At 39.8% G+C, this 224,035-nt stretch overlaps 4 protein-coding genes across 10 annotated transcripts; 3 read left to right on the top strand and 1 right to left on the bottom strand.

The window, feature by feature from the left end:
• Positions 1-22,042: 22,042 nt before the first annotated feature.
• HSPA5 (heat shock protein family A (Hsp70) member 5) lies at positions 22,043-26,391 on the top strand. The gene is made up of 9 exons (XM_027556260.1): positions 22,043-22,152; positions 22,231-22,456; positions 22,555-22,786; positions 23,194-23,331; positions 23,625-23,737; positions 23,832-24,222; positions 24,346-24,583; positions 24,894-25,061; positions 25,480-26,391. Exons 2-9 carry the CDS (start codon positions 22,332-22,334, stop codon positions 26,040-26,042), a joined length of 1,968 nt encoding a protein of 655 aa, XP_027412061.1. The 5' UTR covers positions 22,043-22,152; positions 22,231-22,331; the 3' UTR covers positions 26,043-26,391.
• A 1,053-nt stretch (positions 26,392-27,444) lies between these two features.
• On the bottom strand, positions 27,445-50,334 carry RABEPK (Rab9 effector protein with kelch motifs). 5 transcript variants are annotated; one of them, XM_027556261.1, is made up of 8 exons: positions 50,297-50,334; positions 49,063-49,121; positions 46,495-46,652; positions 37,486-37,638; positions 33,520-33,681; positions 30,275-30,424; positions 28,213-28,362; positions 27,445-27,933 (listed from the first exon to the last, which is right to left on the bottom strand). In XM_027556261.1, the coding sequence occupies exons 2-8, from the start codon at positions 49,113-49,115 to the stop codon at positions 27,641-27,643; spliced, it is 1,119 nt and encodes a 372-aa protein (XP_027412062.1). In that variant the 5' UTR covers positions 49,116-49,121; positions 50,297-50,334; the 3' UTR covers positions 27,445-27,640. The 5 variants fall into 5 exon arrangements, with proteins under 5 accessions (XP_027412062.1, XP_027412064.1, XP_027412065.1 ...); XM_027556263.1 differs by lacking the exon at positions 28,213-28,362 and having other exon boundaries at positions 50,297-50,331; XM_027556264.1 differs by lacking the exon at positions 33,520-33,681 and having other exon boundaries at positions 50,297-50,331.
• A 5,825-nt stretch (positions 50,335-56,159) lies between these two features.
• Positions 56,160-99,933, top strand: PPP6C (protein phosphatase 6 catalytic subunit). The gene is made up of 7 exons (XM_027556259.1): positions 56,160-56,443; positions 81,137-81,232; positions 90,846-90,911; positions 91,947-92,088; positions 94,965-95,044; positions 95,219-95,428; positions 96,536-99,933. The coding sequence occupies exons 1-7, from the start codon at positions 56,369-56,371 to the stop codon at positions 96,782-96,784; spliced, it is 918 nt and encodes a 305-aa protein (XP_027412060.1). The 5' UTR covers positions 56,160-56,368; the 3' UTR covers positions 96,785-99,933.
• Positions 99,934-102,756: 2,823 nt separating this feature from the next.
• On the top strand, positions 102,757-219,355 carry SCAI (suppressor of cancer cell invasion). Of its 3 annotated transcripts, none has more exons than XM_027556256.1 (18): positions 102,757-102,918; positions 103,639-103,683; positions 161,357-161,488; positions 174,859-174,954; positions 175,488-175,574; positions 177,039-177,137; positions 180,331-180,427; positions 181,571-181,669; positions 181,823-181,975; positions 182,865-182,966; positions 183,887-183,988; positions 185,287-185,365; positions 187,202-187,301; positions 189,320-189,401; positions 200,029-200,101; positions 203,094-203,267; positions 203,457-203,557; positions 216,371-219,355. In XM_027556256.1, the coding sequence occupies exons 1-18, from the start codon at positions 102,866-102,868 to the stop codon at positions 216,515-216,517; spliced, it is 1,821 nt and encodes a 606-aa protein (XP_027412057.1). In that variant the 5' UTR covers positions 102,757-102,865; the 3' UTR covers positions 216,518-219,355. The 3 variants fall into 3 exon arrangements, with proteins under 3 accessions (XP_027412057.1, XP_027412058.1, XP_027412059.1); XM_027556257.1 differs by lacking the exon at positions 102,757-102,918 and adding an exon at positions 150,597-150,757; XM_027556258.1 differs by lacking the exons at positions 102,757-102,918; positions 103,639-103,683 and adding an exon at positions 160,013-160,728.
• Positions 219,356-224,035: the final 4,680 nt, after the last annotated feature.

The raw sequence follows: 224,035 nt of genomic DNA, 5'->3' as shown, positions 1-224,035 counted from the left end.
GTGTCCAACTCTTTGTGACCCCATGGACTGCAGCCTACCAGGCTCCTCCATCCATGGGATTTTCCAGGCAAGAGTACTGGAGTGGGTTGCCATTGCCTTTTCCATCAGATGGTGGAGTCCGCCTGTAATGCAGGAAACCTGTGTTCAATCCCTGGGTGGAGAGGATCCTCTGGAGGAGGGCATGGCAATCCATTCCAGTATTCTTGCCTGGAGAATCCCATGGACAGAGAAGCTTGGTGGGTGCATAGAGTCAGACATGACTGAGCAACTAACACACACACACATACACCTACACACACACACACACACACACACACACACACACACAGCAACCAGTGAATGAAAAAAGCAACAGAATATGGTTTATTATTTAGGGTAAAAGGATAATCACACAGATTAAGGATCATAAATATAAGCTGTTATAAAGTGCATTCAGATTCCTGGTGAAAATATTCATCACGTTGATGGGCCATGACTTTAGGCAGGAAGTAACACTTCAAATTTACTGAATGGTTGGATTTCAAGAAAGAAATGGCATATCACTAAGGAAGAGTCCAGCAAAATGAAATGCATTCACAGTTGGCTCTCACTTAACAATGAGTACAGTGCTATAAATGGGCTGGAGCACACAAGCCAGGTTAAAGGGGAAGGAAATAACCCCCGAAGTTGCGAAAAGTTCTTAAGGGTTGTGAAGAAATTGCAGTGTGTAGTAAGTAAAAAGAATACCGGGATGGTCAGTTAGTCATTCTGAGTCCTCTGTCAATCTATAAATGAAGAACTTGACCTAGATAAGTAGTTCTCAATATTTTCTTCCAGCTAGTACATCCAAGGAACACAACCTGCACATCAGAACAAGGGATCACCAGACTCCCTGGTGGCACAGTGGATAAGAATCCACCTGCAAATGCAGGGCACTCCGGCTCCATCCCTGGTCCAGGAAGATTCCACATGCCACAGAGCAACTAAGCCCCAGAGCCGCGACGACTGAACTGTGCTCTAGAGCCCCGAAAGCCAAAACGACTGAGCTGTGCTCTAGAGCCCTGAGAGCCACAACTACTGAGCCTGTCTGCAGCCTGTACACCTAGAGCCCAGGCTCCACAACAAAAGAAAGCAGCACAATGAGAAGCCCATGCATGGCAACAAAGAGTAACCCCCACTCACCGCAACTAGCTGTGCAAAGCAGTGAAGACCCACCGCAGCCAAAAAAAACGAGAAAAGGATCACTGTAACAGTAATTCTTGTGGAATATGAAGATTATCCTGAACACTTTTTACACAAAGACAAGTGAACTCAGGAGGTGAAAAGATGCTCAGAATCAATTAATAGTACACTTTATGGGAAGAGAGGGCTTCCCTGATAGCTCAGTTGGTAAAGAATTTGCCTGCAATGCAGGAGACCCCCAGTTTGATTCCTGGGTCAGGAAGATACCCTGGAGAAGGGATAGGCTACCCAATCCAGCATTCTTGGGCTTCCCTTGTGGCTCAGCTGGTAAAGAATACGCCTGCAATGTGGGAGACCTGGGTTTGATCCCTGGGTTGGGAAGATCCCCTGGAGAAGGGAAAGACTACGGACTCCAGTATCCTGGCCTGGAGAATTCCATGGATTACAGTCCATGGTATTGCAAAGAGTCGGACATGACTGAGCGACTTTCACTTCACTACAAAGGGAGAGAACCCCATTTTGTTCACCACTGTCTCTCTGGAACCTGCCATACTACCTACTTAGAATGTAATACATATTTTCTTTTTTTTTTTTAATGAATGGGATGAATAAACAGTGAGCTGTGGTCAAAGCACTTTTCTTTCCACTACATCACGGAACTTTCCTTGACATACAGAGAAAATGAAATTACTTGTTCATACCCACAGAAATCATGCCAGATCTAGATTAGAGCTCAGTTCTTGAGACTCTCGACCTCATAATCCCCAGACTACTCTGCCACAGAAGCAGAGAGCAGTGACAAACTCAATCTTTTTTAAGTGTTCTCTTTCCTTTTGTTTGTGCACAGCCAGTACTTGGAGGCAAGACAAGAAAGCAGGTGCTACGTCAAGTGATTTGAGGGGCTTTTGGTATTTCCAGACAAAAATATTTTTTCCTCATGTCCATGATAGCTCTCTGAAATGTCATCATTAGTGATAGAAACATTGAATCCTGGATGTTAGAGCTGTATCAGAGATCACCTAGTCCAAAGTTGCATTCATTTGAATTTAGAGGCTGTCCCTCAAGAGATCCTGATTAAAAACTACATGCCCCTGGAAAAAGTAAAATTTACATTATTGTGCATCAATATGTAGGAGAAAAAGCAAGAGAGTTCCAGAAAAACATCTATTTCTGCTTTATTGACTATGCCAAAACCTTTGACTGTGTGGATCACAATAAACTGTGGAAAATTCTTAAAGAGATGGGAATACCAGACCACCCGACATGCAGGTCATGAAATCTGTATGCAGGTCAGGAAGCAATAGTTAGGATTGGACGTGGAACAACAGACTGGTTCCAAATAGGAAAAGGAGTACATCAAGGCTGTATACTGTCACCCTGCTTATTTAACAAATGCAGAGTACATCATGAGAAACACTGGGCTAGAAGAAGCACAAGTAGGAATCAAGATTGCCCGGAGAAATATCAATCACCTCAGATATGCAGGTGACACCACCCTTATGGCAGAAAGTGAAGAGGAACTAAAAAGCCTCTTGATGAAAGTGAAAAAGGTGGCTTAAAGCTCAACATTCAGAAAACGAAGATCATGGCATCCGGTCCCATCACTTCATGGGAAATAGATGGGGAAACAGTGGAAACAGTGTCAGACTTTATTTTGGGGGGCTCCAAAATCACTGCAGATGGTGATTGCAGCCATGAAATTAAAAGACACTTACGCCTTGGAAGGAAAGTTATGCCAACCTAGACAGCATATTCAAAAGCAGAGACATTACGTTGCCAACAAAGGTCCGTCTAGTCAAGGCTATGGTTTTTCCAGTGGTCATGTATGGATGTGAGAGTTGGACTGTGAAGAAAGCTGAGCGCCAAAGAATTGATGCTTTTGAACTGTGGTGTTGGAGAAGACTCTTGAGAGTCCCTTGGACTGCAAGGAGATCCAACCAGTCCATTCTGAAGGAGATCAGCCCTGGGATTTCTTTGGAAGGAATGATGCTGAAGCTGAAACTCGAGTACTTTGGCCACCTCATGTGAAGAGTTGACTCATTGGAAAAGACTCTGATGCTGGGAGGGATTGGGGGCAGGAGGAGCAGGGGACGACAGAGAATGAGATGGCTGGATGGCATCACCGACTCGATGGACGTAAGTTTGAGTGAACTCCGGGAGTTGGTGATAGAGAGGGAGGCCTGGTGTGCTGCGATTCATGGGGTCGAAAAGAGTCGGACACGACTGAGTGACTGAACTGAACTGAACTGAACCCACTCCAGTATTCTGGCCTGGAGAAGTCCATGGATTACAGTCCATAGTGTCGCAAAGAGTCAGACACTTTCACTTTCCCACCTTTCCACTTTGGTGACCATAAGTTTGTTTTCTAAGTCTGTGAGTTTCTGTTTTGTAAATAAGCTCATTTGTATCATTTTTTAGAATCTATATATAAGCAATACCACATGATATTTGTCTTTGTATGATTTACTTCACTAAGTATGATAATCTCTAGGCCCATCCACGTTGTGTATCATATATATATTTTATAAGAACAAGAATGAATATATTGCTTGCTGGATTGAAAGTAGACTTTATACAAGAAATGTAGTAAACAGAAAACAACTAAGTTAGCCTTTAGCATTGAATGTTTGCCAGCTGTTTGAGTTTGAATTATGTCAAAGTATAACATTTATATTTTGACTTATGATAAAAAGCTTTGACCTGCATCCTCTGGTTTTACCCTAATAACAACCAAATGGGATAGATAGGATTGGTGATGTCTCTGTTTTACAGTTTTACACCAACTCCCAGAGTTTACTCAGACTCACATCCATCGAGTCAGTGATGCCATCCAGCCATCTCATCCTCTGTCGTCCCCTGCTCCTCCTGCCCCCAATCCCTCCCAGCATCAGAGTCTTTTCCAATGAGTCAATTCTTTGCATGAGGTGGCCAAAGTACTGGAGTTTCAGCCTTAGCATCATTCCTTCCAAAGAAATCCCAGGGCTGATCTCCTTCAGAATGGACTGGTTGGATCTCCTTGCAGTCCAAGGGACTCCCAAGAGTCTTCTCCAACACCACAGTTCAAAAGCATCAGTTCTTCAGCACTCAGCTTTCTTCACAGTCCAACTCTCACATCCATACATGACCACTGGAAAAACCATAGCCTTGACTAGACGGACCTTTGTTGGCAACGTAATGTCTCTGCTTTTCAATATGCTAACTAGGTTGGTCATGACTTTCTTCCAAGGAGTAAGCATCTTTTAATTTCATGGCTGCAGTCACCATCTGCAGTGATTTTGGAGCCCCAAAATATAAAGTCTGACACTGGTTCCACTGTTTCTCCATCTATTTCCCATAAAGTGATGGGACCAGATGCCATGATCGTCGTTTTCTGAATGTTGAGTTTTAAGCCAACTTTTTCACTCTCCTCTTTTACCTTCATTAAGAGGCTTTTTAGTTCCTCTTCACTTTCTGCTATAAGGGTGATGTCACCTGCATATCTGAGGTTATTGATATTTCTCCCAGCAATCTTGATTCCAGCTTGTGCTTCTTCCAGCCCAGCGTTTCTCATGATGTACTCTGCATAGAAGTTAAACAAGCAGGGTGACAATATACAGCCTTGACGGACTCCTTTTCCTATTTGGAACCAGTCTGTTGTTCCATGTCCAGTTTGAACTGTTGCTTCCTGACCTGCATACAGATTTCTCAAGAGGCAGATCAGGTGGTCTGGTATTCCCATCTCTTTCAGAATTTTCCACAGTTTATTGTGATCCACACAGTCAAAGGCTTTGGCATAGTCAATAAAGCAGAAATAGATGTTTTTCTGGAACTCTCTTGCTTTTTCCATGATCCAGCGGATGTTGACAATTTGATCTCTGGTTCCTCTGCCTTTTCTAAAACCAGCTTGAACATCAGGAAGTTCACAGTTCACGTATTGCTGAAGCCTGGCTTGGAGAATTTTGAGCATTACTTTACTAGCGTGTGAGATGAGTGCAATTGTGAGGTAGTTTGAGCATTCTTTGGCATTGCCTTTCTTTGGGATTGGAAGGAAAACTGACCTTTTCCAGTCCTGTGGCCGCTGCTGAGTTTTCTAAATTTGCTGGCATATTGAGTGCAGCACTTTCACAGCATCATCTTTCAGGATTTGGAATAGCTCAACTGGAATTCCATCACCTCCACTAGCTTTGTTCGTAGTGATGCTTTCTAAGGCCCACTTGACTTCACATTCCAGGATGTCTGGCTCTAGGTGAGTGATCACACCATCGTGATTATCTGGGTAATGAAGATCTTTTTTGTACAGTTCTTCTGTGTATTCTTGCCACCTCTTCTTAATATCTTCTGTTTCTGTTAGGTCCATACCATTTCTGTCCTTTATCGAGCCCATCTTTGCATGAAATGTTTCCTTGGTATCTCTAATTTTCTTGAAGAGATCTCTAGTCTTTCCCATTCTGTTGTTTTCCTGTATTTCTTTGCATTGATTGCTGAGGAAGGCTTTCTTATCTTCTTGCTATTCTTTGGAACTCTGCAGTGGGTAGCCTTTCCCTTTTCCAAGGGATCTTTCCAACCCGAGGATCGAACCTAGGTCTCCCACATTGCATGCGGATTCCTTACCAGCTGAGCCACAAGGGAAGGCCAAGAGTACTGGAGTGGCTAGCCTATCCCTTTTCCAGTGGATCTTCCTGACCCAGGAATCACACTGAGGTCTCCTGCATGGCAGGTGGATTATTTACCAACTGAACTATCAGGTAAAGGTGGGGGAGAGGGATAAATTAGGAGGTTGGGATTAACATATATACACTGCTACTGCTGCTGCTAAGTCTTTTCAGTGGTGTCCGACTCTGTGCGACCCCAGAGACGGCCGCCCACCAGGCTCCCCCATCCTGGGATTCTCCAGGCAAGAACACTGGAGTGGGTTGCCATTTCCTTCTCCAGTGCATGAAAGTGAAAAGTGAAAGTGAAGTCGCTCAGTTGTGCCCGACTCTTAGCAGCCCCATGGACTGCAGCCTACCAGGCTCCTCCATCCATGGGATTGTCCAGGCAACAGTACTGGAGTGGGGTGCCATTGCCTTCTCCGCCAATATATACACTACTGTATATAAAAAAGATAAGCAATAAGGACCTACTGGATAGCATAGGGAACTCTACTCAATACTTTGTAATATAGAAAAGGAATCCAAAAAATAATAGAAGTATGTATAACTAAATCATTTTGCTGTACATCTGAAACTAACAAAACATTGTAAATGAACTATACTCCAATATAAAATGAAAAAATTTATTTTAAAAAAATGAATAAAAAAAAGAAAATTAAAAATTTTAAATGTATACAATATAAAGAGGTCAAAAATTCCTCTTGATTCCCATCCAATTCCATCCAGGAGCCGAGCTTGTCAACTCGAGAGGTATGCATCCAGATTTGGCACATGGTGGGGTGTTTAACACAAATAGAATCACATTGTACATATTGTTCCATGTTCTGTAATACTTTTTCCATGTAATAATAAATCCTGGCATCTTTCCATATAGATACATAAAAATCTACCTCATTGTTTTGAACCTTACACAATATTTCCATAGTATACTCTACCCTAGTTTAGTTTAGCATCTCCTATTGATAGGTCTTTAGGTTGACTCATCACACTTTGAGTAACAAAAAAATACATGTGAATTAACTATATGTTATGTCTTAATGGGAACATTTTTCTAAACCTCTGGAAAATCCAAGAAGACAGGCATGGATGCTGTCCTAATCACAGGTGGCAAAGAGTTCCTTCACAAAACCCTTCTTTGCACGTGTACAGTCCAGTTGCAAGTAGAGAACAAGATTGCAGCCATAGCCTTATTCCATGCTCTGTGCCCTTGCTTGTCCTGCACTGGCCCCCACTGGCAGGTTCAGAAATACAGATATTCAGAGGTCGATTTACTGTGAAGCTGATGTAGCTTTTGATTTAAGGCAGTGTATTAATGTATTCACATAGTCATTTAGTTTTGTAACATATGCCAAGGAATTTTAAATTATTGGCTAAATTGAGAACAACAGATAAAAGCCTAAAATTTGAGACTACTGGAAATGATAAAAATGACTCCTGTAGAACAGGATCATAAATCATGCAACTCATACTTAAGGGCAATGAAATCTACTATAAAACTTATTTTTCTACCTTTGCAAGTTATGTGCAGAATGATAGGAGCTATAATGTTAATGCAACATAAAACTTTGGTGCATTATCTGTATTTGAATTTAACTGACGACTAATTACAATGCATGGGCTTCCCCTATGGCTCAGCAGTAAAGAATCCACCGGCAATGCAGGAGACACAGAACACATGGATTTGATTTGATTTCTGAGTTGGAAAGATCCCCTGGAGGAGGAAATGACATCCCACTCCAGTATTCTTGCCTGAAAACTCCCATGGACAGAGGAACCTGGAGGGCTACAGTCCAAAGGGGTGCAGAGTTGGACAGGACTGGGCGACTAAGCAAGCACTCAGTTACAATGCATGAAAAATCTTTAAAAAAAATTTTTTTGTTGTTTTTATTTATTTGCCTGTGCCGAGTCTCAGTTGCAGTTGAGATTTTTACTTGTGGCATGTGAACTCCTAGTTATGGCATATAGGATCTTAGTTCCCTGACCCAGGATCAAACCCAGGCCTCCTGCATTGGAAGCATGGAGTCTTAGCCACTGGACTACCAAGGAAGTCCCTTACAGTGTATGAAGTATCTTTAATGTAATCATATCTTATATCTTTCACTGATGACTTGTTTCACTGTCTTGTATTACTCTTAGTTTTAAGTTCTTCAGTTCAGACCAGTCGCTCAGTCATGTCCGACTCTTTGCGACCCCATGAATCGCAGCACGCCAGGCCTCCCTGTCCATCACCAACTCCTGGAGTTCACTCAGACTCACGTCCATTGAGTCAGTGATGCCATCGAGCCATCTCATCCTCTGTCGTCCCCTTCTCCTCCTGCCCCCAATCCCTCCCAGCATCAGAGTCTTTTCCAATGAATCAACTCTCGCATGAGGTGGCCAAAGTACTCGAGTTTCAGCTTTAGCATCATTCCTTCCAAAGAAATCCCAGGGCTGATCTCCTTCAGAATGGACTGGTTGGATCTCCTTGCAGTCCAAGGGACTCTCAAGAGTCTTCTCCAACACCACAGTTCAAAAGCATCAATTCTTCAGCACTCAGCTTTCTTCACAGTCCAACTCTCACATCCATACATGACCACTGGAAAAACCATAGCCTTGACTAGATGGACCTTTGTTGGCAAAGTAATGTCTCTGCTTTTGAATATGCTATCTAGGTTGGTCATAACTTTCCTTCCAAGGAGTAAGCGTCTTTTAATTTCATGGCTGCAGTCACCATCTGCAGTGATTTTGGAGCCCCCCAAAATAAAGTCTGACACTGTTTCCACTGTTTCCCCATCTATTTCCCATGAAGTGATGGGACCAGATGCCATGATCTTAGTTTTCTGAATATTGAGTTTTATGGCAGAAAGTGAAGAGGAACTCAAAAGCCTCTTGATGAAAGTGAAAGTGGAGAGTGAAAAAGTTGACACGACTGAGTGACTGATCTGATCTGAAGCCGACTTTTTCACTCTCCTCTTTCACCTTCATCAAGAGGCTTTTTAGTTCCTCTTCACTTTGTGCCTTAAGGGTGGTGTGATCTGCATATTTGAGGTTATTGATATTTCTCCTGGCAATCTTGATTCCAACTTGTGCTTCTTCCAGCCCAGCATTTCTCATGATGTACTCTGCATATAAGTTAAATAAGCAGGGTGACAATATACAGCCTTGACAGACTCCTTTTCCTATTTGGAACCAGTCTGTTGTTCCATGTCCAGTTCTAACTGTTGCTTCCTGACCTGCATACAGGTTTCTCAAGAGGCAGGTCAGGTGGTCTGGTATTCCCATCTCTTTCAGAATTTTCCACAGTTTATTGTGATCCACACAGTCAAAGGCTTTGGCATAGTCAATAAAGCAGAAATAGATGTTTTTCTGGAACTCTCTTGCTTTTTCCAAGATCCAGCGGATGTTGGCAATTTGATCTCTGGTTCTTCTGCCTTTTCTAAAACCAGCTTGAACATCAGGAAGTTCACGGTTCACTTACTGCTGAAGCCTGGCTTGGAGAATTTTGAGCATTACTTTACTAGCGTGTGAGATGAGTGCAATTGTGAGGTAGTTTGAGCATTCTTTGGCATTGCCTTTCTTTGGGATTGGAATGAAAACTGACCTTTTCCAGTCCTGTGGCTACTGCTGAGTTTTCCAAATTTGCTGGCATATTGAGTGCGGCACTTTCACAGCATCATCTTTCAGGATTTGAAAGAGCTCAACTGGAATTCCATCACCTCCACTAGCTTTGTTCGTAGTGATGCTTTCTAAGGCCCACTTGACTTCACGTTCCAGGATGTCTGGCTCTAGGTGAGTGATCACACCATCGTGATCATCTGGGTCATGAAGATCTTTTTTGTACAGTTCTTCTGTGTATTCTTGCCACCTCTTCTTAATATCTTCTGTTTCTATTAGGTCCATATCATTTCTGTCCTTTATCGAGCCCATCTTTGCATGAAATGTTTCCTTGGTATCTCTAATTTTCTTAAAGAGATCTCTAGTCTTTCCCATTCTGTTGTTTTCCTCTATTTCTTTGCATTAATCACTGAGGAAGGCTTTCTTATCTCTTCTTGCTATTCTTTGGAACTCTGCATTCAGATGCTTATATCTTTCCTTTTCTCCTTTGCTTTTTGCTTCTCTTCTTTTCACAGCTATTTGTAAGGCCTCCCCAGACAGCCATTTTGCTTTTTTGCTTTTCTTTTCCATGGGGATGGTCTTGATCCCTGTCTCCTGTACAATGTCACGAACCTCCGTCCATAGTTCATCAGGCACTCTATCAGATCTAGGCCCTTAAATATATTTCTCACTTCCACTGTATAATCATAAGGGATTTGATTTAGGTCATACCTGAATGGTCTCGTGGTTTTCCCTACTTTCTTCAATTTCAGTCTGAATTTGGCAATAAGGAGTTCATGATCTGAGACACAGTCAGCTCCTGGTCTTGTTTTTGTTGACTGTATATAGCTTCTCCATCTTTGGCTGCAAAGAATATAATGAACCTGATTTCGGTGTTGACCATCTGGTGATGTCCATGTGAGAGTCTTCTCTTGTGTTGTTGGAAGAGGGTGTTTGCTATGACCAGTGCATTTTCTTGGCAAAACTCTATTAGTCTTTGCCCTGCTTCATTCCGTATTCCAAGGCCAAATTTGCCTGTTACTCCAGGTGCTTCTTGACTTCCTACTTTTGCATTCCAGTCCCCTGTAATGAAAAGGACATCTCTTTTGGGTGTTAGTTCTAAAAGGTCTTGTAGGTCTTCACAGAACTGTTCAACTTCAGCTTCTTCAGCGTTACTGGTTGGGGCATAGACTTGGATTACTGTGATAGTGAATGGTTTGCCTTGGAAATGAACAGAGATCATTCTGTCGTTTTTGAGACTGCATCCAAGTACTGCACTTCGGACTCTTTTGTTGACCATGATGGCCACTCCATTTCTTCTGAGGGATTCCTGCCCGCAGTAGTAGATATAATGGTCATCTGAGTTAAATTCACCCATTCCAGTCCATTTTAGTTCACTGATTCCTAGAATGTCTACATTCACTCTTGCCATCTCTTGTTTGACCACTTCCAATTTGCCTTGATTCATGAACCTGACATTCCAGGTTCCTATGCAATATTGTTCTTTACAGCATAGGACCTTGCTTCTATCACCAGTCACATCCACAGCTGGGTATTGTTTTTGCTTTGGCTCCATCCCTTCATTCTTTCTGGAGTTATTTCTCCACTGATCTCCAGTAGCATGTTGGGCCCCTATTGACCTGGGGAGTTCTTCTTTCAGTATCCTATCATTTTGCCTTTTCATACTGTTCATGGGGTTCTCAAGGCAAGAATACTGAAGTGGTTTGCCATTCCCTTCTCCAGTGGACCACATTCTGTCAGATCCCTCCACCATGACCCGCCCATCTTGGGTTGCCCCACGGGCATGGCTTAGTTTCATTGAGTTAGACGAGGCTGTGGTCCTAGTGTGATTAGATTGACTAGTTTTCTGTGAGTATGGTTTCAGTGTGTCTGCCCTCTGATGCCCTCTTGCAACACCTACTGTCTTACTTGGGTTCTCTTACCTTTGGGCGTGGGGTATCTCTTCATGGCTGCTCCAGCAAAGCGCAGCCGCTGCTCCTTACCTTGGACGAGGGGTATCTCCTCACCACCACCCCTTGTGACATTGAATGTGGAATAGCTCCTCTAAGCCCTCCTGCTTTAAGTTCTTAAAGTTTTCCAAGTTTATTAAGCTCCTGATAGATAAATGGAGATTTTTTAATAGCAAAAGAGTCTAGACCAAAAAAGTAACATGCTTACAATTTATGTACTTTTTGAAAATCATAGATATCAACACTTTTAATGGCTACATAATATATCATACTGATAAATCATAACATCATTTCAAAATGGAAATTGTTTACTCCTGATAGCAAATTTTAAATGCAAAATTCATGCAAATTAAAGAACTCTACAATACAGAAATAAGTTAAATAGAAAATTAATACTTTATAAAGCTTATTTTAAAAATAAATGGCATAGGACTCATTGAGTAACTTAGCTTTTTTATTTAATAATTTATTTTCCTAAGTTTATAAGTTAATTCTAAAATTTTTTATGAGGGACTTCCCTGGTGGTCCAACTAATACTCCATGCTCCCAAAGCAGGGGGCCCAGGTTGGAGCCATGGTCAGGGAACTAGATCCCACATGACACAAGACCCAGTGCAGCCAAATACATAAAATTTTTTTAAATAAAAAATAAAATTTATATGGAAATACAATTACCATGATTAGCCAAGGACACTCCTGAAGAAGAGCAGTGTGGAAGGACTTGTCCTACCAGATATCAAAATTTGTTACAGTTGACTCTTGAACAATGTGTGGGGTTAGAGACACCAGCCCTCTACATAGCAGAAAATCCAACTGTAAGCCCTCTGTATCCACAGTTCTACATCCACAAATTCAACGAACCTCGGATTCTGTACTACTGTAGTATTTCTTATTGAAAACAATCCATGCGTAAGTGGATCCATGCAGTTCAAACCTGTGTGTCGCTCAAAGTCCAGCTCTATACAGCTATAGAAATTAAGACAGAGGCTCACAAAACACTGATATGAAAAATGGTGTTGGGACCATTGAGCATCCATACGGAAAAAAATTCATTTTACTCACAGTATGTATAACTCACATATATCAAAAAATAAATTCCAAGTAAATTATATAGATCTGAGAGAGACAGGTTTAAAAATGTAAGTTTTAGGGACTTCCCTTGTGGTCTAGTGGTTAGGACTCCGCACTATCAAAGCACCAGTTTAATACTTGGCTGAGAACTAAGATCCCACATGCTGCAGGACGGCCAATTAATTAATTAAAACAATAAAAAGTAAGTTTTTAGCAGATAATTAAGAACAATATCTTCTTGATCTCAGGATAAGGAAAGATTTCTAAAACGACATAAAAAGCACAACCATAAAAGAAAAAAAATTGATGTTTTCTGTTTGTCGAACTATCTGGCCATCAAAAATAGAATTAAGTTCTAACTTAATTTTAGTGATGGTTACATGAATCTATCCATCAGATAAAACAGTATAAGACTGCTTTCTAGCCTCTGTTCTCAGTAGGGATGTTCTTCTCCGGAGGTTCGAGTGGACTGGGGCAAGCTGCCACCAGGCCTCTGAGGGCCAGGTCCCTGGCATGCAGACTCCCTGGGTCTGGAGAGGTTCCCGTCACAAGCCTGCTGGCCCGAGGTTTCTGCATCCTGAACACTGGAGGGCAGCATTCCGGTGTGGCCTCCACCACGCTGACGGTGAGAACTCAGGAGGCCCCAGGTCTGCTTTCCACTTCAGGAGATGGGACGATGGGGGTGAGTTTATTGCTCATCGATTGTATGTCATGGAATTTTGAATAGAAGAGGGGATTTCTTGGGTGTGAAAGGGAAAGGCTTCACAGGATAACTGCAGGTATGTTGACCTTGTCACAGTGTGAAATCAGGTCAACGCAGAAGTGCCACTTAGGGTGTAGATCTTGATAATGGTGTCATGGTCAGAATTTGGCAGAAATGAGTATCACCAGCCTTGCAGGTGAAAGATGGAGGCTTGAAGCACAGATGGCTGCCAGGTGAATACTTACTATCTGGGAGCCCACAGATTATCTAAGGCTGTCCTTGGTGAGGAATTTGACAACTTGATTTCAGGAGCTGCTTAGAGTATTTAAAACTTCCAAGGTTACTAAAAATACTGCTTTTGGACAGTCCATAAATATACATATAAAACAGTGGGGTTATAAATAAAAAATAATGCTTCTTGGGGAAAAAAAACTGTATAGGATTATATGCAAACATACACACAGGCTAAAAAGATGGTAGAAACTGAATACAATGTGTGGTCTAGTTAAAAGTAACGGTCTGATGTCAACTTCCTAGTTTTTCCAACTATGTAAGATGTCACCTTACATCTTACCTCCTCCATCTTACATTGGAGGAACCTGAGTGAAGGGTACATGGGATTCTAGTATTTTGCTGTTTTTGTTGTTCAGTCGCTCAGTCATGTCCAATTCTTTGTGACACCATGGACCACAGCACTCCAGGCTTCCCTGTCCTCCACTATCTCCCAGAGTTTGCTCAAACTCATGTCCATTAAGTCAGTGATGCCATCCAACCTTCTCATCCTCTGTTGGCCCATCTCCTCCTACCCTCAGTCTTTCCCAGCATCAGGATCTTTTCCAGTGAGTCAGCTCTTCGCATCACATGGCCAAAGTATTGGAGCTTCAGCATCAATCCTTCTGATGAATGTTCAGAGTTGATTTTCTTTAGGATTGACTGATTTGATCTCCTTGCTGTCCAGGAGACTCTCAAGAGTCTTCCCTAACACCATAATTCAAAAACATCAGTTCTTTGGTACTCAGCCTTCTTTATGGTCCAACTCTCACATCCTTACAAGACTACTGGAAAAACCATAGCTTTGACTGTACAGACCTTTAATGGCAAAGTAACTTTCTGCAAGTCTGCAATGCTTTCACAAGGAAAAGGTTTTTAAAGACACTAGGAAGAGAGTTGAAAACAAATGCCACAGTGTAGTTAAAGGATATTTGCAATACATATAACTGAAAAAATGACTAATATGTAAATATAAAGAATTAACTAATTACAAAATAAGAAACTCTAAATAGAGAAATGGACAATTTCAGAAAATAAATCAAGAAAGACAAATATGTCATATCGTGCATATGTGGAATCTAAAAAAAATTATACAAACGAACTTATTTATAAAAACAGAAACAGATTCACAGACTAAGAGACTGGACTTATGGTTACCAGGGGGTAGGGAGGGATAGATTGGGAGTTTGAGACTGACATGTGCACACTGTCATATTTAAAGAACCAATAAAGACCTACTGTATAGCACAGGGAACTCTGCTCAGCACTCTGTAATAACCTAAATGGGAAAGGAATTTGAAAAAGGATAGAAAAAGGAAAAAACAAGAACACATGCCTGGGGTTTTTGAGCCACATTGTACCAGTTTGTCTGGTTTATACTAACAAGTATGTATTCTCTGGTGAACATCTTCTCTCTGGATATGCACTGTATACCTGATTGACCCCCAATAAAAATCCTGGAATCCTAGGCTCAGATGAGCTTCCTTGATTGGCAACATTTTGTACATGTTGTCACACATCATTCTGTTCAGTTCAGTTCAGTCACTCAGCCGTGTCCGACTCTTTGCTACCTCATGAATCACAGCACACCAGGCCTCCCTGTCCATCACCAACTCCCGGAGTTCACTCAGACTCATGTCCATCGAGTCGGTGATGCCATCCAGCAATCTCATCCTCTGTCATCCCCTTCTCCTCCTGCCCCCAATCCCTCCCAGCATCAGGGTCTTTTCCAATGAGTCAACTCTTTGCATGAGGTGGCCAAAGTATTGGAATTTCACCTTTAGCATCAGTCCTTCCAATGAACACCCAGGACTGATCTCCTTTAGGATGGACTGGTTGGATCTCCTTGCAGTCCAAGGGACTCTCAAGAGTCTTCTCCAACACCACAGTTCAAAAGCATCAGTTCTTAGGCCCTCAGCTTTCTTCACGGTCCAACTCTCACATCCATACATGACCACTGGAAAAACCATAGCCTTGATTAGACGGACCTTTGTTGGCAAAGTAATGTCTCTGCTTTTCAATACGCTATCTAAGTTGGTCATAACTTTCCTTCCAAGGAGTAAGCGTCTTTTAATTTCATGGCTGCAGTCACCATCTGCAGTGATTTGGGAGCCCAGAAAAATAAAGTCTGACATTGTTTCCACTGTTTCCCCATCTATTTCCCATGAAGTGATGGGACCAGATGCCATGATCTTCGTTTTCTGAATGTGGAGCTTTAAGCCAACTTTTTCACTCTCCTCTTTCACTTTCATCAAGAGGCTTTTTAGTTCCTCTTCACTTTCTGCCATAAGGGTGGTGTCACCTGCATATCTGAGGTTATTGATATTTCTCCCGGCAATCTTGATTCCAGCTTGTGCTTCTTCCAGCCCAGCGTTTCTCATGATGTACTCTGCATACGTTAAATAAGCAGGGTGACAATATACAGCTTTGACGTACTCCTTTTCCTATTTGGAACCTGGAGCAATTAAGCATGTCTTATGTTACCCCACTGAGAGCGGATTCTTGGAAACCTGGCCTTCTGATTTCCCCATGCCTATTTTGCTAATTTTATTTTGTCATGCTTGTTCAGTCGCTAAGTCGTGTCTGACTCTTTGAGACCCAGTGGACTGCAGCACACCAGGCTCCTCTGTCTTCCACTATCTCCTGGAGTTTGCTCAAATTCATGTCCATCAAGTCGGTGATGCTATCTAACCATCTCATTGCTATGTTATGTAATAAACCATAACTATGAACCCCATAAAAGAAATCAAAATGACCAATAAGTACACAACTCCATTTATGATCAGAGAAATTAAAACCATAATGAGAAGCGAGTCTACATGCCTCAGACTGTCAAATAAAGTATATATCAAGTGTTGACAATAACATGAACACCTGGACTTCTTGTAAACTTCTGGTGAGAGTGTACACTTGCAAAGTAGTTCAACATGATCTACTATATTTGAAACATATTTAAACGTTTTGAAGATATTTAAACCCTAGACAGCATGTTAAAAAGCAGGGCATTACTTTGCCAACAAAGTTCCATATAGTCAAAACTATGGTTTTTCCAGGCTTTGGAAAGGAAATCGGTCCTGAATATTCATTGGAAGGACTGATGCTGAAGCTGAAGCTCCAATAGTTTGGCCACCTGATGTGAAGAACTGTCTCATTGGGAAAGACCCTGATGCTGGGAAACACTGAAGGCAGGAGGAGACGACAGAAGATGAGATGGTTGGATGGTATCACCGACTCGATGGACATGAGTTTGAGCAAGCTCTGGGAGCTGGTGATGGACAGGGAAGCCTGGTGTGCTACAGTCCATGGGGTCACAGAGTTAGACACGACAGAGTGACTGAACTGACTGAAACCTTTTGATCCTTGTGTATACTCAGTCGCTCAGTTGTGTCGGACTCTGCAACCCAATGGACTGTAACCCATCAGGCTCCTCTGTCCATGATTTTTTCTGGCAAGAATACTGAAGCATGTTGCCATTTACTACTCCAGGGTATCTTTCCCACCCAGGGATCAAACCTGTGTCTCTTACACCTCCTGCATTGGGAGGAGGGGGCCCCTCCTCCTTCCAATGTGTAGCCTGGGAAGCCTCCATAATACACACCTGATCTTAGCCAAAACCCTGGTCACACACCCTAGAGAAATTCATGTGTGTGTGTACTAACAATCATGTAGAATAATGTTCACAGTAGCATTGTCCATAATAGCCAAAATACTAAATACAACCTAAATTGTGCTGTCTTAGGGATACTAAACAATTGAAAGTGAATGAATTAGAGCTACACATAACAATAAGGATAAAACTTTAAAACAATGTGAATGAAAGAAGCCAGACACAAGTATACACATTCTTGGATTCCGTTACATCAAGTGAAAAAATACAAAGGAAACTAAACGATGATGTGTGAGGAGGTATTTTTACGTGGTTAAGTTCTGAAGACTGTAACAATAAAGTCACTTAAAAAATATATATATATATGTATTTATTTATTTATTTATTTTTGGCTGCGCTGGGTCTTCACTGCTGCGGGCAGGTTTTCTCTAGAAACAGCGAGTCTGGGCTACTTTCTAGTTGCCGTGTGCAGGCTGCTCACTGCAGTGGTTTCCCCTGTTGCAGAGCACACGCCCTAGGATGCGCAGCCTTCAACTGCTCCAGCTCTTAGCACACAGGCTCAATAGTTGTGGGTACACAGGCTCAGCTGCCCTGTGGCATGCAGAATCTTCCCAGACCAGGGATCAAACCTGTGTCTTCTGCATTGGCAGGCAGCTTCTTAATCACTGGACCACCAGGGAAGCCCAGAAGTCACTTTTTTTTCATGGAGGAGGGGACTGTGATCAGCTAGCGGAAAAAATGAGGACTTCTGGGTACTGACAACATTCTATTTCTTGGCCTAGTTATTGAATACTTAGGGATTCACTTTATGGTTTTCATTAAACTGTACATTTGTGTTTTCTGTATCCATATTGTAATTTATAATAAAATGGTTTAAAGTGTATAAAACACTCACCATGTAGTAGATACTCAATTCAGGGCACCCAGTATGATATTAAAAAAAAATGGAGGCAGCTGATTTGTGACAATCTCCAAGAAACATAGCCAAGTGGATAAAGGAGCAGAAACCATTTGTGCACTATCCTCTACCATTGGTTTTAAAACTGGGTTGCACTCACACACATTGCATGTGAATAAAACATCTCTAGAAGGCACTATCAGAAGCAGTGACAGCAGTAACCTTCACTTGTGCAGGGTAACAGGGCTGGGGACTGGGTGGCAGGCCACCTTATTTTCACTGTATACTGTATCCGTTGAATTATACGCTATGTGTATATATTTCCTATTTTAAAAATTTAGACGTTTAAGACATATCAAATCACTCAAAATCAATAGGCAGCTCCTTATGCTCAGGCCTTCCTCTTCTCTTTTTTACATTATTTGGCTGCCCTGGGCCTTAGTCGTGGCACTTGGGATCTAGTCCCCTGCAGACCAGGATCAAACCCAGGCCCCCAAGCCTTGTGAGGGTGGAGTCTTAGCCACGGACCACCAGGGAGGTCCCCTCCGTAGCTTACTGTACTTCAAAGGAAAACTTAAGACAGAAGAAAAATAAAAACGAACATTTTATGTATAAAGTACTTTATAATTAATCAAGTACCTCAATCATAAGTAGCTTTGTGAGGAGGCAGAATTACATCCATTTTACAGACTGAGGAGGCAGAATTACATCCATTTTACAGACTAGTAAACAGAGCTTTAGAGGGATTAAATGACTTACCCTAAGTCATAGCCAATTCGTGACAGAACTGGAACTCATTTTTATGCCTGCGAACTCCATGATCCTTCTCTATCACGCTGACACAATATACCCTCCTAAATGCCTTCCACCAAAAATATTTATGTGAAGAACACAAAACACACCATCTGTTACTTTTCACTTGTGCGTGGGGAAGGTTCTCTATTAATTATTAAAGTCACTTTTTAAGTGAAGACAAAGAAACTTATTGAATGGCACATTGCACTATCAGAAGTACTAAAACATCTTATAGGATTCATACTTCCTATTACTCCCAGCTTGGGTATTAGGGAGATATACTTTTCTCTCACTCTCTTGTTGTTTAATGAAGGCTGAGGAATTATCCCATCTCTTAATCAAAAAAGACATCTTATGCAGCCAATACAAGACAGTAATTAGATGTAACACTTTTCAAAGCATTTCCAAAAATTTTTGTCAAATTCAATGAGATCACCAAATACTATTTCCCTTAGAAAGTAATCTTGAAAATTCACTCTCAAGAGGTGCTTTGCTTGAAGACTTCTAAAATTTATTGTTTATTTACAATAAATAACAGCGTTACCACTACTGTACAACTTTCACATACAATATCTCATTTGATCCTTGAAACAAGCCACCAAGACAAGGAGGGACAGAAATTTCCTGACATTCAATAGATGAAAGAAGAAACTGAGGCTCTGGGAGGTTGGGTGTTTCCACGGTCATATGCCCTCTTAGCTGAATATTCTCTCCAACAAAATATGTGAACTTACCAGGGTCTAAATATTCAACTTGTCGATTACATTGGCCTTTTCCTTCTTGCTCTATGCCTTTAATTCCCTTTCAGAAAGGAAGATTTAGGACCTAAATAACATCCAATCCTAATCAATTGTAACTCTGCTTAGCTTTCTGAGATCAGATGGGAAATAGAAATCTATTTTCTTACCCATAAGAGTAAAATGAGCTTGTTTAAATGACTGGATAAAAATTTACATTTGTCTATCACCGATATCAAAATACTTGTACTATGTAACTACTCTATATCCTAAAAACTACAGAAGTCTTATAAACTTGAAGTTCAGGATGACAACCCAGACTACAGAAATTAAAAATTAACCTGCCAAAGCTCAAATTCTGGTTCTGTATTTTCTCAGCTGTGTGATCTCCTGGCCAAATTGCTTTACCTCTTAGAGCTTCATATGCCTTATCCCCAAAGTAGGGGTTTTAAAAATATTTTCTTAAGGATTAAAAGAAATACTGCACTTACAGCATTTTGCATAGTGTTTAGCACTTAAATATTGATAACTTAGCACTGTTATTATTATTGGTATTTAACATTCAGCAAACTAGATTTATTTACTGATTTTCTTACTCAATCCATAAATGATTGCACTTTGGAATACACTATAATTTACCTAATATATTTGACTTTTAAAAATACTACGACCACCAATATGTTCAATTCTCTTTAGCAGTTAGCTAGATACCACTTTTCTAAATCTCAGAAAAGGAGAGCTGCAAAGGTTACTCCATCAATCAAGGATGAGGCTGAAATTGAGAGCTGTTTTTAATGGATATGGACTATGATACATACAGAAAATTTGCTTGAAATGATATGTAACTGCAATGTGGTGGAATGGTGATGTCTATCTTGATAATGGACTGATGTAACCTGAAGAAGGGTAGGTGTTACAGCAGTATTACAAGCCCTGTGAAAGAGATGCATGATGCAACTTCAATTGTAAGAACGGAGTCAACACTGAGTCACCAGCATAACCTTTGAGGAGCACTAAAGGAGAAAGAAAAATTCCTGAGTACTGACTCCTAGGCTCAGCATCTTAGTCAACTGTGCGTAAGATGTTTCAGTGCAATTTGGACATACTATTGCTCATACCAATGAATCTCAGGAACCCATTTAGTGCAAAAAATACTGGAGTCACTAGCTCCTGACTGTGGTAAGTCCCACAAATTTTCTGTAAGCATCTCAAAATATTTTGTATCAGGCCTTTGACCCATCTCTAGTAGGGCCTCTAAAAATTTGTTGAATAAGTGAACTTAATTTTAAAAAATTCTTGGGAGCCTCCGTGGCAGTTCAGTAGTTAAGACTCTGTGCTTCCAATGCAGGGGACATGGGTTTGATCCCTGGTTGGGGAACTAAATACCCCACATGCTCTACACAGAGGCCAAAAAATAAACAAATTAAAAAACTTATTATGAGCATTGGCTACAGAGTCAAGCTTACTTGGATATCAATAATAACTCTATCACTTAGCAGCTCTGTGACAATTAATCTCTTTGGTCTCAATTTTCTCATCTGTAAAATGGGAAATGCCAAGTATTGAACTGTAAGGACCGAAAGGTAAAAGAATAATGCTTGGCACATAGTAAGGCTAAAGTAAATAGCAGCCTTTATACTTTTTGCTACAAGAGTATGGTATTATCCAGAGGTCTTTGTCCATTAAATATGTTTAGCACAATCAGACCTTTTCCAGAAGTGAAAGTAAAAAGGTATCAATAAAGGATGAAGAAGGCATTGTAAATGATAATCTGAGCCACAAAAGGAAATGATGGCAAGGAGAGAGAAGACAAGGGGTGACAAGCTAGAAAAATGATGCATCCCAAGGTGGGAGTGATGGCATTAGCACGCTCTTAAGTGCAGGGCTGCCATATGTGTAGGGGACTCTGTATGGGAGCCAATTACTTTGGTCAGGTCTGTCCTGGGACTTACCGTGGGGCAAGGCAATGTGGGGAGACCTGGGAAACACAACGGGATAGCGGGTGCCGGGGCATGGAAGTAGAAGGAGCCATGATTCGCGACCAGGCAGTGCGCAGCCTAGGTCCCAACTCGAGAGCTGCGGCCTGATGAGCAACAAAAGACCCCAGGACACTAGTACCTGTGGCAGCTATAAAGGACAGAGAAATTTGTTCGGAGGTGATCACAACATCTACGCTGACACCTGCCTGCCAGGGACGGGATGGAGGCAGGGAGGAGAAAACAGCCGCTTCCCTCGAGAGGGACGGAGGAAGGTCACGCGGGCGGATCGTGAAGAAGGCACGGACTCAAGTCCTACTGCCTTGAGGGTATCTGGCACGCCGGACGGGCCCCGATCCCCTCAGGGCCCAGCGTGGAGGTGGGACCTCAGCTGTTACCGGCGGAAACCACCTCGGGGTGAGAGATCCCGTCACTGACAGGCAGCTGCTAAACCAACGGAGCTGGAGCCCGAGGCGGATGTTGTGTCTCATTGGTGATTGCTGTGCGCGCCCAACAGCCAATGAGTCAGCCCGGGGGGCGTAGCGATGACGTTAGCTGCGGAGGAGGCCGCTTCGAATCCGCAGCGGCCAGCTTGGTGGCCTGGACCAATCAGCGACGTCCAACGAGCTGCGCCTTCGCCAATCGGAGGCCTCCACGACGGGGCTGGGGGGAGGGTATATAAGCGGAGTAGGCGACGGCGCGGTAGACGCTGACCGAGACATCACAGACACATCAACTTAAGCTTTTCGTGCGTTTGAGAGGTAGGTGCTGCGGCCTGTCTTTTCGGACCTGCCCTTCGCATTGTCCACTGTTCTGATCCCGGGCCCTGTCATCCTCAGCTCAGTAACCTCGGTGCGCTCCTGTGTTTGCGGCCTGTGGCTGGTTTTCCTGCGAAGCCCTATAGCTGACTGCTGACCGACTGGCCGACGGCGCTGGAAAGATGAAGCTGTCCCTGGTGGCTGCGGTGCTGCTGCTGCTGCTTGGCACGGCACGCGCGGAGGAGGAGGACAAGAAGGAGGACGTGGGCACGGTGGTCGGCATCGACCTGGGTACCACCTACTCCTGGTAAGTGGGGTTTGGGGAGAGGGGAAAATGGGGCGTGGCCTCCTGGGCTGCCCAGAGCATCGTGGTGCTGATTCCTTCCGTTCGGTTTTTTCCGCCAGCGTCGGGGTGTTCAAGAACGGCCGCGTGGAGATCATCGCCAACGATCAAGGCAACCGCATCACGCCGTCTTATGTGGCTTTCACTCCTGAAGGGGAGCGTCTGATCGGCGATGCAGCCAAGAACCAGCTCACCTCCAATCCGGAGAACACAGTCTTCGACGCCAAGCGACTCATCGGCCGGACGTGGAATGACCCGTCCGTGCAGCAGGACATCAAGTTCTTGCCTTTCAAGGTTCGAACCGGTTTTTTTCTTCTAAATAGATAGTGGGTGATGGTGATGGGAGTATTTAGAATTAAAAAGTTTAGGCACAAGCAAAGGGGATATAGATGTCGTGTGTGTGTAATTTTATTTTATACTCCTAGTATATTTCAGAACTGAAGATAGTAAACTTGGCAAGGAAATTTCATGCATAACTATTCTGTCGACAATAGTTTAGAATTAAGAGACTGATTAAAACTGAAGTGGCTTGTAATTGTAAGGCACCTTCTACACCTTAAATATTTCTGCCCCAAATATTCAGCTCAAAGGGTCCAAAATAAACCCAACTTTGGAGAGGGAAGTGAGTCTCAGTCCTCTTTTAAAGTTTAAAATGTCATTGCTCCTATGTCTGAAAATCATAATTATTCTCTCAAATTTAGGTGGTTGAAAAGAAAACTAAACCATACATTCAAGTTGATGTTGGAGGTGGGCAAACAAAGACATTTGCTCCTGAAGAAATTTCTGCCATGGTTCTCACTAAAATGAAGGAAACTGCTGAGGCTTATTTGGGAAAGAAGGTAGGTATTTTCTAGAACCGTGTTGAGCAGTTTTATTATTACCGATTCTGATCGTGTCGTGTAGATGCTTTCATCATTTTAAAAGTCTGACATCCATGTATATCAGTTTTAATTACTTGCATGTTTTACTGGAGATCAAACAAAATACTAGGGTCTTTTCATTTATCACTTACTGCTTGCAAGTCCACATACATATAATTATCTTAAAAATAAAGTGATAGTTTGACTGTAACTTAAATAAAGGTTAAACTGTATGATAAAACATGTCTAACTACCTTTTGTTATCATTTTAGGTTACTCATGCAGTTGTTACTGTACCAGCATATTTCAATGATGCCCAACGCCAGGCAACCAAAGATGCTGGAACTATTGCTGGACTGAATGTCATGAGGATCATCAATGAGCCGTAAGTGTTAAATTCAAAAGTATGGCACATTTGCCAAATGTGGAAAGGTAAAAGTTAAGTAAGGTTTGTTTTTTCTTTCTCATTCCCCTAACAGTACAGCAGCTGCTATTGCTTATGGCCTGGATAAGAGGGAAGGGGAGAAGAACATCCTGGTGTTTGACCTGGGTGGTGGAACCTTTGATGTGTCTCTTCTCACCATTGATAATGGTGTCTTTGAAGTCGTGGCCACTAATGGAGATACTCATCTGGGTGGAGAAGACTTTGACCAGCGTGTCATGGAACACTTCATCAAACTCTACAAAAAGAAGACTGGCAAAGATGTTCGGAAGGACAACAGAGCTGTGCAGAAACTCCGGCGTGAGGTAGAAAAGGCCAAACGGGCCCTGTCTTCCCAACATCAAGCAAGAATTGAAATTGAGTCCTTCTATGAAGGAGAAGACTTCTCGGAGACCCTGACTCGGGCTAAATTTGAAGAGCTAAACATGGTATGTTCCTTGTTTTGCTAATGAGATCTAGTTAGACTCTGAGTATGGGACAGTGCATTTAAGGATTTCGACTATTTGTGGGTATGACAGGCATCATCACAGTGATTGTGTCTCTTACTCTAGGACCTGTTCCGTTCCACCATGAAGCCTGTCCAGAAAGTGTTGGAAGATTCTGATTTAAAGAAGTCTGATATTGATGAAATTGTTCTTGTTGGTGGCTCTACTAGAATCCCAAAGATTCAACAGCTGGTTAAAGAGTTTTTTAATGGCAAGGAGCCATCCCGTGGCATAAACCCAGATGAGGCTGTGGCATATGGTGCCGCTGTCCAGGCTGGTGTGCTCTCTGGTGATCAAGATACAGGTAAGTCTGTCAGCATTGTCCACAGTGTTTCAGTAGCTGAATGGGAAAAGTATTAGCTGTTGCTTTGGAAAGCAATAGAACACAAGCAGCAAGCTCAAAGAGCTAGTGAAGGGTACAGTGATGACAAGACCTGGAAGTCTCAGCATCCTTAGCAGCTGTATTTAATTCACTGCTTCTGAAATGATTTTGCATAGAACCTAACCAAGTGGCAAGATGGAGAAGATGAAGTTTTATTGATCATGGGGACTGCTTGGTATTGCTCCTATGACTCCTGAATTGGAACTTACCTCAATTAACTTACTTTTGCCAGGTGACCTGGTACTGCTTGATGTATGTCCCCTGACACTTGGTATTGAAACTGTGGGAGGTGTCATGACCAAATTGATTCCAAGGAACACTGTGGTGCCCACCAAGAAGTCTCAGATCTTTTCTACAGCCTCTGATAATCAACCAACTGTTACCATCAAGGTCTATGAAGGTAATTGCTTACATTTGTTAATATCATGGTATGTGTTTGAAGAGTTTGACTTTTTTTTAATATACGCTGTTGAAATGACTAGGGAAAGAAGTATCTGCTGTTTTCAGGTGAGAAGACCTTAATTTAGTGTTGTTTGGTAGAGCAAGGACTAAAATCTGTTTTTTGTCTGGCACTCTTTCCCATTAAAAATGCCTTCTGAGCTGGCTTCTAAAATACAACAAGCAAAGTTCATACTGCTATAAAATAGACGAAATTCGATTAACAGTACTAGTAACTTAATTCACTGCTCTTTTCAGATCCAGTACCACCCACTTTAAGTTGATAGAGTGCCCTTGCCACTGCAGACTTAAAAGTAGAAATCCAAATGTACTAACGTTTATCAGTGACAACTAACAATTTTTGTGTGTGTGACTTCTAGGTGAACGACCCCTGACGAAAGACAATCACCTTCTGGGAACTTTCGACCTGACTGGAATTCCTCCTGCACCCCGTGGGGTCCCACAGATTGAAGTCACCTTTGAGATAGATGTGAATGGCATTCTTCGAGTGACAGCTGAAGACAAAGGTACAGGCAACAAAAATAAGATCACAATTACCAATGACCAAAATCGCCTGACACCTGAAGAAATTGAAAGAATGGTCAATGATGCTGAGAAGTTTGCTGAGGAAGACAAAAAGCTCAAGGAGCGCATCGACACAAGAAATGAATTGGAAAGCTATGCCTACTCTCTTAAGAATCAGATTGGAGATAAAGAAAAACTGGGAGGTAAACTTTCCTCAGAAGATAAGGAGACCATGGAAAAAGCTGTAGAAGAAAAGATTGAGTGGCTGGAAAGTCACCAAGATGCTGACATTGAAGATTTCAAAGCTAAAAAGAAGGAGCTAGAAGAAATTGTTCAGCCAATTATCAGCAAACTCTATGGAAGTGCAGGCCCTCCCCCAACCAGTGAGGAGGAAGCAGCAGACAAAGATGAGTTGTAGACACTGCTCTGCTAGTGCTATAATATTGTAAATACTGGACTCAGGAACTTTCGCTAGGAGAAAATTGAGAGAACTTAAGTCTCGAATGTAATTGGAATCTTCACCTTGGAGTGGAGTTGAAAATGCTATAGCCCAAGTGGCTGTTTACTGCTTTTCATTAGCAGTTGCTCACATGTCTTGGGGTGGGGGGCAAGGAGGAATTGGCTATAATCAAAAGTGGGTTAAAAAAAAGCTGGGTTAGGGCGTGTGTTCACCTTGAAAATGTTCTATTTAACAATTGGGTCATGTGTATCTGGTGTAGGAACTTTTTTCTACCATAAGTGACACCAATAAATGTTTGTTATTTACACTGGTCTAATTTTTGTGATAAAGCTTCTAATTAGGTTAGTCATTTAAGGTTAGACTCTCATGTGTTGGGACTGTTCAGGGTTTTGAGGTAAGGAAACAACATTTCTGTAAATATTCAGTCATTTTGGGAAACCTGCCTAACCTAAGAAAAGGGGTGGGAGATTGGTTCATCCATATGCTTAACTAGGCAAGGACCATTTCAAGAGCGGAGTTTTCTTGAGTATAGTTGAAACTTCCTGCTTCCCCTTACCTTTGAAAAACTTAACAGTGGCCTTCTATTTATTCGTAACACTTTACAACTGCTTGGATTCTCTTGAGATTTGATAAGTGATGAATCACTGATAATTTTACACACTTGGATTCAATTCCTAATTTTAGGATGTGAGGGTGTATTTTTGAATCTCAGCCATGTCAATCTCTACCTCTGGTACAAGAGTGGGAACAATTAAGTATGATTAACGAAGGGCAGGCTGTCGCGCTAACATGAAATCCAGTTCAGTCCAAAGATAGACATTTTATACATGGGGCAACCAGCTGCAAGGTTAATTTGTGGAACTGAGACCTGATGTGTGATTTACTCTGAGGCCTGGACCTCTCTTGTGTTGCCCAAAGCATTTGGACAGGAGGTTCTTTCAGATCAGTTTCCATACAAACATTAAAAATGACCTGAAGTGTTGTGTGCAGAGGGGTAGGGGTTGGTGGGGAGAGACAAGAGCCAATCTTTGCCCCTGTCCCCAGTGGCTCTCCGTACCAAAAGTCAACAGTACACCTCTTTCTGAGGAGCTGCTAATATTGAAAGCACCTCCCTGGATTTCCCTGGTGGGTGGTGGCTAAGACTCCATGCTTCTAATGAAGGGAGCATGGGTTCCATCCTTGGTCAAGGAACTAGATCCTGCATGCTGCAACTAAGGCCTGGTGCAGTCAAATGTTAAAACACCAGCTTGGGAATGTCCACTCACTGATTTCTACAACTTTTGTCGTATCTTGCAATTAGGATATCTGCAACATTTTTGTGATTAGTATTCATAACCAGCCAGTTAGTTACCTGGACGTATTGCTGATTAAAAAAACCTTTATTAAGGTTTTTGCCCTGCCTGGGCTATCCAGTTCATCTCTTCACCTACCACAGTAGGTAAGAGCCAAAGGGATACATACATAGTGCAGACAATTTTGGAGATATGAAAACAACTGTTTGACTGAACTTTTCTGCAAGTAATTGACATTTAAAAGCAGTAAAAACATGGGTTTTATTAATCAACTGCAGTCACAATACAATCGTCATAGATTTCCCCCTCTGTATTCATTCCACCGAACACGAAACAGAGCAGTGTGTCAGCCTGACTTTCCTCCTGTGAGTCACCACCTTGAGTCACTCCTTTCTCAGTGGAATCCCCTTTCTCAGCATCACGGTTTACAGTGGCAGAATTTGAATCTTCTTTCTCAGAAGTACACGTCCCTGGCCACGGAATGATACACATGGAATGGTCCAACCGTCCAGTGGGTGGAGAATTCTCAAATTTAAGCAAGGTCCAATGCTGCTTTTCTATTTTGGGGGGAGAAAAAAAGTCTGTTAAAAATTTCCAAAAATGTTCAGTGATGTGCTATATCACCTGAGCCCTAAAAGAAACAGGAAAAGTCGGGGGCAGGGGGGTCGGGTACCCTAATGATACTCTTACAGCTTTGATGATGTCATTCCCTGAAAGTCTGGTTTTTATTCCTTCGGCCTTGGATGTGGAGTGGCCAAATTGAAAGACCGAAGCATTGTGATAGTTTCAAAGAAGGGTGATACTTGTTTAAAGACCCACAGTGAACATCTGCTCACCTATGTGATACTGGTACATTGTATTCAGGGCTCCTGTGGGAGTCATTCCTCCGAAGACATACAGGTGTTTCCCCACAGCCACAGCTGAGTGGGCAGCACAGCCTGTGGGAGCTGCCCCAGTGGGCCTTAGCTTCTGCCACTTCATGTCACCTGCCAAGAGATGGAAAGTGGGCAAAACCTGGCCTAGACAATGGTTTCAGACGGAACCTGTCAGACGTCTGCAGTTTGCAAACCAACCCCTGAACTTCACTCATAAAGAGTTCTCAAGATAATAGAGCAAGGTTTGGCGTGCACAAAAATTCCTTGGGGGAGCTTGAAATTCTGTCTGGATAGTCCAGAGAGGGAGGGAGGGAGGGGGCTCAGTCATCTATAGTTGTTAACAAGCATCCCCAGATGATTCTGATGTAGGTGGTCTTCGGAGCACACTGAGGAATGTGATCTAAGCTTTGGTGACCATCACCATTAACTCCGTAGGAGCCCAGGAGCAGGTAAGGGGGTGTGTGTGTGTGTGTGTGTGTGCGCACGCGCGTGCACAAGCATGCCTGTATGTGCACACACATGCATGTCTGAAACAGTAACAGTTACTTTGCAACTTTGTGAGTGCTGACTAGACACTTCAAAAATCTGGTTTACTTTATTCTCATAGCTGCATAAAATTGCTACTACTCACTTCTGCCTACTTTCTTTGTTCTTGAAGATGAAGAAACAGGATTAGAGAGGGGGAAGAAGTCCCACAGCTAGCAGGTGGCACAGCTGGAACTGCACTCAGGTCTGACTCCCAGATCTGTGTTCTCTACGCTGTAACGTGCTGCCTCAGCGCCTATTTCCTACCTATTTCTGCAGATAGTTGCAACTTTTCAGACAAGCATTTAAAGGAGGCAGGACCTCACCGGATTTTAGGTTTTAGAGAACAACCTGGGTAGGAAAGGAGGAAAAATAGCTAGGAAATAGTTCCTCCTACAAGAGAAAAGGACTTTCTTTTTTTAAAATAAGCATTAAAACCCTGTTTGCCTGCCTGCAAGGAATGCTCCTGTGAAGATATTTTCCATCTGTCAGTTCAAGGCAGGGGTCCAGCAACTGGGTTGGAAGGGAGAATCACCGAGTCCAGCCAAATATCCTTGCCAGTGTCAGCCAGCCTCCAATGTCACCAAATCAGAGAACCCACTGTTTGGCAAGGTAGCCTGATACTTGCACAGCAGTTCTCATGCCTTCTGCCCATGGTTCCAATTCCTGTAGTCTGGAGCACTGCAGATTATGTTCATTTGTTTTTCTGTCCACTTTTTTTTTTTTGGTTGCACTGTGTGGCAGGCAGGATCTTAGTTCTCCAGCAAGGGGTCATACCTCTGCCCCCTGCAGTGGAACCGTGAAGTCTTAACCACTGGACCACCAGGGAAGTCCCTATCTGTCCACTCTTAACAGATATACACTCATCATCTGCGACCCGCCAGACATTGTACTCAATGATGGAAATACACTAAGGGAAAAAGAGACAAAGTCCCTGCCCTAAGGGACTTCAGAGTCTGGAAGAATGACCCCAAAAGTGTCCAGCCTCTCGGGACTTTTTTGAGGTCATTCAAACGCTTAAAGACAATACTCATGTTTATTCCTAACTTTCCTTTTCTCAGCATTTTTTAACAATTTAGCATGACAGTTCTGGTTGTCCACCTCCAGACACACTCTAAAAGTTATCCAGAGAATTAAAGGCTACAACTTGAAAGAAATCCAGTCCTTCGGGAAGCACAAGACACAATGAATTTTAATGAAAGAGAAGGGTTGTTGGAAGGATAAGAAAGAATTAATGGATAGGTCTTGGGTTGGCCAGAAAATTCATCATGAATTTTCTGTAAGATCTTACAGAAAAACTTGGACAGACTTTCTGGTCAACCCAATACATGGCAAACACTTAGGAAAGACTTGCTTTTATTATTATTATTATTCAGGTCACATTTGAGAGAATCTAGCAAAGAGTCTACTGGCTGGTTGAGAGCAAGGCTCTAGTCAAAGTATATTTTATTTAATTTTAAGCAGACAAGCAAGCCCCCATGCCCCCTACCCTACTTACTGATATCAATGCAATGGAGATCATCATAGAAATTGTCCCCTGCCAAGCCACCATGGATGAAGAGCTTTGTCCCTGCTGCCACCATCACGTGACCATGTCGGGGGGATGGAGGTTTTCCATGTGTCTCTGGTTGTGACCAGGTCAGGGTGTCTGGAAAAATAAATCCCATGACATAAGGTGACAAAAGTATGAAGCAAAAATGTGAGGACTATACCTAAGCCTCACCTCCCAGCAAGTGGAGATGCGCTGAACAGAGAGCGGCCTGGGGGTCATTCACTGTGACTTGCCAGCCCAACCCAGGCCTCCCTCCATCCACAACCTTTACAGCCTCTGCTGACGTGTGTCCAGGACTAGAGAACTCACTACCTAATATGCCTACCCCTTCCACTGGGCATTAACGAACCACTTTGTGTTTTGAATTTAAAAAATACCTCCCTTAAGTTTCTTTAACCTTGAACTACCCCAAAATTAAAAAGAGTGAGCTTCCTTCTTCTGGGACAGACCTTCAGAGTATTCTCTTTTTCAAAACACTATCCTTAATTGATTAGCTGGAAGAGTAGGGGAAAAAAATTTACTACTTTTAAAGTTAGCAGGGCCTCCTGAAGTGGTTGTATAGGATAATGATTAGAATATAGGATTTGGAGTTAAAACTGGGTTATTTCACTGAATAATTATATGGCCTTGCACGTGTTAATTTTCTAAGCTTCAGTTAGTGCAGCTATAAAATGAAGAGAAAGAGAGTACCCGGTAATACCTACCTCTCAGGGTTGAAGTGTGGATTAAATGAGATGATACATGTAAAGCACAGGCACAAAGAAAGGACTCAGTACGAGAGTTATTAATATGAGTATGATCCTAATAGAGCGGATGCATTCTACCTGTTGATAACCCTTCATATCTTCAAAATTGTACATGTATAGAATTGAGGAAAATCAATCACTTCAACATACCAGAAAAGTCTTAAAGGAGTGCTACAAAAATTATCTTAGACAATAGCCTGACAAACAATTTATCTCTGAATTACCATTTGCAACATGCCTGAAGGTTGTTCACAGAGCCCTCAGTGTTCCAAGAAATACAATTTGAAATAACCTGAGAAAGTTGATGCATATGCATACTTAAGTGGTAAGTATGTTTACCACAGTATTGTTTATATTAATAATAGGGGAGAACCAGAAATAGCCCCTAAGTCCATTAACAAGTGAATGAGTGAGTTATTGCTACAGTCAGAATATTATGTGCTCATTAAAAACACTGAGAAGATTCATTTTGATATATGGCAAAACCAATACAATATTGTAAAGTTAAATAAAATAAAATAAAATAAATAAAAACACTGAGAAAACTTTGTGATTACTGGGGAAATGCTTAAGTGAAAAATACAAGACACAATAGCACATCTAGAATTATCTCTACTATTTTTAAAAAAAGGACCATAATTGCACTGAAATGTTAACAATTTTGAGGTTATAGAATTATATATATATACACACACACACACATATATGTAGGCATATATATATGTACATATATTTTTTCTCTCACAGTTTTATGTATTCAAAGCCAATATTTTTTTAAAACTGCTTTAAAAGAATCAGAGTCCATTTTTTCTGGAAAAATTCGTATTGTGACATGTATTAATTTTAATTTAAACTTTAAGTTTTCAATTTTGCTTATTGCCTTTTTTCAAAAAAGGTGTAAAAACACAGGAAAATTATTTTTGTTACATGATATTTGTAAAGCGTTATTCATAAATGCCCACTACTAAAAGAAAGAAATGTAAATAAACACTACTTAGACAAAAGATTGGCAAAAGGTCTTACAATATTAAATATATTAAATATTCATACCATTTTGACCCAGTGATTCCACTCCTCAGCATCTATTCCACATTAAATGTTGTGTGCTGTGCTAAGTCACTTCAGTCATATCTAATTCTTTGTGATCCTATGGACAGTAGCCTGCCAGGCTCCTCTGTCCATGAGATTCTTCAGGTGTGAATACCGGAGTGGATTACCATGCCCTCCTTTAGGGGATTCTCCTGACCCAGGGATTGAACCTGTATCTCTTGCATCTCCTGCATTGGCAGGTGTGTTCTCTACCATTAGCACCACCTGGGGAGCCCTAAACATTGTAACACATACATAAATTAATGTATATATTCACTGTAACACTGTCAGCAATCTATAGGAAAATGACTGAATGAATAAAGGATGCTCACAGAAAAATATGCTTTGCAAGGAAATTGTTGGCTTAGCAGAGATCCATGATGTGTGATTAAATGAAGAAATAATAATAATACAGTGAAAATTTATTAGGTGTTTCCTATGTGTCAGAATGGCTATACACTATTACATTATCTCATTTAATCTTTCCAATTCTTTGTGTTAGGCACTATTACTATCTCCATTTTATAGCAAACTAAGGCCTAGAGAGATTAAGAAATTAGTCTAAAGTGATACAGAAAGTAGATGTCAGATCTGGTTCCAAGTCCACTTCCTGTGGCTGCAAAGTTTACGCTTTCAACTAAGATCTACCCTTGTATGCATGCGTGTTTAGTTGCTCAGTTCTGTTCGACTCTTTGCGACCCTACGGACTATAGCCCGCCAGGCTCCTCTGTCCATGGGATTCTCCAGGCAAGAACACTGGAGTGGACTGCCATTTCCTCCTCTAGGGAATCTTCCCAAACTAGGGACTGAACCCGAGTCTCCTGCACTGCAGGTGGATTCTTTACCACTGAGCCATCAGGGAAGCCCCTAAGATCTACCCTTAGACCCACAAAAGTAAAAGTCAGAACAGTATTTATAATTAGTATTTTCATGTATGTGTTTTAAGTTTTCATATAATTTCAAAGTTCATAGAAAATTCATAGGTGTTCACATATACATGTGCATATGATTTATAAATGCACAGAAAAATCTGGAAGTTAGACTATTAGGAATAGCTAACAGTATTTACCTCTGTCTGGGCAGTGGGAAGGAAAGGCCTAAGGAGAAACTTTTTTCTCTTTTGCTTGATAAACTATACTGTCTACATTTTTTAAATTGATCAGTTATTCCTCTTTAAATGCAATTTTAGCTATGGGTAGAAGATACCAGCTAAGAGAAATACTGAAGAAGTCTAGAATTGAGACCCACAGCCAGGTTGTCATTTTCTAATCTGTTTCCTGCATCAGGTAAGCTGCAGGCCAGGGCAGCCCTGACCAGGTAGGAGGTGGCCCCAGGGGTCTCCCACCCCATTCATACTTGCATCAAACACATGAAGCTGCACATCCTGCACGGGCTGGGCACCTCTCTCTCCGCCCCCAAAGACATACAGCTGGTCTCCAATGGCTGCCGATGACGTGTGGAAAGTTCTTGGGGATGGCGGTGGGCCGGTCACCTCTGGGGTAGTCCAAGTCCTGGTATCTGGTCCAGAGAGAAGGTAGGCATCTAAATCCCCAGGCTGAGGGCCTCAGACATTGAGGCTGGGTAGGGTCACTTGGCAAACCCCAATCCCCAAGAGGGACAGGGTAGGTCTAGGCAGGGATCTCCTGCCATCAAATTCAAGGAGGGGTAGGGGACAATACTCAGAATGTGTCCAGATAGACCCAAATTCTCACGAGTGAAAAGCCACAGGTATAATTAAGGAGGACAATTTGTTTTTGGAAGCATTAAACATCCTTTCTGCACCCTATTCCCCTTTGCTGACTATCCTGCCCTGTGCCCACCCAGAGGAGCCCAACATTGAGCAAACTCATTCCCACTGGGTGCAAGAAAGCAGGATATGTTTCTCAGGATATGTGGCCATTAAAAAAAAGTGGACAATATCATTACAGTCTTAGTAGTAGTAGTAGTTGTAATAGTAGTAGTAGTAATTGTCCCCACTAAACACTATGTGCCAAATAAATATTTCTTCCCCCATTTACAGATAAGGAATTGAAGCAAAGATAGATTAAGTCACTCATTTAAGATGGCATGACCAGTAAATGGCTGAGTTGGAATTCAAATTCCATTTCAACATCAAGATCTATGTATATTCCACACTTCTGACTTGAGAATGAAGTTCTACCACCTGGGCGGGTGAACAGAAGCTCATTTTTTTTTTCAAAAGGAAGCACACATTTTACAGAAACACAAGCGGTAACTGAGCACCTTCTGTGGGCAGAATCACTGCCCTGAGCACGCCACCATCTCCATCATCCTCGGGCAATCCTGGGAGCAGGTGGAAAGTATCCCCACTTGGCAGATGAAGGAACTGAAGCTCAGAAAGTTTAAATCCTTTCCCCCAGTCACAGTGTTGGTGAGTAGTAGGGCAGGGCTCTGAATACAGATCTGTCAAAACTCCTACAGTCATTCCACTACTTCTTTTCTTTCTTTCTTCCTTCCTTCCTTTCTGCCATGCTGCATGGCTTGTGGGATTTTAGTTCCCCAACCAGGGCTTAAACCTGAGCCCACGGCAGTGAAAACTCCAAGTCTTAACCACTGGACCATCAGGGAATTCCCAGGAATTATTTCTTGACTGGGAAATTCTGTGTCTCGTGTAAAGGTCTTCATTCAATATACAAAGTGGTGCATGAAGCATTTGTAGTATGTGTGGGACTCAAAACATGAACCTGGAGACCAAACAAGTCTCAGCCTATATCCAAAGGATAATGGGGACTTCCCTGACAGTCCAGTGATTAAGACTCTGGGCTTCCACTGCAGGTGTCTTGGGTTCGATCCCTGGTTGGTGAACGAATATCCCACAAACTTCATAGCCAAAAAAAACAAACAACAAAAACTAAAAGCTGAAATAACAAAGCATAATGTAATTGCCTCTATAGCTACAGATCTTGGGGAACTTTTAGATCTTAGGAGGAGTTAGAAAGCATACAACCTTCAGAATAAAAAACAAAACAAAACAGAGGAATTATGGTACTGTCATAAAATTGAGATTGTGTGGCTGCCAAGTCAAATGCTAGCACAAATAATCAGAAAGGAATCCTAAGACTGAGGAACTTGCCTTAGTAACACAAGAAATTAATGATGCACTTATATCATTCATATTTCTTGGTCATGGTGTCAAACTATACTTTCCAGGACAGGAAAGGATCTGGTGGAAAGTCAATTTCTTTGACAGAAGCTTTCCAAATTCTTACTGTATTTTATTTAAAATAGATGCCATCACTGAAAAATTGAGAGGCCAGGGCTCTGGAACTGATTTCCATCTGTCAAACCATAGCTACATCAGCCACAACAATTACTGAATGTTAACTATGAGCCAGACGTGAGTTAATTCTTGCCAAACCTAACAAGATAGAAATTATTACTGTCCCAGAATGACAAAGAAGACCAACTGTTATACAAGTAAACCTATCGTTGACACAGGTAACCAGGCAAGAGCTGACTGTTACATGAAAAATGTCCAGGTTACTAGTAATGAACAAACTGCATATTTAAACAATTAGATACAATCGTTTGTGTTTTTTTACTTTTGCCCATCAAATTAGCAGTGCTTAAACATGATAAATTCAGTGCCAGTCAGGAGTGAAACAAGAACTATTAAACACAATTGGAGAGAGGATAAGTTGAAAAAAATCCTTCTAGAGATGGAGTCCCCTGGTAGCCTAGTGGTTAGGATTCTGGGCTTTCACTCTCTGGGCCCGGATTCAATCCTGGGTCAGGGAATTGGGATTGCACAAACTGTGCAATGTGGCCAAAAAAGAAAATTAAAAAAAGTCTTCCTGGAGAACAATTTGATAGCATGTACTAAAAGCCTTAAAGTAACAAACAAACAAACAAAAAAAGCAAAGTCCAGGGTTTTATCTAGTTCTTTTATTTCTGGGCATGAATTCTAAGGCAATAATTTGAAATACATTTTCAATGACTTCTGAACAAAGATATTCACTACTTTGTTATTTATAATGATAGAAATCTGAAGACAGCCTACATGTTAAAAAAAAAAAAACAGAGGAATTATGGTATCATCATAAAATTGAGTGTTATACAGCCATTAAAAATGATTTTAGCAAAGCTTTGTTGATAGGGAATCATTTCTGTGCTAATTATGAAATTAAAAAGACACAACAGTGTAATGGTAAAATACAAAGATCTCAGGTTTACAAAAATGCAGAGAAAAGACAGAAAGGAAGTACACAGAACTGTTATTAATATTAATAGCCTTATATATAGGCTATAGCAATATAGCCTTATATTGATATTAATATATTGATATTAATAACCTTAATATCATAGGATTGTGGATGGCTTTTGTCCACTTATTTACACTTTTTAGACATTTTTCAATGCATATTGAAAAATTTACAAAGAGCAAAACAACAAAAAAGTGTTTCTAACTGACAGAAAGTCAGGTCCACCCCCATGGGTGGCTCAGCAACATCCTTGCAGCAGTGATGTCCCCAAACTGCTTCCTCTGTGACAAAACTGCCAGTGAGACGAGTCAGGAACTTTGTACTTTTTGGCTAAAAGAAACATACTAAGAGGATCTCGAGCAGGGTTTCTAAACTTTGGCACTATTGACATTCTAGACCAGACAATTCTTTATTGTGAGAGGCTGCCCTATGCATTATAGCAGGGGTCCTCAGCCTCCAGGATCTAATGCCTGATGATCTGAGGTGGAGCCGATGTAATAATAATAGAAATAAAGTGACAATAAATGTAATAAGTTTGAATCATCCCCAAACCATGACCCCACCCCGCTCCCACCCCTGTCCATGGAAAATTTGTCTTCCACAAAACCAGTCCCTGGTGCCAAAAAGGTTGGGGACCACTGCATTACAGGATGTATGGTAGCATCTCTGGCCTCCACACATTAGATGCCCTGCCCCAAGGTGCAACATGCCAACTGTCTCCTGGCGGGCACAATCACCCCCATTTGAGACCTCTGATAGAGTGACTCGGATTCGAGCCTGCTCAAGGCTCTGATTCCCTGATGACTTTAGGAAAGTCACCCCCCGTCGCTAGACCAGGTTGCCCACTTGGCATAACTGTTTTCTGAAGTCTCTTTCAGCTTTGACTTTTCAGAAGTTGATACTTTGTGCAACTTAGGAGGAAAACAAAATATCATTTATGATTTTCAGATTCTATTCGAAGTGGAAATGTCTATTTTTCTATGAGGTTAGCAAAGGTTAAATGGATCAGTCAGTAAAATCCAAATGGGACTTTGGTACAGGAATGGAAATTGGATTTACTTATTCATTTTTGTAAATAAAATAACCATCAGCTACTTACCAGGATTCAGAACTTGCAGGCAGTTTCGATTTCCTGACTGGTCGGCCCCTCCAAACACCCAGATGCTGTGAGGTGTGCAGGAGGGAATGAAGCTGGTGTGCTCGTACCGGGGCAGGAGGCCCTCTGAGGTGGCTAAATCCCACTGGTGTGTTCCTAGAAAACATTTCACCCAGTTCCTAGATTGGGGCTGCCAGTGGTTTATAGTGGCTGACAAACTTGGGGGAGGGTGAAAAAGGAAAAAGGGGTTAAAAGTGTAAGTGAACAACCAGCAGATCACTTAAAGGGAATGTGGTCAACCTCCAGAACATTTTACATCAGACACATTGGGGGCTGTCGGCCTGTCCATAAACCGTATTCTATGCGGTCAAGCTGGTTTTAGAAAAGGCAGAGGAACTAGAGATCAAATTGACAACATCCGCTGGATCATAGAAAAAGCAAGAGAGTTCCAGAAAAACATCTATTTCTGCTTTATTGACTATGCCAAAGCCTTTGACTGTGTGGATCACAATCAACTGTGGAAAATTCTGAAAGAGATGGGAATACCAGACCACCTGACCTGCCTCTTGAGAAATCTGTATGCAGGTCAGGAAGCAACAGTTAGAACTGGACATGGAACAACAGACTGGTTCCAAATAGGAAAAGGAGTTCGTCAAGGCTGTATATTGTCACCCTGTTTATTTAACTTATATGCAGAGTACATCATGAGAAATGCTGGACTGGAAGAAACACAAGCTGGAATCAAGATTGCCGGGAGAAATATCAATAACCTCAGATATGCAGATGACACCACCCTTATGGCAGAAAGTGAAGAGGAACTAAAAAGCCTCTTGATGAAAGTGAAAGTGGAGAGTGAAAAACCTGGCTTAAAGCTCAACATTCAGAAAACGAAGATCATGGCATCCAGTCCCACCACTTCATGGGAAATAGATGGGGAAACAGTGGAAACAGTGTCAGACTTTATTTTCTGGGGCTCCAAAATCACTACAGATGGTGACTGTAGCCATGAAATTAAAAAACGCTTACTCCTTGGAAGGAAAGTTATGACCAACCTAGATAGCATATTCAAAAGCAGAGACATTACTTTGCCAACAAAGGTTCGTCTAGTCAAGGCTATGGTTTTTCCTGTGGTCATGTATGGATGTGAGAGTTGGACTGTGAAGAAGGCTGAGTGCCGAAGAATTGATGCTTTTGAACTGTGGTGTTGGAGAAGACTCTTGAGAGTCCCTTGGACTGCAAGGAGATCCAACCAGTCCATTCTGAAGGAGATCAGCCCTGGGATTTCTTTGGAAGGAATGATGCTAAAGCTGAAACTCCAGTACTTTGGCCACTTCATGCGAAGAGTTGACTCATTGGAAAAGACTGATGCTGGGAGGGATTGGGGGCAGGAGGAGAAGGGGACGATAGAGGATGAGATGGCTGGATGGCATCACTGACTCGATGGACGTGAGTCTGAGTGAACTCCGGGAGTTGATGATGGACAGGGAGGCCTGGCGTGCTGCGATTCATGGGGTCGCAAAGAGTCAGACATGACTGAGCGACTGATCTGATCTGATCTGATCTGATGGGACCTGCCCCATCTCCCGATCCCAGGGATAGATCCCAGGAGAGTGGGTTATACTACACCTTGACTTCCTAGCTTTAGCTGATAGGGCCAAAGGTAGTCATCGGACCCAAGACGAGCCCATCAGAGCCTCTCCCCCAAGAATTTGGAATTCAAATAGATTTCTGGGTTTGGGCGCCCATCTTCTACCATATGTGGAGAAGCAGAGAAAGCCACGGTGTGGAGAAGAGAAGAATGAAACATCTACATAAAGGAGCAGATCCCCCTAGAGACTCCTCTGGTGTCCAATGACTGGGACTCTGAGCTCCCAAAGCAGGAGGCCTGGGTTCGATCCCTGGTTGGGGAACTAGATCCCACATGCCACAGCCAAGAGTTTGCATGCCTCAACTAAGACCTGGTTCGGTCAAACTGAAAAAACAAACAAACAAACATATTTCCCCCATCTCCCTGCAGAATAAGGGAGAAAATAGGCAGTTTTTGTCAGCTTTCTAAGTCCCGCCTCCACTCTCTCCGGAGGCTAGGCCAAATTCCCTGCCCATGGATTCTCTCTCTAGGTTTTTTAATTTTTTTTTGGTTGGTGAAGACAGTTTCTATTACCTCTAGGTAAAGGACTTCTGGCTAAAACAATTCCACAGACTATTAATACCTGACTTCTTAGTGATTTTAATTAGTAAACCACTCACATAGGGCCTTCACAGGCATTGTCTTGTTAGATCATTACAAGTGCCAAGTGAAGCGAGTTATTATGGGACACTGAACCCCAGATGGTTTAGGTGGTTTAGCCAGAGTCACAAAAGTAGTAACAAGTCACAACAGAATTATAACTGTACTAGATGGTAAACTTCTTGAGAGATGAAAGAGATTTAATTTACCTTTGAAATCCTAGTACAGTGTGTAGAAATTCAAATGCCTACAGAGAATTGGAGGAAATTGTGGAGAATGAGAACCCGGCAGGTCAGTTGCAAAAAATTGTCACCATGCAGACATCCAGGCCTACTGATGTCAGATCTTCCAAGACTACAACAGAGGCCAAACAACTTCAAGTTTTACAAGTAGACTCCTGCACATGTGGTTGATACACAACTAAGATCAAAACAATAACACCCATGTTACATGAACCTAATAAAACACGTTAACAACACATTTTTGAACTGTGGTTCTGAAGAAGACTCTTGAGAGTCCCTTGGAAAGCAAGGAGATCAAACCAGTCAATCCTAAAGGAAATCAACCCTGAATATTCATTGGAAGGACTGATGCTGAAGCTGAAGCTCCAGTACTTTGGCCCCCTGAAACAAAGAGCTGACTCACTGGAAAAGACTCTGATGCTGGGAAAGACAGAGGGCAGGAAGAGAAGGAGGAGACAGAGGATGAGATGGTTGGACGGCATCATCAACTCAACAGACATGAGACTGAGCAAACTCGGGGAGATAGAGAAGGACAGGGAAGCCTGGTGTGCTGCAGTCCATGGGGTCACAAAGAGTCAGACACAACTTAGCAACTGAACAACACCACACCAGTTTTCTTTTGCCATTATGTAGTACACAGTAGTCACTTGTTAGTTCATTCATTCATCCAAATACTTATAAAGCACCTACTCTGTGCCGGGTGCTATGATAATGGCTGGGGATGCAATGAGAGGTAGTATAACGATGTTGAGAGTTCTCTGATAACCTAGAGGTTAGGATGCGATGCTTTCACTGCCGTGAGCCAGGCTCAATAAGCTGCATGGCAGGGCAAAAAAAAGAAAAAAATACATATTTATAACTATGTTCCCTGTTTCCAAGGAGCTTATACTTTGGTAGGGAAGATAAACAAGGAAACAATCCCATGTGAACAGGGTTGTGAAGAGGGATAAAGATGGGAAAGTACAGGATGCTATGGAAACACAGAGAGTGATTGTGTCATTGTCATTTATGTTAGGAAATATATATTTGACCTTCATCTGTTTAGGCAAAGAGCTCTGAAAACCTTTGTGATGACCTAAGTAATAAGACTGGTAAGTGTCTTGTTATTGATGACAAACCCCCTGTTAACCACACCTGAGTTTATGGGGGTTTTTTGGCCACACCATGAGGCATGTGGAGTCTTATTTCTTGTACCAGAGATCCAACCCACTCCCGCTACACTGGATGTACAAAGTCTTAACCACTGGATCACCAGGGAAGTCCCTGAGTTTATGTTAATAAGGTGACTTTTGGAAAGCCCCTAAAGATGGGGGCTGGTTGCCAGGGGAAGAAAGCGTGAGACTACAAGGTTAGAACTTTCAGCCACAGACAACCCCACCCCCAGCTCTGGGGAAAGGAGACGGATGGAGGTTGACAATCACCAACGGCCTTAATGTAATCAATTACTCCTCCAGAAAAAAGGCAGGGTTCAGAGTTTCCGGGTTGGTGAATACATGGAAGTGTTGCAAAGGTAGGGCACCTGGACGGGGCACAGGAGTGCCTTTCCCCACATACTTTGCTCTAAGCATCTTTTCTGTTTGGCTGTTTTCCTGAGCTTGGTGGCCTCTTGAGGAAATTAACCAGAAATTAATGGAAGCTGAGGAGGGTGTCTATGTACTTCTATGCGGAGTACATCATGAGAAACGCTGGGCTGGAAGAAGCACAAGCTGGAATCAAGATTGCCGGGAGAAATATCAATAACCTCAGATATGCAGATGACACCACCATTATGGCAGAAAGTGAAGAGGAACTAAAAAGTCTCTTGATGAAGGTGAAAGAGGAGAGTGAAAAAGTTGGCTTAAAACTCAACATTCAGAAAACGAAGACCATGGCATCTGGTCCCATCACTTCATGGGAAATAGATGGGGAAACAGTGGAAACAGTGTCAGACTTTATTTTCTGGGGCTCCCAAATCACTGCAGATGGTGACTGCAGCCATGAAATTAAAAGACGCTTACTCCTTTGAAGAAAAGTTATGACCAACCTAGATAGCGTATTCAAAAGCAGAGACATTACTTTGCCAACAAAGGTCTGTCTAGTCAAGGCTATGGTTTTTCCTGTGGTCATGTATGGATGTGAGAGTTGGACTGTGAAGAAGGCTGAGTGCCAAAGAATTGATGCCTTTTTTTTTTTTGAATTGATGCTTTTGAACTGTGGTGTTGGAGAAGACTCTTGAGAGTCCCTTGGACTGCAAGGAGATCCAACCAGTTCATTCTGAAGGAGATCAGCCCTGGGATTTCTTTGGAAGGAATGATGCTAAAGCTGAAACTCCAGTACTTTGGCCACCTCATGCGAAGAGCTGACTCACTGGAAAAGACTCTGATGCTGGGAAGGATTGGGGGCAGGAGGAGAAGGGGACAACAGAGGATGAGACGGCTGGATGGCATCAGTGACTCAATGGACGTGAGTCTGAGTGAACTCCGGGAGTTGGTGATGGACAGGGAGGCCTGGTGTGCTGCAATTCATGGGGTCGCAAAGAGTCAGACACGACTGAGCGACTGAACTGAACAGAGGAGGGTGTCAGGGGACCCTCCCATTTAAAGGGGTTGGTCAGAACTGCCTGTGGCCTTGTGATTGGCATCTGAAAGGGAGCAGGGAGAATCTTGTGGGTCTGAGCCCTTCACCTGTGGGCTTGGAGTCTAACTCCAGATAGAACTGAGCTGAGTTGTAGGACATCCAGCTGGTGTTGCAGAATTATCTGCTGTGGGGAAAAAATCCCCACATATTTGTCAGTCAGAAGGCAAGTACTGAAGGTGTGTCAGGAGGTAGCACAGGAATAGAGACGAAAAACAGAAGAGTTGCCCCTTTTCAGTGGCAGTACCTAAACTAGTCCAGATATACCAGGGCAAGCTTCCTAATGAAGTGACTTTTCTTTCATTCATTTTTGTTTATTTATGTACTTTGGCCGTTCCACGCTGGCATGTGGGATCTTAGTTCTCTGACCAGGGATCAAATGCGTGCTCCCTGCATTAAGAGAGCAGAGTCTCAACCACCAGGGAAGTCCCTGGAAGTGACATTTAACCTGGGGTCGGAAAGATGGAAAGCAGTCAGATGACAAGGAAAAGTGTCCCAAGCAGATGGAACAATAGATGCAAAGGCTTGGAGACCAATAGAGTTCAAGAAACCAAAGGATATTCAGTGGAGCAAATGCGGTTTCGGAGAGCCAGGAGATGAAGCTGGGGAAGGCCTGAAACTGCGGAGTGACATAATCAGACTTATATTTTATCAAATACTCACCTGAGTACTGAAAATGCACTGCACAGGGGGTAAGTTTGGAAGCAGGCAGATCAGTAAGAAGGTTGTTTTAAGAGTGTAGCTGGGAGACACTGAGGCTTGGACCACAGTAGTAGCCATGCAAATGGAAAGACATGCATGAAAATAGAGATATTTAGGATTTGGTGATGTGGATGTAAGAGGTGAAGGAATCAGTGTCTCCTAGAGAAACATCTGATAAATGAGTGGCTGGCTGTCCAGGGCTCCAAATGGACTCTTTGCCCCAAATCAAGGGAGGCTTAGTTTGGTGGATATATTCCTGGAGTCTGTTGAGTTTTTAGGGACTTTTCAGTGATGTTCAGTGAACTAAAATGGACTAGAATGGGTGAATTCAACTCAGATGACCATTATATCTACTACTGTGGGCAAGAATCCCTTAAAAGCAATGGAGTAGCCCTCATAGTCAACAAAAGAGTCCAAAATGCAGTACTTGGATATAATGTCAAAAACAACATAATCATCTCTGTTCATTTTCAAGGCAAACCTATTCAATATCACAGTAATCCAAGTCTATGCCCCAACCAGTAATGCCAGAGAAGCTGAAGCTGAATGGTTTTATGAGGATCTATAAGACCTTCTAGAACTAACACCCCAAAAATATGTTCTTTTCATTATAAGGGACTGGAATGCAAAAGTAGGAGGTCAAGAGATACGTGGAGTAACAGGTAAATTTGGCCTTGGAATACAAATGAAGCAGGGAAAAGACTAACAGAGTTCTGCCAAGAGAACGCACTGGTGATAGCAAACACTCACTTCCAACAACACAAGAGAAGACTCTACACATGGACATCACCAGATGGTCAACACCGAAATCAGATTGATTATATTCTTTGCAGTCAAAGATGGAGAAGCTCTCTACAGTCAGCAAAAACAAGACAGGGAGCTGACTGTGGCTCAGATCATGAACTCCTTATTGCCAAATTCAGACTTAAATTGAAGAAAGTAGGGAAAAGCACTAAACCATTCAGGTATGACCTAAATCAAATCCCTTATGATTACACAGTGGAAGTGACAAATAGATTCAAGGGATTAGATCTGATAGACAGAGTGCCTGAAGAACTGTGGACAGGGGTTCATGACATTGTATAGGAGGTAGTGATCAAGACCATCCCCAAGAAAAAGAAATGCAAAAAGGTAAAATGGTTGTCTGAGGAGGCCTTACAAATAGCTGAGAAAAGAAGAGAAGCTAAAGGCAAAGGAGAAAAGGAAAGATATACCCATCTGAATGCAGAGTTCCAAAGAATAGCGATTAGAGATAAGAAAGCTTTCCTCAGCTATCAGTGCAAAGAAATAGAGGAAAACAATGGAATGGGAAAGACTAGAGATCTTTTCAAGAAAATTAGAGATACCAAGGAAACATTTCATGTAAAGATGGGCACAATAAAGGACAGAAATGGTATGGACCTAACAGAAGCAGAAGATATTAAGAAGAGGTGGCAACAACATACAGAAGAACTATACAAAAAAGATCTTCATGACCCAAATAACCATGATGGTGTGATCACTCATCTAGAGCCAGACATCCTGGAATGTGACGTCAAGTGGGTCTTAGGAAGCAACGCTATGAACAAAGCTAGTGGAAGTGATAGAATTCCAGTTGAGCTATTTCAAATCCTAAAAGATGATGCTGTGAAAGTGCTGCACTCAACATGCCAGCAAATTTGGAAAACTCAGCAGTGGCCACAGGACTGGAAAAGGTCAGTTTTCATGCCAATCCCAAAGAAAGGCAATGCCAAAGAATGCTCAAACTACCACACAATTGCACTCATCTCACACGCTAGTAAAGTAATGCTCAAAATTCTCCAAGCCAGGCTTCAACAGTACGTGAACCCTGAACTTCCAGATGTTCAAGCTAGATTTCAGAAAAGGCAGAAGAACCAGAGATCAAATTGCCAACATCCACTGGATCATGGAAAAAGCAAGAGAGTTCCAGAAAAACATCTACTTCAGCTTTATTGACTATGCCAAAGCCTTTGACTGTGTGGATCATAGCAAACTGTGGAATATTCTGAAAGAGATAGGAATACCAGGCCACCTGACCTGCCTCTTGAGAAATCTGTATGCAGGTCATGAAGGGACAGGTAGAACTGGACATGGAATAACAGACTGGTCTCAAATAGGGAAAGGAGTACGTCAAGGCTGTATACTGTCACACTGTTTATTTAACTTACATGCAGAGCATGTCATGCAAAATGCCAGGCTGGATGAAGCACGAGCTGGATTCAAGATTGCCTAGAGAAATATCAATAACCTCAGATATGCAGATGAAACCACCCTTATGGCAGAAAGCAAAACAGAACTAAAGAGCCTCTTAATGAAAGTGAAAGAGGAGAGTCAAAAAGCTGGCTTAAAACTTAGCATTCAAAAAATGAAGATCATGGCATCTGGTCCCATCACTTCATGGCAAATAGATGGGGAAACAATGGAAACAGTGAGAGACTTTATTTTGGGGGCTCCAAAATCACTGCAGATGGTGACTGCAGCCATGAAATTAAAAGATGCTTGCACCTTGGAAGAAAGCTATGACCAACCTAGGCAAGATACTAAAATGCAGAAACATTACTTTGCCAGCAAAGGTCCATCTAGTCAAAGCTATGATTTTTCCAGTAGTCATGTATGGATGTCAGAGTTGGACTATAAAGAAAGCTGAGCGCTGAAGAATTGATGCTTTTGAATTGTGGTGTTGGAGAAGACTCTTGAGAGTCCCTTGAACTTCAAGGAGATCAAACCAGTCAATCCTAAAGGAAATCAGTCCTGAATATTCATTGGAAGGACTGATGCTGAAGCTGAAGCTCAACTACTTTGGCTACCTGATGCAAAGAACTGACTCATTTGAAAAGACCCTGATGCTGGGAAAGATTGAAGATAGGAGGAGAAGGGGATGACAGAGAATGAGATGGTTGGATGGCATCACCAACTTGATAGACATGAGTTTGAGTAAGCTCCAGGAGCTCACACACAGCAATTTCCCACTGGTTACTTATTTTATATATGGTAATGTACATGTTTGAACTAATAATCTTAGGAATGATCATGGCCAGCAGCACAAAGCCCTGCTCTCTAGCCAAAGGGCACTTGCTCTGTAGCTTCTGGTCTTTTTTTTTTTAACCATGCCACATGGCAAGGTATCCTTGTTCCCCCACCAGGGATCAAATACATGTTCCCTACAGCGGAAACTTGGAGTCCCAACCACTGGACCGCCAGGGAAGTCCCCTCCACTGCTGGTCTTACCCAGATCTATGGTGTGCACATCTGAGAAGCTTCTGTTTGGATCTGCTCCCCCAACAATGAAGACCTTCCCTCTCTCGGCATCACCAACAGGGGGTAAATATGAGCAGCTGTGACCAACCCGTGCACAGGGGCTGTCTCCAACCAGGGTCAGGGTGTACCTGCCAAAGGGAGGATATATTCAGGAGGCCTGAGCAGAGAATAAATGCAGCAGTGTGTTCTTTGCACTCCTCATGGAACAGTCACCAGAGAGAAGGGTCTTATACACACACAGACTTTTAAAATAATACCTAGCAAAGCAGCATTTTTCTGATTAACAACAGTACCGTCCCTTTGCACATAACCTTTGATTTTTTACTTCTGTCCCTACTTTCATCTGACATTAACCTCCTGAGGATGCCCTGGACTAGTTATTGTCCCCATGTGGTAGAGGCAGAAACTGATACACAGAAATGTTCAATGGTATGTCCTGGCACAAGATGGTACTTATGAGCACGGCTTGCCCATTCAGACAGACCTAGTTCAAGTCCTAGTTCTCATGCTTTCTCCAGGTATGCCCCTTTAGAAGTCACTTTAGTTTCCTCATTTGTAAAATGAAGACAGCAAGAATTGTACCTGTGAAGAATGAGATGCACTCTTGTCACACAGCAGGGAACGACTCAGTAAATGATAGCCGGAGCTTTATGTATAATCGCGTGAGAACCAACAGCAACAAAGCTCCCACCACTAGCCAGTAATGCTTCCCTCTGCCAAGTAATATTCTCCATCCTTCATTGAATTTTAAGAGCTTTTCCAGATTACTCATAAAGCTTGACCTGATGGAAGCCAAAGCTAGCTCTTTGAAAAATCAAATACAGGATCCATTCATTCCATTCTGTAAAGTTATTCTGAATGCAGACACTTCAACCTTTCTGGTTGGAAAAGAAAATTCTGTAGCTGTTTTTCTGGCATTTGGGACTCTTGGCTCTTCCCTCCTTCTCGCACCTTTCTTCTGGCCTGGCTTCCCCACTCTTTCCTTTTGGTTCTCTATCCACCTGTCTGGCTGCACTTTCTGTTTCCTTCTCTGACTCCTTTCCCTCCAGCTTTCTTCCAACCCCCATGGATTCTTTGTCTTAGTCTAGGTTTGCTTATCTGATCAATCCTATGTGTACTGATGGCTTCAATTACCACCTATCTACATGTTCATCAGTGATTTCAAAATCTGTTTCTTTTCCAGATCTCTCTTTTGATGTCCAGATTCACGTATCACATTACTGCCCGAATGACTGCTAACCATGTACCATGCCTACCGCTAACTTTGCTACAACCCTGGTTTCACTCAACTTGTACAAAACCCCTTTGAGGACAGTACCGTTATCATCGGAGTTTTATAGCTACGGACCTGAGGCTTAGAAAGGTTAAATAACTTATTCAAGGGCACACAGCCCTCCAGCTACATGGTGAATAAGACAAAAGAAGTCCCTGCTTCATAGCCCTGCCAGACTAGTTGGGAAGAAAAACACTAAACAGGTAATTTCACAAATAACCACTTCATTTCAACTGTGCTATAAAGGATAACTGGATATACAGTATGAGAACATATCACAGGGGGTCCCTCCTCTGTAAGGAGAGTTGGGTGGGGACAAGAGTGGTCACAGAAGACTTCCTAAAGGAGCCCCATTTTAACTGAGATCTGAAGTATGAGTAGAAGTTATTAATAGCTGGGTAAAGAAAGGGACAAAAGATGGGGGGAAAGGGTGATCCAGGTAGAAGGACCAGCCTGTTCAGTTCCTCAGTGGGAGAGTGCAAACCACGTTAAAGGAAGAGAAAGAGAACAAAGGGTGAGCAGGGGGTCGTAAAGTTGGAAAAGTAGGTAGGGACAGATTATGCAGGGCCCAGCGGGTCATTTTATGGACTCTGGTTTCTATCCTAAGACCAACACAGAGGAACAAAAGGCTTTTAATCCAGAGAATACCATGATCAGATTTTTGATGGGTAGAGGGCAAAAGTGAACACAGAGAAGGCAGATCAAAGGCTCTCCTCCAAGGTCCTGCAGAAGCACTGCCTCCTCTCTACAGCCCTCTATGAGCCCTGCTTCAGCACTGATCGCTTTTCATCACCATCACCACGTTAGTCTGCAGCCGCCCCCACGCTGAGACTATTCATTCACCTTTGTACCTTCAGCATCTACACCGTAACTGCCCGTCAGGCCAGTGTTAGTTGTTGAATGAAGGGTGAGTTGAACAAGCACTCAAGAAACAGTGAAGCCAGTTTAATCTAATTCCCTGAAAACCTTAAAAAATGAGTCACAGCTAGGGGGAAGACACAGTGCTGGAGCTGAGGATGCCAGATGGCCAGTGTCTTACTCGTCTTGGTAAATGGATTCTAATAAAATCAACATCTGCTCTGTGATAATTATTGCCCCACTACCTTTACTCCAAAGACCTTCTCAGACAGTTTGAGTCTAATTACCAGAAACTGCAGACAGTTTCATCTCTACTGTTTTTCATAGATGATCAAATATGTTAGTAAACTACTTATAAATGAAACAAAAACTCATGTGTTTCTCTGTCTGAATCCTTCCTTACAGACCATGTTTCTTTCCTGGGCTTGTCTCCAGGCTCCAAGACTGGCAGCTGCTTCATGATGTCCTATGCATAAGACAGAAAGGCACTCTTTAGACATTGACGATTATCTTCTACCTAACACACAGAGATTACTTCCCATTTTAAAAAATTTCCTGTTGATACACCCATTTCTAGGGCCAGATCTGAAGCACTACCAACCTTTTGATAAAAACTTACATTTGGAAGGCAACAATAACACAATTTTCTTAATCCAATTAGAGAATTTTTTTTGCTTGAAGTTTTCTGTGTCTATGGTTTTCATGGGTAAATGGCATATATCAAAATAATTTTGGAGGTCATAAGGTATTTATATTTATCAAAAGATAAAACACTTTAAAAAGCTGAGAAATACCAAACTCTAGGATAACTCTTGGCCCCAGAATGACATTCAAAGCCTTCTGGTCTCAACCTTTTCAGGAGCTCAACTCTAAATTTCTTGCTATATTGAGCTGTTCTTACTACATTTGTTCCTTTGAAATGTCTTTCATAACTTGCATCTTAGGCTGCTTCCCTTACCTGAAATGTCCCTTCCCTCTGGTCAACTAGCAAAGTCCTAGTTAACCTCCAAAGTCCAGTTCAACTGTCCCATCCTTAGTGAAACCTTCCCTTATTTGTTGCTTTCCTCTTACATTCTCAAGTTATTCTCCATCCGAAGGTATCCATTAAGCTATCGTAATTGCAGGATCACCCTTAATGTAATTATCTATTTAAAAGTCTCTAGACTAGATTCTAGACTAAATTCCAAGGGAGCTGGGCCTCTCCGATGCATTCAGAGAACCAACTAGTGGCCGGTATAGAGCAGAAGTGAGGGATGAGTGAATGATGAAAGAAAATAGATAACATTTCCGGGACGTGAATGGATAAATCCAACCTTCAGCCTAAGCCACTAACTGCTGTTCCCAAAGCCCAAAGCTCAGTGGCGTAAACTTCACCTGGCCCGGGACCTCCCGAAGCAGCCCCTGCCAGTCCCATCCCCCAGTCCCATCCCCGCGTGGCAGCGATAAGCGATAGGAGACAGGGTCAGGAGAGAACCGGCTGGTTCCTGTCCGTCAGTGTGGCTGGGCCGGAGCCTGAGGAGGTCTACCCGGCGTTTTCTACCCGGCCTAGCTCCATTCCCCTAAAAGATGCAGCCGCCCCCACCCGGGATCGCCTCCAACCGGGGTCCCGGAGCACCCCGACTCAGCTCCAGACTGCATTACCTGCGACGGTTTAGGCCAGTCCTGGGCCGTGGCTCCGCCCCAGTGGGGGCGGGTCTTAGACCTTCGCTCCTCCTCCAGACCCCGGAAGAGCGCGGCGGCCAACCGCTCCCAGCCTGGAGGACTGGGTCCCCGGGGCGCGCCCTTGGAAGGGAGCGTAAGGGGTCCTGGTGTGCCAGGTGAAGACCTGTTTGTGTATTTCTCCAGAGCTGAAGTGGCCAGGTCTTCCTGCGGGCCCTACCTCCCCGGCGGAGTAAATAAGGCAGGGCTACTTGGAAACGATTTCCAAGCGAAACGCCACGGGTTGGGCATCTGTTTAGGTGACCCAAATCCCCATGGGCTATCTTAAAGGAGCTAGGATATTTTCATTTCCAGCGGTTGTTAGAAATGGTTTCTGAAAGGGAGAGTTGAGGGTGCTTTCCCGGGTGTAAATTTCTCTGCGCGATCTTTAGGCCAATTCAAGCTTTGGCGCTTTAAAAAGCTGACTCATTCCACAATTAGCATTTGTAACTCTGGCAGGCACTATGATGAACCTGCAAGGAGATCAAACCAGTCAATCCTAAAGGAAATCAACCCTGAATATTTATTCATTGGAAGGACCGATGCTGAAGTTGAAGCTGGAATACTTGGGACACCTGATGCGAAGAACCAACTCATTGGAAAAGACCCTACTCATTGGAAAAGACCCTGATTCTGGGAAAGATTGAGGGCAGGAGGAGAAGGGGAGGACAGAGGATGAGATGGTTGGATGGCATCATTGACTCAATGGACATGAGTTGGAGCATGTTGGTGAGTTGGTGATGGACAGATAAGCCTGGCTTGCTGCAGTCCATGGGGTTGCAAATGAGCATCCGAACAACAACAATGCTGAAACAGGCAAACTTGCCCCCTGGCCTCTTGGAGTTTACAGTCTTAACTAGAGAGAGACGGAAGGAAGGAGGGAGGGAGATGAAACAGAAAAACCAATAACTAGGTACATTCATAAAAAGTGCAAGGAACAAAAAGTTCATCAAGAAGAGTATCTATTCTCATGGAGGTTACTCTTCTTTGGCCCCATTGTCACCGGTCTGTAAAATGGAGCTAATAAGATTTCTGTCACAAGGCTATGGTGAGGAATACACGAGCTAATGTATATAAAGTGCTTAGTGCCCAGTGACTGACACAGAGCTTGTTCAGTGTTTAGCCGCTGAGTCGTGTCTGACTCTGCCTCCCTGTAACTGCAGTATGCCAGGCCTCCCTGTCCTGCACCATCTCCCAGAGTTTGTTCAAACTCATGTCCATTGAGTCCACGATGCCATCCAACCATCTCATCCTCTGCTGCCCCCTTCTTCTCCTGTCCGTAATCTTTCTCAGTATCAGGGTCTTTTCCAATGAGTTGGCACTTTGCATCAGATGGCCAAAATATTGGAGCTTCAGCATCAGTCCTTCCAATGAATATTCAGGGTTGATTCCTTTAGAAATGACTGGTTTGATCTCCTTGCATTCAAGGGACTCTCAAGAGTCTTCTCCAGCACCACAATTCGAAAGTGTCTGTAAAATGTAATGCTATTCCTAGCTGTAAATGAACTCTAGACACCAGTCCTGAGTTAGAAGTGTTCATCTGCATTATTGTTGGTCTCTTTCATAACCACAGGTTGCCGGTGGTTTTCCAGAAACTGGAGAGCTGGTTCAACTGTGTCTATGTTCCTGAGAAACCCACAATCAGGAAGATTGAGTTATATCCTGGGAACTGGAAGAAACAGCTAAGGAAGGAAACCACAGAAGCTCCTGTGGTACAGAGCTTCAAACTATGCTAGCAGAGTGGGAAGCGGACAGACGTACTTGGGGTCACATCCAGGCTCCAGTGCTAACCATCTAAACTTGGCATCTGGCAAGTTCATTATCCTCTCTGAGCTCTAGGTTCTTCATGTCTAAAATGGAAATAGTAAATTATCTACCTCAAAGAGGGAGTAGTTGAGAGTTAATAGTACAGGTCAAAGACCAGCTTGGTAAATCTTTTTGCTACTAGAATCTGTAACAGACATATTTATTTACTGGCCACACTTTGTGGCATGTGGGAGCTTAGTTCCCTGAGGGACTGAACCGATGCCGCCTGTATTGGAAGCGTGGACTCTTAACCAGTGTATTGCTAGGGAAGTCCTTCCAGCAAAAATTTATTGACAAAATGGAATTTGCAGTCTGCAGCTCTCTCTACAGCTCATGTATCTATTCCAAACACCTGGAGTCTTTGTGAGTTCCCTTATTAATGGAGGAATTTCCATGACTGCCAAAGAGGAGTTTCCTTCTCTCCTTCCTTCAGGAAACAAAACTAAAGGCCAGGTTGGCCCTGCCATATGTCCATGTGCATGTAGATGGAGATTTCTGCTCATAGCTGCAAATTGCTCTGGTGTTCCTTGTGTCTTTGAGATAAATCTGTTTCAAGGTGCCATGCTGGAGTTGCACATAAACAAGAAAAATTGGAAGAGGTTTGTGGGCAAAATAGCAACCAGTTTTCTTTTTATTATTGGAGTATAACTGCTTTACAATGTTCTGTTAGTTTTTGCTGTACAACAAAGTGAATCAGCTATTAATATATGTATGCATATATCCCCTTTCTCTTGAGCCTCCCTCCCACCCTGATACAACCAGTTTTCATTGTGGGACCTGTGCTTTCAGACTAGAAATAACATTTCAGAAAGGTTGGAAATAACTTTTTTTTTTTTTTTGGAGAGAACTTTTGAGATCTATTTGTAAACTGGAAGTTGAGGCCCAGAGAAGTTAAAATGACTAACCCACTGAAATGGCAGAACCAGGAGCCCAGATCTCCTGTTTTGTGCAAGGAAGACTAAGAACATATTCCAGTCAGCAAGCTCTGTACACTCTGTCGCAAACCACTCAGTGTGCCCGTCAACTCTTCTAAGAACTCATCCAACACTGAGACTGTCAAGAGTGAGTTTTTCTGAATGAGGTGAGTCTGCCAGGAGGGAGCTTCTAACTGCCAGACAATTTGGTAATGTGAGGACTGCCTCCTATTTTCACTGGAAGGGGATACCATCTGCCTTCATTACCTACCCGTTCACTGACTTATCAACAAGGGAAGCAATGAGGCTCATGGCACCTTCCTTTCAAGCATTTTATTGTTTTAAAGAATGTTCATATCCATCTCCCTATTTTTCTCCCTTTCCAATTCTGAGAAGAAACCTTTTTTTTAATTTTAAAAAAATATTTATTTATTTGCCTGTGCAGAGTCTTAGTTGCAGTATGCGGGAACTAGTTCTTCGACCACAGGACCAGAGATTGAACCTGGGTCCCCTGCCCTGGGAGTGTGACGTCTTAGCCACTGGACCACCAGGGAAGTCCCTGAGGAGAAATCTTGAATAGGATTAATTCCCAGCTACTGAGGTTCAAAGATAAAAAGTGAAATGTCAGTTTTTTCAAAGAGGACTGTAAAAAAAAAGAAAAGTCAAACACCAATAACATCTTTTCCTCTTTTGGGATTTTTTTTTTTCTTCAAAAAATTCTGAGCCTATTATCTCTATACTCCCCACCCAAAGTCATGGTCATCTTTTTTTAAAATGTTTATTTATTTGGCTGTACCAGGTCTTAGTTGCAGCATGCAGGATCTTCTATCTTCGTCATGGCATGCAAGAGCTTTAGTTGCGGCATATGAATCTTAGGTTGTGGTGTGTGGAATCTGGTTCTCTAACCAGGGATGGAACCAGGGCCCCTGCATTAGGAGCACAGTCTTAGCCACTGGACCACCAAGGAAGTCTCCTGCTTAAAGTCTTATATGGTACCTCTTTAGAAAGACCTTTTCTGCTCAGCCAATATTCAGAGCTGACACCTTGCACTCACTGTACACAACATTGTTTTAAACCCTTTCTATATACCAACTCTATTAAACTTAAGTACAAGCCTAGAAGATAAGTATTCTTTTTTCCTCCACATATTGAGGGAGAAGGTAAGTATTCTTATTCGCTCCCTATGAAGCAAGCACTGTTATTATCTCCACATTGGACCTGAGAAAACTGGAGCACAGAAAGGATAGATAACTTTGCCAAAGTCACACAGGGAGTATTAGAACCTGGGTTTGAACTCTAGCCATTTGGTGCTAGAGTCTGCACACCTGATGTCCATATGTTGCCAACATAACATAGGCCTCTTCTATTCCATTTTTCTTACTCGTGGCACCCCATTTTCTCCCTTTTTACCATGAATTATACTTTGCAATTAATTCTTGCTCATTTATTTTTGTTATTAGAATGTATTACCCATAGGGCAGGAATCTTACATGTTTCATTTATATCATAGGTGTGTGCCTGCTAAGTCACTTCAGTCGTGTATAACTCTGTGACCCTATGGAGTGTAGCCCGCCAGGCTCCTCTATCCATGGATTCTCCAGGCAAGAATACTGGAGTGGGTTACCATGCCCTTCTCCAGGGTCACAGGTACTATATTAATTGAATAAATGAAGAAATGTATGCTTGTGGGTGCCATTCTGCAACAAACTTTTAAGGATTAATTTTACTTTGAAACAATTTCATACTTAAAGAACAGTTACAAGAATAATACAAAGAACTTCACCCAGATACCTCAATAAAATTTAGCTAGATGTCATCAAAATACACTTTAGGGCCAGAGGATGGATCCAGGATGACTTGAACAACAAATATTTCTGGAGGACCTGCTATTATTGGGTTATAGAGCTGTCTCCTAACTGGTCTTTCAGCCGCAGTTGCTGCCTCCTAGTCTTACACAGCAGCCAGAGCGATCCTTTTAAAACAAGTTAGATCGTTACTTCTCTGCTCAAAAGTCTGCAATAATTCCTCATTGCATGAAAAGTAAAAAATCAGTGTTCTTTTCTCTCATCTCCTCTCCCACTCCTCTCACCTTGATCCAACCACACTAATCTTGCCATTTTCCTAAGATTCTAGACATGCTTTTTTTTTATCGTAGAGTCTCTGCATCAGCTGTCTTTGTAATTTTTCTCAAGTAACTACAGAGCTATCTCCTCTGCTTCTTTGTTGGTTCCTAAACATTCATCACTACATCTCCTTTACTCTGCTGTGTTCTTTTTTCCCCCTAGCAGTTACCACTTTCTAATATACTCTACAGTTATTTACTATAGTTATTGTTCTGCCTCCTTTACTAGAATATAGATACATGATGAGAGGATATCTTTTTCTATTTTGTTTGCTGGATACCCCAGGCACCTACAGGGTACCTAGCACATAAGAAGGGTTAATAGCTGTTGAGTGAAGAAATGTTGAAGGTGTACTAAGTGCCAGGTCCTGATTTAGGTGCTGAGGCTACAATAAAGAAACTCTCAGCCCTCGTGGGCCACGCAGACCTATTCCAGTCTTGGCTCTCCCGCCTATCCCTGTGAGAGCTGGACAAGTTACGTAACCTCTCCGAGCCTTCCTTTCCTATCAAGTGTTATGAAGATTAGACAGAAAAACAGCATCTGTATAGCATTTGGCATAAGAAGAGTTTAAACATTTGTTTCCTTTCTTTCCAGACTAGAAAGTTGGTAGCCTGACATCTCTGCCAAAGGTTTATTTAGGCAAGGTTTTCATACTGCCTTGGCAACCGTGCAAACAGGTTACTCTCTGGCCAGGCTTACCCGATTTTTAATTGAAGATATTCTGGCGAAGAGAATGCTTAAAAGCGTAGGAATGAGAAACCAGGGAATGGCTAACGTCACCTGCTTCGCCGTTTTGCATCGTTAAAGCCCCCCTGGGTCCCCAAAGAGGTGAAAGTCAAGACGAAGAGAAGGAAAGGAAAAGAGGACCAGCTAGCCACTACAGAAAACTACAAATCCCAGCACTCCCTGCGGCAGATAACTACGGGTCTCAGCGGGTTCCTAACCCCGGACCCAGGGGGCCTCTGGGGGGGCCTGCAGCCTGGGTTCAGCGGGAGAGGGCGTGGGGCGTGTCGAGGCAGTGGGGAAAATCGGGTCAAGCTTGACGCCGCTGCGCAGACGCCTCTCACGGGCCGGACGTGACGTAGGGAGGGTTCCGGCTTCGGCCTCCGCCGCTGCCGCTGCTAGTACCGCCGCGGATACCGCCGCCGCCGTCGGGGCTTCTTACTTCTAAAATGGCGCCCCTGGACTTGGACAAGTACGTGGAGATAGCGCGGCTATGCAAATACCTACCGGAGAACGACTTGAAGGTAAGCCCGGCCGAGGCGGGAGCGCTGCTTTCGGGGCTCGCCCCTTCCGGCAGTGGGGCGCCCGCTGGCCCGCCCTTCCTCTCCGCGGGACCCCCCGGCGGCATCTCGTCCCATTAGGGTGGAGGGCCTAACGCGATGTGAGGAGACCGGGTCCGACTTGGTGTCACGCGGGGGGCGGGAGGAGCCCGAGACCTCCCGAATGCTGTCCCGGTCCTTTCGGCGGGGATCCCGAGGGATGTCGCGGCCTCTGCCCCCGGGTTTCCCCCTCAGCCCTCACGGCTTTGCTTGCAAGGCACCTCTTCTTTTACCCCGATTTCGGCTCTCGCGCCCCGGGGTCATCCACTCCGGGGGCGGTGACGGGAGCGCGGGGTGGCCGGCGTCTGACAGGAGATGTCGCCGGCTCCCGGAACGCAGCCCCAGTGTGTTCAGGGACCTGAGGAATGGGTATGGGAAGGGGCAGGTGGGGGACCGGACGGTCTGGTGGTGATGCGAGAACGTCAAGTCGTCCCTCTTTCCCGGGAGCTTCTCCCAGTTACTTTCTGAGAGTGTTGGTTTTCTCCTGATAATTCCAATATGAACCCGTTTTCGAGTACATCGTTGGGCTATAGTTTAAGTGGATAAAGTAGGGGGCTGTCAATAAATACAAATACTTTTCTGTCAAGTCCACCCTCCCCCGAAATCTCTTCTTAGCTCAAGATTGCATTTTCTGAGTTTTCCAAGGGAGGAGAGTTGTTCCTTGTACTGCTGAGTCCAAGTAACAGTAAACCTCTGTTTGAGTAAAGGAATGAGTATAAGAATAAAGGAATGTAAGTCTTTGGGCTACTGCTCTTTTTGACAAGTGTTTCTTTGCGTTTGTTAAAACCACTTCTTAAGCGACTAGCAGTTTTTAGCCGTTCCTGCTAGTGCCTGTTTTTTTGTTCATTTAAGTTGATTTGTTGTGTGCTAAGTGGGTAAACTGTTGATAATTTTGAGTTCATTTTATTCTTTAAGCTGTGAGTTTAAAGCAGTTTATCTTTGTGAGTTTTCTTCTCTTAAGGAAGATACTACTTTTTTTTTTTCATCTTTTGGTACAGGAGAGTTGAACGTCTGTTAACAGTATGCAAAATGCTTGAGGCCACAGGAGCTGTTGTGAATATAACTTATTTGTACTTAGATGTTAATTATATGTGCTATTTGATAGGGATGTCATTCTTGTCCATTTCCCCCTTTTTTAGCAGGATAATTTAATTAAAACAGGGACAAAGCCAGTAATAATAAAAATTAACTTTTATGCTCTTTTTTTAAAAAAGTTAGTTTTATTTATTTGTTTGGCTGTGTCATGTCTTAGTTGCAGCATGTGGGGTCTTTAGTCGTGGCATACAAACTGCTAGTTGTGGCATGTGGATCTAGTTCCTTGACCAGGGATTGAACCCAGGCCTCCTGCATTGGGTGCCACTGGATTACTAGGGAAGTCCCTAACTTTCATGCTCTTATGACAGTAGTTTTGAAGCTTCTTTCCGCTGTATGACTTTTTAGGAAACAGGAATTTTCCTAAGAAGAAAAAAAAAAAGGAAAAACAAAGCAAAACATTGCAACCCAGTTCGTTAGAAAACTAACCAGTTGTCTTTTAGTAGCATTGTTGATTCCATTGGCGAAGTTGACTTTTGCATGTCCGTGAGATGAAGTGGCGTTTTCTGTTCTTTAGCAGTTTTAACCTTTATGTTTATAATGAGTAAGGTGTTGCTTATTATGAAACATATCTTGATCTTGGGTATTGAAATGATAGGAAAGATAGGTCAGCTGAATTTTCTTTAGACCTCTTAGTTTTATAAACATCAGATTTCCTTCCTAGCCTAAAATAATGTATTTGTTAAACCATTTCATTTCCCTTTGAAGCACAATGGGACTGTACTTAGCGTGTATCTGTTTCCTAGTAAATTCCTCCCCACAATACTAGAAAAAAAAAAGAATTCTAAATTTTTCTATGTAAGTAGAGGCTTTTCTTCTTTGTCTTGAAAATATTTTTATCAGATTAATTTTCTTGTGCTGGATCTCTGGTGTATTTAAAGAAATTTAATTCTGTTTCTCCCTCTTGGCATGAAGTGCAAACTAAAATTAGGTGGGCCAAGAAAGTATTCCAGGAGCATTTCTTCTGAAGCTTTAAAGCCAAAATAAAATATTCTATCAAAGGAAGAAAAGAAATCATTGGGGCCACTTAATGATCATTATGGAAAAGTTTTGTTCTGGTAGGAAAATAGAAATTTACCTTTGTTTTGAATTGACTGGAAGTTGGAGATACTAAATAAAATAATAAATGCATAGGGTGTTCTAGATCTAATCATGATCTCTCCGTATCTACCTTGGAAGTGGTCAGATCACTAGTCCTGGATCAAAAGTACATAACTGTTTTAAGAAATAAGGATGATACGTGAAAGTGTGCGGACCACAGGGTAAGCTTTCTTAAAAAAAGAGTTCATGTGATTCTCACCCACTATAAAGATTTCAGAGAGGATCATAGAAGACACAGATTTCATATCTGGCCAAGTGGAAGAAGGAATGATAACAGACAGGCTTACCGAATACTTACACTTAAATATTTTGGCATGAGAAAGGATCTGTAAAGTGGAGATTGTCTGATCTCTCTGACAGTTCTTAAAAGTGCCATGTAAGTAAAGAAATGGCACACCCAGTTGACATTCAGTTCTTTCTTTTTTTACTGAAGATCTGAAGACGATTTCTGTAGTCGGGGTTGGGAGAATCCTAGTGTCTGCGTCAGACATACAACGCAGAAATAGTAACCATGTCTATGGATTAATAATTTAATGCAATCTTTTTTGGAGCTCACTTTTATGTTTACTCTGAGCCATCTGTTTTTCATGTAAGACCACCTGCTCTGCAAAGGTGTACCTCTGTTTGAAATGCCTCTATAAAGCCTCAGAGAATCCTCCCTTGCTTTTTTCTGAGATTTGATGGAGAACCTTTTGCACCTCCTTGTGTCGGCCTCTGTCTAATTTAATAGATTCTCATATGTGGTAGTCATGATCCTTCAAGGCCTGAAGCCTGTTAGTCTTGCCACTCACCTTATTGCCTGTCTTATTGATCATTCTGTTTACCTGAGTTATTTGGTTTTGCATATTATCTTTTCAGGTATTGCAAGGAAAACTGAACGCAGTACAGCAGTTAGGGATAGACCATGGCTTTGTATAGGGCTAAAATAGTGTTTTCAAGACCTTTTCTGATAATGCTTGGCATTTTGTCTTGTCTTTTTGGTCATAGAATCACATTCTCTCAGATCTTCTGAAAATAGTCTGTAGTAGTGCTGTCTAATAGAAAGAAAATGCTCATAAATGTGAGTGTCAAATTATATTTACATTTTTATTATTTTATTTTTTTTTTTTACTTTTATTTTTAAACTTTACATAATTGTATTAGTTTTGCCAAATTTATTTACATTTTTAAAAGTAAAAACATACAGGTGAAATCCATTTTTAGTAGTATTTTATTTAATGCAATTTCAACATGTAATTAATATAAAATAACTAGTGTAATATCTTGTCTTTTTTGTATTAAATCTATGAAATGTGATGTACATTTTACATTTATGTTAGTAACACATCCCAATTTGGATCAGCCACACTTTAGGTGCTCAGTAGCTACATGTGGCAGTAGGTTTCCTATGGGACAGTGCACGCTGCTAATGACTCCCCAGCCCCTTTTCTAGAATTTCAGAACTGAGAATCAGTGTTTACCTAGTTCTGTATCCTCACTTCGCTGACGGGAAACTGAGCTTTGTAGAGTTCATGATCTGCCTGAGGCTGTCCAACTAATAAGGAATTAAGTTTGAAAGCCTCTTTGTGCAGAGCTCTTTCTGATATAGTTAATAACCTTTTTAGGGTGGCAAGTAGCATATTTTTCTAAATACTGTATGTCTTCCACTTCATCACCTTCTTTTACTTTCCATTCTGAGCACATTGGAGTACTCTCTTCTGACTATGTGCCTCGTACTTCCCTGCATCTTTGCGTCTGCTGAGTCTCTTTCTTTCACCTACTTACTTAATACTTACATGGCAGAGATGTTAAATTATTTAATATTGTGTAAGTTGGGTATTAACATTTGCCCCATTTTACAGACAGGTAACTCAAACAACAGACAAATTAAGTAACTTTTCAAGTCATATAGCTAGTAATAAGTAAGTGGAGAAGCTGGGATGCAAACCTAGGGAGTCTGGCACTAGGGTTCACATCCATAACTACCACTTATGCTTCCTTTATACAACACCCTTTATGCCCCTTTGTTTTATTTTGAAAAATATTCATTGTTTTGGTCTCATCACGTGGCTTGTGGCATCTTAGTTCCCTCACCGGAGGCTGAACCAGGTCCACAGCATGCGAGAGCCGAGTCCCAGCCGCTGGACTGCCAGGGAGTTCCCCTCCATGCCCCTTTTTAGCTCTAGCTCACATGTCACTTTCTCCATGCAGGGCTCTTGGATTCCGCAGTCAGAATGATTAGTAATGGTTAGAATTTACACAGCTACTTAATTTTCAGAGCACCGTTCTGTCCATTCTACCACTGTGATAGAACAGATATCAGAGCCAGGACTTGATAAGGTTTACGTGATTTTTGCCCTAGTGAGTCAGCAGAGTACATATCTGAATTTATTTGCTATTAAAAATTTCCATTCTCGAATTTCCTGGCTCAGTGCTTTCACTGCCAGGGTCTGGGTTCAGTCCCTGGTTGGGGAACTAAGATCCTGCAAGACACTTGAGATCCTGCAAGACACTTGGCAAGGCCAGAAAAAAGAAATTCCATTCTTTTTCTATACTGACCTTTGCCCCATAGCACTTTCTGTTCCATTTTACTACCATTTATATGGTTCTTTCTTGTATGATGGTAAGTATACCTGTCTTCACCATTAGATTACCAGCTTTATGAAGGGCCAGGATCCTATCTTGTTTATTTTGGTATTCTCTACAGTCTTAAACACTACCTTGTATGTACTGCTTTACAACAAACATTTCTTTAAATGTCCCCTTGTGTCAAATAGTATTCTCTGTGGATTCTTGAGAGAGAATTTGGTACTTCTCAATGTCTTTGAGGGGCTTTCAGTATAGTAAAGGAGGTAGAAGGGTAAACAAGTGATCATTGCAGCGCGTGGTAGCGTTAAAATAGAGAGCTGTTCATCGTATCAGAGAACATAGACGAAGCAGCATCTAACTCTCAAGCACAGATAGTTTCACAAAAGGAGGAGCAATGAGAGAATGAGCCGAGTTTTTTCAGGTAGACAAAACAGGAAGGAAAGAACATGAAGCAGAAGAAATACCGTGTACAGTGGTATAGCTTAATCCCCAAGAACACAACTCGAAGTAGTTTGGTATGGCTGGAGGCGGTGTAGCGAAGACAGGCAGAGGCCACATCTTGGAAGACTAGGCTGATACACGTGGATTTTTATCTTTTAGATGGATAAACACTTCCAAAAGTTTTTTTTTTTTTTTAATATTTGTTTACTTATTTGGCTCTGCTGTGTCTTCGTTGTAGCATATGGGATCTAGTTCCCTGACCAGTGATTGAACCCGGGTCCCCCGCATTGGGAATGCAAAGTCCTAGCCACTGGGCCACCAGGGAAGTCCCTTGAAATGTTTTTATATTTTAATGAAAAACAAATAATCATACTATGACTATGTGCTGTCTTTTAAAAGATGGCTAACTAAAAAAGTAAGTTGAAAGAAAACCGTTTGAAGGATACACTATTGTATACAGTAGGAATGTGACAAAATCAGAGATGATATCTGAATGGAATTTGGGAAACACTGCATAGACAGACAACTTAGAGGAGTGTCCTCGAAAGGTTTTTGAAGGAGACAGTGACAGGTTTTAGAAATATTCTGGCAGCATTGTGGACTTTGGACTGGAATGAGAGAAAAATGTCATCGAAGCAGTAGACCAGGTGACACGAGAGCTTTAGAAGTAAGCCAGTGTCAAGTGGTTGTGGTGTTTAAAAGGACATGAAGAAGGTATAATAGGACCTGTTGACAGAGTATATATCTGGGTTATGAGAGAGGAGTTCAGGGTAATCTCTTAGTTCCTGGCATGGATTACTTAGTAAATACAATACCTGGATTAAGGAATACAAGGGAATTTGGTTTGGGTCGTACTGAACTGGAGATGCTGCCAAGCCAAGACACTGAGTTAGAAATGTTGAGAAGACTGTTGGATCAGTTATGTAGTAGCCATTCATTGATTGCCAAATATGCTGCAGACATTATTCTAATGTATTAAACTCACGAGAAAGGTCTAGATCAATTGTTCCTAATTGGAGGTGATAGTGCCCCCCGCAAGAGGATATTTGGCAATGTCTGAAGACATTTTTAGATTTTCACAGCTGGGGTTGCTGTGGCTATCTAGTGGATGTAGGGGCCAGATGTTGCTCAGTCAGTCACTCAGTCATGTCCGACTCTTTGCAACCCCATGGGACTGCAGCACGCCAGGCTTTCCTGTCCATCACCCACTCCCTGGAGCTTGCTCAAACTCATGTCCATTGAGTCGGTGATGCCATCCAACCATCTCATCTTCTGTCGTCCCCTTCTCCTCCTGCACTCAATCTTTCCCAGCATCAGGGTCTTTTCCAGTGAGTCAGTTCTTCACATCAGGGGGCCAGAGTATTGGAGGTTCAGCTTCAGTATCAGCCCTTCCAATGAATATTCAGGATTGATTTCCTTGAGGATTGACTGGTTTGATCTCCTTGCTGTCTAAGGGACTCAAGTGTCTTCTCTAACACCATGGTTCAAAAGCATCAATTCTTCTGCGATCAGCTTTCTTTATAGTCCACCTCTCACATCCATACATGACTACTGGGAAAATCATAGTTTTGACTAGATGTATCTTTGTCTAGTCAAGGCTATGGTTTTTCCTGTGGTCATGTATGGATGTGAGAGTTGGACTGTGAAGAAGGCTGAGTGCCGAAGAATTGATGCTTTTGAACTGTGGTGTTGGAGAAGACTCTTGAGAGTCCCTTGGACTGCAAGGAGATCCAACCAGTCCATTCTGAAGGAGATCAGTCCTGGGATTTCTTTGGAAGGAATGATGCTAAAGCTGAAACTCCAGTACTTTGGCCACTTCATGCAAAGAGTTGACTCATTGGAAAAGACTCTGATGCTGGGAGGGATTGGGGGCAGGAGAAGGGGACGACAGAGGATGAGATGGCTGGATGGCATCACTGACTCGATGGACATGAGTCTCAGTGAACTCCAGGAGTTGGTGATGGACAAGGAGGCCTGGTGTGCTGCGATTCATGGGGTCGCGAAGAGTCGGACACGACTGAGTGACTGATCTGATCTGATCTTTGTCGGCAGAGTAGTGTCTCTGCTTTTTAATATGCTGTCTAGGTTGGTCATAGCTTTTCTTCCAAGGAGCAAGCGTTTTTTAACTTCATGGCTGCAGTCACTATCTGCAGTGATTTTAGAGCCCAAGAAAAAGTCTGTCACTGTTTCCATTGTTTCCCCATCTATTTGCCATGAAGTTATGGGACTGGATGGCATGATCTTTGTTTTTTGAATGTTGAGTTTTAAGCCAACTTTTTCACTCTCCTCTTGCACTTTCATCAAGAGGCTCTTCAATTCCTCTTCACTTTCTGTCATAAGGGTGGTGTCATCTGCATATCTGAGGTTATTGATATTTCTCCCGCAGTCTTGATTCTAGCATGTACTTCATTCAGCCTGGCATTTTACATGATGTATTCTGCATATAAGTTGAATAAGCAGTGACAGTATACAGCCTTGATGTACTCCTTTCCCAATTTGGAACCAGTCTGTTGTTCCATGTCCAGTTCTAACTGTTGCTTCTTGACCTGCATACAGATTTCTCAGGAGGCAGTTAAGGTGGTCTGGTATTCCCATCTCTTTAATTTTCCACAGTTTGTTGTGATCTACACAGTCAAAGACTTTAGCATCATCAATGAAGCAGAAGTAGATGTTTTTCTGGAATTCTCTTGCTCTTTTGATGATCCAACGGATGTTGGCAATTTGATCGTTAGTTCCTTTGCCTTTTCTAAATCCAGCTTGAAAATCTGGAAGTTCTTGGTTCATGTCCTGTTGAAGCATAGCTTGGAGAATTTTGAGCATTACTTTGCTAGCATGTGAAATGAGTGCAGTTGTGTGGTAGTTTGAGCATTCTTTGCATTGCCTTTCTTTGGGATTGGAATGAAAACTGACCTTTTCTAGTCCTGTGTCCACTGCTGAGTTTTCCAAATTTGCTGGTGTACTAAGTACAGCACTTTCACAGCATCATCTTTTAGGATTTGAAACAACTCAACTGGAATTCCATCATCTCTACTAGTTTTGTTCGTAGTGATGCTTCCTAAGGCCCTCTTGACTTCGCATTCCAGGATGTCTGGCTCTAGGTGAGTGATCACACCATCATGGTTATCTGGGTCATTAAGATCATTTTTATATAGTTTTTCTGTGTATTCCTGCCACCTCTTCTTAATATCTTCTGCTTCTGGTAGCTCCATATCGTTTCTGTCCTTTATTGTGCCCATCTTTGCATGAAATGTTCCATTGGTATCTAATTTTCTTGAAGAGATCTGTAGTCTTTCCCATTCTATTGTTTTCCTCTGTTCTTTGCATTGATGACTGAAGAAGGCTTGCTTTCTTTCTTTTTTTTTTTTTTGAGGGAGGCTTTCCTATCTTGCTATCCTTGCTATTCTTTGGAACTCTGCGTTCAGATGGGTGTATCTTTCCTTTTCTCCTTTGCCTTTTGCTTCTCTTCTTTTCTCAGCTATTTGTAAGGCCTCGTCAGACAACCATTTTACCTTTTTGCATTTCTTTTTCTTGGGGATGGTTTTGATCACAGCCTCCTGTACAAAGTCATGAACCTTTGTCCATAGTTCTTCAGGCAGTCTATCAGCTCTAATTCCTTGAATCTATTTGTCACTTCCACTCTATATTCATAAGGGGTTTGATTTAACCCCTTTCTTCAATTTAAGTCTGAATTTGGCAATAAGGAGTTCATGATCAGAGCCATAGTCAAGTCCCGGTCTTGTTTTTGCTGACTGTATAGTGCTTCTCCATCTTTGGTTGTAAAGAATATAATCAGTCTGATTTTGGTATTGACCATCTGGTGATGTCCTTGTGTAGAGTAGTCTCTTGTGTTGTTGGAAGAGGGTGTGACCAGTGCTTTCTCTTGGCAAAACTCTGTTAGCCTTTGCCCTGCTTCATTTTATAGTCAAAGGATAAACTTGCCTGGTACTCCCAGTGTCTGTTGACTTCCTACTTTTACATTCTAATCCCCTATAATGAAGAGCACATTGTTTTTTGGTGTTAGTTCTAGAAGGTCTTGTAGGTCTTCATAGAACCAGTCAGCTTCAGCTTTTGGCATTATTAGTTGGGGCATAGACTTGGATTACTGTGATATTGAATGATTTGCCTTGGAAACGAACAGAGAACATTCTGTCATTTTTGAGATTGCACCCAAGCTCTGCATTTTAACTCTTACTGACTGTGAGGGCTACTGCATTTCTTCTAAGGGATTCTTGCCCACAGTAGTAGATATAATGGTCATTTGAATTAAATTCACCCATTCTGGTCCATTTTAGTTCACTGATTCCTAAAATGTTGATGTTCATTCTTGCTATCTTCTGTTTGACCACTTCCAATTTACCTTGATTCATGGACCTAACATTCCAGGTTCCTGTGCAGTGTTGTTCTTTACAGCATCGGACTTTATTTCCGTCACACGTCACATACACATATGGGTGGTGTTTTCGCTTTGGCTCCATCCCTTCAATCTTTCTGGAGTTACTTCTCCACTCTTCTCCAGTAATACATTTGGCATCTACTCATTGGGGGAGTTCATCTTCCAGTGTCATATCTTTTTGCCTTCTCATACTGTTTATGGGGTTCTCAAGGCAAGAATACCAAAGTGGTTTGCCATTCCCTTTTCCAGTGGGCCACATTTTGTCAGAACTCTCCAGCATGGCCCGTCTGTCCTGGGTGGCCCTACGCAGCATGGCAGGACAGCAGACCCCTACAACAAAGAATTACCAGGAGTGCCATGGTTGAGAAACTCTGGTTTTTACTCAAGATACAGATATTTCCTTATGGATTGTAAGAGTGTGGATGTCATTATCATCTTGGATTTCCACTCTTCATTCCCAGTGATTTGTATTCTAGTAGAGACTCTATTCAAAGGCTGTATAAAATATAATCTTAGATTTTTGTTTCTTAAGAAATTTTATAAATCCCAGTATGTGAAAGTAAATAAAGGAAATAGTATGTTTTATATAACAAGATCAGCTAAACAAAGAATTACAAAAATTTAAAACCTACGGTATTTGAGGGAACAGGGGAACAAGCAGAGGATGGAATGGATCTGTAAACAGGTATCTGGAGGAAAAGGTAAAGGAGGGAGAAAAGCTCTGCTAAGAATAGGCCCATGAACCTGTACTTACTACTATTATTAATTTTGGGCCATACCTCACATTATAGGAAACTTTGCTGAGCAGGGATGGAACGTGTGCCCCCTGCAGTGGAAGTGCAGAATCCCAACCACTGGACTTCAGGGAAGTCCCAACCTCTGCTTTTTCAGGGATTAGGAATTAATTAGTCACTGTGGGGAGAAATGGATAGTTTGCCCTAAATTTGGGATAAGATTAAGAATCTTGCCTCAGTGACTGTTTGGGGCAGTAAAAGAGAAACCAGGCTTCCTACAAACCAGGCAGCAAAACAGATCTGTGAGGGACTGTGGAGGAGCTTCTCCCGTGGCAGGGCTGGGCTCTGTGAGGCCACTGTGTGCGTCGTTTACTGACATACGTAAAACTTGTACTGAGATTTCACAGACTACTTATTTTTATGTGTGCTTGACATGAATTTATAAGCTGCTGCTGAACTGGAGAGATGAGAGGCATGGCTTTGGCTTAGAGGCTTAGTGCTCTAAATCCTCGGTTGGGACTGCAGAAGTGGCAGTTACAGGAGACAGCTGTTCCTGTACTCAAGTTCGTGTGCCTGGCCCCGGGTTGGAGATGCTGCCTAAGTGGTTCACATGGTTCCCTGGACACTCACGACTTTTGAGATTGGCAGGGTTTCACAGTGATGCTCTTTAGCTTATGGTCTGCTGTTATTCTCAGATCAGCGCTGGGAGGTATGGGCCGGTCACCAGGGGTGACTTGCAGTTCAGGAGCCACTATGGGTCAGGAGAGCCGTCATATTTGGGTGCAGATTCTGGCACATTCATAATGGGAGCTGTGGAGTCCCTCATGAATCTGTGCTGTGATTAGTTTCAGAATGTTAAATGAGAACTCACTTTGTTCTAAAAAAGATACAGAGTGCTTTACAAAGAAGCATTCAATATAGCAAGAGAAGTTATTTTTAGAATAAGAAAAATGAGACAGAGAAAATAAAGATAGGAACTAGGGGCCAGTTGTAAAAGTAAGAAAAGTACGTGTAAAATAAAAGCTGTGATGATCAAGTTACTTCTTTGAGATTCAGAAAGATGGAAACTGATCAATTAAAAAAATTTACAGAGTCTGTAAGATGATAAAAAATCATCTCAGGGAAATCACGTCTATTCCTGATAGAAGAAGCACAGGGACATTCCTCCGCCAGTCCTCCTTGAAGGCAGCTGTTTAATCACAACATCCTATGCACCTTGTTTATAGTCCCCACAATGACAACCTCAGTAGGGGACTGTTTCCTAGTCCTTTACTGCATACAGGCTGATGGCATGACATTAAAGTACAATTTGGGAAAAAGCAATTGAGGAAGGAAGCAGTGTAAGGCAGGGTGAGGACAGGCCTCTCTAGAGGACAGTCTGGCTTAATTCACCAAGTTGATAAGTAGGCTGGTTTGTTTGGGTAACATCTTAATATCTGCCCTTAAAGGGATGTATGGGTTCCCAGGTGGCTTAGTGGTGTAGAACCTGCCTGCCAAGGCAGGAGACATGGGTTCGATCCCTGAGTCAGGAAGATCCCTTGGAGAAGGAAATGGCAAGTTGCTCCAGTATTCTTTTCTCGGGAATCCCATGGACAGAGGAACCTGGCAGGCTACAGTCCATGGGGTTGTGAAGAGTGGGACAACAACAACAAACGCTGTATTACGTGTGGGCTTTGACCTTCACTGTTGAAAGTTAGGCCTGTTCTTAAAAGATGTGAAACCTGAAAGAGAGACTCGGTGGGACAAGTGCCTGAGAACGTCCTGGCAACAAACAGAAAACTCTGCCCACTCTTGTACAAATTACAGCAAAACAGTTCTGCAGGTACCTTGGTGGAATTCCCTTTGAGGAGGCTTGGTGAGTGTACCTGAAAAAAATCGCAAATACTGAGTAAGGCATTAGATCTAAGAAAGGTGGGTGAGTTCCTGAGATGTTTTCTTTTAAAAATTGTATAGTTTCAGTATAAAACTCTTAGAGGAAAACATAGGCAGAACACTCAGTGACCTAAATCAAAGTAAGATCCTCTATGACCCACCTCCTAGAGTAATGAAAATAAAAACAAAAGTAAACAAGTGCGACCTGATTAAACTTAAAAGCTTTTGCATAGCAAAGGAAACTATAAGCAAAGTGAAAAGACAACCCTTAGAATGGGAGAAACTAACAGCAAGTGAAACAACTGACAAAGGATTCATTTCTAAAATATACAGGCAGCTCATACAACTCAATACCAGAAAAACAAACAACCCAGTCAAAAAGTCAAAAAAGACCTAAACAGACATTTCTCCAAAGAAGACATACAGATGATTAACAAACACATAAAAAGATGTTCAACATCGTTCATTATTCAGATCAGATCAGATCAAATCAGTCGCTCAGTCATGTCCGACTCTTTGCAACCCCATGAATCGCAGCACGCCAGGCCTCCCTGTCCATCACCAACTCCCGGAGTTCACTGAGACTCAGGTCCATCGAGTCAGTGATGCCATCCAGCCATCTCATCCTCTGTCGTCCCCTTCTCCTCCTGCCCCTAGTCCCTCCCAGCATCAGAGTCTTTTCCAATGAGTCAACTCTTCGCATGAGGTGGCCAAAGTACTGGAGTTTCAGCTTCAGCATCATTCCTTCCAAAGAAATCCCAGGACTGATCTCCTTCAGAATGGACTGGCTGGATCTCCTTGCAGTCCAAGGGACTCTCAAGAGTCTTCTCCAACACCACAGTTCAAAAGCATCAATTCTTCGGCACTCAGCCTTCTTCACAGTCCAACTCTCACATCCATACATGACCACAGGAAAAACCATAGCCTTGACTAGATGGACCTTTGTTGGCAAAGTAATGTCTCTGCTTTTCAATATGCTATCTAGGTTGGTCATAACTTTTCTTCCAAGAAGTAAGGATCTTTTAATTTCATGGCTGCAGTCACCATCTGCAGTGATTTTGGAGCCCAGAAAAATAAAGTCTGACACTATTTCCACTGTTTCCCCATCTATTTCCCATGAAGTGATGGGACTAGATGCCATGATCTTCGTTTTCTGAATGTTGAGCTTTAAGCCAGGTTTTTCACTCTCCACTTTCACTTTCATCAAGAAGCTTTTTAGTTCCTCTTCACTTTCTGCCATAAGGGTGGTGTCATCTGCATATCTGAGGTTATTGATATTTCTCCCGGCAATCTTGATTCCAGCTTGTGCTTCTTCCAGCCCGGCATTTCTCATGATGTATTCTGCATATAAGTTAAATAAGCAGGGTGACAATATACAGCCTTGACGTACTTCTTTTCCTATTTGGAACCAGTCTGTTGTTCCATGTCCAGTTCGAACTGTTGCTTCCTGACCTGTATACAGATTTCTCAAGAGGCAGGTCAGATGGTCTGGTATTCCCATCTCTTTCAGAATTTCCTACAGTTTCTTGTGATCCACACAGTCAAAGGCTTTGGCATAGTCAATAAAGCAGAAATAGATGTTTTTCTGGAACTCTCTTGCTTTTTACATGACCCAGCAGATGTTGGCAATTTGGTCTCTGGTTCCTCTGCCTTTTCTAAAACCAGCTTGAACATCAGGAAGTTCATGGTTCACATATTGCTGAAGCCTGGCTTGAGCATTACTTTACTAGCGTGTGAGATGAGTGCAATTGTGTGGTAGTTTGAGCATTCTTTGGCATTGCCTTTCTTTGGGACTGGAATGAAAACTGACCTTTTCCAGTCCTGTGGCCACTGCTGAGTTTTCCAAATTTGCTGGCATATTGAGTGCAGCACTTTCATAGCATCATCTTTCAGGATTTGAAATAGCTCAACTGGAATTCCATCACCTCCACTACCTTTGTTCGTAGCGATGCTTTCTAAGGCCCACTTGACTTCGCATTCCAGGATGTCTGGCTCTAGGTCGTTATTAGAGAAATGCAAATCAAAACTGCAATGAGATATCACCTCACACCGGTCAGAATGGCCGTCATCAAAAAGTCTACCAACAATAACTGCTGGAGAGGATGTGGAGAAAAGGGAACGCTCTTGCACTGTTGGTGGGAATGTTAATTGATACAGCCACCGTGGAAGACGATATGGAGATTTCTTAAAAAACAAGGACTAAAACCACCGTATGACCCAGCAATCCCACTCCTAGGCATATACCCTGCTGCTGCTGCTGCTAAGTCGCTTCAGTCGTGTCTGACTCTATGCGACCCCATAGACAGCAGCCCACCAGGCTCCCCTGTCCCTGGGATTCTCCAGGCAAGAACACTGGAGTGGGTTGCCATTTCCTTCTCCAGTGTGTGAAAGTGAAAAGTGACAGTGAAGTCGCTCAGTCGTGTCTGACTCTTGGCGACCCCATGGAGTGCAGGCCTACCAGGCTCCTCCATCCATGGAATTTTCCAGGCAAGAACACTGGAGTGGGGTGCCATTTCCTTCTCCCTGAGGAAACCAAAATTGAAAAAGACACATGTATCGCATTGTTCATTGCAGCACTATTTACAATAGCTAGACCATGGAAACAACCTGGATGTCCATCAACAGATGAATGGATAAGGAAGTTGTGGTACATATACACAATGCAATACACAATGGAATATTACTCAACCATAAAAAGGAACACATTTGAGTCAGTTCTAATGAGGTAGATAAACCTAGAGCCTGTTATACAGAGTGAAGTAAGCCAGAAAGAGAAAGATAAATATTGTATACTCAGGCAATGGCAGCCCACTCCAGTACTCTTGCCTGGAAAATCGCATGGATGGAGGAGCCTGGTGGGCTGCAGTCCATGGGGTCACTAAGAGTTGGGCACGACTGAGCGACTTGACTTTGACTTTTCGCTTTCATGCATTGGAGAAGGAAATGGCAACCCACTCCAGTGTTCTTGCCTGGAGAATCCCAGGGACGGGGGAGCCTGGTGGGCTGCCATCTATGGGGTTGCACAGAGTCGGACACGACTGAAGCGACTTAGCAGCAGCAGCAGCAGCAGCAGCATGCATATATACGGAATCTAGAAAAATGGCAGCAGTGGAGAAACAGACATAGAAAATAGACTAACGGACATGGGGAGAGGGGAGGAGAGGGTGAGATGTATGGAGAGAGTAACATGGAAACTTACCATATGTAAAATAGATAGCCAAGGGGAATTTGCTGTATGGCTCAGGAAGCTCAAACGGGTTCTGTAGGCACCTAGAGGGGTGGGATGGGGTGGGAGATAGGAGGGAAGTTCAAAAGGGAAGGGATATGTGTATACTGATATCCCTTCTGATTAATGTTGAGGTTTGACAGAAAACAAAATTCTGTAAAGCAGTTATCCTTCAATTAAAAAATGAATAAATTAAAAAAAATTGCATGGTCAGAAACTATATTTAAAAGTATAAGTTGCTTCTCTACTAGGCTAACTTAGAAAGAGTAGTGCTCTGTATTCTGACTGATTGAGAAGGGAGGTTGTGATGGAATGCTATAAAAAAAGTATAGGCCAATCATGGCATATTTGTTCTTTGGAACCATCCTTAAGCTAGACGTAAGTGAGTTAGGGTTTAAAAAAATGCAAAATGTAAACTTTGGGAGCTAATTACAAATAATGAGAAATTATATATCACAAGTCTACTGGATTAAAATAGAAATAGGTTGCTGTACAACATTGATCTTTTGAGAATGGAAGGACAGCTACCTCATTCCACAAGAAGTAGATTGAGTGGTTAAGATCAAGGTGTAATTATTATTTTTAAATAGGTAGTATATATTACTAATTAAAAAATAATAGCTTTATGAGACATAATTCACATAAAATAAAATTTTAAAGTATATAATTCAGTGGGTTTTTTTTCTCTACTGGGTTTTAGTATATTTACAGAGTTGTGCAACCATTGCCATAATCAATGTTAGAACGTTTTTATCACCCCACAGAGAAACTATACCCGTTAATAGAAATTCCCCATTTCCCCTTACCTCAAACCTCAGCCCTAAGCAACCACTAATCTATTCTATATCTTTTTTGTTTGTTTGTTTTAAAGTTTATATGTATATATTTTTACCACTTTTATTTATTTTTTTAATCGAAGAATAATTGCTTTACAGAATTTTGTGGTTTTCTGTCATACATCAACAAGAATCCGCCATAGGTACACCCACGTTCCTTCCCTCCCTCTCTCCTGTTTCCCTCCCCTCTTATGAATTTGCCTTTTCTAGACATTTCAGGTAAATTGAATCATATATTATGTGGCCTTTTGCGACTAGCTTATTTAGCATATTTTCAAGATTCATCTATGTTGTAACATGTATCTGAACTTTATTTCTTTCTGTGGCTGAATGATATTTCATTGTATGGATATACCACATTTTCTTAATCCGTTCATCTGTTGATAGACATGAGTTGTTCCCCCTTTTGACTACGGTGAATAATGCTGCAGTGAACATGGGTGTACAAGTGTCTGTTCAAATTCCTGCTTTCAGTTCTTTGGGTGTGTACCCAGAAGTGGACTTGCTGGGTCACGTGGTAATTCTGTGTTTAGTGTTTGAGGAACTGCCAAACTCTTTTCCAAAGTGGTTGCACCATTTTATATTCCTACCAGCAATGTGTAAGGGTTCCAGTTTCTTCACATCTTTGCCAACACTTGTTATCTTTTGTCTTTAAAAAATTATAGCCATCCTAGTATGTGTAAAGTGGTATCCCGTTTTTTTTTAAAGTTTTATTTACTTTTGTTTATTTGACTGCATTGGGTCTTAGTTGCAGCATGTGGGATCTAGTTCTTTGACCAGGAATTGAACCCAGGCCCCCTGCGTTGGGAGTGCGGAGTCTTAGCTACTGGACCACCAGGGAAATCCCCCCATTTTGGTTTTGATTTATATTTATTTTCCTTATGACTAGTGATATTGAACATCCATGTGGCTGTTGGCCATTTGTATTTCTTCTTTGGAAATGTATCCAAGTCCTTTGGCCATTTGAAAAATTTATGTATTTATTTGCCTGGCTGCCCCGGGTCTTAGTTGTGGCACACAAGGTCTTTGACCTTCACTGCAGCGTGCTGGATCTTTAGATGTGGCATGTGGTATCTGCTTCCCTGACCAGGGACAGAACCTGGGCCCCTTGCATTGGGAGCACAGAGTCTTTTCCACTGGACCACCAGGGAAGTCACCTCGTATTTTTTAAGTTAGCTTGTCTTTTTGTTGTTGAATTGTAGGAGTTCTTTATATATTCTGGGTATTAAACTCCTATCAGATAAATGATTTCCAAATATTTTCTCCCATTCTACAGGTTATCTTTTAACTTTGTTGATAATGTCCTTTGATGCACACAATTTTTTTATTTTGATGAAGTTTTATTTTTTCTTTTATTGCTCATGCTTAAATCCAGGATCATGAAGATTTATCCCTATGTTTTTTTCTAAGAGTTTAATAGTTCTTAGCACTTATATTTACGTCATTGATCCATTTTGAGTTAATTTTTGTATATGATGTGAGGTAGGGGTCCAGCTTCGTTCTTTTGTGGAAATCCAGTTGTCTTAGCACCCTCTGTTGAAAATATTGTTCTTCCTGGTAACATTTTTAACAATTTTTTTTGTATAGATAATACATTGATATCGTTCCAAACTTAAACAGTGTAAAAGGCTATATAAAAGTTACATCTTCCTCCCATTCTTGCCTCCTACCACCCAGTCACCCAGTTCCCTTCCTCATATTGGATAGCCAGTATAAGGATTCTTATGGATCCTTCCAGAAACAACAGTTTAGGCATGACAAGTAAATATAAACAAGCGTGTGCATTTATGTGTGTGTATACTATATATATTTTGCTTTAACAAAGGAGGTAGCATATATGTTATTCTACATTTTTTCAATTAAGGCTGTTTTCTTTTCTTTTTTTTTTTAAATTTTATTTTTTAACTTTACAATATTGTATTGGTTTTGCCATATATCGAAATGAATCCGCCACAGGTATACATGTGTTCCCTATCCTGAACCCCCCTCCCACCTCCCCCTCCTTACCATCCCTCTGGGTCGTCCTAGTGCACCAGCCCCAAGCATCCAGTATTGTGCATCGAACCTGGACTGGCGACTCATTTCATATATGATATTATACATATTTCAATACCATTCTCCCAAATCATCCCACCCTCTCCCTCTCCCACAGAGTCCAAAAGACTGTTCTATACATCAGTGTCTCTTTTGCTGTCTCGTATACAGGGTTATTGTTACCATCTTTCTAAATTCCATATATACGTGTTAGTATACTGTATTGGTGTTTTTCTTTCTGGCTTACGTCACTCTGTATAATAGACTCCGGTTTCATCCACCTCATTAGAACTGATTCAAATGTTTTCTTTTTAATGGCTGAGTAATACTCCAAGGCTGTTTTCTAGTTTCAAAATAACATTAAGTTTTTTGCAAAAGAAATGCAGTATCCACAGGAAAATATGAAGGATAACCTACAATATACCTGTTTCCTTCCACCGAGAATAAATTTTTTTCACGCTTTTTAAATTTTTTTATCCTTTAAAAAAAATATTTATTTGATTTATTTAGCTGTGCCAGGCCTTAGTTGCAGCACGCTGGGTCTTCTTCAGTTGCAGCATCAGACTCCTAGTTGCAGCAGGGATCAGACGTGGGCCCACCACATTCGGAGCATGGAGTCTTAGCCAGTGGACCACCAGGAAAGTCCCTTTCAGGCTTTTTAAAAAAGTGAAATAAATAAAGATGAAGGTGGAATTCCTTTTGATTGACATCTCTAGCAGCTGCTATTTCGGGTTTGATATATATTCTTCTAACTCATACTTTATAATTCAGTGTATGCTTTTATGTAGTAGATTTTGTATATGACTCTGTGTATGTAAAGCTCCATAGCGTTTTTTGCATGCACTGGCATTAATCCTTAGAATATCCCCCGGTTGGTATTTCTGTTTTGTGGACAAGGAAACTGAGGTACAGAGAGATTAAGTAAATTAGCAGGGTTATACAGCTAAGTAACAGACAGTAAGCTAAGTAATAAGTAGTAAAAATAGTGTGTGCCCTTAACCTCTGAACTATGCCATGGTATTACTTGTGTATGATATTCTCCAATTGGTACTTGTTGATTTAGGAATAAAGGAGTTTTCCCTCTTGGCCCTACTCTGTTTCTTCAAAATTTGACCTTCCATCAGTGCTGAACATAGTTGATCACTCCGCTTTTGAAATGTTTTCCTCACAGGACTTCCGTAATACCACGCTCACGTGGTTTCCTTTGTACCTCATCAAGCAGTCTCTTCTGCTGGTTCCCCCTTCCCCCCGATAACTTCTATGGGAGGTATTAGGACTCATGTTTGTTTGAACTTACCTTTTCTCTGTTTATAAGCAGCCACTTTAGTTGTCTCTTCTAGTCTCATGACTTGAACTGTATATTTTCTCACAGTCTCCAGATGGGTCTCTCTAGTTTGGATACTTTTCCTTGAAAACAGGACTCATTTGATTAGCTGTTTAAAGCATGTCTTAAGTACCTTGAGATCTGATAGGCATCACAGACTTACTGTGTCAAAATCAAGTTCTTATAGCCAAATAGTGGCAACAACCCACATGTCCAGCAGCTGATGGATAGATAAGCAAAATGTGATAAACATATACAATGCAATATTATTCATCTATAAAAAAGAACAAAGAAATAATGCATGTTACAATGTGGCTGAACTTTAAAAACATACATTAAGTGAAAGAAGCCAGTCACAAAAGGCCCCGTTTCCAGATGTCCAGAATTAACAGATCTGTAGACACAGCAGACGAGGTTATGGGAATTGAGAGATCCATGCTGTTGAGTACATTAGTGATCTTTTTGGGGTGATCAAAATATTCTAAAATTGATTATGATGATGGTTGCTTAACAGCGAATATGCTAAAAACCATTGAATTTTACACAGTAAAGGGGCAAATTTTATGATATGTGATTTATGTCTCAATGAAGTTGTTAAAAAGACCCCTCAAATTCCTAGTTCCTCATCACTCAAACCAAACCCAAACAAATCAAAACAATCTACTTATGGAAACATAATTGAGAAGCTCTGGGCTTTCTAAAATAAAAACTTTGGTTTGCAAAAGACACTGTCAAGAGAATGAGAACGTGAGCTACGAACTGGGAGAATATATTTGTGAAAGACGTATCTGATAAATTCAACAGAACGAAAACAAACAACCCTATGAAACCTTATTAAAAATGGGCCAAAGACCTGAACAGGTACCTCACCAAAGAAAAACAGATAAGCATATGAAAAGGTGCTCAATAGCTCAATATCATATGTCATTAGGGAAATGTAAATTAAAATAACAGGGTCATACTCCGACACACCTGTGACACTGACACACCGGCAGAAGCAGAAGCTCACTGGTTGTTGATGGGGATGCAGACTCGAGGAGCCACTTTGGAAGATCTTTTGTCACTTGGGCTTCACTGATAGCTGAGAGCTCAGCTGGTAAAGAATCTGCCTGCAATGCAGGAGACCCCTGTTCAATTCCTGGGTTGGGAAGATCTGCTGGAGAAGGGATAGGCTACCCACTCCCGTATTCTTGGGCTTCCCTTGTGGCTTAGCTGGGAAAGAATCCGCCTGCAATGTGGAAGACCTGGGTTTGATTCCTGGGTTGGGAAGATCCCCTGGAGAAGGGAAAGGCTACCCACTCCAGTATTCTGGCCTGGAGAATTCCATGGAAAAGTCCATGAGGTCACAAAGAGTTGGACACAATTGAGTGACTTTTACTTTTACTTTACCAGGCTAAACACCCTTACATATATTGTATCAGTCATGCTCCTTGGTGTTTATCCAAATGGACCGAAAACATGTCCACCACAAAACCTATACACAGATGTTTATGGCAGCATTATTCATAATTGCCCAAATTTGATAGCAACCAAGGTATCATTCAGTAGATGAATGGATACACTGGTACATTGAGACAATGGAATGTTATTCAGTGCTAAGAAGAAATGATCAAGCCATGAAAAGACAGGATGGAAGCTTAATTGTATATTACTTTGTGCAAGATGCCAACCTGAAAAGGCAATATAGGTATGATTCCAACGACACGACATTCTAGTAAAGGCAGAGCTGTGGTGACAGTGAAAGATCAGTTGTTTCCATCTCTTCCCTATACCTTGCCCTACACATTCTTCCATCTAGATGTTCATTTGTATCCTTTTATCACATCCTTTAATAAGCTGATAAATGCAAGTGCTTCCCTGAATTCTGTGAGCTGCCCTAGCAAATATTCCAACTCACGGAGGAGGTCTTTGGACCCTCTGATATATAGCTGGTTGGTTAAAAGTGCAGGTGATATAACCTGGGCTTACAACTGGTGTCTGAAGTATGTGTGTATGTTTGTTGGGGAGTTGAGAAGGGCAGTCTTGTGGAACTGAACTCTTAACCTGTGAGATCTGACACTATCTCTAATAAATAGTGTCAGAGTTGAGTTAAATTATAGGATACCCAGCTGATGTTACAGAGAATTGCATATTGTAGGGAGGAAAAAACCTCCATACATTTGGTGACCAGAAGTGTCAGAAATATGAGTGTTCCGTGTAACCAGGAAAGGAGACTTAGACAGATTGACACAGTAGGGAAGAACTGAAATTCTCCCTACATGGGGAGGAAAAAGCTGAGTTTGTTTTTTTTTAAACAAATGGAAAATAGAACTGAAGGACTTTTCATCCGTATCTTTTCCTGGTATGAATAATGAATGGATTATATGTCAAGACTAAGGACTGTTTATTGAAGCCTTTGAGGTTTGTAGGAAATTCAGCACAAGAAAGAGCTCGCTACTCCAGGGCCAGAAGGACTCCAGGCCAAAAGGAAGATCTTTCCTTTGAGGTGCTATTTGAAGGTCAGAATTTATCCTAAGAATAAAAATGACTCTCTTTATTTTGAACATTTCTGAACAGCTTGGTTTCCCCTCATTTTCTTTTGGGGGGCCTCTCTTCTTACTCCTCCTTCCTCCCATTGTGGCTGCTCTCTGGTGCTTACCTGTGTATAAAGTATTGTGGCTATAACTGTTAAAGTGTGCCTCTGCTATATTTAAGTAAGTCATAGCATTTAGATTCCATAATTCATGTTTAAAATCATTTCATTATGTTTGTGTAGTTTAATTTGTCCTTTCTTGGCTTACCTTCTTAAAATCTAATTTTATGAGATTTTAATTTATACAGCGTCTGACTAGTATTAACTGGTCTTAGATGGAAGGAGGTTCCCCCTCCAGTTCTCTTCACACAGCAGACTGTACCCTTCCTTCTCCAGAGAACTATTGTTAGAATTGTTTTCCTTCTGTGAAATCTTTTGGTTTGAGTGCTTTCAGAGGACAAATATTTTTAAAATGCAGACATTTAGAGCTCTTTTTGAAAGGTAGAGTGACTCTTCAATTTTAGATTTATATTTTATAATTAATTTTAGTTAACCTTTTTATTTTGAAATAATCGTAGATTTATATGCATTTAATAATATAATACCAAAAGATCCCATGTACCCTTTTTCCAGTTATTTTTTAAGTTTATTTATATATTTGGCTGTGTGGTTTTCAGTTATGGCGTGTGAACTCTTAGTTGCAGCATGTGGGATCCAGTCCCCCGCCAGGGATCGAACCCGGGCGCCTGCACCGTGCGTTGGGAGTGCGGAGTCCCAGCCCTTGGACCACCAGGAAGTCTCCCTTTATCCAGTTGTCCCTGGTAGTAACATCTTGTAGAACAGATATCACAACCAAGATATTGACATTGATAGACCCCACGATCTTGTTCATCATTCTCCAGTTTTACTTGTACTTAATTGTGTTCTTTGCAGTCTTACTATATCTATAGTCTCATATCCAATACTACCTTTAAGACAGTTGCGTCACCCCAAGGAGTCCACGTGTTGTCCTTCTTATAACTGTACCCACTTCCCTCCTGTTGCTCCTAACTCCTAGACCCTTGGCAGTCAACCAATTTGGTCTCCATTTCTGTAAATTTTTTAATTTCAAGAATGTTACATAAATGGAGTCATACAGTATGTAACATTGTGGGGTAGGGTCCCCCCCGCCCCCCCCACTGAGCATAATTCCCTTGAAATTTATCCAGATTGTCATGTGTCAATAGTTTGTTTGCTTCTATTTCTGAATAGTATTCCATTGTGTGAATGTACTATAACTTAACTAGTCATTGTGGAAGGACATCTGATTTATTTCTGGTTTTTGGCTGTCATGAATTAAGCTTCTGTGGACTTCTGTGTACAGGTTTTTATGTGATCATAAATTTTCATTGCCAAGAGTGCAATTGCTGGATCATATTTGCTGCATGCATGGTTTGTAATTTACTTAAAAAATTAGCAGATAAAGACCTTTTCCTTTTAAAATGATTGACTTTTACTTGTGTGTGTGTGTGAAAAACATCAGCTGACAGTTCCTTGCAAAGCTGTCTGTCTTTTAGCTACTTGTGTAGCTGAGCAGTTAAACTGAACTGAACTGAACCTGTGTATCCAGAGAGTTTGCATTTTGGAATAGGCATTGTGAGAGGAAGGTGAAAGCTGACAGATCAAATCCCAGAGTCATCATAGAGTGGTTTCCTTTTCTGTGAAACAATACATGTATTTTGTTCAGTTGCTCAGTTGTGTCTGATTCTTTGCGATCCCATAGACTACAGTACACCAGGCTTCCCTGTTCTTCACTATCTCCTGGAACTTGCTCAAACTCATGTCCATTGAGTCGGTCATGCCATCCAACCATCTCGTCCTCTGTCATCCCCTTCTCCTGCCTTCAATCTTTCTCAGCATCAAGGACTTTTCTAAGAAGTCGGCCCTTTATATCAGGTAGCCAAAGTGTTGGAGCTTCAGCTTCAGCGTCAGTCTCTCCAGTGACTATTCAGGATTGATTTCCTTTAGGATTGACTGGTTTGATCTCCTTGCAGTCCAAGGGACTCCCAAGAGTCTTGTTCAGCACAACAGTTCAAAAGCATCAGTTCTTTGCTGCTCACCTTTCTTTATGATCCAATTCTCACATCCATATATGACTACTGGAAAAACCATAGCTTTGACTATACGGACCTTTGTCAGCAGAGTAATGTCTCTGCTTTTTAATACACTGTCAGGGTTGTCGTAGCTTTTCTTCCAGGGTGCGAGCATCTTTTACTTTCATGGCTGCAGTCACCATCTGCAGTGATTTTGGAGCCCAAGAAAATAAAGTCTGCCACTGTCTCCATTGTTTCCCCATCTATTTGCCATGAAGTGATGGACCAGATGCCATGATCTTAAGTTTTTTGAATGTTGAGTTATTACACGTGTTAGTTCTTGTCTTTTTTGCACTTGGTCTTCAGCTTTAATGTTGTAATAAAAGGTTGCATTTTATTTTCTCTTCTTACAGCGGCTATGTGACTACGTTTGTGACCTCCTGTTGGAAGAGTCAAATGTCCAGCCAGTATCAACACCAGTAACAGTGTGTGGAGACATACATGGACAGGTAAAATTTCATGAGCAGAGTTTTAGCTTTTGTACCGTCTGTCCATAGTCCACGTGTGTTTCCACTTGTGCTGTAAAATATTAAAAAAAAAAAAGAGCAGCTAGTGGTTGGCTAGGATGCCTCAGTCTGTGTGACACTAATGATTCCTGGTTACTGTTAAACTGAATAAAAGCAGTAGTCAAATTATTCATGGACTTTGTTGAAATCACACTTAGGAAGTGAACTGAGTGAAGCATTATTGTTCTGTGGACAAGAGGAGATAGAAAATAACTACAGACTGACTGCTCATTGTTATTATGGTTGATAGGAGATGCTTTGGTTTGGGGCACTAATTTTCTGTTCATTCTACGCATTGCTGTTGTATTCATTCTGTTCACTTAATGTCATATTTTATTGAAAATTCATCATTTCCTTAGTGGGAATGAGAATAACAACTGTTCAGAAAAACTATTGGTGCATGATTTCACAGCAGTTCTGTGCTAGAATGGAATGAGAAAGACAGCTCACCTTTTCATCTGCTGGGATTTTGTTTTTAAGAGTTTCAGAGCATTGAAAAGAGGGGTACACCTCATTTTTAGACTCTTACTGTCAGTGTTTAGCCTGATTAGGAAACTGTGTATTTGTGGAGTTTTCTTTTCTTTTTTCCTGGGTAATGAAAGCTGAACAAAACACTCATAGCCTGCTTTATGCATGCAGTGGAGTTGGGGCTAATATATTGTGACATAATGTAATACATAATTATAATAATAATATATTGTGAACAATGTTGGATTTATGAATGCCAGCATGACCTTAACTATGACTGCCTAAAGGAGCAGAAAGGTGTATAGATTATTTGTGATTGAGTTGGGTTTTTCAATCTATTCTCTGGATGTTTGAGGTTATAGTAACTGACATCTGCATGTTATCAGCTTCTAAACAGAAACCCCATTATGTCATATTTGATTTGTTAAAATTGTAGTTCTCTAAAGTAAACCATTAGGAGCGTATTTCTTGATTTCTGTGTTACTTCTCTGCTAAAGTATAATAAACATTTCTATTTTGCTAACATAAAGGTATTAATATAGGCAGTGCCTTTAACATATTTGTAAAAGTTGGAATAAACCAAACAGTGTTTTCCTTTGATTATAATATTAAAATTGAGGGGTTACCTGTGTTTGGCTGCACTGCGTAGGTCGTGGGATCTTAGTTCCAGACCAGAGATTAAATCTGCCCTCAGATTCAATCAGCAGTGAAAGTGCAGAGTCCTGACCACTGGACCACCAGAAAGTTCCCCAAGGACTTTTCAGTATATGAATTACAGGTATCCGGATCAAAGGTCCGGAAGGTAGAGAAACTGCATACTACTAAAATTAATAAATTTACACTTCTGTAATATATATCAGATCAGATCAGTCGCTGAGTCCTGTCTGACTCTTTTTGACCCCATGAATCACAGCACGCCAGGCCTCCCTGTCCCATCACCAACTCCCGGAGTTCACTGAGACTCACGTCCATCGAGTCAGTGATGCCATCCAGCCATCTTATCCTCTGTCGTCCCCTTCTCCTCTTGCCCCCAATCCCTCCCAGCATCAGAGTCTTTTCCAGTGAGTCAACTCTTCGCATGAGGTGGCCAAAGTACTGGAGTTTCAGCTTCAGCATCATTCCCTCCAAAGAAATCCCAGGGCTGATCTCCTTCAGAATGGACTGGTTGGATCTCCTTGCAGTCCAAGGGACTCTCAAGAGTCTTCTCCAACACCACAGTTCAAAAGCATCAATTCTTCGGCACTCAGCCTTCTTCACAGTCCAACTCTCACATCCATACATGACTACTGGAAAACCCTTAGCCTTGACTAGACGAACCTTTGTTGGCAAAGTAATGTCTCTGCTTTTGAATATGCTATCTAGGTTGGTCATAACTTTCCTTCCAAGAAGTAAGCGTCTTTTAATTTCATGGCTACAGTCACCATCTGCAGTGATTTGGGAGCCCCCAAAAATAAAGTCTGACACTGTTTCCACTGTTTCCCCATCTATTTCCCATGAAATGATGGGACCGGATGCCATGATCTTCGTTTTCCGAATGTTGAGCTTTAAGCCAACTTTTTCACTCTCCACTTACACTTTCATCAAGAGGCTTTTTAGTTCCTCTTCACTTTCTGCTATAAGGGTGGTGTCATCTGCATATCTGAGGTTATTGATATTTCTCCCGGCAATCTTGATTCCAGCTTGTGTTTCTTCCAGTCCAGTGTTTCTCATGATGTACTCTGCATATAAGTTAAATAAACAGGGTGACAATATACAGCCTTGACGTACTCCTTTTCCTATTTGGAACCAGTCTGTTGTTCCATGTCCAGTTCGAACTGTTGCTTCCTGACCTGCATACAAATTTCTCAAGAAGCAGGTCAGGTGGTCTGGTATTCCCATCTCTTTCAGAATTTCCCACAGTTTCTTGTGATCCACACAGTCAAAGGCTTTGGCATAGTCAATAAAGCAGAAATAGATGTTTTTTTGGAATTCTCTTGCTTTTTACATGATCCAGCAGATGTTGGCAATTTGATCTCTGGTTCCTCTGCCTTTTCTAAAGCCAGCTTGAACATCAGGAAATTCATGGTTCACGTATTGCTGAAGCCTGGCTTGGAGAATTTTGAGCATTACTTTACTAGCGTGTGAGATGAGTGCAATTGTGCGATAGTTTGAGCATTCTTTGGCATTGCCTTTCTTTGGGATTGGAAGGAAAACTGACCTTTTCCAGTCCTGTGACCACTGCTGAATTTTCCAAATTTGCTGGCGTATTGAGTGCAGCACTTTTCACAGCATCATCTTTCAGGATTTGGAATAGCTCAACTGGAATTCCATCACCTCCACTAGCTTTGTTCATAGTGATGCTTTCTAAGGCCCATAGACTTCACATTCCAGGATGTCTGGCTCTAGGTCAATGATCACACCATTGTGATTATCTGGGTCGTGAAGATCTTTTTTGTACAGTTCTTCTGTGTATTCTTGCCATCTCTTCTTAATATCTTCTGTTTCTGTTAGGTCCATACTATTTCTGTCCTTTATCGAGCCCATCTTTGCATGAAATGTTCCTTTGGTATCTCTGATTTTCTTGAAGAGATCTCTAGTCTTTCCCATTCTGTTGTTTTCCTCTATTTCTTTGCATTGATCGCTGAAGTAGGCTTTCTTATCCTTCAGTCAAATGTACAACTCTTGCTTTCATTTATCTTGTGTTTTGAGATTAATAAATTTTGAGATAAATTATGCTTTCTCATAAATTCCATGTCAGTTTTTTTTTTTTAAGGGTTCCATGAGATTGGATCATTTTGTGGAGAAGGACTGAGACTGAAAAATTGAGGAATTAGCCTAAATTCACATAGCTACTAAGGGACAGAGCTGAGATTTGAAACTCATATAGGTGCCCAATAGCCCATGTTACTATTATTATTATTTTTGCCTGCACAGTTTGCTCACCCACCTGCTGTCACTTCCCAGACCGGTATTTGAACCTGGGCCACATCAGTGAAGGCTCAGAATCCTAACCACTAGGCCACCAGGGAACTCCCAGTCCATGTTAAGACTGCCACCAAACTGAATAGTGTTTCTCTTGTACTTGACCCTTTAAAACAATTGCTCATCAAAAGCATAGGGCTTGAGAAGTTCCTAAATGTCTGTAGAGTAAAGTCAAATGTAAGATGTGTCTTTTGGGACTTGTACAGTTGTCTTCCCCTTGGGCCAGTTCTGGGATTGCAAGATTGGATTATGACTATAAATAAACTCATGGAAAGTGTTGGCATTCGTACAGTGCCAGGAAGCATTGAAACAGTAATAATCTAGTGAGGAGGTTGTAGAGTTCAGTGACAGACAGAGCTTGATTTAAGTCCTGCCTGGGTACATAATAGCTGTTTAAGAATCCACTTCAGCTAGCTCTTCAGTTCTTTAGCTATGTGGACCTTTGAGAATCTGTAAGATGGCACAAAATCAACTGAGGGTAAAACTGCTGGTGCCTCCCTGATCCAGGGAGTGTCACCAAGCCTATGCTGGTTGTCCTTGTATTCTTCACCGGCATCATGCATTTACAGTAAAATAAAGTGCCAGTATCATTTAAGAATGTCCTTGATGAACTAGTAATATTAATTAACAGTAACTCTTAACCATTGAGTAGATACATTTTTTGAACAGCCCCTGTGATGAAATAGGAAGTATGCATAAAGCACATCTGCTGCATGTCAAAGAAAAATGGTTTTCTCAAAAGAAGATTACTTTTGCAGTTTTGTATCTCCATCTGAAATAGCCTCTTTTTTTTTCTTTTTAATGGAATGCTATTTTTACTTGAGAGAATGAATGACAAATTATGAGTATTTGGCAACTATTTTGCAAAAGTGAATGAAGTGAGCCAGTCACTTTAAGAGGAACAATTGATAGTATTTGTTGCTGATGCCAGAATTTGAGTTTTCTAGAAAATAATTGGAATTTTAGAAAATTTGAATTCACCACCATGAAGCTCCTAGCTTCTGATACCTAAAAGACTTTTATGATGAGATGAGTGATAATATTAACAAGTATTTTTTTTAATGATTATAAGGAAATACTATTTTTCATTTTCCAAATAACCAGAGTGTATTACTCACTCAAAATGTTAGACCAGCCTATCTAACACAGTTTGAGAAGAGACCAGTTGTCCAGTTTTGATTTATAAGAAAAATATGCACCATTATCTCTAAAGGTTATTAAAATTCTTCTCCCTTTTGTAACACATACCTGTATGAAGCTGGATTTCCTTTGTATACTTTAAACAGCATATCCCAACAGATTGGCTGTTCAGTTCAGTTCAGTTGCTCAGTCGTGTCTGACTCTTTGCAACCCCATGAACTGCAGCACACCAGGCCTCCTTGTCCATCACCAACTGCTGGAGTTTACTCAAACTCATGTCCATTGAGTTGGTGATGCCATCCAACCATCTCATCCTCTGTCGTCCCCTTCTCCTCCCGCCTTCAGTTTTTCCCAGCATCAGGGTCTTTTCAAATGAGTCAGTTCTTCGCATCAGGTAGCCAAAGTATTGGAATTTCAGCTTCAGCATCAGTCCTTCCAGTGAATATTCAGAACTGAATATTCAGATTGGCTGTAGAGGCAGGCTATGAGAACCCAAGCTGTGGTCTTTTTTTGCCAGGCATTAAAGAGATTTGCAAAAATGTAAAACAGTGCCATTCTTTTCATAAATTTGTTTTGTTTTGCTTTGGAAAACAGTTTATTTTTCATTAAAAATTTGTGTATGTTACTACTTAGTGAGTTATTGATTTTTTTTTTAATTTAATTTTCTTATTTTGGGGTATTGTTGATTTACAGTGTTATGTTAGTTTCAGATGTACAGCGAATTGATTCAGTTATACATATACATATATGCATTCTTTTTCCATATAGGTTATTACAGAATATTGAGTAGCGTTCTCTGTGCTATACAGTAGGTCCTCACTGTTTATTTTATTTAAAGTAGTATGTATATGTTAATCCAAAACTCCTAATTCATCCCTCCCCGATTTTTAAAATGAATTTCAGTTCAGTTCAGTTCAGTCTCTCAGTCGTGTCTGACTCTTTGTGACCCCATGAACCACAGCACACCAGGCCTCCCTGTCCATCACCAACTCCCGGAGTTCACTCAGACCCATGTCCATTGAGTCAGTGATGCCATCCAACCATCTCATCCTCTGTCATCCCCTTCTCCTCCCGCCTTCAATCTTTCCCAGCATCAGGGTCTTTTCAAATGAGTCAGCTCTTTGCATCAGATGGCCAAAGTATTGGAGTTTCAGCTTCAGCATCAGTCCTTCCAATGAACACTCAGGACTGATCTCTTTTAGGATGGACTGCTTGGATCTCCTTGCAGTCCAAAGGACTCTCAGAAGTCTTCTCCAACACCACAATTCAAACACATCAATTCTTTGGTGCTCAGCTTTCTTTATAGTCCACCTCTCATATCCATACATGACTACTGGAAAAACCATAGCTTTTGACTAGATGGACCTTCGTTGGCAATGTAATGTCTCTGCTTTTCAATATGCTGTCTAGGTTGGTCATAACTTTTCTTCCGAGGAGTGAGCGTCTTTTAATTTCATGGCTGCAGTCACCATCTGCAGTGATTTTGGAGCCCCAAACAAATAAAGTCTGCCATTGTTTCCACTGTTTCCCCATCTATTTGCCATGAAGTGATGGGACCGGATGTTATGATTTTAGTTTTCTGAATGTTGAGTTTTAAGCCAACTTTTTCACTCTCCTCTTTCACTTGCATCAAAAGGCTCTTTAGTTCTTCGCTTTCTGCCATAAGGGTGGTGTCATCTGCATATCTGAGGTTTAAACATTAACAAATGATCACTTTAAAATTCTAATATGGTTAATACTGATTCATATAGTGTAAAAACAAAAGCCTTTGAGGACCTGTAATTTTTAAGACTATGCTTGGGTCCTGAAACCAAAAAAATTAAAAACTACTGAGTTGACCAACTATTTCCTTGCCTCTAATAATGGGGTAAAATCCACATCTCAGGATTCGTTTTGTTTTAAAATAAGAACACTTACAGAGTGTGTGTGATATGAAAAACATACACTAGATGGTAGAAATTATTTGTGAAATAATGAGATGTGCTCCCAGTAATGTATGACAGTTATTTGTCTCCATATGTTTTTAGTAACTCTTTATTATATATATATTTTTAATTTTTTTTATTGAAGGATAATTGGTTTACAGAATTTTGTTGTTGTCTGTCAAACCTCAACCTGATTCAGCCATAGGTATACATATATCCTCTCCCTTTTGAACTCCCCCCCCATCTCCCTCCCCATCCCACCGCTCTAGGTTGATACAGAGCCCTTGTTAGAGTTTCTTAGCCATAAAGCAAATTCCCATGGGTATCTATTTTACATAGGGTACTGTAAGTTTCCACGTTACTCTCTCCATCCATCTCCCCCTTGCCTCCCTCCCCTCGCCCCCCCCACCCCCTCTCCTCCCCTCGCCCCTGCTCTCTTCCCCTCGCCTGCCTCCCCTTGCTGCCTCCCCTCGGCCCCCCTCTCCTCCCCTCGCCCTCCCTTCCTCCCCTTGCCCCCCTCTCCTCCCCTCGCCCCACCCATCCCCCACTTACTCCCCCTCTCACCCCCCTCACCTCCCTCCCCTTGCTCCCTCGCCTCCACTCAACCCCCCTCCTCCCCTCGCCCCCCTATCCTCCCCTTGCCCCCCCTCGCCTCCCCTCACCCCCCCTCTCCCCAAGTCCACAGGTCTGTTCTCTAGGTCTGTTCCTCCACTGCTGCCCTGTTTAAATTCTTCAGTACCAGTTTTCTAGATTCCATATATATGCATTAGAATACAATATTTATATTTCTTTCTGACTCACTGTAGTAACTCTTTATTATATTAAAGAATTTTGGAAAACACTTTAAGTGTGGAGTAGGAACTATGGGTCCCTGAAGCAGAATTTTTGGTCATCCATTAAATATATATAAATTAAATGGAAACTTACAAAGCTTTTGTTCAAGAACATGTTGCTGCAGACATCCAGAGTAACAACGTCTGAGGACACTCACTCTTCTACAATACTTTTAAAGATGCAGCTATTGGTGTGGAGAAAAGGGAACCCTCTTACACTGTTGGTGGGAATGTAAACTAGTACAGCCACTATGGAGAACAGTGTGGCGATTCCTTAAAAAACTGGAAATAGAACTGCCATATGACCTAGCAATCCCACTGCTGGGCATACACACTGAGGAAACCAGAATGGAAAGAGACACGTGTACCCCAATGTTCATCGCAGCACTGTTTATAATAGCCAGGACATGGAAGCAACCTAGATGTCCATCAGCAGACGAATGAATAAGAGAGCTATGGTACATATACACAATGGAGTATTACTCAGCCATTAAAAAGAATACATTTGAATCAGTTCTGATGAGGTGGATGAAACTGGAGTCTATTATACAGAGTGAAGTAAGCCAGAAAGAAAAACACCAATACAGTATACTAACACATATATATGGAATTTAGAAAGATGGTAACGATAACCCTGTATGCGAGACAGCAAAAGAGACACAGATGTATAAAACAGTCTTTTGGACTCTGTGGGAGAGGGCGAGGGTGGGATGATTCGGGAGAATGGCATTGAAACATGTATAATATCATATGTAAAATGAATCACCAGTCCAGGTTCGATGCAGGATACAGGATGCTCGGGGCTGGTGCACTGGGATGACCCAGAGGGATGGTATGGGGAGGGAGGTAGGAGGGGGGTTCAGGATGGGGAACACGTGTATACCCGTGGTGGATTCATGTTGATGTGTGGCAAAACCAATACAATACAGTAAAGTAATTAGCCTCCAATTAAAATAAATAAATTTATATTGAATAAAAAAAAGCAGCTATTTCATAAAACTTTTAAATGTTTCCTTTCAGACTTGTGTGTACATACTCAATATTTTACAGAGTAAAATTGTATAGTTATAGGTGTAATTTTGTGTTCTGTTGCACTTTGCTACATAGTTTCCATTATAATCATTATGACTGTGTGAGGTCTGGGTCTTACTAATATTCCTCTATGTTGGTCATGAAGGTTGTTTCTTCTCTTATTAGAAATGGTGCTATGATGCATTTTCTTTATGTTACACACCTTTTTTATTTTTTTCCCTTTGAGGATATAGTCACAAAAGTGGAATTACTAGGCCAAAGTAAGACACACACACACACGTGTGTGTGTGTGTATTACATATACACATACATACACTAAGTGTGTGTATAAATATATATACTAATGTTTTACTGCTTATATTGTGTGTGATTGTTTATGCATATGTGATATACACATGTATACATATATATGAGGTGGGAAGTGAGAAATAATATTACTACGTAAATTTTACTTTCAAATGTAAACAGTAGATGTGAAGGAAATTATTAATAGTAGTTGGTATAGTCAATACCTTTAATCCAAAGTTCTTTTTCAGAAAAACTGTGATGTTTTCTTTAGAAAATAAGATTAGGATAATCTAGTTGACTGAAGTTATCAAGCACACATTTTTGTCAGTTAAATTTTCAGGCAAATAGAGTATGATGAAATATACTTTTTTTTTTTTTTTAAATATACTGATTATTGAGAAGACTCTCCACAGCTGTAGAGCCTAAGGGTACACATCTCTGAAAGCAGAGTATAAGAAGGTAGGTTGATCTGCTCTGTAGGACACGATGAAGTGTCATGTAAACTCATTCTTTGAAAGAAATTCTTATGCACTTGTTTCCTTAACGTTTGTCTCTTTAAAATAGATGCAGAATGTGGGATAAGATGATTGGGTTAGCTTCTCGACAGTTAGGTAACTGATACATGATTTCAAATTCTCTAGTGGTAGACGGGGAGATGCATGAAAGAAATTGGAGGGGTTTGCCATGACACTGATGAGCTAGGAATGACTTGAGTGATAACCGAGAGCTTCCTTTTTTTTAAGGCTCGGAAGCTGTGTGCTTGGTAGTTTAGTTTGCACTTTCTTTCTTTTTATGAATGTACATATTTGAAGTCTTAATTCACCGCTTCTTTACACAGTTTGGCCTCAGTTTCATATTTTACTCCTTCACAGGAATTTGTAATCAGCATATATTGCCTTTCTTTTATAGTTTTATGACCTTTGTGAACTGTTCAGAACTGGAGGTCAGGTTCCTGACACAAACTACATATTTATGGTATGTAAACACCAGTGATAACAACTACTTATTTTATTTTACATTTTTTCACCTACTTATTTTAAATGGAGATCTGTCTTACTACATGTAGATTATATAATACTTTCATTGCCATGTGACAGTCACTATTTAAATATGTGAAAAAGTGATTCAATACTTCGCTACATTTTGCTGTGTCCTTTAGTTGAGAATAATAATTTTTGTAAACTGCTGTGCAGTTAGGACTGGATTGTAGCCTTCAGTAGTGGTTAGGCAAAAACAAAAAAAAAATAGCTTGGAACCTCAGGTTTAAAGCATGAATTTTCAATTTACTGTTATTTTGTCATTTTTTTGAGTATTCATTTTCATCTGTTATTAATCTGGATTGAAGAATATACATATTTACTATTAATGTAGATACTTGCTTTCTTTTCGGAATAAAATGTTACTGTTTAATTTTTTTTGAGTCCTGTTAATTTCCTTCCTTCTGAAAATTTCTGGGTTACTTTCTTATTCTTTTAGCTGTTTCCTATGGTCTAATATTGGCCCAAGTAAACATAAATGGGAAGTGTAGATAGTATGTCATTATATGCAGTTGTTAAATACAAAGCTGAGTGTAGAACACTGTTAGGATATTTGCTCTAAAAAAAAAAAGAACTATTTTCAAATTGACAGCTCTTTTGATACAGTTAAAAAGATTTTTGAAATTTATTTAAAGTTTTTTGATTCACACTTTTCTTTTTTTTTACAAATGTTTATTAATGTAGGTAGTAGAGAATTGAAAAAATGGTGGTTTTATAGGGACAGTCCTTGAGAGAACTGCACAGCAGGTTGCTGTAAGCCTCCGGTAGCATAAAACTAGCACAAACATTTAGTAGGAATAGCTTATGTACTTCCATTTCAATTTTTTGTCAAAACCCAGTTTCCAGATAATTCAGTGTGTGACTCTTCATTGTTGCTATTTTGTACTGTCTCTGAGTTTGTGCACTTTGGTATAATTTTTAAAAAATGTTGTTGCTATTATATTGTTTGTAACTGTAAATTTTTACTTTACAGGGTGATTTTGTAGACCGAGGTTACTATAGTTTGGAGACCTTCACTTACCTTCTTGCACTAAAGGCTAAATGGCCTGATCGTATTACACTTTTGCGAGGAAATCATGAGAGTAGACAGATAACACAGGTGTATGGATTTTATGGTAAGATTTTCTGTTCTCTGACTGAATATTGTCTTACCTTCCTCTTTGGGGAAAAAAGGCCACATATGTCATGCATGTGCTTTTAATAGTAAAATTAGAAAATACAGATAATCTTTTTCCACTCTCATTTTTAACTCCATTTTTTCCCTCAATCAGTTGAAAATCTGACTATGTAGAGAGAACCATTCTATTTTTTCCTTTTTTTACTAAAGTATGTAGTTGATTTACAATATTAGTTTCAACTGTGCAACACAGTGATTCAATATTTTTCTAGATTATACTCCTTTTAAAGTTATTATAAAATACTAGCTATATTGCCTGTGTTGTCCAGTGTATCCTTGTAGCTTACTATTTTATACCTAGCAGTCTGAGAGAACCCTTTTTAACTTTTTGGTGTATGTCTTTCTAGACCAGTACCTCAGAATGCAGTCTTCAGTTTACCTCGCTGGGATTATCGGGGCGCTTGTTAAAACTGCAGACTGCTGGGTGCTGCTGTAGGTCGTTTGGGGCGGGGCCTTGGAATCTGCTGAAAAGGAATGTTTTGCACACTCAGTATAAGAGCCTATTCTGTGTACAGTGTGTGTTTGTATACATATCTGTGTATGTGTACATCACATCAAGCTAAAATGTGATCATACTTGGTTTTTTAATATTGTGGCCAGCTTTTTCACTTCATTAATGTTGTTTTCTTAGCTGCACTGTAATACACCATATGGATGCACTGTAAATCTGTGTACTTCCTCCAGAGAATACTGGAATTCAAGTCATTAAAAGCCAAATAGTTACTTCTATACAATTGTGTATGATTGAAAGCTTTTAAAAATGAGATTTGGAGCTCTTTGAAGGAGGTAGATAGAACTGTTGAGATATTAATATGAATTTCTTTGAGCACAATTAAGGCAAATATTGAGGGATTTAAAAATATTAATCTCATAACCATTTAGTTTTAGACTATATTTTGAATTATCTTCTGTCATTGTAAAGATAAATTGAACTCTCTTACTGCTCATTTTGTCAGCCATTGTCAGTTATTAAACTGAGAAATTTTGACAATTTATTGTTATTTATTTATTTATGGTCACCCTTTGTTTCTTGGGGGACCTTAGTTCTCCAATCAGGGATTGAATCAAGGCCAGGCAGGGAAAGCCTGGAATCCTAACTACTAGGCCACCAAGGAACTCTCTGAGAATTTGTTACTTATATAACTTTCTTAATAGAAATTGAAAAGTTAGATGGCTAATATTTATCTCCTTTCTACAAGTTACTTTTTATTTACATTCTCAAAATGCCAAATACCGTTTGGAATAAAACTGATTGATGCTTTTACAAAGTAATCACTATTTTGGATAACATATAATATGATGTTAGCTCAGTGAAAGCAGCTGACTGCAGCTGTCCAAGATTACTATTATGCATATACTTACACCCCAGAAATTGACCAGCATTATCACTGTAGGGCAAAAGGAGTTAACAGGGGGAGAGGAAGGAGGACATTTTAATCACGATGCCTTGACTGCAGAAAATGACAGCAGCACAGCATCTAGTACTGGCTGTTTTTGATCCAGGCTGTGCTCTAGTGCTCGTAGATGGTTTTGTTTAGTAAGAGGAAGCCCATCTGCTCCTCAGGAGGAAGATAGATTTAGTCATCATGGAACTTAATACTGATTTTAAAGTAAAAATGTCCACATATAGCTATTATCTTGGACCTTCAGTTCATCCTGATAAACATGGTTGTAGTTAGCAGTTATTATGAACCAAGTGCTTTGCTTATGTGTCAGGGTGAAAAATTGACAAGTCGATTCCTACTGGTAAACTGTGCTCAGTGTTAAAGATGTCTCCTGAGACGTTACATAAGGATCCTGCCCCACGTAAAAGTACAGTTTAGAAAATTATGAGGGTTGACAGTACCCCACAGTATCACTTTCAAGTGTACTTAGGACAGTAGTGATATTTTTTTTTTTCCCCAAAATTAAGGAAGAAACCAAAGAGCATAGCTTCCTTGGTATTAACTGAGAGAAGAGATTAATAAACTCTATTAACTGTTGTAGATAGCAGAGAGAATGTTCAGCTGAAAATATATAAGACCTAGTGATAACTACCAGGGTACTTACTAGAACTCAAGTGTGTAGTTGCACAATCTGCAGAAAATCTCAAGAGGCAACGTAGGCCTGAGAAATGTTGAAAAGGGGATTACCCATGTTCTTATGATTAAGGGTCCTCTAATGTGTTTGGTTATCCTGCTAGCATAAAGTAGTCACATTAAATATGTCACTGTGTTTGATGGAATTGCCCAGAATTTTTTAAAAGTTTATTTATTTGACCACACCATGTGGCCTGTAGGACCCAGTTCTCTGACCAGAGATCAAAACTGCATCCTTAGCAGTGAAAACAAGCAGTCCTGACCACCAGGGAACTACTCCCAGTATTAATGATAAGACAAAAACATTTGCTCTGGGTTATATGAAATTAATATTTAGCTCTTCTTGATTATAGCATTTGACCAATAATTTCAGCTGCTCCTTAGGGCCACTTTTGGAATGAAAAGTAGGACCACTTTCCTAGACCAGTTAGCTACTAGTCTCCTGACTCGATGGAGGATCTACCAGGGCTAAATATGTGTCATAACTTGCCATCCTAGTTGAAGCACAAGTTCTGTTGTCCTAGTGTTAGATATGTCCTTTATTTATTTTATTTCATTTATTTACTTTTTGGCCGCGCCTCACATCTTGCAGGATCCCCAACCAGGGATTGAACCCAGGCCACAGCAGTGAAAACACTGAGTCCTAAACACTGGATCTCCAGGGAACTCCCTTGTATTCTTTATTTTTATCAGCGTATTCAGAACTTCATTAATGAGAACTCTGTTTCTCTCATAGATGAGTGCCAAACCAAATATGGAAATGCTAATGCCTGGAGATACTGTACCAAAGTTTTTGACATGCTCACAGTAGCAGCTGTAAGTTTATGTAAATCTTTTAAAAAGCTTAAGTATTTTTCTGCCAGTAACACTTTGCATATGTTTATCTAATTGCCATCTCAATTATATTGATATCATTAGCACTCATTGATGAATTTAGGTATGACTGAGTTTATTGTTATATATTCAACTCTTTGTTATCTTTTTTGCTAGTTAATAGATGAGCAGATTTTGTGTGTTCATGGTGGTTTATCTCCTGATATCAAAACACTGGATCAAATTCGAACCATTGAACGGAATCAGGAAATTCCCCATAAAGGAGCATTTTGTGATCTGGTTTGGTCAGATCCTGAAGATGTGGATACTTGGGCAATCAGTCCCCGAGGAGCAGGTTGGCTTTTTGGCGCAAAGGTCACAAATGAGGTAAAGCCAACATTTTTGTAAAAGTGGTTTGTTGGTTGCTAATGGCATATGTAAAGAACTATGGTTGATACAGATACCAAACTTCTAGTCTAGTTTACTGAAACTGTGGTGCCTGTGGTTGTCTGGTTTATCATATGTCTTTCCTTAAGGTTAAATGAGATCATGTAATAAAAGCACCTCCTTTAGCATCCACTGGTACTATGTGTAAAATAAATTTTCCTTTTCTTTCAAACAGTGCAAGCAATGAGATAACAAGGGCAAGATAGGCAACTTTTTAATATGTATTTCTAGGTATATATATATATATTTAATTGAGATATAATTGACATATAACATTGTATTAGTTATGTATACAAAATAATGATTTGATATGTGTGTTTATTGTGAATAGGCAGATTGTTTGAGGTTCAACTATTTTTATTTAAAAATACACACACATACACAGGGTGAACTAATCCAGCATAGTGGATGGAGTCAGAGAGCTAGATTTATCCTGTCTGAGCCTCTGTTTCTTTCAGTTGCAAGAGAAGGATAATAAATCTCTTTCCAAATTTTTTAAGAGCCATACTGAAGCCTCAGTAAATGATTGATATTGATAGTAATATGTGTGTGTGCTCAGTCATGTCCTACCCTTTGCAACCCCATGGACTATAGCTTGTCAGGCTCCTCTGTCCATGGGATTTCCTAGACAAGAATACTGGAGTGGGTTGCCATTTTCCTCCTCCAGGGCATCTTCCTGATCCCATGTCTCTTGTGTCTCCTGCATTGGCAGGCAGATTCTTTGCCACTAGCGCCACCTGGGATGCAGCCTGATAGTAATATATTTATTATTAAACCATAAAAAACTTTGCTTCATATCTGATTGTACTTACAGAATGCTTTTCTTTCAGAAATTTGTGTCTAATTATGTGATTATTTCTATAACTCAGGCCAAAGTGGCTAACTTATGGAAGTTAGTGGGGAATAACAGTAAAATGGGTTCTATAATCATGAGAGCTTTAGTAGATACAGGATTTATACTTTATTTAAATGCTTATTTTCTTATATATGTAGGTTGATTTATTTAAAAATGTGCTGGCTACTTAACAGAACCTTTCTAAATTGCAGTTTGTTCATATCAACAACCTAAAACTCATCTGCAGAGCACATCAATTAGTGCATGAAGGCTATAAATTTATGTTTGATGAGAAGCTGGTAACAGTATGGTCTGCTCCTAATTACTGCTATCGTTGTGGAAATATTGCTTCAATCATGGTCTTCAAAGATGTAAATACAAGAGAACCAAAGTTATTCCGGGCAGTTCCAGATTCAGAACGTGTTATTCCTCCCAGAACGACGACGCCGTATTTCCTTTGAGGCCTTCGCCCCATCCTGCTGACCCATTTTTCTGTCCTCTTCTTACCCCAACTTTTGTGTATTACCCTCTACAATATACTTTTTATTGAGCACTTTGCTGCTGAAATGCTGCCTCTTGCCTTTTTTTTTTTAATTTTAAATTATCTAAATTTATTGTTTGTTATGGTGTCTATAGCAATGTTTTTCTATCAGTTTTCTCCCCCATCCCATCCCCACCTTGGACTCATTTGAGAAGACTTGAGAAATGTCTTAATACTCACACTGCTGCATGTAGCTCTTGCTTATTTACCGGTCTGAGGGAAACAGAATGTGTTTCCTTTTTTAAAAAGCCAATTGACAGAACAGACTACTCTGAAATACTCTTCCTTTTGTATTATTCAGTCTTTTGTTTTAGTTTGGTAAGTTTTAAGAAATTTCAGCAGCAAAGTTGTTATCCAGTGGGCACGATGGACTGCAAATGACTCGAGTTATGTATACCGTCCCAGCTGTAAACTTCATTGTCCTTTGTTGGATGATATTTTAAATGGATATAAAATAAATTGGTCTAAAGGGCTGCCCTTTGTTGTGTTTTTAAATTTTAGTTTTAAAACTGCTATAGCTTATGACTTTGTACATTAAGATAATTGTATTGATCTTTTTCCAGATTCCTTGTATTTTTTAATAAAGTAATCCTAAATAAAACTCAGATAGGTTAAAGTGTTAGAAATTTTAAACAGCATACGTTGTTAGCTTAAAGTTATTCTTTCTTTTTTCCTAATCAGAGTTCTTGACCCTTTGGCTATTAAGTTTAAAACTTCAACTGAAATTCAGTACTATTTATTTTTAAAAAATCACTAAACTGTGCCTAAATAAATGACTGCCATATTAATGTTTTGGTTTATATCCTCTCTAGTAATAGAAAAACATTTAATACTTGTAATGCTGATATGTTCATTTGATACCAGTTGAGTAGAATGTGATCAATCCAGTTTACAGTCTACCATGAGTATCATTAAGTAAAATATATGTACTTTTCAATGGGAATCATTCTTTTCTTGCTGTAACACTTGACCTTAACTTTTAGAAAGTGTTCATTTTTTAACTGCAACTGGAAAGGTTGAAAAGTCAGGACTCTTGTATTTGTGGACTGTAATCTGAAGCAGATTTTTTAAAGTGTAGAAAAAAAACCCAAATTGTCCTTTTTGTAAAGGTCTGTGATACCATGTTTTGGCTTTGTGCGAGTAATTTGAATATCCAAAGGGTTGTGATGATCAGTTCTTGATATGCAACTGTCCGCCTAATAAGGACAAGTGTTCCAGTGTCTCTTATGACTTTGGTCATAAATGATGCTAGAATTAACCATTTTGTGAAATAGTTGGTATCCATTTACTACTATAATTAATTTTTTGTCATTCCAGGAAATCTTTGTGAAGCCAGCCAATTAATAAAGCACTTTAGCATCTGTTCAGGTAGTTTTGAAAACCAACTTTTTCCCATTCAGGATAAGAACTTCCAGGTTACCTAAAAATGCAATAAAAATCTTTATAGTCTAAGCTTCTTGGCACATAATTTTTCATCAGGGCTTTTCCTTTATTAAATGAGCACAATACTGTTTTAATTTTGACCCCCTTAACCACACAGCTCCTTGTATAGTTTTTAACTGTACAGCTGCAAGAAAGAAGTGACTAACACATTTGCTGCAAACACTTGAACTGTTGGGTCAGTAGCTTTGTGTTACTGCCCTGACCCCAGTGTAATTCAGGGGGAAAGGTATTTTTTATCTTACAGGGATATGTAGCTATGTATTTTACTAATTGTGAAACACTGGAAATTAATGATGCAGACAACTTGGTGTGGTCTTGGAATAGCTCTCTGCAGTATTTTTTTTTTTTTTTCTGTTACCATAAATTGTATTTAAGTGCTTGCTCTCATCTGCTTTTAAGTTGTACCAATAAAATCAGTAGCCCTCAGCCCTTCACATTTGACACTGCTTAGCTTAGATTGATGTAGTTGTTTTAGTTATCCGTGTAATGTGACTTTTATTTTTAAGTCATGGTGTACTGCATTTGTTTGTCACTAGTTGGGCATGTGCCAATATTTCTGTCCATTCCTTAACTGCCATCTCTGTTTTGCCTGATTTTTTTCTCTTCAACTGAATAATGGCTTTTTGCATGAAAAAAAGTTTTTAATATTAGACATGTAAAGGGAAGAGAGAGTGAATGTATTGGACTTTGTAAGCCTAAAAGGAATATTTGGATCCCTCTAATAAAAAGGGCTATGTACTATTTAGAGTAATCATGTGGTGGAAAATACTTGCAAGTCACAGATTTGTAGGCAGGAGGCTCTGTTACTCCCTGTGTCTAGGCTGAATGTAAAATCCCTTATGTTGTATTAATGGGGGTAATAACTATTTTTATTTGCCGATGATATACTTGGTTTCTAATAAAATGTCCTAGGCTCTAGTGAGAACTGTCTACTTTTAATTGCCAATTACTCCCCTTTCCTCATTTTTCTGATATGCTCTTGGCTAGCTTTTTCTTGGTTAATGCTTTTTCCTGAAAAATCTCACCATTTTAAATGTGTTTATTCGAGTGTGATCTAAAAAGCCTGGATCAAGAGCACATCTCTAATATGCAGCCTGCATCAGCTCCTACTCCATCTGGATGTCTAAAACTGTTGGACGATTTTGATGTCTTAAACCCTGGGTTTTGCTTTTGAAATAAGGTTTGAAATACTGTTCTTCGCATTAAGATTTGTGTGTTTTTGCTTTGTAAGCCCAGCATCAGGTTTTGGAAAATGCCTGTACTGTGAAAGCAAATCCGAACTCTCTCTGAGCCTCTTTTATTGTCACAAATAGAATTGCTTTCCATCAGCCTCCAAATAACTGTATATCTGGAGTGGAAGAGATTTAACAGCAAAAATCCAGATTTTTAAATGTACTTGTTTTCTAAATGCCAATGTTTGTAAAGCACCTTCAGTTCTTTGGATGAAAGGTGCTATATTCTCTCAGTGTAAATTAATAAAAAGATTATAGGAAGTTTGTCAAAAAATTTTATCTAATGCAGTCTGTAGTATGTCCCAACAAGAAGTTAGCATTTTATATAACACAGTTTTAAAAAATGCTTATTCCTTTACTTGGTTGCTTGACTAGTAAACAGAAGTGAAACTTTTCTTGTTCTGCATTTGACTCCAAGTGTCCCAGTTCTTTAAAAGCAACATTCATTGTTCTGTCCTGGATCCACTGCCCAGAACCCTGCTTCATGAGATCGTCACAACTCTTTCACTTGCGTAGTTAAACCGTGTGAAGTCATGCTGATGAAATATACAGTAGTGAAACACCGAACAGGAGCATTTGGAAAGTCCCCTAGCATGAAACCAAACACAGTGGATGCTTGGGGAAGGAACCTGTTCCCCTCTTACTAGTTTTCCTGTTAATCACTTAGTCAATATGTGCCTTTTTCACCCTTGTGATAGTAAGTTTATGCTGGTTTGGATCATTCAGATGTTTTCTTAATTCAAAAGTGCATGAAGTTTATGAATTTTTTTTTGCATGTGTGTCAACAGAAATACTACGTAAGTGTATTCCACTCAGTCCTTGGGGATCCACTGTTCTCGGCACTTTGCTCTTTTTTATATAAATGGAAATGCGTTATCAAAGACTGAATGCAGGCATTATGGAATAGTGGAAAGAATACAGGTTTTGAGATCAGTCTAGGTTAAGAACCCCAGGTCTGCCAGGCAGTAAGAATAGCTAACCTGTATTGAGCACACTTAACTGAATACTGTACATGCCCTATTTTGTGTCATCCTTAAAATGGCTCGATGACTATATTACCTCTTTGTTCATTTTTTCTTCAGATGCGGAAACGGATCATAGGTAACCTGCCCAAGTTTGCGCAGGAGAGCTGGAACTTGAACCCCTTTAGGGCATCCTAGAGTAGTACATCTTACACAATGTTAGTTATTGTAGCTGTGTGACCCTCTGGCAAGTTGGATTTCTAATCTTAAAAATTCTGTGTCTAAGAATATCGTACAGTGTTGGTCTCAGGATTAAAAACAGCACTCAAAATACCCAGTCCCTGACCCAAAGTTGCAGTTTATTGAGAGCACACTTAATGCCATTTGCCCAAATTCATTGTAGTTAGGAAGTAAGAGTAATCCAAGGTAATATATAATTGCTGACATAGTGTAGTTTATATAAGTACAATAAATTTGGAGAAGGAAATGTGTGATTAGGATGGAGTAGTTGGGGAAGGCTTAAAAGAGGAAGTGTGAATTAAAAGAGGAACGTGTACCAGAATGATGGGCCATGCATTTCATATAGTAGAAGCACAGAAACAGGGATTACTAGAACTTGGACACGATTTAAGAGATAGAATTGAGGGTACGTACTTCTTGGGAAAACTTAAGAAATGAATAGCTGCAGCTCTGTTGACAATACTGTGTGTTACAGAAGCATTGGCTAATTGTGAAAAACCTTGAAAACCAGGCAGGATAGTTTTAATTCATGTTTTGAGAAACAGTGAATGACATTCAGAATTAGTCTTCCTAGTAAGTTGATCCTACCAGGACTCCTACCCCATCTTCCCCAGTCTTTGACAAATTATTCTGGGGTTCTTTCCTTTTTCTGGCTTGGTAATAGGGTGGATACTACTGGTTGGGAATTAGGTGACTATGGTTCTGTAATTTGAGGATCATGTAAAATACTAATTTGGGAAGCCAACATGTCAATTTTTCCTTGACAATGCCATTTTAAAGATTCCATTACAATTTGCCATTATTTCACTGAAGGAAGTATGTAAAAAGAGCTGTCTCAGAATAAAGGACAGTCCTTTACACCAAATAAATTTGACTTTATGAAAAATTAGTATTCTTATTTTTGCCATTTGTGGAGATAAGAGATTTGTCCCAAGCCTTTTGGGACAAAAGGCTTAAGCTGTTATATTATTGATGCACAAAAGCATGTTCCACTAAAACAGAAGTAGCTTAAGAGTTTTATACCTCCTCTCAGCTCCAAATAGATTCTGAGGATCTACCAAACAAAAATTACAGAGGAATGCAGCAAGGGGAAGGGGATTCCACCAAAAAGGAAGAATTTTGTTAATATGTTAATGAGTTAGGTCTTATTTTGAAGGATGGTCTTGTTAAAGCAGAAAAGATGTGCTGGTAGTCTTGCATGCTTAGGTCTAGCAACAACACTAAAAATACAAAGAAATTTATTTTTAAATCGATTAGCTGGAGCAGAGGTCACAATTACCTTCAGTATCACAAGATGGTTAGCAACACATTCAGGGGTCAATTCTGTATAGGCATTTGAAAACGGAGCCCATTGCTTTTTATTATGGCATCAATTCTGTTTGCAGGGTTGATTTTCCTTTCTTGGTAATTTACTTTATAAACCTCTTGCTTTCTTGGAAGCCTGCACCCAAGCCTGTGATCTTTTCTGCAGAGTACTGAGCACATAAACCACGCTTTATTTTGATAAGATTCTTACAGTTTTCTTGCTGGATTCTCTGAAGCGCCTCTGAGTTCTGACCATTACAGCATGATGTAGTCAGGGACCGGATATGAGGTGGTTCAAAATGAAGCTCAGTTTGGAGACTTCGCTCACTGTCGCACCTGCCAGAGGAGTTTGGGAAACTGCAGCGCTTGGCTGTTGGGTCTGGCGTAGCGAGCGCAGTGTCGGGGGGGGGCGCCAGCAGGTGTGTGGGATGCAGAAACCTGAGCCAAAAGAACCTGCCCGCAGGTGTCTGGCGCCGGAGACGCAGTTTCTACTTTGGACCGCACGGTGGCGCTTAGATATCCCCGGCCTTGCTAGCAGTCTCTAAGGCACCTCCGCCGCCACCTGCAGTCTCAACCAAACTCTAGGTGGCGGGATGTGACGGCCCGAGAGCCCAATCGACCGCCAGGTTTTCGGCTACACTACAACTCTAGCCAATGGGAGCCGAGGAGAGGCGCGGAGGAGGTGGGTCTCGCGGCAAGCCTGGCAGAGGCGCGAGGCCCTCCGCCCGCCTCTCCGCCTACTCCAAGCCTCCGCCGCCTCAGCTTCCCGAGCGAGCCCTGCGGCCGCCGGAGCAGCTCCCGCGGCGGAGCAGGAGCCGGATGGTCAGAGGAGCCCGGCAGCCCCAGCAGCCGCGGAGTCGCCTGGCCCCCAGGTGGGGCGGGGGCTGGATGGAGGTCGGGCTTGGGGATGGGGCGGGGGCGCGGGAGCGGGCCCAGGGCAGCAGCTTGGGGCCGTGAGGGATTCGGGGGCGCCGAGACTGGTGGGGAGGGGGGTTCAGGTTCGGGGAACTCGGGGGTCGCCTAGGGGGCGGCGGAGCGGGCTGGCCGGCGGTCGCACCCTCCCGGCCGGATGAGAGGGGTGTGTGAGGGAAGGGGCGCCGATGGGTGAGACTCGGTGCGCTGGGCCGGGAGGGGCAGGAACGCGCGCGCCGGGTGGAGGGGGCCGTGGAATGCGGGGGGCGCCGGGCCTGGAGGGGCGGGGCTCGGAGGGCACTGCACGGGCGGGAGGGGGTGGGCACGGGGAAGGGGAAGCGGAGGGGTTTGCGGGGTTGATGAGGCAGACAATGAGTAGGAGGTGGTGGGTGGTTTTGGGGAGATGGGCTGTGACGAATAAGGATGAGGATGAGTGAGAGACCAGGAGACAGAGCAAGGTTTGGGCAAAGCAGATATTAGGGGAACGGTGAGTCCCGGGGTCGCTGGGTTTCGGGTTAATAGGGAAACACAGCATAAGGCATTTTGTAAGGTCAGGTATGGGCTTAGCGAGTCTAGGGTTCTCGAGGGCGGTCCGTTGAGTTGTTGACTGGCATAGTATGGCCCGCAGATGTGTTCTGGTATGTTACTTTTAGTTACCATCTTATCTGTTTGGTCTGTAGACTGACTGGCACAGTGGAGAAACCACCCCGAAAACGGAAAAGCAGGTAAGGCAAAATGCCTTCCTAATTTTTCTTCGTATTTTTCCATTTGCTTGGCTGCACCTGTGCTATACTGCATAATTATACACTGTCAGATGAAGTTTTTTATTTAGCTCCTTTCTTAATGAATGTAGCTGTCTGCAGGATCTCTCTTCTGAGGACCTCAAAGTATTACCTGTACAAAGTATTACCTGTACCTTTTTTTTGTATCTAAGATTATATGGCAAACAGATGTGGATAATTGAGAAGTCCTAGTTTTTTTTTACATTAGCCGTAATTTCAACTTCTTCACCAGCTCTGTTTAAAAGCTAAGGTTTATTGAACACCTACTATGTGCCAGGTACGATGTGCAGGTGATTATTTGTATTATCTTCTGTAATCCTTGAAGCTCCCCAAGGAAGTGTGTACACTGTTTTACACAGGAGAGAACTGAGACACAAGAGAAACTGGGCATTTCCCCAAGATCATACATCTAATCAATGATAGAACCAGGATTTGAATCCTCTTAGTCTGACTCCAGAGCTGAAGCTTTTAACATTATAATGCCTCTAATAAATAAATAATTGAAAATAGGTAACTTTTAAAAAATTCATTGTACATAGAGTGTAATAAACAGCTGAACCACAGGAAAATAGATACAAAATAGTCCGCAGCAAGTGCATTATTCCGTGCGTGCGTCGGTTCCATTTTCTGAGCACATTCCACGTGTCAGGTACTTGATAGCAATTCTGTGTAGTCTTTGAAGATTCCTTTTTCACAGATGTTGGCACTGGCCTAGAGAAAGAAAGCTACAGTAGTGAGGATGTGACCAGTAGGACCGCTGTAATAGTACTTGCTAAGTTATCCATGTTAATACCTGGAAAACCTTAACAGTAAGTAGATATGAAATGCTGATGGTGGAAGGCGTCAGTAGCCAAAGTTCCCTTGTCACTCTTTAGGCCTGTACTGGGCAATATGGTAGCCATGTGTGGCGCTGAACACTCAAAATGTGGCTCGCATGACTGAGAACCTGAATTTTTAATATTATTAGTTGTAATTAATTTAAATTTAAAAATGGATACTTAATTATTGGAAAATGTTTATATCTGGAACAACTTGGATATGTGAATCTGCTTTTTCATCTGTAAATTATGAAATCTAAATACAGATCAAATTTATCCAATGAAAAACTTAATGTCCAAGGTGAGGCGTATATTTTAAGTATTAAAAAACACACCAAATTTCAGATTAGTACAAAAAGAGCATGGCAAATTTCTCATTAGTAATTTTTGTGTTGATTACTTCATGAAATAATATTTTAGATATATTGGATTAAATAAACTATTACTCAAATTAATTTCAGTTTTTTCTTTTTACTTTTTCTAGCATTACTGGGAATTTAAAGATCACAAATATGGCTTACATTTACTTTCTTTTCAGTAACCCTTGTTTAACTCTTATTACCCCATTGCCAGACTCTTAGAGTAGCCTCCTGACTGGGTTCCTTACCTTGAATCTGTAATTGATTCACATACTGTGCAAGTTGATCTTGTAATTCTCAAGCTTAAGGTCCTTATGTGGTTCCCCTTGTTTACTGAACATAATTCAGACTTTTTAGTATCATCATGAAAAGAGACTGCCCTGTATTATGATAAACCATAAAGGAAAAGAATATTTAAAAAATGAGTGTGTGTATGTACATATGTGTGTGTATATATATAATTTTAACTAAATCACTTTGCTATACAGCAGAAATTAACACAGCATTGTAAATCAACTATACTTCAGTTAAAAAGAGAAGAGACTGCCTTTATTTCACTCCTCCCTATCTTCCCAGCCACAGTTGAGTTTTGTGACCTTGGAAATTCTCCGTAATGGAACTACTATACGTCTCGTATTAAATAACTTTCTGGTGAACCCTTCACAATGAATTAATTGCTGAATATAACTCTGTGTTCTGTTCGCCATTCCCAGAACTTAGGTTTAGGTTTTTGCACGATTCCTCTTTCTCTCTGGAATACTTTCTGTTTGCTCCTTGGCAAGCTCCCCCCTTTTAAGACTTCCCTCAAACATCGCGTCTTCCACGCAGACTTTCTACCCTGTCCTTCACTTTCTTCTCTGCTTAGTTCATTCCTATGATAGCCTGTAGATACACCCATGTATAATGGTTTGGGCTGAATTTGAATCCTAGCTCTATCAAATACAAGTTTTGAGATGATATACAAGTTAATAAGCCTCTCTGAACCCCAGCTTCTTCATTTGTATAATGGAAATAATAACAGTTCAACCCTGATACGGAGAAGGCAATGGCAGCCCACTCCGGTACTCTTGCCTGGAAAATCCCATGGACGGAGGAGCCTAGTAGGCTGCAGTCCATGGGGTCGCTAAGAGTCAGGCATGACTAAGCGACTTCACTTTCACTTTTTACTTTCATGCATTGGAGAAGGAAATGGCAACCCACTCCGGTATTCTTGCCTGGAGAATCCCAGGGACAGAGGAGCCTAGTGGGCTGCCGTCTATGGGGTTGCACAGAGTCAGACACGACTGAAGCGACTTAGCAGCAGTAGCAGCAGCAGCAACCCTAATAGGGTCATTAAGTGTTCAATATAGTGCCTGGCACATAGAAAGTATCCAATAAATTTTAGGTTAAAAAGCACATTAAATGCCTTTCATTTCCCACCTCTTTTCTAAACATATATAGTAAAAGGATTGAAAATAAAGATATTAAGGCAAAGAAGACACGAGAGAAGAATAATAAAATTAAATCAGTGGTGAAGTTAGTATATAGACTAGAAAGTATTTCACAGTTCCCAAAGGTTGGTTCCGTATTTAGCTCTCAGTTTCCTAGAACAAAGCTAAGAAGAAAATAAGGCTCAACTTCCAGATTCATGCAATCTGTAAAATCAAAAACATGTTCAAGGGAGGCACACTTTTTTTGACTCTTAGAGAAAAATTTCTCTCATTGATTTTTATAATGGGGACACTGGTTTTGTGGGGGAAAACCCCCAGTGATAAATATACTAGAGAGTTTTTTTTAAAGATTGCTTCTTATAACGCTGCTCAGTCCAGGTTTAGATGATACCAGTGAACATTCTCGGAGAAGGCAATGGCACTCCACTCCAGTACTCTTGCCTGGAAAATCCCTTGGGCGGAGGAGCCTGGAAGGCTGCAGTCCATGGAGTCGGTGAGGGTCAGGCACGACTGAGTGACTTCACTTTTACTCTTCACTTTCCTGCATTGGAGAAGGAAATGGCAGCCTACTCCAGTGTTCTTGCCTGGAATCCCAGGGACAGGGGAGCCTGGTGGGCTGCCGTCTATGGGGTCGCACAGAGTCGGACACGACTGAAGCGACGCAGCAGCAGCAGCAGCAGCAGTGAACATCCTGCAGAGAGCCAAAGCCCCTGGGTTTAGTGTACTGCCTGCTGATGGTGTGGCTTGGTTCAGAGACAAGGAGGGATGCGTGAACTACCAGGACTCTGCTTCTCCTCAGCACCCAGAGTGGTTCCTGGCACCTAGACAATGTTTGATTGAATTATGGAATGAATGAATCTGTAAATAATTGGTTTCATGACTATTCTTTCTTGTAACCAGGTTTTGGTAAGCATCAGGCAGCACAGAGTTTTAAATTCTTATTCTCAGTCAGGAATCCTGAGGGTGCACATTCTGCATATCTAAGGTCAGATCCTGATCGAGTCAGCATTTTGACCTGAATAGACTGCCAGTATATATCTCTAAAGACATCCTGTGGGCAGGACCAAGATTTTTCTCAGAAAACAATTATGGGATTGCTCTAAAGGTAGAAAAAATAATGGCCAGACAAGCTCTAAAGATAGATTATAGAGAGAGGATATAATGGTTGTAGCCAGAAATTATTTATAGCTGTTTTTATGAGTTGTATACTGTGGCCATAAAATCCTCAATATCAAATGATGGAACTTCCTGGTGAACATTTCAATATGAGTTAATTGCTGAATGTAGCTGTAAGTATTCCTTTGAGTTGGCCTGCTGTGTTGAGTTGTGGACTATTACACTGTATATCCTATCCCATTTTAGGAAACAGTTGCCAAGTGTGATTTTTATTTTAGGATAGTTGCTGTGAAGTCATTCTTTTTGATAGACATTAGTTAGTGGCTGAGTTATCTTTTGAGAACATTCCTAGTAGACTAAACTATAAGACAGTTGGAGAAAAACTTCAGATGACTTGAGATAAGCACCTCATAACCCACTGTTGCCATTTCTTTGTTCATTCTGCCTGCCCACCACCCCCAACTAAAACTCTTGTTTCCTTGTTTTAGTTCATCTTTGTACCCCTAGTACTGAGGGGTGCTCAATAAAAACTTAGGGAAGTAACAGATGAGTCGGTGGTAAGAGGGAGTTAGTGCAGGATGGGGCTTTGGTGGTCAAAAAAATGTGATACTGTTTAATGCCCCTGAAAAACTGTACTAGGCTGAAAGGAGTTTTAAGATTAGGAAACTTAATCTCTATCTGGTTTTGAAAAGTTCCAAAGGCTTCAGTATATCTGTTAATAAGTTTTGGATTATGAATTAGAGAATCCTTTCAGATCCTATTAGGAACAGGACCCATTTGTTTGGATAAGATTCATGTTGATTTAAGCTTTATTGTGTGATTCGGATTTTGTGTGTGTGATGTATTTAAAGCAAAAGGATCCATACATTTTGGAGGTGTATGTAATTTGTTTAAATTACATTTGAATTAAAAAACACAAGAAAACAAAACCTTTAAATGCTTTCTAGTTCTGGGTACTAGGGATATAGACATGAATCTGGCCCCTGCTGAGGAAAAGCTCATATCTTAGTGGGGGAGACAGATGCACAAAAATGAGATGATGTAATTGACTTTGTATATATCCAAAGAGTTTATAGTAATTTTTCGTATTGGTAATGAGGGCAGTTTCTACAGACATTTCATCTAAGCTGTGAAGGTTTAGAGGATAAATTTTGGCAGTAGTGTGACTGTTGAAAATGACAAGCTAGAGCTAGGATGTAGGCTGAGTATAACGCAGTCTTCAGTGTTGTTTAGACACTCAGTCATGTGACCCCACAGATCACAGCCCGCCAGGCTCCTCGGTCCATGGGATTTCCCAGGCAAGAATACTGGAGTGGGTTGCCATTGTCTTCTCCAGGGGGTCTTCCCTGACCCAAGGATTGAACCTGCATCTCCTGCCAGTGCAGGAGATACAGGCAGATTCTTTACCACTGATCACCTGGGAAGCCCTAGTGATGAAGTCTTAAGAGAGATGAATTCAGAACAAGTGTCAGGTGTGGGAAAAAAGAAGTTTTTAAATGCTTGGACTGTGATGTCAATTTAGAAATTATGCAGTAGTTCTCCTTGAGGGGCGATTTTCTCTCCGAGGGACCTTTGGCAATGCACGACAGAGGATGAGGTAGGGATGGCATCACTGGCTCAATGGACATGACTTTGAGCAAGCTCTGGGAGTTGGTGATGGACAGGGAAGTCTGGTGTGCTGCAGTCCATGGGGTCACAAAGAATCAGACATGACTGAGCAACTGAACTGAACTGAGAGACATTTTTAGTTGTATAAATCAGGGCATTTAGTGTTGAAGAACACTGCTAAATACACCAGCATAAAGGATAGCTTCCCAACCAAGGAATTGTCCTGCTCACATTGGCTGATGCTGAGAAATCCTGAATTAGAGTTTGAATCCTGGCTCTTCCTAATACTAGCTTTGGGCTCTTGGATAAAGTATTGAACCTCTGAACCTGTTTACTGTTTTGCCCAATCCAGGTAATGATAGTACCCACTTTGTGGAGTTATTACCCTCCTCTAATAACATATAAACTTGTCTGTTTTCCTTACTATTCTGTTCCCAGCACTTAGAACAGTGCCTCATGTGTAATAGATACTCAGTCGCTCTTTGTTGGATAATTCAGTGAATGACTTATTGAGGGGATTCATTGAAGTAAGGAGTGTAAAATACGTGATACCATTCCTGACATCCATTAAGAAATCAGTATGATTGCTGTGTCTATCCTTAGCTTAAGTATCTTTATTTTGCCTTCACTTCCAGTGTTTTTAAAAATCAGCTTTATTGAGGTATTATTTACATATGATAAAATACACCAATTTTAAGTATACAGTTTGAGGAGTTTTGACAAATGTATGCAGTTGCATAACCACCCATTGCAATTATGATACAGAACATTGGTATCCTGTGCTTCTTGTACGACTCACATTTGTTCATGTTTCCTTGCAGTCATGGTTCTGGCAACCACTGGTCTTTTTTTCCCTGTCCCTGTAGTTTTGTCTTTTCTAGAATTTTATGTAAGTGAATCATTCTGTATACGGTCTTCTGTGTCTAGCTTCTTCCACTTTGTATAATGCTTTTGAGATTCATCCGTGTTACTGTTTGTAATTGTAGTCAATTTCTTCTTATTGCTGAGGAGCATTTCATTGATTTTACTACACTTACTATTCACCAGTTGATGGACATTTGGCTTCGTTTCTAGTTGGCTAGTATGAATACAACTGTTATGAACATTTGAGTTAAAGTCTTTGTGCACACATATGTTTTCACTTCTCTTGAGTAAATGCTTAGGAGTGGACTTGCTGGGTCTCATGGTAAGTGTAGTTTAACTTTTTAAGAAATTTCCAAAGTGGCTGTACTATTTTTCATTCCCACTAACAGAATGTATGGGATTTTATTTGCTCCACATCCTTGTCAGGACTTAGGTATTCTTTTTCTAGTTATATTGAGGTATGTAATTGGCATACAGTAAGCTGCATATACGGAGAAGGCAATGGCACCCCACTCCAGTGCTTTTGCCTGGAAAATCCCATGGACGGAGTTGCCTGGTAGGCTGCAGTCCATGGGGTCTCGAGAGTCGGACACAACTGAGCGACTTCACTCTCACTTTTCACTTTCATGCATTGGAGAAGGAAATGGCAACCCACTCCAGTGTTCTTGCCTGGAGAATCCCAGGGATGAGGGAGCCTGGTGGATTGCCGTCTGTGGGGTCACACAGAGTCGGACACAACTGAAGCGACTTAGCAGCAGCAGCAGCAGCAAGCTGCATATAAGGCTTCCCAGGTGGCTCAGATGGTAAAGCATCTGTCTGCAGTGCGGAGACCTGGGTTCGATCCCTGGGTCGGGAAGATGCCCTGGAGAAGGAAATGGCAACCCACTCCAGTCCTCTTGCCTGGAAAATCCCACGGATGGAGAAGCCTGGTAGGCTACAGTCCATGGGGTTGCAAAGAATTGGACTCAACTGAGCGACTTCTCTTTCTTTCTTTAAGCTGTGTGCATTTAAAGGTGTACAGTGATAAATTTTGGCATTTATGTGTCCCCTTTGCCATTCTGGGGATGTGTAGTGACATCATTATGTTTTTGTTTGGCATTTTCCTTTAAGTCCTTTTGTAATTTTCCTGTTCAGATCTTTTGCCCATTTTTTTGGTCAGTTATTTGTCTTCTTATATAGTTATAGGAGTTCTTTATATTGTACTGAAAATTCTTCATCAGGTATATGTTCTGCAGATTTTTTCCCCCAGTCTGTGGCTTGCCATTTCCTTTTCTTCACTGTATCTTGAGGAGCTTTTAGCTTGAATAGTAGGTTGGATGGGAACACATTTAATTGAGACAGCAGATGCAGGATTACATTCGGGTAAGAGCATGAGTTTATCCTGGCTACGTGGAGCATTAAGTGCTGCAGTGTGCCATCTTTAACAGGCTAATGAAAACAGGGGTCTGGAGCTGAGAGGAGAGATTAGGGCTTGAGATGCGGATTCAGAAGTCAGCAGCAGATATTTAGTGATCCGAGTCATGGGAAGGAATGAGATAACCCAGAGAGACCGTGTGGAACGGGGCGTGCAGACGGCAGTAGACAGTTGCAGTGAGTGCACGGTGAGGAAACAGACCGGACGGCTTTGTCTCTTAGATGTTGTCTCTCTGCCGTATTATCTGTCCACTGCAGTCTTCTGTAGGTGGTCATCAAACGAGGAGTGTCTATTTTTGGGAGACAGATCTCTGTACAAAGGGTACACTCTTTGGTGAGAAACACATTCTGGAGGTAGTTATGTGGAAAACTGGGGGGATGTCTTCCAATCTACATTGAAATGCAGGAATATTAGGGAGTTTCTTTGTGCTGATGTTGGCCTAGGCAGTATCCCCAGGAAAGGCAGTGGCCGTGGTAAGGCTGTTTCTTGTGGGCAAGTGTCTGTGAGAACCTAAGGTGAAGTGCCAGAATTAAATTCTGTGAAAGCACACTCGGGGTCGGGGGGTGCCTAAGAGTGGATGGTCAAAGTAGTCAGTATTTCCATGGTAATATTTATTCAAGAATTATACCTAGACTAGCTTAAGCAGTGGTTTTCAAGGGTTTTTGTAAAGAGCCCAGAGGTTCCTTGGCGGTGATTCAAGGGCTCCTGGGGGTAAGAGTGCCAGGAGGAGGCAGAAGAAGATTAAGCAGGCCAGCTTGCCTATAAGACTCTACATCTACTTTTCTGTATGTTATGTGTATATATTTTTAAAATTTTTATGTGTTTATTTATTTGGCTGTGCTGTATCTTTACTGCTTCACCCAGGCTTTTTCTAGTTGTGGCAGGCGGGGCTACTGTCTCGTTGCATCGTGCGGGCTTCTCATTGCGGCGGCTCCTCTTGTTGCAGAGCACGGGCTCTTGAGCACAGGGGTTTCAGTAGTCATGGTGCATGGCCTTAGTTGCCCCGTGGCATGTGGAATCTTCCTGGTCCAGGGACTTAACCTGTGTCCCTCATGTTGGAAGGCAGTTTCGTAACCACTGAACCACCAGGGAAGTCCTCTTATATATTTTTAATATGGAAAATTTCAAATAACAATAGATAATCTTTAGAATAATAATCTTAGAATACTACAGTGAACCTGAATTGTTCGTCACCCAGCTTGAACAAGTATCAGCTCAATCCTATTTCATGTGTATACTTAACTATTCCACCTGAAGCGTTTTCTATACATATTCATCTGTAAATGATTTAGTATGTATTGTTGAAAGATAAAGACTCTTCAAGCACATAACTGCAATTCTATTAACAATAACTTAAAAGTTAGCAGTATTTCCTTAGTATCATTAAATATCTCATCAGTGTTCAGATATCCATGGTTGACATCATTTTTAAAAAATCTATTCAAATCAAGATCTAAATAAATCAGGACTTGCAATTTGTTGATTAGATCTTAAGGTTTTTTTTTTTTTTTAATCTATAGTTTGGCCACTCCATCTCTTTTCTCCTGTGCTATTTATTTGTTAAAGAAAACATGCTTGTTATTAAGAGTTTACCACAATCAGAATTTTCAATTTTCTAAAAGGTTGGGGTATGATTTATAATGATGAAACTCACCTATTTTAGTGTTCAGCTTTGTAAATTTTGACAAATGCACACACTTGTGTAACCACCACTACAGTCATTATATAGAACATTTTCATCACTCCCCCAAATTCCTTTCTGTCCCCATTGACCAATTGGCAACCACCAACCAGTTTTTTCACAGTCTGAAGTTTTGCTGATTTGGTCCCCGTGGTATCGTTTAGCATGTTTCTCTGTTCCCTGTGTGTCTTATAAATTGGTGGTTGGAACTAGTTCTAGAGACTTGATGATATAGATTCAGGTTTTGCTGGTTCTTTTTTTTTTTTTTAAAGAATGCTTAATAGGGGTGGTATGTAGTTCTTTCAGGGCCTCTTTTTTTTTTTTTGCTGTTAGGAACTCATAGTAATCAGTGTCTGTAATTTCATTTGAGGTTACAGATGGTGACATTCTAAATCTTTCATTCCTTCTTCATTGCTAGCTGGAATGCTTTTATAAAAAGAAGTTCTCTTAAATTTTTTTTTTTAATTTTATTTTTGAAATTAACATACAGTCAAATGAAAAGTTCTATGACATTTTAACACATGTACAGAGTCCTGTAACCACTGCAAGAAGAGTATGAAACATTCCCATTACCCGCAGAACTTGCTTCTGCTGTATTATCGGAGCCACGTCCTCCTTGCACCCCCAGCTCCCTGGCAGCTGATCCGTTCTTCATTGACTGTTTAATTTTCCTTAGGTACATTTTGTAAAAGGAAAAGCAGAATAAAGGCTTGTCCCCTTACCCCTTCCTTTTTATAATTTACACCAGATTTCAATATGAATTGCTTTCCTGGCATGCTTCACAGGTGACTGACTTTCTTCTTATCAACTCATGGATTTAGACATTTCAGTGAATTTCAACCCATTGTGCTTATTTTTCTTGATGATCATATTGACCAGTGGAAGCCTCTTCTAAATTGGCTCTTGGGTTCTTTTGAGAAGAATCCAGTAGACTTTGGTAGCTTCCTTCCAGACCCATCGTATGTTTTCTGCTCAGGCCTATAATCAACCATTCCACAGAGAGGCCTATTTTTTCTAGCATCTCTCAACTTCTGACTCCTTGTTTTATATCCTCAGAGTCTATCTGAAAGAAAGGATTGTAGAAACTACAAGTAGTTTTGAAAACAACAAATCCAAAAGAATGGATTATATACTATATTCTTTCATAATCTACCAGAAATGTATTTTTGCGTTTAGATTTTTTTGATAAAAGTTGACTAGCACACAATTGGGACATATTTTAGGTTAAGATCCTGAAATATAGGTAATCTTCAATGCTGTTTATGGTTGGATCTGTTGAGAGATTAAGTAAATGACTTGTGAATCATGCAGTAGACTTGATTTTTCTTTACTGTGGAAATTGTGGGTCCCTAATCTAAATGGGTGGCTTTCCCACAAGACCAGGATTTTTGTAGGGAGGATAATGAATTCAGGCAGATATACATGGTTATGTAACTAATTGCTTAATATTCTATACATTAGGAGAGTGTAACCTGGAAAATTTTGGGAGTAATGTATTGGTGATAGAAAAATCTTAGTATTTTGATGGAGCAACTTGTCTGGAGTTTTTCTGAAACCACCAAGATTAGTGAATTGTAAAAGATATCTATAAGGTAGTAAATTAATTGACCATATAGTCAGGAGAAGGCAATGGCAAGCCACTCCAGTACTCTTGCCTAGAAAATCCCATGGACGGAGGAGCCTGGTAGGCTGCAGTCCATGGGGTTGCGAAGAGTCAGACACGACTGAGCGACTTCACTTTCGCGCATTGGAGAAGGAAATGGCAACCCACTCCAGTGTTCTTGCCTGGAGAATCCCAGGGACGGGGGAGCCTGGTGGGCTGCCGTCTATGGGGTCACACAAAGTCGGACACGACTGAAACGACTGAGCAGCAGCAGCATAGTCAGTATGAATCTTATCTCACAAAATCAGGTAACCATGAATCGTTATTGTATATATATTATTTATTTTTGACTGTGCTGGGTCTTCGTTGCTTTGCATGGGCTTTCTCTAGTTGCAGCAAGCAGGGGCCACTCTTTGTTGTGATGCTCAGGCTTCTCGTTGCGGTGGCTTCTGTTGTGGAGCTCAGTCTGTAGGTGAGTGGGCCTCAGTGGTTATGGCACATAGGCTCAAGAGTTGTGGCTAGCAGGCTTAATTGCTCCATGGCATGTGAAATCTTCCTGGACCAGGGATCAAACCTGTGTTCCCTGCATTGGCAGGTGGATTCTTATCCACTGCACCACCAGGAAAGTTCTGTATTATTTATTTTAAATGAAATTAAATCCAACCTTGAGACATCCCCTCTGCCCCAACTCTCAAACTCATGAGAAATTCAGTCTCAGGGATTAAGAATGGCATCCAGCCCTCCTCAGGGCTGTACAGCATCTGAGAAGCTTGGGAGGAACCAGGAGAAGAGCGGAAGGTTAGTTTTCAGTCCACTGTGGCTGTGAGTGGTGGTCATCTAGGTGGGTGTGGGTCCTTCAAGTTTGGTGGCTCTAATGGTTATGACTGACTTGAAGAATCTTTGCTGGGTATGGGGGATCTGGTGTAAAGGCTTCAGCTTTCCCAGGTACAGTGCACACCCGATTCCCTGTAAAGACTTGTCAACTCCTAGAACATTGCTAGGAAGTGGAGTTGCAAGTCTCTTTTTGTGAGTCCCAAAGCTCTTCCCCTTCCCAATTAAATTACCCTCTTTTTTTCTTCTTATTTCTACCTTTGTGCCCTCAAAGGCACTTTCTTTCTTTCCACCCTTCCCTCAGTGTAATCTCCTCAAGGAGTTCACATTTTCAGAAAACAAACACAAACCTCCCTTGAGGCAGGGACTGTTTCTTAGGGATTGAGGAATACAGTGAGAGTAAAACATCCATTGGTGTCTTAATAACTTATCCAGCTACTTAATTTCTTTCTTTTTTCCTCTCAATAATTCTTTTACTCCCTGTGGTGGTTTTAAAGAACTGTATATAAATTCTTTAATTCTCCTTTCTTTAAAAGATGGAGCTTGGAAACTTCCCTGGTGGTCCAGTGGTCAAGACTCCACACTCCCAATACAGGGGCTGTGGGTTCAGTCCCTAGTCATTGAACTAAGATCCTGCATGCCACACGGCATGGCCAAGAAAGAAAAAAAGATGGAGCTTAATTCTCCCCTGGAGTGTGGGGTGAACTTGGTGACTCACTTCTAGGGAATAGAATACAGAAATGATGAGGTGTCCTTTCCCAGATCAGGTTATAAGGAGTCTTTATCTTCATTCTTGGGTGTTCTCTCCTTTTTCCTTCCTTCCTTCCTCCTCCTCTTGCTCTTGGCTCACTCCCTCTGGTGGACGCTGGCTGCCATATTGAGAGGGAGCTACTTGCCATGTTGTGGAGACACTCGGGCAGCCTATGGGGAAGGCCACATGTTAAGGAAGCAAGGCCTGCCAGCAACCACATGAGTGAGCTTGGAAGGGGATCCTATATTAGTTGAGCCTTGAGATGACTACAGCCCTCGCCAACAGCTTGACTTATTATCCTGGTGTCACAAGGGCTGAATTACATGAGTCCATGATTTTTTTTTTTTTTTAAAGAGTCTCTTCCAGCACTGGCTCTATCGTACCCCAAAGGGCCTTAGTCTCTCTCTCAAGCTTTTTCTTCTTCTGGATAGGTCTCTGATGTGGAGTGGGGTGGGGCATGTGTGTGTTTTGGAAGCAGCTGTCTTTTGATTAAAGGCATTGAAGGATAGTTTACTTTCAGGCAGTCCAGCCAATTGTGCATTGTCGTCTTCAGAGCCTTTGCTCTCTCCCTGAACTTTGGTCCCACAGATTGAGAGGTAGTCCCCTGCTCACATTCACTGTTATTAAGGGAAGAGCAAAAGGTAGTTGTCCAGTGAAAGTGTATGTGTTAGTCACTCAGTCGTGTCTGACTCCTTGCGACCTCATGGGCTGCAGCCTGCCAAGCTCCTCTGTCCATGGAATTCTCCAGGCAAGAATGCTGGAGTGGGTTGCCATTTCCTTCTCCAAGTTGCCCAGTGAAGGGGTCAGTTTTCCTCTGCCTGGTACCTGTCACTGGATTTTGAACTCTATTTCAGCTCTTTCTTAGTTGTCTGGGAAGAGCAGGCAAATCAATGTCAAGTAAGCTGTGATGGTGGCTGATTTTATGTGTCAACTTGACTTGCCTACAGGGTGCCCAGATAGTTGGTCAAGCATTATTCCTAGAGTGTTGGGTTGTCTTTGGGTGAGATTAACTTTTGAACCATAGTCTTAAGTGGTACAGACTGCCCTCCTCAGTATGGGTGGGGCCTTATCCAGTCGACTGAAGACCTGAAACCAAAAGGCTGAGTAAGAAGGAACTCCTGTCTGACTGCTTGAGTTGGGCCCTCAATCTTTTCCTGCCTTTGGATGCGAGCTGGAACCTTGCTCTTCTTGGATCTCGAGCCCGCTGGCTCCCAGACTGGAATTTAAACCATCAGCCCTCCCGTTTCTCAGGCCTTCAGAGTGGAATCATGCCATCAGCTTTCCCAGATCTCCAGCTTATTGACTGAGGATCTTGGAACTTAGTCTCCCTAATTGTGTGAGCCAATTCCTTATTATCTGCACACACTCACACCCCTTCTTGTTTCTCTTTCTCAGGAGAACCCGGGCTAATACACAAACCTAGTCTTTTTTATGTCCTTCTTACCCGGTTTTCCGTAATGCGCCTTAAGCTGTCATAGCTTCTGCGTTACTAGCTGTAGCTGTGGGTTCTCTTCATGGATGCAGTCTGCCATGAAATGGTCATCTTCACCACGACTATGCTTGTGTTTTCATGAACATGGCTGCTGCTTTGGAAGCATTTCACTCTCAGGCTAGGCACCATTCTTTATATTCTCGTTTTACAGTTGGGTTTCTTTCGGTCAAGTTCCCTCCATGTATTCCATGGGCCTTGAAAGCATATGTGCCTGTTGGCAGTATCCTGAGAGTTCTTCCTGGATGGGTGGCCCATGTTGAAAGTGCTCACACATGGTTTCCCAAAAGCTTGCAAAGTGGCTGTCAGAACTCTTAAACTATTGTGATCATTTCCAAACTGTAGAGTTATTACATATAGATTTTTAGAGAACAGCTGTCAAAACTAAAGATTTTAGATTTAGCATTGTTGCCATTAGCCTGTCTTGTTAATTGATATCAAGCCATTTACCTATTAGAGTAACTTCTGGCTGGTGATAATAAAAGTGTCATCCACAAGTAAGAGGATTCTTGCTTTTTTGTAAAATAGGAACATGCATCTGTATTGTCCTAAGCCAGTTTTGTTTTTAGTTTTTTTTTTGCCTGCGCTGGGTCTTCATTGTGGCTCGTGGGGGCTTCTTTCGCTGTGCTGCTGGCTTAGTTGCCCTGCTGCATGTGGGATCTGCATGTTCCCAGCCACAGATAAAACCCACTTCCCCTGCATTGGAAGGCGGATGCCTAACCACTGGGCTACAAAGGAAGTCCTTCCCAAACCACTTTTAAATCTTCAAGATATAAGTTAAAAAGAAGGGAAATGCTTTTAATAATTTATAAAAGAATCCTAGAATTTGTATTGTAAGAGATTAGTTATTGAGTCCAACCATAAGCACAGCAGGAGAAATCCTACCATAACATACCTGAAAAGAAAGTCCTGAAAAATGCCTCAGTCTCTTCAAATATGGTTTACTTGGTGTTTACCGACACCGGACATGTATTCAGTGTTTTCTGAGATTTTCACCCGAATCACCTGAATGTCTCATGTACGTGGTCTTGCATATTCATGCCCTTGTAACAAGACCAGTTCCGTTCAGTAGCGGTGTTAGTGAACTCGTGGTACTTCTGCCATTATTGATTTTTCTCAATAACCAGATAAAAAAATCACAACCATTTTCATATGGATGGCCACAGAAGCTTTACTTTTAAAAAAGAGTTCTTACACTTGAAAATGTTCGAAACCACTGAATTAAGTATCTCTGGAGCTATTTCTAGCTCTAGTTTGTGGAGAAAGGACTGTGGTTCTGGGATGGAGTCTTTGTATAAATGTGTTCAAAGAGTATATACTGTAGCATTCTGGTGAAATCCCCAGATCTTTGCCTGGTTTCTACCCACCCCTTTTCATTTTTTTTTCCTTGCCTACCTCAGGGATTTATCTCCTCCCCACCCCACCCCCAACTATTATGTAATGCATTGTTTTCTCTGCCCACAAACCCTCCTTGAAACAGGATGCAGGTACCTCAGCTTTTCCCTTACCCTGTTACTCGGAATGTATCTGATGCATTTTCATTTTTACAGATGTTTTACTCTCAGTGACAGTAGGGAGTGAATTGAATGCACAAAAACTTATGAATTTTTGAATTAGAGTTTTACTAAAATGACGAGATTCCCCTAATCTTCACTGTAAGGTACATGAGAAAAGCTCAGTTTTCTGGTAATTGCTAGAATTAAAGCAGTGGACTAAGTGATGTCAAAGTGTGTTCCAACTCATGTATGTTTAACTTTCAATTGCTCAGTTTCCTTATTTTATCTTTTTTTTTTTTTTTTTAATTCTTAGAAGTAGCTACGCATCTTTTCTTCTCTTTTTCTATATCATTTGGCCCTGAAGATAGTCACTCGCAGGCCACTGAATTCATTTCATCACAGAGGAGAAGCTCAAGGTTATTTTCAATTTCTTAGCCATTGCTTTTTGCAGGAAAAGTCTACTTAATAAAAACCAATAACCACCAACAAAAAGTCCAGTTGAGTATATTCTGAACATAACCATTCCGTTGGCGTGGTAGACAGTGTTTCCCAAAGATGTCTGCAGGCACGTCCTTCATCCCACATGCTCTTACGATGTGACCTTGACCTGCCTCCCACCCAGTGATGAGGTCCATGTCCCCGTCTCCTAACCAGCACAGGCCTTTGCAACTGTCTCCACCAACAGAGCGTGGCTCCAGCAACACTATGTGATTTCCGGAGCAAGGTTATAGAAATGCCATGTACCTCCACCTTCCTCTCTCGGGATAGGGGCTTAGAACCTGGCTTCCAGCCCCAGTGAGTGGCTGAAGCTCCTGGCCCTCAGCCCCAGCTGAGCTCCCAGCTGCCATCAGCATCGGTCCTAAAAGCGGGTTGTAATCCTCCAGATCCCCATCCCAGTGCCCCAGTGAGCGCCCACAGAGAGCAGAGAAGAGCTGTCTCTGCCAAGCCCGACCCAAGTTGCCAACTCACAACCACAATGAAGGATTGTTTTAAGGCACTAGATTGTATAACAGAAGATAACTGGCATTCTGTTTTGCCAGAGGTTGGAGTAGAGACCATACTATATGTTAATATATATTATTAATTTATATATATTATAATTTATATATAAACATGTATTATATAGTATATATATTATTAATTTATATATATTTTATATAACTTTATATAAATTGTATATATTTTAAGAGTAAGAGTAATTTTAAGAGTAAGATACATTTCTACCTTCAGGAGCACTGTCAGTATCAGAAGAAAAACAGATTCTTTATCTTCTTTCTTTATAGACTTTTATCTCATTGACTTTCATTTTATATGTTTATTGTATTTTGGTTTTTAAAAAATTAGTAAGTAGTACAAAACAGCAAAACTGAATAATCTCCCTGCCCAGATAATTCCATTCTCGTGTCCTTGTAGTTCAGAAGGTTATGGCATGTTAATAATGTACAGTGACTTTGAAATGACTCTGGTCAGATGTGTTACCTTGGAAAGCAACATCCTCTTTGTGAGTCAGTTTCTTTATCTATAAAATGGTTTCTACTTCATAGGGTTGTCGAGAGACTTCAGTGATTTATACACATGCAGTGAGAGTGCCTGTCATAGAATACTGGCTGTTCATTACTATGCCCATCACTACTGCTGTTATTGGCCTTACTATTTTTAGACTAGGGAGGGGAAGGATAACCAGCAGAAAGATTTCAGTCTGAAATGATGAAGTGAATACTCCAGAGAAGTTAGGGACAGAGGGATGTTGGGAAGCCTGAAGGGACTTGGGAATTATTTAAAATGTTTTAGATTTTTCAAGGCTTAAAGGTTTACCTGAAAGGTGAAGAGCAGAATGACTTTTGGGAAAATTGATGAGAGACAGTGGTAGAGAAATTTCAAAAATGGTGAGGGACTGATGCTGGTTTTTGGGCTTCTTGATAATGACTGGCATTTAGTGATTAGGCAGTGATGTCTCAAATATATTACCTGTAGTCATTAGTTTATTTTTTATCAAGCCCTTTCAGTTCATTGATGGATACTTTGCATGCAATAAAATGTATAGATGGAAAGTGTTCAGTTCACTATGTGTTTTTATCAATTCTTAATTGTTTAGTGTTTCGGTTGATTACAGAGTAGAGTAAATGAACTAAATGGAGGAAGGAGACCTAGGGAGGATAGCTTAATCCCTAGGGTTCCGGTGCTTATTAGCAGATCAAGTTTATATTTTTTCTTCATTAGAAGACAGATGTTATCATTCCCATTTATAAATAGAGAAATTGAGGCTCATGAAAATAAAGTGATTTACCCAAAGTATCATAGCTAGAAAGTGGCACAGTTAAGGGAGAATAGTTTTTATCTGACTCTATAAATCTTTTTTGCTATTACAGACTGAAACAGTGACATTGGAATTTGTTTTTTTAAAACTTTGCTGGAGGTAATTTCCTATGAGGGTTTATTAAAGTCCCATAAGAAAGTGAAAACAGTTCTTGATGTGGATGTCTTTTGGATTCAGATGTTTCAGACTTCCTTAAAGCTTCTAAAACTGCTATTTTCTATTTTGCCAATTTTTATAATTGATATAGTGTAGTTTTAGCAAGTGTTCCTCTCCAGTGGTTCAGGTAATTAGATTAAAGTCGTTGTGGGCAACTTAGTGCATTTTTACTTTCAAGTATCAGAGAAAGTACAGACCATTAAGAACTAAAAGAATTCTGTTCCTGGACAGTTCATGCTATTGCAGGACTTGTAGATACAAGATTTAAAAGCAGAGGTTTTTAAGTGATGTTCATTCTACTGGATAACAGCCAAAAGCCTCATGCTTGAGACTGGATGATGGACAAGTAATTTGCCATGTTACCGGGTGAGGAACATCTTTAGGTACAAAAGTGTAGTCTCTTAAGTCAGTCAGCCTAAAGTTCCTGAATGGCCCAGCTTTTTCTTTCTTCCCTCATATTTTATTTAGATCTCTTTATTCTTTGTAGCATGTTCAGTTTTTTTGTTGTTCTATTTGAAATTGACATCAGATAAAGAAATATATACAGTACGTGAAAGAGTAAATGAGAATTCAGCCATTTTCTTAAAAACTTTGCTTCTTTATTTTATGAAAAATGCTAGCACAGAATATGAGACAGTTAAGACAGATTTCATGTGCAGAAAATCATTTGTTGAATAGATACTCTCAAAGTATTTAGATATGTCAGGCTTTTTTTCTTATTTTTTTTTTACATCTGAGAACTTTTAATGGGTAACTAACTTACTTGACATTCTCAAGAATCCTGAAAATGGAGAATGGTTTTAATATATCGTCGATGGTTTCATCTCTTAGTTTCTTACAAACTGGTGCAAATCTAAGAGTTTTTATTTGTGATAAAAATTTTAAACATCTGTGAGATAATAATAGAAAATATCTATTGGTCTCTGCCCTCAGTTCCTGACATGGAACCCCTGAAACCTTCATAATTTCCTGAATGATGAGTGTCTTTGTTCTGATGAAGTGACTGGTTGGGCTCCTGGATGAGGGCTGGTGACCAGAAAGAACAGGCCATGATTAGAAGCTTGGTGTTTTCAGCCCTGCCTCCCATTCCTTTGAGAGGGGAGTAGGGCTGAAAATGGAGTTAATGATCAGTCATGCCTGCATGATGAAGCCGTCATGAAATCCCGAGTATGGGGTTCAGAGAGTTTCTAGGCTGGTGAGCACAGGGAAGTGCAGGAGAGTGGCGTGGAAGCCACTGGACAGGGCCTGGAGCTCCATACCCCTTTCCATACCTGTGCATCTCTTGCATCTGGCCTGAGTTGTATCTTTTTACAGTAAACTTGATCCAGTAAGTAAAATGTTTCTCTGAGTCCTATGAGCCACGCTTAACAAATAAATCAAACCCAAGGAGAGGGGTCATTGGAACCCCTAGTCTGTAGCTGGTTGGTCAGAAGCATGGGGGGTGACTTGTGCAGTCTCTTGGGATTGAGCCCTTCACCTCTGCAATCTGATGCTTGCTCCAGGTAGACAGTGTCAGAATTGAGTGGAATTCCTGCAGGTGACAGGGAATTGCTTGGTGGTGTGGGGGCAAACTTCCACACAATTGGTGACCAGAAATGAAGTTTTTGTGTGAACAGTAAAGGGGATTCATAGGAAAGAAATAGTAGGGAAGAACTGGATTTTTCCCTACATAGAAAGGAAGAAGCTATTTTTTTTTCTTTTTAACATCCCAGGTGAAATCCAGTGAGTATTTCCTACTACCATTTACTCTTTCTATGTTCTTACAATTTAAAAAAGTGTGTACGTGTTGGCAGGGGATACACATTCATTCATTCCGCATTTTATGTTCTCTCTTCCTCCTTGGCTATCATATAATAGAATATTAGCTCTGTGAGGGCAAGAATAAAATAAAGAGCACTCAAAATATCCAGAACATAGTAGGTGTTCAAGAAATATTTTGTTTACTAAATAATGTTTAAGTATTTTAAAATGAAATCTAATATGCATACAAAAAGCATATATGACATATGTGTACTTTAAAAAAGAATAATAAATTAAAAACCTTTGTTTCCACTGACTGACTTTAAAAATAGTTCATTGTCAATATTCTTGAAAGTTCCTCCTATGCCTCTCTTTTGTGGCATTCACTTGCTTCCTTTCCCAATCACAGCTTTAAAATGGTTTTTATTCTCTTGAATTTTCTTCATGGTTTTACATATATGGATGTAAACTTGCCAACAAAGGTCCATATAGTCAAAGCTATGGTTTTTGCATTAGTCATGTATGGTTGTGAGAGTTGGGCCATAAAGAAGGCTGAGCACTGAAGAATTGATGCTTTCAAATTGTAGTGCTGGAGAATCCCTCTTGAGAATCCCTTGGACTGCACAGAGATCAAACCAGTCAATCCTAAAGGAAATCAACCCGGAATATTCATTGGAAGGACTGTTGCCAGAGCTCCAATACTTTGGCCACCTGATGCAAAGAGCTCACTCATTCCTGATCCTTGGAAAGATTGAAGGCAAAAGAAGTGGGCAGCAGAGGATGAGATGGTTAGATAGCATCACCGACTCAATGCACATGAATTTGAGTAAATTCTGGGAAATAGTGGAAGACTGGAGCCTGACATGCTGCAGTCCATGGGGTCACAAAAAGTTGGATACAACTTAACAGTGAACAGCAACAATGTACTTGTAAATATTCTGCTAAGTTTTAGATTTGTTAAACTTTATATATATATATATATATATATATATATATATGATGATAGTGTTCAGTCGCTCAGTTGTGTCCAACTCTTTGCCACCTCTATATATGTATACATATATACATATATACATGTATACATATATATATGTATATATGAATATATGAAATCATACTGCTTGTTTTTTTGTCAGTTTGCTTCATTCATTCAGAATTAGGAGCTTGAGATTCTTTCATATTGACACACATAGATGGATAACCTTATGTAGAGCTCAACTACATGTCTGTGCCACAATTATCCATTCTCTGATCTACGAGTAACTGAACTGCTTCTAAGTTAATGAACTTAGATGTACATATGAAAGCAATTCTTTAGGGTAAATATCTAAAGACTTCCTGAGTCACTGGGTTTTGTCAACTCAGCATTGACGTCGTTTTCCTGAGTGGTTATACCAGTTTATACTTCTGTGAGAGTTCCAGTTTCTCTACTTTGTTGCCAGCACTTGGTGTTTTAAAATTTTAACTGTTGTGGTAGGTGTATAATAATATTCCTCTGTGTGTGTGTGTTTTAAGAAAACATTTGTTGTTTCATTCTTAACCACAATTACTTCTTGGGCATCTCACTGCTTCTCCAACCTTGGGGTCATACTGGACACCATCACTTCATTTCCTCTACCACATGATTTTCATGTGGTATTTATTTTTTTGTAACAAGCAACCTCTGAAAAAACCAGCTTCAGCAACCTAGATGTCCATTGGCAGACAAATGGATAAGAAAGCTGTGGTACATATACACAATAGAATATTACTCAGTTATTAAAAAGAATGCATTTGAATCAGTTCTAATGAGGTGGATGAAACTGGAGCCTATTATGCAGAGTGAAGTAAGTCAGAAAGAAGAACACCAATACAATATATTAATGCATATATATGAAATTTAGAAAGATGGTAACGATGATCCTATATATGAGATAGCAAAAGAGACACAGATGTAAAGAACAGATTCTTGGACTCTGTGGGAGAAGGCGAGGGTGGGATGATTTAAGAGACTAGCATTGAAACATGTATACTATCATGTGAAACAAATAGCCAGTCCAGGTTTGATGCATGAGACAGGGTGCTCAGGGCTGGTGCACTGGGACGACCCTGAGGGATGGAATGGGGAGGGAGGTAGGAAGTGGGGGTTCAGGATGGGAGACACATGTACACCCATGGCTGATTCATGTCAATGTATGGCAGAAACCACTACAGTATTGTAATTAGCCTCCAATTAAATAAATTAATTTTTAAAAAACAAAACAGCTTCATAAAGAAAGGGCATTATGGAAAGGAACCTAAAGCGATACAGTGTTAACACTGAGTTGCTGAACCCTGAGCTTGTAGTTTGTGGAGTATCCGACAGATGTCACTGTGTTTCCCTTGAAAGTTTAAAATAGCCCATGGCATCCTTGTGTGTTTTCTGTGGTGCCCTGAGGTGTGTGAGTGCACAGTTTGAGAACCATGGCCTTGGAATATTAATCATGGTTATCTTTAGGGAGTAGGAGTTTTGCTTACTTTTTTTACTTTCTGGGTTTTCTGTACCTCTTTTATAATGAGCACATAACACTTAAGAGACATCAGGAAAGACATTATATGTGCACTGTTTGTAAAATAAATTATTAACCAAAGTCTATACTTTTTTTTCCTCTTAGTTTTTACCTAATGCCCTTTTTCTGTTCCACATAGGATACCACATTAGTCACCATGTTTCCTCAGGCATCTTGACAGGGACAGTTTTCAGGTCATTCCTATTTTTGATGACCTTGACAGTTTTGAAGCATATCAGTCAAGTACTTTTTTCAGCTGTCTTTCAATTGGGGAAAACCACAGGGGTAAAATGCCATTCTTATCATATCATATTGAGGGTTCATGCTATCCATGGTCCCGGCTATCCACATAACATCACTGTTAATGGTAATTTTGACATCTGGCTGAGAATCAGAGTTCTCCATTGTAAAATTATTCCTTTATTCCCCCCTTTAATGCTGTATTCTCTGGTAGGAAGTCACTACCTGCAGTCCACACTCAAAGAATGGGTGTCATGCCTCACTTCCTTGAAGGCAAAGTACATAAATTATGTTAAATTCTTCTTTGTGGGAGATTTGTCTGTTCTCCCAGTTATCTATTTATTACTTATCTGTTTATGTATTCAACTATTTATATAATTGAACTCATGAATTTTTTTTTTATACTTCGGGTTATAATCCATTACTGTTTTATTTTGTTGTTGTTGCTGAATAGTTCCAGCTTGGCAATTGAGAGCTCTTCAGTTGGCTGCTGTATCCTTTTGACATACTCTTGCCATTGTGGGTTTATTAATAAAATGAAATAAAATTTTTTAGATCACTTTCTTACTGTCTAGCAGTACAAGATGCTCCAGGCTCATCCTGTGTATTTCTTGGCTCAGTTGTAGAATCAGACATTTCTCCAAGGAGCCTTGTTTCCTTTTATTAGAAGATGGTATTTGCTACTGGGGTACATATAGTATTAATTAATTTGCATTCCTCTTATGATTGATGAGGTCAAGTACCTTTATATATGTTTATTGGTTGTTTGTGTATCCTATTTGTTATGTAACAAGCCTGTTCAAGACTTTTGTCCAACTGCAGAGTTGAGTTGTTGTAGCAGAGTGTATGACTCACATACCTAAAATATTTACTATCAAGCCCTTTATAGGACAAATTGCATACCTTTAGAGTTATGAAAACTATTTTGCTGTCAGTTCTGGGTTGGTTTTGATTGGTTGATTTTTCTCATCAGTGATGGTCGTATTTTCCTGCATCTTTGGGAATGCCTGATAATCTTTGACTGGTGCCATACATTGTGGAGGGTTTGAAATTCTGTTCTGTTGCTTTTTTCTTTTTTTCCTTAAAAATTTCTGAAGATTTTTCCCAGAGATGCAGTTAAATTATTTGGAATTATCTTGACCCATTTGGGTCTTGGTTTTAGGCTTTGTTGAGTGGGACCAAGACAGCATTTAGGGCTATTGTCACTATGGCTTATCATTCTCTACTTCTGTGGCAAGACCCTTATGAATACTCCACCTGGGAATTAGAAGGTTTTCCAAGTCTTGCTGGTGGGAACAGACGCCATTGTTGGCCCTGTGTAAGCTCCAGGCATTGTTTCTTCTAATGCTCTCTGATGATTCTTTCCTCTCTCTTTGGTGGTTTTCTTCCATTCTTGGGCTGATGTGTGTTCAGTGGAATACTGGAGAGGAACTCCCGGAAGATCTCCAGCACTTTCTCCCCTGTGTGATATGCTGCCCTGTAAACTCTAGCTCCTTTGGTCTCCCTGGACTCTCAGGTCTGTCTTTTCCCCTGATGTTATCCCTTGGGCTCTGCCTGGGTTCCCCTTCCCTGCACCACACCCTGGAAATGCTCTCAAGGCAGTGATTTGGGGACAAGTATAGGACTCACTTTTTTTGTCCTCAGAAGTCACTGGTTTTTTTTTTTGTTATTGTTGTTGCTTAATGCACAGTGTCTTGAAAAACCGTTATTTATCTATTTTGTCTGCTTTCTTTTGACTGTTTAATGTAGGAGGGTAAATCTGGTCCCTGTTACTACATCTTGGCCAGTATTTGAAATCTTTTTTTAAATCCTCAGTGGGTGTTTAATTTTGTCAAATTCTTTTTCTGTGTCTGATTTTTTTCTCTCTTTTTTTCCCCTGTTAATGTGTGTTGAATTACATTGATTTTTTCCCCCCAATGTTAAATCAACTTCACATTTCTGGAATAAACTCCTCTTCCTCATGATATGTAATCCTTTTTAATATATTTCTGTGTTCAATTTACCAATATATTTTTAGGACTTCTGCATCTGTGTCTATGTTCATATACTACCCTTCCTTAAACATCAGGGCTATCCTGGTTTATGAAATGGGTAGGGAAACATTCCTTCTTTTTCTGTAGAAAACTTTGCTTACTATTGGTGCTTTTTCTTCCATATATGGTTAGACAAATTCTCTGGTGAAACAATGTGGTGATTTTATTTGGGAAACTGTTTAATTACAAATCTGTGTTTTTAATAGATATAGGACTGTTGAGATTTTATATCTTTTTAATTGAGATTTAAAATTTTTATTTCAGTTTTGGTCAGCTGTTTTTCTAGGAGAACAAATGAGCCTTTCAAGGTCATACATCTAAAAATGAATAAACCTTGCAATCATGTGCTTTTTCAAACTATGTCATATCATCTTAATATATACTTGTAAATTTGGATACTTTTTTTTATCCTCTCCAGTAGATAGTAAACTAGCAAGCTGATTCTATCTCTGGTAAAACTCAGTGTCATCTGAAGCTTTGGACCAAATAAATATTTGAATTAAATTAAAGTGTGTGTGTGTGTGTGTGTGTGTGTGTGTGTGTGCACTAAGTCTCTTTAGTCATGTCTGACTCTTTGAGATCCTATGGACTGTAGCCCTCCAGGCTCCTCTGTCCGTGGGACTCTCCAGGAAATAATACTGGAGTGGGTTGCCATGCCCTTTTTCAGGGGATCTTCCTGACCCAAGGACCAAATCCATGTCTCTTACATCTCCTGCCTTGGCAGGCAGGTTATTGCTAACGCCACCTGGGAAGCCCAAGTTAAAGCATACTTGGGGTTATTGGATTTTAAATGGAGAGAACTTTATTTAAGTGGTTGTTTCAGTACTTCATTTGTGCTCTGTCAGTCTGTGAAATACACATTTTACCTCTTTTTCTGTGGGTAATGTTGTTTATAGAGTATATATTGAATAAAAAGATAGGTATAATGAATTGAAAGTATAGTTTTTAAATTTTGGAAGTACTGTTTATATTATTTTAGTTATCAGAATATGATTTACCAGAACCATTTTTTATTTCTGTTCAAGAGAGATTGTAACTTGAATTCTATTATCAGGAAGATTTAGTGACTATCTGACATTTCAATACCTTAAAATGTGTCCATCTTTTTATAGTACATCTAGTTTAAGATTCACCTGTTAGGGAAGAATATGAGTTTGAAGTGGAGAGGGTTCAGTTGAAGGTCTGTTTCTATGAAGAATGTAGTCTGTTGCCAAAAGAAATATTACCTAACAACAGTTTACGTGCGCCAAGAGAGGCCAGAAGAGTATTGTAGTAGAAATTGTGCAGGAGAGCTGTCAGACTAGATCCCTGAGGATGTCAGGCTGGAAATAAAGCTTATCATGCTAAAAAAGATTTCACTGGATGGCTAGGCCATTGGAAATGAATCTTCCAATTCTTGTATTTTTCGTTGTCTTCTACGTTGAATAGACAACCAGATTTACTTACACTTAAGTAATTTAAACTGTTTAAAAATTTTAAATCAAGGTTTTCTAAGATCATATTGAATAAATATTATCTTATTTATATCTTTTTCCAATGAGTTATTTAATTTTTGGAGATTAAGATTTGGAAATGCATTAAGAGAGGGGTTTTAAGTTCCTGGGGATAAAATAGAGTAAGTAGTTGAAGCAGCTTTCTTTTCTGTGCCAAAAATGGAAATACGGAAAACATAAATAGGCACTTATACCAAAGTATTTATCTGTGGTTCGACTTCTAAAATACAACATTTCCTATTTCCACTGTACACATTCAGATATACTACTATACAGAATGATTGAGCCTAAAAGACTTTGAAGGAACATCTGTTGGGATTGCTTTATTTTGTGGGAGGAGAAACAAGGCAGGTCTGTTGAGATCCACGTAGTTCACCCAGTGTCATGAAGGGAACAGAGCAGTTTTAGCACTTGGGGAAATAGAACTTTTCCTTAATTACTGATGTGTTAGTGAGTTATTTGAAATTTTATATGTGAGGTGATGGCTTGGTTTTCTCACCACCAGATGGCTTCTCAAAGTTGGTATGTTGCTTTTAGTCACTGCCAGCAAAAGTAAAACTGTCAAGCCACTTTGAAGGTCGTTATCATTTAGGAAATAGCAACAGTGTGGATACTTTAAATAAGAGTAGTTTTAAGTTCTTAGAATTGAGAGTAAGTTATTATGAAATTATTTAAGCTTTCTAGGCTGCTTCTCCCCCAGTGACACACTCTTCTCTCTTAAATTATGTGTGCGCCTTGAGGTTCACAGATAGATTTTAGCCTCAGGTTATATATGTATATACTAAAAGGAATATAGATGGTCCTGTAACTTCAGTTATATGCAGTCTTTGTGACTATTGTATGTTGAAATCTTCCTTACGGCAAGACTTAAAATCAGTCTGGTTCACTTCTGGGTCATAGAACATTGATATTAATAATTTAAGAAATATATTCAACTCATAACATCATTAAAGAAAATTTTGGAGAGACCCCCAAAAAAGTGTCACTTAATTTGAGAAAATTTTCTTTTTATAAAAAAGTTTTGTTTTAAACTCAGGTGGCAGGTGTATTATAGCCTGTACAGCAGAGCAGCTAGGATTCTAGTGATTGCATGAAATCAAATGGAAAAGAAGTAAAGTCCTATATATGAAACTGAGTATGCTGAACACATACCTCTGAAAATGTGTTATGTAAGTAGCTGAACATGCTGATTTCTTTTGAAATTTGCTGAGAGTAAGTTTGAAATCAGAAAAAAAGAAGTCTTCCTGTAATTGGAGTTTCTGCATACTCTTCATGTATTCCTTAAAAACCTAAGTGTTCAAAACTTACTACAAAGCTACAGTAATCAAAGCAGTGTGGTCCTGGCATAAAGATAGGCATATAAATCAATGGAATAGAATTGAAAGCCCAGAAATGAAACCTGTACATCTCTGATTTCAGTAGGAGTGTGAGGAGAAATTGGAGTTGAAATGGTGTTATATCTATCAAGAAGACGTAGAAGTAAATCTTTGTGACTTTGGATTAGGCGGTGGTTTCTTAGATCTAACACCAGAAGTGCAAATGGCAAAAGAAAAATAGATAAATTAGTACTGTGTGAAAATTAAAAAAAATTTTTTTTGCTTCAAAGACACCTTCAAGAAACTGAGAAGACAACTCACAGAATGGGGGAATTATTTTGCAAAGCATACATCTGATAAGGAACATATCCAGAATATTAAAAAATTCTTACAACTAAGCAATAAAAAGACAAATAATCCAATTCACAAATGAACAAAGGATTTGAGTCATTTCTCCAAAGAAGACACGTATATGGCCAACAAGCACATGCAAAGATATTCAGCATCATTAATCGCTAGGAAAATTTGAATCAGAATGGTGAGATACCACTTCATACTACTACGATGGCTATAATAAAAAAGAAAGACAATTACAAGGGTTGGTGAAGATAGGAAGAAACTGTACCCACACTACAGGCCTGGTGGGATTGTAAAGGGATGTAGGTGCTTTGGCACAATTTGGCAGTTCCTCAAAAAGTTAAGAACATAGAGTTATCATGTGACCCAGCAACTCCACTTCTAGGTAAATACTCAAGAAAAATGAAAACTTATGTTCACACAAAGACTTTTACACAGATTTTCAAAGCAGCATGTTCATAGTAGTCAAAAAGTGGAAACAACTCGAGTGTTCATCAACAGATGAATAGTGAAATAAGATATGGTATTTCTATACAACGGAATATTACCCAGTCATAGAAAAGATGAAGTATTGACACATACTACAGTATTGATGAATCTTCAGAACATTATGTTAAAGAAGCCAGTCATTAAAGTCTACATTGGTGATTCCATTTATATAAAATGCCCTGTAGAGGCACATCATTAGAGAAAAAGTAAATTATGGTTGCCAGGGTTAGGAGTAAGGGAGAGTGAAGAGTGATGAGTAACAGGTGTGAGATTTCTTTAGGAGGTGTTGAAAATATTCTGGAATTAAGTAGTGATGGCTGATGTAGAATTTTTGTGAAAATTAAAAACCAATGAGTTGGGTAGTTTAAAGAGTTACGCTATATGGCATAGTGGATTATATCTCATGTAAGCTGTTATTAAAAATACCCTGAGTGTTATAAATAGCTTACTGTAATTACTAATCAGAGATTGCTCATGATAGAATGTGAATTGGAATCATAAAGCTGTTAACCACTTACCACTTCCAGATCAGGTGATGACTGAGAAGCAGCTGAGAAAAAAATTGCATGAGCCTCCAGCAGACCCCAAATAAAACTTGGCATTATAGAGTAGCTGCTTTCTGGAAAAACATAAGGTAGCATTTTTGTTGTTTAGTTTAGACTTTTGAGGGATAGGCAATTTTTATCTAAATTGAAGACAGTTCGGAGTTTGAAATACATATTTTGTGCTTGTAAGAGGTTTTTGGGTGGGTTAAAACAATGATGCCAGTGTTTTATGCGACAAGTTGAAACCTTGTATTTTTAATTCTTTTTGTTGTCAAATCATTCACTAAAACAAATGAGAGAAAGAACTGTTTTGGTCACAAATGTCCTACCTCATTAATGCATAGGTAGAAATAGATGCTGTCTTCTGGGAAGCAACTTGAATTATTTTCAAAAAGATATCTGGTGATTTGCCTGATTGGATCAGGCCGCTATTTTTATCTTTGACATTTGCTATTTCTGATGAGTATTTGTTTTAAAATATGGTTGAGCAGTGACCTGAGTTTTTGGAATTATACCAACTCTGCTATTGTAATTTTATACAGACATTTCTTGAGCTTTATCAACTTTCATTTATTGCTAGTCTGTACTAGATTTTAATGATAGTGAAATTCAAAATTTATACTCTTGTGATTATCCACTTTGTTTCCTTTAATCATTAAAAAAAATGAACTTAGTTTTACAGTATGATTTGACCCATGGGGTTATGATATTTGAAGTAATGCCAAAACTCTCCTAACTTTGTGAAGATGCATGTCCAAATGGTTAATTTGGGAAAGTATTTGACTTCAGGGCCAATTAAACTTTTGTGTTGGCTCTAGTCAGTATCTTTGAGATAATTATCCTAAAGTGACTTTAACTTTCTTCTGTAATATGCAGAATTAGGAAATCTTTGGGGGGAATTATGAAATGTTTGGATCCTCAAGCCTGGAGCCTCAAGATGTGTTGGCAAGGGTAAAACTGGAAGCCTTAAAAAGTTACTCAGTTAAGGTGCATTCATGACTGTGCTTCATTAAGATTTGGACTTAACTGTAATTAGTTACAGTCAGGTAATGGGTATACTGCCTGCTGGAAACTCCTTTGTCATTTTTCTTGTTACTCTGCCAGACGGGTTTTAACATAATAGGAAGACTATGATGTCAGTTCTTTTGTACTTTGGACTAGAATGATTTTGGTCCCTTGTCAACTTGACATCTAGCCGAAGCCCTTTTTAGTGACTGGCCTTAGTTTTTGATTGTAGATTTTTGTGTGCCTTTCTACTTGTTCTAATATCCTGTTAGGATGCATATTGCCAATTGTATGTGAAGGTGTAGCTATATGGAGCATAAAATTAGATCCACTTCCTTCCTTTGGCTCACAACCTAAATTTGGTAGGCGAGAATCTCCTTTCCTAGATGTCATTAAAAATAGAAGATACCCATCTGTCTGGAATGGTCTAGATACAGTTCTGCCTACAGGCTTGGGGATGAACTATATAACGCAGACTTTCTTTCAGCCCTAGGATTCTTAGAAAAATAGTTATTTTCTTTGATCCAGAGGTCCAGGTGTATACAGTTTCCAGCGCTGATTTTAAATTATCCTGTAAGTTTGTAAAAATCAAGAGGAGCTAAGAGAATTGAATTTTGAGGAGAGATTTAAAAGATAATATGAAACAATATACTTGATTTAAAAAAACTGGCTTTGAAGTAAAATCTAGTTCCCATGCTATACTTAAATTTTACTAGCTATGTGAGAAAGTTACTTCTTTGAGATCGTAACCTCATTTATAATGTTGGAATAGTAAGCCAACTTCATAGGATTGTAGAGGAGTAAATTAAATGAGTTAATAGTATTTATAAAGCACTTTCTTCAGTGCCTGTGTGTAGAAGTCATTTCTTGGTGGCAGTAACTGTTTATGGTAATAACTACTTTTTGTTCCTTTTATTCAAAATTATAATTTTGAATATATAGCAGCCACCTTGCCATTAAAAAATCTTAGTTTAGAGCTCAGGATTTAATGTGGGCTCAGAGATGAACAGGGAATTCCTAGGGGTATTTGGAGTCATGGATATCATTTAGAAGAGTAGTAATGAAAACCATCCCCATAGGTACCTGTCTTTAGGGATGCAGAAGAAACAGAGAAAGCCGTCACTAAGGGGAAAGAGAGCCAGGAGAATAACATCGTGGTGAAATTGCTCCCCAGGTCAAAGATTTTCTCCAGAAGTTCATTCAAAAATATTTTAAACACCCTGTGATGTGAGTTAAGGGAAGGTGGAATCTTTGAGAAAATAGAAAAACAGCTGTAGACCCAGATTTTCTTGGGTAGAGAAGTAAACGTATAAAAGTAGTGGAAGTGGAGCCCATGAGTACAAGAGGGATCCTACGAAAATTTGGTTGCATAGAGGAGGGAGACAACTTGAGGGGGAGGAGAAAGGATTTGGGTTTGTTTCTTTTGTTTAGGAAAGATAAAAGTGAGCATGTTTGGAGTCTGAGGGAGAAATTAAACATACCGTCCAGAGGATACATGTGGGCAGGTGGTGGTGTGAGGCAGGTAGGAATGGAATCCAGTACACGGGTGGAGACTGAGAGGAACAGCTGTCCTTTGGCAGAAGAGGAAGACGGGACACGGGGAGGTGTGAGGCGGGAGGCAAAGAGGACATTCCTGTCTGATGACCTCTGTTTAAATGGGGAAACAGACGGTAAATTCACTGACATTATAACAGACCAGTGGCCCTCAACCCAGGATGGTTTTACATTTGGCCATGTCTGGGGGCATTTTTTAGTTTTGGTTGCACCAGGTCTTAATCGCTGTGCATGGTCTTTCTCTAGTTGTGGTGAGCGGGGGCTACTCTCTAGTTGCAGCGCGCGGGCTTCTCATTGCAGTGGCTTCTCTCGTTGCAGAGCATGGGCTTGAGGGTGCGTGGGCTTCCGTAGTTGTGGCCCACAGGCTTAGTTGCCCTGAGGCATGTGGAATCTCCCTGGACCAGGGATCTAACCTACATGTCCTACACTGGCAGCCGGATTCCTATCCACTGCACCACCAGGGAGGTCCAGGAGACGTTGCTGATCATCCTAAGGTGGGGATGTGCCCCTGGCATCTAGTGTGTGGAGGAGAGGGATGCAGCTGGCCTGCTGCAATGTCCAGGACAGCCTCCCCCATCAGAGTGCTTAGAGTGCTGCCATTGGAAACCTTGCCCTACGTCAGAACGTTTCTGCAGCATGATCTTCAACAAAAGGCAAAACACTTGAACATCAGCTCAATGTATCCCCTCTTAGAAAGTCACAGGATGTATTAAAGTCGGAAAAATCCTCAGGAGACAATCTAAACTGACCACCTTGACTCCCCCAAACCTCTAGTACAATGACTGTTAACCTTCTGAGACATTTAGGAAAAGATTGTACTTTAATTCTTGTCTGGCTAGTACTGTGTGTTCATCCTTATACTTAGAGCTCTTAGCTCACAATCTATCAGCAGGTGATAGCTGCTATTATTACTGTTTTCTCCCACCTTTCAAATGTGAAATCCTGGGCCACTTCTGACAAGTGTTACAAGTTGAAATTTTGAGGTAAATATAGGCAATGTGAGCAATCAACACAAAAAATAAGAGCTGCTTCTCATATGTCTGTAGAATACACTAATAATTGTGCTTTAAAATCTTACATTGTGTGGTGGTTCCCCAAAGATTTAGACATAGAATTACTACGTGATATAATAATTCCATTTCTGTGTATATAATAATTCCACTACATGATATAATAATTCCACTTTCATCAAAGGATGAAGGCAGGGCCTTATAGACCCCAGTGTTCATAGCCACATTATTCACAATAGTCAAAAGGCAGTAACCACCCAAATGTCCATGTACGAGTGAATGGATAAACGGAATGTGTTGTACACATGTAGTGGAGTGTTATTCAGTGTCATAGGGGTTGAATTCTGATACATGCTACAACATAAATGAACCTTGAAGACATCATGCTAAGTGAAATAAACCAGACACAAAAGGATAAATACTGTATGACTCCACTGATAGGAGGTACTTAGATTAGTCAAATACATAGAGACAGAAAGTAGAATGGTGGTTGCCAGAGGCTGGGGAAGGAGAAATAGAAAGTTGCTCAGTGGGTACAGAGTTTTGGTTCCGAAAGTGGAGAAGTTTAGGACATGAATGGTGGTGGTGGTTTCACAACAGTGTGAATGACCTTCATGCCACGCCACTGGACCGTATAACTGAGGAATGGTTAAAATAGTTAAGTTTTATGTTCTGTATAGCCACAGTGAAACAAAAACAAAAAAAAAAACCCTCACATTAGAATATTTAACAGTTACCACAAAGCAGTCAAGGGCTTTACTGATGGTTTTATGCTGTGCTTAGTCACTCAGTTGTGTATGACTCTTTGTGACCCCATTAACCGTAGCCCACCAGTCTCCTCTCTCCATGGGAATTCTCCAGGCAAGAATACTGGAGTGGGTTGCCATGCTCTCCTCGAGGAGATCTTCCCAACCCAGGGATTGAACCCAGGTCTCCTGCATTGCAGTTGGATTCTTTACCATCTGAGCCACTAGGGAAGCCCGATGGTTTTTATAGAGCTTCACAAAGGTCATTAGAGACTGGTTTTAAACTACAGATACTGTTCCAATCAGACAGTTGCTCATAAACAAAAAATAATTGATTTTTTACCAGTGATTAATATAAATTTAACACCCCTTACTAACATGCATGTAATCTTCCCATGTTCATTTGCTCGATCTGCTTTTTAAAAATTGTCTAAAAATGTTTACATCAAAAGTAATATTGAATATTTATCCAGGGTAATGGTTTTTCTTAATCTGTGATTTTTCCAATAGAGAAGAAATGGGAAAAAGTAGTGAGAATTTTGACATCGTAAATGTGTTTACTGATTAAGGGCTAAGAGCACAAGTACACAAACCCAGGAATTATCTTACTTCAGCTAAAACAACAACAACAAAACCCTCAGAGCTCCAGTTCTAGCCTCTGTAATTGCTTTTGGCATAATAGCTATTACCTCAGATAGACTGAAAGTTTAATAACTAGATTGGAGGTTTCCTTTGCAGTAACAAATAGGAAAAACACCACCAAAAAAGTTCTCTCCCACATCTGACCTCCATTTCTTTCTTTTTTTTAAAATTTATTGAAGTATAGTTCATTGACAATGTTGTGTTAATTTCTCGTGTACCACAAAGTGATTCGGATACATACACACACACACACATATATATATACATGTGTGTGTGTGTGTGTATAATAGCTTGCATCTGCTAATCCCAAACTCCCAGTGTATCCCTCCCCCATCCTCTATTTCTTAATTTACCAGCATCTCACCACCATGCCTCTCTTTCAGTTATAGCATTTTGGGTTATTGGCCCACCAAATTTTTTTGGTTATAACATTGAACAGTGCCAAATGATTTTAAAACAATCTTGTCATTGAAAGAGTTTATCTTTGAAGGCTTATGTTTGATTTTGTGCACTAGTATAATTATTTCATAGTAAATAAATGTTACAGTGCTTTAGTAAGTCTCTTTTAATCCAGATTTAACATCCAATAAGAGATCATTTTTATTGTTATATTTTCAGTTATGTTCTAAATATGTTTATATGCGTAAATGTTGAAATTTCTATTGCTCGTTGACTGTTATTTAATACTTAAAGGCTTATGAAGCATCTGTAATCTCTTCTTCTTTGAAATGTAGGTATATTTTAAGCAACATATCCTTCTGAAATATCCAGCATATTTTTTGCCAATAAGAAAAGACTATTCCTTGGGGGACCAAACTTCAAATAGGAGTTAGAGTAGACTAACAATACACATACAATTCACACAATTCTTTCTCTTCTTCCTGCCTCCTTAAGTCACAAGACTCAAAGGAATAACATCCTGATTTTTAATATGAATTATATATATATATGGAGAAGGAAATGGCAACCCACTCCAGTATTCTTGCCTGGAGAATCCCAGGGACGAGGGAGCCTGGTGGGCTGCCATCTATGGGGTTGCACAGAGTTGCACATGACTGAAGCGACTTAGCAGCAGCAGCAGCATATATATATCTAGGTATATTAAATATTCATGTATTAAATGTAGAATAAAGAAAATAAAATTTACCTATTTTTAGCAAATTTTGCATTGCTTCTTTTTTCACTGTTCCTAAAAGTTAGCAGTTTTTCTTCTTATTGAGGAGCAGAATTACAGAGATAAACCAAAGAATTCTCCCCACTCCTTTACAAATTCCTTCTTTACTTCTATCCCCCCCAAATATTTTTTTTTTGGATACTGATTTATACTTTATAGGCAACCCATGCATCTTTAAAAATTTTGAAGTATATATAAATTTTACTGTCATGGAATATGATCCATGAAATATTTTAAATGAAAAAGGCAAGGTGAATAGTTTGTACCATATAATTACATTTTCATTTAAGAGAATCACCATATATTTGATCATGCAAAGAAGAAGATTTGAAATGGTGTACAGTTGTCATCCTAGAGAATTGAGATGGTACTCATTGATAATATTCAATGACTACTGCCTCAGATAGGATTCCCCAGAAGCAGAACTTTGGATGAGGTTTCATGGGACAGTGACTTCCCTAGAAATAGTTTCTGGGAAACCTGGTAGAGAGTGAGGAAAAGGAAGCTGAGGCTACTAAGCAAATGTAAAGCAAAGCCCCAAGGAGGACAACTTTGGCTTAGTCTTTCCGGGGAGTTCTGGAGCTTATACCTAAGTGCTGCCACTATCGGGGACAAAGAAAGAAAGCAGAGACTTTATACTTCTGTTCCTGTCCGTCATTGCTGAAGGACCCCTCCTGATGGGGAGAGGGGGATAAACGTGCTGGCAGCCTGAGAGTAGCCCTCCTACAAGACCTGCAGGTGCTGGCTGTTGGAAATGAGAGCACCGGGTTAGGGGGAGATGTAAATAGAGGAGTGAAAGCAGTTGAGCTGTCACCCAAGTTATAGAAGTTTAAACAAGCTAGAGAGTTCTTTCGGATATAATAATCCAGTTTAAACAGTCCAGGGCTAGTGTGGTGGCTCCACAGGGTTCCAGGCTCCTTTTGCTTTGTTGCTCTAGCATCACTGGGTTATTGCCTGCATCTGCACGGTCCAAGATGCTGAATATTTTGTCCATATTCCTGTTCACAAAAAGCAGAAAGATCAGATGTAGAGGGCACTTTACTTCTTCTAAGGACAAGTTCTGGAAGTTATACACATCACTTCAGCTCAAATCAGATTGGCCATAACTTGATTACTTGGCTACAACTGGATACCCAGAATAGTAGTTTTTACAGTTGACCTTATGCTCTGTTGAAAATAGAGCAGTCTGTTATTATGCAGCCTTTTCTGTAGGAGAGAATGCATATTATAGGCCTATTACAAGGATGTTCATTTTTACTTCATAGGGATGTGGTTTTTTGACTTTATTTTTTTTAGTTTCAGCAGCAAGCATCTGTTTTTTAACTGTCACAGGTTGGGGTCTTCTGGAAGCAGAATTTGAGACAGAATATAATCTATGGGATGTTAAGGAGTGTCCAGATGTTTAGCACCTGTGGAAGAAATAGGAAAGAGTTAGGATTTGGCAAGTAGAGAAGTTGAACTGTGATGTAGTCGTAAACCACATCTTGACTGACTCCCCAGAGAGCTCTGGTGCTAAAGTGGCCTTTTGGAATTGTTCTGCATTGGGCTGTCTCTTTGGTTGACTTATTTCACTTAGCATAATGCTTTCGATGTCCATTCATGTTGTCACCAATGGCAAAATTCTTTCTTTTTTTTGCAGTTGAATAGTGATCAGTTGTGTATATATACACACCACAGTTTCTTTATCCATCCATCCATTGATCGATGCTTAGGTTGCTTTCATATCTAGACTATTGTAAATAATGCTGCAGTGAACACAGGGGTGCATATATCTTTTTGAGTTGGTATTTTTATTTCTTTTGGATGAATACTCAGATATGGAATTGGTAGATAATATGGTAGTTCTATTTTTTAATTTTTTGGAACATCTGTACTGTTTTTTATAGTAGCTGCACCTATTTACATTCCCACAAACAGTACACAGGGGTCCTCATTTCTCCATATCTTCAGCAGTACTTGTTATTTCTTGTCTTTTTGATAGTCATTCTAACAGATGATAAGTGGTATCTCGTTGTGGTTTTGATTTGTATTTCCCTGATAAGGGCTGCTACTGCTGTTGCCAAGTCGCTTCAGTTGTGTCTGACTCTGTGCGACCCCACAGACGGCAGCCCACCAGGCTCCGCCATCCCTGGGATTCTCCAGGCAAGAATACTGGAGTGGATTGCCATTTCCTTCTCCCCCTGATGAGGACATCTTTTCATATTCTTATTAGCCATGGTCTTCCTTGGAAAAAAGTCTGTTCAGATTTTCTGCCCATTTTATAATCAACATTTTTTTTTTTTTTTTTTTTTGCTATTGAGTTGTATGAGTTCTCTCTATATTTTGGATATTAGCCCCTTAGCAGATACATGGTTTGCAAATATTTTCTCCCATTTGCCTTTTCATTTTAATGGTTTCCTTTGCCATGCAGAAGCTTTTCGGTTTGATATAGTCCCACTTGTTTAATTTTGTTTTGTTGCTTTTGTTTTTCATGTCAGATTCAAATAATCACCACCAAGACCTATGTCAAGGAGTTACCGCCTATGTTATCTTCTAGGAATTTTATGGTTTCAGGTCTTATGTTCAAGTCTAATCCATTTTGAGTTGATTTTTGTGTATGGTGTAAGGTAGTGGCCAAGGTTCATTCTTTTGCATATGGCTGTTCAATGTTCTCAACACCATATGTTAAAGAGACTGTTCTTTTCCCATTGTTCACTCTTGGCTGCTTTGTCATAAGGAGTGTGTGTGTGTGTGTGTGCGCGCGCGTGCCATATGTGTGTGGGTTTATTTCTGGGCTCTCTGTTCTTTTGACATATGTGTTTGTTTTTATGCCAAATTCCATACTGTTTTAATTACTATAGATTTTTAACATAGTTTGAAACTAGAAGTGCATGATGCTCCAAATTTGTTCTTCTCTCTTTAGATTGCTTTGGCTGAGAATTTTTAAGTTGGGAGATAATGATAACAGTTTTGCAGTATAGAAGAGATGATTGGTGATGCTGCAGAAAGAGAACAGTTGCTGGGCTGATGTCCTTAAATAATAATAGGGATGTGAGAGCTAACACATAAATAGAGATGAGTGCAGTTCAGTCAAGGTAATAGAAGACCGAGAAGTGTGTATGGTTACAGGTGCAGGTAGGTTGGTGCAGATGTGGTTGAAAGTCTGTGGAACCATACTTTCCTGATTGCCTCTTTTTTCAGTGAAATACAGAACAGCTGCCATCAGCTGCAAAGTGAGGATGGGGATGTGCTATTGGATGTTGAGGAGCAAGGAGGAGGTGTGGCATAATGCTGTAGAGAGATAAATGGTGAATGGACTCGGGAAATCTAGTGGAGTGCCTGGTTTGAGGTCATAAATTGAAAATGAGACCAGTCAGCTTGATTGTCTGTTTCTTCAGCCATAGTTAGCTGACCAGATGCAAGCTCAGAGGAGATGTTTAATCAAGAAATAAAATGGGAATTGTTCATTTTGAAAGCTGTTTTCAGGAGATTAGTGACCTGCATGGTATTTAGAATGTCAGCTTTTTAATTATACCCATTTTTGGAAGGCTAAACTTAGTGACAGGTCATTTTATAAAGGAAAAAGGCACGGCATTGTTCCAAAAAGTTTTCTTGGTTGAGAATTACAGGTTCTGATTCCAGCCAGCTTATGCAAAAAAGATTGGCTTTTTGGACATATTGGAAGATTGTCAAGTACTTCATAGCACTTGATGAAAAGACTGGAGGATCTGGTTCAGAAAACAGGCAGGAACAAGAGACTTTGTCAAAAGGCCTGGAATTACTGCCAAAGTCATACCACCTGAAGAGAGCTGTATGCTTAGTGATACTGTAACAATCTGAGTGTGTTCCCCTAAAATACATGCATTCAAATCCTACCCCCCAGAGGTGGTATGAGTAGGTGGCACCTTTGGGAGGTGCCTCTGTCATGAGAGTGGAACCCCATGGGTTAGTGCCTTGTAAAAGGGGAAGGAGAGAGATCCCTTAGTGCCTTTCCATGTTTGAGGATACCACAAGAAGTGTGCACCCAGGAGAGTCCTCAACCAGCCGTGCTGGCACCCTTGTCTCAGACTTCCAGCCTCCAGCCCTGTGAGAAATAAATGTCTGCTGTTTATAAGCCATCCAGTCTGATATTTTGTTATAGGAGTCCAAATGGACTAAGACAGATGCTGCTGCCACCTTTCTGAACTCTGCCTGTGCATCTGTTGCAGGAATGACTTCTGAACTTAGTGATTTCTGGGTCTGGCTCTATCTCAAGGAACTTTAAAAAGATTACTCTGGCTCTTTGATCAAGAAGGCAGTAAGGAGTTCAGTAGTAGAAGTGGGGAGAACCAGTTGTGAGACTGCAGTATAAATGATATTGATTTAGATTAGGATAGTGACAACAGAGAGAAAAAGAAATGGACAGATTCATGAAGTAGCCCACTCGGCTGCTATTGAAATTCTTTTTGGGGGAAAAATTCTTCCTTTTTGTCCCTTTTCCTCCCTTTTTCTCCACCTCTTTTCCTACTTCTCTTCCTTCTTTTTCTTTTAAATTCCAGGCCTTTCTAGAGGCTTTGATGCAGTCTTATCTTGCACAGAGTAGTGTAACAAATCTAGTAGGTATTTCATAAAATCCTTAATTCATTAAGAAAAATTGTCTAAGCTCCACTACGCACACTGAGTTGCTAAAGGAGGTTGCTAGCTCTAGTCATTCTAGAAGTGAGTTCACGTCTGGACACTCAAGAAATGATTCCTTTCTTCCAGGCCACTACACAATTGCTGAAGAGCTCACCAACCTTTTTTCTAGGTGTGGTGAATTGACATCACTTAATCTCACTTTCGGAGAAGGCAATGGCAACCCACTCCAGTACTCTTGCCTGGAAAATCCCGTGGATGGAGGGGCCTGGTGGGCTGCAGTCCATGGGGTCACTAGGAGTCGGACATGACTGAGCGACTTCACTTTCACTTTTCACTTTCACGCATTGGAGAAGGAAATGGCAACCCACTCCAGTGTTCTTGCCTGGAGAATCCCAGGGACGGGGGACCCTGGTGGGCTGCCGTCTATGGGGTCGCACAGAGTCGGACACAACTGAAGCGACTTAGCAGCAGCAGCAGCAGAATCTCACTTTCATCTAAACTTTTTTCCCCAGGACTCATTAGTCCCTTTCTTTGTTCTTTTATTATCTAGCGGTTATTGAAATAGGCCAAATGCATACCCATTATTTAAAAATGTAATGAGAAAGAAAATGGTATCTTTTTTTAAAAAAAGCTCCTAAGACAGTGATTTTTAAATGGAACTAATCATCAGAAATGGCTCAAACAAAAAAAAAAAAAGAAAATCCCAGCTGTCTTTAATCATGATATCTGGAAGTAGGTCCCAGAAATCTTTATCTTTTAAAAAATAAATATTCCAGGATAATCAGCCAGGTTTAGGAACTATATAGCTTTATGTTATTCAGATGAGTTTTACTCTTTTCAAGGACAAAGTTCTTCTTTCTTAATGTAAGATTTCCATTATAGATTACTATTTGGATTTCTCAGCTTGATTTTAAAATAAGGCTTTGAGATTAGTTTCATGAGATTAGGCTTCCCAGGTGGCTCAGTATAAAGAATCCAGATAGGTTTTTTTTGAGGGGAGTGATGGAGGTGGATTCCATTCGTTTTTCTTTTACCCTGTGTTGCTGTTGTTCAGTTGCTAAGTTATATCCGACCCCATGGACTGCAGCCCACCAGGCTCTTCTCTCTTCCACTGTCTCCCAGAATTTGCTCAGATTCATGCCCATTGAGTCAGTGATGTTACCTAACCATCTCATTCTCTGATGCCCCCTTCTGCTTTTGCCTTATGCTGAAGCTCCAACACTTTGACCTCCTAATAGGAAGAACCAACTCATTGGAAAAGACCCTGCTGCTGGGAAGGATTTACCCTGTGACTGTTGTGTAATTATACAGTTCTTCTTTCATCTCCCTAAGTGTAGGAAACTTGTTCTCTGTATTATAAGAATATAGCCTTCTAAGCTTCAGCTTTGAGAAAGTTGGTATAAAGCTAGATCACTGCTTCTCAGACTTAATGTGGGTATACATCACTTGGGGAGCTTTTTAAAATGCAGATTCTGATTTAGTAGGTCTGAGAGGCAGCCTGGGATTCTACATTTCTGACGAGCTGTGCTGTGATGCTGATGTTTCTGGTCTGCAGATCTTATTTGAGTAGTAAGAAGCGAGATGATAGTTGTATTATTCTTTAAGCTTTCATCTTTGTGTGAGTTACTCTCCTTTGGGGCATGTTTGGGGACTGTTTAGTTTGACCAAAGGTTGGGAAGTCAATTTTAAGAAGATTGGATTATGTAACCTTTTAATGCTTTTCCCCCCCATATTCTTGAAGGTTTTAGTACTATATATAGCCTGAGGCTTTTAGTTTCAGGCTTTGGAGCTAAATAAAAGAAGTGTCAAAAGTAGTATAATGTTTACTGAATCACTAAATGTGCAGCAGCAAAACTGGTTTATCGACTTGAAGTAGTCTGAACTACAAGTAGAGTATTTAGAGTAAGAGAGCAAGTGATACAGTGTTGAAAATTATTTTTAGATATGCAGGCTATATCTAAGGATTGGGAAATTTGTGTTTTACAGAATCGAGAATGCTTCGGCTGTTATATGGTATGTTAGAGCAATGGTTCTTAAGGGTGGTTTTACCTTCCAGAGCACATTTGGTAATGCCCACAGGTGTTTGCAGCTCAGATGGTAAAGCGTCTGTCTACAATGCGGGAGACCTGGGTTCGATCCCTGGGTCGGGAAGATTCCCTGGAGAAGGAAATAGCAACCCACTCCAGTAGTCTTGCCTAGAAAATCCCGTGGATGGAGGAGCCTGGTGCCGTCCATGGGGTCGCAAAGAGTTGGACACGACTCAGCGACTTCACATCACTTCACTTCGCAGGTGTTTGCAGTTGTCACGACAGGAAGAGTGGTAGTGGTGCTACTGTGTCTGGCAGGTGCAGGCCAGGAACGCAGCTAAAACTCTAGAGTGCACAAGAAAGCCGCCTGCAACCAGGAATTATTTGGCCCCAGTTGTTAGTGCCAAGGTTGAGAAACCTACGTTAGAGAATCTTCACAAGTACTTGATTAATGTTTACATTAAAAATAATATAGAAAATACAAATAGAATATAATGATCCATACAACAAATTTAACCAGTGTTAACATATTTGTTGTCATATTGGACTTTAGGCTTTCAATTTAAGCACTATCACTCCATTATTTGGGGGCAGTTCAGTTCAGTTCAGTTGCTCAGTCGTGTCTGACTCTTCGCGACCCCATGAATCGCAGCACGCCAGGCCTCCCTGTCCATCACCAGCTCCCGGAGTTCACTCAGACTCACGTCCATCGAGTCAGTGATGCCATCCAGCCATCTCATCCTCTGTCGTCCCCTTCTCCTCCTGCCCCCAATCCCTCCCAGCATCAGAGTCTTTTCCAATGAGTCAACTCTTCGCATGAGGTAGCCAAAGTACTGGAGTTTCAGCTTCAGCATCATTCCCTCCAAAGAAATCCCAGGGCTGATCTTCTTCAGAATGGACTGGTTGGATGTCCTTGCAGTCCAAGGGACTCTCAGGAGTCTTCTGCAACACCACAGTTCAAAAGCATCAATTCTTCGGCACTCAGCCTTCTTCACAGTCCAACTCTCACATCCATACATGACCACAGGAAATACCATAGCCTTGACTAGACGGACCTTTGTTGGCAAAGTAATGTCTCTGCTTTTCAATATACTATCTAGGTTGGACGTAACTTTCCTTCCAAGGAGTAAGCGTCTTTTAATTTCATGGCTGCAGTCACCACCTGCAGTGATTTTGGAGCCCAAAAAAGTAAAGTCTGACACTGTTTCCACTGTTTCCCCATCTATTTCCCATGAAGTGATGGGACTAGATGCCATGATCTTCGTTTTCTGAATGTTGAGCTTTAAGCCAACTTTTTCACTCTCCACTTTCACTTTCATCAAGAGGGTTTTGAGTTCCTCTTCACTTTCTGCCATAAGGGTGGTGTCATCTGCATATCTGAGGTTATTGATATTTCTCCCGGCAATCTTGATTCCCGCTTGTGTTTCTTCCAGTCCAGCATTTCTCATGATGTACTCTGCATATAAGTTAAACAAGCAGGGTGATAATATACAGTCTTGACGTACTCCTTTTCCTATTTGGAACCAGTCTGTTGTTCCATGTCCAGTTCTAACTGTTGCTTCCTGACCTGCATACAAATTTCTCAAGAGGCAGATCAGGTGGTCTAGTATTCCCATCTCTTTCAGAATTGTCCACAGTTTCTTGTGATCCACACAGTCAAAGGCTTTGGCATAGTCAATAAAGCAGAAATAGATGTTTTTCTGGAACTCTCTTGCTTTTTCCATGACCCAGCGGATGTTGTCAATTTGATCTCTGGTTCCTCTGCCTTTTCTAAAACCAGCTTGAACATCAGAAGTTCAGGGTTCACATATTGCTGAAGCCTGGCTTGGAGAATTTTGAGCATTACTTTACTAGCGTGTGAGATGAGTGCAATTGTGTGGTAGTTTGAGCATTCTTTGGCATTGCCTTTCTTTGGGATTGGAATGAAAACTGCCCTTTTCCAGTCCTGTGGCCGCTGCTGAGTTTTCCAAATTTGCTGGCATATTGAGTGCAGCACTTTCACAGCATCATCTTTCAGGATTTGAAAGAGCTCAACTGGAATTCCATCACCTCCACTAGCTTTGTTCGTAGTGATGCTTTCTAAGGCCCACTTGACTTCACATTCCAGGATCTCTGGCTCTAGGTGAGTGATCATATCATCGTGATTATCTGGGTCGTGAAGATCTTTTTTGTACAGTTCTGTGTATTCTTGCCACCTCTTCTTAATGTCTTCTGCTTCTGTTAGGTCCATACCATTTCTGTCCTTTATCGAGCCCATCTTTGCATGAAATGTTCCCTTGGTATCTCTAATTTTCTTGAAGAGATCTCTAGTCTTTCCCATTCTGTTGTTTTCCTCTATTTCTTTGCACTGATCACTGAGGAAGGCTTTCTTATCTCTTCTCTTGCTATTCTTTGGAACTCTGCATTCAGATGCTTATATCTTTCCTTTTCTCCTTTGCTTTTCACTTTTCTTCTTTTCACAGCTATTTGTAAGGCCTCCCCAGACAGCCATTTTGCTTTTTTGTATTTCTTTTCCATGGGGATGGTCTTGATCCCTGTCTCCTGTACAATGTCACGAACCTCCGTCCATAGTTCATCAGGCACTCTATCTATCAGATCTAGACCCTTAAATCTATTTCTCACTTCCACTGTATAATCATAAGGGATTTGATTTAGGTCATACCTGAATGGTCTCATGGTTTTCCCTACTTTCTTCAATTTAAGTCTGAATTTGGTAATAAGGAGTTCATGATCTGAGCCACAGTCAGCTCCTGGTCTTGTTTTTGTTGACTTTATAGAGCTTCTCCATCTTTGGCTGCAAAGAATATAATCAATCTGATTTCGGTGTTGACCATCTGGTGATGTCCATGTGTAGAGTCTTCTCTTGTGTTGTTGTAAGAGGGTGTTTGCTATGACCAGTGCATTTTCTTGGCAAAACTCTATTAGTCTTTGCCCTGCTTCATTCCGTACTCCAAGGCCAAATTTGCCTGTTACTCCAGGTGTTTCTTGACTTCCTACTTTTGCCTTCCAGTCCCCTATAATGAAAAGGACATCTTTTTTGGGTGTTAGTTCTAAAAGGTCTTGTAGGTCTTCATAGAACCATTCAACTTCAGCTTCTTCAGCGTTACTGGTTGGGGCATAGACTTGGATTACTGTGATATTGAATGGTTTGCCTTGGAAACGAACAGAGATCATTCTGTCGTTTTTGAGATTACATCCAAGTACTGCATTTCGGACTCTTTTGTTGACCATGATGGCTACTCCATTTCTTCTGAGGGATTCCTGCCTGCAGTAATAGATATAATGGTCATCTGAGTTAAATTCACCCATTCCAGTCCATTTTAGTTCTCTGATTCCTAGAATGTCGACATTCACTCTTACCATCTCCTGTTTGACCACTTCCAATTTGCCTTGATTCATGGACCTGACATTCCAGGTTCCTATGCAATATTGCACTTGAAAGCATCAGACCTTGCTTCTATCACCAGTCACATCCACAGCTGGGTATTGCTTTTGCTTTGGCTCCATCCCTTCATTCTTTCTGGAGTTATTTCTCCACTGATCTCCAGTAGCATGTTGGGCCCCTATTGACCTGGGGAGTTCTTCTTTCAGTATCCTATCATTTTGCCTTTTCATACTGTTCATGGGGTTCTCAAGGCAAGAATACTGAAGTGGTTTGCCATTCCCTTCTCCAGTGGACCACATTCTGTCAGATCTCTCCACCATGACCCGCCCGTCTTGGGTTGCCCCACGGCCATGGATTAGTTTCATTGAGTTAGACGAGGCTGTGGTCCTAGTGTGATTAGATTGACTAGTTTTCTGTGAGTATAGTTTCAGTGTGTCTGCCTTCTGATGCCCTCTTGCAACACCTACCATCTTACTTGGGTTTCTCTTACCTTGGGCGTGGGGTATCTCTTCACGGCTGCTCCAGCAAAGCGCAGCCGCTGGTGCTTACCTTGGACAAGGGGTATCTCCTCACCACCGCCCTTCCTGACCTTCAACGTGGGATAGCTCCTCTAGGCCCTCCTGCGCCCGCAGAGCCACTGCTCTTGAGGCGTGGGGTTGGTCCTCCAGGCCGCTTGCCCCTGGCCTCCAGCATAGGGTAGCTCCTCCCGGCCGGCCGCCGCCCCTGACCTCGTTCACGGGGTATCTCCTCTCGGCCGCCACCCCTGACCTCGGACGTGGGGTAGCCTCTCTCGGCCACAGTCCCTGACCCCGGACTTGGGTAGCTCCTCTCGGCCATTCCTGCGCCGTCACAGCCTGACACTCTCGGCCGCTGCCCCTGACCTCAGACGTGGGGTAACTCTTCCTGGCCACTGCCCTTTGGGCATGGGGTCCTCCCGGCTTCTGCCCCTGACCTTGGACGTGGGGTAGCTCCTCTCGGCCGCTCTTAGCACGCCGGTCAGTTACCTATGAAATTTGGGGGGAAGTAATCCAGAATTCGGAGAAGGCAATGGCACTCTACTCCAGTACTCTTGTCTGGAAAATCCCATGGATGGAGGAGCCTGGAAGGCTCCAGTCCATGGGGTCGCTGAGGGTCAGACACGACTGAGCGACTTCACTTTCACTTTTCACTTTCATGCATTGGAGAAGGAAAGGCACCCCACTCCAGTGTTCTTGCCTGGAGAATCCCAGGGACGGGGGAGCCTGGTGGGCTGCCGTCTATGGGGTCGCACAGAGTCGGACGCGACTGAAGCGACTTAGCAGCAGTAGCAGCAATGCATAATTACTACTTTGAGTTCAAACAATGTAGAAAATTCAAGGTTGAAAGTGTTGACACCTCATTGACACGAGGTGAACATTAGCCCAGATAGCTTTCCTTGCATATATACAGAAGAGACATGCTTTTATAAAATTAAGGCCATACTGTGTATGAACTAAATGTTTTTTCTTTTGAAAAATTTTAAATCTAGAGAAAATTAAATGGAATAGAAAATTAACTCCAGTATACTTATCACTTAGCTTCAATAATGATGAATTCATAGCCAATCTTACTTCATCTATATCCACATCCACTCCCCTGACCCTGCATATTTTGAAGCACATCCCAGACAGCACATCATTTCATCTGTAAATGTTTCAATACCTGTCTCTAAAACATGAGAACTCTTTTTTTTTTTTTGAGACATTAAACATCAGATAGTTAATTTCCCTGATTTATTTTCTCTCCTCCTCCTTTCTCTCTCTTGAATTATGTTTTCTTCCAAATTGGGTTTTTTTGTTTCTAATGAGATCACATGTAATGGAAGAGCAGTAATTGTGCAAAGAAAGAAGTGGGTGCTGCGTAGGCCAAAACATAAGCTATCTGCCACAAACAGGTTTTTGTGGGTTTTGTTTTTTCTTTGAAGAATGTCTTAAACTATTTGGCAATGCCATGTAAAATAATGAAATACTTTATTTCTCTTTTCTGCTGTGTTTCTTTTTCAAGTCGTCTTTTCATCTTTTTCAGTATTTCTCTGAGATTGCTTCCCGCCTTGATGTGTTTGCTATAGCGGTGGCCTCTGGGGACGAGTGGAGGAAGCTACCTGCAGGGATCATTTAACTGGTGGTTAGCTTCTTGAGGGCTAGGAGCAAGTCTTACCTTACAGCTTACCTAACCTAACAAGCAAGGTAACCTTTCTGCTTGTTGCCATTATCATGTCCTTGGTATTTGTTGGATGCTTGTTATTCATCTTGAGGGGTTGTGTCGATATTGGTATATTACCATTGAAACCATTTACAATGAAAAACTAAGTATGCTCATTTAGCTTCAACATATGTGCATGTTGACTATCAGTGACTCTAATTCAGTTGTTAACTTTTGGTATCTGCATCTGTGGCCGGCTTCCATGCAAAGAGGTGAAGCAGGGAGGTAGCTCAGTAGTAAAGAATCACCTGCCAATGCAGGAAATGCAGGTTTGATCCCTGAGTGGGAAGATCCCCAGGAGAAGGAAGTGGCAACCCACTCCAGTGTTCTTGCCCGGGACACCCCTTGGACAGAAGAGTCCAGGAGGTCTACAGCCAGTGGGGTCACAAAAGAGTTGGACATGACTTAGCAGCTAAACAATAATGTGCATGTTGAGTGTAGGTAACTCTAATCCAGGTATCTTTGATATCTGCGTCTGTGGGCGACCTCCATGTAAAGAGGCGAAGCAAGGAGCTCTGCTTCCTCCAGCCACAGTCTCTGGTTTCTTTTAACACTTAACTCATGGCATGACCATATGTCCCAGTTCGCCTGATGCAGTCTAAGTTATTGCACAGTCTTGATGTCATCCCTTTTCATTCACCAGATTGTCCCAGTTTAGATGGTAAGTTAAATGGTCATCCTACGATAAAGGCATTTAATGTGTGCCTGGCTCTCTTTGGAACACTTTATTTACATGCATTCTCATTTAATCTTCATGAAATCCTGAAGAGGCGGATCCTTTTTCATCCACATTATACATATGGAGAAGTTGGGGCACAAAGAGGTTGAGTAACTCAGCTAGTGTCCTGAAGCTCTATTTACTTAGTGACAGAGCCAGGACTGGAGCACAGGCAGTTCAGCACCAATGTCCTTAACCGCTCCACTATGTCACCTCTGTGCTGGACCCAGATATATCTTTGTAGAACACATGCTGATGTATCAGAAGTTCATCTGCGTATCTTTAGATCAGAAGTCTGCTGAAGCATCAGGGAATTGGAGGGATCTCCTTGTCTTCACAATATACTTGTACCACTACCCCAATCTGATTATAAACTTTTTCTCAGAAGAGTGAACATTTACCTTCATTCTCTGGGTGCCAACTGTTTGGCATTCCTAGATGCTCACGTGATGAACAACTCCAGCTCTTGCAGATTCTTAAGTCTCTGCAACAGTCATCTTTTTCTTTCTTCTGGTCATCTTGGGTATCTTAAATTTACACACACACACACACACACACTACCGCCAGCACCCAGAACAGGGCCTGACATATGGCATACACCTACCTTTGATCAGTTCATTTTCTGGAGTTGGGTGGGAACAATATTCAAAGCCGTTGCACAAGGTGCTTTGAGGAAAGAGATTTCAGACAGCGACTGCTTTCAAGTCCCTTACAATTTAGTAAGTGTAGATGAATAACTGGTATATGGCAGCTGAGCTATAATATGAGAGTAATTTAGAGTTCAAAGAAAAAAATTTTCTGACAGTGTTGATCAGGAACATTTTGAGAAGATGGAGACACATAAGTCAGTCTAATGACTTCTAAATTGGCTAAAAAAAAAAAAAAAAAAAAATTGCTGCATCCAGACCTGAAATTTGGCAAGAGTAGAGGGCTGTAGAAGAATAAGATTTGATCAGCCCAAATGAGAGGACTCGGATCAGTTTGACACTTGATCCTCTCATGGAAACCCTCAGTCAGCAGTGTTGCCCTGTTTTTATGACATCACTATCATCATGGCACATGGACCCTCTAGGTGGGTTGGAAGCAGTGAGAACAGATGGAGCACCTCAGCAGCAAAGAATTTGATTTTTTTTAAAATATGGAAGCCTGGTGTTATTTGATTTTTTTAAAAAAACCTTTAGAGTTTACTGTCTATTGATATATACAAGATTTTTTTTTCTTTAATAAAACCAGTGTCTGTTTTTATTTTAATATAATTGTATTTGCTTTTTTTTTTTACTTGATGTCTTAATAAGAAAAAGTATTTCCATTTGAATAGAATTTCTCACAGTGGTGAGATAGGGCAATATTTGTTATCCTTACCTTACAAGTGAGTAATCTGAAGTTAGGTTAAACTGTCAGCTGAATGACTTGGGGAAAATGGCACAATTGAGACTTGGGTCTTCAGAGTCCAGATCCAGTATATATCACCCAGCCTCATTTTAACTTACTAGATTAAAATTTTTATCAAAATGAAGAAGAACAACAAAAGTTGCGATTATCTCACATTATAACTCTTTGTTAATAAATGTCATTATAGAATCTAGTTCAACATAATTAGTCTATTTCCGTTTTTCAGTTGACAGGCTTATTAACACCACTTTGATGATTGTAGATCCAATAAACTGTTCTGAAATGAAAGTCCTATAGGAGGAGCTTCAAGGGGCTTCCTTGGAACCTACGTGCAATTAGAAAAAGGCAGTCTTGGGAATCGCCTGGTCGTCCAGTGGTTAGGACTTGGGAGCTTTCACTGCTGGGGCCCAGGTTTGATGCCTGGTCAGGAAACTAAGATGCCACAAGCCATGTGGCATGGCCAAAAAGAAAGAAAAAACCCGTCTCTCTTTAATATGCTGTCTCGGTTTGTCATTAGTCTGGAAGAAGGGCCTGAGAAATTTGGTACCTGGGCATTTCCTTCTTTTTTTTTTTTAATTTTTTTTTTTTGGGCATTTCTCTTACAGTTGTCTTTCTGGGTAGATGGTCAATCAGAAAAATGCATGCCGCGCCTGCAGTTCAGTGCCCACCAGATCCTGGCCTTGGGAATTGAGTATCTGGATTTCAGTCTCTGCTCTGGTGCTTCTATGTAGTGCTTGAAAAGCAGCAGCCATGAATCCTATTTACATTTATTTATGAGGAGCTGGGGTTTCCCTGGTGGCTCAGATGGTAAAGAACCTGCCTGCAATGCAGGGGACCTGCGTTCAGTTCCTGGGTTGGGAAGATCCCCTGGTGGAGGGCGTGGCAAAGCACTCCAGTATCTTTGCTTGGGGAATCCCATGGACACAAGAGCCTGGCGGGCTACAGTCCATGGGATTGCAAAGAGGCAGACACAACTGAGCAACTAACACAGACAAAGTGATTTGGTATGTGTGTGTGGGGTGTGTGTTGTGCTTACAGACAGGCCCTTTTGCTCTTCCTGTGTGTGTGTTGGGGGTGTTGCTGTGGAGGTGTGTGTGTGTGTGTGTGGTGCTTATACACAGGCTCTCTGGCTGTTCCTGAGTGTGTGTGTGTGTGTGTGTGGTGCTTATACACAGGCCCTCTGGCTGTTCCTGAGTGTGTGTGTGTGTGTTTGTGTGTGTGTGGGGGGGGTGTGTGTGTGTGTGTGGTGCTTATACACAGGCCCTCTGGCTGTTCCTGAGTCTACCAAGTACATTCCTGCCTCAGCACCTTGTGCTGCTCCGTCTCCCAGGACCCTGAACCTCCCTGATCCTCACTTGGTACATGGTGTCACTTTATCCGGGTCTCCCTTCCAGTGTTACCTTCTCAGAGGTCATCTCACTTACTCCAACTAAAATATTACCCCCCCATCACACTCTCCATTGTGTTTTCTTCATAGTTCTTCTTAGCCACTTGTTGCTAGTTGTTCTTTCTAGATGGCTGCCTGAGTGACTTCTATCAGTGATGTCTCCGCTTTTAATACACTGTCTAAGCTTGTCGTAGCTTTCCTTCCAAGGAGCTAGTGTCTTTTAATATCACGGCTGCAGTCACTGTCGACAGTGATTTTGGAGCCCAAGAAAATAAAATGTCACTGCTTCTACTTTTTCCCTTTTCAAAAGTCTAGGAATTACACTCATTCTTTGATGTGATGATCAGATAACTAAAGTCATAACTCAGTAAAGTCGTAACATATTTATTATACATATATCTCCAGTTATTGCTGAAAGAAACAATAACTTCCTCTTTTGTTGAAAAGTTTATTATTTTCTTTCTTCTGCTTCTAGCTTATTGCGGGTAAAAAATGCAATTTAGGAAAGCAAAGTTGTTACAGTATAAATCACCAGTATCTTTTGATGTTTTTAAAAAATTCTTCATGTTACAATACAGATCAGGTAGACATCACTAACGTTTGCTTGTCTTACAGACTTCTCTCAGAATATACTGATATGTTGGGTTTTGGGTAGCCTCAAATGATCTCCACAGTACCCATTTTCAGCTTCCTACCTCCATGACCTTTGACTCCTGCCAGCTTTGTGATTAAGAAGGAAAAGTCTGTGTGGCCTGCACTTCTTTACCTATTGAACAAGAGTAGTGCCCTGGTTAGGAGTAGTACATTGGTCAGTGATTGGGACTCTTGCCTGAACGTCTTGCTCCCTCTTGAGTTTTTGTGTTGTGGTTAAATGACCCTTTACATCAAGCTACGTTGTATCTGACTGCTGCCTCTTTCGGTTTTCCACCCAAGACAGTGTTTATGATTTATTAGCCTCAGGCTGCTTCACGTTGTGTTTCCTCACATCATTCTCCAGAGTATAAATATTTGTTTCTTTCATTTTGTATAGTTTTGTGTTTCTTGCCCCATTAGCTTCACAAATAATTTTTTGCATGTATCTTTTTGATCGTTGTTCTTTTTAGATGGCCTCCTGAGCTACTGACTTCCTTTCCTTTTTGTTAGGCTGTGTGCTGTGTCCCAATTAAACAAGTACTGGAATTTTCGTATGCGTACGTATTAGGTAAACACTTCTGTTTCTCTTCATTTGGTAGGCAAAATGATACCTTTGTAGCCTCCTGGACAATATCTTACAAATGGCCTCCTGGTTTTGTGTAAGTATATCACCACTGTTCCATGCCCGCACTCCTTTGGCTTTTTTTCTTAACCTCTCTTTACCCTCAGTTCATCCAATTTCTATCTGTACTGAACCATGAGAAGCTTGGTACCTGGGCATTTCTCTTAAAGTTGTTATTATAGCTTAGAACATAACTGCTATCACATGTTGGAATAAGTCAGAAAAAATAGTTCTCAGAAAGTAATCTGTATATAATTTAGGATATTTTTCTGCTCTCTTTGATAGATGAAAGTGCTTTGCACCCTGGTTCCTATTATATAGAGAGATGCCGTCTGCACCAAGCTTCTTGTTCCTTTTTCATTGAATATTTCAAAACCATCATCATTGCCCCCACATAAACACATTCAACATTTATTTGTACTTGGTATTTTTCAATTTATACTCTGTTTTGAGTGCATTTGTAACAATTTTACAGTACATTATAATTCACAGGGCAATCTTATATCCATTAGTTCATTTTATTGTCCAACAGCTTTATGAGGAAGCATTATTAATATTCCATTTTTATAGCCGAGAAAACGTACGTGTGTTTGTTTTCTCAGACATCAGAAAAATACTGATGCTTAATTATATAGCCATTTCCTCTCTTTTACCTTCTTAAAAAATCTGAATGCATAAGAAAATGATCGCTTTCCTACCATGCGATTTCTATAAGTATCTTCTCTACTTTGTCAGAATGAATCTTTTCATTATATTTTGGTTTCACTTCCTGTATACTTCCATTCTCCTCTGGGCCTATGTCCCTTTTAAGTCTAATCACAAGGTCATTTCGTATCTTTTTGAAACATCACTAAGCTGCAGAATAATAATGATGGTGATGTTATACATTATATAGTGTTTTCAGACTTCTTTCACACCCGTCTTTCACAACAGCTATCTGAGGTAGGCAGAACAAATGTAAATTGCTTCTTTTTGTGGATTAAAAACCTGCAACTCTAAGTGTTAGCTAAAGTTACTTGTGTGTTTACAATCACAAAACTGGGAAGTGTTTGGAACAGGAATGCCTCTTTTGTCTGAGCCTGGGGCCCTTCCACTGCTGTTGCTTCCTGCCATTTTCTCTCCGCGTTTCCTTCATGCTTTTGTACTGCCTACCGTTTACTTAGAGTGAAATCCAGAGTAGCAGTTTCTCTTGTAGCTTTGTCAAGACTTCCTATAAAAAGAAATTTTAAACAAAGCAGGTCCATAATTTGCCAGATGCTCTGTGCTTAGGTCTTTGAGCACCTGGTGCTGTTTTGCTCCTGCGCCATGATGTCATATGTTAGGACTGTGCTGTGTAGGGATTGGTGTCCCAGGGCTGCTGTAACCAACCACCTCCAAACCTCGTGGCTTGAAGCAGGAGGCACTTGTGCTCTCACACGGCAGGAGGCCAGCAGTCCAAGATCAGGGTATTGGCAAAACAGGTCCCTTTGTAGAAGCTCAGAGGGAGAATCTGTACCATGCCTCCTGCTTCACTTCTGGTGAATCCTTGGCTTGTATTCAGTCAGTTCAGTCACTCAGTTGTGTCCAACTCTTTGCGACCCCACGGACTGCAGCATGCCAGGCTTCCCTGTCCATCACCAACTCACGGAACCTGCTCAAACTTAAGTACATTGAATTGGTGATGCCATCCAACCGTCTCATCCTCTGTCGTCCCCTTCTTCTCCCGCCTTCAGTCTTTCCCAGCATCAGGGTCTTTTCAGATCTTTTCAGTTCTTCGCATTAGGTGGCCAAAGTATTGGAGCTTCAGGTTCAGCATCAGTCCTTCCAATGAATATTCAGGACTAAGTTCTTTTAGAATGGACTGGTTGGATCTCCTTGCAGTCCAAGGGACTCTGAAGAGTCTTCTCCAACACCACAGTTCAAAAGCGTCAGTTCTTCAGCTTGTATTAACAGCTGTGTAATTCCAGTCTCTGTCTCTTTCATCATTTGGCTCTCTTCCCTCTGTCTGTGACTCTGCATGGCATTCTCCTCTCTGTGAGTGTCTGTCTCTGCATCTCTTTTCCTCAGCTTATAAAAACACCAGCCATATTGGATGAAGGGCTCGCTCTGTTCCAATAGGACCTCATGTTAACTTACATCTTAATTGTATCTCCAAACACACTGTTTTCAAATAAGTTCACATTGACAGGTACAAGGGGTAAAGACTTCAGCATATCTTTGGTGGCACAATTCAGCCCATAACAAAATATGTCCTTTTCTTGTCTCTGCTTTTATTGTTACCTATGTATGTTTATACATATGCTTCCATAAACATTTATAGAACTAGCCTTATTTACAGATTACCATGTGGATTTTCCCTCCCATAATTGATATAGATATGTATATATTTCATTCATAAGTCTGAATTTGCCGTCTACTTTGTAGTAAACCAGTGAAATTGTGTTCAGTACTTTATATTAAAATTTCAATTATCCATGGTCTATTAATATCACAAACATTGGAGACAATGACAACTGGTTATATCATATGGACTTTGTCTTATAATTTTGCTCTTTTGTATTGCTCTTCTGTAAACGCTTGGTGTCAAGATTGTGTTAGCTTTCTTAAAATGAATGCTGGAAGGGAAGTATATTCAGTGTTACATTTTTTAAGCATTTGCTAAAACTTACTTTTGAAACCAGTGGGCTTCCCTGGTGGCTCAGAGGGTAAAGCGTCTGCCTGCAATGCAGGAGACCTGGGTTCGATCCCTGGGTCAGGAAGATCCCCTGGAGAAGGAAATGGCACCCCACTCCAGTACTCTTGCCTGGAAAATCCCATGGACAGAGAAGCCTGGTAGGCTATAGTCCATGGGATCGCAAAGAGTCGGACACGACTGGGTGACTTCACTTTCGCTTTTGAAACCACCTGAGTCAGGTGTTTCTGCTCCTTCTTCCTTTTCTTGTGCATAATAAATGTATGGCTCAGTGAATTTTCACAGTGTTAACTCCAGGTCAAGAAATAAAATACCTTTAGCATCCCTCTTATTTCCTCCCTTCTTGCTAAAAGTAACTCTCTTGATCAGCGTGTCAGTACCTTAATTCTAGTTTTATCTGTTTTGTGCCTTGCGTATTGGAGTCATATGATAGGTGTTCTTTTGGGTCTGCTTCTTTTCACGCAGCATTATGCTGGATCCATCTATATTATTGCAGGTGGTTGTAGTGTGTTCATTTTCATTATTCTCTAATCTGTCTGTACAGCCAGTCTGTCGTGTATTAGAAGGGCCTTCCTCTCTCTCTGAAAGCACGCAAACCACACACAGGATGTGATTAAGCAAAGACCAGAGATCTGTCTCTCCTTTTAAAAATCCATTAGTTCACCCGTACCTCCAGCTTCAACCCCCAGTTTATTGTAACCTTTTCCCTTTCCATGTTTGTGTTTCCTTTGTCTTACAGAGAGAACTCTGGGTCCCCTTTTCCCTGATAGATTTCTTTTTTCTCTGTAAATTTTATTTATTTGGCTGTGTCGGATCTCAGTGGCAGCACGAGGGACCTTTGCTGCATCACGTGCGGTCTTTTGTTCCGGCCTCCCCGGGTTCTCTGGTTGCAGCACGCGGGCTTAGTTACTTCACAGCCTGTGGGACCTTAGTTCTCTCGTCAAGGATTGAACCATTGTCCTCTGCATTGCAAGGCAGATACTTAACCTCTGGACCACCAGGGAAGTCCCTAGATTTTCTTATTTGATGAATCCCCTGTGTACGACATATCTCTTTCCACCTTTGAACTCTTCCATGTGGAGATGCCCTCCTCACCCTGCTCAGGCTCTCATTCCTCCGGCCAGTCCCCCCTCGCGGTATCGCTCCTCGGTGCTCCCAGTCTCCACCATCCCATGCAGGCCGGCCCTTAGGATGGATGTGGATAGTCTCACAGTCTGTGCTCTGATACCCAGCAGGCCACCCTCTGTGTGGTCATCTGCTGTCCTCTGCCCTACCTCGGGCTGTAGGACTGGACCATCTGGGAATGGGTGAGGGCCTCTCTAGATTCTTAAGTTTCACTTTAATGTTTCTGGCTGTGGGGTTTTTTCTTTCTTTCTTTCTTTTTTCCTTTAACATTCTTCACATCCTTTTAGTTTGAGGTCTTATATTTTCTCTAATTCTGGAAAGTTTATAGAAGTTTATCTCTGCAAGTATTTCATCACCTTCATATACTTTTTTCTCTTCTATATATTCTGTGATATGGATGTTGATTCCTTCATTTCTCTATTCCTTATCTCTTCAATTTTCTTTTGTGTATGTTATCTCTTTCTGATGTCTTCTAGCAGAGTAGAAGACATGGTGGTATCTTAGCTTATTAATTTAAATGTTTTATTTTAGCTTATTAATTTGTTCAGCTGTATCCTTGCTGCTCTTCAATCTATTAAGTGCATTTCCTTGGTTATATTTTTCATACACAGTATTTTTATTTGCTTAATTGTGATATTTTCTTCTTGCTTTGTATCTAATATCCTTTCATATTGAATTTATTTTGAAGTTTTACTTTCTGATTTTCTCTTGTGAACTCCTGTGTCCTGGGGATATAGACACCTTAGCTCATGAACTCTGTGAGGAGGGGTGGAGAAAGTCTAATTTGCGCCTCATTTGTGCATCATTTTCTGGGTTTAAAGAGTGAAGCCAGGGTCGAGGAGTCGCTTGGGGGAGATGACTTACCAAGGGTCACTATAGTGTGGAATCCCTTCCCAGACTCTGCACTCTTCCGGGTCTATTTCCCTTTGTTAAGACCACCTAGGGCACGGAGTGTAGAAAGAGGTGGTGGGAAGAGGAAACTTGTGACCATGTAGGGACCACCCAGTGAGGTCCACAAGGTTCTAAAGTACTTTTCCACCAGCTGACTCCACAGCCACCCACATGTTACCCTGCAGCCCCTCGGCAGATCTAGGCTTGCTGACGGTTTTCCTGCCTTGCAGCCACAGTTGTCTGAGCCTGTTGGAGGGAAAAATATTTGCCAAAATAACTGTACCACACCCTAACTCCCATCTCTGGTGTTGGGTCCTTGTCTTCCCTGCCTATTTTTTCAGTCTGTACTGGGACCAAATTTCCCTTTGTTGTCCCAGGGATTTCTGTGTGTGAACACAAATGATTTTTTTTTTTTTCCTTTAAAATAGGTTCATGCAATATATATGATCTAGCAACTTGCTGTTTTTAAAATGGCTTACATGATTGATTACACAGGAAAATAGCTTGGATTCAAGGGTAAATAGCTTTAAAATATATGTATGTATAAGTGTATGAGTATGTGTGTGTGTCTGGTTTTATATCCCTTTTATAATGAACTATATATAAATTATTGCCTTATCATCTTAAGTATAATTGTAAGTTAGTGATAGGGTATAGAGTGTAGTCATTCATGTTCTGTGACGCACTTAGCCATTTCCCTCTTTTTTTTTTTTTAAGTTTCTTAATAGCTTTTAAATATTATGATACTGAGATAAACCCATTATAGACAAAGGGTTTTCCATTTGTATTAATAGGATTTTTTTCCAGGATGGATTACAGAATGGATCAAATAGATAAATAGGTTAAAGGATTTTTTTATTCTTAACCATGTAGAGGAGTGCCTGAAACATGTTAGGCATTCAAATAATGTTTATTGGATGGAACAATATTATAAAAACTGCTTTTTAATATGGATGTACCAATTTTGATCCCCATACATAAGATGACATTTTCTGTTCTGCACCATCCTATAATTTTTGGATGATTTGATTGTAATCAGAAGATGTCTCTATCTTTTAAAAAAACTGCTATCAGATAATGTATGTAAGGTCTGTTTCTTTTTTATTTTTGCCTGCTCAATAAATGGACACATGTTTTCTTGCAGAACTGAATTTGCTCTTAAAGAAATCATGTCCTCTGGAGGTGCTGAAGATGACATCCCACAGGGAGAGAGGAAAACAGTGACAGATTTTTGTTACCTTCTGGATAAATCTAAGCAACTGTTCAATGGGTTAAGGTCAGTGGACTCTTGATGCCTTAAAACTTTTATCTAGTTCTGTATCTTTTTTTCCCCATGGCTGATGTGTGGTAAGTTTCTGAAAATTATGGATAAAATGTTATATAAATATCTGTTCTAGAAATGATGATGTTTTTGGTGGTGGTTGTTTCTCAAATGAAAAAACAATAGGAGAAGAGTATATCTTATATTGTTTTACTCAAATTGAGTGAGCTGTTTTTTAAGATGGTTTTGTGTGCATTACTCCACATCATACCTGTTTTACATCTGATTTTACACTTTGTGATATCTAAGGAGCCTGGGATGCATGTACAAGTGAACCTGGGGCCTCTCTTTTGTTACCTCTTTTTTGTGTACTTGGTTATTTGCTTACTTGTTTTATCCTTTCTTTTTCTTAGGATAAAGTATCTAAAGTAATGATGACTAAAGTAATGATGGAGTTTTTCAAGACAGTGTCTTTCTTTAGTTGTGCATACCCTGACTAGTAGCAGAAGCTATATGCATTTTTGTCAAAATGCGACTTTAATTGTGTATTCTTGAGGGTGGCAGGTAAATAATTTTGTACCATTTTGTATTATTTAAATTGTTTAGCCATATTTTCAGTTCATGAGATTCTTAAGATACTGATTTACTTCAGACTTAAAGCTTCATTCTATAGGTAAAATACTAAGGATAAATAGTTGTGGGGTTTTTTGGGAAACTTTATATGGGAGTGAATAATTTTAAAGATAGTGAGTTATTTTTAATTATTTTTTGTTGAAGTATAGTTGATTTACAGTGTTGTATTTAGTGAGGTATTTTTAATTTGCAGTTTATTTCTGAATAAAATTGCAGTCTTTTCACATAGTTTATCATTGTTTTCTGCTATTTGGAATTGTACTGGAGGAGTTTATTTTAAAGAATTTATCTTTAAAAAACATTTATGGTCAAAAAGATAATACAGGGTCATCTAATCAGTCCTCCATGACCACTCTGTCTAAAGCTCTGCTTTCAACTGCCCTCTCATCTCTGTATTCATTTAATCTTCTACATAAAAGTCACCACTACCTCAAGTTATCTTATTTATTGCTTATGAGTTTTTTTTACGCTAAAATGAAATGTCCCTAGGACACTGTGTGTCACTGTTCTCTACTACCTAAGCCAGGGTTTTGCCCATTACAGGTGTTTCACAAATATTTGTTAAATGAAGGATTCCAAAGACAGTGTTCTTAACTCCTACACTCTGCTGCTTCCTTTTTGTGCTGCAGAAGAGGTCCTTGGGATCAGCTTTTTCTTTTGCTTTATAGATTAATTATATCTTTTTAAATAATTATTTTCTTTCACTACTATAATTCAAAAAACAACCCCTGTAGGCCCAGGTTTTAAGTCTTTTTTTTTTCTTAGAATGTTGTAGAACTTTAAATTGCATAAAGTTTTTTTTCTTTGTTCCACTTCATTATCCAGGTATATCTTGTTTTTCCAACATTTACGTAGCCTCCAGTATGTACCATATTCTATATTAGGTATAGATAATTTGAAAATAAAACTGACAGTCCCTGCCCTCAAATAATCTGTGAGGAAATTATAAAAATACAAAATAGAAAAAAAAAACAAAAAACAACCAACCCTTCAAGCCCATGGCCACATTCTACTCAATGCTAGCCTCAGATTTAACCTATCTGTTAAGCAAATTTCCTGCATATCTCCATGTTCTTGTTTCTTAAGGCAGTAAGAAAACTTAAAGCATTGGTAGCTTTAAGGAATAAGAAAGCATTTAAAAATTTGCATGAAAATCCCTACCGTAACTTCTGACATGTGCCTCTCAAACTCCTTATTCTCAACTCTTAAAACATTATCATTTTTACAATAACTGTGACACCTTCGTTTATGTAGTAACATGTACCAGTACTGTGTTCCTTTTATTAGACATTAATATACCCTTGTACAGATTTGTTTATCCAGTCATGAGTTGTTGAACATTTATTTTGTACTTTGTGTCTGTTATGAGTAATACCACATGAACATTTGAGTACAAGGTTTTGTGTGGACATGTGTTTTCAGTTCTCTTGAATACATATACCTCAGAGTGAAAATGCTGGCTCATATGGTACACTAACCTTTAGAGAAACTTGTAGACTGTTTTTCAAGGAGGCTGTACCACCAGCAATGTATGGGGTTCCAATTTCTCCACATCCTCCAACACTTGTTTTTGTCTGTCTTTATGATGATAGCCATCCTAGTGTGTATGAAGTGGTATCTCCTTATGGGTTTGTTTTGCATGCTAAGGACTAACGATATGAGCATCTTGTCATGTGCTTATTAGGCATTTTTATGTCTTCTTTGGAGAAAATGTTTAGTCTAATCCTATGATCATTTTTCAAATAGATTTATCTTTTTATTTTTAAATTGTAGTCATTTTCTATATATTGTGCATACAGCTCCCTTGTGATGTGTAATGATTTGCAGATATATGTTTTCCCATTCTGTGGTTATCTCATCAATTTCTTAATGGTATCCTTTGAAGCCCAAATGCTTTCATTTTAATAAAGTCCAACTTGTCATTCTCTTTCATCACTTGTACTTTTGGTGTCACAGCTAAGAAATCATTGCCTAACCTGAGGTCACTGAAATGTTTTATTCTAATAGTTTTGTGGTTTTAGCTCTTACACTTTGATATGTGAACCATTCTGTGTTAGCTTTTGTATATGATATGAGATCGTAGGCATTTCTTTGTGAGAAAACATATTTTTATGGTTGATTGTATTTCTTTCATTTTTTTTTCTTTGTTCCTTGTTTCTCATTACCTGTTCATACTTGTAATGCTTAGATTGAATTTCCAATTTAAATCCTCTAGAACCTCTACCCTCTTTTGATTTTCATCTCTATTTGTTTTCTCAGCATTTTTAGAAAATGTCTTCAATTTTCCCGTAATACGCCCAGCACATTCAACTTGTCATTTCGTATCAGTGGTTTTTGTTAGACTGCTTTTAAAAAAACCAGATATTGTGTATTTGATCCAAAGTTTACTAACTTTTCTACCTATATATGCAAATAAGACAGACACTAAAAATTTTGATGTGTTTGTGAACGGAAATTGTTTTTTTAGTATATCTGAGAAGCATATTAAATTTAGCAGTGGCATTTCTCTTCTTAGAATTATTTTCCTAATCTGATTCTGAATCATAAATGAATCATAAAGTTCAAGTGTCTCCTGCTGGAGACTCTGCTGCACTCAGTCACCCTGTGGCTGCCGAAATAGTAATGACAGAACACATATCCATACAGCACTCTACAGTTTATAAATCTCTTTCAGCTGCATCTTTGTCCTTTGGCCACATACCAAAAATATGTTGCCTAGAAATGAATTGTTTTATTTCACCTTCTTTTTCAATGTTTTGCTTATGTAAATATATTTTACCAGCTCAAATCTGTTACCATTTTTATTTTTTGTTTGTTTGTTTGTTTTGACTGCACCTTACAGCTTTTAGGACCTTAGTTCCCTAGTCACGGCTTGAACCCCAGCCTGTGGCATTGATAGCACTGAGTCTTAACCCCTAGACTGTCAGGGAGTTCCCTCATTTTGATTTTTTTAAAGTGCCGTTTTAACTATAACACGGGTTTTATTTATTTTTAAACTAACTGCAGAGTGAACTTGTATCTGTGGAAATAGGAGGAAACCTTAATACATGGAAAAATTGTGTGAGATCTAATCTTTAGGGCTGTTTATTCACTGTCAGAGAAATTTATTATAATGCTTAGGATACCTTTTTCAATTTAGTTCTTGTGTTAGGGGGAGAACACACTGAAACTGCCCACCCTGGCTAGGCACCATAGTAACCATTTACATGAGTTACTTAATGACAGGAGGTCCCAGTAAGGAACATGATCTAATAACCCACCACCAACTGGAAGAGTTCAGGAAAGGTCAAAAGGGGGACACCACATGTCCTACCACCTCCCAGAATCCTTCTTGCTGACATCCATCTTGGCTGAGCAATCCAGGAGGGACTCTGAGTCAGAATGATTGGTCAAAGACAACCCAGAAATTAATCCTGTCACCATAAAACTGGAGACTGCAAGCCACGTGGCAGAGCAGTGCAGTCCTCCTGGGTTCCCTTACCCAATAAGAGTCTCTTGCTTTCTCAACACGTGTGTCTCCTCAGACAATTCATTTCCAGTGTTAGACAAGAGCCCCCTTTTGGGCCCTGGAAGGGGTCCCCCTTCCTGCAACACCTGAGCACTTAAAACAATATTGAATTCAGGGATTTATCTTTTCATACAACTCAATATCAAAAAAACCAACAATCCGATTAGAAAATGATCAGAGGATCTGACTTGTTCTTTTTCCAAAAAAACACATACAGATGGCCAACAGATACATGAAAAGGCTCTGAACATTGTTAATCATCAGGAAGATGCAAATCAAAACCACATGGGATACCACCTCACACCTGTAAGAATGGCTTACAAAAAGACAAAAAATAACACGTTAGTGAGAATGTGGAGAAAGGGAGCCCTTGTACACTGTTGCTGGGAGTATAAATTGATGCAGTCACCATAGAAAACAGTGTAGAGGTTCCTTGAAAAGTAAAACTACCACAGCATCCAACAATTCTCCTTCTAGACATTTATGCAAAGAGAATGAAAACACTAACTTGAAAAATTATATACACCCGCATGTTCATTCAAACATTATTTATAATAGCCAAGTTATGGAAATAATGTATCCATTAACAGATGAATGGGTAAATAAATTGTAGAATATATATGTGTGTGTGAATATTCTTCAAGCATTAAAAATTAAGGAAACATTGGAATTTATGATAACCTGGATAGACCTTGAGGGCATTATGCTTAAGTGAAGTAAGTCACACAAAGAAAGACAAATACCATACGATCTCACTTTAGAATCTAAAAACAACAACAGCAAAAACCAGGACAAAAAGCCAAAGAAACAACTGAGCTCATGGGTAGGAGGACAGACAGTGATTGCCAGAGACAGGAGATGGGGGCATGCATACAGTGGGGAAAGGAGGTCGAAAAGTACAAACTTTCAGCTATATTTATACATAAATATGTCATAGGGATGTAATGTACAGCATGGAGACTATAGTTAATGGTTTTGTTGTTTAGTTGCTAAGCTTTCTGACTCTTTGCAACCCCGTGGACTGTAGCACACCAGGCTTCCCTGCCCTTCACTATCTCCAGGAGTTTGCTCAAACTCGTGTCCATTAAGTCGGTGATGCTAGCCAAATACCTCCTCCTCTGTTTGCCCGCTTCTCCTCTTGCCCTCCAGTCTTTCCTAGCATCAAGGTCATTTCCAATGAGTTGGCTCTTAGTTGGTGATACTGTGTTGAATATTTGAAGGTTGTTAAAATGGTCGATCTTAAAGCTTCTCATCACAAGGAAAACAATTTTGTAGCTGTTAAGGTAATGGATGTTATTATTGTGACTTACTGTGATCATTTCATGGTATCATTTTGACTGAGAAAAGTGGGTAAGCAAATTCACCAGGGATTTATTTGCAGTGTTTTGTGTGAAGGGTTCCCTCCATTTTAAACAAGCCTTAATTATTTCTACAAAAACTATATCTTGGATGAGTAACATAGATATATTCTCTTTGTGCTCCTGGGGTTCTGTTGAGAGGGATGTGGCTAGTGGCAGTGCAGGCCTGCAGTTTACTGGAAGATTAATATTCTTTTCAATTTGAAAGAACTTTCATTTCACACACACAGAATAATATAGAACTATTTTTAATTTATTTTTTAATTTATTTGCTGCACATAGGATCCTTAGTTGCATTTGGGATCTAGTTCCCTGACCAGAGATCGAAGCTGGGCCCCCCTACATTGAGACTGTGGCATCTTAGCCACTGGACCACCAGGGAATTCCCTAGAACTATTAAAAAGATGTTGGTGGAGATAAAAAGGAAAAGTTGACCACACTATATGGTTAAATTTAAAAAAGCAAATTGTGAAAATAGTATGTTTTACATACTATCTTGTTTTATCAGAAATTCTCTGTCAATATTACATTCTGTAAGTCATACTAACTCTTAGTGGGGACTCTCTGCTCTCAGCTTTTGGTCTCTTTTCTAGGGTACTGATTTTCTCACGGTGTCTGGTGCGTGTGAGTGTGTGTGTTTCCTGTGCTTGCTTGTGTAAATGCAAGTGTTCTGTTTGGTGTTCGGCTTCAGTTGAAGCGACTGGGAGGTCTCTCCTGATCAGCTCTGTAGGTCTGTGCTGGCTGCCCGTGGTGGTGGCGTGGAGGACTGTGTGGCGTTCTTCCCCACACTAGTCTCCAGAGAAGCTCTTTGATTTATGGAAATTAAATGTTTCTGCTTTCAAGTGTTGATGTAGTTTTTGTGCATTTCTTTTGAAATAGAAGAGATTCTTTGGGAATAATTAAAAGAAAGTTTCTTTTTTTGCCCCTGCCCCCCATATTTGTGTTGGTCTGAATAGAAAACAGGATCACAGTGCTTACAGACAACAAGAAATGTATTGGTAGTGGTTCTGTACCAGCTTTGGAACTTGGGAAAAAGCAGTGAGGTGGAGGCTAGTCGAAATAGCATCAGCTTTACCATGGCACCTGTGATCGCCCCCCCACCCCATCACTGTTAGTGCCTGTCTTTTGGTTAACTTTCCTTTGTGTGTTTTCTTTTCTTTCTTGAGTTTGTTTATTGAAGTGTAATACACTTGCAGAAAAGTACATGTATTATAAGTATAATTTTTGCAAACTGAACATTTTCATGGGGCTTGTACTTGCATGATAGAACATATAGCACAGCAGCAACCCCTTTATATTCCTTCCTTTGGGCTTTTTAACTGTATATGAGCAGAGTGAAAAAGTGAATTTTAGTGCATGAAAGGCTAGAGTTTCTATATATTGTCTTATTGGGATACAATAAACTTTCTCTTTACTCTTGAAGGTGTATCTTTCTGCCATGTACATATTAAGCTATTCATCCAAGTTGTCAGAGCCTTTTCATTTTCCCAGCCATGAATATCTTAATGGAGTATTTTTCCTGACTGAAAGTACCTTCTTGTAATATGTACATAGTAAATAATCTCTTCTATCCACTCACTGTGTAAGAAAACACAGTCCAGAGAGTGAGAAATGGATAAAATGAATGGTGTTTTGCTTATAATAGCTTTTGCATGTAGTTACAGTAGTAATGAAGTGAGAATGATGTTAGAAATAGCTTTGAAGACTGTCAGAAAATGATCAAAAGCCTAAGCGCTTGCAGGGTTCTAGTTACCATGGTGACTAAGACTGTCGAAGCAGGATGGAATACTTGGTGGGATTATATAAGGCAGCGTCTTGAGACATGTATTTCAGATATGCAGCTGTGTCTACCAGTAGTGTCCTTGACTTTTGAAACAGCACAGGCCCGCAGTCACTAAGTATTTGTCCCCAGGAGAGCAAATGCCCAAAGCCAAAATAAATGTTGGAAGCTATAAACAAACAAACATACATGCATATGCAAAGAAGTGCACCAAAGTGAAGTGTATTGGTCTTAAATAAAAATTATGGCAGAAATTTGTATTAAACATGCTCCTTAATATTTCCGAATAAAGAAGAAATCATCACCAGTGCTTTCTTCAACAGCCTATTTTTAGGATGCCTTGGTTGCCGTGTAGGTAGGAAAGGATAAGTTCGTGCCCTTTCTCCCCTCTCATGCTCTTTCCTCTCTCTTCCCTCTCTTTTTCTTCCTCTTTCTCCTCCTTCTTCACAATATTAATGCTTTCCTAGAGGCAAATTTCCACGGACAGGCAATAGTAAAGTGCATGTTATTTCAGAAGTAATACCCTAAACTATCTGTACAAGCTTGTGATACCTGCTTTTATTTGGTATGGTTTGCTACCTGGGAACAGTTGCACTTGCAGTTGAGGTAGACGGCCACCAGGGTGCAGTAGATGTTGTCATCCTGTGATCTAGAAGACCATTGACTGACAAAAATTTAATGAGCCACAGATGTGGTTAAAAGTTTTTCTAGTAGCCAGATTTTAAAAATGTAAAACAAAGAAAAAAGCTCAAATTAATTTTAACAGTATATTTTATTTTATTCAGTATATCCAAAATATTTTCTTTCAACATGTAATTGATATAGAAAAAGTATTGAGATCTTTTACATACTCTTTTTTTTATACAGAGTTTTTGAAGTACACTGAATAGTTTATACTTTCACACATTTCAGTTCAAATTAGACATATTTCAAGTACTCAGTAGCCACACGTGGCTATTGGCCCAGGCAAAATTCCTCCCCCTTTTAGCTTCTGTCCTCAGAATGGTCCACTGTGCTTTCTGGTGAATACATGCTGGCTGTTTTGGGGATTTTCTTCTTCACGGTCCATCCTCTGTCCCCATGGTTTCTGGTCTGTCTTCCTGCACAGATGCTGATAGCCTTCAGGTCTTTTGGCTATTGGCAATTTGTTCCCACCCACTCGTATTTTGGGATTTGAAGGCTTCCTTATCACTTATTATATTAGTTTGCTAGGGCTATCATAACAAAATGCCACATACTAGGTAGCTTAAACAACGGAAATTTATTCTCTGACAGCTCTAGAGGCTGGAAATCCAAGATCAACATGTTGGTAGAGTTGGTTCATTCTGAGGCCTCTTCTCCTTGGTTTGCAAATGGCCATTTTCTTGCTCTGGCCTCAAGTGCATCCCGGGTGACTCTCTGTGAGCCCTAATCTCCTGCTTATTAGGACACAACTTGTTGTCAAAACAAGTCAAAATGTTGCTGTCAATGGCATCCCAAGAGTGAGCTCCCAGAGAAGGACTTCACTAATGTAGAATCAAAATCTGGGTTGTTTTTCTCTATGGCAGAAAGGAGAGAGTATTAGATTACAGACTCAAAGGGGTTATGAATTTCAGTCATAGCTCAACAGTTAACTGGCCATGAGTTCCTGGGCAACCCATTTAAGCTCTCTGCTTCTCATTGTAGTATGTATGTGTATTTACATATATTTGCACATATCTGCCTGCAGTGCAGGAGATGGCAGGGACGGGGGAGCCTGGTGGGCTGCCGTCTGTGGGGTCGCACAGAGTCTGACTCGACCGAAGTGACTTAGCAGCAGCAGCAGCAGCCCAGGTTCTGTCCCTGGGTTGGAAAGATCCCCTAGAAAAGGAGATGGCAACCCACTCCAGTACTCTTGCCTGGAGAATTCCATGGACAGAACAGCTTGGAGGGCTACAGTCCATGGGGTCACAAAGAATTGAACATGACTGAAGCGACTAACATTTTGCTGAAGAAGCCATGCATTTTAGGACCAGACTAAAGAAAGAGGAGCTAATGAAAGAGACCGTTAGAACAGAAAGAAGAAAGAATTACAAGATGCTGAAGAAGTGGTGAGCCAATAGGGAACCTCTAGGAAGGTGACCCTCTAAGGAGGACTGATCTGAGGACTAGAAAGTGGCTGTTGGATTAGGTGTCAGTAGGCATCATTGTGGATGAATTCCATGGACAGAGGAGTCTAGTGGGCTACAGTTCATGGGGTTGCGAAGAGTCGGACGTAACTGAAGTGACTTAGCACGCACACATGCTACAGGTATCAGTGATCCTAGCAAATTCACTTTAGTAAAGATGGTTGATTTGTAGAAACTTGTAAGAAAGTTCCTATGATTTGACATCTCAACTTTACATTTGAATCATCTCTCAGAAGTAGGTTTAATCATCCCCACTACATTTCTTCTCATGTTCTCCCAACTTTTTGTTGATAGAATTGAGGATTTTAAAAGAGAGTGAGATTAGTGTCATACTTTCAGTTTCCTCTCAAGACTTGTGAAAAGAATATGACCAGCCAATTTATAACATAGGTGCTTTTGCAAAATGTGAAATATAAGGTCATTTAGCTTATGGGCTAATTCACACAGCCCCATTTAATTTAATTCCATGGACCATTAATTTCCCATCTCTACTGACAGTAATAATGACCAAATGATATATTCAGAGTTTAAAACTAGAATCAAGCTCTGAATAGTAGAGGAATTTATCTAAAACTCTTTATAAGGTATATTAGTTAATTTTGTTTAGACTCATCGTATGAGAGTTGTTTGAATATTAGCTTCTATGGTATGTTTCACTAGAAAAAGGGTGACCATAGGACTTGTCCTTTAGGAGGTTTTTTTAAAAAACTTAAACCATATTTTGAAAAAGAAATTGCTGTCTTTATAGCTGATACTTCATATTGGAGTGGTAGATGCTGTAAATTCTTTCAATGAAAATAGTATAGAATCTAGTAAACATTGTTCACAGCTATAAATCAGAAAATACTTGTACATTACAACTTATGTTTGGAACCTTGTTCTAATCTTTTAGACCACTTTTTTGTGCTTTTAGCCTTCATGGAGAAGTCCCTTCCCCTAAAACCATTTCCACTAAACACCTGAAATTATGTAGTCGTGAAATAAAATACTGAGCTCTAATTCTGTTTTCTCCCTTAATATGATGTATTACTTAGGTTTATTAAATCTGTCAGTTTTGAAAATGCAAAAGAACTTGTAGGCAAATGCCTAGTTGAAAGTTTGCCTGGAGACTTTACATGGTATCTCACAAACACTCAAGGGTTGTCAGTTTCCCTGAAGTTAATGTTGTCTAAAGCTTTTATATAAAATACAGTCTTCCTAGCAGTAACTACTTGATAAGAGTCTTAAAGATTCTAGCAGCAATTTCAATTTAAAAATAACTTATTAGCTCTTCCTAATGCAACGTCTCACTAGAGATCCATGGAGATGTAAAAAAGATAAAAACTTGGGATGAATTTAGAAATTATCAGTAGTATCTATAGTTAACCTGTTCTGTAATCTGAAATGAGTTTCTCCTTATCCTAATAGGGTAATGGGAATAAATTTAAAACTGAAGTTACTAGCTCACTCTTGTAGTATCTGAAAAGTTTGGGTAGAAAAACCTTTTGCTTTTTTCCTCATTGTCTTAACATCTGGTGTGTATGTATGTATGTATGTGAAGTCACTCAGTCGTGTCCGACTCTTTGCGATCCCATGGACTGTAGCCTACAACGCTCCTCTGTCCATGGGATTTTCCAGGCAAGAGTACTGGAGTGGGTTGCCATATGCTTCTCCAGGGGATCTTCCCGACCCAGGGATTGAACCCGGGTCTCCCGCATTGTAGGCAGATGTTTTACCATCTGAGCCACCAGGGAACATCTGGTACAGAAATGCAAATCTTCTTTTACTCATTCCACTTACAGAAATTTGCCTATTATTCATATCATATAACTCTTCAAGTTTATTAGTAGGATAATGTTTATTGCAGCATTTTTATGACAGGGAAAAGCTGGAAGCAGTGTAAATGTCCATCAGGAAGAGATTGGTTGAGTAAATTGATTCATTATATACTATATTATACACAGTAAATATTGATATAACTCTATCTGCATTAAAGAAACATGTGATATATTAAATTAAAAAGGCATGTTACAGAATATTATATTTAGTGTGATCCCACTTATGTAAAACAATAGAAAGACTGACATATTTAAATGTATATAGAAAATGCATTTTTAATTGTGGTTATTTCTGGGGACTAGAAGGAAAAAGCAATAAGCTTATTTTTTTATTTCTTGTTTTATACACTGTATAGTATTTTTGTTTTCTAAGAGACTTATTTTCAAAATTGAAATAAAAGAAAAAGATAAAGTCTCTCACAGATTGTTTATAAAAGTCATTCCCTTCCCCTTGTCTATGCCCATGAGTTATCTCCGTCTCACACTGACACTGGGCTGGGCCATGAATTTGCTTTGGCTGATGGGACAGTACAAATATGATGCAGAGACTTGAAAAGAAAATTGCACAACAGAGCCACCCTCTGTTTTGCTACTCTTGGGATCCTTGCAACCACCCTCGTGTAAACAGAGGTAGCCTGTTTTATGATGAGAAACACGTGGCCCGGCACCCTAGCCACCAGCCAGGCTGGACATTCAAGGGAGACCATCCACTACTGGCTGTCCACAGTTGCATGAGTGAGATAAGTGTACCATGCTCTAATCAGTGAGTGATTATTATTCCTTTTTGACATGAAATGCTCTCAAGATTTCGTTGGCTCTATCTGTTTGGTTTAGGTTAGCCTCCATATACCAATAGCTAAACCTACAATATTTTGAGACACTTCCCTCTTTCTCTTGTAGACTCTGTTACAAATACCTTGAGTTTATCAGGCTTCTACAAGACAGCCAAATCCTTTGATTCTTTCTCCACATCTATTTTGTCCCTTTGAAAGAATGTACTTGGGGCCACTTTCATAAATGTTTTCACAAGCTTTCATGAAGAGGTTTTCCCCTAGGGATGAGACTGTCTTAGGTGGCATTTATAGCTATCATTTCTCAGTTGGGTCTTTTACATCTAACACATTAAAAATTGTGCTTTTCAGTATTGAAAGTTCTGGAGTTTGTGGATTTCCTTTTTTCCTTTTCAGCCCTACTTGCAGCTAGTTCTTTAGTGAGTTTATCTTTCTGGTATTTTGTGAAGTGTGTCTAATAGCATACTGTTCCCTGGTGTATTTGTATAAATCCACAAGTTCATTAGTCACGTTATCTACTTTCCAAGTTATTGCAGGCAAATGCATTTTGCCTCTGTGTTATATGTTAGCCTTCAGTAACAGTTTCAATCCCAGTGCCGGTGTCCCATACTATTTCTTAGGGCAATAACTCAGTCCTGGTTCTGGTTTCTTTTTTAGCAGCTTTTCCTAAAGAAGGCTGCTGTAATAACTCCAAAATTTTAGTACCTTACTAGGGATTTCTTTCTGACTCTCATGTTAAGCTACAAGTTGTCTGCAGTTCTGAGGCCCCATTAAATGTGTTTAACTCTGTGTTCCAGGCTGAAGAACAGCCTTATCTTGGTCTTAGTTCAGAGAGAAAAGTAAAAATGCTGAATCATGTAATACTTCTTATATCTTCTTCTCAGACATGTTGTAGATAACATTTCATTGGCCACAGCAAGTTATATAACCAAGCCCAAGGACAAGGATATATAGTTTCACGTTTGGGAGGGGCGGGAGCAGTTGAGAACACCACCACCACCTGCATATCCACTTCTAGATTTCCTCCCTAACGCAGTGTTTTTCCAAGTGCTAAGTTCTTAGCTGAAGACAGACGTGGAAGTTAACAGTATATAAGATCACCCAAGGTCAGGGGAGAGGATCTACAGAGGAGATGAAGAATGAACTGTTAGAGGCAGGAAAGAGAAACAAGAAAGAACGTGTCCTAGACCCCCACAATACAACTGTTTTTGCTCTAAAAATTGTAACTTTTAAAAATAAATAAGCCTGAATTGAAAATGCTTTAAATCGGGCCAGTTTGTATCATCACAAGACTTAATTTCCAAGGAGTATCCGAGTTTTAAAATTAATAGATGTTTACTTGTCATTACAGAGATTTGCCACAATATGGACAGAAGCAGTGGCAGTCCTATTTTGGAAGAACTTTTGATGTTTACACCAAACTCTGGAAATTCCAGCAGCAGCATCGGTAAAGAATTTTTAAAGTTTTTTTTGTTAGTCACAGTTTTGACTGTTACTACCTCAGTGCTTTTTATCTCTTCGTGTATCTCATTTCATCTTTGTTACCAAAAGAAAATAAATTGATTTTTTCCCCCTATTTATTTAAGTTTTTCAAGTGTAATAGTATCTGACTTTTAAAGACAATATCATATTTGAAATGATTCAGATTAAGTAGGTAGGCAGATTCATGATTTCATCCTGAAATAGGTATTGTTTATTGGCCAAAGCTATTGGGGGAGGGGGTTGCTTCTAATTTCCATGAACGTAGCTCAGAGAAGTTTATTTTTGTATTTCAGTATACTCTAAATAGACACTTTATAAATGGTTTTTGAATTTGAGTGCTTATGTTAAAATCTCATGAAAAATTCATGAATTTCAGTTTATGTACTCAAAATTTCATGGTGAATTGCGTGATACTCTATCCTGTGAAATTAACACATTTGGTTATTTTTGAAATTTATAGTCTCTCATTTCTATTTTCTTATCTCCTGTGTAAAACAGACAAGTCTTGGATAATCGGTACGGCTTGAAGCGGTGGCAAATAGGGGAAATTGCTTCTAAGATCGGGCAGCTCTACTACCATTATTAGTAAGTGAGCTGCGAGTGGGGAGATAAAGCGCGCTCCGGATTCAAACACAGCATGCAGGAGTATGCATCAGTGCATATCCAGCAGGAGGGAACGCGGACGAGTTACACTTGAAATTCTAATAGTTCAGATCATCTTGATTAAGACAGCATTTTAAAGTGACCTTCCATAATCAAAGTGACATTATTTGCTTCAAAGGCTCACCTTCCAAACAGTTCATTCGGTCAGATTCATTTGTAAACTTAAAGGAGTATGACCCTTGGTTTTAGATAAGAAAAATACTAAATGAATTTATGGTTCTTAATGGCTTCACTTGAATCTTGATCCTTTCCGGAGACATAACATAACTGGTATGTTTGTTTGAATGAGTGGTTTTCAGGAGGATACTTTAAAACCAATCCTTGTATGCTATGTCTGAAAGGTACATGAAGTCAATAAAGATATTTTGACTACATCTGTATAGTCCCACCCCTGTGTCAATGAAAGAAGAGAGCTCCATTTAGGATCCAGACATCGCGTTATCATTAAGTTGTATCAGGCATTTCATAAAAGGCTTGGACCATTTGTAGTTTAGTTGGCCAGAGAATTCCTTCCTCTTCCTGTCTTTTGGCATGCCACTCAGATTCCCACCATTAAAATCACTTTTCCTGGTAGGATATTTTCTTAAGAAATCCCTTGTAAAACTAGCGATGTTATTGTGTGTAACTATGTGCTGTGCTTAGTCTCTCAGTCATGTCCAACTCTTTGCACCCCCATGGACTATATAGCCTGCCAGGCTCCTCTGTCCATGGTGATTCTCCAGGCAAGACTACTGGAGTGGGTTGCCATGCCCTCCTCTAGGGAATCTCCCAAACCCAGGGATTGAACCCAGGTCTTCCACATTTCAGGTAGATTCTTTACCGTCTGAGCCACCAGGGAGTCCCAAGAATACAGGATTGGGTAGCCTAATGCCTTCTCCAGCAGATCTTCCCAACCCAGGAACTGAACCGGGGTCTTCTGCATTGAAGGTGGATTCTTTACCAGCTGAGCTACCAACTATACTTCAATTAAAAAACAAACAAACTAGAAATGTTGAATAAAAAATCAAACTTATCAGCATCCTATGAAGATTAACACAGATCAGGGTCCATTTGTCAGTCCACTGGTCCCAGGCCTTTAATCCCAGGAAAGATTTAAGTGAGTAGAATGCTGTTTGGAGAAGCCCTTTGAAGAATGAGAATAATGTGTACTTTGGGTTGCTATCAAAAAAGGCTTGGGAGCAGAGGGGAGGTATTTTTTTTTTAATTATAATTATTATTCTTTTCATACATCTTATGGGTAATACGATTATTGCTTTGGTGATTCAAATCTAGTGTAGTCGTTCCCATCCCTTCCAGTAGAGGAAGAGAGGAGTAACAAAACAAGTATTTATCATGGTGAAGAGTCTGAGACACTGTCATACTTAAGTTTTTCTTTCTCTCTCATAGCCTACGCACATCTGAGACCAGCTATCTGAATGAGGCTTTCTCCTTCTATTCTGCAATCAGACAGAGATCTTACTATTCTCAAGTCAATAAAGAGGACAGGTATGCACCTTCTGTTTTAGAAAGAGGAAGATAAAGCACTGAAACTTTTTAGTGTGTGGAAATTAGGCAGAAAAGCATGCATTTGTTTATAACTTTTATTCATTTAATGGGCTTTATTGAATGCCTGCTATATATGAGGCCTTCTTAAGCATATGGAAGTGTGTTACCTAAAAGCAGTAAATATCATGGATGTTGTGAGAGATGTCACAATACCAGGCTAGGGTCAGAGCCCAAAGAAGGGTGGGTTATTTCTTTATCAGAGATTGGGGTCACATGAAGTTTCATAGAAAAGAAACAGCTCCAAAATGAGGCTTAGCGGATACCTTTGTTCTGTAGCCTATATCATCTTAGTCTGTATACGTTCAAAACCTATTGGAAACTGTCACATAGGGACTAAAGAAAAATGTATAATGGTGTTTGATTTTTCTTTTATAAATCCAATACCATTTTACAGTCATGTAGCTTCACTGTTATGGAAAAAAAGTCATGTTAAAGTTATTCATCCCCACTTATTATGTGTCCGGCTTGGGTAGGAGAAGAAAATGAAAAGAAGCTGTACAATCATCTTTTTTAGATGATTACCTTTTCATGGGAGTCTCAGACACATTTGGGGTACAGGTAGATTCAGATGAGGATAGAGTTGTTGAAATCAGGAATCTGCTGGAGAATCTTTGTTGCTAGGATTCAAGAATTGTTGAAAGATCTGAATATTCTCCCTACTCCCAGTAACAGAACTCACAGTCATTATCTAAGTGAAAAGATTATATTCTGTTAGAAAAAGAATAAAATGTAGTTTTGACATTTTTCTAGAGAATACTTTGTGGTTGGCTGTCATAAGCTTTCCAGCTAAATAGCAACATTTTGGGGAAAGCCCCACTCTGGTAAATCCCCTTCATTCCCTTGCAAATCTTGTTCAGACTTGTCTGGAGAAATTTGCTTGAAACAAGGTATGTAGACGCTGAATTCTACATTTTCCCCCCAGGTCTTTTTGGCTTTGCCTTACTTCATGAAGTTGCATCAGTTACTTTTCTTTCAGAATTTCTTATGGCTTGCTTCACATATTTTCACTACAGATACATTTCTTCCAAGTCCCCCCCCCCCCTTTTTTTTTTTTTGCATTCATGTTGTATAATTTCTCTGAATTCTTGATGAGATAAATTATCTCTCAAAAATACAGAAGGGGTATGTAACACTTTATTGAGTGAAAAATACATATAAGCAAAGACCTATTTTAAGCAATAGTAAAATACCTTGCATAATTCACTTTTATGCATTTTCTAATTTGACACAAGGGAAATTGGTCTTAGGTCCCTTGGCTTAAAACCCAATAGTTTGACTTAATAAAATCACTTACTGTCCTAAGAGCAAACCAGCTCATATGACTTGTTTCTCTGTGCTGCCTCCTAGAGCTGGGCAGATGAACTGAGCTAGAATTGTTTGGAACCAGGACAATGAAATCTCTTAGGCTCAGAATCAAACTAACTTAGAGTCAAAGGACACTTCAGTATATAAAATCTTGATTTTGTTCCCTATACTTTAGGAAGGAGTTTGTTCAGTTGGTAAAATTGGTTGTTTCTTAGTTCACACAGGGCTGGGGGCCATCAAGGTAGCAGTTGGTGACAGCTGCTAAAACCAACAGCTGGTAGATTAAAACTAAGTAAGAAAGTATTCCACAATTTCACAGTTGCTTTAAGAGGCATCTCTCCTCCAGAGGTCAAGTTCTCCCTGCATCGTCTCAGTACCGAAGGAATATGTCAAAGCCAGGAGGAGTGGTACGTTCCACCGATCACCACGGTGACTGCCTGTCACCAAATGCAGACAGCTCTCAGAATGTCTCTGTTCCACGGCCTGTCCTGTTGAGTGTAGGAGACGTTTGCACATAATCACTTGTCCGAGCTGTAAGCCCCAATGGTTATGAAGGACGAAGGCTGAACCTGGTTAGAGTTAAGACATGGAGAAGGTGAAGTTTCTGAGTGTACAGAGGCTGGAGGGAGACGTTGCAGTCTTGAAAAACAGTTTCTCAGGCAGATGTGTCAAGAGTCAGCATCTTACAATTAGTGGTCCTAGCAGGTTGGACAAGGCTGCAATTCTGGCATGCCAGAAGGACTTTGTCAGAGAGAGTCTTGATGGCCCCTCTGGCAGTGACAGTACTGGAGTTTTGTTTGATAGTGGAAAATGTGGATCTGAACTTGAAAACTTGGCCGCATCCCAGTCTTGATGCTTATGAGGAGGACTTGATGTGGACCCTTCCCAGTGAGATTCACATGAGGACTTCTTCTGCAGCAGGCAGGGCTGGGGGCCGTCATTCAAGTTTTCAGGCTTGATAGGATTGCCTCTCAAGTGTATTGAGTGGATGACCTCGTATTTTCCTGCCTACTGTCTTCTTGTCTTCCTATTTATTGTCTTAATATAAACATTACTCTCTCTGGGAAGCCTTCTCTCACCAAGATCCAGTTCTGTGGGCTCAAATAGCATGTTTTGTTTCTCCTATTGATGCTGCCAAAATCTTGACTTTCTCTGCCCTCTGAAGCCGAATTAAAAAAATATGGAGACAGAGTTTGGAGGAAATAGAAAGGTGGCTTAAAATCCTCAGCCAGCCTAGGGGAGAACACAGTAGGCTTCTGCCTCCAGAACTGTGTTATTCCCCCACCCCGTGAAGAATCTGGGGCAGAAAAGCAAATTTAGTTACAGGCTGCAGATTAGGAATGGTTAAAATAAAAACTAGATGTGACCAGGCCTGCCCCCTCTTCTCTTTCTTCATTCTCAGGAAAGAAAAGAAAAACGCATTCCTCTTCTTTTCCTTTTCACTGCAGCGCTATCATTGTAATATTTATTCCACTGTTTTAAGTATTTATCTGTCTCCTCTATATTTTACATACGTTTCTGTCTATAAGATCTGTGAGGAAGGGACTATGATATCGTTTCTTTTTTTAATAATTTTAATCTACTATTTAACATGGTACCTGGTGCATCTAAGTTTCAGTAGATAGTTGTTGAATAAATTAATGTATGAATGAACAATGTAATGAATCATTGGTAAAAAATGTATTTAAAAACTATAGATTATATGAAACTGTTTATAACTGTGCAAAACAGGATCAAAAGAGTTTAAAAACTATCAGAAAGTTAGAAAAATCAAGTCACATAATTTTGTTTTTAATGTAATGAATAATTTTCCTTTAATCTACCACAGACCTGAGTTGGTAGTTAAGAAGCTACGATACTATGCAAGATTTATAGTAGTTTGTCTTCTTCTCAACAAAATGGATGTTGTGAAGGATCTGGTAAAGGTAAATGTATTTTAATTAAAATCCTGTTTTCTAATTATTTTTTGGTAATTTTGTTTTTTAAAATAGATACGGTTAAAATAATTTTGATAATCTAAATCATTACAACTTTCAGAGCATGGTAACTTCTGACAAGGGTAATGACAAAAAATTTTTGCAACTCTCTTCATGTTTCAAACACACTTACCAGAGATAATTGTATTAATTTCTTGCTTTTGTCCCCTCAGCTCATTTTACATTTCATCATTCATTAATGAATGGTTGGCAAATGCAAACAAAAGTTAAAATATTTAGTTTAAGATAAAATAATTGAAAAGTTAGGTTAAGAACAAGTACAGAATGTTTTATAAAGGTGTTGTATGAATGAGTTTTGGTTATTCCTTCTTTTAGTATGTGTTCTTCATTCTGTCCTTCAGTAATTCAGGTAATCAGAGTTAACTGCATTCTACATTCACTTAATCTCTGTAATTATTCCTTGCTACGTTCTGGTTACACTCTGTATTCAGTTAGTGATTTCAGTGGTATATGTCTTGATTTTTTTGGTGCTTAAGTATAACATGCTAATTTTTTTTAATTGAAGTGCAGTTGATTTACAGTATTGTCTTATTTTCAGGTATAAAGCAGAGGGATTCAGTATAACATACTAATGTTTTGGTTTTTTTTTTTAATGAAGTATAGTTAATTTACTGTACTGTGTTAGTTTCAGGTATCTAGCAAAGTGATTCAGTATAACGTGCTAGTTTTGACACACTTTCTTCCTGTATCGCCAGTTACTCATAGGACTGTTTCCAAAAGAAACAGTATGATGTGAATCCAAAGAATTTGTGTTCATTTTTTTAATGTTAAAAATTGGGGGGTTTACCTTTAAGAGTTTCTTTTTAATAAAGTCATTGCTGATTAGCACTGAGTAGTGTGTGTCACTAGGTGTCTATGAAGATCTTATTGATGTGTATCATTTTGGAATTTTTGATTTTGAAGCAAGTTCATGTGATTTTCACTCTTTGTTTTGGTTGTAATTGGTACTGTATATTGATAATAATCAAACTTCTTAACTATAACAGTTTCCATCAGGATTATAGTACAGTATAGCTATCTTTTGTGTTTTTTTCCTGTAACCATTTTTCCTTTGTGATACTGGGAAATCAGGAACTGTCAGATGAAATTGAAGATTATACTCACCGCTTTAATACTGAAGATCAAGTGGAATGGAACCTGGTACTTCAAGAAGTAGCAGCTTTCATTGAGGTCAGTTCTTGGCAAGAAAGGTTGTCAGAATTATTTAAGTAAATGTATATGTGGTGTACATATTTATTTGTATATGTAAAAAAGAAGGAATAATTTCTTACATTGATGTTTTGTCTTGGCTATAAACCACTTACAGTATTGCTTGTTCTCCAGGCGGACCCTGTAATGGTATTAAATGATGATAATACCATTGTTATCACATCTAATCGCCTTGCTGAAACAGGAGCCCCATTGCTGGAACAAGGCATGATTGTGGGACAGTTGTCTCTGGCTGATGCACTCATTATTGGTAATTGTAATAACCAGGTAAAGAATTGTGAAGGAATTATGCTTAAAATTCACCTTAAAAATAGCACTTTTGATTGTTACAGAATTATGATTTCCTTGTAAATATCCTAACATCTGTTCAGTCCCTGGTTGGAGAACTTAATCCCATAAGACTGCCCAAACCCCCCCAAAATTAAAACCTTGCCTACATAAAGTTCTGTAGAAGTATTATTTAATATGAAAAAGGATATTTGTTTTTTTGCCATGCCATGTGGCTTGTGAGTATCTTAGTTCTCCAACTAGTGATTGAAATCAGGGCCTCAGCTATGAGAGCTCTGAGTCCTAAACACTGGACTGCCAGGGTATTCCCAGGATACAGACTTAAACATTATGTGGTGCCAAAATGTAATACAGTGATTTTAAAATGGGCCATGGTCGTACTTCAGCCTCATTGTTTTGCCAACAGCCAGCATGTTTTATGGGATATAATATAGGTCTCTGTGTTTACATGACTGTTTTTTAAAAGAAAAAGAAAAAAATCTGCCTGTGGGGGGACTTCCCTGGTGGTCCAAGTGGTTAAGATCTGCACTTCCACTTCAATACCTGATTGGGAAAGATCCCTCATGCAGTGTGGTGTGCCAGAAAAAAAAAAAAAAAAAAACTGGAAATTGATGGATTAATAGATAGGGCAAGATGTTAAAAAGCAAATATAAAGAAATGCTAACGTTATAGAATCTGGCTATTGAGCATTTGGGTGTCACTGTATAATTTTTTTCAACTTTCTATCTTTTAAATTTTTTCATAATAAAATGCTGGAGAATAAACTATCCAGTGTCATCAGGTACATATGAAAGTCAAAAGTAACAATGTGATTGAACACTTTAAGGTCTGTGTACTACATTAACGGTCAGACTTGTTTTCCTTGCAGGTTAAGTTCAGTGAACTAACTGTTGACATGTTCCGGATGTTACAAGCCCTGGAAAGGGAGCCAATGAATTTAGCTTCCCAGATGAATAAACCAGGAATGCAGGTGATTTTTCTCCCTACATTTGCAGTTTGCTGCTTCTGCTCCTCATAAGTTCAGTTCAGATCAGTCGCTCAGTCATGTCCAACTCTTTGTGATGCCATGAATCGCAGCACGCCAGGCCTCCCTGTCCATCACCAACCCCCGGAGTTCACTCAGACTCAACGTCCATCGAGTCAGTGATGCCATCCAGCCATCTCATCCTCTGTCGTCCCTTCTCCTCCTGCCCCCAATCCCTCCCAGCATCAGAGTCTTTTCCAATGAGTCAATTCTTCACCTGAGGTGGCCAAAGTACTGGAGTTTCAGCTTTAGCATCATTCCTTCCAAAGAAATCCCAGGGCTGATCTCCTTCAGAATGGACTGGTTGGATCTCCTTGCAGTCCATGGAATGCTATTATTCAGCAAATGCCACGAGTGTGAATAAAGAACTCTGATGAGACACAGGAGAGAAAGATCAGCATAATGATAGTTTTAAAAAAAGATATTTGATAAAGAGGAGGGTAAAAGTAGACATTGATAATCCACACGTCAGGTGTGTTTTGTATAGTCATTCCTCTGTATCCACGAGGCACTGGTTCTAGGAACCTTCTGGATACCAAAACTTTCAGATGTTCAAGTCCCTCATATAAAGTTTTTGCATAATGTTTACATATAACCTATACACATCCTCCCATATACATTGAATCATCTCTAGATTACTTATAACATCTATCAGAATGTAAATTATATGTAAATAGCTGTAAATACAATGTAAATGTTATGTATATAGTTGCTGGTGCACAGCAAATTCAAGTTTTGATTTTTGGAACTTCCTGGAAAATATTTTTCGAATATTTTTTATCTGTGGTGGGGTGAATCCATGGATGCGGAACCTACAGATGCAGAAGACCAACTGTGTTTGCATTGTTTTCTGTGTGTAAATATAGGAATCAGCTGACAAGCCTACCAGGCGAGAAAACCCCCACAAGTATCTGCTCTACAAGCCAACCTTCAGCCAACTATACACTTTCTTAGCAGCATCTTTTAAGGTATATATCATCCAGTACTTCCTACTATGTAAGGGAAAAATATGGCTTAAATGGAACCTGAGAGTCACTCGTCTCTCGAATATTTGAGTCAAGAATTTAGGAGAAATATGAAAATGAAAACTGCCTTTAGAGTATCCTAATCATAGCTATTTTTGGAGTAGAAATTGCGTATGACATTAGGAATGATCCCTACCATTAATTAATGAGAATATTGATTAATTATCATTCTACTTCATCTGGATTTTTCTTACTCAGCTGCTTAGGCCTAACAGTCAGTGCAGAACTGAAAAGCAGGAGCAGATTGTGTAAGTGTGTTCCAAATTCAGGCTACTCTGGGAAACATTTTGGTCATCTGAAAGAACCACGGAGTAGGGGATTCCGCTCAGTTTGTATAGAGAAAGGCACAGACGGAAGCTTGTCTTTTAGACCTGTAGTCGGGATCTTTATGTCTCTGATTTAAGTTTTCAGAGAACATTCTTTAAATGATGTTTTTGAAGCAGAAAATATCTTCAAAAGTTTGGGCTGTAGTTACAGATTAATGAATCTCTGCTGTGTAGACAATTGCAAGTTGGAAGTAACAAGAATGATTTTTCTCTTGAAGAAGACCATAATATGTTAAATTAGGTCCTCGTTTCCCCCACAACTTGCTCGTGTATTTATTTTCGGCTGTGCTGTGTCTTTGTCGTCACACGGACTTTTCTCTACTTGCAGTGAGCAGGGCTACTGTCTAGTTGGGGTGCTCGGGCTTCTCATTGCAGTGACCTTTCTTCTTGGGGAGCACAGGCTCTAGAGGGCACGGGCCCAGTAGTTGTGGTTAGAGGGACAAGTGACGTTCAGCCACCCAAGATTGAGCAATACCAGGTCTGTGACGCCCTTAGACGTCCGGGGCTGCACGCGCACTACACTGACTGGCTCAGCGTGTGCCTACCCTATGCTGGCAGGCGTGGGTAACCCGTTGAACCCCGTTAGTGATGGGATCAGGGATTGCAGTTATTCCCCATGAATGATGAATTCCCAGTAAGTGCGGGTCATAAGCTTGCATTGATTAAGTCCCTGCCCTTTGTACACACCGCCCGTCACTACTGCCGATTGGATGGTTTAATAAGTCCCCGGGCTTAGTTGCGCGTGGAATCTTCCCAAACCAGGGATCGAACCTGTGTCTGTTGCATTGACAGGTGGATTCTTTACCTGTGAGCCTCCAGGGAAGCCCTCCTCACAACTTTAAAATGTCACGAACTTTCAATGAAACTGTTGTTTTCTGTTTGTCGTTTTGTATGTGTGATTTTCTTTCATTTCAGGAGCTGCCTGCCAATAGCGTGCTTCTGATTTACCTGTCAGCCACTGGCGTTTTCCCCACAGGTCGTTCTGATAGTGAAGGTACAATAAAGGAATGCTCCCTGTTGTGAGCAGGGCTTGAATTCTCTTTATTTTCTACAAGGCGATGGCCCGTAGCCCACGAACCGTCTCACGCTTTCTAGAGAGGCTCCTGAATTTGAAACTTGGTCTATTTGCTGAATTGGCAGTCTTGTAGATACCTATTTTATTTGCTGAAGTCTTATACATGAAGTTAAAAAAATCATCAGTAAATTCACATGTTGCATACATACGTCGCTAATAAATTTGCTAAAAGCAAACATATATATATATATTATACAGGGACTAACCAATTACTGCTTCACATCATTGAATTTTTCTGAGCCTTTTGTGCGTTAGAGAATCTGGTCAGAGGCTTCACTGTGGCTGACAGTCTTGTAGAAATCAGTGCACTTTTGTACCTGTGAAAGTTCAAGTCCTTGACATGATTTTGTTTTGTGTCCTTTCTTTGGTCTTACCAATTTAATCTGTAGAATATTGGGATGCTATTTCAGAATAAAACCGTGAAATGGTCCAGAACATATGAGTTTAGAATATATGAAATTGGTCGAAATTGATGAGTAACTTGGAAGTAAACAAGGCAGTTAAATCTTTATCTGGACAGAAATTTTTTTCTTAACATCCTTAGCATTTTCCTCCTCATTTGTTTGTTGAAATTTGCATTCCTTTATACAATGCATGTCCCTGCCATCTTCCTTGCATGACCTACAGATCCTCTTAAAGTGTTAAAATGAAAACAAAACAAAATAAATCTCAGTATTTTCACTGCAGTAGTTTTTTAAGGGGTAAAGCATAACATTAATATTAAAAGTGTTGCAAAATCATGAACTAGTTTTTTGGTAATGAAGTTAATGATTTTATTTGTAAATATTTCCATGTCTTATAACATGGCATTAAATCAAATATTCTGCACCCCCACCTATCATGTTGATATCTCTTGTTTTGCTTTTTTCAAAGTACAGTAGGTACTAACTGAATGGGCCTTTGAGAGAGATTTTTTCTCACATCTCATACTTGCTGTTCCATTTACACAAGAGTTTAACTAACTGATAGCACCAGTGGGAAAAGGCTATTTCCTGAACTGGAATTACAGTGGTTGATAAAATAGTAATGATAATGAATTTTCCCCCTACACTGATATTTGACAGTTCTTTTTTTACATGAAGTTTTTGTCAATGAGAATTTTCAAGTCGTACTCAAAGATTCCCCTACATTTTACAATTAGTGACTCACTTAAAATTAAATTTAAGAAATCATTGAACCTTGGTCTCCCACATTGCAAGCAGTCTTTACTGTCTGAGCCACCAAGGAAGCCCTAAAATTATATTTTAAAAAATCATTAGGACTTCATTCTGCAACTCTTTTATCTAAGTAATTTTATTTGTTGAACTTGAGATTTTAATTTTGCTTGTAATGAAAAGATCATTTTGAACATCCCAGTTCTCCATCGCTTTTTTTTTTTTTTAACCCAGAATAACCCTGCTCTCAGTGTCTATGCTGAGAGCTTTGTACTTTCCTTCTCTCTAATAAATCCTATTCCTTGCTAAAAAAAAAAAAAAAAAAACCCAGAATAATGGGATACAGTAGATTTTTGTTTTGTTTCTCATTATTATCTGAAGAACTAATGACAATGATCTTTTAAAATGCTGAAACAGGCAACATGCTGAAATATTTAAATTCTGTGTTAAATTGAAGTGTTAAATTTTAAATTAATAAAAAATTTTAAAATTATCTTCCACTTGTATCAGTGAGAGATTCACCCGGTACCTTTGTATTTGAACATCATATTAGTGTTACTTTCCAACTGAAGTCTAGGATTCTTCCCTTCTGTTTTTATAGGTCCTTATGATTTTGGAGGGGTACTTACTAATAGTAACCGAGATATTATAAATGGAGATGCCATCCACAAACGAAATCAGTCCCACAAGGAAATGCATTGGTATGTATTCAGGTGTCTTTCCCTATTATAAAAATTAAAATTCTATCTTAAGTGAAGTGGGGACTGTTTTCTAGTACTAGAAATGTCCCCTCAGACAACTGTTCATAACACTTATCTGGATTCCAGCAATATTTCAGGCTCTGACTATCTTAGGCATTTAGAATTGTTGGCTTATATTTAAAAAATTTTTATTGCCTATTTGTTATATGTCAGGCATCATTAAGTCACTGGATATCTATTCATTCAAGTTGGAAGAGGAATAAATATGTACATAAATAATAATTCAGGACATGATCCATGTTAATATCAACATAAACATTTTAACATAAGATTCTGTTATAAACCTTATAAGGTTCTGGTATAATACAGCAAAACTGAAGTTAGCTGTATGATTTCAGGTAAATTTCATCCATGAATGTTTGCTCAACACATTCACTGCTTGGGCTGTTTTTGGCTCTAGGATTTCTCTAGCTGAGAGATAGCAATTTTATTACAGAGGAAACTGGACTTGCTTGAAACTGTGTTTCTAATAACACTTTACATAAAAACATAGCTCTTCAAATTAAAGGCAAAGGAAGGGCAGAGAGGGAAATGTTTCAATTATTATACATGTAATAGTGAAAGATTCCCCAAGCCATGTGTTGGTGCTATAGTTGACCTTACTTGTAAGTGATTTATATTAGAAAAACCTGTATTTGAGATATATTGGGGTTTGATGATACTGCTCATTGACACATGATTTTGTATATTTACATTTACATTAATATTTATACACATACATGCATTGTCCGCTAACCGGGGAAGGAGCATGCACACCGATATTGTGATCTAAAGAAGTGACCCTCAAATGCATGTTACTGGACTTTGGGTCCAGTAGTTCTTCCGTGGATCAGTGAATCCGTATCTATAACAAGCACCCCAGCTGATTCCAACGCAAATGTTCAGGGAAAATGTAGGCAATAGTAAGGGGGGAGCCGTCACTTACTGTCTGCAAAATTGAGATATAGCTTAAAATAGCGGTCCCAAACCTTTTCAGCACTAGGGACAGGTTTTGTGGAAGACAGTTTTTCCATGGCACAGGATGGAGGAGATGGATTTTGGATGATTCAAGCGTATTACATGCATTGTGCACTTTATTTTTATTATTATTATAATATCAGCTCTAACTCAGATCATTAGGCATTAGATCCCAGAGTTTGGGGACCCGTGGCTTAAAAATATTAAATTGGATATGGATTTTGAAAGACTCATTGAAATAGAAATCAGGTTGTGTTAAATGGCAACCCACTCCAGTCCTCTTGCCTAGAAATTCCATGGACTGAGGAGCCTGATAGGCTACAGTCCATAGGGTCGCAAAGAGTAGGACACAACTGAGCCACTTCACTTTCACTTTCACCTGTTCTTAGGAGGAACTTTTAAAAATATTAGATAAGTCCCTAAATGCTGACTTCTGAGATTTTCATGTGTGTTTAATCCATCTTTTAATGTATAGACTTCTCTTTAGCTTGAATATTCTCTTCTAAAAATACTTATTTATTATTCATCTGGCTGTGTCAGGTCTTCTTGCAGCAAGCAGAAGCATTCCTTGTGAGACGTAGGCGTCTCTCTGGTTGTGGCTCATGAGCTCTAGCAGGCAGGCTCAGCGGTTTAGCACAAGGACTTAGTTGACCTGTGGCATGTGGGATCTTAGTTCTTTGACCAGGGGTCAGAGCCACGTCCTCTGCATTGGAAGGCGGATTCTTAACCACTGGACCACCAGGGAAGTCCCTAGCTTGAATATTCTTGAATAATTATTATGTCTTTTTTTTTTTTTCTTTTTCCCCCAAATAAAACTGCTCACTTGTCTACCCCAATAGATACAGACTTTTTTGGTCTTCTGCTTAATTAACCTTTGTTTTTCTCTCAGTGCTGTGATGAAAAAGAGATGTGAGTAGACCAAACTGAAGAATAAGATTTCTGAGGCTCGGCCGATAGAGTTGTACAGTCATTCACTGTTCCCGTCGTTGTTGTTTCCCCAGCCTCCATCCTGGAGACCTCTACCCCTTCACAAGGAAGCCGCTGTTCATCATTGTCGATTCATCCAACAGTGTTGCTTACAAGGTAAGTTCCGTGCACTCCATCGCACGTTAGACACTACGGCACCACCCCGAGGTAACCAGCCTGAACATGTGCCTTTTTATTTTGCTTTATTTTATTTAATTTTACACAATTTGTATTTAGTCTTTCTTTTCTTTTGAGGTTGTGCATGCTAGTCAGGATCTGGTGCTATGACTAGAAACAAGAAGAAAACGCATGAATGGACACTCAGTGGAAACTAATAAATCCTCCTGCAGGAAAAAAATATGCAAGATTTCCAAGATCTCTGGTGGGAGGTTTATTTTTGTTATATAATGCAGAATAATTTTCTTTTTTAGAGGTGGAAGTATATGGGCAAATTTTCTTTTCCAGTTTTCATACTTTTTCCCCTCTACACACTGAGCTACTATAGTTTAAGTGAAATTTCTATCCCATGTTATGTAGTTAGAGTCACTGAATATCTACACAGATTGTTTTAGATGCACTTAATTTATTTATTTATTTTTTAATTTGTGACAGTAAGTGAACAATGATGACCCTGGATGCTGAAATAAGTAGCAGGGACCGAATGTGAAAATTCCTTGTTTTGTATTTTGCTGTTGAAACAGGTTTTCAGTGGTTGTGTAAAGAATGGCAGCAGCAAGACCCTTTAAAGTTGGATGTTATAATTCAAACTATATATTTTACAGGAAAATGAAAACAAGAGCTTTTGGAGTCCTTTGTATGTAGTTAGAATATTTCATTAGTGGTCAGTATGCTCAGAAATACGCTAGAAACACTGATATGCCAATTAAAGTTATTTCTTTTGTGGGTATTCATATAAATAAATGGAGAAGCAAACATTAATAGGTTTATATCATAGGAGCAGTAGAAATGTCTGCTAGCCAAGAAAGCCGACCCGATGCTTATGTTTTCCATCGAATTTTCATGCTTAGTTTCACTTTTTAAAGTCTGAATTCCAGGAGCATCCAATCCTCCCTAAATTGTTCAGTATGTTTCCTGCTACCCATTCCATCCAGTTTAACATTACAGCTTTTGATTTTTAGGAAAATTAGCTATGTACTTTCTGAAATCCTGTGTGTGCTGTTGTCATTTTTTATCTTTTTGAGAGAGTGGTAAGTTGCTGAAGGAAAAGGTTTATTCACTACCCCAATTAAACATACAAGCCAGAGGAGTCCAAGCATTTTGTGTCTTCAAAATGTGTTCAAAAAAGTGTTCTGTCTCTTTGACAATGAAACGGAGTCATTTGCTTCAGTTTAATAATGTAACAGAGTATGTTGATGCACCAGATCAAGTGAATTGCTTACTATGATCTAATGTGCATTTAAAGTATTTTAGCAGTCTGTTAATTTCTACTTAATTTAATTGGACATTATTTGATACCATCTTTTATAATATCAAGAATATCATTCATGTTATGTACCTGTTCTTTCCAGTGTCGTTTGGATGTAGAATGAGTATTGGATGTGGATTGTTAAAAAAACACCACTGTGCATAATTGGAATTATATATCATGATTTGATTCTAGATTTCTATATCCTTAGCCCCAGGATAACAGTGGAATAATGGAAAGATTTTTGTGTTTGTTTGGTGTTGATGGCACATGCACTATTACTTCTCTAAAAAATTAAATTATCGAGAACAAACTGATCATTAGAAATGAAATGGGGAGCCCATATACAGTGGGCAAATCAGAGTCTTAACCAATGGACTGCCAGGAAAGTCCTGTACAATGGTTTTAACAGCTAAGCCACACAGTAAAGTTTTTCTTTCCTGTGCAACTTTCTACTTTGCCTGGAGCAAATAATATTATCTTTGCTCCTTATTGGTTTTTTTTCCCCTGAACTTATCACAGATTCAACCCCAAGCTCCTCACCAGTCGTCTTATCTTTCCAGCTGTTCAGATGCATCATTTTATCTCTGGAACAAATTATCTCCCAGAGCCTCTGGACCGGTACCCTCTACACATACTACATAGCTCTCATCCCAGAATCTCTTTTTATTATTATTCTGGGAATTCTTTCTCTCTCTTTTATATTGGATCCCCTGTTTCCTGAATCCCCTATCTTCCTCTTGGACACTCTATTACTGTCTCATTTGGTTTGTTTTTTCATTTTGGTGCAGCATCTCTAGCAAAATCGAGCCTTCTGAGAAAGGATGAATATGAGATAAAACAATCAAAGTCTCACACTTCTGCAAATGTCTTTGATTTACCCTCACACCTGAACGATGGTTTTGGTGTCAGAAGTTATTTCCCTTCAGAATTTGGGAAGCATTGTTGCATTGCTTTCTATCTTCAATATTTCTAGTATTTCTCTCTCTCTCTTTTTTTTTTCCCTAGTATTTCTTAAGAAGTACAAAGCATTCTAATTCTGGATCTTTCATCTAACCTTTGTTCAGTCCCTGGAAACATATAGGCTCTTCTCTTTGTCACTAGGGTTTTCAACTTAACAGAGTGCCCTGGTCTGGCTTTACTTTTAACTATGGTACTTGGCATGTACTTCGTGAGTCCTTTCAGTCTGGAAATTCTGCTCATTTTCTTGAGTTTTTTCAGTGATTTCCTCCCCTCTGTTTTCTTCGTTTGAGAATTTCTGTCATTCAAGTATTGGACCTTTGGTCTAGTCCTCAGATTTTTTTTGCCTTTTATTTTCCAACTTCCAGTCTTTTGCTCTTTAGGAAATTCCTTCGCCTTTATCTTCTAAACCTTTTATTGAGCTTTTCATTTGTTTTCTGGATGTTTCTTTCATGAAGACATGGACGGGTGTGTGTAAAACATATATACGTGCACATATATAATTGGTTTTTATCCTGATTGAAATACGCTGTCTTTCCTTTGAGAATGTCAAGGATCATTTTTAAAGTTCTCTCTGCATGGTATCTCTCTCCTCCATTATGATTTGCTTCTAGTGCTTTTCCTTCATATTTCATTTTAGAGACTCATAATTTTTGCTTTTCCAATCAGATTTAAGAATGGAAGCTAGCAAAATGGTTGGAATCTCTGAGGTTGTAAGGCAGGGTCGTCACAGTGAGCTGCTCAGTGTGACAATCTAGCTCAGGAGCCATGGACCAGTACCTCCTGTCAGATCATCAGCAGCATTAAAATTAGAAATAAATTTCACAATAAATGTAATGCTCTTGAATTATCCCAAAAGTATCTCTGCACCCCTGGTCTTCCACGAAATCAGTCCCTGGTGCCAAAAAGGTTGGAGACCACTGGTCTAGCTGGGCCTTTTCATTGAATCATTTCGGGTGTCAGTATCTTGAGGTCTTTCTTCCTGGTCTGGTCATACTCACTGGAGCAGACTCAACTGTTCTGCCCAGAATGTAAAGATCTATTAGCATTATGCTCTGTTCTCCTTGAAGTCTATGTGAGTTTATATTAATATCTGCTTATATATGTATCTCAGAGAAGGCAATGGCACCCCACTCCAGTACTCTTGCCTGGAAAATCCCATGGACCGAGGAGCCTGGTTGGCTGCAGTCCATGGGGTCGCTAAGAGTCAGACACAACTGAGCAACTTCACTTTCACTTTTCACTTTCATGCATTGGAGAAGGAAATGGCAACCCACTTCAGTGTTCTTGCCTGGAGAATCCCAGGGACGAGGGAGCCTGGTGGGCTGCCGTCTATGGGGTTGCACAGAGTCAGACATGACTGAAGCGACTTAGCAGCAGCAGCAGCAGCATACATGTATCTTTATATACCCAGTGCCTCATACTTTAAAAATTCTTAATAAATGTATGTTGAATGATAATTTGAAGATAGGCACCATTATCCTTATTTTATAGTTGAGGAAACTGCCCATGGAGCTTAAATATCTCGCCTGATTGATTCCAGCAGTCTTTCTCATTTCAGTGCTCAGGCTGTTTCTACATTTGGAAAGAGAGGTGCTTTTCATGCTAGTCTGAGTCTCGTTTCAGAGGAGATGGATTGAAATGCTAAGATCTCTTAACAGAACAAGTGTGTCCCACATGTTGACTCTCAAATTTCCATCAGGGTCTAGGCCTCATCTATAGTGATGTAGTACTAGTGGGGTTAAAAAAAACAACTATCATTTTGTCCAACATTTCTTTCAGTTCTGCTTTTTTTTTCCTCCCCTTGGAAGAAGAAAATCCTTTGAGTATTTAATTATTTATGACAGAGCTGGATGCCTGCCAGTGAACATGACTTATACATTTGTCAAAACAGTCATATTTATCTCAGCAGTTTTTGTCCTAAAGTGTTTGGCTGATGGCTGTACGTTGCTGTGGTCTATGAAGGCGTACACACAAAATTACGTAAGGGTTCTTCTGACAGTCAGCCTCACTCACTCCATTTCCTCCTTGCTACTTTGAAAGACCATCTCCTCATTTGTGTTGTGTGGTTACCTGGGTTTTGTTTCTTTTATATTTAACCTATTTGGAGTTGCTGGACTTCTTAAATTTGTAGGTTAGAGTTTTTCATTACTGCTGGAAAATTCTTAGCCATTATCTCTTCAGACCTTGGCCATACTCTGGCTTCTCTCTCATCTCTTTCTGGACCTCTGATTTTACATACATCATTCTCACTGTGTCATCCACGTCTCTTGACCTCTCTTCTATATTTTCCATCTTTTCATTTCTCTGGCTGAAACTTGGATGATTTCTTTCAATTTAGCTTTCAGTTCACAAATTCCTTTTTTTTCAGCTGTGACTAACTTGGATATTAAACTCATTTATTGAGTTCTTTGTTAGTTGTGGTATTTTTCATTTCAGAAAGTTTTGTTTGGTTCTTTTTTCAAGTGATTTATTGCCCTTTTTATAGTTCCCTATTTTCTGTTTTCAAGTCTTCTTTATTTCTTTAAACTTAATAGGCCTATTTATCATATTATTTATTATCCATCTGGTAATTCTTACACCTGAAATGTGCTTTTGCTGCCCAAAGATGCCCGTTGCTGTTTCTGTATCCCGGTATGCTTGATTATCTTTGATTCGATTATAGTTGTATCCTTAAAATTCTCTGCGATAAATTCACTGAACCCTAGAATGATGATATTTTCATCTAGAGAGGATCTGCATGTGCTTCTGCTACAGAGGCACAGCTTGGGGACCATGTGTTTGGGATTACCTAGGTGGTATAAATTTGGGCTGCAAACATGCAAGAGGGCTGGCTTATAGTTTAAAACCCTTAGGGCTGTTTGATTCCTTTGCTGGCTCTTTCTCTATTCTGCTCAGCACCAGGAAAATTTTCTTTGTGATCTGTTGAGGCTTGGTCATGGCGGGTAGGGAAAGTGTGAAATTTGGTTTTTGTTCACCCTAACAGTGAATTCCATGGACTGTATAGTCCATGGGGTCAAAAAGAGTCAGGCACGACTGAGCGACTTTCACATACATACCTACAGTAAAAGTATAGCCCTTTGGGATTCCGGTTTAGCAGGGCTGGTTTTCTATTAGACTCTCATTTTAGACAGACCTTGAGCTCTGACTTCTGTCCCCTTCTCTGTAAGGCCTTTAAAGTCTAAATTCAAGTGGCTCAATTGCCTCAGGGCAGGGGAGGCCTTGTTGTTCTTTAGTTGCTAAGTTGTGTCTGACTCTCTGCGACCCTATGGACTGCAGCGCACCAGGCGTCCCTGTTGTTCACCGTCTCCTGGAATTTGCTCAAACTCATGTCCATTGAGTCAGTGATGTTACCTAACCATTTCATCCTCTGCTGTCCCCATCTCTTGCCTTCAGTCTTTCCCAGCATCAGGAACTTTCCCAAAGAGTTGGCTGTTCGCATCAGGTGGCCCAAGCATTGGAGCTTCAGTTTCAGCATCAATCCTAAAGGCCTGGTGTCAAGCTTATTTTCTTAGTCTCCTCTACTGGTTTTTCCTCATCTCCCTGACCTATCACTGGAGTATTCCTGGGCTCCATCCTTGTTCTTCTTCTTTTCTAGCTACAGCTGACTCCCTAGATGCCCTTAATAGTTTCATGACTTTAATTACTATCTCTGTGCTGACAATTTCCACATTTATATCACCAGCCCAAATCTTTCTCAGTTAACCCCAGACTTGAATATAATCTACGTACTCCACATCTCTCATTGGTGACTCTAATAGAGATTGCAAAGCTAACATGCCCAGGACAGTTTCTAGACCTCTTCTGTGTCCAACTTCCCCTTATCAGTTAATGACTATTGTCCTTTTATAGTTGCCCTAGCTCAAATCTTTAGTTTCATTATGAACTTTTCCTTCCCTCACACCTACATCCATTTCAGAATATTTTCTTGGTTATAACTAATATGCCCAGAATCTTACTACCTTCACTGCCACCATCGTCTCTCCCCTGAATTAATGCAGTAGCCTCATAACTAGGCTTCCTCCTCCTGCCCTTGCTCCCCTACAGGGTGTGCCTGTAAATCAGATTATGTCACTTATCTGCTCTGAAGGCTCCTCATCTCACTAAGGGTATAGGCTTCATGTTTTCTGCTCTCATGCTTCTCCCCCACCCCCCAAATGCATCTCTATCTTCTCTTGTGGTTTCCTTATCACAGTTCTCTTTAGCCACACAGACCTTGCTCTTCCTCAGACATACCTGGCAATCTTCTGCTTAGAATCTTTGTGTTCTGTTCCTTCAACCGTGAATCCTCTTCCAAAGAACACTTTTTGTTTTCCAGGTGTTTAATCAACTGAAGCCTCTTAATAGAGCTTTCTGTAATTTTGTTGTTGTTCAGTTGCTCAGTTGTGTCCAGCTCTTTGTAACCCCATGAACTACAGCACGCCAGGCTTCCCTGTCCTTCACCATCTTCTGGAGTTGCTCAAACTGATGTCCATTGAGTCAATGATGCCATCCAACCATTTCGTCCTTTCTTGTCCCCTTCTCCTCCTGCCTTCAATTTTTCCCAGCATCAGGGTCTTTTCTAATGAGTCAGTTCTTTGCATCAGGTGGCCAAAGTATCGAGCTTCAGCTTCAGCATCAGTCCTTCCAGTGAATATTCAGGGTTGATTTCCTTTAGGATTGACTGATTTGATCTCCTTGCAGTCCAAGGGACACTCAAGAGTCTTCTCCAACACCACAGTTCGAAAGCATTAATTCTTTGGTGCTCATCCTTCTATATGGTCCAACTCTCACATCTGTACATGACTACTGGAAAAACCATAGTTTTGACTATATAGACCTTTGTCAGCAAAATGATGTCTCTGCTTTTTAATACATTGTCTAGTTCGTCATAGCTTTTCTTCCAAGGAGCAAGGGTCTTTTAATTTCATGGCTGCAGTCACCATCTGCAGTGAATTTGGAGCCCAAGAAAATAAAGTCTGCCACTGTTTCCCCATCTATTTGCCATGAAGTGATGGGACCGGATGCCATGATCTTTGTTTTTTGAAGGTTGATTTTTAAACCAGCCTTTTCACTCTTCTCTTTCACCTTCATCAAGAGACTCTTTAGTTCCCTCTTTGCTTTCTGCTATTAGGGTGGTGTTATCTGCATATCTGAGGTTATTGATATTTCTCCTAGCAATCTTGATTCCAGCTTGAGCTTCACCCAGCCTGGCATTTCGCATGATGTACTCTGCATGTAAGTTAAATAAGCAGGATGACAATATACAGCCTTGATGTACTCCTTTCGCAATTTTGAACGAGTCAGTTGTTCCATGTGCAGTTTTAACTTTTGCTTCTCAGGAGATAAATAAGGTGATCTTGTATTCCTGTCTCTTTAGAGTTTTCACCAGTTTGTCAACACAGTTAAAGGCTTTAGCGTAGTCAATGAAACAGAAGTATATGTTTTTCTGGAATTCCCTTGCTTTTTCTGTCATCCAGTGGATGTTGGCAATTTGATTTCTGGCTCCTCTGCCTTTTCTAAATCTGAAAGTTCTTGGTTCATGAACTGTTGACGTCTCACTTGGAGAAATTTGAGCATGACCTTGCTAGCCTGTGAAGTGAATCTATTGTGTGGTAGTGTGAACATTCTTTGGCATGGCCCTTCTTTGGGATTGGAATGAAAACTGACCTTTTTCAGTCTTGTGGCCACTACTAAGTTTTCCATACTTGCTGGCATATTGAGTGCAACACTTTAACAACGTCATCTTTTAGTATTTGAAATAGTTCAGTGGGAATTCTGTCATCTCCACTAGCTTTGTTCATAATGATGCTTACTAAGGCCCACTTGACTTCACAATAAGGAATTAATGATATGAGCTACAGTCAGCTCCCAGTCTTGTTTTTGCTGACTGTATAGAGCCTCTCAATGTTTGGCTGCAAAGAATATAATCAATCTGACTTCAGTGTTGACTATCTGGTGATGTCCATGTGTAGAGTTGTCTCTTGTGTTGTTGGAAGAGGATGTTTGTTATGACCAGTGCGTTCTCTTGGCAAAACTGTTAGCCTTTGCCTTGCTTCATTTTGTATTCCAAGGCCAAGCTTGCCTGTTACTCCAGGTATCTCTTGACTTCCTACTTTTGGCATTCCAGTCCCCTATGATGAAAAGGACATCGAATACATTTAATCCTTGCAACCCAATGTGTTATTTCTGTTAACCCTGTTTTACAGATAAAACCAAGGCACAAGATGGCTGATTTGGAATTGAAATGCAGTCTGATTATGAATCTTTGCTTTACTGCCAGCTGTACTCTGCTGTCTTTGCATATGTAGCACTTGTCAACCTCTGTAATATTATATAACTTTATTTTGTTCATTGCAGGTTGCTACCTGCCACCTCCACCCCCATCTAAATGTCAGCTCCAGAAAGACGGGATTTTTTTTTAAATCTGTTTTTTTGTTTGTTTTGGTTTGTTTTTTCTTACTGCAGTACCCCTAGCACCTACAACAGTATCTAGTTTGTAGGTTCAATGAGTATCTTTTGAAGAAAAGAGATCTTTGAAAAGGTACTATGTAGTATTTTAAAGTTGTAAAGTTGAGTTCACCAATAAGCTCTTTTAAACTTTTATAATCTATACAATTCTAGAGCAGTGTAAAATGTCAGAAATACCCAATTCATTCTATAACAGGCCAGAAGACATTTATATGACCTTGAGCAACTGAACAGCAGCAAATACACCTACTAATAGAATAATCTGCCAGAAGAGTTTATCTGAAAAATGCAAGGAGATTGCATATATGAAAATCAGTCAGTACTGTATTCCCTGTTACCTTTTACCCATTTTTCTATTGAAACAGTGGTCTTTTTCTTATGGATTTGGAAAAGCTCTTTCTATATTAAGGAGATTAATCCTTTGTAAAGTGAGTTGCATATGTTTTCCCCAGTTCAGCTTCTTGCTTTTGCTTTACTTTATGCTGTATTTTACAATTCACAAGCCTTTGGTTTTTGTAATGGGTTTGTCAATCTTAATTACAACCGTCAGGAAGATCTTCTACATTAGAGAAGTTACCCTTATTTTCTTATATTTTCTTTCAGCACTGTTGCTATTTAATTTTTTACATTTAAATTGATTATATTAGAAATTCATCCTAGATTTTGGTATGAAGTATGGAGTTTTCTAGATAGATGTCAGTTTTTCCTGCCAGTCCCAACCATCATCCATATCATATATCTTTAAGCCTCATCTATTTCGGGGTCTAATTCTGAACTCTTCATTTTCTTCCATTGGTTTTTCTGCCTCCTTTTATGCCAAGGCACATATTTTCAATTACTGAGGCTTTAAAGTATGTTTTAATAACTGATAAGTCTAGTTTCCCCTCTTTACTCTATTTAGCTTTATTTTTATTTATTTTTTGACCACACCACATTGCATGTGGGATCTTAGTTCCTCAGCCAGGGATTGATCTTGTGTCTCTAGCAATGGAAGCACATTATTCAGGAATTCTTAACCACTGGACCGGAAAGCAAGTCCCCCTGCTCTTCTTTTTCAGAATTTTCCTGGCTAATGTGTCTTATCCAAATGCACTTTATAATTTCTTGGAATTGCAGGGGGAAAAACAATCTGTGGCCATTTTTGTTAAGGTTGATTTAAATTTTAATAAATTAGTATAATGACATCTTTAGAATGGGTTTCCCTCTAAGAACATAGTATGTCTTTCTGTTTGTTCAAGTCTTCATGTTTATCATTCAAAAGTATTTTTTAGTTGTTTTGGTGTTTTTTCACTTAAGTTTACTCCGAGGAGTTTTCTCTCTCTTGTTGTTTTACCATACAGTTTATGATTCTACTTCTCATGTAGCTCTGCCGTTATGGAAAGGACAGTATTAATCATGCAGCAGTAGTGAGTGTCAGTTTAATTCTCACCGTAAATTAACACATTGACCTTCTGGTTTTATGCATCATTCTGTACAATCTATTATCATGATTCACAGCAAGAGATGAATCCAGCCTTCACATACCTGTAAGTCAGGTTTTATAGCCTGTGAGGCTGGGAGCCAGATCCTAGATCTTGGCAAATCTACCCTTGTAAATCCTAGGTGTGCTGCTCAATGGAGTGGCCTGTTAAACAGCCAGGTGACCTCTCCCTGTAACACTGCAACCATGTGTGTGCCTTTACTTTAAAAATCAATAGTTCATTTAGTAAATGTCACCATTTTAAGAAAGCCTATTACGCATGTTAATTATACTTGAACGACAGCCTCTTCAGCCGTTACTGATGTTTCTGCATCTACTTAAGAGTAAAAGAACCTGATCTATACACTAGTGATATGCTTTGGAAAATTACTGAGTAACTGTCATTGGTCAAATCTTTAATGAAAGTTTTAAACTCTTGTATATTACAGAATTTCACAAACTTATTTGGACAGCCACTAGTCTGCTTGCTTTCTCCTACAGCCTACCCAAAAGCTTTACAAGGTATGTTCTTTCATTCCCTGTTATATCCATAGGTCGCAAATCAACTTATGTCTTCATCTTGAATAATGCTGATCTGATCTTCGTCTCCCCCATCTATAGTGGTCAGTTGTAGGTTTATAGTGTTGAATGTGGCAAGTATCAGTCTGAAATAAACCCAGAAGTCTTGCCAACAATCAGACTTCCTGAATGGGCTACAGTTAGGCCTTGAGATAGGTCTAAAAGAAATGATAAAACATCCCTGAGAAGAGAGTGGTTTTGGTTCCCTTGCTATTGGAGAACTTCATGTTGATATATGGCAAAACCAATATAATATTGTAAAGTTAAAAAATTAAATTAAATTAAAAAAAAAAGATATTGTTAATTAAAGCCAGAAAAAAAAATTTTTTTTTGAGGGTGTGCTTGTCTTCATCCACATAGTACGATTTCTTCTATGTCTGGCTGTATATTTTAAGTATCTTTTAAGACCATGAGAAATCTGGTATAGGACACTTCTTAATCCATGCCCAAGGATTAGGATAACCTAGCTGGCACAACTTAAAGGGTTTCTTTTATTCACATTTTTACATCACTGTATTTTTAACATTAAAAAAACCTCTTCTCAATGTGCCAGAGAGACAGGTCAGTGTTTTGCCGTTTCTCAAGTGGCTGAGAAATGAAAATTTTTTTGTCTTAAATAATTTGTCCTCAGTAAGCAACACATAAAATCTGATTCTAACGCCTAGTCACTAAGCTAGGTAAAATACTAAACAAACCTTACTCCTGTTTTAGCAGTACTTGTCACTGTTTCACTATCTTCCTAACCGTGAACAGTGCTGGTGTCTCTCTGTGGGGGATGGCATTTTACTGCTACTTCCCAGCCAGAAGTCCTGTCTGCTGATATAGTTTGACACAGGAGGTGATGGTCAGCATTTGAATGCCCGAGAGAAGCTGGAGACTTTTCACCGTTGTTTTAAGGTAAGTTCTGCTATTTAACAGGGAAAAACATGTAGACATACTAAGTTCATGTATCTAGAAGACAAATCACTAAGGGATAGAACTTACCTTCAAACAACGGTAAAACTCTCCCGCTTTGAGGACTTGGTTAACCTGTTTCTTACCATTTCTGAAGAAATGTAACCCCTTCCAATGGCGAGTACTTTTTGCTATCACTTTTTTCCTATCATGAAACAGCTTTATTTTAAATTGCATGAACAAATGGGTTAATACCGATTATTTAATCAGAAAGGTTTTATTGTGAAGAGGGTAAAAACACAGACTCTAAAGGCAAATTGATCATATTTGAATCCCAACTCTGCCCCCTACGAGCTGTGTGACCTTGGGAAGTTCCTCAGGCATTCTGTGCCTCAGTTTCTTTGCTAATAAATGGAGATAATAATAGTACCTACCTCCTTAAAGAATTCTGAGTACACAGTAAGTATTCAATATGTGTTAACTAGTGTCATTATTGTAATATGCTTAATTTAAATATATGTCCTTAACGTGTCTTAGTCTAGAATCCTATCTGTTGTGCTATGAAAGTAGATAAAATGATGTCCCAAGTGAAGTTGAAGGATGCGTAAAATTAGACAGGTAGATAGGAGTGAAATATGGTTGAATAAGAGTGTTTTAGCAAAGAAATCGGAGAAGGCAATGGCACCCCACTCCAGTACTCTTGCTGGAAAATCCCATGGACGGAGGAGCCTGGTAGGCTGCAGTCCATGGGGTCTCTAAGAGTCAGACATGACTGAGCAACTTCACTTTCACTTTTCACTCTCATGCATTGGAGAAGGAAATGGCAACCCACTCCAGTGTTCTTGCCTGGAGAATCCCTGGGACAGTGGAGCCTGGTGGGCTACTGTCTATGGGGTCTCACAGAGTCGGACACGACTGAAGTGACTTAGCAGCAGCAGCAGGAGCAAGTGACCAAAAGGCGGCCTTCAAGGCTTATTAGCTGGCTTCAATGGCTTGTTAGCTGGCTTCAGAAGATAATCGTTCCAGAGAACCAAGAGGACTTGGTGATAGACAGGATGACGGAATCAAGGAGAGGAGGGAAACATGGACTTCCAGGTTTCTGGCTTAGGTGCTGGTAGCAATGATAATCCTGGATAAGATTTATAAGAGAACAAATAGGGGGAAAGAATCTGCTTCTGAGTGTCAAGTTTAATGTGTTGAGTTTGAGGTTACCTTTGAGAGTTAGTTTAAATGTCATAGTCGGGAGCTACTGTGTCCAGTAGAAATATAGGAATCACATGTATGATTTTAAGTTTTCTAGTAGCTACTAGAAATACCTTTTTTTAAAGTCTTTAGAGACAAACAGGTGAAATTAAGGTTAGTGATACATCTTTTTGTACTGAGGCTTTGAAATCCCATGTATATTTTACACTTCACAGTGAGTGTCAGCTTGGACACTCTTTGAAGTGCCTGGTGGCTGCTGTGGAATAGTGCCATTCTGGACCTAAGGAGCTCAGTTAGGCTGCAGCTAGAGAACTCTGAATTAGTAGGCACATAAGTGATAACCAAAATCATGTGCATAGGGGACATCAGCAACGTGTAGAGAGAAAATACTGATGTTTATGGGATAGGTAAAGAAAGAGCAGCTAACAAAGGAGAATGAAGGTGACTGGCAGCTCTAGTGCTCCTCAGGAGGTTCCATCAGGAACTGCCCATGATCCAGCACTTGCCATATTTGCATGGAAGTTGTTAGCTGGAGGGGAAAAAGCAAAGGAATATGTTTGTTTTCTATTTCTCTTTTAAGTTGATGAGGTTCTATCTTAAATTTGTTTAGCAGAAAGCAACATACTTGGGCTTTGCTTTTGTAGTTCTAAGCCAAATCTACCTGGCTGAATTATAATTTAATGATATACATATATATATTATGAATGTTATATATAACATTATAATGTTAACATTATTATAATTAACATTAATTTTATACATATATATTAAAATGTTCCTCAAATGCCTCTCTTTTGTGAAACTGTTTTCTATATATTTAACATGTTTGTTATTACAGATCAATCTCAACGAGGTAGCCTGTTCACTCTGTTTTTGAACAATCCTCTAATGGCCTTCCTATTTGTCTCTGGACTGTCAAGCATGCGTAGAGGCCTATGGGAAAAGTGTCAAGAATATCTTCGAAAAATCAACCGTGACATTGCCCAGCTACTGACCCATTCACGTTCAATAGGTACCCTACTACTATAACTGCACACTTAACAAAATGTACTATCCTGGTTTAAAATTGTTTAAATTGTTTGATGTAATGGTATTTGTTGAAGGTAGGAAAGTTGAGAAGGTTTTCCTGAACATTTCTTCCCTTTTGAAGTGTATTTTCCACTTAAGTATCCTTTTACTATCACTTTTCTCCTTTTTGCAGATCAGGCATTTCTCCAGTTTTTTGGAGATGAATTTCTTCGCTTGCTTCTCACGAGATTTATCTTTTGTTCAGCCACCATGAGGATGCACAAGATTTTTCGGGTAGGCAAACAATATCATTAAAGATCAATCTTGCCATTTTAGGTATTTAAGAATCATGTTTTACCTGTATTAAGTAAACTTTGAATAGATCCAAAATAATATTCATACATTAATATGTAAGGTATGAAGATGAACAGTATCAGGCACATCTGAGTATCTACCATTCAGTTTAAGAAGCGGGAAGTTTTCATTACTTTTGAGGCCCATCAAGGGGCCTTCCTGATCTTATCTCCCTCTCAAATGAAGCTAAAACCCTGAATTTTGTAATTGTCATTATAGTTTTGTCACATGTCACTCATTATCTTCTGATAATGGCCCTTTGGGTTGTGTCTGGTTTGCTATTGTTAAAAATGACACCACTGTGAAATCTTCCGTCAGTTACCTGGCACACATACAGATTTTCTCTGGGGAACGTACCTAGTAGTGGATTACAGGGTCAGACACTGCAGGTGTATTCAGCCTTACTAGTTAAAGGCCTGGCTGCACCAGTCCGCGGTTGCACTAGCCATGTGTAAGAGTTGCTGTTTCCAGTAGTCATGTATGGATGTGAGAGTTGAGCCATACAGAAGGCTGAACACTGAAGAATCAATGCTTTCCAACTGTGGTGCTGGAGAAGACTTTGAGAGTCCCTTGAACTGCAGGGAGATCCTACCAGTGAATCCTAAAGGAAATCAACCCTGAATATTCATTCAAAAGACTAATGCTGAAGCTTAAGCTCCAAATCTGGCCACCTGATACAAAGAGCCAACTCATTGGAAAAGACCTTGATGCTGGGAAAGATTGAAGGCAAAAGGAGAAGGGGATGACAGAGGAAGAGATGGTTAAATGGCATCACCAACTCAATGGACATGAGTTTGAGCAAGCTCCAGGAGATGGTGAAGGACAGGGAAGCCTGGTATTCTGCAGTCCATGGGGTTGCAAAGAATCAGACACGACTGAGCGACTAGATAACAATCCTTGCCAACACCTGTTGCTGTTATTCCTTATGTTTCATGTGAATCTGGTGGCTGTTAAGTAGTAGGTCCTTGTGGTTCCAGGTGTCATTTCTGGGATGACTGTTGAAGTCGAACAACTTTTCATATGTGTTCTTTATGAAGAGTGTGTTGAAGATTTTGGTCTGTTTTGCTCTAAGTAGTTTGGTTTCTGTGTAGTCATGTAACTATTAACTTGTAACATTTATCAATCTCTTTTTTCAGTCATCAGTTCATCTCAGTTTTTGATGCATTTTGAAGTAAACTGTGGACTTTACCCCTCAACACTTCATCATGCAAATAAATAACTGGATTTTATAGTTATGTATTTATTTTTTACTTCTTTTTTTAATGTAAACTTTACATATAATGAAATACACAGAACTAATGTGTACCATTAGGTGAGTTTTAACAAATATATATATCTTGGGACTTCAATAAAAATAAATAAATTTTTTAAATACATACACCTTTGTAACTCAAACTTCGGTCAAGTTTTACGACAGCATCATTCCAGAAAACTTTCTCCATATCCCTTTCTAGTTAGCCTGCTACCCGTTATCCCAGAGGCAGTGCTGTTTTTATTATTTTCATTTCAGATTAGTGTCAGCTATTTACACAATGTACTTGAATTAAACTGTGTAAACCTTCTTTGATGAAGTGTATTCTTAAGATTTATCTGTGTTGTTTCATGCAGAAGTAACTCATTCTTTTGAGTAGTTCCGTTTTCTGAATGTGTCACAGTTTATTTAAGCCTTCTCTTTTTGATGAATACTTGGGCAGATTTAAACTTTTGACTTTTATAGATAAAGTGGCCATGAAGGTTCCCATAGAAATCTTTTTTCCAAAGACTTCTGTTTTGAATTTTCTTGGCCGTAGGATATGTATGTCTTTAGTTTTATAAGAAACTGCCAGATCTTTTCCTCAAACTAGCTGTACCGTTTTCTTTTCCCAGCAACTGCATATAAAAGTTGCTTTGCACCCTTGCCAACACATGATGTTGTCAGTCTTAAATTTTTTTTTTTAGTCTTAAATTTTTAAAAAATTTATTTATTTTTAACTGAAGGATAATTGCTCTACAGTATTGTGTTGGTTTTTACCAAATATCAACATGAATCAGCAATAGGTTTACTCATGTCCCCTCCCACTTGAACATCCCTCCCAATCCCACTCCTCTAGGTTGTTACCCAGCCGGGTTTGAGAACCCTGAGTCATACAGCAAATTCCCATTGACTATCTATTTTACATATGGTAATGTATGTTTCCGTGTTACTCTCTATACATCCCCACCCTCTCCTTCCTGCCCCACCCAGAATTGTCCATAAATCTGTTCTCTATGTCTGTGTCTCCTTTCAGTTCAGTTCAGTCGCTCAGTTGTGTCCAACTCTTTGCGACCCCATGAACCGCAGCATGCCAGGCCTCCCTGTCTATCACCAATTCCTGGAGTCCACCCAAACTCATGTCCATTGAGTCGGTGATGCCATACAACCATCTCATCCTCTGTCATCCCCTTCTCCTCCTGCCCTCAATCTTTCCCAGCATCAGGGTGTTTTCAAATGAGTCGGCTCTTCGCATCAGGTGGCCAAAGTATTGGAGTTTCAGCTTCAACATCAGCCCTTCCAATGAATATCCAGGACTGATCTCCTTTAGGATGGACTGGTTGGATCTCCTTGCAGTCCAAGGGACTCTCAAGAGTCTTCTCCAACACCACAGTTCAAATGCATCAATTCTTTAGCACTCAGCTTTCTTTCTAGTCCAATTCTCACATCCATACATGACCACTGGAAAAACCATAGCCTTAACTAGACAGACCTTTGTTGATAAAGTAATGTCTCTGCTTTTGAATATGCTGTCTAGGTTGGTCATAACTTTCCTTCCAAGGAGTAAGCGTCTTTTAATTTCATGGCTGCAATCACCATCGGCAGTGATTTTGGAGCCCAAAAAAATAAAGTCTGACACTGTTTCCACTGTTTCCCGATCTATCTGCCATGAAGTGATGGGACCAGATGCTATGATCTTAGTTTTCTGAATGTTGAGCTTTAAGCCGACTTTTTCACTCTCCTCTTTCACTTTCATCAAGAGGCTCTTTATTTTTTTTTTAACCATTTATCATTTATTTATTATTATTATTATTACTTTACAATATTGTATTGGTTTTGCCATACATCAACATGAATCCGCCACGGGTGTACATGTGCTCCCCATCCTGAAACCCCCTCCCACCTTCCTCCCCATACCATCCCTGTGGGTCATCCCAGTGCACCAGCCCCAAGCATCCTGCATCCTGCATCAAACCTGGACTGGCGATTCGTTTCTTATATGATATTATACATGTTTCAATGCCATTCTCCCAAATCATCCCACCCTCACCCTCTCACACAGAGTCCAAAAGACTGTTCTATGCATCTGTGTCTCTTTTGCTGTCTCGCATACAGGGTTATCATTACCATCTTTCTAAATTCCATATATATGCGTTAGTATATGATATTGGTGTTTTTTTTTTCTGGCTTACTTCACTCTGTATGATAGGCTCCAGTTTCATCCACCTCATTAGAACTGATTCAAATGTATTCTTTTTAATGACTGAGTAATATTCCATTGTGTATATGTACCATAGCTCTCTTATTCATTCGTCTGCTGATGGACATCTAGGTTGCTTCCATGTCCTGGCTATTATAAACAGTGCTGCGATGAACATTGGGGTACAGGTGTCTCTTTTAATTCTGGTTTCCTCGGTGTGTATGCCCAGCAGTGGGATTGCTGGGTCATAAGGCAGTTCTATTTCCAGTTTTTTAAGTAATCTCCACACTGTTCTCCATAGTGGCTGTACTAGTTTGCATTCCCACCAACAGTGTAAGAGGGTTCCCTTTTCTCCACACCCTCTCCAGCATTTATTGCTTATAGACTTTTGGATTGCAGCCATTCTGACTGGCGTGAAATGGTACCTCATTGTGGTTTTGATTTGCATTTCTCTGATAATGAGTGATGTTGAGCATCTTTTCATGTGTTTGTTAGCCATCTGTATGTCTTCTTTGGAGAAATGTCTATTTAGTTCTTTGGCCCATTTTTTGATTGGGTCGTTTATTTTTCTGGAATTGAGCTGCAGGAGTTGCTTGTATATTTTTGAGATTAGTTGTTTGTCAGTTGCTTCATTTGCTATTATTTTCTCCCATTCTGAAGGCTGTCTTTTCACCTTGCTTATAGTTTCCTTGTTGTGCAGAAGCTTTTAAATTTAATTCGGTCCCATTTGTTTATTTTTGCTTTTATTTCCAGTATTCTGGGAGGTGGGTCATAGAGGATCCTGCTGTGATGTATGTCAGAGAGGGTTTTTGCCTATGTTCTCCTCTAAGAGTTTTACAGTTCCTGGTCTTATGTTTAGATCTTTAATCCATTTTGAGTTTATTTTTGTGTATGGTGTTAGAAAGTGTTCTAGTTTCATTCTTTTACAAGTGGTTGACCAGTTTCCCCAGCACCACTTGTAAAAGAGATTGTCTTTTCTCCATTGTATATTCTTGCCTCCTTTGTCAAAGATAAGGTGTCCATAGGTGTGTGGATTTATCTCTGGGCTTTCTATTTTGTTCCATTGATCTATATTTCTGTTTTTGTGCCAGTACCATACTGTCTTGATGACTGTGGCTTTGTAGTAGAGCCTGAAGTTAGGCAGGTTGATTCCTCCAGTTCCACTCTTCTTTCTCAAGATTGCTTTGGCTATTCGAGGTTTTTTGTATTTCCATACAAATTGTGAAATTATTTGTTCTAGCTCCGTGAAAAATACCGTTGGTAGCTTGATAGGGATTGCATTGAATCTATAGATTGCTTTGGGTAGTATACTCATTTTCACTATATTGATTCTTCCGACCCGTGAACATGGTATATTTCTCCATCTATTAGTGTCCTCTTTGATTTCTTTCACCAGTGTTTTATAGTTTTCTATATATAGGTCTTAGTTTCTTTAGGTAGATATATTCCTAAGTATTTTATTCTTTTCGTTGTCAAGAGGCTCTTTAGTTCTTTTTCACTTTCTGCCATAAGGGTGGTGTCATCTGCATATCTGAGGTTATTGATATTTCTCCCAGCAATCTTGATTCCAGCTTGTGCTTCCTCTAGCTCAGTGTTTCTCATGATGTACTCTGCATATAAGTTAAATAAGCAGGGTGTCTCCTTTGCTCTGCAAATAGGTTCATTGGTACCATCTTTCTAGATTCCATATATATGTATTAGTATATGATATTGGTTTTTCTCTTTCTGGTCAGTCTTAAATTTTAACCAGTTTGGTGGATTTATAGTGGTATCTCAGTGTAGTTTAAACTTGCGTTTCACTGATGAATGAAGCTATTAGACATCTTTTCAGGTGCTTATTAGTTATATTTTATCCTATTCTGTGGTATGCCTTTTTGTGTTCTTAACAGTGGCTTTTGAAGATCAAACTTTTAAAATTCTGATGAAATTTGAACTGATCTTTTTTTTGCCTTTTGTGGTGTGTTTTATCTGAGAAATCTCTGCTTAGCTCCAAGTCACAAAGATTTTTCTCCTATGTTTTCTAGGAGTTTTATAGTCTTAGCTTTTATATTTAGTTCTGAGTTAACTTTTGTTTACAATGTGAAGTAAGGGTTAAATTTTTTTTTTCAGTATGTATGTGGAGTTTTTCTAGTGTCCCTTGTTGAAAAGCTTATCCATTTTTCATTGAGATAATTTTGTTTTTTGAAAATCATTCAGCCATGTATGTATAGCATTATTTCTAGATTCTAAATTCTGTTCCATTGACCACTAGCATTTTTTTCTCCAGTATACTACTTCCTTGATAATTGCAGCTTTACAGTAAGTGCTGAAATCCTTATAATCTAAGTCCCTGCTACCACCAAAACGCCTTAAGTGTTTTAATAGTTCTAGATCTTTTGCATATCTATGTGAATTTTAGCATTAGGTTTACATTTTGATTGAGATTGCATTTATTCTATGTAATCAATCTGTGGAGAGTTGTATTTTAATAATATTAAGTCTTCCAGTTAATTAATATGTTATATCTCCCTATTTATTTAGGTCTTCTTTAGTTTCTCAGCAATATTTTGTGGGTCTTATCATATAGGTCTTATATGTGTTTCATTAAATTTATTCTGAAGTATTTTAAGTTTTGGGATGATTTGTAAGTAGAATTATATATTTCATTTCACTTTCCAATTTTTGTTGCTAAGAAATAGACATACTGATGTCTTGTAAATTACCCTTGTATCCTGCATCTTGCTGCTGCTGCTGCTAAGTCCCTTCAGTCGTGTCCGACTTTGTGCAACCCCATAGACGGCAGCCCACCAGGCTCCTCTGTCCATGGGATTCTCCAGGCAAGAACACTGGAATGGGTTGCCATTTCCTCCTCCAATGCATGAAAGTGAAAAGTCAAAGTGAAGTTGCTCAGTTGTGTCCGCCTTCTAGCGACCCCATGGACTGCAGCCCACCAGGGCTCCTCCGTCCATGGCATTTTCCAGGCAAGATTACTGGAGTGGGGTGCCATTGCCTTCTCCAGCGTCTTGCTAAATTGAAGTATTAATGTATTCCTTAAGATTTTTCTATGTACATGATTATGTCATCTTCAGACAAAAGCAGTTTTACTTCCTCCTTTCCAATCTGTGTTTTATTTTATGTATACATGTGCTTTATTTATTTCAGTGTTACAGCAAAATGGTTAATAGAAGTAATGAGAATGATTAGCTTTGCATTGTTCATGATTTTAAGGGAAGATTAATCATTTACCATAAATAATAATGTTAATTGTTAGTTTTTCGTAGATATCCTTTTTCAGACTGACTGTTGTTGTTTAGTCGCTAAGTCATGTCTGACTCTTTGCAACCCCATGGACTGCCGCACGCCAGGCTTCCCTCTTCTACACTGTCTGCCAGAGTTTGCTCAAACTCATGTCCATTGAGTCGGTGATGCCATCCAACCATCTCATCCTCTCTTGTCCCCTTCTCCTCCCACCTTCAGTCTTTCCCAGCATCAGGGTCTTTTCCAGTGAGTCAGCTCTTTGGATCAAGTAGCCAAAGTATTGGACCTTCAGCTTCAGGATCAGTCCTCCTAATGAATATTCAGGGTTGATTTCCTGTAGTATCGACGGGTTTAATCTCTTTGCTGTCCAAGGGACTCTCAAGAGTCTTCTCCAGCACAATTGAAAAACGTTTCTTCGACGCTCAGCCTTCTTTATGGTTCAACTCTCACATCCATACACGACTACTGGAAAAACCATACTTTTGACCATATGGACCTTTGTTTGCAAAGTGATGTCTCTGCTTTTTAATATACTGTCTAGGTTTGTCATAGCTTTTCTTAAAAGAACAAGTGTCTTCGTTTCATGGCTGCAGTCACCATCTGCAGTGATTTTGGAGCCTGAGAAAATCTGTCACTCTTTCTACTTCTATTCCTATTGCTGAGAGTTTTTTTGTTTTTTTTTTTACCAGGAATGGGTATGAAAGGTTGTCAGATACTTTTTTCTGCATTACTCTGATATGTATTAATTCTGTTAACATAGTGAATAACATTGATTGATTTTCTAACAGTAATCAACATTGTATATCTGAGCTAAACATATTTTATGGTCATGTATTATCCTTTTGCATTGCTGGATTCAATTCGGTAATACTTCATTGTTGATTTTTGTGTATGTTTTTATGAATAATTATGGTATTTAGTTTTCTTTTCCTGTGATGTCTTAATGTGATTTTGTTATCAAGGTAGTGCTCATTCATAAATTAGGTTGGGATGTGTTTGATTCTCTTGTCTTTCTTAAAGGGTTTGTGACTGAAATTATTTCTTCCTTGAACAATTGATAGAATTCATCAGTAAAACCATCTGGATCTGGAGTTTTCTTTTGGGGAATGTTTTAAATTATGAATTCAATTTCAAAGACTATTCATGTTTTCTCTTTTCTTCATAGTCAATTTTAATCTCTTACGTCTTACAAGTCATTTGTCTAGTTTATTGCTAAAAAGTTTTTGGTAATATTTCATTATCCTTTTAGTTTCTGTAGAATCCCTAGTGATCTTTCATGCCTTGTATTGGTAATGTTTCTTAAGTTTCTTTTTTCTTTTTCAGTCTAGCTAAAGGATTTTTTATTTTAATGATCTTTGCAAATAAAAAGCTTTTGCTTTCATTGATTCTTTTTTACTACTATTTGTCTCTTTTCTATTTAATTTATTTCTATTAATACTTTATAAGTTTTCTTTTGATTACTTTGATTTTAATTTGCTCTTTTAATTTCTGTGATCTAAAACCTTTTTTATCTTCTAATGCAAGCACCTACTCTTTTTTTTGTGGCGGGGGGGAGGCGCTGCACGGCATGTGCAATCTGAGTTCCCTGACCAGGTATGAAACCCATGGCCCCTGCATTGGAAGCAGAATCTTAACCAATGGACTGCCAGTAAAGTCCCCAGTCACCTCCCTAGGGACAGTTGAAATGAATGTATATGCTGCTACTGTTATATGAGGAGTTCTATAAATATCTATTAGATCACATTGGTTTATGTTATTTGAGCTATTTATATCCTTACTGATTTTATGAATAATTGTTCTATTATTGCAACATATAATGTGTATCTTCCTCTGGCTATTTTTAAGGTTTTATATTAGTCTCCTACAGTTTGATTATGATGTACTACCTGAATATGCATTTCTTTGTTGTTTTCTTCCTGCTCAGGGTTTGTTTAACATCTTGAAGCTGTCTAAATATCAACCTATTCAAGATATTTGGAATATTTTCAGCCATAATTTATTCAAACGTTTTTTCTTCACTCCTCTCTTTCCTTCTGGGACATCAATTACATACATGTCAAATGACCTAATAGTCCTTCAGTTCCTGATTTTCACTTCAGTTTTTCTTTTTTAAAGTGAAAGCAGGTCTATTTAGATGCTTTTCACTTTTTAAAAAATGTCTATTTTCTGTCTAAGTTTCTGCTGCTGTCTTCAACTTTACTGATGTTTTCTTCTGCAGTAACTGATATTCTTTTAATCCTCTAACCTTTGAGTTTTTCATTTCAGGGATTATATTTTTCTCATCTGTAGTTCTTTGTGGTTCTTACAATATTTTCCATTTTTCTCCTCCTCATATTTATCTTTTCTTTTGTTCTCTAAATGAATAGGAATAGCTAAAGTTTTTACCTTCTAATACTATATTCTCTATCATTTATAGGTTTGTTTTTATTGTTTTTTTAACTAGTCAGGAGTCTCATATTTATAATTCTTTGTATGTTTAGTAATTTTTGTTAGACTGTGAGCACTGTAAATTTTCTAATGTTGAATTCTGGATTTTGTTGTTTTTCTTTGGAGTGTTGGGCTTTGGTTCTGGCAGGAGTTAAATTACTTGAACATTTCTTTGATATTTCCATGGCTTGTTTTTAAGCTTTTTAAGGGGAACTTTAATAAAGTGATGTTTAGCATACAGGTGCAGGCTTATTTCAGCCTATTATTTCTCTGCGTTCTCTTTCATATATCCATGTTTCAATACATATTCCCCGCTCTAGAGGTGTGTGGTCAGAATTTAGATGTGTCTGAGCCTTGTGCAAGCTGGGAGAATTGTTGAGAGTACAGTAACCCCCTACCAGTTCCTGGTTTTATTGTTTTTTGTTTTTTTTTTTTAGGAATTTTGAACTTTTCATTATTGTTACTCCTTATAGTATTTAGTGTGGTAAAATGAAAATTTGGTCTCTGTAATATGTAATTACTGATGCCTACTGATAGAAATTTAAATGACGTTAGACTATATGGACTGTCAGATGTATCGAAAAGTAGTTATTCAGTTTTTCAGTAAATTTTAAATGTTTGACAAAATTGTAGTCTATCAGATCAGTCGCTCAGTCGTGTCCGACTCTTTGCGACCCCATGAATCGCAGCACGCCAGGCCTCCCTGTCCGTCATCAACTCCTGGAGTTCACTGAGACTCACGTCCATCGAGTCAATGATGCCATCCAGCCATCTCATCCTCTGTCGTCCCCTTCTCCTCTTGCCCCCAGTCCCTCCCAGCATCAGAGTCTTTTCCAATGAGTCAACACTTAGCATGAGGTGGCCAAAGTACTCGAGTTTCAGCTTTAGCATCATTCCTTCCAAAGAAATCCCAGGGCTGATCTCCTTCAGAATGGACTAGTTGGATCTCCTTGCAGTCCAAGGGACTCTCAAGAGTCTTCTCCAACACCACAGTTCAAAAGCATCAATTCTTCGGCACTCAGCCTTCTTCACAGTCCAACTCTCACATCCATACATGACCACAGGAAAAACCATAGCCTTGACTAGACGAACCTTTGTTGGCAAAGTAATGTCTCTGCTTTTGAATATGCTATCTAGGTTGGTCATAACTTTCCTTCCAAGGAGTAAGCGTCTTTTAATTTCATGGCTGCACTCACCATCTGTAGTGATTTTGGAGCCCAGAAAAATAAAGTCTGACACTGTTTCCACTGTTTCCCCATCTATTTCCCATGAAGTGGTGGGACCGGATGCCATGATCTTCGTTTTCTGAATGTTGAGCTTCAAGCCAACTTTTTCACTCTCCACTTTCACTTTCATCAAGAGGGTTTTGAGTTCCTCTTCACTTTCTGCCATAAGGGTGGTGTCATCTGCATATCTGAGGCAATCTTGATTCCAGTTTGTGTTTCTACCAGTCCAGCGTTTCTCATGATGTACTCTGCATATAAGTTAAATAAACAGGGTGACAATATACAGCCTTGACAGACTCCTTTTCCTATTTGGAACCAGTCTGTTGTTCCATGTCTAGTTCTAACTGTTGCTTCCTGACCTGCATACAGATTTCTCAAGAGGCAGATCAGGTGGTCTGGTATTTCCATCTCTTTCAGAATTTTCCACAGTTTCTTGTGATCCACACAGTCAAAGGCTTTGGCATAGTCAATAAAGCAGAAATAGATGTTTTTCTGGAACTCTCTTGCTTTTTCCATGATCCAGTGGATGTTGTCAATTTGATCTCTGGTTCCTCTGCCTTTTCTAAAACCAGCTTGAACATCAGGAAGTTCACAGTTCACATATTGCTGAAGCCTGGCTTGGAGAATTTTGAGCATTACTTTACTAGCGCGTGAGATGAGTGCAATTGTGTGGTAGTTTGAGCATTCTTTGGCATTGCCTTTCTTTGGGATTGAAATGAAAACTGCCCTTTTCCAGTCCTGTGGCCACTGCTGAGTTTTCCAAATTTGCTGGCATATTGAGTGCAGCACTTTCACAGCATCATCTTTCAGGATTTGGAATAGCTCAGCTGGAATTCCATCACCTCCACTAGCTTTGTTCGTAGTGATGCTTTCTAAGGCCCACTTGACTTCACATTCCAGGATGTCTGGCTTTAGGTCAGTGATCACACCATCGTGATTATCTGGGTTGTAAAGATCTTTTTTGTACAGTTCTTCTGTGTATTCTTGCCATCTCTTCTTAATATCTTCTGCTTCTGTTAGGTCCATACCATTTCTGTCCTTTATCGAGCCCATCTTTGCATGAAATGTTCCTTTGGTATCTCTGATTTTCTTGAAGAGATCCCTAGTCTTTCCCATTCTGTTGTTTTCCTCTATTTCTTTGCATTGATCGCTGAAGAAGGCTTTCTTATCTCTTCTTGCTATTCTTTGGAACTCTGCATTCAGATGTTTCTTTCTTTCCTTTTCTCCTTTGCTTTTCGCTTCTCTTCTTTTCACAGCTATTTGTAAGGCCTCCCCAGACAGCCATTTTGCTTTTTTGCATTTCTTTTCTATGGGAATGGTCTTGATCCCTGTCTCCTGTACAATACAAAGTACCAAATCAAGATGAATTTCCAAGTGAGAATCACTTGATTCTTGAAATTATTTCCTTTTGCTTCCATTTAATTACAAAAACTACGTTGGTCCCTTTCTGTCCTTTTTTTTTTCCCCATGATCTTTCATCTCTCTTTCCAGGGACTCTTTTTTTTTTTTTCCACTCTCTTTGCTAATATGCTCAGAAATCCCAGCCATTTTCATAGCTTTAATATTTATCTTTATACAGATTATATCAGTGTATTTATTATGTGTGCATATAGTATATGAATACATATATGTGCATATGGAATAATATATATGCATATAGAATAGTATATCAAAATAGTATGACAGACTGCTCAAACCTGTCTTCTGAGATACAGCCCTGAATTTTCAAATTCTGGTTGATGGGCAGTTCTCTTTGTATAGCCCATTATCTTAAATAAAATATACCTAAAACCTGAAAGTTATGTACTATCCCCAAAGTATCTCCTCCTTTACATCTCTTTTTCTCTGAGTAGATCTCAACTCTTGAGTCATCCTTTCCTGAAATCTTAGTCATTTTTGACTCCTCCTTCTCCTATAATTAAAATGCAGAGGTCCATTAATTTGACCTTTTCAAGCTTTCTCATGTCTTTTCTCTCATTCAGATTTCCACTATAACATTCAGTTATTTATTCATTAAATAAATATTTGTTCAAATTCTATATATGCTAGCATTTCTGCCCCCCAGCAAGTAGGAATTATGTGGTTTCCATAATTTAACATAGAAATGATAGGTCCCATTAAATACTTGTGAAATAACTCGCTAAATGAAAATATTGGGTTGAACCATAAGAAATTATTGTTTTTCTAGGGTCAAAATGGTCAAATGTCAGCAATTTTGTATACTCAACAAAAATATTTCTGATATGAAGGAGAAAAATACATATCAAGTTACTCTTAAATAGTAACTTAATGACAAGTTCAAGTATATTAACAGTAATATTAACATGTACAGTAATATTAATGTGTATAATTAATGTTAACAGTAATATTAACATGTAAAATTTTCTTTCTTCAAACTGTGTAACTTGACTTTTCTCTTATTTGTTTACCAGGAAACACGGAATTATCCAGAATCATATCCACAGCTGCCAAGGGATGAAACAGTGGAGAACCCTCATCTCCAGAAGCACATTTTGGAATTAGCATCCATTCTGGATGTGCGAAACGTGTTCCTTGAGAATACCATAGACGACTATTAAAGCAAAAATCCTCTTGTTGAAACACGTTTTCATTTGCCACAGATTTTAAATGGTGCAGTTTTCTAATGTGATGACAGATACATAGTGGTGTTATTTAGTTTTTATTTTTCAATTTAGGACCACCATTTTAAAAACAAACTGAAAAAATCGTTCAAACTTTTAGGGTAACTTTTAAAATACAATCTTTCAGGTGTTTTATTAAAACCTCGATTAATCTTGGAATTTTTATTTTTTGGTTTTGAGGTATGGGTACTTACCTCTAACATCTAATCCTGCACTCAAATAGTTACTGTTCTCACCCTGAGAAGAGTAAATCATTTATTTTTGTATAATGAGGAAAATCCAACTCTTATACTTGGACCTTATATGTGTGGATTTGGAAAATACATAATTGTTCACAGAAGTGAAACTAGCCAGCATGGACTACTCAAAATCAAGATCATAGCCCTTCCATAATATTTCTTTTCATTCCAAGTTAATATCAATAGATAGAAAAATGTGTGATTCTTTGAAGCATAATCAAGTTATAGTTCTTGAAAGTATTTAATTCGTTTAAATGCTGTCAAAATTTCAGAAACTGTAAAGCATTGATTTGTGTCTGAAAAGCTAAATCTTTAATTGGGGTCTTTAGATGATAAATATCATTTGGAATGTGTGAGTCCTGTGCTATCATGATATATATTTGCATATTTTGTTTTCTTTGTAGTTTTTGAATGCTGGAAGTGAAAAGGAAGGGAAAAAGAGCAGCTTTTAAATCTTTCCGTCAAAAAAATCAGATTGTTGGTTTCATGATCCAGTGTTTCCATAGGAATTCCATTTAAACTCTTATTAATGAGATCAAGTTTGAAGGCTATATAGATTGAAGTTTGTGGCATACACTGCAGAGTTGGTCATCTTTTTGCCTGGTTCAGATTGATGAAACTTCAAAGTAAGTCAGAGATGTTATTAATATTAGTTGAGGGTAACTGAATTTATTATTTAACCTAAAATGGAAGTTGCTTTTGCATTGACAATTTGGAAGTGAAGTTTTTAGAAACTCCATATATTCACTATTTTCTACTTCATGCACAAGTTTTTTTTTATTATTTTATATAGGACTCGGTGTATAATATTTATAAAGATTTTTTAGTTGTTTTCTTCCTTTTTATCCCCTTCATCAAATTCACAGGCACTAGCTATGATTTCTTACCCCTCTTCTGACTCCACAGCTTTCAGATTGAGAAATCTATGAATCAGAAGCCCTTCTGCCTAATTTTCCACAGGCTCACAGTCTACTTCTGGCAGTCCCAGGGGAAGTGAGGTGTGTGCTGTTGGTGCCTCTTTACTATGTTCCTAGGGAAATTTTACTGTAATATTTTAAACTTGATTTTTATTTCTGACATAGAGAATTATTTGGATCTAAGTTATGCATATACCTGTTCCACTTTGTTGATTTTTCATCTGAAGTCTTAAAGCTATTGTTCCTGGGTTGGGGGACTTTGTGGGTTTTTTAATTAACTTTTTAAAAGTCAATTTTGTTTGTTATTTTAAACGTTATTTCAGAAGTCTTTGGAAAAGCCCCAAAGAGAGATTTTCTTTGCAAGTGGGTTTTCATTGTCAGATAAGGACTACTTTCCTGTTTTTTCCCCCAGTACCTTACTAAACTTCATCATTTTCTTTTCATAACTGTTCACCTGGACTACAGCAATAGATTATCCTTAGTTATCTGACCTCTTGTTTCAATTCCCCTGAAGTTCTGTGCCAGTAATGTTCCTAACAACACATATTGTCCTGTTCTCTGATGCTTAAAATAATATTATCACCCTGAGCTTTATCCTCACCTGATTAACGTAAAGAACAGTGGTTTGAGAACTGGGAGATCTGAGTTCTAATCCTGGCTTTCCTGCTAACTAGCTGCTTGTCCTTTGACAAATGTCTTCATGTCTGCTTTTTAGCACTCTGGCCTGTTAAATGAAGGCCTTGGCCCAAGATTCAATCCAGTTCTCTGGTTCTGTAATTTGAATTCTTGGTTCTGAAAGACTGATTTTGCCACCCCTGCCGCTTGGAAAATTGGTTTCCCTTATTATGATGTACACAGTATTTCCTTTCCTAGATCATTTTTACCTAGTTTTTGTTCAAGAAAATATTTGAGTCCCACTTATTGGTTGTAGAAAGTAGTTCAGAGACTTTCCGGAAAGAAATTAGAGGTTATGTTAGTAGAAACACGTTTGTCTAAGAACAAGGGATCTTAGAAATCACAGCCAGTGTTTAGATGATGACATTCCTCCTTAAGCTAATAGTAGTGTAATTCCTTACCAGTGGTGAAAAATTTTAAGTGAACTGATCTTGAGAGGAAAGCTATACAAGAAAATTCTAAACTATTGTTTCATTCACGTATATTGAGCAACAGCTGTTCTCCAGATTTGGTCCTAGGCATTAGTCAAACAGACAAAGTAGACTTAACCATCCTCGTCTTCATGGAGCTTATATTCTAGTAGAAGAAATCAGGCAATAAATATAATACATAATTTATGTTAGAAAGTTTTAAACAGTATGAAGAAAATTTAAGAGTGTGCTAAGGAAAATGTTTCCTTTGTTTTTAGAGAGAGAATAAAATTTCAAAGACCGATCAAGGTAGGCCTTCTTGGAAAGGTTACATTTGTGCAAACATGTCATATTCCTTTGTCTTTTCTTTCTTTCTTTTTTTTTTTTTTTACTTTTTATCTTTAAAATTTGAAACATGCACAGTGTTTAATGAGTGCTCTTGGACCCATTACCCAGCCTCTACATTTTTTTTTTTTAAATATATATTTATTTATTTGGTTGCACTGAGTCTTAGTTGAGGCATGTGGGATCTAGTTCCCTGACCAGGGATCGAACCTGGGCCCCCTGCATTGGGAGCCCAGAGTTTTAGCTACTGGACTACCAGGGAAGTCCCCCAGCCTCTACATTTTAAGGCCTTACTTTAATAAAGGAAGAGGAAATGAAAAAGGACAATCACTTAATGGTAAGGTCAAGATGGCAGTGGCAGAGAAGAATCTCATTTTTTTCAATGTCCTGCCCCCCGTTTATGAATATTAAAATGGCAAATCCTTTATTTATTTTTAGAATTCATAGAAATTTAAATTTTGGAATGAAAAACAAAGCAAAGCAATGGGAAAGAACACTTTTTTTGCTTTCAAATCATACAAACTCCCCTCCTGGAGATTCTGATACAGACTCTCACCTCACTTAAGAATCACTATAAACAAAATAGTGTAAAAGTGCAAGAAGTAAGTTATGTACAAATAAAGTGAAAATTAAATACAAAACAAAATTAAGCACAATGAAATTGTTTTCTTTATCTATATGTTTCTGAAGTTGGTAAAGCAACTGTCTTCTTTGTTTTACAGAAGAGAAAACTCAGACCCTCAAAAGCTGTCAGTTTTTTCCATAAAGATGGAGCCAGAACTAAAACTCAGATCTCCTATTCTCAGCCCAGTCTTTCCCGGTAGCTCAGGTTACTTTCTATGACAAACAAGAAAGAAATAATTAGAGATTTAGATTTTGGCACAAAAGTTATGGTATTTGTTTAATATATCAAATATTGAAACCAGTAAATCAGTCCAGCCCTAGCAAAATTTTATTTATTAATTATTTTTTAAAAATCCACAAGTCAGACATTTTATCTTTGATTTTAGCCAGGATATATTCGTTGTGTATGTATATATGTGTGTTTTCTTCCTAGGAAGTGGTGCTCTCAAAAACCTCTCAAAGCACATAGAATTTATTGTTCTCTTTATATTTTTACCAAGTTGAAATGTTTTGAGATTATAAAAGGAAAGTGCAATCTAGTCATGACTGAAATTTTCCTAGTAAAGGATCTGAGTTTTATTTTTTTCCTCACTGTGGCTACTATGCTTTGTTTTCTTCTTGCAGTAGAATTCCCTGTAAGACATTAGGTGGTTATTGAACTGAATTTCTTTGAGGTAAAGGGAAAAGCAACAAATCTGATTTATATATCAATTAGGGGAGCTTTTGTTGGTATTCTTTTCCCAGTTTAATCTCTGACCTGTGTGAGTTAGTAACTTTCTGTGTCTTAGAAGGGTTTTGGATTCAGTTGAAAAATCTTGTACTTAGTTATCCACAGAGACTTGTCATCAGTCTGATAGAGAACATTGTAGACAGGAAATATAGTAAGGTACCAAGGTCCGCAAACTTGGCTACTGCCTGTGATTCAGAACCACCTCCCCACCCTAAGTGAGTAAACAGATTTGATATGAATATGAATGTTATGAATCTCCTGGTGATATTTTGGGTGTTTATGTTCCTGTATGTGTGTTTGGAGAGTATTAAGGATATTTACATTGAGGGCTCTTTTGTTGTCCTTATTTATTTTAAATTCTTATTTTATTTGCAATGGCATGTATATATTTTGGTGATGCTGAATGCAATCTCTGTGTATACTTTTTGTATATATGTACATAGCTGTAAATATATGGTATGCAATGATACAGTATGTGTATATTATATACCCATACCCATTGTGGGCTGAATTTATTTAAGTTCTGTGAGGACATCATAGTGGCATTGTTCATGCTGCTGTATTAGGTTGTGGCTGTATCTCAATCATGAGCCTCTATTTTGAGGGGCTTGTGTTTGGGTAAAATGGGCTATTTTGGAGTTGAAATTAGGATATGAAGATCTTAACAGAAAGCTGGATATTCTTAGCTTTAAAAATCATCTGCCAGTTTTCATTTAAACTGATGATAAATTGTGATATAAACCTGAAAAACCTAAGTATGTGAAACTGAGACACCAGCAGGTTCTTAAGCTATATTAGTCCTTTATTTTCTTGACTGTAGTTGGGTATTATTACTTAGTAACACATGTATTTATATTGAGAATCAAGGGGCAATGGAAAATACTACTTTGATCACATTTCAAAATAGATAGGAAATAGGGAAATGTTCCTAATTGCCATTTTAATACCTGCTACCACAGTTTAATTTTGGAAGAATTTTTTTTTTCACTAGTGTGTCTCATTTTATATGTCTCTATGAGGCAAAAAAGGGGGCATTAGGTAGAAGGCTTTACTTAGGTGGGGTCGAATTTAATGAGGAACAGGAGGTTGATAAACCTGTATATTTGCAGCAGCTGTGATTAAGTTCTGTCTTGGCATTTCTAGCTATAGATTTTTCTTAATTGGAATTGCATATCAAAGATGAGTCCACTCATCTGCGAAAATGCTTCCAGTGAATAAAATGCCTCCAGATGTATTTCTTTGTCTCTGTGAGACCACTGTGTTCTGCAAATTGATATATTCACGCATGAAGCAGGATTCTTAACAGTAGGTATGTGGCGTGCTATATATAAAAGCAGGGCCTTCAAACCTCTCCCAAGAATGACAGGTACGGGAGGATAAGAGGGTAGTTTGTATGTGCAGTGCCAATATGTGAACCTATGGAAAATCACGGAGATCGGTGCTCGGCTCCTCCTGTCTTCACTGGGCATGTTCATTTGCATGGAAGAGTGTAGGAGATGTTTTAATATACACTTGAATATATTCACCACAAAAATTAAGTGGGTTTTTTTTTTGCATGATAAAGTATAACTGCAAAAAACTGTTTACCCTATTGTTCTTCAGAAGATTAAATCCATCTGATCCAACTTGAAATTATCTTAAAAAGTCAGAAATCAATTCTGCCATCCCCCAATATGTTATGTTTGCCTCTTCACTGTAGTTTTAATATAACAGCCAAGTAGTCATAACACTTCTCAATTAAAATATTACATTTCAAATAGTTATAATAACTTTTTTCTTAAGCACATAAAATTTGGCAGTGTACTATTTCTGAGAAAATCAGTGAAAACATTCATAGTGTCTGATGTTTTAGTAACCAAGTTATTTATTGCAACTGGAGAGTAGCAGAGCAGATGTTATGCTATTTAAAATTCATGGAACTGACTCACGTTTAACGTGGACATTGATTTGAGAAGAGCAGCAGCAACAGAAAGTGTAGTAGATGAGGTTGACATTATGACTGTGACCTCTGGCTCTCTAACAGTTGTCAAGCCAGTTACTTTGCAGTTAAATAAAAAATTGCTTAGAAAACCACGCCCTCTCCCCCTGTTCTCCTGCTGTCTTAGACATCGATACTTCATACCTGTTCATGCTGTACCTCCAATCTGTCACTGGATACCGTGACCACTTTACCTTAAAAAAAGTTTTTTTTTTTTTTAAGGCAATTCATCTTACTCAAACTAGAATTTCAAAACATAGTATTATACTGTGTTCCAGCTTCACTGAATTTTTGAATACAGAGATTTCTTAAACATGCCTTGTGTTTAAGGAAGAATAACTGGTATGTGAATGGAAACAATCACCTTTTGAAGGGAAGGATGTCAGAATGATGCTGGAGGGACATGCCCTTAAATGAGTATAAAGACAAATGTAATAAGTGGAACTAGTTTGTTGATGCCATAGAAATATTTCCTTTGGAATTCTGTAGATATGAATTGTTTTCTTAAGCTAAAATTGATATTTTTCCCTTTATTGGTTTGGTGTACTATTGACTTTTGAGAAAAATTCCATTTAGTATAACATTGTTCCTTAATAACTGAAGCACCATTTCTTAATTTAAAAATATTTTTGTTAATTTGTTTTTTAAAGTTATTTTTTAAATTAATTATCAAACTATTCTAAGCAGTATGATTTTTTAAAAAAACATATTTGAACAAGACTTCAGAGATTTTTAGTACTTTGAGATATAGTAATTCTGCACTCCAGATTCACTTAATCATCTAGCTGGAATTTGGTCATAGAACAGACTATAAATTGGGAATATTTTCCTATTTTGGTGGTTAATTCCTGTCTATATCGTAAGACAATCATCTTTTTAGATGTAGTATTGTTTATTGAGATGTTGGTAATTTCAGGGTTCAGATTTTATTTTACTTTTCTGATAGGCTTATGAAATAAAAGTTAATAGCCTGAGGGTTTATGTCACTTTTCAGAATGAGATGGTAAATTATAGCTAGCCTTCCTTTAGGCGTGCAGTAAACATTTGAAATTTTGTGTTATATCACTAATATTCTTTTCTCTTTTGAAACTGTTGTGAATGTCCACTTATCCATGATTGAAAATTAACATTTGTAAACATTACGATTTGACCCCTAAGTCTTCTGAAACATCAAATCAGTGAGATCAACCATTGTAAAATACAAACTGGTCATATATGTTAACCCAAAGTAATCATTTCCAAACGATATCAAAATAAACTCTAAATACAAAAACCTTATTCCTACCCTTCTTTGCATGTTACTTTTTTCTAGATTATGTGTTGTGATGTATTAAAAATCTGCAGGAAAAATTGCTTAAAATATTTTAGGGCAATAATTTTTATTCCTATTTCTTGCAGAATGAGTTTTTTTTAAAAAAAGAAAAAACTCTTGTTTACCTTTTATTAAAAGGAACTCAATGGTTCAGTAAAATATCTTAGGATTTTGTGTTTGTGGCTTTTTATAGTTATGTGGTTACATGCCTTTTGTCCCATAGAT

The sequence above is a fragment of the Bos indicus x Bos taurus genome, chromosome 11 (assembly GCF_003369695.1).
Source record: "Bos indicus x Bos taurus breed Angus x Brahman F1 hybrid chromosome 11, Bos_hybrid_MaternalHap_v2.0, whole genome shotgun sequence".
NCBI lineage: Eukaryota > Metazoa > Chordata > Mammalia > Artiodactyla > Bovidae > Bos > Bos indicus x Bos taurus.
Note: the sequence above shows the minus strand (reverse complement) of the source record. Positions and strands in the feature narration are given on the sequence as shown.

Coding starts and splice junctions, on each gene's coding strand:
- SCAI (XM_027556256.1), top strand. CDS start 102,866: ATGGTCAGAGGAGCCCGGCAGCCCCAGCAGCCGCGGAGTCGCCTGGCC. Junction 181,670..181,822: donor AAGTAGCAGCTTTCATTGAG/GTCAGTTCTTGG, acceptor CTTGTTCTCCAG/GCGGACCCTGTAATGGTATT. Junction 181,976..182,864: donor TTGGTAATTGTAATAACCAG/GTAAAGAATTGT, acceptor TTTTCCTTGCAG/GTTAAGTTCAGTGAACTAAC.
- PPP6C (XM_027556259.1), top strand. CDS start 56,369: ATGGCGCCCCTGGACTTGGACAAGTACGTGGAGATAGCGCGGCTATGC. Junction 56,444..81,136: donor TACCGGAGAACGACTTGAAG/GTAAGCCCGGCC, acceptor CTCTTCTTACAG/CGGCTATGTGACTACGTTTG. Junction 92,089..94,964: donor ACAGGTGTATGGATTTTATG/GTAAGATTTTCT, acceptor TTTCTCTCATAG/ATGAGTGCCAAACCAAATAT.
- RABEPK (XM_027556261.1), bottom strand. CDS start 49,115: ATGAAGCAGCTGCCAGTCTTGGAGCCTGGAGACAAGCCCAGGAAAGAA. Junction 46,653..49,062: donor AAGCCCAGGAAAGAAACATG/GTCTGTAAGGAA, acceptor TCCCTTTGGCAG/GTACACCCTGACCCTGGTTG. Junction 33,682..37,485: donor CCTGCAAGTTCTGAATCCTG/GTAAGTAGCTGA, acceptor TCTCTGGACCAG/ATACCAGGACTTGGACTACC.
- HSPA5 (XM_027556260.1), top strand. CDS start 22,332: ATGAAGCTGTCCCTGGTGGCTGCGGTGCTGCTGCTGCTGCTTGGCACG. Junction 23,332..23,624: donor AGGCTTATTTGGGAAAGAAG/GTAGGTATTTTC, acceptor TTATCATTTTAG/GTTACTCATGCAGTTGTTAC. Junction 24,223..24,345: donor AATTTGAAGAGCTAAACATG/GTATGTTCCTTG, acceptor CTCTTACTCTAG/GACCTGTTCCGTTCCACCAT.